General features: G+C 39.5%; 6 protein-coding genes across 12 annotated transcripts; 2 read left to right on the top strand and 4 right to left on the bottom strand.

The window, feature by feature from the left end:
• The first annotated feature begins 5,367 nt into the window (after positions 1-5,367).
• On the top strand, positions 5,368-21,272 carry si:dkey-202l22.3 (7 transmembrane receptor domain-containing protein). Of its 3 annotated transcripts, none has more exons than XM_047390857.1 (4): positions 5,368-5,669; positions 12,530-13,002; positions 15,278-15,675; positions 16,453-17,147. In XM_047390857.1, exons 2-4 carry the CDS (start codon positions 12,540-12,542, stop codon positions 16,654-16,656), a joined length of 1,065 nt encoding a protein of 354 aa, XP_047246813.1. In that variant the 5' UTR covers positions 5,368-5,669; positions 12,530-12,539; the 3' UTR covers positions 16,657-17,147. The 3 variants fall into 3 exon arrangements, with proteins under 3 accessions (XP_047246813.1, XP_047246814.1, XP_047246812.1); XM_047390858.1 differs by having other exon boundaries at positions 5,374-5,669; positions 16,623-17,147; XM_047390856.1 differs by lacking the exon at positions 16,453-17,147 and adding an exon at positions 17,634-21,272 and having other exon boundaries at positions 5,376-5,669.
• Positions 21,273-34,567: 13,295 nt separating this feature from the next.
• Positions 34,568-42,514, bottom strand: gpr184 (G protein-coupled receptor 184). 3 transcript variants are annotated; one of them, XM_047392145.1, is made up of 3 exons: positions 42,421-42,514; positions 42,208-42,304; positions 34,568-37,596 (listed from the first exon to the last, which is right to left on the bottom strand). In XM_047392145.1, exon 3 carries the CDS (start codon positions 37,552-37,554, stop codon positions 36,511-36,513), a length of 1,044 nt encoding a protein of 347 aa, XP_047248101.1. In that variant the 5' UTR covers positions 37,555-37,596; positions 42,208-42,304; positions 42,421-42,514; the 3' UTR covers positions 34,568-36,510. The 3 variants fall into 3 exon arrangements, with proteins under 3 accessions (XP_047248101.1, XP_047248099.1, XP_047248100.1); XM_047392143.1 differs by having other exon boundaries at positions 42,208-42,501; XM_047392144.1 differs by having other exon boundaries at positions 42,212-42,501.
• A 16,061-nt stretch (positions 42,515-58,575) lies between these two features.
• On the bottom strand, positions 58,576-129,514 carry prkd2 (protein kinase D2). Of its 2 annotated transcripts, XM_047391914.1 has the most exons (19): positions 128,468-129,512; positions 83,722-83,860; positions 83,343-83,474; positions 82,978-83,177; positions 80,227-80,410; positions 80,048-80,119; positions 79,826-79,843; positions 79,449-79,608; positions 73,989-74,100; positions 73,209-73,286; positions 72,823-73,129; positions 72,590-72,642; positions 72,425-72,497; positions 72,087-72,193; positions 63,617-63,778; positions 62,863-62,961; positions 62,364-62,631; positions 61,761-61,846; positions 58,576-61,059 (listed from the first exon to the last, which is right to left on the bottom strand). In XM_047391914.1, exons 1-19 carry the CDS (start codon positions 128,789-128,791, stop codon positions 60,838-60,840), a joined length of 2,796 nt encoding a protein of 931 aa, XP_047247870.1. In that variant the 5' UTR covers positions 128,792-129,512; the 3' UTR covers positions 58,576-60,837. The 2 variants fall into 2 exon arrangements, with proteins under 2 accessions (XP_047247870.1, XP_047247871.1); XM_047391915.1 differs by lacking the exon at positions 79,826-79,843 and having other exon boundaries at positions 128,468-129,514.
• Positions 129,515-133,782: 4,268 nt separating this feature from the next.
• Positions 133,783-158,162, bottom strand: strn4 (striatin, calmodulin binding protein 4). Its single transcript, XM_047391843.1, has 18 exons — positions 157,695-158,162; positions 149,138-149,241; positions 148,937-149,013; positions 148,775-148,853; positions 148,492-148,677; positions 146,463-146,640; positions 146,224-146,380; positions 145,656-145,751; positions 145,241-145,359; positions 144,963-145,138; positions 143,703-143,750; positions 143,488-143,609; positions 142,035-142,202; positions 141,096-141,236; positions 140,877-140,975; positions 140,695-140,781; positions 140,262-140,450; positions 133,783-137,589 (listed from the first exon to the last, which is right to left on the bottom strand). Exons 1-17 carry the CDS (start codon positions 157,998-158,000, stop codon positions 140,281-140,283), a joined length of 2,313 nt encoding a protein of 770 aa, XP_047247799.1. The 5' UTR covers positions 158,001-158,162; the 3' UTR covers positions 133,783-137,589; positions 140,262-140,280.
• A 4,054-nt stretch (positions 158,163-162,216) lies between these two features.
• LOC124883944 (fukutin related protein) lies at positions 162,217-168,068 on the top strand. Of its 2 annotated transcripts, none has more exons than XM_047391439.1 (2): positions 162,217-162,592; positions 164,817-168,068. In XM_047391439.1, exon 2 carries the CDS (start codon positions 164,934-164,936, stop codon positions 166,521-166,523), a length of 1,590 nt encoding a protein of 529 aa, XP_047247395.1. In that variant the 5' UTR covers positions 162,217-162,592; positions 164,817-164,933; the 3' UTR covers positions 166,524-168,068. The 2 variants fall into 2 exon arrangements, with proteins under 2 accessions (XP_047247395.1, XP_047247396.1); XM_047391440.1 differs by having other exon boundaries at positions 162,233-162,272.
• A 3,365-nt stretch (positions 168,069-171,433) lies between these two features.
• slc1a5 (solute carrier family 1 member 5) lies at positions 171,434-184,822 on the bottom strand. The gene is made up of 8 exons (XM_047391438.1): positions 183,066-184,822; positions 176,765-176,807; positions 176,558-176,617; positions 176,288-176,454; positions 175,359-175,592; positions 175,029-175,223; positions 174,742-174,876; positions 171,434-173,570 (listed from the first exon to the last, which is right to left on the bottom strand). The coding sequence occupies exons 1-8, from the start codon at positions 183,602-183,604 to the stop codon at positions 173,342-173,344; spliced, it is 1,602 nt and encodes a 533-aa protein (XP_047247394.1). The 5' UTR covers positions 183,605-184,822; the 3' UTR covers positions 171,434-173,341.
• Positions 184,823-226,104: the final 41,282 nt, after the last annotated feature.

Here is a 226,104-nt window from a genome sequence, read left to right as displayed (position 1 = left end):
TACATTTCAGAAAACAAATTTACCTTTCAGAAAACACTTTCACATTTCAGAAAACATTTTTACATTTCAGAAAATCAACCGGAAAGGGAACACCGAGGCTGACCCGGAAGTCAGCCTCAAGGGCTGCATCCTTCGAAGGCCGTATTTGTAGGCCGATTACGTTACAGCGCAGCGACGAAGGCTGTCCCAATTCATGAATCATGACTCCCTCAAATGCGGCCGACAAATGTGTCCTTATTTATCGTGAGTATCCTTCGCGGCCCATCATTTCCCATCATTCATTGCGGGTCGAAGCGGATTGGTCAAGCAGGGGAAGCCATGGCGGACCATAGCAACAAAAGCTGTGAGTAAATTGTGGAAAATTACACTTTCTATGACACAAATGAACTTCTACAATGTTTTTAGTGCGGGAATATAACTATGTAGACGTGAAATATCTGCTTGATTTATCTAGACATCGCTTAATTTCAAACGTGCTCCGACGTGTTCGGAGTTTTCCGTTCCCGGTGTAGTAACTGGCTCGCCTCGCCAGCCCTACCGGCGGTGAGGCGAGCTAGCCCGGTAGAGATCTGACCGGACTATCGGCACTAAGCTCCCGCTGGCAGTCATCACAGTGAACGTTTAACACAAGTGATTTCTAACAGTTTATGTTATTATTTTAAGTGTTACTGAAAATCGATTTAACATTTCAGGTGATATTAAGGTTAACCAGAATAAATGGACAGTTTTATGTAATCCAACTGTATCGCTGGAGAGTGTGATTGAGAATAAATAAGCTTTTCAATATGAATTTTTAATGAAGAAATGTGCTATATGTTTTAAAAGTTTATTTATAATTCAGTTAGCATTATAATTTCTGATTCTAGGTACAATCCAGAGACAATCATGTTCAGGTAAAAAAGATGTTTGATTTAACTAGCCAATAAACAAAGAGATAGCAACTTTAAGGCTAATGTATGTCGACATATTTTATTTATATATATATATACATATATATAAACAACAACTTTAAATTTTAAGATAGATGGGAATTATAAAGTATTTGATCCCGTCTGGCTGTTCTTAGATAATTATATAATAATGCAGTGTTTTTGGTGTATTAGTATCTACTTGCTTTGATCACTTAAAATATCCAGAAGCATGCCTTAAAAATAATGTGTTTTTCCATCTCCATTCTTCCCTTTTCTAGACCAAACCCCTTTACTGCAGGATCAACCTGAGTGTCCCAATCCTGATCGCTTCTTCAACCAGGAGGACACCAGGCCTGATTTTCAGCTGAGCAGGGAGTCTCTGGCAGTGCTACTTAATCTTTTGCACCAGGATAGGCAACATGGATGGGTGCTACTATTGAGACCTTGGTTTTTCTTTTCTGGCTGGCAAGTGGCACATCCTACAGAGTGGTCTGCAGAGTGTTTGGGATGCCTTGCTCTACTGTCCATCGCATCGTCCACAGAGTTACAGAGGAGATCGTGGCTAATCGTCACCAGGTCATCTACCTTCTAAAGACCCCTGATGACTTAAGGCAGTGTCCCGTGAGTTTGCAGGGCTGGCACGCCACAGAGTTTTTCTTAAAGCTGTGGGTGCAATTGACGGCTGCCATATCCACTTCAGGTGTCCAAGCAGCCCTGATGGTCAGTGCTACAGGAACAGGAAACTCTTCCCTTCCATAATCCTGCAAGCAGTTTCTGAGAGCCATTTTATTGACACGTTTGTGGGCTGGCCTGGGTCAGTGCATGACTCTAGGGTGCTCCGCCACAGCCCATTGTACAGTTTATCCTCCTCCAGGGTATTTTATCCTTGCTGATGGAGGGTACCCATGCCTCCAATATCCACTCCCCCTCATCACTCCCTACAAGAGGACAAGACAAGGTGTGGGAGCCCAGCGCTTTAACAGCCATCATTCCAAAAACACGCTCTATAATAGAGCGTGTTTTTGGAATGATGAAAACCAGATTCAGGGCCATCTTCCTGCGAGCGCTGGAGGTGCACAACACCTTTGTACCTCACATAAGTTTTGACCTAGATCCATTTTATATATAAATTATACATAATATATACACATATATGCACCCTCTTTTAAATTGTTTTCAGGTCATAACAGCATGCGCCATCCTCCACAACATCTGCCTTGGTGCTGGGGATGTCATGGCCCCAGAGGATGACCCAGAGGAGGCTGTAGAAGAGGATGAGGGTGAGGTCGGGACTGAGGCAGTCAGCGTTGCTCTCTGGCAGGACTTTCAGCTGAGGTGTCTGCCCTGGAGGAGGTACCACCAGAACATGACTACTGTGTCAGCCAAGTATAATATTACAGATGTGATTAATTTTTGAGGGGTATAACTAATTGTAATATTTTGTGAGCACCATCTTCTAATTCTGCATTTTTCCGATTACCTCTTAGTGATGTGGCAGCCGTCAATTCAGCCAGCCCTTTAAACCCACTTGATGGACGATGACGTGGACAGCGAAGAGAGGCATCACAAACATCTGCAGACCACCTGTGTGATGCTTCGCTCACCATCCAGAAAGACTAACCACAGGTCTCAGTTGCAGCATCCATCCAAGTCTCTGACCTTGTGAAAGATTTAGCCACACCGCCAGACTTTCTGTTCAGAAAGACATCTGCCTCTTTGTTCTGTTCAAGAGGTTTTTCCAGGAACCAGTCACTCAGGTTGATCCAGCTGTCGCCGTTGTAAATATTTGTACATAGTTTTATTTTATGCCTTTTGTCTTGTAATCTTGATCTGTTTGAATGTTTTCTTCCCTCATTCTGTTTAAAGTGCTGTTTGTATTTTTCCTAATAAATTCTGTTTATAACTTTAAATGAAGTTGATGTATTGTTAGATCAAATGTAAATAACATTAGTGACAAAAACAATTTAGAAATTTATTCGAACGCCTTAAAACTTTAAGAAACAATCTGAACAAAACACATTTATTTATTTCTTTTATAGCACCTTATTTTGGTGCCATTCTTTGGAAAACAGTCTGTCCATTCTCTGTGCCCTCATGTCCTCCCTGATCAACTCCATCATCTCTGTCCCTCTTTCTTTTCTGACCCCTTCCTGCTGGCTCACTGTCTTCCTTCTCCATCTGGTTGCCCACCGCTCCACTTGGCCCTGGAGTGTCCTCAGGGATGGAGGCAATTAGGACAGGAGGTGTTGTGGAAGACCTCTGTCCCAACACCTCATCCATAAAGACAAACCTGGGCCAAGTAGCAGCAGTGGGCTTTTCACTGACTCCCTCTCCTGACCCTGGATACTTACAATCCTAAAGTTAGAAGGAAGAAAAAAAGAGTTGACTAAACAGAGAAACCAACAAGACCTTTAGAAATATTTTTTTATTTGTGTGTGACATGAGAACTTCTGAACTTTCTGAAATGTAAAAGAGTTTTCTGAAATGTAAATTTGTTTTCTGAAATGTAAATTTGTTTCGCATCTTGTTAAATTGTTTTCTGAAATGTAAATTTGTTTTCTGAAATGTAAATTTGTTTTCTGCAATGTAAATTTGTTTTGCATCTTGTTAAATTGTTTTCTGAAATGTAAATTTGTTTTCTGAAATGTAAAAGTGTTTTCTGAAATGTAAATTTGTTTTCTGAAATGTAAATTTGTTTCGGTACTTGTAAAAGTGTTTTTTGAAATGTAAATTTGTTTTCTGAAATGTAAATTTGTTTTCTGAAATGTAAAAGTGTTTTCTGAAATGTAAATTTGTTTTCTGAAATGTAAATTTGTTTTCTGAAATGTAAAAGTGTTTTCTGAAATGTAAAAGTGTTTTCTGAAATGTAAATTTGTTTTCTGAAATGTAAATTTGTTTCGCATCTTGTTAAATTGTTTTCTGAAATGAAAATTTGTTTTCTGAAATGTAAAAGTGTTTTCTGAAATGTAAATTTGTTTTCTGAAATGTAAATTTGTTTCGCATCTTGTTAAATTGTTTTCTGAAATGTAAATTTGTTTTCTGAAATGTAAATTTGTTTCGCATCTTGTTAAATTGTTTTCTGAAATGTAAATTTGTTTTCTGAAATGTAAAAGTGTTTTCTGAAATGTAAATTTGTTTTCTGAAATGTAAATTTGTTTCGCATCTTGTTAAATTGTTTTCTGAAATGTAAATTTGTTTTCTGAAATGTAAATTTGTTTTCTGAAATGTAAAAATGTTTTCTGAAATCTAAATTTGTTTTCTGAAATCTAAATTTGTTTTCTGAAATGTAAAAGTGTTTTCTGAAATGTAAATTTGTTTTCTGAAATGTAAATTTGTTTCGCATCTTGTTAAATTGTTTTCTGAAATGTAAATTTGTTTTCTGAAATGTAAATTTGTTTTCTGAAATGTAAAAATGTTTTCTGAAATCTAAATTTGTTTTCTGAAATCTAAATTTGTTTTCTGAAATGTAAAAGTGTTTTCTGAAATGTAAATTTGTTTTCTGAAATGTAAATTTGTTTCGGTACTTGTAAAAGTGTTTTCTGAAATGTAAATTTGTTTTCTGAAATGTAAAAGTGTTTTCTGAAATGTAAATTTGTTTTCTGAAATGTAAAAGTGTTTTCTGAAATGTAAAAGTGTTTTCTGAAATGTAAATTTGTTTTCTGAAATGTAAATTTGTTTTGCATCTTGTTAAATTGTTTTCTGAAATGTAAATTTGTTTTCTGAAATGTAAAAGTGTTTTCTGAAATGTAAATTTGTTTTCTGAAATGTAAATTTGTTTCGCATCTTGTTAAATTGTTTTCTGAAATGTAAATTTGTTTTCTGAAATGTAAATTTGTTTTCTGAAATGTAAAAGTGTTTTCTGAAATGTAAATTTGTTTCGCATCTTGTTAAATTGTTTTCTGAAATGTAAATTTGTTTTCCGAAATGTAAAAGTGTTTTCTGAAATGTAATTTTGTTTTCTGAAATGTAAATTTGTTTTCTGAAATGTAAAAGTGTTTTTTGAAATGTAAATTTGTTTTCTGAAATGTAAATTTGTTTCGGTACTTGTAAAAGTGTTTTGCACCCCCCGGCCACCGTACAAAGGTACTTTCAGGGCAGAACAAAACAGTTGGTCAAATTTTGTACATCACAATTTTTTTTCATTTTGCTTGCATTTCAGAAAAAAGTAAAATCTTCCCTGATCAAAATAATAAGTAGACAGTCATTTTTGTGTACCTGAGAACATATAGTGCAATTCTTTTTATTTTTCGTATTGTTGCTCACTTTTCTACCCCCCTCTCACTCCTCCACAGGTAGGAGATATCTCAACAAGGCAATCAAGGCTTTCACATATAGCTCAAAACCCAGGCGTTCTTTACCCAGGCGTTCTTTGGCTGAGGTCAAATAATAGCCAGCCCTTGGTGCTTTTTGTGTGTGCGTGTGTATTTGTGTGGAAATGCGAAGTGTGAATGTGTTGAAATGCAGACACAATAAAAGAACAAATGTGGGAGGGCGCACATTTTGTAAGGATTTAAAGGAAGAGAGGTAACGTGGGTCCCTTCTCTCTCCCCTTTCCTCCTGTCACTCTCATTCAGCGCTAAGTGAGAAACACCATCTTTTTCCCACACTCTGAACATCACATGTAGGGTTTTTAGGGCTGCAGGAAGGAAGCATTTAACTGTAGAATGCAAGAATAATCAGGAGAAAAGGGAAAAGAAAAAAAGTGAGCTGTCTTCAAAGGTGAAGAGACACCGGAGGAATTCTGTCTAATTTGAAAAGGTAAGATCTTTATTTGATAACATGCTGCATGCACTGGTAATTTAGACACATATATCTAAACATTCAATTAAGACGAAGTAATAATTTTTTGGAATTTATTTTAAATACATAGATTATAAATGCCATCTAAATATCAATTGCTTTCTATATCAGGCAATTGATTGTAATTTGTTCTTATTCATATAAAGTACAAGAAAAATGAATCAGAGAACTTGAGTTGTTAAAGGATATAATTGCCACTATAACAAGCTCTGTAACTTGGCCCAATTTAAGATGAATGCTGATTAGCAGCAATTGTTTTCTTTAAATGTTTTCCGGCACTGCAGGATTTTATGTGGCATTTCAAAGGAGCAGAGAACAGATGCATTTTCTGAGAAAAGCTGCAGTTCACATGTGCTTTGGTGGCTTGCCATGCTGTTTACTTAAAAAAATATATGCCCATAAATATTGTAAGATACTTTTAAAATTGGTTGCAATACTTAATTTAGTTATCATAGGACAAAAATAGACAAAAGGTTACTTTGTTGGGTTGTTTGGTAAAACATGCGAAATAAACATAGAACAAAGAAGCAAGTTTATTATAAATCTATTTTGAATTAATCAAATCCTACACAACAGAATTTCTCCTGGGCTGCATCTACTTAAGCACTGCATTCATAAGGGATTGCACTTTGGAAAATAAAAACAATTTTGAAAGCTTAGACCTTTTGTCTTTGCCATGATTCAAAGGTGTTTGTTTTGTTTTGGGTTTTTCCTCTGATCGTGATTGTTTTACCAGGTGTTGCTTTAGTACATTCTTTTGATTGCGGTTCTCATACTTCTTGTATGTCTTGTGTCTATGGTGCCTTTTCTTTTCTGTTACATTTGCAAGATTTTGTTGTTGATTATGTCATTGGATTTAGCTCATTTATGTTTTTGTCATCACTCCTTGCCTTAGTCAGCTGGTAATCAGCTTCATTTGGTCCACCTGCACCATGCCAATCACAGCTTTCACACCTGTGTTCTGCAGTATATTTACTCTTCAGTTCTGTTTATTCTTTACTGGTTTATACTGTTTTTATGCCAAGTTTGGCCGTTTACGTTTGCTCATGTTATGCCTAGATGTAAGTTTTTGTAGGACTGGGATACAACTCCAAGCCACCTTTTCTGACAGTTTTATACTATTGTTTAGCTTTTTAGTTATGCAATTTATACATTTGCATGAAGAGTAATTATACACTCAGAACCACTACTCTCAGTAAGTCTGAACAGAACCAAGACAAACTGCAGTAATCAAATCTTCATGTATGCAACTTGCAAAAGGTAAAGATATAATAAAATGTTTTTTGGTTTTATTGGTTTTGAATAGCAGCTGCTATATTCTTTGTGGAGAAAACAAATTCTTAAATCAACCTAACATTTTTTTTTTAAGTAAGCCAATGTATTTGACCCTCATTAATGAAATGATCAGTAACTAAAAATAACATTTAGCTAGCAGCTGATGCAAAATTGAAGAAGCAGAGGAGCTGCAGAGCGAAATCTCAGTCATTGACTAAAACACAGTGTCTGACTCTAGTTTAAACTGGTTCAAGTTTAAGAGGATATCAAGCATTGCTAATCTGAAATACCCAATGTAGACAATAAGAGACATCATTAGGTTATCTCTTCAAAATGCATAGATACGCCCTTATTATCTTTTGTGTTTCACTTTTATCCAACTTGTGTCTCCAGCTCCAACTGAATGCTTCGGCATTCTCAGGACGACAAACATTTAAAATTGCTCAAAACAGGGAAATGTCAGGGGACTCTAAGGGATGTAAAAAAGTGAATGTGAAATATGGGGATATAAGAGAGCAGACCAAACAGGATGAGAAGGCATCTCCAGGAGACGTCCTTCCTGTTTTCCATTTTGAGACTGCTCAATTCACATCACGCCTCGCAAATTAGTTGTGGGGTTTGGATGATTTCCACGAAGGCCATGGCAACCGCGTTACCAGGCAGGGGTGGGTTCCTTCTAAGCTGTCGGATAAGGTAGATGTTGGGAGACCAGATGGGATCAGAGCACATACTCCTGCTGTGAATTACAGACATGTAGATAACAAATTAGCAATTAAAGACATACTGCGGTCTGCAGTCAGGCCAAGCCAGCTCCGGGTGGAAAGCGTTTCAGAGAAAATAATGGTTACTAACAAGTTTTGGATTGAAAACCCAAATCTGCTTGTATGAGCTCAAACAATTTGTAATGCTGCTGTACTGGATCGCAACGACTACTGAGTTTTACAAAATTTGTTGCAACATAATGGCCTTGTATAAATACTGTAGATCTCATGCAATTAAACCCAAACATACAACCATTATATAAACCTGTAGATGTAGAGTGCTCATATTTTAGAGAAGAAACTGTTACCCGAAACATTTTATCTTAATTACAACAAAACATCTGCTAAGTACTGTTTTGTACATCCAAGGTATTTTAATACATATCATTCTATTGGATAAAAGCAAATTAACAGAACAATACAATAACAGTTTGGAAGGTTAGAAAAAAACCTTTATAGTTAGAGGATAGCTTACTGTTTCGAGAAAGAAGCATTACTTTAGCTAAACTAAAATTTTATGTTCTTTAAGTAAGAAAATAGAGCTGCTAGGCTGAGGTGAGCAGAAACACAAAACCTTTCTAGAGATGAAAAGTCAACATCCAAAGGCAGGTTCATTTTCTACTGTTTACTTTCCCTTAGAGAGCTTTGACCGTGTTCTGATGTATTTGAAATACTGAAGAATTTTTAAACGATATGTAGCAGAAGTACAATGAACAGCTAAACATCCACCACAACAATGTGATCAGGAAAACTGGTGCCACATTCAAGAGCAAGCAAGATTATTTCCCTTCATATGGTCACACAAATAAAGGGCTAAATGTATGACTAATAAATATTTGGTACAGTGCTGTTGAATGTAAGTAAAGAAAACAACATGAAGCAAAATATGTGCTTCTCTGGATGTTCCCTCATTTAAAAAACAGAGAGGCAGACACTTTGTTGTTGTTCCTGCATAAAAGCAGTGCCCTGGTTGGCCTGGATGCTGGCAGTGTCAGACAAGAAGACTTTTTTTCACAGTTCTTCAGAAAACAGTAAAGCTGGAAGTGGTTACATAATATAAAATACTTAGAGATGCAGCTCTTTAAAACAGCCACAGCTACAATGTGCACAAGAGATTATAGAAGATGACCCCCCCTCCCCATGTTGCTTTGTTAATTTACCTACTGTTGCATACATGTATCATGCACAAAAGTATTCATGCCCCTAAAGTATTTTACATTTTGTAATGTATTTTATGTTTTGCAATGTTAATGGTGAAGTGGAGGAAAGACTACATGATTTAAAAGATTGCTACAAATGAAACTCTAAAAAGTGTGGTGTGCATTTGTAATCAGCGCCCACGAGTGAATGCTCTGTAGAAACAATTATTACAGCAGTTACAACTGAAAGTATTTTTTGGTATTTCTTTTACATGTCTGCAATTTTGGAGACTGTAATTTTTTTCCCATTCTTCTTTGCAAAACAGCTTTGATCTAAACCACTCCATTGCAACTCTGGTTGTTGCCCTACTTGGAAGTAAATGTTGGCCCAGTTTACGGTCTTTTTCCACTTCTAAAAGGTTTTCTTCCAGGATTGCCCTGTGTTTAGCTCCATCCATCTTTCTACTAGCTCTAAGCAGCTTCCCTATTCCTGCTAAAAAAAAAAAAAAAATGCATCCCCACAGCATGACACTGCCACCATTGTAGGATGAAGTGTTTAGGATGAAGTGGTATGTTAATTTTCTTCCATAAGCAATGCTTAAGAACCTGAAGTTTGTTGTTGTAATGAAACAACATGTGAAAAGATTCAAGAGGTATGAATACTTTTGCAAGGCACTGTCTCTATAGTCACATACACATCCTATCCACATTTAACAATGCTCTTCCTGCTACAAACAAATTTAGTACATGGATAATCTGTTTAGTGACAGCACCAATCTGTATTCAGAAGATTAGCAGATTTGTCTCAGCAATTAAGAACGGTTAGATGTTGCAAGTGATCTTTGTGCTTCTGGGAATTATCAGCAGCAGACGATGACAGCACATTGCATTCATGATCCATACCTCTAAATGTGAAAGTAAAATTTCTTATTTAACTGTCTCACTCAAATGACTTGTGTACTGTAGTGCATTTAAGTCACACATCTAAATTCAGGAAAAATAAACAGATCAATTTAGTTTGATAACAAACAAACAGATTGGAAACACTGATGTATGGGTAAAGGTCACAGTTTTGTTTTGAAAACAGGGAGCAGTACACATTGATGAAGAGCTTTACAGGCATCTGAAAATCATTTTAAGTACAGACAGTTATTTACTCTGTTGCCACTGCAGCTGTTTGCTCTTTTATTAGCTGCCGAAACTTAAAGGCCACATGAAAATGGGGAACCGCCAACTCAGCCCTTCGCCTCATGAAAATGGACTTTACAAGTCAAAGAGAAAAATGCCATCAAATACAGAGCAAAAATAATAATAATGAGGAACATATAATGTAAACACAAACAACATTATCATTGAGTGTTGATTTAAAATGGGAAAACAAGTGTTTCAATTTCAGGTTTACTGTGAAGAATGTTAGATTCAAATTATCATAGAGTAGTAAAACAATTATTCCTCCATTACTCCTAAATCTCCTGCCAAATGTTCTTGAAAGCAGGTTTGTGAGATTAAAATTTCCAAGCACCTCTCTTCTCATTGTTGGGCTGTAAATTGAATGTAATGACTTGAAAGAGATGGTCTTCGTCTTGGCACAGTTGCTGCAGATAAGGACTATTATTATTCTGGATTATGTTAAAAAGGGCTAAACTAATCTTTGACATTCATGCGTACAAACTAGACTAAAGATGTAATCACAACTCTACACTTTTCATTACATTTTTTGCTGGTATGTACTATATATCTAACAGCTGCACTCAGCACTCAGAAATGGGATTTGGCAGCTCTTCGAAGCGTAGCCACTGGTGAGTAAAATGTTCAAATGCATGATGTGTTGTGATGCATTGGAGCAGAAAAATGTATCCTTCTCATCAGAAGGCTCCCCAGAGAAGTCATAGAAACTTCAAAAACATTTCCTATGAGAATGTGAGTAAATTCAGTTTCCTTTAAATATAAAAAAAAATCTGCCAGTGAATAATTTACAGTTTTTCTTGTTAACATAGAAAACTATGCTGGTGAGATTCATCAAAAAACCTTGTTATCTTAGTTATGTTTTATTTGACATTTAGTATTAAGAAATAAAATACAGTAGGAATGGTCACCTCAAACTCTAAAGGATGTATTATTAAAACCACTCAGCACACAAGGATTTTCATACTGACACCAATGGTCCACAGAGTCATGAGAACCTAGAACAAACAGCAAGAAATGAATTTGTTGGAACAGAAATGTTTAAATACTGGCTGACTTAGACTTTCATAACATAAATCATTATGTATGTATGTAGTCTTACCCTCTTGCATAAGTTGACAAACTGATGTTATAAGTAAATTAGTTGCATATGGACTTTCACCTAGCTGTTTAGAAGCATCAAAGATTTACACAAGCTCTTGTGCTCTCTGGCTGTGTATTCATTTTTATTAAGGTTTGAAACATATTTCTCATTCAGTTATACAAGTTAAATTATAACAGTTTTTAAGGAGGATCATATCCGCTGTTGGTTGGCCACAAATGACGTTAGAAACTGGTCTCTTATGACCCACCAAGCTCGTTTATGCTGGAGGGGGTACCAACACTAAAACTTAAAGGAACTTAAGGAATGGCACAACCAGGAAATAGGCTTATCTCAACCTCCGGAAACCGTACCCAACCTGAAAAGGAATGTCAGATTGAGTTGATGGTGACATTTCTAGTTCATGGAGCAATTTGTCTGGTTAAGTTAAATTAGGCCTCTGGTATGCTAACAGGCTATATGGCTCCTTGTGGATGATGTCCAACTTAAGGACAAAAGAAATTGTTCTTTACATGACCAGTAAAGAAAACAATGTCTCTATTTAAAGTGTTAATCTATTTTTGTTAATCTATTTTTAAGTGTTGATGTGTCTGAAAAAACAATCATCCACAACTGAATTCCAGTGATCTGTGTTGTATCTGCAGACTTCAGTGCAAAGAATCCTATGTAATGTTAAGGCCAAGAATTGTTGATGCACCACTCCACATTTTTCCTCCTATGCTTTCGTCATTAGAGAGACAAAAGAAGTTGAGTCACACAACACTGAAAAACAATGGATTTCTGACATCTGATAAATATGGGTAATTAAACTCATACGTTCTTGGCCTTTGTACATGGGGCCCCTTGCAATAATAAGTGGATGTTTTAATGAGATCCTTGGATCAGCCCTAGAATATGATCAAACTTCATTCTTATGTTGTAAACAAGTAAAAGCCATCGAGCAGTTTCCACAGTTGAACCAGGTGAACTATCATCTTCAGTTTGTGCAGTGCAAATACCACACCTGAATAAGCAGAGAGTTGCAGCTGTCATCTGCAGTTCAAATTATGGTATAAATCTCTCATACAGGACGTTTGTGGTATTGCATGATGGAGGTCTCTCAAAATAGGTCATCAACTTCCTTCCCTGGGGTTCATCCTCCCATTCACTCTCTGTTTTTCAGTTTTTCTCAGCCAATGTACACAACATGATGCATCTCAAGCTAATACTTACTTCAAAACATGAAATTAGAATACATAATCATGCTGCCTAATTCTATATTATATACAATATAATGGTATTAGAATCCCTTGATGATGACTAATTACATACTTTAGACTTGAGTGCTTAATGATTCATTCTTACCTTTCTTTTTAGGTTTACCTGCATGAACATGGACATCTTTATGGATAGGGATTTTGGTGTGACTGGTAATGCTTCTTATGCAACAGGAGGGCCAGAAGGCAACAAAGGCCAAGGACTCAATCACAGTGACCCACTGGACATGTTTGTTGGGATGGAGGTTCTTCAACGGTTCAAACCTCTATTTTTGCCTCTTTACTGCCTTGTTGTGGTTGTTGCGGGCGTTGGAAACTCATTCTTGTTGGCCTGTATTTTGGCAGACAAGAAACTACACAATGCCACCAACTTCTTCATTGGTAATTTAGCTGCCGGCGACCTACTGATGTGCCTAAGTTGTGTCCCAATGACTGTGTCTTATGCCTTTGACAGCCATGGCTGGACTTTTGGACAACCTCTCTGCCACTTGGTGCCCTTGCTGCAGTGTGCCACAGTTTTTGCCTCAGTGCTTTCACTCACTGCCATTGCTGTTGATCGCTACATTGTTGTAGGTAAATAAATTCCGATGTGTTTTTTTTTTTTTTAGAAAATTCACCTATATCATATACTTCATAAATATTATCCCTCCAGAAATTGAATATCTTAAATAACAATACATTCACTTGAATATTCCACCCGATCTGATCAAGTGGGAGAAAAATGACATTCACTATTAACAGACAGGTACAAATTTGTTTGCACCCCACTACAGGAATGTATAAAATCCTAAAATTAATTAACCTTTTATTTCACAATAAGTAATAAAAAATAAATAAATCTCTAATAGGGTGGCTAGTCCTCTTCAGGTTGGAGGGGAGTTCCTGCCTCAAGTGGAGGAGTTTAAGTATATCGCGGTGGAGGCCCAGGGGACGGCCTAGGACATGCTGGAGGGACTATGTCTCTCGGCTGGCCTGGAAATGTCTTGGGCTCCCCCCAGAGGAGCTGGAGGAGGTGTCTGGGTAGAGGGACGTCTGGGTGTCTCTGCTGAGTCTGCTGCCCCCGCGACCCGGTCCCGGATTAAACGGAAGACGACGAGTACGAGTAAATTTCTAATTTCATAATATAACAAGGTTTTAAGGACCTTTGGAAATAAAAGACCCACAGCATCACAGGTCCTCCACCATACTTTACAGTGTGATGGGCATATTCATATTTTATTCAAATCCAGTCCGACCTGGAATGATTGTTGCTAAAAAGCCCAATCTTAGCCTCTTCTGGGTGCATGTATACATTTGTGATGTTTGGTATAAAATTGCTTTTCTTCTGCATCAATCCCAATCAGCCAGTTAGCACATATATATTGTTTATTGATTGTTATGGAGACCTGATGCCACTATTTACTGCAGTTCTTTAACAGTGAACTTTGGAGATTGTTTACCTTGTGCAAAATCTTCCTCGTTGTTCGTAGTGGTAAGATAAGTATGGGTACTTAGCTAGCGCAATGACCAGTTGCTAAAGAAGCTTAGCCTCAGTGTCATTTAAACAGAAAGTGATGGATTACTATTTAGACATCTTAGCCAACTTAGCAAAGAAAAGTAAAAATTTAAAAGATAAACAGACTGGGATGTTTTTGGACATGTAGATCTGGAGCAGTACACAAGAGCTGTCTTGGAATAAATCAGGTTGTGCACAGCAAAAGAAAGCGAAGAAAAACAAACAAAAAAAAAACTTCATGACAAAAGAGGTGCAGAGCCTGCTCAAGGAGAGGAAAGCCACCTTCAGGTCTGGTCATGTGAAGCTGTACAATGCTGCCAAAGCCAACCCAAAAAGAGGCCAAAGCTGCTTACAGGAAGATAATCCAGAACTGTCTACAGGCCAACATCACCAGGCAGGTGTGGCAGGTGGTCCAGCATTCAGCCAACTATACACCCATAATCCTGTCAGCTGACAAGGGTGGTGCCTCATTAACAGACAGCTGAACTACTCCTTTGCACGCTTTAAGGTACATTCCCCAAAGACAGATGCCCTTCACATACCAGATGTTGGGGGCAGCAACATGCTCACAGTGCAGGAGCACCGATTCAGACATGTTCTATGAACAATTAACCCAAGAAAGGCAGCAGGACCGGATTGTGTCTCAGGGCAGTTGGGGTACTGTGCAGCCCAGCTAGCTGGGGTTTTTACCAAGATCTTCGACCAGTCTTTTGGTCAGGCCATAGTTCTATCCAGCCTAAAGTCCTCCAGAATTGTTCCACTACCAAACAAAAAACACCACCAGTGTTTTAAATTACTATTGTCCAGTGGCACTTATACCCATCATCATGAAGTGCCTCAAAAAACTGATCTGGGCTCATATCATGTCTAGCCTTGACCCCAGGTCTGACCTTCACCAGTGTATTTATAGAACTGACAGATATACAGAGGATGCTCTAGCTAAGGGTCATTACGCAGCATTATCGCACCTGGAGCCGTGGAAAATTTCTATTCTATTCTATTCTATTTTTAGTTACATTTACTTTTAAATACATTTTTAAGTTTTTTTTTTTAAACCAACGTTTCTTAATATCAGATTCTTAACTCAAATTAAAAGGTAGATTTTTCTAAATTTGTCTCTGTGAGATTATGACGCTGGAATAAAAGATTAATTCATTTTAAAACAGGTGTCTCCAGGTGCCAACAAGTTTGTCCAAGTCTTTATATTCAGTGGTTTTAAAACTAAAGATATTGGTTAAAGTAAACTGTACTTTTTTTTAAATAACGTTTTATAGATAGCGCTTTTAAAAATAATTAACATCTAATGCTTTCCTTACTGTTTATTTGGATTTGTGTCTTATTTCCTTATCCCAGCTCATCCAGTACGGAAAAGAATTTCTGTTTGGGGCTGTGGGGCAGTGACTCTGTGTGTCTGGCTTTTGTCTCTGGCCCTGGCTGCACCTCCGTCTCTCTACACACGCTACCTGGACCTTCGTCCCAGTGGGATTGACTTGGTGGTGTGTGAGGAATTCTGGCCCGATAGTGGCAATCTACGGTTGTTATACTCCTGCTTCATTCTTATAACTTCCTACATGATCCCGCTGCTGTCTGTCAGCGTCTCCTACTGCGGCATCACTGTTAGCCTGAAACGCTATTCGGTTCCTGGAGAGCCATCCAGCAGTCAACAACGCTGGAGTCAAAGAAGAAAAAAGACCTTTTCTCTGTTGGTGGCCTCAGTGCTAGCATTTGCCCTGTGCTGGCTGCCTCTCCAGGTAATTGTTAAACAAGCAAAACTGAAAACAAACAACTATCTGCCTGATGTTTAACCATGTCTATTTATTGATTATTTACCCTTTTTTCTATGTGGCTCGGATGAATTTCAGAAGATCTTAAGGTTATATTCGCATTTTACATCTATTTGTATCAACAACCAAATCATAAACTGAACAGCAGGGAAGAGGCCTAAAATGAAACTTATTGCCAGTGAGATTAGATTTTCTGCGTCATTTATCACAGAGGCCCATTTTAAAGTAATAGTCTGCAAAACCAAGATTATTTTCTTGATGAACCATGAAAAAGACTAAGAGCTTAAAATGTCTTCATCATAAGGACTAAGGGGAGGATAAAGTTACACAATGGAGGTGACTGATTATGTTGCAGAGGCTGAAAGATGTCAAAATTTCATTTCACAACAGCATTTCACAACAGGTTTTGCATACAACCTGCTGACACATTTTTAATCTTGCAAGACTGTTGCATGATTTTTTCATGAAACAATGAAGAAATCATCTTCAAAAGCACAATTTTCAAATTGCAAAAGAAGTGAGAGTATTATCTGATCTTTAATAGGAATTATGACTTCTCAGCACAAAAAGCGAAATATCTCAAAATTTCTTTATGACTAGTCATAATTTCATTCTTGATATCTGAAATATGTTTCAGATATCAATGGCACTCCACCCTTTAACCGTTCGTTATGGGGTGGGTTGCTGTCATATCCACTGAACTGTGCGCAGGTTGGTGTATGTGTGTTTCTCCTCTTCTGCCAGGGTGTGACCAGCAGGTGCAGGCCCTGCAGCACATTAAGGCTCATCAGGAGGAGCACTAAGAGGAGCTGGTTCCCTGAGGCTGACACCAGATTTTTTTGTTCACATGGGTGGCATGATGTGTTCTTCACCCTCAGAGCTCTGACACTAATCTTCCTTGTCTCACCTGCCAGAATCCAGATTTTTACTTCGATGTCTGAGTTCTGAACTCCAATGATCCGCTTCCTTGTTCCTGATGTCTGTTGGAGAGGATCTATACCCAGGTCCTTCTCTTTCCTTCTCCGTCAGTCCCCCTTTTATCAGCTATCAGGATTTCTTTGTTTTCCTCCACTTAACAGAAAAAAACAAACATTGCAAAACCACTATTTAACAATCTCCTGCCAACCTCTGCTATGTGGATTGACTCCAATCTCTTTAGCACCCATAAGCCCCTGCTCACTTCAATCCAGTTGATTTATCATCCTTATAACTATTACTAATCTCCAATCTCGTCTTTTAGTGCCATGTTGGAATCCAGTCCTGTGTTCATAATTGTTGCCTTCACCAGAGTTTCCCCTTATGACCACAGGGGATCAATTTTCCGATGGAGGAAATTCCATACAGGAGGAAATTCCATACTGAGAATGAAACATGTAAAACATTGTTTGTAGGAATAATCCTACATTATAACAATAAAAGTTGGGGGTTAAGATACCAAACGTTTGTTGATTTTTACACCTCTTCATTTCTATATCAGGCAGTTACTGCCACTGCAAACACTTCAAATGTTTCATTCTTAGGACCTGTTGCACACAGAAAAGTCATTGGTGGGTGCAAACACCTTCTACCTCTATGTAAATTGTCGTTGATTTCTGAGTAGACAACTATGTAGTCCAAGCATGACGATGGTTTAAAGGCTCATAAAATAATGTTCGCATTCTGATGTGTTTGAGATCTGAGGTTTTTTTTAAGGTAGTAGACAATGTTCCTCTTGGACAAGCCGTGGTTAAAACTAATTGGATTTATACTTAGATGCCATTAAAGTTATCTACTGCAGGCAAGGCATTATGTGCTTTTAACATTTAAACACAACTTCCCTACAAAAAAATGTGAACTACTATTGTATAATATGACATTTAAAGACATTTTAATCCTTAGGTTGTTCTAATAAAATCCAAATTTGTCATATGTTTCATATGGTTTAGGTGCTGAACCTTTTGTTGGACTTGGACCCGGAGTTTCTCATCATTGGAAAACGCTACATAAATGTCCTACAAGTTTGCTGCCATTTAGTGGCTATGAGTTCTGCATGTTACAACCCTTTCATCTATGCCTCACTGCACAGCAAGGTGCGGATGCATCTGAAAGGCTACCTCTTTCATTGCCAAAGTCATCGGGGGGAAATGGTTGATAGAGCACCATCCAGGACCTGAATGTTTGATGCAACTTCAATAACAGCTCCTGTCATGCAGATCCCATCTTTACCCACATGATTAATCTTGACATTTAAATTAATGTTCAAAAATATGAGAGAGTAAAACAGTCTCAATTTTCATGTAAACCCATTTGCCTCATGACCTCCCAGCCTTTATTGACTTCAGTGCATTCAATCTTCTCTTGTCTCTCACCAAAAATAAGACAAACAGGCAAAGATTTATACCACACTGTATAATGTTAAGCAAGATGATGAAGTGGAACCCAACTTAAACCATCTGTTTGGATATTTGTATTTTTCTTGAACAGTGAAGCTGCTGGTCTCAATATTAAGCAAACTTTGACTTTAGAAAGCCCAGCAGAGGCATAAACCATCCCTGAGGCTGAGAACCGCCAGGCTGAAGACACATGCTGGAGACGGAGACTGGGGTGGTTACATTGGTTAAAAGACATATTGTACTTGCAGTAAACACTTCAGAGAGCCGGCCAAATAATAAATTCCTCACACCATATATGAAATAGAAGCCAAGAAGAAGAATAGTGCAAATTAAGTATGTTTGTTTTATTTTTATTGTTATTATTTTTGTTTTCATTTTTCTCTGCCTTGCTTGCCTTACATATCACCTCTATCATTTAGTGATAAAATGTACATTGATTGACATTTTTTCTATATGGTGTGCTTTGTTTAGATGATATCACGTCACAGCTGTATCTGTACAATTTAGAAATAATTTTACTATTTGTAAATAGCATGTGCTTTCAGCTTCTGAGGGAAAAGGTAAAAACAACAACACTGTTTAGGATAATACATTCTTAGTCATCTCTGCTGTGAAACTTATTGAGCTGTTGTAAGATATGATTAATGATTTCGTTTTTTTATTTTGGAAATGTTTTAAATATTTTTTTTTATGATTAAAGATTTTAAAGAATCTACATCAAATCAGTTTTACACCAAAGAATATGTTAATATGACCACCTGCGTGTGGCACTGACTTTAGTTTTAGTTTTTTCTTTGGTTGGTAATTTCTTTTCACTGGACAGTCACCATTTTCACTAAGGCATTTTTACAAAATAAATAAAAGAATCATCTAAGTATCAACAAGGGTTAAATAAATTATTACAAAAATAGCAGGTCTGGTTGTCCTACAGTAATCGCAAGAATAATCATCTGTTTGGTGAAGCTGCTGGTAGGAACAGAAACACCCAGCATAGCATAAGTGCATTAACAGCTCCCGTGGTCAGTAGTGCTGAAGCCAGCTCTTACAATCAAATTATGTGCTGCTTGTTGCCTGGCAGCTGGGTGCTCCTCTTTTTATTTGCAAGTATGTATTTTGTAGTGAATTTGGTGACAATATCCACTTCTATGGGTTTTAAATTGGTTCTGATGCTTGTGGAGACTGATAGTTTTGTTTTGTTTCAAAAAAGGTTAATTATAGCTGGAGTCTTCATCTAATTCTCCTCATACCTATTCCCTGGTAACATGAGGCGACAGATGTTTCTGGGTGCATTGTATTTAATTTTTTTAATAAATACAACTGTTTCATGGTGGTTAAAGAGTCTTATGATACAAACAGCATCATGAAATTCAAGGGACCTACCAGATAGGTCAAGCATAAAGTTTTAGAGTGTAGAGAGACATGAATTATAAAAAATATCACAAGCTTTGAACATCTCACTGTCCTCTTTATCATATCAAAATAGAAAAAGTATGGCACAACCGCAAACCTGCCGAAACATGGCCATCTACAAAACTTGATAGGCAAATGGAATATTACCATAATCAGAAAAGAAGCCAAGAAGCTCAAGGAAACTCTGGAGGAGCTGACCACAGTGAGCTGGGTGAGCTTCTGGTGAAAGATGTCTGGGTTGATGGTGTTGAAGGCCGAGCTACAAACAGGATACTGGCATAAGTCCCTTGGTGGTCAAGGTGGCGCAAGATGAAGCGTAGACCCATGTTGATTGCATTGTCTGCCGACCTGTTTGCCCAGTAAGCAAACCGCAAGTGGTCCAAGCAGGGGGCCTGGGATGTCCTTCATATGCTTCACCACTCGCTCACAGGATTTCATGAACAATCCTTTGATGATGGTGGAATGTTTAAAGCGGAGGGAACCTCACACAGCTCCAGAGACTTGTTAAAGATATGAGTAAAGATGGTCCAATTGTAGTCCTTAAAAGTGGTGAACCACCCATGGCCCAGCAGCCCCTGCTTGAGCCGCACTTGCGATATCACCTCCGATTGCACTGGTCTGTCCATAGCGTACTTCTTGCGTCTGCACACAGCTGGTCTTGTGGCGCCCCTGGACCGCTCCAGTCCTCTGGCGTGCCACACCCCCGCCAGGCCAGGATAACCAGAGGAAAAACAGGGAGTACCAATATGCCACATCTCTGCCGAATGGCACGCTTTCCGGCGGTAATCTCCAATCGTCTCAGACAGATATAGATCACTACTCACAAGCACGGGCAGAGGTCCACCTCTGCCGTGGTCATCGGCATTGGGCCGTCTGTCAACCTCCCGGGAACGCAGCATTTGGGTCTCACTCGCTCCTTGTCATGGAGCGCGTCTGTCTCCAGCCACCTACCAAGTCCATGCCTTTCTGCTCTCTCAGCTCCTTTTTTCTGGCATTAATTAGTCTCTACCGACACCTGTGTGAGCAGTCAATTGCTGCACTCCGCCTCTTTACTACACAGCTGTCATAGCATTCAGGGGTTAAGGGTCTTGCTCAAAGACCCAGAGTGGGAGGCTGTGGGATTCAAACCATGGTACTTGTGGCCTCTCCAGGAAGCAAATGCCCTGCTCTCTAGCCACAAGGCCACCATTCCCCCAGGTTTAACGAATTTGTAGGTTTCTGCCTCTAAATTGGTATGAGATGAAGCAGGCAGTGATCAGAGAGTCCCAACCATGCACAGGGGACAGCACTGTATGCATCTTTTAGAGCTGTGTAACAGTGGTCGAGTGTCTTTTTGTTGGAATAATTGTATATAGATTTATCTTATATTTCCTCTTTTTGTTAACTTTACAATTTGACCTTTATAACCTTTCATGTTGTATATGTAAGTAAACATGTGATGAGTTGTTTTGCAGACAAAGAGGAAAGGTGGAATTGGGATGATGCAGTCACAGTGGGGACTCATCACAAGGATAACAGCTGATTGTGCTGAACAAAGAACGCACATATTTTAAGATTATGGAGACTATGCAAGCGTGTTTGTACAAGATAATGGTGTACATGATCTATGTCACGTTGCTACTGTTTGTTTCCCACCCTTTAGAGCAGCAACGTTTATGTAACTAGGGACCACCCTAAAAATTATAAAAAGAGGTGTTGGATAGATGTGTTTTCAGAGCAGTAGGAGATTTGTAACTGAAAGCACATCTCTGTCTGTTCTCCTCGCAGCGAGTAAGAAACTAATTCTCTTGTCTATCTCTTCTTTTTGTGATGTTATAGGTATTTTCGGTTGATTAAACCTGACAGTTTTTATCTCTGGTTGGGCAATTGACATGTTGTCTGTATTGCACTGTTACAATCACCAAGAATAATGATGAGAGAGTATGGGTGTTTTCTCCATTGGACACAAAAGCAAGTTTAAATGGTTTATTGTGCTGTAAAGGGCTGAGATTTCTTTTCAGGAATTGAGATGTTTTGGCAGCAGCTTCTCAGCAGGCTCTTAAAGACGAAGGAGAGGTTGTGGTGAGTATGACGTTAGGAAATATGTAAGTATAGATTTAGTTGGATTAGTTGAATCTTGGGGTTTGGCAGGGGAAGCGACGTGGTGTGGAGAGAATGCAGCATTGTGGGTGGACGGGCCTGGTAAGATGAGGACCAGAAATAAATGTTTTTTGGAAGGCACTTGTAGAGGTGTATCAAGGTGAGTATCTTAGTTCTTGATCTGAGCTTGATGATGTGTAATCCGAGGAGGTGAGATAGATCAGAAATTCCATGACGTAAGACTCTCATGAAGGTTTCCTCAAAAAATGAGGAGACATGAATGCAAGTAGCTGAGTAGATTAACAATATTGAAAGCTAAAAACAAGAATTACCATTGCCTATAATAATCGAGCAAACACCTCTCTAGGCCTTTTTTATTGAACATTGCAGTCAGATTCAGTTATTTATTCAAATTGGATCAAAAGTTTTTCTGTCTGAGGAAACCCAGCAGATTGCATCCAGTCAGTGACTTGCAGCATTCACTCCTCCTGGATGAGCATGTAGAGACAGTGGACAGTCACTGGCGTTGACTTTGCAGCAATCCCTCATACTGAGCATGCATGTAGCGACAGTGGAGAGGAAAAATGAATTTACATGAACAAACTGGAATCTGTCAGACAGATAAGATTTAAACCAGCCTAGCGCTGTTCCCCTGATCCCTACAGCATATTCCAGCCTGTCTAAGAGAATATTGTGATCGACTGTATCAAATGCAACACTGAGATCTAACAGAACCAGTACTGACACAAGTCCATTATCTGAGGCCATAAGAATATCATCAGTGACTTTCAGCAGAGCTGTTTCAGTGCTATGATGAGCTCTGAAGCCTGAGTGTAACTCTTCAAACAGGTCATTGCTGTGCAAATGCTCACACATTTGATTATCAACTATTTTCTCAAGAATTTTAGATAAGAATGGAAGATTGGATCTAGGTCTGTAATTTATGAAGTCATCTCGATCAAGCGAAGGTTTCTTAAGCAAAGATTTAACTACAAATACCTTAAAAGCTTGTGGTACATATCCATTTACTAAAGATAGATTAATCATATCTAAAATGGGGCTGGTAATCAGAGGGAACACTTCCTTAAATAATTTGGTTGGGATTGGGTCTAACATGCAAGTTGAAGGTTTAGATGAAGCTAATATTTCTGATAACTCAGGAAGCTCCACAGGATCAAAACAGTCCAAACACAAATCAGGTTCTGCAGTTATTTCCAATGTTGTCTCACTTGTTGAGGATGAAGTAATCATCTTCGGGAGTATGTCAAAGATTTTCTTTTTAATAGAATTAATTTTATTTAAGAAGAATCCCATAAAGTCATGACTGCTAAGAGCTAAGGGAATGGATGGCTAAACAGAGCTATGACTGTGTAAGTTTAGCAACTGTACAAAAGAGAAACCTAGGAATATTCTTGTTCTCTTCTATTAATGATGAGAAATAAGCTGTTCTAGCTTGGTGAAGTGTCTTTTTATACAACAGTAAGCTATTTTTCCAGATTAAGTAGGAAGCCTCTAGGTGTGTAGAGTGTCATTTTCTCTCCAGTTTTCTAAACATTGTGCTTTAAAGTATGTAGCTATGAATTAAACGAGGGAGCTAGCCTCCTATGAATGATTACCTTCTTTTTCAAGGGAGCTGCATTGTCTAATGCATCACGCAATGATGAATAAACACTATGAACAAAAGAATCAATTTGTGAAGGGGCAGAAACAGAATTATTGCCCTCCACTGTGTTTTTCTGTGATGAGGAAATCAAAAGTGGAACAGATTCTTTAAAGGTTGTTACAGCATTGTCTGATAATGATCTACTATAATGACATTTTCTTTCAGGTGTGGAGTACTCGGTTAAATTAAACTCAAAGGTCATTAAAAAAATGGTCAGACAGGACAGGGTTATGAGAAAATATTGTTATGTCTTTACACTCAATGCCATATGTCAGCACAAGGTCCAGAGAATGAAGACAAAGGTGGGTAGGTTTGTTAATGTTTTGGGCAAAGCCAATTGAGTCTAAGATAGCATTAAAGGTTATATTTAAGCTATCACTGTCACGGTGGAGTTTTGGAGTGGACCGAAGCGCAGACAAGAGCTTGGAAGCAGCATTTCAAAAAGCAGTCTCTCAGCTTTAATCAAAAAAGTCAAAAAGTAACAAAAACACTGCAGGTACTGAACACGGTCGAGATCCAAACACTTACATTACAGACACTGCAGGAACATGGAGACTCAAGGCAGGGACAAGGATAAAGGGTCGAGTTGTAACGCAAGGAACCCACAAAAGCATAATGAAACAAACCAACTAATATGCAGAGAGAAAACAAAAGCAGGTAATCAAAGAAACTAAGGACAGGTGAGGCAAGGAGGCAGGAAGGCAGAGGGAACAGGTGAACCTAATACAAGTAATTAACGAGACACTGAGCAGACCTAAAACAAAACTATAAACAAAGATAAAAATAAAGCATAAGAATCAGGCATAAACATGAACTGAAGGAAACTGAGAAACTGAAGGGAACATAAGAAACACCAAATCTAAGAACGAACAAGGAAACAATAAAGCAAACCAGATTACAGAGTAATGAAACCTAACACCACACAGACTGAACTGACAGGAAGGGAAGCATAGAACACAAGGACTAGGATGTAAACAAACAAAATGTAAACAATAAGTAAACACAACCTAACCAGAGGGGCTGGAGAAATATGATAATCAGTAAACAAAACAAAACACAAAGTCCAAAATGTCACATCCTGACAATCACTTTCAGTGTCAACAGGAATGTTAAAATCCCCCACTATAATAACCTTATCTGTATTTAACACTAAAACAGATAAAAGATCTGAAAACTCATCTAAAAATTGAGAGTAAGGGCCTGGTGGACGGTACAAAACAACAAACAGAAGTGGTTTTAGTGCTTTGCAAGTTGGATGAGGAAAACTAAGGATTAAATATTCAAAAGAGTTGTAGCTATTGATTGGTCTGGGACTAGTCAATAAATCGGACTGAAAGATGGTTGCTACTCCTCCTCGCCCAGTATTTCTAGGAATGTGAAAATTAAAATAATTAGTAGGAGTTGACTCATTTTTAGTGACATAATCCTCTTGCTGCAGCCAGGTTTCTGTGAGGCAAAATAAATCAATCTGATTGTCACAAATCAGGTCACTACCAAGCAAAGTCTTTGAAGAGAGAGATCTTATGTTCAGTAAGCCACATTTAATTGTTTTATTTTCCTGATTTCCTCGTTTTAGATAATTTTTTAATCTATTCAATTTTGGCCGTGGGCGAGACACTGTCTTGATAGGGTAATGGGTGGGTAGCAGTACAGAAGCTGCAGAGAGGAGTGTTAAACTATGACCCTGCTTCCTGGTTTGAACCCTGGGTTGTCAGAGTTTTAGAGAACTAATACATTCGGCCAGGTTACTAGAAAGAAGAGCTGCTCCATCCAAAGTGGGATGGATGCCTTCTCTCTGGATCAGACCAGGTTTTCCCCAAAATCTTTGCCAATTATCAATGTAGCCCACATTGTTTTCCGGACACCACCTAGACAGCCAGCGGTTGAATGACAGCATGCGACTAAACATGTCGTCACTGGTCCGATCGGGGAGGGAACCAGAGAAAATTACGGAGTTCGACATTGTTTTGGAAAACTTACACACCGAAGCAACACTAACTTTAGTGACCTCCGACTGACGTAACTGGGTGTCATTACCGCCAGCGTGAATAACAATCTTACTGTATTTACACTTATCCTTAGCCAGCAGTTTCAGGTAGGATTTGATGTTGCCCGTTCTGGCCCCAGGCAGACATTTGACTATGGTCGCTGGTGTCTCTAGTGCCACGTTTCTGACTATGGATCTGCCAATTACCAGAGTCGGCTCCTCAGCGGGTGTCTCGCTGAGCGGGGAAAATCTGTTAGAAATGCAGACGGGTTGGTGGTGACCTGTGGGCTGGGATCTATGACTATGCTTTCTTCGTACCGTCACCCAGCCGGTCTGAGGCCCCGACTGCGCAGGCTCTGCTGAAGGACTGCTACGGGGAGCTACACCCTCGCCTCCAAAGCTACAAAAATGCTACATGTATTACATGTACCATTATCACTAAAGGAGGCAGAGGAGTACCTGAACATCTGACACAGAGAGCAGGATAGAGGCGGAGACTCAGAGAGAGAAACAGCAGAACGGGTAGCCATGGTGGAGAGCTAAAGCTAATGCTAAGCTAGCGACCCCTTACCACTACTAGAAAAGCCGTGTAAAACACGGAGAGTCCCCAAACGTTAAAAGCAGCAACAGAAAGTATGTGTTTTAAGGTGCTAATGTATTAGAACAAGTAAGAGACATCACAGTAGAGAGAAATCAGATCAAACGAGAGAGCCTTCACACACCAAACAATCCACTGAGTGCAACAGCGAAAACAGGAAGTGACGAATGCGCCTTACCACGCCTGTCCAGCAGAGTCAGCCTTACTCAGTGGCAGGCCTCACCCTGCTCCCAGAAACATGGTGAATTCCCAGATCCTAATATAGCAAGAGTAAAATAAAATACATTACTGTCAAAACTCCTATAACTGAGTTCTCTAAAAGTTCACCTTACAACAAATCAGAGAATATAATACATTTCAGAAACTCCAGCTAAAATCAGATATTTATATACACTTTTTATAAATGCCACATAGAATTTTCTCACTCTCTCATCTTAAATTGGTCTAAAGCTTTGTTGTTTTAGGTCAGTTAAGATTACTAAAGTTATTTCTTTTTGCTAAATATTGACAGAAATGGTCTTTTATAATTTGCCTTAAATTATATATAAGTTTACACACATACATTTATATATAAGTTTATATATAAGTTTACACACATACGTTTACACTATATGATAAAGGTAAAAACATTTTGGTGTACTTTCACAAGCTTCTTACAATATTATGCTATGATTTTGTCCCACTCGTCCTGACAGAACTGAGTCAGGGGCAACTGAGTAAGGTTCGTAGACCACCTTACTCGCACACAGCTTTCCGGCTTTGTACGCATATTTTATATGGGACTTAGAACAGGGTGGCCACTCCAAAAATGTACTTTGTTGTTGTCCTTAAGACACATTCTATCTGATTTGGCAGTATGCTTAGGGTCACTGTCCATTTGAAAGACCCATTTGTGCCCAACCATTAACTTCTCGGCTGTTATCTTGAAATTATGCTTCAATATGCCCACATAATGTTCTTTCCTTATGTCATGTAGTTTGTGAAGTGCACTAGTACCTCCTAGAGCAAAATACCTACACACGTGATGATGCCACCCTTATACCTCACATTTGTGATGGTGATGTCCAGCTTGCAAGCTTAATAAATATTGTGGCAACACACTTAAATTTCAGTTTTGTCAGACCGCAGGACACATCTCTAAAAATTGACAAACTGTAATCTGGCTTATGCTGTTGAGGAAATGGTCATGGTCTGAATTTGTAAATGAGTTGTTTCACAGTGGATAATGACACTCTCTTAACAACGTCCACCAGGATCCTAGCAAATTGTTCTGCTTTTGTTCTGAGGTTAAGTTGAGCATTTTCTGTCAAAAAGACCTTCATTTCTAGAACACAGAATCCATCTCTTATCTGAACCACATGATAACTAAACACTTCTAGAACTCTCTTCCTAGAATTTTGTCTGATTTCATTTAATGATGTCCACACGCATGCCTTAAGTTTTTAATTAATCTCTTAGAGACTTGCAAAGTCATCATATTATCTGGGCTTTTCCAAATTGTTCAAAGGCTTACTAATCTTAGTGTATTTAAGACTTTTAGTTTTAGAAAGTGATAAAAATGCCAAACAAAATCTCCCACATTATTCTGACATTTAGCAAATATTAATTATTTTGGTAAACCTTACTGACCTAGAAAAGGAAAAGTTTAGTTTGATTTATTGTCAGAGAAGTGAGAAGGATTTTATGTGTATTTATTGTGTGAAATGTCAGGTTTGAAGCGAGGTTCAGTGAGGTTCAGTGAGTGGCAGTTGCATGGATGTCAAAGGAAAACATGAAGATTGGTTTGAGATTATAGAAAGGAAACATTAGTTCAAATAACCACTTGCTACAACCAATACCATCCGTAAACACACAACACGTCGAACCTTGAATCCACTGTACTCAAATGACCTTAACAGTCACCAGATCTCAGTCCAACATTTGGGAAGTAGTGGAATAGATCAGAATCAGAATCAGCTTTATTGCCAAGTTCATGCATACAAACAAGGAATTTGACTCCGGTACACTTTGCTCTTTTGTTCTGTTTTTGATCAGCATCATTGCTAGGCAACAGAGAAATTTGTTCAGCAACAATTTTATGATGAACTGGCTACATCAACATTGACCAAAATCCTTGAAAGTTGTTCCCAACACCTTGTTGAACTGATGCAAAGAAACATTCAGGCAGGTGGTTACTTCAGCCTATTACCTAGAGTATTACCAGTTTGTTTGGTGTTTTGCTAGAACTTGGTTATGCTTAGGAATTACAACTAAATGGTAAGTTTCAAAAACTTGCTGCTGCTTCATCTGTCCAATAAATACCTAAATGGAACATCAGCCAGCTGTAGAGAAATGTAGGTCATACTCATCATTTCTCTTCGCTAGTTAGATGAGTAATTCCAAGTCTTTTATATGTGCTTGGGCTTATAACTCGCCGAAACAGGAATCCATCACCACAATAGATAAAGTCCTTCATCATGGTGGTACCAGTGCAAGTATCCACATTAAGAATAGGTTTCAGTATGAGTCTGGACATCTCCATCAAAGACTTTGATCAACAAGTGCCAGAGATTTTCACTTGTCATCCTCTTTAGTCTCATTATCAAGCTTATTTTTGTCTACGGTGGCCGACAGGTGCAAATGCGGAACAAAACGTTAAACGAGCTGCAAACACAAAACGCACTGCAAACACATAAATGTTGCAAACACACAACACAAAAAACTGCAAGTTACAAATTAAAAGCAACAGAAAAATGCTGCAAATAACAAAATAACTATAAGTTACAGAACAAATGCAAAAGAAAAATGTTGCAAATAGCAGAACAACTAAAGTTGAGTTCAATCACAACACACAGGTTTTAATGAAAATTGCATTACCTTTACAGATAATAGAGAAATACTAACTATTATAAATCAAAGTCTCTAGAATGCTAATTCTAAGGACTTAAATATACTGCTGTTTTATAATATTGTAAAAGATTAACTGTTTAAAAAGACACAAATGAAAACCTACCTTTTCTATCTTCCATCCGAGATTCCTCTGGGAATCCAGTTAATGTTTACTAAGGCACTGGTCCCATTGGAGTTGGTGGTCGTCTCCCCCTAGTGGTCTGGCACACTTCCGTTTTGTGGAGCTAGTTTGCAGCATTTTTCCTTTGCATTTGTTTTGTAACTTGCAGTTGTTTTTTTTTGTGTATGTGTGTTTGCATCATTTATGTGTTTGCAGCTCGTTTAACCATTTGCTGCGCGTTTGCACCTGCCTGCCACCGTAATTGTCAGTATAAATAACCTAAAATTGTTCATCCTTCCAGTAGCTGAGAGTACACCAGAGCTTTGTCTTGACAGTATATTTCTGTGTTTACTTTATATCCAGCAAAGTTTCAACTTTGATCAGGTTGTTTGGATTTCTCTTAATGAACAAATGTTGAAGTATTGATTTTTTCACAACACGAGATCAATATCACAAAACCAATTAAGTGCTGCACATTCAGTGCACTTTAGAAACCTCCATTCTGTTGAGCGGAGGTACCTCTGCAACAGTTTTGCACTTTGCCTTAAAACACTTTTCAAAATGCAACTTAGTAGACAATAACCATATTAATAGTTAGAATTTTTTTAACAGCCCATCCCTGATTTGCAGTTGTTAAGTTTAGTTTAAACACAAAGAGTTTCTGTTTTATTACAGGTACAAAATAACATAATAAGCAGCTGAAGAACAGCAATCAAGCATTATTTAGAAAGCACAATGTGCATTGTAAAAAGCACAATGTGCATTGTAGAAAGACAGATGAATTTTTTTTTTTTTTACTGAGTGCACCTTGGTGTAAGCTACAATAATTGACTGAGTGCTAAAATATTATCTAAGAATAGCTTGCCTGTACAGTGCCTTTAGACCTAGCTTTCATCATACAGCAAGGCTATGAGTTGTGCAAATCAATGAAACCATATTGATTCGCCAAGGACTCCATCAGCAACCTGAGGTGGCTCATTAAAGCTGAGTTGAGTGAAGAAAATAGATCTTTAATAACCAGGGCTTAATGCCACAGGATGTCTGAATAAAACTTTAATTCAGTCAAAATTCAACTTTAATTTTGTCAAACTTGGCTATATTTTAACATTTACCAGCTCAAAGAGACATTTAAACATTTTTAATGTGCTGCTTTTATTTACCTGCAGTTGATAACTATCTCAGTGTCTTTATTTTGTAAAACTATAATTCAGCCAGACAACTCATGTGTAAATGTTTAAATACATGTTTATTAGCCAATATAGTATAAGTTTGAGGTTAGGCTCTGATTTCATAACTCCATTGCCATGCTGATCAACATGTCATGGCGAGATTAGGATATCTCTACCCCCCTTAACATGTCTTCCACATGTCAGGAATTTAGAAGAGGTACTCTGAGCTCAGTCCCCAATTGGGTGATATGGTTGTGGAGCGGCTAAAGGGAACCAAGCATAAGCTGGCAACAGAAGGCAGGAAGGAGCTCTGCATGAAATACAGAGCACAGCTAGAGGTTTTGCATATTAAACAGAACATTCAACTCATCACAGTATTCCTGATATAATCTGCAAAGTGCGAGAAAGATCAAATCAGCAGGACAGCACAGATGACTGCTTTCGATGGCTCGCAGACATCCCCTCAGCCCATTTTTTCCATGAGACCTAAGCTAACAGGTCATTATAAGGCATTCTCAAAAGAGGGATATACCATCTCAAAACGAATCTAGTAATGATAATGTCATAGCAGTTCTTGCAAAAACAATTTTATGATTCTTCAAACCGGATATGTACCAATCAGAGATCAGACATTTGTGGGCAATTTCTGATATCTGGATCTCTGGCCCAGAGAAGCTGGTTCCTGAGTGTTGATATATGGCTTTTGCTTTGCATTGTAGAATTGTATCTTTAACTAACACAGTTAAATGAAAATGGTGTTCTGAAGTGTTCTTGAGGCCATGTGGTAATATCCGGTACGGAATGATGTCAGCCACTGACATTCAATATTTTTTTTATTTATTTTTTTTAACCATGTCCGGCAGAGTAGTGTTAAGAATTGTTGTCTGAGTGCCAAGAAGAAGCCCAACAGATTTACTTTCACAAGTGGAGCATTACAGTTAATGCTTTAAGGCTCTGCTTGACATTTATAAAAGAAATTTTATAAGAAACTGCTTTGGGATTATTTCAATTGTTACGGAAACGGAGACAAAAACGAAAAGGAAAAAATTAAAAGCATGAAAGAGAGAGAGGTGGGGCAAAAAAGAAAAAGGGAGAGAAGGAGAAAAGAATGGAGGAGAGAAAGAAGGATGAAGAGATTACAAGATAACACCTTGCTTGCTTCTACACCTGCAGAAACATACATAATAACAGCTTTTTTACCGAAAAATGCACGGTACTTATGAATGCGAGATGTAATTAGTGGTAAATGCGGCTCAATACAGAACATTTGTGTATCTGTTAACACCTGAATCTATACACCTGTTGGTCTGAGTGTGAGCGCGCTTGTGCATACAAGATTTCTCCATAAAAGTATGCAATAGCGAGAGGAGCCACAGACCTGCCCCCTGGACCTGGGACAGATATGGAGGATATCTAAGCCATAGACATCCAAAGGCCCCCCAGAAAACAGGAACCCTAGGAAAACCATCGCCGGGACTACCACAAGCCTCACAGAGAAGAGCAGGGGAACCACCCAGCAGCCACAGTGTGGTAGCCCCAGGGAGCTGCAGCGACAAGCCCACAGGCCCCACCGGCAGCCGTCTATGCCAGAGCAGATCCAGCCATGGACCCAGAGACCCGAGACCCCAGGACATATCACTCCCCAAGAAGTGGCCCAACAGAGCCCAGGGGTCCAGGCCCTAGCAGGCAGCAAATGAAAGTGAGCCGGCACACACCAAAGTACCCAGCCCTGGACACCAAGAACCACAAGTACACCACTTGGCAGAGACACCAACCACCAGGCAGGTAGTGTGGCAGGGAGGAAATAGGTCCCCCATTTGATGGGAGGCCTTAACTGATCCAGGAGAGGGAGCAGTCCAAGACCCAACCTGTCACAAAAAACAGGCACACACAGTCACGATCACACCTTCCCATCCTCATCCATACACATAAAAACACTCACACCCACACACCCAACGTAAAGACAAACAACAATGAACATTGTACACTCACACTCCCCATACATACTCTACTCTCCCAGGTCCATTTGCTGATACCCCATAGGGGCAACCGGCCCCCAGACACAGGAGGTGGTCGCTTTCCCTCCGGGGGTGGAGACAGGCAGACCACACCAGCACCAGCCCAAACTAGTGCCGGCACCGGCCGAACTCGGATGACCCTGGCCCGGACCCCAACCGCAAGTCCCCGCCCCAACCCAAGTCCCCAACGACCATCATCCTCATCCAGATAGGGGGCCATGTACAAAAGAAGGGTCTACCTGGTCCAAACGCGGGCTCACAGCAGGTTTCACATGATGAAACAGTCCCAACCCCCCAATGATTTCCGATTTCAACCCCATGAGAGACCCCCAACCCCCATGAACCCCAACATGAATTTCCCCACAGGGCCATTCCCAACCATTACACAGATATCAAACACATGCCCCTGAACCCAACTATCATGAATCCCCTCCCCACAGGGGCACACCCCCACAGGTGAGCTCCATCACCAAATAGCCGACGAAACCACACCCACAGAGCACAAGCTCTGCTTCACACACAGCCCCGCTTGAAGCGGTCCAAACGAGCTTCGAGCGGGCTGTGTGTTCAATATCGTTTTACAACCTATGTGCAGAGACTTCTCTCAATTCACTGAATATTTTGTTGGTATTATGGTCTATGAAATGAAATTCCTAAACTCCTTGCAGTTGTATGTTGAGAAATGTTCTTAAACTGTTGGACTATTTACTCACGCAGTGTTCACAAAGTGGTGAACCTCGCCCCATCCTTGCTTGTGAGCAACTCAACCTTTCAGGGATACTCCTTTTATACCCAATCATGGCACTTCCTGTTTCCAATTAACCTGTTCACTTGTGAAATGTTCCAAAATGTATTTTTCTGAGTTTTCATCAACTTTTTTAGTCCTTTGTTGCCCCTGAACCAGCGTTTTTGGAATGTGTTGCAAGAATCAAATTCAAAATAAGTGAATATTTGAAAAAAAAAAAAAACAATTGTTCAATTCAATTGCCCATAGGTTGAACAGGATTTTCTAATCATTGTATTCTGTATTTATTTACGTTGTACACAACATCCCAACTATATTGGAATTGGGGTTGTGAATATTTTGTGTGGCAGCATTTTGATAAAAAAAAATGGTGACAGAGTTCTCGACAAAACAAGAATTTCTGTATATCACAGCTTGCAGGCTACTGTCAAGTTGGCATCTGATTCAAAGCTTCTCTTCTTATATAGAGCTTCATAGTTAGACATCTATTCTCTTTGGGAAAAATACAAAAAAGGTCGTTTTTGACGCTGAAGTAGGTATGTGACTCGTGGCTTCTGATTAAGCACTCATGGACTATTTCAGGGCAATCCGGACTGCTTTTGGTACAAAGTCTAAAATCAATTCTAAATTGAATCATTTTATACCGAACAGAATTTATTAAACCACTGATCTTTATTTGCAATCTACAGATTCTTTTATACATACTTTGCTGTATTTTTTAAATAAAAAGGCTTGGTAGTTTTCTTCAAAATATTAATAATATTAATAATAAAAGCTTACACAGATGATGTTTTGGATATGTTCTAGTCCTTATGAAGGAAATCCCAATCTGTAGGTCTGACCTAAAATTAGCATCACCCAGTAAAAGGTTTATCAGTGCATGTCTACTTATATAACATTAAAGTTACATCAGGCTACAAGTGTAAACTCTTACCAAAGGTCTTGTTTATAGATGGTAATAAAGGCATGCCAAAGTGAGACTGAAACCAAATAAAGTAATCAGAAAAGTGCATTAGTGCATTGCCAACAATTTTTTTTTATTTATGTATTCTGCAAGTCAAAAAACTGTTTTTCCCATGTAGCCACAGTACAAAGTTTGGCAAACATCCAGGAAGTCTGAAATGGTATAAGGTTGTGTTTATGTTTGATTAGTAATGCCTAATATCCTAACCCATGAACAGGTGACTTTTGCTCATGTGAGTTTGCCCTGACCTCTACCTCATATCCTTATGCACAATATTTACCTTAGATAATTTAAGAGGTATGTGTAAGAAAACTTACCTAACATTCAAATACTGCCAAAAGTTTATAAATACATTAAAATAGAGCAGTGAATCAAATGTTCAATAGTTAGCTGCTGCTGCTTCAGGAATATGCTTGAGTAATAAACATAGATGACAACCATAACAATTGCTTATATAACATAAGAAAGATGCTACTGTTAAAAATGGTAGTATGTCACCGCACCTCTACATTATTTTTTTCCATACTTTTAAGGATATAGAAAATGTTACATTCACATATACTGAGTGCTTTCCAAATTATCCAAACTGTTGCCCATTTTTGCACAGTTTTAGTCTTTTTTTTAATTGGATTAGTCATCTTTAGATGAGCTCTGTGATTTTTTTTTATTGTTTATTACTCCGGCAGACTTGTTATGACTGTGGCAACAATTGTATTCTAATAAGTGCTTATACTATTTAGAAAGTAATGTTGTGGCATTTTAAATACAGTTCATCTAATCCTGATGTACATGTTAGAGTAGTAGAAGAATCCTGCCAAGGAATAAAATACCAGATGCAAAAACTGAACAACTTAAATACAGAACACTTGTTCAAACCAAAGGTTTATTTTGTTTCTAATGTTTCTAGAGTTTTGATGCAAATTGTTAATGGAAATGGCATGCTTGATTTTTGAACACTTCAAGAACTATAAGGGACACACATCCAGATTGCACAGAATTACAAGAAAGTAAAAAGGCCGATGCACAGCATGTAACAACAGTTAAACAGTATATGCCTCTTAGAGAAGTCTCAGGAGCAATAAAACCATAAGACTACAATGGAATTACTTAGCTGTGAGAAACAGCTAAGTACAGCCTTCTTCCTCTATATATACTCTGCAGAGTCTGAAGGACAAAAACTGACATATGCAGGTTTTTGAGTCCCTAAGCATTTCTTGTTTTTCAGACACAAATGGCTAGTTATAGACTGTAAATATGTTGTTTTTATGCATTAATACTCAGTTATAAAAACTAGTTACACATTAACGGTGGCTCTGAAAAATTCACACATCCCTGGTAAAATGTCCGGTTTCTTTGAACTAAAAAATGAAATCAAGAAGAAACATTTTCAAACTTCTTTATTCCTTAATGTGACATGTATCTTGCTTAACATTTTCAGTTCAACTGGAAAACATATAAATGTCTTTATATATATATCTCTATATATAGAGATATATATATATAAACAGGAAACACGGTGAAGAGAGGGGGAAGACATGTGGCAAGCATCAACGTGCCAGGACTAAGGCTTCTGAACATGGGTTGCACGCTTAACCCCTCCGCCATCACCAAAAACATACAAATTTCTTTAGGCAAAAATACAAAACTTGAGAAAAGCCACAGTAACCTGTTTGCATACGTATGTAAACTCAAATAATACATTGTTAAAGCACCTTTTGATTCAATAACACCATTAAGTCTTGACACATCTTGACCTGTCGATATTTGACCCCTCTCTCTCGTAAAGTTTCTCAAAATCTGTCAGATTGTGAGGACATGTTTTGTCAACAGCCCCTGATCAGATGACCAAACTGAGTTTGTCTTAAATTTAGTTCTGGTCTCAGATAAGTCATTCCAAACCCTGAATTTTCCTCATGTAAAGCTGTTCTTCTGTTGATTTTGGATGCATGCTTCTTGTCATTTTCAGCTTTCTAACAGATACCTGAACGCCCTGGGTGAAATAATAATGGCATAATATATTAAATCTGGTTTCATGAGACCATAAAACATTCTTCAGCCCAACTTACTGCATAGTTCAGAAACGGAAAAAAACACTAGAGGAAGTGCTTACCAGAAATGTAGCTTCTTCAGTGTCACTGTCAGACTCATGACAAGCTCTCTGATGCCTTTATTTCTTGTCTTTTCAGAATGTTTTGTAGAAATGTCCAATAGTTTTTATTTATTGCATATCTTCCTTAATCACTGATGACTATTCATTGTGCCATAGTTTAAAATTAATGCTGTACATTTTTTGTGTCCTCTTCCTGACTGATGCCTTAGTAGAATCAGATAATTTGGTTTATTTTAAGCTTTCTACAAACTATGGCTTTAGCAAAATGAACAACTGCCAGGAACATTCCATCAATATCTGAACTTTATTTCAGGTTAATTAAATGTACTGTAATTGATGGTAAATGTGTACATAAGAGGACTAAATGTTGAAATTGGAACAAAAGGTGCCTAAAACAGAAACTAGTTTAGGGTGTGCAGACTTATGCAACTAGATAACTGATGTTAATTAATTTTCTCACATTTTCCCTCTTTTAGGTTTGTGCATTTTTGAGTTTAATTGTAAAGGTTTGTATGTCACGTTAAATATGGAATGTTTTGAAAAGATTTGTTATGATTTCATTTCTTTACATCACAAAAACCCGACATTGTGACAGGAGTGTGCAAAGTTTTAAGTTCCAGTTTTATGGTTATACAGGCTTATATATACTGTACACACATATAAATAAATAAATAAAAACATCACAGTCAGTTTACTTTTTAGATTAAAGCTCTATCATGAGGCTTTTCTCTATTATATGAAGTCAGCTTACAGTCCTCTGTCCCTTTGTGTTCAGGCCTTCTCCAACACAGTTTCCATGTATCTTTTACTCCATCACTGACCAGAACATACAGCACTGGATCCACCACACAGTTCAGACTGGACAGTGCCAGCGTGCATGAAAAAGTGAAATGCATGTTATTTTCGAATTCACAGTAATATCCTTTGGCTGTCCTGTCACTGACGTTGAAGAAGACAAGTGAGCGTGCAAAGAGGAGGATGTGATAAGGAGCAAAACAAACTGAGAATATACCAATTACTCCAAAGGACAGAAGACGAACCTTTCTCTTAGCATGGACATTTAGGCCAGGACTTTTTCCCACAGTGGCAAGCACCCTCCAGTAGCTCACTCCTAACACGAGCAGTGGGAGCATGAATCCGAATCCCATTCTGATCATATTAAACAGGGCCACAGAACTCTCCATCGGGTAAGTCTCATAACAACGATCATTGTTGTTTGTGTCATCATGGACATCTTTTAAGTTGTCGAAAATCAGAATGACTATGTGCATAGTCATAACTGCAACATAAACTGTAGCACACTGGATCCATGCGTATCGAGATGTACGGTGGTGTTTGAAGTGGAGTGGGTAAGAAACCACCAGGCTACGGTCCACAGAGATACAACACAGGAGATAGATGCTGATGTACATGTTAGAGTAGTAGAAGAATCCTGCAACACTGCAGGAGGTCACACCTAGTCTCCAGTTGTGGTCCATTCGGTAATAATTTATCCAAAGGGGCATGGTGAAAATGAAAAGCAAGTCAGATATAGACAGGCTGAGCAGAAAGATCCCTAAAACGTTCTGCTGCCTTACTTGCTGCCATATTGGGTACAGGGTCAGCACATTGAATGTCAAGCCGAAGATAAAAGCCAGGATGTAAACAGCCATCAGGAAGTCGCTGACAGGACTGTCTTCGATTTTAACACATGTTTCATTCATGGAAGTGGTTGTCGCTGTAGGTGTGTATGTGACATTCATTGTCTTCTCAGTGTTCAGCTGCTGTCCGGGTTAGAGGTTCACCTGCAAGATAAAACAACATATTTTTTAAATTTGATGGGTAGCACCCCTTGCAAAATAATGTCATCGTAATGTTGCCTTTTGTGGGCTGCACGGTTCGACTCCCGGCTGGGAGTCTCTCTGCATGGAGTTTGCATGTTCTCCCCGTGCATGCGTGGGTTCTCACCGGGTACTCCGGCTTTCTCCCACAGTCCAAAAACACGACTGTTAGGTTAATTGGTCTCTCTAAATTGCCCATAGGTGTGAATGAGCGTGTGCATGGTTGTTTGTCCTGTATGTCTCAGTGTTGCCCTGCGATGGATTGGCGACCTGTCCAGGGTGTACACCGCCTCTTGCCAGTAGACTGCTGGAGATAGACACCAGCTCCCCCGTGACCCACTATTGAATAAGCGGTATAGCAGATGAATGAATGAATGTTGCTTTTTGTCATTTAATAAACAATTGACTGCAACCTTTGCTCCATTCTGAGCAGCACCACAGGGCAACACGTTGTATCCAGCAGTTACTCCTCAATACAGCTTAAACCTGTGCATTGTGTGCATATTTGTGGCTCTGTGGAGCAAAAAGCAACATCTAGTCAGATTCTATTACTTATTTGAATGCAGAGACAGGCTGACGGTTTAATTTGTTGTCTAGCTTTAATTTGAAGTGACAGCGGACTGACAAGGACAGATTGTTGACTCTGGCTTAAAGATTTAATATTGTGAAGCTGACCCATCATGTTAACTAATCGTTTTATTGTCTCCCTGATTTACCTTGTGAATGCATCATCAATTCTGACCCTTCAAAATCATGTACCTCAACCCCCCCACCCCCACCCACACATACACATACACACACACAGACACACCTTTCTTGCATTTGAGATAATATTACTGTGGAAATTAGTATTATTATTTACAGCAACACAGTACACAACAAAACAAACCACATCAATTGCAGCCAGAAAGTTCTGATTAAAACTTTTAAAACACATACCATCATTTATTTCCATTTCTGTGTGTCTCCGGTCGTTTAACAGTTTCAACATCAATTTTCAACAGAAATTAAACTAACAGTCACCACTCTGTGGTTAAAGATAGCTTAAGTTTCTTTTTATATCAAGAAAAACAACAAAGACTGACAGTAATATTTTTACACATAATTTTATACTTCTCCTTACGTGAGAACAGTAAAGTTTTTATTTTCATTTCCTGTCTATATTTATCTATATGTATGTATGTATGGATGGATGGATGGATGGATGGATGGATTTATCTCCCTCCATCTGGTTTGTACTGGTGTCTTTACAGGCTCAGGGAGCATATAATGCAATTAACATCCACAAAATCCAATAACGGACAAGCAATGCAAGATCAGGTTACCTACAGTGAGTCATAATGTGGGGCTGCGTATGTGGTCCATTTGAAGTGGGTTTTATTTATTGATTCACTCATATAATTTTCTGAGAGAAATATGCCTTGGGAAATTACATGGCAACATACAGGGGTTGGACAATGAAACTGAAACACCTGTCATTTTAGTGTGGGAGGTTTCATGGCTAAATTGGACCAGCCTGGTAGCCAGTCTTCAGTGATTACACATTGCACCAGTAAGAGCAGAGTGTGAAGGTTCAATTAGCAGGGTAAGAGCACAGTTTTGCTCAAAATATTGAAATGCACACAACATTATGGGTGACATACCAGAGTTCAAAAGAGGACAAATTGTTGGTGCACATCTTGCTGGCGCATCTGTGACCAAGACAGCAAGTCTTTGTGATGTATCAAGAGCCACGGTATCCAGGGTAATGTCAGCATACCACCAAGAAGGACGAACCACATCCAACAGGATTAACTGTGGACGCAAGAGGAAGCTGTCTGAAAGGGATGTTCGGGTGCTAACCCGGATTGTGTCCAAAAAACCTAAAACCACGGCTGCCCAAATCCCGGCAGAATTAAATGTGCACCTCAACTCTCCTGTTTCCACCAGAACTGTCCGTCGGGAGCTCCACAGGGTTAATATACGCGGCCGGGCTGATAGCCAAACCTTTGGTCACTCATGCCAATGCCAAACGTCGGTTTCAATGGTGCAAGGAGCGCAAATCTGTGGACAATGTGAAACATGTATTGTTCTCTGATGAGTCCACCTTTACTGTTTTTCCCACATCCGAGAGAGTTACAGTGTGGAGAAGCCCCAAAGAAGTGTACCACCCAGACTGTTGCATGCCCCGAGTGAAGCATGTAGGTGGATCAGTGATGGTTTGGGCTGCCATATCATGGCATTCCCTTGGCCCAATACTTGTGCTAGATGGGCGCGTCACTGCCAAGGACTACCGAACCATTCTTGAGGACCATGTGCATCCAATGGTTCAAACATTGTATCCTGAAGGCGGTGCCGTGTATCAGGATGACAATGCACCAATACACACAGCAAGACTGGTAAAAGATTGGTTTGATGAACATGAAAGTGAAGTTGAACATCTCCCATGGCCTGCACAGTCACCAGATCTAAATATTATTGAGCCACTTTGGGGTATTTTGGAGGAGCGAGTCAGGAAACGTTTTCCTCCACCAGTATCACGTAGTGACCTGGCCACTATCCTGCAAGAAGAATGGCTTAAAAACCCTCTGACCACTGTGCAGGACTTGTATATGTCATTCCCAAGACGAATTGACGTTGTATTGAGCGCAAAAGGAGGCCCTACACCATACTAATAAATTATTGTGGTCTAACACCAGGTGTTTCCGTTTCATTGTCCAACCCCTGTAGCAAAGTAGGTTGCATGTTAGCATGTTGCCTTGCAGAAAGAAGGTCCTGGGAATCAAATCCTGGCCTGGAGCCTTTTTGCAAGGAGTTTGCATGGTCTCCTTGTGCTTTCCCCAGTCCAAAAACAGACTGTTAGGTTAATTGGTTTCCCTAAATTGTCTGTAGGTATGAGTGTGTGTGCATGTGTGTTTGTCCTGTGTGTCTCTGTGATGGACTGGCGAACTGTCTAGGGTGTACCCTGTCTCTTGCCTAATGACCGCTGCATATAGGCACAAGCCACCCTATGATGCTACACACATTAAGCAGGTATAGAAATTTGATGGATGAACTGCATTTAATAAGCCACAACATTACTTTCTAAATACTACAACGCACCAAGTAAAATACAATTACTGCCTCAATCATAACAAGTCTGCCAGAGTAATAAGAAAAGTCCATTACATGGCGACACAGAGACACACAGGGCAAACAACCATGCACACCTAATGGCAATTGAGAGAGACCAATTAACTTAATAGTCATGTTTTGGGGGAGGAAGCCGGAGTACCCGCAGAGGGCCCATGCATGCACAAGGAGAACATGCAAACTCCATGCAGAAGACCCCCCAGCCAGGAGTCGAACCCAGGACATTTTTGCTGCAAGGCTGTTGAATAGGAGGAGATGCTAACAGGAATCTGCTCTCATAAAGAAAGCCTTGAAAACATTAATCTTCGTGTAATTAATCTATATAATGTGTTTCACTTAGTAAATGAAGTTATGAAAAAATTATTTCAATAATATTCTAATTTATCGAATATGGCAGTAGACAATGAATGGAATATTGCTAAGGTTTGCCAACTGATATGATCACTTTTGTTAAATCTTCCTTTTGCAGCATGTAGTCATCAGACTGGTAACTATGACTAACAACACACTGGTATTTCCCATTGTTTAAAAATGTTTGAGTGAGACAGCATGATTTGGCAGGGGAAGGGTGGGTAATGTGGAAAAACTACAGTGCAACGTTTGCATGGGGGGGAAATTCTGTTGGAAATTCCTTTGAAATATGTTATGTTTTGTTTCTGAGATGCAAATCTTGTATGCAGGTGTATAATATTAATGAAACAACAACAGTTGTTAATAATAATAAAACAAAGGGCACAATTTATTAAAACCGAAAATAATTGAAAATATTGGTTGTCATTTGTTTTTAATTTTAATATATAAAGATGCCTATACTATTTTACAGAAAAAGCCTTTTTTATTTATGTATTATGAATTTGATACATTTTCATTATCCTATGTTGAGCAAAACGCAAGTTTGTTAAGTTCCTGAAAGAATATAGAAAAAATATTGAAAACGAATGTACTATTTTTCTCTTAGAGTTTCATTACACAATATTTTTTGAAGAACAGAGTCTCTGCCATTGGTAATAATGTTTGTGCTCGTGTTTGTGGTGTACACGAGTACTGTTTCCTCTTTTCAAAAATGGAAATATGTTTAATTGTGAGCGTCACAGCTTGTCTTTGCAAAACAAACCTAATGATTTAAAGAAGTCATGATTCAGCCCTCCATTATGTCAAACAGCCTTCTGCTGTAATCTGAGATGTTTCAGTGTCCCACTCTGAGAATATTTTAACATTAAACTAGAACATCAAAAATTAACATCCTACAAGGTCAGGCATAAGGTCTTTTGCTTGAAAATTGCTCTGTCAGGGTAATATAATCAGCTTTACTGAAATAAGAGCAAACACTGAGCAGATTAAACATTAAAAAACAAGTTTACGATATTTTTTAACCCTTTTTCTTCTACTTCTCAGTTGTTCTTGTGAGTCTTCTGTTATTCCTAGGTATTTCACATTCAAAACTTTAGCAAGTAATGACCTCACCTACTGTTTTTGTTCAGAGCTGTGAGTTGTTTGAAGAAGAAAAGCTGTATACTGGCAAAAGAGTCGACACATTCCACAGATGCTGCCACTTCAGTCCCTGGAGGTCAGAAAATGTTTTTCAGAAAAAAACGCTCATCATTTAAAATCCAGCCCTACAGTCTCACATTGTCCTCCTGAATGAGTGAGAAAAGTATTGACTAGTAAAGCAATTACCAGGATGCGCAAGGGCTTTTCTCTTTGTGCACTATCTGAGATTTTGTAGTATTTACGACTTCCTGTCAGTCACAGCTTAGATCTCAGTAACGAGTGAGCACAGTGAATAAAACAAACTACAAAAACGGGAGGGGACATGCACAGAGGAAGAAGGCAGGTTTGGGTTTGCACATGTGCATGACAGGAAGTAGCAGGCAAAGTTAACCCTGAAGGGTTATATAACAGATACTGTATGAAGCATATGCTCCTGAGTGAGAAAAAGAAACATGATTCTAGGAAACCGTTTTGCTATGGGCAAAAGGTGAAACAGCACGTAATTCCCCATTTTACTGCATGCTACTGATAGTCATTCACCCATATTCCAGTTTGTGTAGATCAGTCTCAGTACCTTTTGACTAATTCCAAAGGTTGAGAGATTAAATGAAGTTGTTATAACACTTGTGCTTATCAGATACGAGACATGTCTTGTGAAGTTTCTGTGAAGCAAGCCTGCTACCAAGTAAACATCATAAACAGTTGGTCTGAGGTCAGTAAAGCAGAAAGAGTGAAATCTGTATTAGCTGTACAGAAAGCAGAGCATGTGAAACAAAAAGATCAAATAATGAAAAAGCTCCAGATTGTGTTGCCAGTGAGGCAGACATCTAAAATGGACTGACGTGGTAATAAATATGATGCAAAACATAATTTCCTTGTATTTTCCACTGACCTTCAAAAAAGCTCCACACGTTGTTCCATGAAGTTTCAGTTTCTGTCATGAGTAGGAGGGGGGAAAGAATTGCCGTGTAAAATTCATTGTAAAAGTTTTCATAATGATTGAACCTTTTCACCAGTAACGTCCAATGGGGTTCATGACTGATGAGGCACAGACTCCTCTGGAGTTAGATGTACAGATAGATGGACCTAAAATACAGTCTTATATTTCATTTTTGATCTAAATTGAATAATTTGTTCTAAAAGCTTTAATTATGCTTTAATCTATTTTATACTGTTCAATGATACTGTAGCAAGAAAAACAAAAGAATAGTCAGATTTAAGTATTTAATATACTGTTTTTTAAATTAAAATTGAAAACTGTGTTTGATCGTATCATTTGGTCAGTGGAAGCAGGTTGCATTAATCAAGCCTTTTAAAATATCCCGGTTTTATCTAACTTTCACGTTGTGGGCGCTGATGTTCAGTCTGTGCTGCTCAATGCTAAGTCAAATCCATGTACTCCACATTCTATTCAGGTGTTCCACTCTGGTTGAAGAGAGCAGGTTGCCTTTCTCCCACTTGTTTGAAGCAGAGTTTAGAAAAATCCAGATTAGAAAAATCCATCAGCAACTTTTATTATCTAAAGAGACATTTTGCTCCTTCTTTCACTATGGAACGCCAAAGAGTTCAAAATTAAATAAATAAATGACACATTATGAAATGAGTATCTACATCAAGAAATAATAGATAATGATTTAATGTGACAACGAAATTGTGAAATATTTGAATGCATATTAAATTCTCAGCTCATTATTATGAAATATATTTCATTTTCCATTGAGAATCAGCTTTATAATATAAAATATTTTTTATATAACATTTTAATACTGGGCTGCACGGTGGCGCAGATGGTAGCACTGTTGCCTTGCAGCAAGAAGGTCCTGGGTTCGATTCCCATCTGGGGGTCTTTCTGCATGGAGTTTGCATGTTCTCCCCGTGCATGCGTGGGTTCTCACCGAGTACTCTGGCTTCCTCCCACAGTCCAAAGACATGTCTGTTAGGTTAATTGGTCTCTCTAAATTGCCCTTAGGTGTATGAATGAGTGTGTGCATGGTTGTTTGTGTGTTGCCCTGCGATGGACTGGCGACCTGTCCAGGGTGTACCCTGCCTCTCGCCCATAGACTGCTCAAGATAGGCACCAGCTTCCCCACAACTCACTATGGAATAAGTGGTAGAAAATGACTGACTGACATTTTAATACCTAATAATTGAAATTATTGTTGAGTCTATTTTTATTGAATTCCAGCAGTTTTTTTTTATTTCAAAATGTCATTTTTTAAAAGTCAACTTTTATTTCAAAAAGCCAGCATTTACTTTATAGGGGTGATTTTTGCCCTTGGCCTATTTATTTCATAATTCCACGTTGCAACTGAATGACTCTGGGCCTATCAGCGTCAACGAGCTGTACCTGCATCCTCATTGGCTGAGCATACATAGAAATGAGTTGCCTGAGTATCTGCTGCCTTAGCAGCTACTGCGCCAACTCAAGGTTTAGGAAGGATGTTGGAGTTTCTTTGACTTCATTCAGCTCTGATTACCTTAGCAGATCAAATTGAGGGGAATAATTTATTACATGATGCCATTTTGAGTTGTTTGGATGACATCTTTAAGTGATCGGGGTGATTTTGCTCTCCAGAATGTTAGCATCGACGACGCCATTGTGGATACCCTAAGAGCCATTGAGCACCATGTCCACATGGAATATGCAGAGCACAGCACTCAAGACTTTAGTGCTGTCTGGCATAATCATTGGGGTTATTGCTGTTATGTTTTCTGTGTCACCCAGCACAGCCAACGTTAGCTCTCTGTTAAGATTACCTTCGCACATACACAGTGCATTACAGTAATAGAGCAGACCAGACGCCTATCCAGGCAACGGTTGAGAAATTAAGAGGAAAACAGAAAAGTAACCTTAAGAACATTTATATTAATTACATATTTACAACTTTCACATACATGTTTATGTAAAAAAACAAATGTTTAATAATTTTACTGTAGATCTTTTGAGAAATAATGGGTCAAAGTACCTAGTAATGCTTATGTTGTATACTTTTGTGTTATGATTCTGGCACGTCTGCTCTACCCTGTCTCCCTGGCTGCAATCAGCAGATTAGATGCACCTGGTGGCTGCTGCAGTGTAGTCCAATCTGTGGAATGCCAAGCACTTGTTTCTTCCCTGATATATACTGACTCTGACAAGCAGACGGTGCCAGATTTTTGAAAGCCATCATGTGAGTAGATGTCCAGCGTTCCTTCCTGTCTGATCATTTTTCTTGACCTTGCCTTGCCTTTTGGATTTATGCCTCTGCCTGCTCCCTGTCGGACTATTTGGATTTTGGTTGTCGACCTTGTTTCCTGCATCTGGTTTATGCCTCTGCCTGCCCCTTGCCTGACGCCTCTTGTTCCGATCGTTGACCCTGTTTCTGTCCTTGGATTATTGAGCCGGCCTAGCCCTCGGATTATTCAGCCTGGAGTCACTTCTTACCTGTGCTGTGGAGATCACCGCCTGCCGCCCACTGAGGTTTCCCCTCTGGGTTTCAAGTTTCACTCAAGACAAAAGCAGGTTAGTGACTTTTCTGATCCCTGCAAAATCTGGAAAGACTACAAGTCACTAATCCCTCTTTCTGCCTCAGTGATTCCTGGAAGCTGTGAGGAGTGTTACCTGTGTGATGTTTTCCTGTGGCTGAATAAACCCTTTAAACTTTCAGTACTGTGTCTGGCTGAATCTTGGGTCCGCCTTTTTCTGATTCATAGCAGAAATATCTGGCCAAAAATGGACCCATCGCCAGCACAACAGTGGCGTAACCACGTTGATGAGACCCTTTCCTGGTTGGGTTCCGGCATGGAGGAAATAATTTCCACATTACGTTCTGGCAATCTTGTCTTCGAGCCGCCACCGTCACAAAGAAACCACGACCAAGTAACACAGACAACAGCAGAGGTAAGGGAGCCACGCCTCTCTCCGCCTGAGATGTTCAGGGGAGACTCAGACCAATGTCGAGCTTTTCTAACTCAGTGTGAAATTCATTTTGAGCTTCAGCCGTCATCCTTTCCCACTGAACGTTCCAAGGTGGTGTTTGTTATATCTCTGCTGGCAGGAAAGGCAAAACAGTGGGGAACTGCTGAATGGCATAACAGGTCTGCATCTTGTAACTTCTATGAAACTTTTTCCAAGGAACTCAGTCGAGTTTTTGACCCGGTCATTCCAAGTCGTGAGGCCGCAAGAGGATTATTGTCCCTCAAACAGGGTGATCAACCTGTCTCAACCTATATAATTGACTTTCATTTGTTGGCTGCAGAGAGCCATTGGAATGAGGCAGCACAAATGGATGCATTCATGAAAGGATTAAACGAAGACATCAAGGATGAGCTAGCGACCCGTGACTATCCTTCTTCCCTGAAACAACTCGAGGATTTGGCTGCTCGCATTGATATTTGGCTGGCAGAGAGAAGGAAGGAGAAGCGCTATGAGAAGGGTCGCTCATCATTAACTCAGGTTTCTGCACATCGGTATGAGAGAAGGCGTCGGTCACCTCTCACTTAGGAAAATGATAATTGTGAGCCCATGCAATTGGGCAGAACCAAGATTACCCTTGAGGAGAGAGATCGTCGGAGAAGATTCAAGCTCTGTTTTTATTGTGGAGAGAAGGGACATTTAGCACTCAGGTGTCCACTAAAAGGACAGGCTCAGCAGAGGAAGGGAGGTCTCTACTGAGCCGAAGTCAACTATCTGCCTCCTCCTTCTTGTTTCCTGCCCATTTTCAAACCTCTTCTTTGTCTCTCTAGGGGGCCGTGTTTATTGATTCAGGAGCAGACATCGAATTCATGGATGAAACATTTGCAAATAAGAATGGCAAAAAAAAATTATTCCGTCAGCTGACACAAGAAACGTGCTAGCTTTGGATGGTCACAGCATGAACAATTTACCTCTCAGGATGGAGGAGATTACCTTAACAGTTGGAGGTAATCATCAAGAAAAAGTAACTTTCATGATCCTTAATTCACCTGAACTTCCTGTAGTCCCAGGGGCCTCCTGGTTGCAGAAACACAACCCTCACATCGACTGGAAGAAAAAAGAAGTTTTGGGTTGGTCTGAGTCATGTTCCGCTGACTGTCTGTTAGGGTTTTAAAACTTTTGTATTGTTTATCACTCATGTCTGCTCTAAGTGCTTTTCCCTCCTTACATGTTACAGGAAGGGAGATGGGGACAAGAATGAGTTATGCTTTTATGCTTTTATTCTTTTATGCTTTTATTAGCAGCATCTGGGGGCTATTCACCAGGTCCCCACTTCCCACTTCCTCTGTTTGTTTATAATCAAGACAAATGAACCCTAACCTTTCTGACCCTACACACACACACACACACACACACACACACACACACACACCCACCCTGAATGTTGTTTGAACTGTGTGTGACCAAGCATGTATAAATAAAGAGAGAGGGTGCTAATACTTCGTAGTTTGTATTGCACAGCTACCCTTGCCGCAAGTAAAACTGACTGTCGTTCCTTACCTCTGAGTTGATTAAATAATACCTAACATTAATTTGGTCCTTCGAGCCGGAGATTATAAGAACTAAACTGATTTTATCTTTCTTTGCAGTGACTGGCGGATCTCCGGGAACAGCCTGACGTCGAGTTAAGCGTTGCCTGGCACATCACCCCCTAAAGGCAGAACCTATTCATTGTCTGGTCCAGAGCACAGGGCCATGAAGAGTTATGTTGATGAGGAATTAAAGGCAGGGCACATTCAACCCTCTTCCTCTCCTGCAGGTGCTGGTTTCTTTTTTGTTGGGAAAAAGGATGGTTCATTGAGACCATGCATTGATTATAGAGGCCTTAATGAGATAACAGTTAAAAATAGATATCCCTTACCACTCATGAACACAGCTTTTGATCAGATCCAGGGAGCCAAGGTATTTTCTAAGCTGGATCTAAGGATGCATATCATCTGGTCCGAATCAGAGAAGGAGATGAGTGGAAAATGGCTTTCAACACGCCTACGGGCCATTATGAATACAAGGTCATGCCATTTGGACTTACTAACGCTCCTGCAGTTTTTCAGTCATTGGTCAATGACGTTCTAAGAGACATGGTGGGTCAATTTGTATTTGTTTATCTTGATGACATACTGATTTATTCTCAAGATCTGGAAACCCACAGAAAACATGTCAGAGCTGTTCTCCTGCGTCTTCTCCAAAACCAGTTGTTCGTCAAGGCAAAAAATGTGAGTTCCACATAACTACCAATTCCTTTTTGGGCTTCATCATTTCCCCAGATCAAGTGCTTGTCGACCCCTCCAAGGTCAATGCCGTATTGGAATGGCCTGTTCCAACTGATCGCAAGCAGCTTCAAAGATTTCTGGGCTTCGCAAACTTCTATAGGAGGTCTATTAGAAATTACAGCCTGGTTGCTATTCCCCTAAACGCTCTTACCTCTTCCAAGGTGAAATTTGTGTGGAATAAGGATGCAGAGAAGGCTTTCAATAGGTTAAAGGAACTCGTCACGTCAGCTCCAGTGCTACGGTCTCCTGACCCAGAGAGACAGTTTATTGTGGAGGTGGATGCCTCAAGCACTGGGGTCGGAGTTGTATTAAGCCAAAGAGGTGAGGATGATCGTGTTCACCCATGTGCCTTCTTTTCATGGACTCTGTCACAGGCTGAGCGGAATTACGACTTGGGAGACAGAGAGTTATTGGCTGTCAAGTTGGCGTTGACAGAGTGGAGACATTGGCTGGAGGGGACTAAGGAGCCGTTTATGGTGTGGACTGACCATAAGAACTTGGAGTACCTGAAATCAGCAAAGCGGCTAAACCCCATACAGGCTAGATGGGCTTTGTTTTTTGGTCATTTTAATTTCTCCCTATCTTACAGGCCAGGGAGTAAAAATGGCAAACCTGACGCCCTATCCCGTATTCAAGAGCCTGAAGAATCTCAGTCTGCGGGTGAACAGGAGTTTATCCTTCCTGAAACCGTCAGGTTGTCTGTGTCCCTAGTGGAGGTGGAAAGAGAGGTCCAGGGAGCCATTAGAGATCTACCTATCCCACCATCATGTCCACCTGATCGTTGTTTTGTCCCTGAACGCCTTGTGCCTAAGGTACTGGAGTCTTGTCATTGCTCTCATTTAGTTTGTCATCCAGGAATCAGCAGAACCATTCAGACAGTTCGAACTCAGTTTTGGTGGCCATCGCTGGTCAAGGATGTCAAAGACTTTGTTGCTGAATGCACTCAATGTTGTCGAGCTAAGCCTTCTCGTCGCCCCCCTGCAGGGCTGTTGCACCCCTTGCCAATTCCTCCTCGCCCATGGTCACATATTGCGATGGATTTTGTGACAGGTCTACCAGTTTCAAATGGTCACTCTGTACTACTAACCATAATTGACAGATTTTCAAAGATGGTTCATCTGGTAAGACCAGACGCTATAAAAACAGCTCTGTTCCAACTTCAGTTACTGAACTGAACGAGCTAAAATGATCCTGCCACTATCAATTACTTTTAATGGATTTATTGCATTTTATTAAGTCTAGATTATTTCGGTTTTACAGTTTTTGTCATTGGTTTTATAAAGATTTTATTTCTTATGTACTCGTACTCGTACTCGTCGTCTTCCGCTTTATCCGGGACCGGGTCGCGGGGGCAGCAGACTCAACAGAGACGCCCAGACGTCTGTTGTGGAATTTTCTTATCAAAGTGGGTAGAAGTTGACTCATAACAAGAGAAAATCCGGACTTTGTCTTTATAAGTTTTATTCAAAGGCATTCAGCGTTTGAATGACTCTGTCACCAAGCAAGTCAGTTGAACAGAGCCCCGATCAACATTTACACACAGTATTTATACCAGAACATGACAGTGTTATCTCAACTGCAAAGAGTCTGTGTTTTATGACCCAAACCCTTCTTAAGTTCAAAAGTGACAAGGTTATCTAGGAACAGACCTAACTGCCCTTCCTGACATTGTCCTAAAGATGGGTCTGAACCATTAAACTTCTGATAATGGCTTTTACAGCTTCTTCCTCTAACACAGATGTTCTGAGGAGTAAAAAAGGTTATACACTGTGAAATGCTTACTGCAAGAATTTCCATCACACGTCCCTCTCTCCAGACACCTCCTCCAGCTCCTCCAGGGGGAGCCCAAGGCGTTCCAAGGCCAGCCGAGAGACATAGTCCCTCCAGCGTGTCCTGGGCCGTCCCCTGGGCCTCCTCCCGGTGGGACGTGCTTGGAACACCTCCCAAGGAAGGCGTCCAGGAGGCATCCGGTATAGATGCCCGAGCCACCTCAACTGGCTCCTCTCGATGTGGAGGAGCAGCGGCTCTACTCCAAGCCCCTCCCGGATGGCCGAGCTCCTCCCCCTATCTCTAAGGGAGTGCCCGGCCACCCTACGGAGGAAGCTCATTTCAGCCGCTTGTATCCGGGATCTCGTTCTTTCGGTCATGACCCAAAGTTCATAGCCATAAGTGAGGGTAGGAACGTAGACCGACCAGTAAATTGAGAGCTTTGCTTTTCGGCTCAGCTCTCTCTTCACCACAACGGACCGGCACAGCGCCCCCATTACTGTGGCAGCCGCACCGATCCATCTGTCGATCTCCCACTCCATTCTTCCCTCACTCGTGAACAAGACCCCGAGATACTTAAACTCCTCCACTTGAGGCAGGAACTCCCCTTCAACCTGAAGAGGACAAGCCACCCTTTTCCGGTCGAGTACCATGGCCTCGGACTTGGAGGAGCTGATCCTCATCCCAGCCGCTTCACACTCGGCTGCGAACCGCCACAGCGCATGCTGTAGGTCTTGGCTAGAGGGGGCCAGCAGGACCACGTCATCTGCAAAAAGAAGAGACGAAATCCACTGGTCCCCAAACCTGACCCCCTCCGGCCCTTGGCTGCGTCTACAAATCCTGTCCATAAAAGTTATGAACAGGACCGGTGACAAAGGGCAGCCCTGCCGGAGTCCAACATGCACTGGGAACAGGTCCGACTTAGTGCCGGCAATGCGGACCAAACTCCTGCTCCGCTCGTACAGGGACCAGATGGCCCCTAGTAAAGGGCCCCCGATTCCATACTCCTGGAGCACCCCCCACAGGGCATCACGAGGGACACAGTCGAATGCCTTCTCCAGGTCCACAAAACACATGTGAACCGGTTGGGCAAACTCCCATGAACCCTCGAGCACCCTGTAGAGGGTATAGAGCTGGTCCAGTGTTCCACGGCCGGGACGAAAACCACACTGCTCCTCCTGAAGCCGAGGTTCGACTATCGGTCGGACTCTCCTCTCCAACACCCCAGTCTGCCAGTCCAGAGGCACTGTCCCCGATCGCCACGCAATGTTGAAGAGACGTGTCAACCATGACAGCCCTACAACATCCAGAGACTTGAGGTACTCAGGGCGGATCTCATCCGCCCCCGAAGCCTTGCCACCGCGGAACTTTTTAACCACCTCGGTGACTTCAGCCTGGGTGATGAAAGAGTCCGACCCCGAGTCCCCAGCCTCTGTTTCCACCACGGAATGCGTGATGGCAGGATTGAGGAGATCCTCGAAGTACTCCTTCCGCCGCCCGATAATGTCCTCAGTCGAGGTCAGCAGTCTCCCGACCCCACTATAAACAGTGTTGGCGAAGCACTGCTTCCCCCTCCTGAGGCGACGGACGGTTTGCCAGAATCGCTTCGAGGCCAACCGGTAGTCCTTCTCCATGGCCTCACCGAACTCCTCCCAGGCCTGTGTTTTTGCCTCTGCCACAGCCCGGGCCGCAGCGCGCTTGGCCTCACGGTACTCGTCAGACGCCTCAGGAGTCCCACAAGCCAACCACAGCCGATAGGACTCCTTCTTCAGCTTAACAGCATCCCTTACTGCCGGTGTCCACCACCGGGTTCTGGGATTGCCGCCGCGACAGGCACCGCAGACCTTACGGCCACAGCTACGGGCAGTAGCATCGACAATAGATGCGGAGAACATGGTCCACTCGGACTCTATGTCTCCAACATCCCCCGAGATCTGGTTGAAGCTCTCCCGGAGGTGGGAGTTGAATACATCCCTGGCCGAGGGCTCCGCCAGACGTTCCCAGCAGACCCTCACTATGCGCTTGGGCCTGCCAAGTCTGACTGGCTTTCTCCTCCTCCAGCGGATCCAACTCACCACCAGGTGATGATCAGTGGGCAGCTCAGCCCCTCTCTTCACCCGAGTGTCCAAAACATGCAGCCGAAGATCTGATGATACGACAACAAAGTCGATCATCAACCTCCTGCCTAGGGTGTCCTGGTGCCAAGTCCACTGATGGACACCCTTATGTTTGAACATAGTGTTCGTTATGGACAATCCGTGACTAGCACAGAAGTCCAATAACAAAACACCACTCGGATTCAGATCGGGGAGGCCATTCCTCCCGATCACGCCTCTCCAGGTGTCACTGTCGTTCCCCACGTGGGCGTTGAAGTCCCCCAGCAGAATAATGGAGTCCCCGGGAGGGGCACTATCCAGCACCCCCAACAAGGACGCCAAGAAGGCCGGGTACTCTGCACTGCCACTCGGCCCGTAGGCTGAAATGATAGTCAGAGACCTCTCCCCAACCCGAAGGCGCAGGGATACGACCCTCTCATCCACTGGGGTAAACCCCAACACGAGACGGCTGAGCTGGGGGGCAACAAGCAAACCCACACCAGCCCGCCGCCTCTCCCCGTGGGCCACTCCAGAGTAGAACAAAGTCCAACCCCTCTCAAGGAGATGGGTTCCAGAGCCCACGCTGTGCGTGGAGGCAAGCCCGACTATTTCTAGTCGATATCTCTCGACCTCCCGCACAAGCTCAGGCTCCTTCCCCCCCAGCGAGGTGACATTCCACGTCCCCAGAGCCAGCCTAAGCATCCGGGGATCGGGCCGCTGAGGTCTCCACCTTCGTCCGCCACCCAATCCTCTTTGCACCGGTCCCTCACGGTTCCCCCTGCAGGTGGTGGGCCCACTGGGGGATGGCCTCGCGTGTCTCGTTCGGGCTTGGCCCGGCCAGGTCCCGCGAGGAGCAACCCGGCCACCAGGCGCTCTCCGACGAGTCCCGACCCCAGGCCTGGCTCCAGGGTGGGACCCCGGCTCCGCCGTACCGGGCGACGTCACGTGTCTCGATATTTTTTTCTTTATTTCTTATGTATTTATCTTATTTCTTATGTATTTATCTTATTTTTAAGTCATGCCATCCTCTTATGTGTTCTACTTTAATTGGATTTATGGAGCTTAGAGCACTTTCAGCACTATTGTGTTAAGATGTTTGTATGAATGAATGAATGTTTTTAACCACTGCAAAATCAGAACCTTGGTTGTTTGAACATATACTAATTGTTGTTCTTAATTAGTTTGAAATTCATCAAAACAAACCTTGGTTCTTACACATATTCACACTGAATTGTGATATCGCTGCATCAATTTATTAGGCCTGAGCAGGAAGCCTGCAAGGGCCTATTGTCAAGGGCCTATTGTAATTGCTACGCTTATTATTATTCTGGCGACAAATGAATTGCCTTTTTCGCGGCTTTAACATATTCAAAAACTCGGTGGCATGGAGGAGGCTGTGCCAGGCTCCTGCGGTCGCTACACAAGCCGAGCGGCACTTGGCTGCGAGGGCTGCCCAATGCTGCTTGCACCTTTAATTGGTTATTGGTTTTAGTTTTGTTTCTTTGTTTCTTTTTCTCCCGTAGTTTATTAGTTTTCCTTATTTTTATTACTTAAAGACTTTATTGACTGAAGTATTTTTAACTGAAAGTTTAAATATTTTAATACATTCTAGTATTTCGGAGAGAAGTTGTTGATGTTTATTCTGTATAAGTGTGTAGAGCTTGCTGTTTAAGAACACCAGTGTGGGAATTCAAACCTTCATCTATTGTTTTATAATACCACACCTCACCAGACAGTTATTCATAAAACAATAAGTGACAGAGACTGAGAGCTGTCTAGCTATTAGTTCCTGATAATCAGGTGGTGCCCCAACTTGGTAATTTGAAGTAAAACTATCCATTTTGTTAATAATTGTCTTTGCCACTTATTAATATTTATTCATACCAAGCTTATTGTTGCAAAACACAGAGTGATTCACAGTATCAGTTATGTTACAGACTCATCAACAGACCTGTTGATTGTTTTGCTGACAACCCACTAGTGATTTGTCATTAGGAATCTTAATATCAGATCTCAACTGGGCCTCCAAAGTGAGTTCTTCACATTACAGTTTGAGCTCTCAGATCATCATCCTCATTCAACTTTTGTATGCCCCCTGCCACCACAGTATCAAAAACATTCAGCCGCTTGCCTCCTCGCTCATGGCATTTTTCTTTTTATTCTTATTATTATTATTATTGGAGATCTTTTATTTTTTGGAAAATCAGACTTCAGTTTTTGCCTTGGGATCCTAATGTGATGGAAAAGCACACATTTGGAGTTTGCCATGTGTCTGACAGCCGTGTGTCTGACACAGAACACTGCACTCTAATTTTTTTAATGTTTGGCAATTAATTATTTATATTCTTTTAGAATGCATTATGCGTAAGTGCTGGGAAGTCCTCAGCATCTAGGCTAACCTTTTAATGCAATTAATGGTTGCAATGGTTCACTGCTTAAGCAGATGATAGGGTAATTGCAATCATAATTTGTTATCGTGTTACAGAATTACAGCATAAACATTTTCACAGCTTACAAGATTTTTGTGTTTGTTCATTGCCGTTTAGCTGATGGTTATCTCAGGAAGTGCCATTAGAATAAAAGCCCCAACACTGTTTACTGTAGTTATCATAAATTTTGTTGGTTTTTCTCTTTGTCTGGTGCATTTTGGTTTGAACAGTTTTGTTCTTCATTCAGCTAAGCAAGTAGAGGAGGATTGAGTAGCCAGAAATTGCACCTAGGTAAAAATAGCAATACTTGAAAATAATATTACTCGAGTAGAAGTGAAAAGTGTGGTGGAGTAAAACTATTCAAAATAAATTTTTCTCAAAAAGTTATTCAGGTAAATGTAACTGAGTGAATGTAACCAGTTAATACCCACCTCCGCATTTGGGAAGTACATATTTGCTTTCATAATAGCTTTTATTTTATAAAGGAGCATACCCTTGAAGTACAGTTGTTAAATGTAATTTGTTTTATTTTACAGTATTTACATTTTGGGGTTACAGGAATTGCAGCATGTTAATGTGTATATCCCTGTTTGTGGGGTTCACATTCAATCTGGTTCATAAACCTTAAGACTTACACTTCAATGACTAATAGCACCAAGGAATTGAATTTCCCGATCAGATTTTCATCTCAACCATACACAAGGTAAATGCAAAGCTAATCAAAATACACACCACGCTTCTTAGATTCTGATATTTAAACCCATTTGAGAACTATGGGAAACTTATTTCCACACCATAATACTGTTCTACTTCGTGTTCCTCAGTCATGTAAAATCCAAATAAAATTTATTGAAGGTTGTGGTTCTACAGTGACAAAGTGTAATAAATTTGAATTATAAATCTACAGTCATATTCAATAAATTAGAATATGGGTTGAGACAAGGCTCATTTGTCAGATTAAAAGTACCCTTGGAAAATAACAACTATTAAGCAGGTATTAAACATATTCTTCATTAAGCCCATGTTTCTGTATTAAAAATGTTTAGTTTTATTTTTTGTTTTTTTATTGGCCTGATGTAATATTCCAATCTTTTTAATTTTTTTCAGTTTTCATTAGCTGGAAGCAGAAAATCATCATAATTATCAGAAATAAAGGCTTAAAAACATCAGTCTGTCTGGAATTAATCTATTATAATATGAATTGAGTTACTGAAATAAACAAGCTCTCCAATAATATTCTAGTTTATTGAATATGACTTTTGCAAGGCACCTTGTTGCTAAGTGAGACATTTCCTCATTGGATATAAAGTTTTAATAAAATTGGATTAAACAATGGATTAAAGTGAAAACATATTACCAAACTATGTGAAAATAAATATATTGGATGAATAAATAAATATGGCAAACAGTGAAGGGAAGTTACTGGTAAATGGATAAGTAATATAAAATCCAGACATTCATATATGAAAGGCCCCCACACTTTTTGCGAGTTATTGATCAACCAAATAGCTATCTGACAGCATAGTTTGTATTTTTCAGAATATATACAAAAATTAATGCCTGACTTTTTAATGAACCTTTACCTCTACCTGATTGTTTACATTCACTTGTGAGATTTATCTGCAATTGTCAGGTCTGACTTCAATACAGAAATGTTGGCTTTTTACCAGCAAGTGGGAACTGAGACACAAAAGCAGCCGCATGTGACTTTATAAAGTAACAAGTCCTTAAAATGTAGATATGTGGGGCCTGGCAGTGGCGCAGGGGTTAAACGCGCGACCCATATTTAGAGGCTTCAGTCCGTGATGCAGTTGTCGCTGGTTTGACTTCCAGTTCAGGCAGCCCTTGCTTCATGTCTTCCAACTCTTTCTACCCCTTTCCTACCAGCTTAATGTTGAAAAAATAAGAAATAAAGACCACCAATGCTGTAAAAAAAAACAAAAGGTAGGTTTGTTGTTGAGAAGCCAACTTACTATAGCTGAATGGTAAACCTAGTTAGTAAGTTAGCTGTGTTTGGTTTGGTTAGGAGTGCAAATTAGAAGACTGCCCTGACCAAAGGGACTTATTTTGCCTGTGTTCATGTTTTAGTTTGTTGTCCTAATTGCAGGGGTTTGGAAACAAAAGCCTCATATATTAACCATGTTGAATTAGTTGACACAACCTAGTATTTAAACAATGCCATACAGGTGGGTTAGAAAGGGTCTGGGGTCTGGAGGGAGTCAAGGGACTTGGGTTATGTGCAATTAGACCTTGGGTTTAAGGGACTAAGCTGGACTCTGGTAAGAATCCTGGTACAAACTCACCTCATCAAAATCCAATAGATAATCTATGGGGTAGTGTCAAGAGAAAGATGATAGACAATGCGATGCAGATGACCTGAAGGCTGCTATCAAAGCCTGGGGCTTCCATTAAGCATCAGCAGAGCCACAGGGTTAATGCTTCCATGCCACCTCACAATCATGCAGTAATTCATGCAAAAGGTGGACCAACCAAGTATTTGGTACATAGAAATAAACATACTTTTCAGAAGCCGGACATTTCTGTTTAAATATATATTTTTTGTTGATCTTATGTAATATTCTAATTCACTGAGATCAAAATTTAGGGTTTTAATTTTCTGTAAACCATAATCATCAGAATTATAAGACATAAACACTTGAACTTAAAATAGTTATCTCTATGTGTAATGAATCTTTATAATTTGAGTTTCACTTTTTGAAATGAGTGACAAAAATGTTTGAATTTTTTCACAATATTCAATTTTGTTTAGATGTACTGCACCATTGTGATTAAAAAAAAAAAAAAAAGCAGAACAACCATTTAAAAATTTCATTCAGTGATCAAGCTGTACTCAAATTTAAAATCAGTAAGAATGTGCTTAGAAACTAAGTTTGACCTAAAATTATGCAACATTTATATCTATGACAAAAAATATTCATTCAAATCTGATTGCTCCCATCTATGGCCACTTTCCACTTAATACCTTAACTTAAAAACTGGTTGCTATGGCAGCTAAAAGCAAATATATTTTAATTTAAGAGGGAAGTTTTATTTCTCAATGCTACTAATCGGACATTAGTTTTTTATATTGCTTAATAAAAACTTTCCTTTACCACATCTAAGCCTTGGCATGAATTCGTTTGATGGCTAAGTCAGGGATCTCTGCTTTCACTTGCCAGTGCAAAGACAATTAGCTGCAAAAGTGCACCTTGGTGTTCAGGTACAAAACCAACCAACACTCGAAAGAGATAAAAGGAGACAGAAGGTAAGAAGGAGAACATCATTTGGCATCACTTAGCCAATGATGACAGATGCAGTATTGGTAGATACATTTTTACTTGAATCATCTGAAGTGTGCCCATCAGAGAATGGAAAATAAATCACTCTCCTCGCCTATAAAGCCACAGGGTCCTCTTGAGCTCCACTCAGTCTGCGAGATATAAAATGCTGCCTTTATCCAACAAAAGCTGGCTTTCATTTATTTATTTTTTTACTTTTGGTGTGGGCACATAAATACATTTTTATTAAATCCATGTTGTGTCTCTATGAAAACACACTCCCTAATGTCAGAGTTGATTAACAGAAATTAACATGACACATCAAGCATAATTTGTTCTTCACATAGATAAAAAATACCTGTCAGTCTCCAAGGTGAGAAGTAATTTATTGCTGCAGCATGAATGCTTCTCATTTCTTTGTTATGTTCTATTTAAAGTGAGTCTCCCTGTGAAGAAAAGCCTGACAGTATTTCTTACATAAACCTAATGAGACAAAATGCATTCGGATGTGTTTTAACTTAAAAACACCTTAAATAAACTCACATGTGGGTATGTAAACGATTTAATAACATTTCTAATACACACAGAACAATGTTTAAGTTTGCATTATTTAATATAAAGACCAGGAGCATCATTCAAACAACATGTACACAATCTACACACATTTAACATCTACATAAAGTTCCGGTTACATATTTTTCATAACATGCCATCATAACTACAGCATGTCCAAAAAATACCTAAATAACTGCACTGCACAAAATAATAAACATGCAACATATTAAGGAAGGTAGTCAATTGTTTAACTACATAAACATTAGTTCTAGTTAGCTAACCCATTCTGTCCATCCAAGCGCTTTCACTGCTCTGCAAAAAAAATGTATATGCCCTTTTTCAGTTTGTCAGATGACAACCACCACCTATAATGTATTTTATTTAGATATTATGTAATAGACCAGCTAAAAGTAATGAAAAATTGCAAAATGGAAGAAACATAATACCTGGTTTTAAAATTTGTGTACAAATAAGAAGCCATCGCTTTTGTAGAAGCAAATTTGACAGGAAAACAGCTGCAAATTCTATATCTACATTAAGATTCTTGCCCATTCATTGCAAAATAGATCATTTTAATTCAGACTGGACATTTTACAGTTTTCTTTCAATATATGTCTTCGTGTCACACCTCTATAGAAGCCACATTTGTGCCATGCACAACTAATAGTTGTCCAAATATCCACAGCTCACACCAATTGAGATGTGCATTTCTGTAGCTCCTCCAGATTTACCATACGAGTTACCACTGCTTCTCTTATTTGTCAATATAGGTAGATGGCTATGTCTTGGTACGCTTGCAGCTGTGTTATTCTGTTTCTTTTCAATGATGGACTTAACAGTACCTTCTGAGATGTTCTCCATAACTTTCTCTGCTGTGTTACTTAGTCTTCACGGTGCTGTTTGTTCATTAATATTTTCTCACAAACTATACACAGGGGGACTTAATTTACTAGTTAGGTGACTTCTGAAGGCATTGTGCCAGATTTTATTCAAAGATATTGGAGTAAAGGGGGCTAAACACAAACGCATGCCACATTTTTATGACTTTCATTTGGAAAAAATAAATCGAAATTCTGTATCGCTTTCCGTCCTTTTCAGTGTTATGCAGTTCAATGTGTTGGTCTATTACATAAGATCCCTTTAAAATCGATTGACGTTTGTGGTTTGTGCAGAAGTCGGGCTTCTTCAAAAATATGTTCTCACTTATCTGCTAATCATTAACAACATAACAGTCAGCTATGAAGATGTGCTATAATCTGTATATCAATTAACTGCTTAATTTTAGGGACAGGTGAGACTCAGAGTCTCAACACAATAGGAGCAATTTTCACCACTCAGTGGTAACTACCCCGACCGACACAAGCTGGATAATCTGTTAGCTGCAGGAAAAAATGTTAGAGGGGGGAAAAATCTGGTAATAAAGACTAGTTCATGAGTTCGTTTAAACCCTCTATGCAATCTATAATTAGGCATGCTTTTTCACTGAATCTATTGTGGCTCCCAACTGGTGGTGATTACTGTAAATTGTATGTTCTGTTTAGATCAATGCTTCCCATTTTTAAGGCCTCCGCAAGACATGAATTTATATGGGAATTCATTTCAGAGTAAAAACAGCCTTGATTTTTGTGCATTAAGTTGAGTAATTGCCAGCAAATAAAGTCTTCCTTTATAGTAAAAACCCATCGCTCATAAAGATATGGTGAGAATATTAAACCTATCTTTTTAAGGCATACATTAGTATTTCTTGGAATTCTAATCAGACTATGGGCTGTTTCATTTATATTTAATTGTGTGGAAAAAGAAAATCATTTTTAACTGAGCTTGTTGTCTAAGGCCGTTCCCTGCTTTAATTTGAGACACGATGTGTGAGACACGAGTTGTTTAGATCATGCTGCCTTTCATTTCTGTGACACATTTCCGAGTTAAAGTTTGACATTTTCATGTTTCCAAGACCTTACTGGGTGAATTTGAAATAGAAGAGGCCTGTCTTCCAGATAAAAAGAAAACAACAATTCAAAGGATGAAAGAGAACCAATAACAGCAGAGGTGAACGATGAGCGGTTCTAAGGACTCCTGGGTAGAAGAGCAAAATATTGGATTTAGTGCAGTAAAACTGACATAAAGCAGATTCTTAGGTTCAAACAGCAGCACAAAGTTCTTGATTAATACAAATGTTCTCTGCAACTTCATCTCTTTTCACACTCCAAGTAAACCACACTGTCTTCTTTAAAAAAATAGTCTCCTTCTTTGTGGTCAGAGGATGCTGACTCTCTCAGTGAGGCCCTTCATGTCTGAGTCCTCCCCACCATCCTCATCATCAGAGGCTGATGGAGGAGGAGGAACAAAGTGAGCTGGGTAAGGCAGGTTGTACTCCTGGGCAAACATTTGCCAGCGGCTGTCATCACTTTCGTGGGTGATGTAGCGCTCACAGAGTTTTGTCTCCAGCTCCCGCAGGTCCAGCCACGTCTGGTAGTCCTGACAAATGAGGGAGAAAACATGAGGATGAATCTTCCGTTTCAGGGAAGCCTTGAAATTAGATTGATGCTAAAAGATCTCCCAGATTTAGAATGCACCATAGGATAATCGGTTTAGGCAGTGTGTGTGTGTGTGTGTGTGTGTGTGTGTGTGTGTGTGTTTTTATCTGAATGTGTTACAAAAAACAAGCCATCCCTTAATTGAGGCTACCATTACAGATTATTTAATGCATGTCCAATTCTGGAATAATTGATGTTTTTTTTGTTTGTTTTTCATTTCTAGGGATCTTGTTTTAAAGAATGGTGAGAGCAATTAATTATTTTAGAATGTCTGCATTTTTATAGATATACAGTAGAAGAAATAATTTTCTGACTTTTAAGGTTTGCTTTCTTAGAAGGAAAAAGAGTAGTAAGTTCAATCTGCACAATAACATATTTTCCCCACTATACACACGTATCAGCTTTGAGCATCTTTTTTTGGGGTTAAATCTGCTATCCTCTATAACAGGTACCAAATTCTACTACTGGGAAATCTCACAATATTGACATCAATATTGTACTGAGGGTAGACAGCATCCTTTATCTCTAACTGGGGTATGGAGGTGTACTTGTACCTGCAATGTGAGGGAAACAACAAAATGCAAACCATCTCTAAAAAATGTTAGTGTTGCTGTGTACAGATAAATGGATTCTTTGACTTACCTGTAAATACGCATGACTGAGACTTTTGTCGACGCTGTAGCGTTTCCTCATCTTGACCTGCAGCAGGTTGTTGATCAAGTCAATAGCTGGAAACACAAGAGTACTGAGAATGTTTAATGAAATCAAATTCACTTGTAACATCCAATACTTGGGTATGCTTTGAAATCCTTTTTAAAAATGAATAACAATGTATCAAGAAGCACAATATATATATTATATATACACAATGTAGCCACAATTGTCCTGTGGCAGACTGACAGTCATATCCGGCCTTCCTGGAAGGTTGTTGCTTGTTGTTGTTTTGTGTACATTGAACATTTGGAAGAAAGCCCCTAATAGCAGAAATACAACCACAGAACCCACAGGCCCCAAAGTGTTCTAAAGTAATGCCCACACAGTTCCAGGAGTTATTTTGTTCTTTATGCCTCATCTAGCTTACATAACCTTGGTGATTACGTTTTGACTAATAAGAGTTTAAAATAGTGTTCTAAAATGTCCATAAAGTTGAGTTACAATCTCTTCTTAGTGGTTAAAGCAAAACTACTAAACTAACTGTGCATCAGTATTCCAGCTCCCCTCCGGTGCCAGCCTCTTTCCATTTACCATCTCTGGAGATCTGGTTCCAGGGGTTGGCCGGGTACATGAAGGCCGCGTTTTGAATCTGGTCGTTGATATCCTCGTCCTCGTTGAAAGGGAAAGTGCCACTAAGGCTGACGTACATGATGACACCAACTGACCACATGTCCAGCGAGCGGTTGTAACCTTGGTTCAGCAGAACCTCTGGGGCCAGGTATGCAGGTGTACCGACCACGGAGCGACGGAAAGACTTCTCACCGATGATGCGTGCAAAACCGAAGTCACACAGCTTCACCTGCAACCAATAAGAAGAGAAAAAACTGCATGAAGGGAGACATTTTTCTGACTGAGAAGCATAGTGATAAAGAAACTAGTGAAATAATGTAAGGATATTTGCGAGCAACACATAGATGTTAGAAATCAGGTCTCAGCGGTTGTACATCAAGTTATATAATGGGCTCATTACAAAGTGTGAATGTCACTGTGCTCTATATAAATAGGCCCTGTTGCGTGTTTGTGTGGGTACCTGTGGAAACGGATCAGCTGAGGCAAGTAGCACATTCTCAGGCTTCAGATCACAGTGAACAATATTCTTGAAGTGGAGATGTCTGAGAGCTGCAAGAATCTTCTCACACACAGAAAAGCATACCCAAAATCACTCAATCAGAAAATGACTTAGAGGAAACTACAAACTGAAACTTCACACACGCTTTTATGAGGCTGCCCACGTAAAAGAGAACATTTATAGTGCAGGGGAAAAAAGTGTTAAAAAGCTCCTTTACAGATACTTTCTGTTCTTGCTTTTTTTCTCTCACCACAATTTATATATAAAAAAAACATAACATGAGTAAACATCGAAAGGAATTTATGAATTGGGGCCTCATTTATTAAGGGAACAAAACAATCCAGACCTATGTGAGAAAGTAAATGCCCAAATCTAATAAGTGGTTAAGCCAGACTTCATTGCCAGTTATTGTAACCAAGCCTTATGATAAACTGGCAATGAATCTTCAGTGTGGAGGTTTATTGACCCACTCTCAGACCATTGTTTTAATTCAGCGACACTGGAGCGTTTCATGCCACAGCATTTTACTTAGATTTAAATTGGTACTTTGACTAGGCCATGCTACAACCTTTAATGCATTTTTGTTTTGAGCAGTACCTAGGTGGACTTACTGGCTTATTCCCGATATATTCTCTAATATTTAAAGACAGAAGAACGATTATCACATACACATTGCTATTTACAAATTCTTCTTTTGCTGAAGACAGAAACACACCTGCGTGATGAGGAATTTAGTTAGCCTCTCAGGTAGTCTTCCCTTTTCGCTGGAAAGGATCATCTCCAGCATGTCACCGTGCAACTTCTCCATCACCACAAACACTTTCTCCGGGGTTTCAAACATGCACTCCAGGTTCACAATTCCTAAGTGCCGCAAACTCTGAGAGAAAATAAGGGTTTGATCAAAGCTGTATGCAACAGAACAACGATTAACATTTTAGACAGTGTGAAAAACTACAGTGAGTGAATGGGGAGTTTTGGTAAAGTTAAATTTAATATCGCAGGTTTTAAAGTGTTTAACAGAGAAACAAAACAGACTTGCAGATGCATGCAAGAACAGGAAGGTGTAGTCAATTGCAGTGTCAACACGAAACAGTAAACCACAGGAAATATGAAGTGAAATATGGGGAAGAACACTTCAATGGTAGTTTTGCAACAAAGAATTGTTAGCACATACAGACATTCAATTCACTATTCACTCGCTCCAAGAGCTGGAGAAAAAACACACGGACTCTTTCATCATAATACTGGGAGATTTTAACAGTGCAAACCTCTCCAATGAACTCCCCAAATTCAGACAGCATATTGGGTTTTCCACTAGAGACAAAAACACACTGGACCATTGTTACACAACTTTAAAGGACTCATATCATGCTGTTACCAGGGCTGCTCTGGGTTTTTCAGATCATTGTCTAATCCACCTCATCCCAGCCTACAGGCAGAAACTAAGAGCTTCCAAACCCGCGGTTCACACTGTTAAGAAGTGGACTGAGGAATCAAAGCAGACACTACAGGCCTGCCTTGAATGCACAGACGGGACTGTTTTTGAAACTTCAGCCACTGACCTCATACATCAGTTTGTGTGAGGACATGTGTGTGCAGACCAAGACATTCTGCTCCTTTGGGAATAACAGGCAGGCCAGGAACAAACTAACAAAGAAGATCAAAGCAGCCAAGAGAAGCTACAGTGAGAAGCTGAAAAACAGCCTTTCTACTGGTGACACTTCAGCTGTATGGACCGGTCTGAGAAACCTGACTGCCTATAGGATACCCCCACCCATCCTGAACCGAATCCTCACCTGGATAACCTTCTGAATGGCTTCTACTGCAGATATGACAAGAAGCCATTCACACCTCAAATCATCCCCTCCACATCCCATTCAGGAACAAATTTGACCCGTAAAACAACCAACCCCCTACCTTCAGATCCTCTGCCTGCACTAAAGATCTCCGAGGAAGAGGTAAATAGGCTCTTTCAGCGCATTAAAACAAAGTAAGCTGGAGGACCTGATAACGTCTCCCCATCATGCCTGAAAGCCTGTGCAAACCAACTTGCTCCGATCTTCACAAGGATCTTCAACAAGTCAATGGAGAAATGTGAGGTCCCCTCCTGCTTCAAACGATCCACCATCATCCTGGTTCCCAAGAAACCCACCATCGTAGGATTAAATGACTACAGGCCTGTAACCCTGACGTCTGTAGTCATGAAATCCTTTGAGCGGCTGGTGTTGAAGCACCTGAAAGACATCACAGACCCCCTGCTGGACCCACTGCAGTTTGCTTACCGAGCAAACAGGTCGGCAGATGATGCTGTTAACTTAGGTCTACACTTCATCCTGCAACACCTCGAACACCCAGGGACGTACGCCAGGATCCTGTTTGTAGACTTCTGCTCGCCCTTCAACACCATCATACCAGACATCCTCCACCAGAAGCTCACCCAGCTCAACGTCCCAGCCTCCACCTGTCAGTGGATCAACAGCTTCCTGATGGACCAACAGCAGCAGGTGAGACTGGGGAGCATCTTCTCCCGAACCAAATCAATAAGTACCGGTGCCCCCCAGGGGTGTGTTCTATCCCCACTCCTCTTCTCCCTGTACACAAATGACTGCACCTCAGCGGACTTGTCCATGAAACTCCTTAAGTTTGCAGATGACACCACTGTCACTGGACTGATCCAGGACAGTGATGAGTCTGCATACAGACAAGAGGTGGATCGGCTGGTACACTGGTGTTGTCAGAACTACCTGGAACTCAACCCACTCAAGACTGTGGAAATGGTGGTGGACTTTTGGAGAACACCACTTCTATACACCCCCATCACCATCCTCAACAAGACCGTGTCAGGTGACCCCACACACCCTGCACATAAACTGTTCAGAGTTTTACCTTCAGGTTGCCGCTACAGAGCACTGTTCACTAAAACCAGCCGCCACAGAGACAGTTTTTTCCCCCAGGCTGTTTCTCTGCTGAACATTTAATAGAGTACAAAACAACTGCATACAGATGTTGCAAATGCACCTTTGTATATATGTGTATTTAAGGACATAAAAATATATGCATAAATATATCTTATAACGCATTAAACAAAAAACCAACAAAAAAAAACCCAGAGAGCAAAGTGAACCGGAATCAAATTCTTTGTATGTACGAACTTGGCAATAAAGCTGATTCTGATTTTGAATTTAAGTGAAACACATAATATAGATTAATAAAACACAAGCTGACATTTTAAAGCCTTTATTTTTGTTAATTATAATGATTTTTTTTACATACAGCTAATAAAAGCATAATATTTCTGATGAGAATATTACATAAGACCATTTAAAAAATATATTTTAAATACACAACTGTGGAACTAATGAAAAGTATATTGGTTCACTACCTTTTCAAAAAGGTACTTACTCTGAAAAACATGCCTCATCATAATGTAAATTAGAATTTTTGGAATGTGACTCTTAGTATTTTTAAACATCACCTATTTAAACCATTTATAGTTAATTAATATAGTATAATAATTTTTTTTATCAAATTTTGTAAATGTGGTGCTTAATGATTTTGTGTAAAGTAAGGTAAATTTACTACTGGACTGGTATAACTGGTCTGTAGACAACTTTTGATAGTGAATCTATCTCCATCTGCTGGTAAGAAGAATGAATCTTTGTGTACAGATGAACCATTGACCATCATATGAACTCAATCAAAAGACACTGTAGTTAACAAACTTGAAAATACAATCATCTTATCTGTCTAAAGACAAAAAGGCAGGTCTAACTGAACTATTAAATAAAAGACAGAAAAGACTCTTCTTACACTTCTTACTTCTTTCCTTCTTGATAATTCAGGTTTTAAGGATTACTGCCCTGTTGGTATAATGACATGTTTTGATATCATCACATCAAAGTACGTCTGTTTCCTGGCTTCGGTCACTTTTATGCTAACCAAGCAAACAGATCTATTGAGGACACTATGGTTACAGCTTTACACACCACCATATCACACCTGGAGCAGAAGGGAAGTTGTGTGAGAATGCGGTGTGTAAACCAAAGCTAGGCCTTCAACATTATCATCCCACATATACTGGCTAGCAATAAGTTTGAAGCAAGCTTTTCCTCGCCCATCTCCTCCTTAGTAAAGAGCACCTCTCCTTTCCTCATACACAGAGCACTGGAGCTCCCCAGAGCTGTGTGCTAAGCCCACCACTCTGTTCTCTTTATACACATGAGCTCACACCCGGCTATTCTGGAAACTTCATCTTTGCTTTTGATTGCACTGTGGTTAGGCTGATTGTATGTGACAATAACAATAAATAAAGAAATGAGGTTATAAACCTATTCTAAACAGATTGGTGCCTCTCAAACCGTCTGGAGCTGAACAACACAAATCAGCAGATCTGACCTGAAAACCATCACCACAATCATCGAGAATAGTGCATCTCTACATGGTAAACCAGCAACACTAAAGCAGCCAGAAGAAACAACAGAGAATGGCTAAAACAAATGTATGCCATTTACTGACTCCAGACTAGAGGGTGACACGGGAGTGGATTTTCTCTCCTGTCCCATCCCGCTCCCACAGAAAAATGTCTTGTCCCATCCCAATCCCAGGCCAGCATAACGAAAAAAATCCTGTCCCGTCCCACTCCTGGTAAATTGACACCCACTCCCGTCCCGCTCCCATTCAGAACGAATCCCACTCCTGTGCCACTCCCATTTTTGTTTTCTTCATTTGGTCTTTTGGCAATTTCTTTGTTTGAAGGACCAGTTAGGTCCCTGTTTTTAGTTGTAGTAAAGGCCAGTTAAAGTAAAAAGAATAATAATGAAGAAATAATAAAATATCAAACAAGGAAACAGACCATGTCTATCTTAGTTGAAAAGACAAAATGTTCCTAGTTGTATTTTACTTATTTATTAAGTGATTGTTTCCTTTGAACAATGACATTACTTTTATGTTTCAAGTTGCTGAAACAAAAGAAAAATGCACCTAGTAAGAGAACTGTACTTGTTGAACAGAAGGCCAAAAAGGCATTACCTTCATAATTTAGAAACTGTACCTCAATGGTTCACAGCCCTGGTCCTCAGGGACCCCTTCCCTGCAGGTTTTAGATGTGTGTCTGATCCAGAACACCTGATTCAAATTCTGACATGACCTCCTATACAGGCATCAAGAATGGAGGGTCAAACTGGACAAATTTAATACAATAAAATCATCATTAAATAAATAAATGTTGTGAATGTCCCATAAGTGAAGTAAATGTAACATGAAAGAAATGTAACATTAAATGTGCCATTAAATTAAAGGTACCATTTATTTATTTAATAAATCATTAGAAACAATAAATGTACCATTATATCATGAAATGGAATATTATGCAATTAAATGTGCCACTGAATAATTAAGTATAATTTTAAAGACGACATGACGTAATTAGTGGTACACTTAATATTTAATGATGTATTAAATAAATTGTACATTTAATGGTACTGGTACATTCAATTTTTTTCTATTTCACAACATATTTATTTAATATCTTCCCTTGATGAAGCCTTTCTATACGGAGCCCGCGAGGGGACAAGGGGAATTTTTTCTCTTTTTTATGTCCCCACGCAATAGTCTTTGCGTTATTTCGCAATACTTTGTGGGATAGTTTCCAAACCAGATAACTGCAAAAATGAAACAAACACTACACCCGTTTTGAGATTTATTGAGTTTTATTTTGAAATCTGCCTTAAATAAAATTATCTTCAAATCAGACTAAAAGACAGTTTTTATCCACAAGCTGTCAAACAAACTACTGAACAATAATGCTGCACGAAACCACATCTGTGACACTTTGTTTGCTTATTACTGCTGCATGATGTGTACTTTTTTTTGTACGCCATTAGTGTTTTGTTTTTAATCGTGATTTGAACGGTTGTTCTTATCCTAAGCATTTAATCGCATTGTTTACTGCGTGTTAACCTGCATATGACAAATAAACCATATCAATCACATATCAGTGTTTGTTTTATGAGCAGTTTGTCATCTGTGCTGCTGTTCCAAAATGCTGAACGCAAAAGTATTGCGTGGGGACGCAAAAGAAATAAATTTCCCCATGTCCCCTCACGGGCTTCCGTACCTTACCTCTTAAATCTTTAGTGCACATGCAGCAATTTTGTTGGTCAGATGAGACTTGACACATGTTGGTACGTTTGGTTTGATGAATGAAGAGATGCAGGGCTGATTTAATCCAGAATCTGTTTTACAAGTGTCCCTTAATCACTGGTGTCCTTGATTACGACTAAACACGTTTTACAAGCAGCAGACTGCGTGTTAAAACCGCTACATTCAACTCTCCTGAAGTTCGGTAATATTTGCGACTTTCCTGTCAGCTCTATGAGTTTAATAGATAAGACCTTACTTCTGACTTTACGTTACAAATCCAATTTTACCACGTCCAGTTCTCCACCTGCGTTTGCTCCCTCCATCCTGAACGCAGGTGGAAAACATCGAGCAGAAGCACTGTTGGCTTGTGGGTCGTGTAGTTTGTTTGACTCACATTATAGTATAGGCTTCTTGGAAAAAAACTACACAATGGCGGCGTCGGTCCAAGTTTTTTTTTCTTAAAGTTTATAACAAAGTCTCAGTTTTACATTTCCAAAGACAATTGATCCTAGTTTATTTTCCCTCCTATTGGTTAGCTCCCGCTCCCGTCTGCTCCAGTTTATGTTTTATCCTGTACCGTCCCAATCACGTGATCTTTACTGATGCTGTCTCCCGTCCCGCGGGATTCCCATGGGACTCCCGAAAAAATGTCAGCCTCTACTCCAGACCACATCTAGAAGTCTTGCTGCCTAACCAAAGGAAAGGCCTGCACTTGGAAGACTGACAGTTCACATAAAAATTGCCATCTGCTTGACCTGCATCTAGGCAGTGCATTAAGTTAAGCTCTCTAAAAGAGCCTAAAATACTTTCTAAAACCATAACCATACTGAATGCAAACATGCACTAATCTCAGCTGACAGGACAAATCACATTTAATACCTTGTTCAGTATAGTAATCCAATTTATAATGTATATGTCAATTTTTTTATAATGTGTTTTGTTCTGTTCCTGATAAAATACTCATAACATTAGCTTTTAAACCATGAGCTAGTGTGCCAACTTTATTGTTCCACACATTGCTGACATTCTCTACATTCTCCAATCTACAGTGCTCTCTGCTGGTCACCTTCATTATTACAATTAACATTTCACTGCATATCAACAAATGTAAGTTTTTATTTGTATACTTTTTGCATTTCCTGCACTTTAATGTAATGCCTTGACCATTTATTTATTTATTGTTTTTATCTTCAAGTCTTTTGGTTGTTGAATGATTAAAGATTGGTATATTTAAATATTTTTTTCTAAACATTGTGTTCAATCGAACAAAAAACTAATCTCAATCAAAAAAAAAAGAAAATCTCAATCAAAAAAATAAATTGTGGTCAAAACTTTTGGAATATTCAATCAAAAAAAACTAATCTCAATCAAAAAATATTAAGTTGTGATCAAACCTTTCAGAGTTTTGCCAGTATAAGCTTTTGCCTAACGAATTTATTTCTCTAAAACCATGAGAGGTGACAACACAATCTCTTCAGATTTTTATTAGAGGGTTATCTATATTATAACCTTTTGTCGCCTCTTATGGTTTTGGAGAAATAAATTCCTGAAAGTGGGACAAATACATATAATGGTTGAGCATTTTGAGGTACTTTGACAAGATATTTCTCCAAAACTGTAGAGTAAAATATTAAATATTTATTATTTTACATAAAACATGAATGTGAAAGTTGTAAAAATGTAATTAATATAAATGTTCTGTAGGTTCCTTTTCTGTTTTCCTCTTATTTTCTCAACCGTTGCCGGGATCGGGATCCTTTCTGCTCCATTACCGTAAAGCACCTTGTATGCGTAGCGCAAATCTTTAAGAGAGAGCTGGTGTCGGCTGGCGTGACCACGTATTTCTGACTGTCGGCTCACTTAACCGCAGTTTTCTTCTGTACAAGCCCTGCAGTTCGAGCGGCCGCTTTAGTCAGCGCTAACCAATAGGGAAACGTCTTACATCGTTCGTCTTTAGGCCCCGCCCAGGAAGTTCATGTTTCCAGCACTCAAAATTCTTTGAGTTCAACCAAAAACAGAGAGCGTCAAAACCAAAAGAGCGAGAGTTGTAACCAAAGATTTTTGACATGCGCAAATAAACGTTTATGTTTTGCAAATAACTCTTTTTTCTCTTCATGAGAAAAAAGAGTTATTTTAATCAAAAAACGTTTTTTCAAACAATTTTTTTCTCCCCAAAATAAAATATTCCATTAAAAAAAAAAAAACCTTTGATTGAAAAAGTTTTAATCACAACTTAATATTTTTTGATTGAGATTTTTTTTTTTGATTGAATATTCCAAGTTTTGACCACAATTTATTTTTTTGATTGAGATTATAGTTGTTTTTTTTTTATTGAGATTAGTTTTTTGTTTGATTGAATAATATTGAGACAAATTTACCTCCATATTTACGTACATAACTTTAAATGGTTGAAACTGTCATTTGAATTACAGAACAGATGACTCAAACATTTATGGTCATGGTTAAATCAATAGCCTAATTCTAGGGTTATAGTGTATAAATGATCTGATCTTTACCAGGCTCTAAAGTGTTTTGCATTTAAATTCATATTAAATACAGGTTAAGCCAAAATGGAGAAGTTTGTGGGAAAAAAAATCACACCCAACAAACCTTAAGTACACATATGTAAAACCCGGGAATTCACCTCGGCTCATCAAGGCCTGTGAAATAACTAAAAGATCTGAATATAAAGTCCTTTTTTTCTAGAGATTGCAAACTACTGATGAAAATGCATCATTTGAAAAATCTAAACACTAAAGGTAACAGGCATCAGCTAACCTTCAGAAAAAACACAATATTGTGCAATAGAGGAAAGTACATCATTTTAACAGCATTTGCAGAAGCGTAACAGTTTCCGGCACAAATCATAGAAGCAGATTGTTGGTTCTGTTTTGATGTTTGACTGACGGCAGCAGTTTGGCCATTGCTAAAATGTATGCCACAAAATACTAGTTCTCATGGTATTTTTTAAGACGTTACTTTAAAAACTGTTCTTAAAAGTACATTATTCCTCAGAGAAATGTAGGTAGTGTGTGTGTCCTTACTTGCAGAATGGCCACCTCATTCCTCAGCTGACTCTCTTGTTTGGTGGGAAATCGAAGCTTGTCGATGACTTTGACAGCTACGTCTCGTCCTGTCTTTCTGTGCTTTCCTGAAAAAAAGGATTATTATTATTATTTAAAGCAAATTCATAAGGTTGCAAAAACAAAAAATCTTACATTAGATCCTGAATAAAGTCATTGGACTTATATTCTTTTTCTTTTGTTTCTTGTGAAACCAAGTCACCAACAACACACTTGCTAGTGTTAAACATTTTATTCTTGATTTTCACACAATACAGCAACCAAGAACTTGATCATCATGACTACATACATTCACATACCTCCATAAACTATCCCAAACTGCCCAGATCCAAGCACTTCATCAGCAAAAATCTGATACACTGTGCCAATATCCTGTAAGAGATAAGTATTTCTGCAAGTGAAAATGGTGCTTTAAAAAAAAAAAAACTAGATAAAAGAAATAATATAAAAAAAAAAAATCATACCACATTCTCTTTGATTTGGCTGTTGGAGACAGAAATGCTGACAGAGGCTTGTCCTAAAACAGCATCAAAAGATACAGGTTATACATGGTACAAAGTATGTATCTGAATAGTGTCTCAAATCACAGGAACATTTGTCTGCACTACCACATACAACATATTAAATTTGCAAAGACAAATCTTAACATGCTTCATATAAGCACTTTCTTTTTGTTTAAATGTGTTCTTAAACTTACTGTGTGGTGTATTCCCCTCAGCCGGCGGGGCATCCTGAAAGATGACTGGCATGAGTGCCTGGCGAATGGCGCACTCCCATGCATTTGCCACCTCTCGCCCAATGCCGCTGTTGGGCTGCACCATACTGGGAGATGGGGGTGTCTGGGGGTTGCTGGTGGACACTGAGGGAAGGGTATTGGGGTCCTCCCCGACAAAGTAGCACATAGTGCCTGTGACAAGCTCAAAGCAGTGAGGATTGGTGCCTTGTGGAACTAGAGTGAAGTCAGTAGCAGGACGCACCTCCAGAATCTCAGAGAGGGGGATCTCCTGCAGGAACATGGATGCATTGGTGAGGAACAGAAAGTGTACAATCCAAATGCATACTTACTGAAGAAACGATACGTACCTTGTAATATTTGTTGGAAGTGTTATTCTGGAACAGGATGATGCACTTACAGTCCAGACGCCAGTAGTGCCTCTTCCTCTGTTGCCATATTGGGTTGGTGAGGATGGGACAACAAAAGTAAGACACAATACTGAGGAGCATGATGGGCAAAAGAACACTGAATGCGTATTTGTTGAAAATCGGTAAGAAATGGGATGACTTCAGGTCTGATGTGGTTACATAAGACAACACAACAGATAAGCTACAGGATGCAAGGGTAAAAATGCATAGAAGGTAAAAAAGAAAAGGTAAAAGAAGGAAAGTAAAGTGTTAGTGCAGCAAGAGATTAAACAATTTGATAGACCACAGAGGTAAATAAATTCCTTTAAAAGGTCATATGTAGCCTTTAAAGATTAGAAGAAAGACCAGGTAGCAAATTGAATTTTAGACTGAATTCACCACATATTTGCCAAGTGCTTCAGTGTATACAGGAATAGTCAACTCTATCTTCAATTTCCGTTCATACACACACACACAAGAACACTAGCACATTAAAATATAGATGGAAAAAGAAGCAATAAAGGCCGAGACGAACCAATCAAGGTCAAAACTGCTAAAAAACTGTGAGAAAAGCTACTGAACAGAAGATGGATACTGATGGCCTTTTTGAGTAAGAGGAAAGCAATCTAACAAAATGCTGTTGTAATTTATAGAAAAATAGGTGAAGAAAATGCAGTCTATTTCACTATAATGAATGGATATAAAGTTCAAATTTTCACTAGAAGTCAAAAGAATATGTACCAGAGTGTCCTTATTACTGTAGTGAACCATCCATCCTTCCTTAATAGCTGTGCTGGATCGTCGAGTTGTTTGCCTCACCGACTGAACTACCCTCATCAGTGGGATATTAGCACTGGAAAAAAAATGCAAATTGAAGCACCTTAAAGGTAAAACCTGCGTTTGAGTTCAACTGTAAATAAATGTCCTGTAAGTGTAAGTGTAAATTAAAGTGTTATCATATGGGTTTAAATTAAACCAATTATATTCCCAAAAGCATGAGTATAAACCAAATTAGCCTGGTTATCATTTAGCCTCCCCTGTGCTAACTAGTTAGCCTTTATGTTACATTGCAATGCAGTTGAATTTCTTAAGACATTTGCAAGACCACAGTCCCAGAAGAATCTGTTTGACCCAGCACTGATCGTAGTCAAAAAGGTATTTACAGACATAATTTTATGACCAGACCATGATATGAATAACACTGACAATCTTTTAATTAATTAGTAGGAGGAATAAACTGGGTAGTAAGTGCACTTTTGTTCTAAAATGTGATAAGTAAGCAGGAAAAATGGGGAAGAGTAGGGATCTGAGCAAGTTTGATGAAGCCAAATTGGGATAGCTGTATGTCCGGGTCAGTGGATCTCCAAAACTGCAGCACTCATGGGGTGTGACTGCAGTGGTCAATAGCTATCAAACGTGACCCAAGGAAGCGACAGTGGTGAACTGGCAAAGGAGTCAAAATGCACATGAAGAGCCATTGTGGTTCCCTCCAGTAGATGAGATCCTGTAGCCCAAATTGCGTAGCTGCAGACCAGGGTACTCATCCTGACCCTTGACTACACCAACAGCACCAACAATGGGCACATGTACATCAGAACTGGATCACTTAGCAGTGGAAGAAAGTGGTATTCTCTGATAAATCCCTTGTGTTTTACATTATGTGGATGCCACAGATGCATTTGCAGTGCTTAACTGAGAAGCACAAAGCACCAGGATGCACTATAGGAAAATTGAGGAAGTGTCATGCTTTGGGCAGTTTTTATTTTTGCCAAAATACTGCAAGTGTTTTCAAAGAAACAGTGACCATGCCCAGTTCTTGTTGCTTAGAATAAACTAAGAGCAAATGTTCCTTTTCTATAAAAATCATCCTACTTCATATGTTTAACTAAAATATTGCATTATTAAGTCCGAGCAGCAAAGCGCTGCGAAGGCCTATTGTAATTCGAATGTTTCTTATTATTCATGCGGGAAATGAATTGGCTTTTTGGAGGCCTTAACATATTCAAAAACACACCAAACCCAAACTTCACAGAAAGTTGTCCCCCAATGGACATTTTTGTATTCTAATGGATTTGAAAATGGGCGTGGCCAAACGGCTCTACAGCACCCCCTAAAGTGAGATAGGCCAACTGGTAAGTCCTACAGAGTTGAAATTTAGTACATAGCTAGATCTCCCCAAATCAGGTACGCCCTAAAACCAACAGGAAGTCGGCCATTTTGGGTCAAAGGGTCATTTTTGGACGTTTTTCACTTTTCATACATGTCGAACTTTAACAAACTCCTCTGAGGGATTTTGAGCTACCGGCTTCATATTTGGTCAGTATGTAGTTAAGGCATTGGGGATTAAAAGTAATCAAAATTGTGACTTTTTGAGCATGTTGCAGGGGCAGGGCCAGGCCTCAAAGTTAGCCTTCTCGCCACAAATTTCGAACAGCTATAACTTTCACATAAATAGGCTGAATTACACCAAACCTGGTATTATTGATCCCTCTCAGGTCACCAAAAATCCTATCTGATCAAATGATGACATCATCAAAACCAAGCCCCCTGAGAACAGGAAGTCACTTTTTTCACTTGGAAAGGTGCCTCTCTGACCCTCTTGACCCAATCAACTTGAAAGTGTGTCAGAAGACAGATAACTAGTGGGTCTAACTTCATTTGAAGCACAGTGACTTTTCATAAAAGGGTGTGGCCATGGCGGCGCAGCAAAGTCAGACGTCACACCATGACCATACGTTTGGCCATAATTTCAACATATATCATCTGATCTGCACCAAAATCAATTTGATTGATCCTTGTCCAGTCCCCAAAAGAAATCTGATGACATATTTGGTGGGCGTGGCCTAATTTCTCCACAGCGCCCCCTACAAAACTTTAAAAAATCAGCCCCAAGCCATGCTTTGACCGAGGATTCTGAAATTTGGTAGACATATGTAACTTCTCAGGACCTACAAAAAAGTCTCTTGGCGCATTGGTCCAAACCCCACAGGAAGTCAGCCGTTTTGGATTGAATTTGTCATTTTGACCCCATTTTTGCTGTTTCTAGCCCATGTATCTGAGCGAACTCCTCCTACAGTATGGGAAGAAACTTGTGCCATCAGAAACTGAATTTGAATTTCTCAGTCTGAATCTGTATTTGTGTAATTTGAAATGAAATGCATTGATTTGAAACTGAATTTATTGGGTTGAAAACTGAATTTAATGGTTTGAAACTGAATTAATTTGCATTGAAAATGTATTTCGTTGTTTTGAAAATTCAGTTTGCCTGCTTTCACTTTCAATTCTAAAATTAAATGTCAGTTCTAAAATTCAGTTTTTTGTGTCACACATCCGGGTCCTTGAGGATACCCTTAGATTAATCAAACACAGATTCATCGATTTACGTTTCTCATCAGGTTAAACTTCCATTACGGCATTTTGAGCTGGAGCAGTGCAGCATACATGAGCTTAGCGGATGTCCATCACCAAGTCAAATGAGCATCTATAAGAAATCATGTAAACAAATGATGGTCAAACAGCAACACTTATGCTACCTGTAGCTATTAGCTAAACATGCCAGATCAGAATGGTGCGGCCAGTGTTATGTCGGTCTGTGTTTCCCCTGCCTTTACCTCAGCGTAACTTATGTTGCCTAGCAACAGTGATTGCGTGAAGCATAGAGTTGTGAAGCCGAACAAATGGAGCCCTAATGGCTTATTTTCTTGTTTTATAATCTTGTTCATTATTCAGCCATTTAAATTGTTAAAGTTTTGTGTTCATAGGTAAAAAAATATATATATAAAAATCTATTTGTAAAAATTTAACAATTTAAACACTAACATATTAACTTTAGGAACAACATTTAAATCAGTTTATTTGTAGAGCATAAAAATAAAAGAACCAAACATCAACATTAGATATCATCTGACTGAATTATATCTGTGTTTAACTTCCAACCATTGGAGAAACGCAGCAGGAGCTTGAAAACAACGTGCCGGGAGTCAGCTGTTCTCATCAGGGTTCATCACACCTCAACCCCCTGGTCAACTGTGCGCTGGCGAGGCGAGCCGGCTGTGAGCCCGTTGTCAGGGCAGCAGAAGCGGACGTCTCCAAACACGTTGGAGCACGTGTAGAACTAAGTGAAATCTTGATAAACCGAGCAGATAGTTCAGGTTTACATTCTAGTCTAAAAACAAGTTCATTTTGTTTCACAGAAAGCGCAATATATCCAACTTTGTTCACAGCTTTTCCCTCTCCTCCAGGCTTTGCTACTTCTGTTAGCACAATCTACTTTGACCCGCAACAAATCATGGGATAGGGTGGCCCACGAAGGATACACCGGACCCATCCTTCATATCTGGGGAAAAGAAGGACGCATTTGTCGGCCCTATTTGGAGGAGCCTGCGAAGCTGTAGACTTCATTACTTCAAAATGACGTAATCGGCCAACAAATGCGTCCTTCAAAGAATTCAGCCCTTCAATTTGGACACAGCAATAGTGAATGACATCCGTAAATCGGTGAATCTGTGTTTGATTAATCTGTGGCTTCAAAGACCTGGATGTGTGACACAAAAAACTGAATTTTAGAACTGAAATTGAAGTTTAGAACTGAAAGTAAAAGTAGTGAAACTGAATTTTCAGTTCAACAAAATACATTTTCAGAGCAAATGAATTCAGTTTCAAACCATTAAATTCAGTTTCAATAAAGTGAAATTTTTAAACCACTGCATTTAATTTCAAATTACACAAATACAGATTCAGTTTGAGAAATACAAATTCAGTTTCTAATGGCACAAGTTTCTTCCCATACTACAGCTTTTGACTTACAGACTTTGAAATCAATGAGTATAGTCTTAAGGCATTGGGGATTAAAAGTTATCAAAAGATTTTTGCTACATGAAAGTATGTGGGTGTGGCTAAGCCTCAAAATCGGACTTCTCGTCATGAAACATAAAATTATTAAAGTTTCTACAAGGAAAGTCACAGAGACATGAAACCTTCTGGGATTTATCCATATGATGACTGGAACAATATTCAATGGTCAACTGCTGACATCATTGAAGCCCCGCCCCAGAAAACAGGAAGTGTAATGTTTCACTTAGTGTGGGCCATATTTGATCTCCTTCACCTAATCAACATGAAACTGTCTCCAATGACAGATAACACAATGGTCTAACTTGGTCTCCAGTACTGGCAGGTTTGGCTGGAGGATGTGGCCGTGGTGGCGTGGCGAAGTCTGATGTCACGCCATGGCCATACGTTTGCCTCTAAATTACACATGCATTGTCTGATTTACTCCAAACTGAATATGGTTGATCTTTGTCAGCCCCTAAACAGCTCTATTAGATTACATATGAATTTGGCTCAACGTTGCCCCCTACGACACTTCAAGGGCTCTAGCTCCCTCATGCCCCATCGGATCCACTTGAAGTTTAGTGAACATCATCATGGATCAATGCTGGACATGTTGACACAGTCAATTGATGACATCACTTTAGCCCTGCCCACAAACAAACAACTGACTGCAGATTCCATTAGGAAGGTTTGATTTACTCCAAACTGATTATGGTTGATCTTTGTCATGCCCCAAACACCTCTACTGGATTACATTGAAATTTGGATCAACAGCCCCCCGTAGCACACTTAAAGCACGTTATCTCCTTCATACATCATCGGATCCACTTCAAATGTAGAATACATCATTGTGGATCAAGGCTGAACATGTTGGCACAGTCAATTGATGACATCACTTTAGCCCCGCCCACTCACAAACAAGTGAGTGCAGCTTCCATCTGCAAGGTCAGATATTTGCCAAATTTTCAACACTTCTCGAAAGGGCAGAACTTGGCATGAACAAAGAATCTATAAAAGGTTGCTCACAGCGGCGCCTAGTGGCGATGTGTAGAATTGAGTGGCAAGCTCATCGGTGGCGTGGAGTAGGCGATGCCAGGCTCCCGCGGTCACTACATAGGCCGAGCGGCGTTGAGCTGCGAGGGCCACCCAATGCTGCTTGCAGCTTTAATTCAATTTATTGTTGAGTGTGTAAAAAAAAATACTGTACAAAATTATTTTTGTAATAAATATATATATATGTTTTTTACAAAATTATTTTTCCACTTTTAATTAAAAAAAAACTAATCTTTTGGTGACCCATTAGTCCTTTCAGTACTCAGCCCATTGTGTAAAAGGTTTGGATACCACTTGTCTAAAATCTCCTCATACCTTTGGTCTCCACCTGTTCCATCCTGGTTGTTGTCAGGTGAAAAGGACCCAGGAATACTACAAGCCTCATCTGAGTCATCCATTGAAGACTTGTCTGAGGTGTCGTACTCACTGCTGAAGTCCATGGGCACTTCAGTGTCCGCGCTGGGACTTAGCATGTCTAATGCAAAAACAAAGAGGAGATGGGAGTTCAACTTGATTAAAACAAATCTATTTAATATACTGTGGAAACCATCACCGTTTGACATTTCTCTAGCATTACAGTTACTACTAATGACACTGTTCCAGAAGCAGAAATAGCAGAACACAATTAGGCAAAATTTTAAGGGGATAGCACAGCTTTATATGCATTTGCACAGATCACTGATAATACTTACCACAGTTACTTCTGTTGTCTGAAGAGATAAAAAGATTAGTGCTAGTGAGTTTTAGTTTTATTAAACAATATATAATATGCATTATATAAAATATGAAAAGTATGATTATTAGTTCTAACAAAGAAAACATACATGTTTTATCAAATCCATGCAGCTTACTCAGAATGCATATAAAAAGTAGTATATAAATACATTAGACAAAGGATTCATATCTCCCCTCACCTCCAATGGTCTCCCCAAGGCAGTCATTAGGAACCTTGTATGCACAGCGTTTATGACAGTTGAATTTACAATCTAGGAAAAGGTTAATTCCAATTAAATTAATGGATAAGTAATACGAATTTGTAAAATGTTATATCATAGAAGATACTAGAAACAAATGCTTTGTTGCCCGCGCTCACCTTTGCACTGTAGACCCTGCCTAAACAATCCTCTGAGAAGTCTCTTGCAGTACTGACACACTGTTGGTCGTGTGTAGGAGTGAACTGCAAACGTGTGGGGCACCTTCACCTTCGTCATCAGGATCTTGTCCAGGTGAACAGGTCTGCCTGTGTAGAAGCGTCGCGCCTCACTAGGAGTCCGTGGCTTGGATAATAAAGAAGAAAAAAAACATTATTGAAGGTGATTTATTTTAAAGGAAAAAAGAATTGAAGAATATTATAATCTACTTTTGGCATTAGAAATAAAAACTGATAAGTTTAAAAAGTAAGGAAAGTGTGGCTTTAACATAAACTGTATCATCCTCGATATTTTGAACATACACAAATAACTGCATTTCACAGATTGTGAGAGATTTAATAAGACACAAATTGTCAGGAGCACAAATAAACAGTGTTTTATATCCATGCCAGTCCTATTGAATTGGATATCCCTTATAATTGTTACAACTTCAAACTTAAAAAATAACTATTCAGAGTAAAAGCTAAATGCCTGAATAAACTGCATTCCTCAGCAGTACTAACAGATAAAATGTTTTTTTTCTTTCTGATTTTAGTGCATAACACAAACCGGTCTAAATGTCAAAATGAAATAAAAAATGTGGGTATTTATTTTGGTGGTCCTTGGAAGAGATGAAACTGTCTACACATACATTTACTGGATACAAAAAAAGTTTGTATCCAGTAAATGTATATATTTTTGTATTATTACATCAGTATAAATATAAATGCATTATGAACCTCCCCTCCACCCTAAAAACATTTCAGCAAGCAAAATTACCATGTACATGTAAGTAATGCTATTTGCCCTGTTTGCAATTACTGTTTGAAAACAGTACATAGTTTGCAGCTACTAAAACATGTAGGAGTTATAAGTATCTAAGTGGAAATATGCATCTCTTCATTTGCCAAACACTGTGCCAACATCAGTGACACACTTGCTCATATATGTTAGCTAAATTGAATCTTTGAGTTTCTTTACTCAAAGAAGTTGCTTGCAGCTGTCCAAAATATAACAAAATAGTAGTATGAGTGTGAGCCAGCACAGGAAAGTTACTCGTTGGAGAGTCAAATGATGTTCCAAACTGATAAAAGCCCTGGAAAACATACATTTTGATAAAACAAAACCTGATTACCAACCTATTTGATGTAACCACATAAAACATGGGAAAGCAACAAGAAAACCGTTGTCTTAAAAATTTGTGTAAATTACTGTGACTACACAAGCTACTCATGGAATGTACAGGGGTTGGACAATGAAACTGAAACACCTGGTTTTAGACCATAATAATTTATTAGTATGGTGTAGGGCCTCCTTTTGCTGCCAATACAGCGTCAATTTGTCTTGGGAATGACATAAACAAGTCCTGCACAGTGGTCAGAGGGATTTTAAGCCATTCTTCTTGCAGGATAGTGGCCAAGTCACTACGTGATACTGGTGGAGGAAAACGTTTCCTGACTCGCTCCTCCAAAACACCCCAAAGTGGCTCAATAATATTTAGATCTGGTGACTGTGCAGGCCATGGGAGATGTTCAACTTCACTTTCATGTTCATCAAACCAATCTTTCACCAGTCTTGCTGTGTGTATTGGTGCATTGTCATCCTGATACACGGCACCGCCTTCAGGATACAATGTTTGAACCATTGGATGCACATGGTCCTCAAGAATGGTTCGGTAGTCCAGTAAGGGAATGCCATGATATGGCAGCCCAAACCATCACTGATCCACCTACATGCTTCACTCTGGGGATGCAACAGTCTGGGTGGTACGCTTCTTTGGGGCTTCTCCACAGCGTAACTCTCTCGGATGTGGGAAAAACAGTAAAGGTGGACTCATCAGAGAACAATACATGTTTCACATTGTCCACAGATTTGCGCTCCTTGCACCATTGAAACCGACGTTTGGCATGAGTGACCAAAGGTTTGGCTATAGCAGCCCGGCCGTGTATATTGACCCTGTGGAGCTCCCGACGGACAGTTCTGGTGGAAACAGGAGAGTTGAGGTGCACATTTAATTCTGCCATGATTTGGGCAGCCGTGGTTTTATGTTTTTTGGATACAATCCGGGTCAGCACCTGTTGGATGTGGTTCGTCCTTCTTGGTGGTATGCTGACATTACCCTGGATACCGTAGCTCTTGATACATCACAAAGACTTGCTGTCTTGGTCACAGATGCACCAGCAAGACGAGCACCAACAATTTGTCCTCTTTTGAACTCTGGTATGTCACCCATAATGTTGTGTGCATTTCAATATTTTGAGCAAAACTGTGCTCTTACCCTGCTAATTGAACCTTCACACTCTGCTCTTACTGGTGCAATGTGCAATCAAAGAAGACTGGCTACCAGGCTGGTCCAATTTAGCCATGAAACCTCCCACACTAAAATGACAGGTGTTTCAGTTTCAATGTCCAACCCCTGTAGTTCTGCAAGATATTTTAGAGATGTTTAGATGGATATCTGAAAACATCCAAAACACTCTGCATGCCTTTGGCACAAATACATTTAAAGCAAAAATGTTTGAAGGCCTGAGTAATCATGTCTGTACAGTCAAAACAAAATGTTGTTTTATACAGTATCTATCTGCTACTGAATAACCTAATTACACCATTTTGTAAAATGGTCTTGATATACATAAAGAAAAATATGACACACCACAAGGCTTGGTTTATTTCATCATACTAACAGGCATCACAGCATTCTGTGCATGAATTACCATTTGTGTGTGGGACCGAATTAAACTGGTTTCTTCTGAACAAGTGGAGGTTGTCCCCACGCTGTAGATTGATTCAGTGGTGGAGAGACGCAGGGACTGACTGCTACTCAGAGAAGTGGTGGACAGGCGTCGCTTACGAGCTCCACTGCAGTTATTTGGGATGCTGAATGCACAACGTTTGTGGTAGTTCAGCCCACATCCTGCAGGGGGAAGGATAGATCAAAGAATCAAGAAAGCAGATATAAACAGTGCAACAGAGAGGAGGAGAACAACATTTGTGGGTCGTAGCAGATCACTTCATTTAGATCTTTTTAGGTGTCATCTATGCGTCTTCTCCAAGTCACATCCCATCTCCTGTTTCTCACCGTCACACTTCAGGCCTTGTCTGACCAGTCCAAACAGCATCTCTCCACAGTGATCACAGAAGGCTGGGGCTCGGTAAGAGTGGACGTTGAGCGCATGAGGCCGAATCTGGAAATCTTCAAATGTGGCTGCCGCTTAAAGAGAAAAGAGTTGAACAGTGTGGTAATTGTGAGTGTTTGGAAAAAATCATACCTGTTTAATTCAGCACCTGGTAGAAAGATTTGATTGATTAGATGAAAACAAGAAAGCAGATACATTTTATTTCTAAAGGTGTGAAAATAGTTACAGCCTCCAGTAAAATAAGGTAATAGTCTCTGACTGGATGCAGGGCAGAGAGATGGAAAGAGGGCTATTATGCGTTGTAGTTCTAGAAAGACTCACCTGAAAGCACCACTTCCACCAAATCTCCCTCCTGAATGTCACTTGTAGACTTAACTAGTTGCAGGATGTTGTTTGTGGTTGTGTCATGCTTGAACAGCAGAATCTTGTCATAAATGCCATAAAATCCACACTCAGGGAACTACAACAGAAAGAAGAAATATATATTCATTTATGACAAGAAAAGCCAATGCTATTGCAAAAATGAAGGTACACAGCAACACATGACAGATTCCAGCGTTTTATCATTTATTAATGAAAAATTAAGCCAAAATTGGAAAACTTTGTGAAAAATCCATCCTAAAACCCAGGATACATACAAAATAATAATAAAACTCTGACATTTAAATGTTGCGTACTTTCTTTTTATAATAACTGACAGCTAAACAACTATTCGTTGGCTTATCAGGAAAATCTCAGATGAATCCTGAACTATAGTTAGTCTGACACAATACCAGACTTAAAACAACAGTTTCGAATCAGATTGCTACCAGCAACCTTTAAACCAAAAAAGTGATCCGTTTTAACTTTTAATCTAGTAGAGAAGCTTTAAATAGTGAATCCGTCTTATGCTATTAAAAAATCATTGCTTTGGGAGCTGTAAGGGACACAACATATTTTAGTTTAAGTAAAACCATACCTGATCAATACATCATCAGAAGAGCCACAAATATGCCTTTTAAAAAAGGAGTTTGTTTTACACAGGTACACACCTAATATAACCAGCTAATAGCAACTCAGAGGAAGAGACAGAGTATTAAATCTCTATAAGTTTTAATCCACAAAAATCTTCCTTAACTTTTGAGATCCAAACAGGGTCCCCACAAGTCCCAAGGACCCCTAGAAGTAAAATATATTTACAGGTTATGGATCTCATAAATTCAGGTAAACAAATACAAAGACAGACATTAACACAGATACTAACACTACCAGGCCAAATATCAAGCAACTCGATCAATGTGGACAGAAAGACAAAAGAGTAATCCTATCTTCCTATCAGAAGATATCCAAGCATACACACAAACACAATCAGCTGTTTCCACGAAGCTCTTCCACGGATATGAGAGATGTGTCAATCAGAAGTCAGCCGAGCAAGGAAGACTGTCATAGGGAAACCCTGCTCTCCTGAATAGTTAATGCAGTCTGGTTCACTTCAGTCACCACACCACACGCACAGAGTTTTACAATCCTTTTCTCTTTTAGTGTATGAAAAATAAGATCAAAATTAGGTATAGGAATAGGGTTTAAACTATAGAATACAGTTTGGACAGATTGCTCCCTCTTACGTTTGCTACTATAAATATACAAAGTGGGTCTCCCTGCTCACTTGTCGTGCTGTTTTCCCATTGTAGATTCAAGATTCACCATCTGGCCAGAATCTAACAACTTACAGGAAAGGGGATCCACCTTGAAATGACACCACAACTCACATACATCTTCTGGCTAACCAACAGACACACCCTCCTAACAAACATAAACACACACCCTGTCTTTTCCCCCTTTCCCTCGTGTTTTCCCTTCAGCACAAACATAGTCTGTCTCTCAGTTCCCCAACAGGCTCTCCCAATCAACCACATCACAAAATCTAGGCCTAACTTGTAACTCTGCCAAGATACACAGCAAGTCCACCACGCCCCAGCTGCTGGCTACTGCTGCTGATCACAGAGTCAACAACAAGACACAAAAAGCTCATAAAGGTTGTCGTTTCAAATACATTTGAGATCTTTAACCTATTTTGAGAAGGAATCAAACATTAACCCTGGCAGAGGCAATGAAGTCTGAAGGATAAATGAGTTAATCAAATCAAAACAATAAACTGCAGTAATCCAAGTAATAGAGGTTATTTTTTTGTTTTTACAAAAGAATAATAAACCTACTGTAAATAACCCAATGCTCATTAGTTGCAGATGTTTATGTTTATGCATGTGGCAGACACTTTTATCCTAAGCGACTCACAAACAAGGAGTATTATAGTGTAGTTAATACCAAAGCTAACAATAAACTACTTAGAAGGAAGACTATTAGCCAGGTTCTGTCAATGGTGACAGGGGTGACAGTGTAGAAATAGAATGCAGGCATAGAGGGATGTCCATTAGAAAATGTAGGAAAGTACAGGATAGGTGGTAGGACAGGAGATGCTCTCTGAAGAGTTTCATGAAGATAGACTATCTTTGTGCTTTTGTGCTGATACCGTGTGGTTGTCTGCTGAGAATGACAAATGGATATAATCAGCATAGCAGTGGTATGAAAAACAAAAGTTGAGTTGAACATTTTTCATGGTTCTGGCAGATTTAGATTTAAACTTACGTTTTTTTTTTCTGATTGAAAATGAGAGAAACATCTCCTAAAAACCATGTAAAAGAATTATATAAAAAAAAATAACAACAACAACAATAATAATAATAATAATAATAATAATAATAATAATAAATATATATATATATATATATATATATATATATATATATATACACACAGGGGTTGGACAATGAAACTGAAACACCTGTCATTTTAGTGTGGGAGGTTTCATGGCTAAATTGGACCAGACTGGTAGTCAGTCTTCATTGATTGCACATTGCACCAGTAAGAGCAGAGTGTAAAGGTTCAATTAGCAGGGTAAGAGCACAGTTTTGCTCAAAATATTGAAATGCACACAACATTGTGGGTGACATACCAGAGTTCAAAAGAGGACAAATTGTTGGTGCAAGACAGCAAGTCTTTGTGATGTATCAAGAGCCACGGTATCCAGGGTAATGTCAGCATACCACCAAGAAGGACAAACCACATCCAACAGGATTAACTGTGAACACAAGAGGAAGCTGTCTGAAAGGGATGTTCGGGTGCTAACCCGGATTGTATCCAAAAAACATAATGGCAAATCATGGCAGAATTAAATGTGCACCTCAACTCTCCTGTTTCCACCAGAAATGTCCGTCGGGAGCTCCACAGGGTCAATATACATTGCCAGGCTGCTATAGCCAAACCTTTGGTCACTCATGCCAATGCCAAACGTCGGTTTCAATGGTGCAAGGAGTGCAAATCTGTGGACAATGTGAAACATTTATTGTTCTCTGATGAGTCCACCTTTACTGTTTTCCCCACATCCGGGAGAGTTGCGGTGTGGAGAAGCCCCAAAGAAGCGGACCACCCAGACTGTTGCATGCCCAGAGTGAAGCATGGGGGTGGATCAGTGATGGTTTGGGCTGCCATATCATGGCATTCCCTTACTGGACTACCGAACCATTCTTGAGGACCATGTGCATCCAATGGTTCAAACATTGTATCCTGAAGGCGGTGCCGTGTATCAGGATGACAATGCACCAACACACACAGCAAGACTGGTGAAAGATTGGTTTGATGAACATTAAAGTGAAGTTGAACATCTCCCATGGCCTGCACAGTCACCAGATCTAAATATTATTGAGCCACTTTGGGGTGTTTTGGAGGAGCGAGTCACGAAACGTTTTCCTCCACCAGTATCGCGTAGTGACCTGGCCACTATCCTGCAAGAAGAATGGCTTAAAATCCCTCTGACCACTGTGCAGGACTTGTATATGTCATTCCCAAGACGACATAATTGACGAATTGACGCTGTATAAAACCAGGTGTTTCAGTTTAATTGTCCAACCCCTGTATGTATGTATGTATATATATATATATATATATATATATATATATATATATATATATATTTCAATCTCCAGTCTCCAAGGTGGTTTACAAGGTGAACTGCATTTACAATCACTTGCAGATGATAGACTGGCAGCAGAAGGAGCGATTGCTTGAATTTCAATATAGTGTGTCATTTATTAAAAGATTGAATAGATCACTGATGGCTTTCCATTTCTACCAGTAACAGGCTTTATATTAGTAGTTTAGAAAATAAGCATAATTGTCTCTTTCCAAATATCTGTAAATGTATTTCCCTGATAATATGTAAAATAAACTGCTAACCATTTTTGTTAGATGTAATTTGGGAGAAAAAGCAATTTTGGGCCTGAAAATTATGCAATGGAACAGGGACATTGTGACAGAGATTTTTCCATGTATATTTTTTTAGAATTTCTATTTATGTTCATGGTTTCTTTTTCCAATTTTGCTTTAATCCTAACAGACGCCTACAGAAATGGTTCTGGCTGCCGGGCCGCTAGACAATACACACACCAATAAATTAAGTCTCCACTCTTTCCCGACAACCATCTTAAAAGCCCATAGACTCTGTGACAGCAATGATTCATGTAATAGCTACATGCATCAGTACATGGAACTGCCACAACTAAGACTTTGTGCTGCCATCTGTAATTACAAACACCCACAGAGCCAAGATCAGAACAGACTTTCAGCTCTGCCCAAATCCACCACCAATCATCTTCTACAGCCGCTTTTTAAAGCCAGACCGTCTACCATAAACCCCTCAACTGTTACTGTCGCCGCTTTTCGTAATCCAGAGAAACTCAAGAAACAAGGCAAGTCATATTATCCTGCACCGACCATCCAAAAAACACTCAATGCACCGACCGCAGAATGTGACTGCCAAGTCTCTGCAGACCACACCTCTTTACCACACCACTGAAATGCATAGGATTCGAAATCCACAAACCACTGTTCACTTCAGAAATTAGAAAAATAAAAGAATATCTTAATCCCTCATTCTGTTTTCTGTTAGAGCACAGAATGGAAAGATAAAAATGTCTCATTAGGCATCAGCAGAATGAGAAATACATGCTTGCTTTTAATTGTGTAATCACTCCATATGTTTATGTATACAGTGCATGTTTGACTGTGCATGTAAAGGCTAGGAGTATTGTTACTTGAGATTATGTGGATGTCGGTGTGTTCAGTCTACAAACAAAAAGCTGCATGTATTATTACATTTACTGCAGTGCTGGTCTGCCTTGCCTGGAGATGAGGTGGGTCTCACGCGGCTTTCTTTAGGTTGTCAAGGATCAGGTTTCCCAGTGTTACCTGCTTTATTCTATCAGGTCTTCAGGCCAATTAACTCATTAAAAGTTAAATGAATTATGGACCAGGCTTTCTTTACCCAGTCCCCTGTTTCTGCTTCCAAACACTTTCACTTTCATCTGGAGTATTTCACTAGATCTTTGTTTTGTTGTTGATATGCAAGTTATGTTTTGTACAAAAAAATCCCTTGTATTAGATTTTTAAGACACTGGTTGTGAATAAGGCAACAGTGGCACTACTTCTCAGAGTAAACATCAACTTTCTCCTGATTTTTAGCATCTAATACAATTGTTGTCCGAAAGGTTCACCATCTTCACCAAGATTATGTATGCTAAAGTTTTAGAAACTGTGAAATTATTTTGGATTTTGGAAATTATTTTAAAATATATGATTTGATAGCAAGGAAAATATACACTGACTGACATGGAAAATACAGTAACTAAAAAGCTTATTATAACTGCTCCATTGTCCTATTTAAAGAGGGTTCACCAAAGTATAAATGACATCATATATGACATCAGAATATAAATGTTTTTTTAATGCAGTTAATTCCAACTCATTTAAGGCAATAAAGATTTGAATGGGTGCTAAAATTGATCCTTGAGAACCTGAGATATTGTAAATAAAGGAAATATATTGCTTTCTACAGTAACACTGAGTTATACCAGAACAAAATATCTAAACTAGTTCAGGACTAATTCACCGAGTAAGTTCAATGGAATCCAGTCATTTCAGTAATGATCTACACAATCAAATATTTTAGCTAAATCGACAAATAACCCAGCACATTGTTGTTTATTGTCTACCTGAGTTGATGATATTATTAGTAACCAGCATTACTGATGCAATTTTAATATAGTCTAAAGCACAAGTCTGACTTATGTTTAAGAAGAATATTATGTGAGAAAAATTGGTCCTTAAATATAAGATGAAAATATTTTAATCAGCACAGACAGTCTGGAAATTGGGCAATCCTTGGGGTCACACCACAGAAGAATCAGAGCTGATTTCAATGAACTTCAAATGACACCTCAATTTAAACCAGAGTTATAAATAAAAGGCATTTGTTCAGCAATGAGAGCTTCATTTATTTTTATCGGGACCAGCAAACGTTCTTCAGTCTAAGTTTAGCAGCACTGTTATTACACTTATGACATTATTCGGAGCTAGGACAAGTAAATTAAATTTGTGCCTCTAAGCTTAGGCTCCTGATCTATGGAGCAAGTGAAACAATTGTTTCCTCTGTTTTTAAAATTGGGGTAAACAAACGTATTGTTTCGTGTCCCCCCCATGCCTTTCTACTCATAAAAATCTAATCACTCCCTGCAATCAAGCAAATTGAAAAAGTGTTCAGTAATTCTAATTTAATCCTCATTCAATGAAACACCCCTCCTTGAACCGGCACCTTAACGTGGTGGAGGGGTTTAAGTGCTCAAATGATCCTAGAGGCTATGTTGTCTGGGGCCTAAATGCCCCTGGTAGGGTCTCCCATAGCAAACAGGCTCTAAGTGATGGGTCAGACAAAGAGTGGTTCAAGAATCCCTCATGAGGACCAAAATATCGAGGCACGTGACGTCACCCGGTACGGCGGAGCCGGGGTCCCACCCTGGAGCCAGGCCTGGAGTCGGGACTCGTCGGAGAGCGCCTGGTGGCCGGGTTGCTCCTCGCGGGACCCGGCCGGGCCAAGCCCGAACAAGAGACGCGAGGCCATCCCCCAGTGGGCCCACCACCTGCAGGGGGAACTGTGAGGGACTGGTGGCCCACGGGGAGAGGCGGCGGGCTGGTGTGGGTTTGCTTGTTGCCCCACAGCCCCCTAGCTCAGCCGTCTCGTGTTGGGGTTTACCCCAGTGGATGAGAGGATCGTATCCCTGCGCCTTCGGTTTGGGGAGAGGTCTCTGACTATCATTTCAGTCTACGAGCCAAGTGGTAGTACAGAGTACCCGGCCTTCTTGGCGTCCCTGTCGGGGGTGCTGGATAGTGCCCCTCCCGGGGACTCCGTTATTCTGCTGGGGGACTTCAACGCCCACGTGGGGAACGACAGTGACACCTGGAGAGGCGTGATCGGGAGGAATGGCCTCCCCGATCTGAATCCGAGTGGTGTTTTGTTATTGGACTTCTGTGCTAGTCACGGATTGTCCATAACGAAGACCGTGTTCAAACATAAGGGTGTCCATCAGTGCACTTGGCACCAGGACACCCTAGGCAGGAGGTCAATGATCGACTTTGTTGTCGTATCATCAGACCTTCGGCCACATGTTTTGGACACTCGGGTGAAGAGATGGGCTGAGCTGTCCACTGATCACCACCTGGTGGTGAGTTGGATCCGCTGGATGAGGAGAAAGCCGGACAGATTTGGCAGGCCCAAGCGCATAGTGAGGGTCTGCTGGGAACGCCTGGCGGAGCCCTCGGCCAGGGATGTATTCAACTAACTCCCACCTCCGGGAGAGCTTCGACCAGATCCCGGGGGATGTTGGAGACATAAGAGTCCGAGTGGACCATGTTCTCCGCATCTATTGTTGATGCTGCTGCCCGTAGCTGCGGCCGTAAGGTCTGCGGTGCCTGTCGCGGCGGCAATCCCAGAACCCGGTGGTGGACACCAGCAGTAAGGGATGCTGTCAAGCTGAAGAAGGAGTCCTATCGGCTGTGGTTGGCTTGTGGGACTCCTGAGGCGGCTGACGGGTACTGTGAGGCCAAGCGTGCTGCGGCCCGGGCTGTGGCAGAGGCAAAAACTTGGGCCTGGGAGGAGTTCGGTGAGGCCATGGAGAAGGACTACCTGTTGGCCTCGAAGCGATTCTGGCAAACCGTCCGGCGCCTCAGGAAGGGGAAGCAGTGCTTCGCCAACACTGTTTATAGTGGGGGTGGGAGACTGCTGACCTCGACTGAGGACATTATCGGGCAGTGGAAGGAGTACTTCGAGGATCTCCTCAATCCGGCCATCACGCATTCCGTGGTGGAAACAGAGGCTGGGGACTCGGGGTTGGACTCTTTCATCACCCAGGCTGAAGTCACCGAGGTGGTTAAAAAGCTCCGCGGTGGCAAGGCTTCGGGGGTGGATGAGATCCGCCCTGAGTACCTCAAGTCTCTGGATGTTGTAGGGCTGTCATGGTTGACACGCCTCTTCAACATTGTGTGGCGGTCGGGGACAGTGCCTCTGGACTGACAGACTGGGGTGGTGGTCCCCCTACATAAGAAGGGTGACCAGAGGGTGTGTTCCAACTACAGGGGGATCACACTCCTCAGCCTCCCTGGTAAGGCCTACGCCAGGGTATTGGAGAGGAGAGTCTGACCGATAGTCGAACCTCGGCTTCAGAAGGAGCAGTGTGGTTTTCGTCCCGGCCGTGGAACACTGGACCAGCTGGTGGTTAGATTGGTGAGAAAGACATTTTCCACAGGGAAAGTAAATAGGTCTCTTAACCTCTTGAGCTCTGGAGTTGTTGTATACATGGCAAAGTACAATGGTGCACATCTGGATGCCTATCTTTCCAACTTTTATAATATAATCAGACTTCTATGCAGCCAGGCATGGAAAAATAACTTTACTTGTTACATTTATTTTAAACCACTGTAAAGAAAAACGATATGAAAGGGCAATGCACTGCCATACCTGTTCTGAAAAAACTAACTTTGCAACAAAGGCCAATCAATAGCATTTATTTAGAACTAACAGTGCCTTTACAAATGTTCAGCAATAAAAGCAATATTTCAGAATGAGAGTATAGTAACAACAGTAGTGCTGCAGTATTTAGATACATAAATTCGTAACAAAAACTTGTAACAAAAAATCAGTACTATAAATGTCCCATTTAATTCCCAGTCAAATTCGGGTCTTGTTCAAGGCATTTTTAAATGATCAGTTTCCAAGTCCTTAACTCAAGTCATGTCACAATGAATTTTAATGGTGTACTGTTTTTAAGTACATCAGGCACAACCCCACCAAGCTATTTGGGGGACCAATTATTTTTAAGACTCACACACATGGAGCGCTGTGGTGTTTCTTATCAATTTATACATATCAGCTGAATATTTTAGCATATTTTGGAGGCTTGGTGCTAAAGTGCACTGAGACAGAATAGATCACTTGACCATAGCCATGGATAGTTCAATCAGAAGCGTAGATACTTAGACTAGGTTCAAAAAGGGTTGCTGGGCACCATGGCTTAGATTGCCAGCGTACAATCAGATAACCCTGGTGTGGTTATTTTATGAAAAACGTGCACATGCTGTGATCCTCAACTATATGTTAGTGCACGGAGAGCTGCTTAGATTCAAGCTGAAACACATGTCATGATGTACAAGGCATAGTGCTGAGTTTTTAAAGCAGAACAATGTTTTAGGTAGGTTTTGTTAGCACACTGTAAACAGGGTTATAACAGATAATTACGCAGCTAGCATTAGCCTTGAACTTTAATAAACTGCTCCAGATGAAAACATCGCAGCAGGAGCATAAGTTTATTCAGACTGTAGCCGTATGTGTTGAATCAGATTTATGTTTAAATTCATGTGCAGACGTTTTGCAGTCAAGAAAAACAGATACTGGAGCCTTCAGAATGTCATTGGTGAGTGAGTTGAGTGGGACAGTTTCACAACAAAATCATGCACATGTTATACTATTGAAACAGAGTACTTCCTATACTAGTCCATAAGGCATGGATTTTAATGAAGTTTTAGACAAGTACTTGGTATTGCAGACACAAACTGATACTGGGGACAAGAAAATCTTGATCCATGTGTCCTGAACCGATGTTATCAGTCATTTCAGGTACACTTTACCTTTACATTATATCTAACTTTACAACTGTAGTCTGTGCTTCCATCAACTTCAACAATGACAGATGTCTCTTTGTGATCCTGTGAGTGATCAGTGTGAGTAAGCATGCCAATTAAAGTATCTAGATGATCCAAAATAATAAGAACATTTAATTTAGACTAGTACTTTATTGTGTTCCCTAATGCCCTAAAACTGCCTTGGTGTGTCCCCAGTAATTGCCATTTATGTGATTAATAAAATCTAATTATTTGAAGTATTTCACTAAGTTCCTTAGAGTCACACATTATTACCGTAACATATCAGATAAGTGTGATGGGTTATCTAAGGGCTGTGGGTTAATGTAAGCAGCCCTGAAAGGTTCTTCAAGTTTGCATCTGAACAAACACTTGAAGGATACCTGTTGGCTGCATTTTTCTCTTTTAATTTGCTTATATCTTGTTGGCTTTTTTATTTATATGTTCTCCACCAGAATCCAATCATTCAAGGAAGGTCACACCTTTTGGGGTAGTGTTAAACAATAAGGCCAGGCAAACTGGAATACCTACTTCCTCTTCTGCTTAACGTTGTACTGACACATTGTTGTAGCATTAAACTAGATCCATTAAATAATTCATCAATTCAAGGTTTTTTAATTGAAAGACATTAAAGACAAAAGAAACAATTTTTAGATCATGTATGTTTGCAGAAATACATTACAACTGATGTCCAGTTAGGTAACGTTTATTTTAATCATGTGGGTTTATCAAAAAAGCTACTGGGTGCTTCATCTAATTACAGACTGTTTTTAAATAAAGACACAGCATGTGTGAACAGCTCAAATACTTTTATGTCCTCCTAAGAAAGCTGGTTGCTTTTGCTTTTTATCTTCCCTGTCACTTCCCCTCCGACAGCTCAGCATCAACCACCTTTAACCACCAGCCCATATAAACTCACAGGCATGCAGGCTTTAGAGCAAATTAGCTCCTCTGAGAAAAACGCTCAAATACAAACACACCTAACATTTGTGCCTCTATGCAGTGACAATGAAGTTTAATAACTTTGCTACAAAACTGGATGAGTCACCATTATTTTTATCTGTAAAGGGTCTCTTGTCCATGTTTGCTTTATATAATTTTAAAATGCAAAATGTCACTGAATTTACAGCAACATTAACTTTGGCAGTAGAATTACACATAACAAGGATGGTTAAGAGATGTATTATAATGTTATTAGCTCATAGGGATTTGCAGCAGTTGCTTCTTTAACATTAAAACTAAAAAATGTTTTTCAAAGCAAAAAGGGTAACTCCAGAAATTCATCACACATTTGCACCAAAGTGATTGTAGGTTACTGCAGTAAGTTCTTGGCTCCACTGTTGAAATTAGATCTGTTTAATTGTATACGTCATGACTGTACTACCAATTTTATTTTGTCACTTCCAAGTCACAGGAAGTGGTAACCTTGAGCCTGTGGGTCCAGGCCCTCCCAAGGTGTAAAATTAGTTTGGGGTAAAGATACAACACAAAGAATGAGTAAATTTGTAAATGAATAAAAAAAAGAAGAGGTAAATAAAGAAAATTACATTCAAATGAGAAATACAATAAAAGAATAATGCTACAATCAAACCAAAACTTTCAGGGGGATTGTTCCAAAACGTTGTAATTAAATGCTGCCTCTCCTTGTTTAACTCCGTTCCTGGGAACACTGATTCTATAGCTTTTATTTTTATTTTTTGGCACTAGTGGCCTTTATTGAACGTTATGGGCAGAGACAGAAGGGGGAAGACATGCAACAAAGGTCTCAAGGTCAGGAATAGAACCCAGGTCAGCACTGTCAAGCACTGTGACCTCTATGTGTGGGGCACCCGCTCTACCGCTGTCATGCAACACCCCTATTCTTTTTAATTTTATAGAGACTAGTAAACACATTATTAAAACAATAAAAACTATTTAAACCAAATGCCTGTGCCAGTTTTTGTGTCCTGTTTTGAGAATAAATCCTTTGTCCTGGCAGGGATTTTAGGATGATTATAGGTTGATTTAGTAAAAGACTTTGTAAGGTGGTCAAAAATTAGGTCAGAGTCCATTATGGCACTTTGGCAAGCTTTTCTGCATTACTTTTGAGGAAATTCTGATCCATCCAATCATTGGTAATATGGACACAGTCACACATAATGGGCTGTAGTCATGTGTTGACACAGAAATATGACATGTGTCAACAGTATAAAACATGTTGTAGTACTAGATATGTAGATTTTGAATAAACGTTCCCCAGGAATGTGACTGTGAGAACCCCCTCTTTGTCTTACTACTAAATTACATAAAATAGTACCACTAGGAACCGAACCAATCTAGCACAGTACCAGAGATTACCAAAATGGTAAATAAATAAAATTGCAAAGCCATGGTGCACTGAGGGAGGAAGTAAGTTTTAGGTCTCATTGGCAAATAGTAAGTGGGTGTGAAAAGGAACACTATAGTATTAAGACCACACTTATATTAATTAGTGTGCAAGGAAACATGACAACAGAGTTGTCCAGAGCCTGGATTTGTGTTTACACAGTTACGATCATAGGAAAAACAATCCTTTTATCAAGAATAACTTGAGCCAATCTTCATGCAATGTCAACAGAACCTCACCAAGTGGGAATGAGTGTGGCTAGATGACAAGATTTGCACATTACACACTCAGCCCTGTACACAGCATGGTCTCTGCAGCCCAACATGGTCCTCCAGACCGATGTGATCTCTGGAACAGTAGCTGGTTATCACAACAGGAACCTGATCCTGCCATTCTATAGCCAAGAGGAAACACGCCGCATCCCTCCAAACAGCAGACATTGTTTAAGCATCCACGTCTTACTGTGTAACAAATAATTGGACCAACCCCCATCCCACCCCAGCCCACGTGCATACACACTCGCAGTCTTAATGACAATCTGGTGATTTACAATGAACCTGTATTCTAGTGTCTGTGTGGATTTCTCTCTGAAACTCCACAGTCCGAACTGTGGGACCTTAACTCTCACCTCGTTAACAAAGATAGGGCTTTCAAAAAGAGCCTCACCTTTCTGAAAACAAGGAGGGGTTTAATAGAGGATTGTTCTGGCAATAAGCATGTAAAGACGTCAATGTTCTGCCATCACTGGCTCTTGACAACAACTCAGTGCAACACAGGAATTTTTCCTTTTGTGCTAACAGAGTTTGTAATGGAACAATTGTAAAACTAGCTCTATGTGCTATTTTTAAACCCAGCAAGGTCACATGCTGGCAAAAAATATGGAGCAGGTAATCAAAACCTACATCCATCCCTGTGCCATCAGCTACCTGTGGAGTCTGCATTAGTAAATTAAAGGTAAATATGATCTGGTGCTTTGTAAAATGGTCGCGCTACACATCAAATAAAGAATTGAGGAAGGCCTTTTTGTCAGGGTAAGAAGTAATACCCACTGTGTCAGCAAACCCCCAGGGTTTGAAGGCAAAAAGAGTAAAAAAAATAAAGACATGTCAAAAAACCTGATTTGCATGGTAATCCTCCCATGATGTCACACAGATCTTAAATCTACAGTTTGAGAAAGATAATCTCAAACATCCTGTTTTGAGAAACAGACAGGTTGAAAGTGTGCAAAAATGCATGTAATTTATCATTGGAAGATCATGGAAAATCATTTTAACATATCTTTTTTGGAGGAAAGATAGATGAAATGCAAAACCTTTTCTCCTACCTCGGTTTGATGCTATTCCTGGCTGCTTTGTTAACAAAACAAAGCTGAGAACTTCAAAAATGCTAAAAAGAGACTTTTAGAGCGAAAATCATGACTTCCTTTAAGGTGGTGGATCAAAGGAGTGCAAAAGTAGAGGTTAAAATAACAGGGAGTAAGAGAGGGAATACAACTCCACAGCACATGCTCACACGCACCAAGCAAACATCTCCAACATATGCGCGGCAGTTTGGCTATGTCGCTACTTTCAAAGCCAGCTTAGTGATGTAATAACAAAGTATCAAATATTACCCTCATTCTGCCTTTATACCTTCGCATATTAAGCCAAAGTGCACTGGGTTCTCCAGGAACTAAGATCTTGAAAAATTATTAATACAACTTACACTTTTTCACATTTGTCACATTAAAGATAACAAAGACGAATGTTTGAGGTTGTAACATGCCAAAGTTTAAGGAGTATACGAGTTATTAATACTTTTGTGAGGCACTATATTGGACCAAATCACACAGTGACCCTTATGTAGGCTTTAATGGCGAATATAAGCATGCATTAGCTAGTCACTGTGTGTGCAAATATGTGCAACTTCATCACTGGGCACAGCTTTCTGTACCATGGTACTCAAGAAATACAATTTAAGTTTAGTCACATAAAAATGTTTAAGTATAGGCAAACTCATCATTCTTGCATTTATTGAAGTCATTAATTAGGTTTGAGGTAGAATTTGTAGTTTATTTTGAAATGCTGCATCACGCAAGCAGAAATGTAAGATTGCACAACATTCCAACAGCAGACATGAAGACAACCAACAAACAGTTCAGAGGATATCTAAATATGGCACGCAATGAAGAGGGCAAAGTGAGGATGTGTCATATCAGTTTAAATCATTTAGCACAATAGAAATCTGCCGCATGAGGAGCATTTATTTAGTTAATTTAGCACAGTTATAAATGATGTTGGTAATTCTGCTATTATAGTAATACAATGAGCTAAACTGTGAATTTTCAATTTCTCCTATTGGCCCAGCTGGACACCCCATAGTACTATCAATGGCAATTTTATAATGTCTCAAAAATAAACAAGTGAAGATCTTGTGGAACTATTTCTCTATGGTGCCATTACAGAAGAAGCAACAAAGAAAACACAGCTGGGAACAAGGACAAAGTCTCTAGGTTTGTTCTTATTTATCGGCATTGTGAAATATAGATATCTAAGACAGCACTGTTGTTGTCCTTAGTGATGTTATGGGTGAAGTTTAAAGTTTGGAAAACACCTTCTTTTGTTTTCTAAGATAAGCCTTGTTTAGATTCTGTGATACTAAAGGAAGGATGACAATCATGGAGAAAATCTGAGACTTGGGGACATTATTGGGCGGTGGAAGGAGTACTTCAAGGATCTCCTCAATCCTGCCATCACACATTGCCTGGTGGAAACTGAGGCTAGGGACTTGGGGTTAGAGTCTTTCATCACCCAGGCTCAAGTCACCGAGGTGGTTAAAAATCCTCTGGTTTGGGGACCAGAGGATTTTGTCTTTTCTTTTTGCAGATGACGTCGTCCTTCTGGCACCCTCTAGCCAAGACCTACAGCAGTTCACAGCCGAGTGTGAAGCGGCTGGGATGAAGATCAGCTCCTACAAGTCCGAGGCCATGGTTCTCGACCGGAAAAGGGTGGTTTATCCTCTTCAGGTTGGGTCTTTTTCACGAGTGAGGGAAGAATGGAGTGGGAGGTCGACAGATGGATCGGTGCGGCTGCCGCATTAATGGAGGCGCTGTGCCGGTCCGTTGTGGTGAAGAGAGAGCTGAGCCGAAAAGCGAAGCTCTCGATTTACCGGTCGGTCTACATTTCTACCCTCACCTATGGCCATGAACTTTGGGTCATGACCGAAAGAACGAGATCCCGGATACAAGCGGCTGAAATGAGCTTCCTCCGTAGGGTGGCCGGGCACTCCCTTAGAGATAGGGGGAGGAGCTCGGCCATCCGGGAGGGGCTTGGAGTAGAGCCACTGCTCCTCCACATTGAGAGGAGCCAGTTGAGGTGGCTTCTATACAGGTGGCATCTATACTGGATGCCTCCTGGACGCCTTCTTCGGGAGGTGTTCCAGGCACGTCCCACTGGGAGGAGGCCCAGGGGACAGCCCAGGACTTGCTGGAGGGACTATGTCTCTCAGCTGGCCTGGGAACGCCTTGGACTCCCCCTGGAGGAGCTGGAGGAGGTGTCTGGAGAGAGGGACGTCTGGGCGTCTCTACTGAGTCTGCTGCCCCTGCGACCCGGTCCCGGATAAGCGAAGACGACGAGTACGAGTAGAATCCTGAGGAAATAGTAGTCCTTCATGAAACATCTTTGGGAATGTAATTAGTGGAACTAGTATTTCTGCATAGCTAAGAAGCTTTAATCTGATTTAGTTGGAGGAGGTGTCTAGGGAGAGGGACGTCTGGGTGTCTCTGCTGAGTCTGCTGCCCTCGGATAAAGCGGAAGACGACGAGTACGAGTAATACTGTCATGTTTTAGTAGGAAGAACTCAAACCCATAGCGGAACTAAAGTAGTCAGAATGCTATAATGATAGTGTAGAAAACTTACAAAATGGTCTTGCTCCAGGAGATCACACAAGGGGCACAGGAACAGGACTGAGACATAAATTGGTAGAGAATATAGTCAATAGGTAACAGAAAGACAGGTAACGGAGAGATAGGCTTAAGAAACCAAGGCTTAAAGAACAAAATAAACAGCAAAGAAATGCTCAAAACACATACCCACAAAAAAATCAAAATCCAAACACCTTAGAATCAGGACAAATATTGCTTACATTAAAGACATCAATCAGACAGTAATAGTTCATTACCTCTTTGTTGAAATATTCATTCATTCATTAAAGTGGCCTGTAGTGGATTCGTCAAGTTAACAAGTTAAATAATCCAATTAAAGAAGTTATTGTAATTAATAAATAATAATAAATTTCACCAATATTTTGTCTATAAGATTCCCCCTTTTCTGTAGGATGTCCTAAAAATGTTGTTAAATTGATAAATAACTATGTGATGGATTGGTGACCTGTCTAGGGTGTACCACGCCTCTCGCCTGTAGACTGCTGCAGATAGGCACCAGCCCCCCCCCCGTGACCCACTATGGTATAAGATGGACGGACGGACGGAAAACAGCTGTCATTTTATTGTGGGAGGTTTCATGGCTAAATTGGATCAGTCTGGTAGCCAGTCTTCATTGATTGCACATTGCACCAGTAAGAGCAGAGTGTGAAGGTTCAATTATCAGGGTAAGAGCACAGTTTTGCTCAAAATATTGAAATGCACACAACATTATGGGTGACATACCAGAGTTCAAAAGAGGACAAATTGTTGGTGCACGTCGTGCTGGCGCATCTTGACCAAGACAGCAAGTCTTTGTGATGTATCAAGAGCCACGGTATCCAGGGTAATGCCAGCATACCACCAAGAAGGATGAACCACATCCAACAGGATTAATTGTGGACGCAAGAGGAAGCTATCTGAAAGGGATGTTCGGGTGCTAACCCGGATTGCATACAAAAAACATAAAACTACGGCTGCCCAAATCACGGCAGAATTAAATGTGCACCTCAACTCTCTTGTTTCCACCAGAACTGTCCGTTGGGAGCTCCACAGGGTCAATATACACAGCCGGGCTGCTATAGCCAAACCTTTGGTCACTCATGCTAATGCCAAATGTCGGTTTCAATGGTGCAAGGAGCGCAATGTGAAACATGTATTGTTCTCTGATGAGTTCACCTTTACTGTTTTCCCCACATCCGGGAGAGTTACGGTGTGGAGAAGCCCCAAAGAAGCGTACCACACAGACTGTTGCATGCCCAGAGTGAAGCATGGGGGTGGATCAGTGATGGTTTGGGCTGCCATATCATGGCATTCCCTTGGCCCAATACTTGTGCTAGATGGGCGCGTCACTGCCAAGGACTACCGAACCATTCTTGAGGACCATGTGCATCCAATGGTTCAAACATTGTATCCTGAAGGCGGTGCCGTGTATCAGGATGACAATACACCAATACACACAGCAAGACTGGTGAAAGATTGGTTTGATGAACATTAAAGTGAAGTTGAACATCTCCCATGGCCTGCACAGTCACCAGATCTAAATATTATTAAGCCACTTTGGGGTGTTTTGGAGGAGCGAGTCAGGAAACGTTTTCCTCCACCAGAATCACGTAGTGACCTGGCCATTATAATGCAAGAAGAATGGCTTAAAATCCCTCTGACCACTGTGCAGGACTTGTATATGTCATTCCCAATACGAATTGACGCTGTATTGGCCGCAAAAGGAGGCCCTACACCATACTAATAAATTATTGTGGTCTAAAACCAGGTGTTTCAGTTTCATTGTCCAACCCTGGTTGGTTGGGTGGGTGGGTGGTTAGGTAGGTAGGAAGGTAAATAACCAAGATTTCAGCAACTGTGAATATGATCATTTACCATAATCAAGCCGAACTAATTCAAACTAGAACCCAAAGTAATGGCAGTTTCATGACAAGGAAAAAATGTTACGGCAGAGGCAGCAGATAACACCATGGAAGACTAAGACAAAGCAGAGTTTACTGGTTTTTGTAGCAAGCCACTTATCCATATAGGTGACAAAAATATAACCAAAACACCAAAACCACAAGCCCAATTTAGAATGGAGTCTTCAGCTGGAAAGTGCAGCCTTCTACATATCCATTCAAACCTGATTAGGCTAATATGTTGGCAGGCGGATTTCTAACAAACATTACCTGTACGAGTGAAGTTTCTATCTTGTACGGTCATAAACCTTTTTGCTCAAAGTGTCATCTAAGTGTCATTAATAGTTAAGGTTGTTGGGTTATGTGATGTAAAAAACAACTCTATGTTTTATCTATGAGTAAATAAATTAAGGCTAAACATATATTATATTGCCAAACGTAATCAGTCTTATTCCTAATCTATACAGTTTTTTATCATGTAGGCCCAACCTTGTGCTTTGAGACGGCATTTATTGTGAATTGGCTCCATATAAATAAACTGAATTTAATTTAATTTAATTAACAGTTTCAATTCTTCTGGAAAAGTTTTCCACAAGGTTTAGGAGTGTGATCACGGGAATTTATCATTCTTCCAAAGAGCATTGGTGACGTCAGACCATGACGTTGGACGAAAAAGCCTTATATGCTCTAATTCATCCCTAACATTTAAATATGAAATATTTTCACTGTGAACCTAGGCCGTAATTAACATAATGCTAAGAAATTAATAAATTCTGAGTAGGAATGCACACATAAACATCGTTTATTAAAACAAATAAAGATGAAAAAGGGATTGTTTTGTGTTGCATGTTTAAAAAAGCACACCAACTATGTCAAAAAATGATGTGATATTGCAGAAATGAAGCATTCATTCCTACAGAACCAAAGACAATTTATAAGGGGATCTTTCATAGATATCAGACAAAAACAGATGCAAATAGTACATGGAAAACCACGTTAAAGCAGTGTAGATTTAGGTGTGTGTGTGTGTGTGTGTGTGTGTGTGTGGAGGAAGCTTAGTCTCGAGCAGAAGAGCAGGCACAATACATCTCATTCTGCCCCATGCATCAAGGAGAACGAGGAGGTAACATGAGAGCCTTAAACAGGCATGAGAGAGGGGCTGTTCATGCTGTGAAGCAGCCTTTGTTGGAAGCAGGTCCTCTCTCCTTCAACCCCCACCATCCTTCTCCTGCTCTGTCTTTTCTTGGCCTGGTTCTAGGCAGGTAAGTCGATAGGAACATTGGACTCGGTCCACTTTGTTTGCAATGAACAAACAACTGATTCATGGGAGGGACCAAAGAAAACAAAGCATGTAAAAGAAGAAACACATCTCGGTGACAAGGAGAGGAGAAAAGGAAGACGAATGCAAACAAAATGACCAAAAATGTAGTCAAGTCAAGTCAAGTTTATTTATATAGCGCTTTTCAGCAACAAGGCACTCAAGGGGCTGTACATAAGAAAAAACATTACAATGATGCAGAAAATCAAACAACAGATGTGATTACCAAAAAAATAAATAAAAATAAAGAGAATAGAATGATGGATAAGAAAATGAAAGGAAAATTGGACTGAAAACGTAACTAATGTTTAGATAATACAGTCAAAGGCCACTCTAAAACAAATAAGTTTTTAGTCTTGATTTAAAGCAACTTTGGGTTTCGGCGCTTTTACAGTTTTCTGGCAGTTTATTCCAGATTAGTAGAGCATAAGAACTAAAAGCTGCTTCTCCATGTTTGGTTCTGGTTCTGTGTATGCAGAGTAGATTTGAGCCAGAAGACCTGAGAGGTCTGGGTGGTTGATCCACTGACAACAAGTCTGTAATGTATTTTGGTGCTAAGCCATTCAGTGATTTATAGACTAACAGAAGTATTTTAAACTCTATTCTCTAGCTACAGGGAGCCAGTGTAGGGACTTTAGAACCGGGGTGATGTGCTCCACTTTCTTAGTTCTAGTGAGGACGCGGGCAGCAGCATTCTGGATCAACTGCAGCTGTCTGATCGACTTTTTAGGCAGACCTGTGAAGACACCGTTGCAGTAATCAATTCTACTAAAGATGAACGCATGAATTAGTTTTTCAAGGTCCTGCTGAGACATTAGTCCTTTAATCCTGGAGATGTTTTTAGGTGATAGAAGGCTGACCTTGTTACTGTCTTTATGTGCCTCTGAAGATTCAGGTCTGAGTCCATCACTACACCCGGGTTTCGAGCCTGACTGGTGGTTTCTAGCTGTATTAACTGAAGCTGTGTGCTAACTTTTAAACGCTTTTCCTTTGGTCCAAAGATTATTACTTCAGTTTTGTTTTGATTCAGCTGAAGACAATTTTGGCACATCCAAGCATTGATTCTAAGCATTTACCGGGCGCTTGAATGGGTTCATAGTCACCTGGTGACATCGTAACGTATAGCTGTGTGTCGTCTGTACTTAATTATATTTTCCAGCTTGTTTCTGTATCATTTACTTTTTTATTGTTACTGTTTGGATTGAGTCCTGTCAGTAACCTCTATTTGCTCCTTGGTTCTAATTAAACCTTTCTATTCTGTGTCATCTTTACTTCCCTTTTTCTTACTGTTTCTGAGTTTCCCAGTCTCCTGTTGGTTAAGAGCCTTTCTCATATCTAGTTGTGTTTTGTTTCTGTACTACTTATTAGTTTCTGGTCTGTGTTTAGTTCCTGTACTCCCATTCATGCTCTTTAATTCTCTGCCTCTGTTCTCTGATTGCACTCTCAGCTGCTTCCACTCTGCTCATTAGTCTCACATGTTTCTTGTTCCACTCATCAATTGTCTTTAGAAGATATTCCCCTTTGGTTCTTTAGTCACTACAGGTTCATCTGCGTTGTACGACTCAATCCTGCTCTAGTCTGCCCTGTGTAATTCTGCCCTCCATCATCTCCCCTTCATGTTCCTGGTTTGTTTTTTGGGATTCATTTGGTTTCATGATCTCATGATTTAACAGATACACAAAATAAACCAGAAGTAAAACTAGAAGATTCATACAGGAATAATTGTAATTACTTTAGCCTTAGTTTAATGTCTACAAGCAATGTTTTTGTCTCTACGACAACTATGCTAAGACACGAGAAAAGTGGGGACTTTTCCAGTTGTGTATACAGAGAATGTGACTGTTGAACCATCTGCATCTGTTCGAGCTATGGAAATTAGCAATACTGTCAATGACTAGCTCAAATCTAATGGAAAGACAAATGCATCATTAGGATCAGTGATAAAAATGTAAACTGTGAAATAATTAATGTGAACATGGAAGCATTCATCTTACATATATTTAAATTGAATAAAAAGCTATACCAGATTTGCAGTGCCTTAATTTTTTTTTTTTTCCTGTTTCTGCTTTCTTGTCACACTAAAATAAAATTTATTAAAATACCCTGGGGTAGATTTGTGTTCATTAGGGGAAAATGTTAATTAAACCAACTTGCCTCTGTGTCAAAAAACAACTGCCCTTCTTGTTGAATCACTTTAATCATCCATGTTTCTTGGAGAACTGAGTTCAGTTTCACTGACCAAATCCAGGCAAGATTAAAGCCAGGCAACAAGACTCAATAAATCACTTAAAAAGAACCTGTCTGACATTAAGAAGTAAAAGATTTCAAAACGCAAGACATGATCATGACCTTAAACAGGCTGTCCATGCTTGGAAAACTTCTAATCTGGCTAAATTAAAAGAATTCTGCAAAGACCAGTTTGCTCATTGCCAATGATCACAAAAAGTTGAAGGCACTCGGCCCCACAAAGGGTGGCAAAAACAGTTATTAGGTTTAGAGGACAATTACTTTCATTTACAGTGTGAAGTTGGATTGGATAGCTTTTGTATCCCTTAATAATCGAAATCATTATTTAAAAACTGCACTTGTTGCATGTATTAACACAGGTCTTATAAAAAAGTTGCTTGATGACCTAAAACCTGTGCAACAAAAAAGCAAAAAAAAAGGATGTAAAATACTGCAGAATTATATATGTCACTGCACTTGACATTTCACATACTCAGATGTGTGATTTACTGTTACTACCGTCCCTGAATGCATCATCTATTGTTCTTCTAGCTTTGGATCAGTCTCCCAACTCATTAGAGCGACTGGACCAAAGAGAAAACACATGCACAAACATGAGGAGGGAATGAGAGCGGTGTTTGCACATTCTCAACTGCCTTGAATGCCATGGGCATACAAACACACAAAGCTGCATGCTGAAGGCCACAAAAGGCCACATTACTTCACTCTGAGTCATTTGCTCCTCTTTTAATGTCTGCAATGCCCCCACCTCTCCTTTCCAAATCCACTTTTTTGCCTACTTTCCTCGCCCCCTGCATTTCATGGATTTGGTTAGCAAGTACAAAGAGGGGAAAGTGCCAAAAGCTAAAATACTGGTCAAATGATGAATGTTTTGGTCACATTTATTGAGATGCGCTGCAGTATTCATCGGTTAAAAATAAACTAAATCAGATTAAAGCTTCTTAGCTATGCAGAAATACTAGTTCCACTAATTACATTCCCGAAGATGTTTCATGAAGGACTACTATTTCCTCAGGATTCTACTCGTACTCGTCGTCTTCGCTTATCCGGGACCGGGTCGCAGGGGCAGCAGACTCAGCAGAGACGCCCAGACGTCCCTCTCTCCAGACACCTCCTCCAGCTCCTCCAGGGGGAGTCCAAGGCGTTCCCAGGCCAGCCGAGAGACATAGTCCCTCCAGCAAGTCCTGGGCCGTCCCCTGGGCCTCCTCCCGGTGGAACGTGCCTGGAACAACTCCCGAGGAAGGCGTCCAGGAGGCATCCAGTATAGATGCCCGAGCCACCTCAACTGGCTCCTCTCGATGTGGAGGAGCAGCGGCTCTACTCCGAGCCCGTCCCAGATGGCCGAGCTCCTCACCCTATCTCTAAGGGAGTGCCCGGCCACCCTACGGAGGAAGCTCATTTCAGCCGCTTGTATCCGGGATCTCGTTCTTTCGGTCATGACCCAAAGTTCATGGCCATAGGTGAGGGTAGGAACGTAGACCGATCGGTAAATTGAGAGCTTTGCTTTTCGGCTCAGCTCTCTCTTCACCACAACGGACCGGCACAGTGCCCCATTACAGTGGCAGCCGCACCGATCCATCTGTCGATCTCCCGCTCCATTCTTCCCTCACTCGTGAACAAGACCCCGAGATACTTAAACTCCTCCACTTGAGGCAGGAACTCCCCTCCAACCTGAAGAGGACAAGCCACCCTTTTCCGGTCAAGTACCATGGCCTCGGACTTGGAGGAGCTGATCCTCATCCCAGCCACTTAACACTCGGCTGCGAACCGCCACAGCGCATGCTGTAGGTCTTGGCTAGAGGGGGCCAGCAGGACTACGTCATCCGCAAAATGAAGAGACAAAATCCACTGGTCCCCAAACCAGACCCCCTCCGGCCCTTGGCTGCGTCTAGAAATCCTGTCCATAAAAGTTATGAACAGGACCGGTGACAAAGGGCAGCCCTGCCGGAGTCCAACATGCACCGGGAACAGGTCCGACTTAGTGCCGGCAATGCGGACCAAACTCCTGCTCCGCTCGTACAGGGACCGGATGGCCCCTAATAAAGGGCCCCAACCCCGAGTCCCCAGCCTCTGTTTCCACCACGGAATGCGTGATGGCAGGATTGAGGAGATCCTCGAAGTACTCCTTCCACCGCCCGATAATGTCCTCAGTCGAGGTCAGCAGTCTCCCACCCCCACTATAAACAGTGTTGGCGAAGCACTGCTTCTCCCTCCTGAGGCGCCGGACGGTTTGCCAGAATCGCTTCGAGGCCAACAGGTAGTCCTTCTCCATGGCCTCACCGAACTCCTCCCAGGCCCGAGTTTTTGCCTCTGTCACAGCCCGGGCCGCAGCACGCTTGGCCTCACGGTACCCGTCAGCCGCCTCAGGAGTCCCACAAGCCAACCACAGCCGATAGGACTCCTTCTTCAGCTTGACAGCATCCCTTACTGCCGGTGTCCACCACCGGGTTCTTGGATTGCCGCCGCAACAGGCACCGCAGACCTTACGGCCGCAGCTATGGGCAGCAGCATCGACAATAGATGCGGAGAACATGGTCCACTCGGACTCTATGTCTCCAACATCCCCCGGGATCTGGTCAAAGCTGTCCCGGAGGTGGGAGTTGAATACATCCCTGGCCGAGGGCTCCGCCAGGCGTTCCCAGCAGACCCTCACTATGCGCTTGGGCCTGCCAAGTCTGTCCGGCTTTCTCCTCCTCCAGCGGATCCAACTCACCACCAGGTGGTGATCAGTGGACAGCTCAGCCCCTCTCTTCACCCGAGTGTCCAAAACATGCGGCCGAAGGTCTGATGATACGACAACAAAGTCAATCATCGACCTCCTGCCTAGGGTATCCTGGTGCCAAGTGCACTGATGGACACCCTTATGTTTGAACATGGTGTTCGTTATGGACAATCCATGACTAGCACAGAAGTCCAATAACAAAACACCACTCGGATTCAGATCGGGGAGGCCATTCCTCCTGATCACGCCTCTCCAGGTGTCACTGTCATTCCCCACGTGGGCGTTGAAGTCCCCCAGCAGAATAATGGAGTCCCCGGGAGGGGCACTATCCAGCACCCCCAACAGGGACGCCAAGAAGGCCGGGTACTCTGCACTACCACTCGGCGCGTGGGCTGAAATGATAGTCAGAGACTTCTCCCCAACCCGAAGGCGCAGGGATACGACCCTCTCATCCACTGGGGTAAACCCCAACACGAGACGGCTGAGCTGGGGGGCAACAAGCAAACCCACACCAGCCCGCCGCCTCTCCCCGTGGGCCACTCCAGAGTAGAAGAGAGTCCAACCCCTCTCAAGGAGATGGGTTCCAGAGCCCACGCTGTGCGTGGAGGCGAGCCCGTCTATTTCTACTTGATATCTCTCGACCTCCCGCACAAGCTCAGGCTCCTTCCCCCCCAGCAAGGTGACATTCCACTATTCTACTATTTCCTCAGGATTCTATTACATTATAATTACATGATTAAAACTAATTTAAATTATTTGTATGTTAGACATTAGTTACTTCAACCTATTTTAGGGCTAAAAGTCTAACCCATTAAGCTTGGTCAAACCCACCACACAACCCTGTTGTGTTAAATCAACCCAAGAGTGAACTGGTGCAAACCTTATCAACCCAAACTGAAGGGTAGCAAACCAAGCTTTCTCCCTCAGTAACAGTATCCACATTGAAGAATGTTGCTGTCAACTTGAGATGTTAGTGCTTAAGTCTGATGCCATAAAAAGATCAGCCCGTATTCACAACGAATCCTAAGACTGAAAGTAGATCCTAATGACGTCATTCTAAGAAAAATCTTAGAATTTCTCAAATTCTAAGATTTTTCTTAGAATTCTGCCTCGGTAAGATAAAAGTGATTGACGAAGCATCATCCTAAAGTGAGGTAATGTTAAGAGTAGTGAAGAGGACTTAGTGAGCCTAAGATTGTCTTAAGCAGGCAAGATGGCGGAAAGACTCCATGTAAATGAACAACATTGAATTAATAAAACACTACCGGCTCGATTGTCCAGGGATCCATCCCCCTAATAGTCGAATAAATTAGCACATAAGCATCTATTGCAATCATACAATTATTACCACAGAGACAAGATAAACCTTATCATATAGGGCAAAACTAAATAAGTTAAGTGGCAGGACAGATTAAAGGTGCACCTCTAGTAAGGTAATTTTAAGGACACATATATAATAGAAACAATAATAAATAACCATGAAAAAAAGTGAACAAAATTTCAAACAGCATCGTATAAAATTATTTAAATATTTACAGACTGTAAAGTGCTTTCAAAAAATAAAAATTTGGAAACAAATGGAAAAAACTGAAAAAAATATATTACATACTGTACAGACGAAAGGTTTGGACACACCTTCTCATTCAAAGAGTTTTCTTTATTTTCATGACTATGAATAATGTACAGGGGTTGGACAATGAAACTGAAACACCTGTCATTTTAGTGTGGGAGGTTTCATGGCTAAATTGGACCAGCCTGGTAGCCAGTCTTCATTGATTGCACATTGCACCAGTAAGAGCAGAGTGTGAAGTAGAGGCTGACATTTTTTTGGGAGACAGCATCAGTAAAGATCACGTGATTGGGACGGTACAGGATAAAAAATGAACGGGAGCAGACTGGAGCGGGAGCTAACCAATAGGAGGGAAAATAAACTAGGATCAATTGTCTTTGGAAATGTAAAACTGAGACTTTGTTATAAACTTTAAGAAAAAAAAACTTGGATCGACGCCGCCATTGTGTAGTTATTTTCCAAGAAGCCTATACTATAATGCGAGTCAAACGAACTAGACGACCCACAAGCCAACAATGCTTCTGCTCGATGTTTTCCACCTGCGTTCAGAATGGAGGGAGCAAACGCAGGTGGAGAACTGGACGTGGTAGAATTGGATTTGCAACATAAAGAGAAGTAAGGACTTATTTATTAAACTCATAGAGCTGACAGGAAAGTCGCAAATATTACCGAACTTCAGGAGAGTTGAATGCAGTGGTGTTAACACGCAGTCTGCTGCTTGTAAAACGTGTTTAGTTGTAATCAAGTTCACCAGTGATTAAGGGACACTTGTTTGGCAAATTCTGTATTAAATCAGCCCTGCATCTCTTCATTCATCAAACCAAAAGTACCAACATGTGTCAAGTCTCATCTGACCAACAAAATTGCTGCATGTGCTCTAAAGATTTAAGAGGTAAGGTACGGAAGCCTGTGAGGGGACATGGGGAAATGTATTACTTTTGCGTCCCCACGCAATACTTTTGCGTTCGGCATTTTGGAGCAACAGCACAGATGACAAACTGCTCATAAAACAAACAGCACTGATATGTCATTGATATGGTTTATTTGTTATATGCAGGTTAACACGTAGTAAACAATGCGATTAAATGCTTAGGATAAGAAGAACCGTTCAAATCACGATAAAACAAAAACACTAATGGCGTACAAAAAAAAGTACACATCATGCAGCAGTAATAAGCAAACAAAGTGTCACAGATGTGGTTTCGTGCAGCATTATTGTTCAGTAGTTTGTTTGACAGCTTGTGGATAAAAACTGTCTTTTAGTCTGATTTGAAGATAATTTTATTTAAGGCAGATTTCAAAATAAAACTCAATAAATCTCAAAACGGGTGTAGTGTTTGTTTCATTTTTGCAGTTATCTGGTTTGGAAACTATCCCACAAAGTATTGCGAAATAACGCAAAGACTATTGCGTGGGGACATAAAAAAGAGAAAAAATTCCCCTTGTCCCCTCGAGGGCTCCGTATAGAAAGGCTTCATCAAGGGAAGATATTAAATAAATATGTTGTGAAATAGAAAAAAATTGAATGTACCATTAAATGTAAAATTTATTTAATACATCATTAAATATTAAGTGTACCACTAATTACGTCATGTCGTCTTTAAAATTATACTTAATTATTCAGTGGCACATTTAATTGCATAATATTCCATTTCATGATATAATGGTACATTTATTGTTTCTAATGATGTATTAAATAAATAAATGGTACCTTTAATTTAATGGCACATTTAATGTTACATTTCTTTCATGTTACATTTACTTTGCTTATGGGACATTCACAACATTTATTTATTTAATGATGATTTTATTGTATTAAATTTGTCCAGTTTGACCCTCCATTCTTGATGCCTGTATAGGAGGTCATGTCAGAATTTGAATCAGGTGTTCTGGAGCAGACACACATCTAAAACTTGCAGGAAAGGGGTCCCTGAGGACCAGGGCTGTGAACCATTGAGGTACAGTTTCTAAATTGTGAAGGTAATGCATTTTTGTCCTTTTGTTCAACAAGTACAGTTCTCTTGCTAGGTGCATTTTTCTTTCGTTTCAGCAACTTGAAACATAAAAGTGATGTCATTGTTCAAAGGAAACAATCACTTCATAAATGAGTAAAATATAACTATGTACATTTTGTTTATTTAGCTAAGATAGACATGGTCTGTTTCCTTGTTTGATATTTTATTATTTCTTCATTATTATTCTTTTTACTTTAACTGGCCTTTACTACAGCTAAAAACAGGGACCTAACTGGTCCTTCAAAGAAAGAAATTGCAAAAGACTAAATGAAGAAAACAAAAATGGGAGTGGCACAGGAGTGGGAGTCGTTTTGAATGGGAGTGGGATGGGAGAGGGAGTCAATTTACCAGGAGTAGGACGGGACAGGATTTTTTTCGTTATGCTGGCCTGGGATTGGGATGGGACAAGACATTTTTCTGTGGGAGCGGGATGGGACAGGAGAGAAAATCCACTCCCGTGTCACCCTCTAGTGTGAAGGTTCAATTATCAGGGTAAGAGCACAGTTTTGCTCAAAATATTGAAGTGCACATGGATGACATACCAGAGTTCAAAAGAGGACAAATTGTTGGTGCACGTCTTGCTGGCGCATCTGTGATCAAGACAGCAAGTCTTTGTGATGTATCAAGAGCCACGGTATCCAGGGTAATGTCAGCATACCACCAAGAAGGACGAACCACATCCAACAGGATTAACTGTGGACGCAAGAGGAAGCTGTCTGAAAGGGATGTTCGGGTGCTAACCCGGATTGTATCCAAAAAACATAAAACCACGGCTGCCCAAATCACGGCAGAATTAAATGTGCACCTCAACTCTCCTGTTTCCACCAGAACTGTCCGTCGGGAGTTCCACAGGGTCAATATACACGGCCGGGCTGCTATAGCCAAAACTTTGGTCACACATGCCAATGCCAAATGTCGGTTTCAATGGTGCAAGGAGCGCAAATCTGGGGCTGTGGACAATGTAAAACATGTATTGTTCTCTGATGAGTCCACCTTTACTGTTTTCCCCACATCCGGGATAGTTACGGTGTGGAGAAGCCCCAAAGAAGCATGGGGGTGGATCAGTGATGGTTTGGGCTGCCATATCATGGCATTTCCTTGGCCTAATACTTGTGCTAGATGGGCGCGTCACTGCCAAGGACTACCGAACCATTCTTGAGGACCATGTGCATCCAATGGTTCAAACATTGTATCCTGAAGGCGGTGCCGTGTATCAGGATGACAATGCACCAATACACACAGCAAGATTGGTGAAAGATTGGTTTGATGAACATGAAAGTGAAGTTGAACATCTCCCCTGGCCAGCACAGTCACCAGATCTAAATATTATTGAGCCACTTTGGGGTGTTTTGGAGGAGCGAGTCAGGAAACGTTTTCCTCCACCAGAATCACGTAGTGACCTGGCCATTATCCTGCAAGAAGAATGGCTTAAAATCCCTCTGACCACTGTGCAGTACTTGTATATGTCATTCCCAATACGAATTGACGCTGTATTGGCCGCAAAAGGAGGCCCTACACCATACTAATAAATTATTGTGGTCTAAAACCAGGTGTTTCAGTTTCATTGTCCAACCCCTGTATATGCTTACTTTACTCTCTATCTTTTGATTTATTCCATTATGCTCAAACAAACATTCAGCAGTAAATGCCAGTAAAAGCCGCCCAGCTCCGCTCATGGGTTTCCAATTGGATTAAGGAAAAAAACCTTTTTCACCCTTACTAATTGTGGGATTAGTATCATAAGATTTCCTTTGCTCACAACAAGAGAAGGAATGTAGTGGGCTGAAGGGAAAAAGGGCCCTTAAAAGACATGACGCTGAAAGTCCTGCTCTTCAACAACAACCTCATTTTAAAATGTTTCTGTGCGCATTGCCACTTCTTTTGATAGTTAACATTAATGTATACTGTGGACAGTCTACATTATCTATACATGGTCTTTTTAAATCTGATCTCAGTCATCTATCTAGTTTCAAAAACTTATCATCTTTGTCCTGTCTCGGAGGCTGTCAAACATCCCTGTCTCTGCATTTCCTCTATGAAAGTGTGATTTGAATACTCAAATGTCCTGGTGTTTGGAGCACGTTTGCCCCCACCGACCCACCGCTAACAGCTAGGAGACACCAAGCACAACCGGTCATGCAAAGCTGTTCTGCTATCATGCAAATCATCAAGAGAGGGAACCAACACACCCACGCACAGTGGGAAATACGTTTGAGTAAGCATAACAGATGCATTTCCCTGTCAGCCTCATTATTTAAATGTGGACAGGTTTTTTTAACTGCACTGTAAATTAAGTGGATAAAATAATAGTGCGATGAGCTTCAAGCTGCTGTTTGCTGGTTAACAGCTGCATTTTCGCAGCCCGACGAAGCCACAATTTGTTCTCTGTCATGCATACAGACCTTGCTGAGTCATGCACATTGACTTAGTTAAAGGATTTACCAACTAGTAAAGGTTTGTACAGTGAGTTTACACAAACATGACTCTTATAAAGGCACAGTTGTAAAGACAATATACACATTAGTGGTTTTAAGATTATTAAGCTTTTAGTTTGCAGCCTGGGTCAAAGTAAATCACTAAAGTATTTAACTTGAAATAGTGAGTTTTCTTTTACTTCCAACATCATGGTTTTCGTAGTCTGTACTGGTAAATCTGAGCCAAGTGTTACAGTGTGAAGAATACATATACAAGTGAGTGTGGTAAACAGGAGGTAGTGTGTGTGATCCCAACCCCAGGGCCAAGCTTGTTCTCTAGGGAGTGAGATAAAGAAACAGCAACTTCCAAAACGGAGGTGGAAACAATGGTCAGAACAGGGGGTGGGTGTGGGGCGTGGGGGTTGTTTAATCACAGCTGCGACTCTGTTTATGTCTGGAAGGCATAGAGCGTGTTTCTGTTTAGCTACTTAGATTTTTTTTGTGTTTGCTCAAATAAGTCTAGTATCATTTCCTTACTTGTATCACAACATATCAACAAAAATAACTAAACTTCATGTGAAACTTCATCGATTGTTTATTGGTCAAACAATGTCTGGCTAGATCCTGGGTGTATTTTAAAAATGTGACATAACTCTTCGCAGGATAGCTCACAGACATGTTTGACAATCCGGTAAGGTGACAGGGCAAACAGGGAAAGGGCCCTGACAGGTTCTCACTAGTCCTCGCTGGCTTACGTAGTCACAGACGTAGTTCACCCACACACTGACATCAACTGGAATCGCTATACAAGTGCAGAATGACGTAAGCAACATGTTGGGGTTGTCAGAAACGGATAAACAGCCAAACCTTCTAATAAACTAGGTTAGCTTCAAGAATACTAACAGAACCGGTTTAAATTTGAAGCCGTCTACTTTTAGTGGCACTTGAGAAACAATTTGATAGTTGTTTTATTTCTCATTAGTTCCCAGAGAATACATACATCCTATTGCAATAGTATTAATTCCTCTTGCATTTCTTTTTATTTTATTACATTCAAAACCACTAATTTAAAGTATTTTACTGGGATTTTATCTGATAGATCAACTCCAAATACAAGCTAGGAACATCTCACTGAGCACTGTTCCACCCCTCATATAAAAATGAAAATATATGTATCTGCAAACTTACCAAGACATGGTCATTCATCTAAATTCACAAGCAATAATTGGAAAAACAATCATGGTCAATTGTGAACCTGTAGGAGCTGTAGAGATCCACAGGTCAGCTGTGAGAATGTGTCTGCAAGACAATAGTTGTAAAGCATTCCACAAATCTGGCCTTAATGGAAGAGTGACAAGGAGAAAGCCATAAAAAGTCCCATTTGGGGTTTGCCAAAAATTAGATCAGGAACACAGAAAACATGTAGAAAAGGGTGCTCTGGTCAAAAATTGTACTTTATGGCCTACATACAAATGCTATGTATGGCTGATAGCTAACACTACACATCAACGTGAACACACCATCCCCTTGGTGAAACATGTTGGTGACAGAGTCATGGTGTGGGTTTGCTTTTCTTCAGCAAGTACATAGAAGCTGAGTTGTTGGAAAGATGGATTGTGCTAAATAGGGCATAATATTTAAAGAAGCAGCAAAGAGAAGCTACAGTGAGATGCTGAAAAACAGCCTTTCTACTGGTGACACTTCGGCTGTATTGACTGGTCTGAGAAACCTGACTGCCTACAGGAGCCCCCCCACCCTTCCTGAACAGAGTCCTCGACTGGCCAACCGTCTGAATGGCTTCTACTGCAGACATGACAAGAAGCCATTCACACCTCAAACCATCTCCTCCACATCCCATTCAGGAACAAATTCCTCCCATAAAGTAACCAACCCCCTACCTTCAGATCCTCTGCTTGCACTAAAGATCTCCGAGGAAGATGTAAACAGGCTCTTTCAGTGCATGAAAACAAAGAAAGCTGGAGGACCTGATAACGTCTCCCCATCATGCCTGAAAGCCTGTGTAAATGAACTCGCCCCTATCTTCACCCGGATCTTCAACAAATCACTGGAGAAGTGTGAGGTGCCCTCCTGCCTCAAATGATCCACCATCATCCCGGTACCCAAGAAACCCACCATCCTAGGATTAAATGACTACAGGCCTGTAGCCCTGACGTCTGTAGTCATGACATCCTTTGAGCGGCTGGTGTTGAAGCACCTGAAAGACATCACAGGCCCCCTGCTGGACCCCCTGCAGTTTGCTTACCGAGCAAACAGGTCGGCAGATGATGCTGTTAACTTAGGTCTACATTTCATCCTGCAACACCTCGACCACCCTGGGACGTACGCCAGGATCCTGTTTGTAGACTTCAGCTCGGCCTTCAACACCATCATACCAGACATCCTCCACCAGAAGCTCACCCAGCTCAACGTCCCAGCCTCCACCTGTCAGTGGATCAACAGCTTCCCGACGTACCGACAGCAGCAGGTGAGACTGGGGAGCATCTTCTCCCGAACCAGATCAATAAGTACTGGTGCCCCCCAGGGGTGTGTTCTATACCCCACTCCTCTTCTCCCTGTACACAAATGACTGCACCTCAGCGGACTTGTCCATGAAACTCCTTAAGTTTGCAGATGACACCACTGTCATTGGACTGATCCAGGACAGTGATGAGTCTGCATACAGACAGCAGGTGGATCGGCTGGTCCACTGTTGCGGTCAGAACTACATTGAACTCAACCCACTCAATACTGTGGAGATGGTGGTGGACCTTCGGAGAACACCACCCCCATACACCCCCCTCACCATCCTCAACAACACCGTATCAGCTGTGGACCACTTCAGGTTCTTAGGAACCACCATCTCTGAGGACCTGAGATGGTCTTCACAAATAGACACTGTTCGAAAGAAGGCCCAGCAGAGACTGTACTTCCTGGGGCAACTCAAGAAGTTCAACCTTCCACATGAGCTGCTGGTCATCATCTACACTGCCATCATTCAATCTGTCCTGTCTTCATCCATCTCAGTGTGGTTTGGCTCATCCACAAAACAGTACAGGTCCAGACTGCAACGAATAATCAGGACTGCAGAGAGAATAATCAGGGCTGACCTTCCCTCCATCCAGGACTTATACAGGTCTACGGTAAGGAAAAGAGCTGCTAAAATCTCTGCAGACACCTCACACCCTGCACATAAACTGTTCAGAGCTTTACCTTCAGGCCGCTGCTACAGAGCACTGTTTACTAAAACCATCCGCCACAAAGACAGTTTCTTCCCCAGGCTGTTTCTCTGCTGAACACTCAATAGAGTACAGAAAAAGAGTTTTATTTGTAAAAATGTTTTCACTCACTTTACATTATGCATTACTTGGTGTTGGTCAATCACAAAAAATTCTGAGAAATACAGGTCCTTCTCAAAAAATTAGCATATTGTGAAAAAGTTAATTATTTTCCATAATGTCATGATGAAAATTTAACATTCATATATTTTAGATTCATTGCACACTAACTGAAATATTTCAGGTCTTTTATTGTCTTAATACGGATGATTTTGGCATACAGCTCATAAAAACCCAAAATTCCTATCTCACAAAATTAGCATATTTCATCCGACCAATAAAAGAAAAGTGTTTTTAATACAAAAAACGTCAACCTTCAAATAATCATGTACAGTTATGCACTCAATACTTGGTCGGGAATCCTTTTGCAGAAATGACTGCTTCAATGCGGCGTGGCATGGAGGCAATCAGCCTGTGGCACTGCTGAGGTCTTATGGAGGCCCAGGATGCTTCGATAGCGGCCTTTAGCTCATCCAGAGTGTTGGGTCTTGAGTCTCTCAACGTTCTCTTCACAATATCCCACAGATTCTCTATGGGGTTCAGGTCAGGAGAGTTGGCAGGCCAATTGATCACAGTGATACCATGGTCAGTAAACCATTTACCAGTGGTTTTGGCACTGTGAGCAGGTGCCAGGTCATGCTGAAAAATGAAATCTTCATCTCCATAAAGCTTTTCAGCAGATGGAAGCATAAAGTGCTCCAAAATTTCCTGACAGCTAGCTGCATTGACCCTGCCCTTGATAAAACACAGTGGACCAACACCAGCAGCTGACACGGGACCCCAGACCATCACTGACTGTGGGTACTTGACACTGGACTTCTGGCATTTTGGCATTTCCTTCTCCCCAGTCTTCCTCCAGACTCTGGCACCTTGATTTCCGAATGACATGCAGAATTTGCTTTCATCCGAAAAAAGTACTTTGGACCACTGAGCAACAGTCCAGTGCTGCTTCTCTGTAGCCCAGGTCAGGCACTTCTGCCGCTGTTTCTGGTTCAAAAGTGGCTTGACCTGGGGAATGCGGCACCTGTAGCCCATTTCCTGCACACGCCTGTGCATGGTGGCTCTGGATGTTTCTACTCCAGACTCAGTCCACTGCTTCCGCAGGTCCCCCAAGGTCTGGAATCGGCCCTTCTCCACAATCTTCCTCAGGGTCCGGTCACCTCTTCTCGTTGTGCAGCGTTTTCTGCCACACTTTTTCCTTCCCACAGACTTCCCACTGAGGTGCCTTGATACAGCACTCTGGGAACAGCCTATTCGTTCAGAAATTTCTTTCTGTGTCTTACCCTCTTGCTTGAGGGTGTCAATAGTGGCCAGCAGTCAGGTCAGCAGTCTTACCCATGATTGGGGTTTTGAGTGATGAACCAGGCTGGGAGTTTTAAAGGCCTCAGGAATCTTTTGCAGGTGTTTAGAGTTAACTTGTTGATTCAGATGATTAGGTTCATAGCTCGTTTAGAGACCCTTTTAATGATATGCTAATTTTGTGAGATATAAATTTTGGGTTTTCATGAGCTGTATGCCAAAATCATCCGTATTAAGACAATAAAAGACCTGAAATATTTCAGTTAGTGTGCAATGAATCTAAAATATATGAATGTTAAATTTTCATCATGACATTATGGAAAATAATGAACTTTATCACAATATGCTAATTTTTTTTAGAAGGACCTGTACATTAACATATAGGGCTGCACGGTGGCGCAGTTGGTAGCACTTTTGCCTTGCAGCAAGAAGGTCCTGGGTTTGAATCTTTCTGCATGGAGTTTGCATGTTCTCCCCGTGGGACTCCGGCTTTCTCCCACAGGCCGAAGACATGCCTGTTAGGTTAATTGGTCACTCTAAATTGCCCTTAGGTGTATGAATGAGTGTGTGCTTGGTTGTGTGTTGCCGTGCGATGGACTGATGACCTGTCCAAGGTGTACCCCACCTCTCGCCCAGAGATTGCTGGAGATAGGCACCAGCTTCCCCGCGACCTATTATGGACGTGACGTGAAAAAGTACATGAATACTTTTTCAAGTCAATGTATCTTCAAAACTTGTTTCTTTTGGCTCACATTACATGATCAGGCATGAATTATTCTATATGTTTTCTCTCCTCTGAAGGGTTCACAAGAACATCAACAAATTACAGAAAATATTAGGTATTAAGAAAGAAGCTCTGGTTAAAAGTAGATGATAAATGGAAAGATAATACATTTGGTTGATCAAGGAGTAAGGATGAGTTACAGTGGGAAAGGAAGTGGTTTTAAGTGGAGCCAGAGTGTGAGAAGATAAGGTGAGGATTAACTAAGGAGGTTACGAAAGAAAAGAAGGAGTATAATGTGGAGGAGACAGAAGAGTGGTGTTTTATCTTGAGTACCTTTAGGGAAGGAGTAAAACTATGAAATAAATCAGAATAACAAGATGACAAAAATAAATTAAAATAAATTAATGTCGATCAAAAAATGCGGGGGCTTACTGAGTGCCTGTTGAGCAAGGGATGGATTGCATCAGTGCTGCTTTATTGTTGAATGAAGACAGATTTTTTTCCAGGCTGCACTAATAGTTTGTGCTGGATCAAGAGTGAGTGGGAACTAGCTCGAATGAGGGCAGCCAAAATGGATTTTCGTAAATGCTTTTGCCAGGTAAAGACGAAATCTGGTCTTTTAAAAGGTGTAACACTTTTAGTTACTAAATGCAAATGCAGAGGGCAGCGACAATATGGGGAGACTGTAAAGAAATAAACTAAAGCAAGGCAGAGTGTTGCTCCTCGGCTGAGGAGTGAATGGAAAATGTGTCAGTGGAACACAAGAAGGGATCCTGTGAATAAACAGAGCAGATGACTCACCCTTTCTAGGATGGCAGAGATGACCACGGGGTGGGGGTGTAGGCACCTTGAATAAGGCTCTAAAACCCCTCCAATGTAGGCATTCATGCATGAAAACACACAGCCCAGCTCCTGTGTCACACTCAGTTGGCAGAGCCGGGACAAACCATCTATTGTCCAACTTTCCCAACTAAAGCTGCAGCTCCAAACAGGGCAGGAGTTTTGTATTTAGGGGATTTTGAAGGATTGTTGACCACATGTGTGTGTGACCGGAATAAAAAGCTTTGGAAATGTTCAGGATCTGTACATCATTTAGTTTGAGAATGTTTTTGTTTTGTTTTTTTACAAAACAGAAATTCTTAATATTAAAGTATTACAAATACAAAACATTAATAATGTACCTTGTCATTTTTGAATAAACACCTAGGATTTGTATTATTCCAGTAGGCCTTTACTGCACATTAACCCTTTTTCTCATGCAGTACATAAAAGTTTTGCAAATGCTTGTTACATGTGCAAAACATCCAGAAGAACGCTGCAGATGGCAGCCTCAATACTTCACTCTCTTATATTTTGTGTATTTTCTTGTGTTTCCAGAGAACACCACCCACAATGCCTCCTGTCACCATCTTCAAAAACACAGTGTCTACTGTGGATCACTTCTGGTTGCTAGAAACCACCATTTCTCGGAACCCGAGATGGTCCTCACACATAGAGACTGTTCAGAAGAAGGCCCAGCAGAGACTGTATCTTGTACGGCAACTCAAGAAGTATAACCTACCACAGAAGCTGCTGGTCATCTTCTATACTGCCATTATTCAGTATGTCCTGTGTTCGTCCATCACTGTGTGGTTTGGCTCATCTAAAAAACAGGACGGGTCTAAACTACAACAAACAATTAGGTATGCGGAAAGGATCATCTGGGCTGACATACCCCCCATCCAGGACTTGTACAGGTCTGGCGTCAGGAAAAGGGCAGCTAACAACTCTGCAGGCCCCACACATCCTGAACACTTTTACCTTCAGATTGGTGCTACAGAGGACTATTTGCAAAAACCACAGAGACAGTTTCCTTCCCCAGGCTGTCACACTGATGAAAACGTCTTTCCCTTTTGTAAAAAACACTGTATATATACATATTTACAGAAAATCTTTCTTATATAGTTATATCTAAAATGTCTTCATTGAGAGCAAAATGGAACCAAAGTCAAATTCCTTATTTGTGTGCAAAAACTTGGTGAACAAAGCTGATTCTGACTCATAAGCGCAGACAGCAATCAGATAGACTGAGGATGGACCTTTGAACAAAAAGAAAGCCAAGGTTTCCTCATCACAGAACATAGGTACTTGTGGGATAAGTTGTATTCAGACTGAGTTTCAATGTAATCTGTGTAGCTACCTTGCAATACTTTGACTCAAATAGATTGAACAAACAATAACTTTAACCTAACAGGTTAAGTGCCTAAATATACCTTTGGTGGAGTTGAGTTTAATCGCCCTACTATTTAAATAGCTGTTTGCTGCCTTAAATAGACAGTAAACCATAGAAATAAACCCACCACATATAGGGTTTACTTTCCAAATACCCAAGCAAGCGTGTTGCATTGGTTGGGAGAAGCCAAGATAGAGGATGGTGGCATCAGTGCTAAAGAGAAACAAATATCACTATCATACTAGTGTTGCTTTTCAACAATATATAAATTAATTTATGGATGTAACCAGATTCATACCTAATCCAGCGTACGTTATCAGTAGATGGTAGTTAATATAGCTTTAACATAGTTAAAACTACATAAGAAATATAGAGTCACTTGAAAACATTAGGACGTCCTATTAAATATTCAGGTTTTTATTAAAAAATTGTCAAAGGTTTTCAGTATTTCTGAAAAAAAGTGATTTATTTTCAATAAAGATAAAAAAAAAAAACGTATTTTAATCATTAAACCAAAATGTGCTTTCCAGCTAAAGAAAAAAATGAGGACACCTCACATCCTATTACCCCACAGTATCTCAATAAGATCAAAATCTGGCCTTTGACTGGGCTATTCCAGGACTTTCCACCGCTCAGTTCACAGCCATTCCTATGTGGGTTTTCCGGTATGTTTTGGGGGGTTCTCATGTTGCAGGGTCCAATTCCAATGAGGCTTTATTTTTTCACAGATGGTTTCACATTTTCTTCCATAACCCTCTAATACATGGTTGATTAGTGGATTTTATAATGTAAGCTGGCCAAGTCTCGCAGCAGTAAAGCATCTCCTAACCATGATATTCCCACCTCCATGCTCCACAGTTGGCATGGAGGTTCTTTTTCCTAAAATACTGTTTTTAGTTTATGCCAAAGATGTCGTCTATTCTGGTGTCCAAATAAGAAAATGTTCAGCTTGACTGTCCAAAGATCATTATTCCAGAGGTCATTGGTCTCGTCAACTTTCTCTCTGGCAAACTTCAGTATAGCCATCATATTTTTCTTGGAGATCAACGGTTTTCTCCTTACACACCTCCCATTAAAAGGTAAACTTGGACATATATATTTTTTATTGTACAGGCATGCAGTATGCACTAGGAAATGCCTGTTATTGGTCCCTTAACAACACTGTAGGGATTTTGAAGACTTCTTCTAACATCTCGTGGTCTGCTTTCAGGATGAACTTATTGCACAACCAGACATGGGCATGTTGGCAGTTGCTTTAAATGTCCTCCTCTTGTGGACTATTTGGTACAGTGGGAAGATTGATTTCAAATTCTTTGGACACTACTTTAAATTCCTCAAAAATCTAAGCTGCAGGCATCTTCTTTCTAAAGCCAACAGACAGCTCTTTGGATCTTATTGGTTTACACTCTCAAACCACACATCAAGCTGAATGTCTGAGGCTTAAACAGAGCAAACCTTCAAAATGCTGAGTTATGATGTTCCTGATGTGATACTCCTATGCATTATTTTTGGCCTGTTTAAGTGGGAATAAATGCTGGGGTGTCCGATTTGTTTTCTTACCAGAAATTGCATTTTTTATACATACGTCTTTTCCTCAGTTTTTAACAAATATATATAATATCCAAATATGTTCAAATATGTCAGAAAACTCTCAGGCTTTTGTAGAGTATACAAATTTTTTTTCACATGACTTCCGCATTGCTAATAATAATAATAATAATAATAATAATAATAATAATGACTACTCGGCGCATGAGACATTGAATACTGCTGGATTTAAAAGACTGGCTGAGCGGACTTTGTGTAATCTATTTAAATAATTAACAGCACAAGTTTTATGTGGATAGGCTCCCAATCAACTCAACGCCTTCCAATACAGGGGCTGCTTCACCGAGCAGGAGGGGCTGTTAGACAGAAGGGAGCCAATCCAGTGTGGAGCTCACTCATTGAGAATAAATCAGAATTATGTAAAAAAAAAAAAACCACCTAAGATATTTCCATGGCAAAAAGCACATGACACAAAATCGTGATCTAAAGGCTTTGCTGTGACGACCAAACGACATTAGCCACAATTGTGTGCTTTCATGAACACATATGTCAGCATTTTGACTGTTTACATAGACTTCTCAGGATATCGGAGTTTCATGCTCTGCTTTAAAACAGCAGTGGGGCGCTTTTACCAAAGAGAAGCAGAGGGTGGAGCAGGCATCATGCTGCATTATGTCTATAATTAGGAATTTAATGAATTTAATTGTATTATTAAATTACTGATGTACATGTACCAGACTTAACTGCATGTAATTGAACTTTAATTTAACCTTTATGTATGATTTGCATCACATCATTAGTTTGTGCCATTTAAATGCACTTGGGACAGATTGCCGACACATTTAGATCCGACTGTTCAGCAAACATTTGTATGTCAATCTAAAGGTAAATCTGTCCCGGTCACAATTTTCCACACAAACTCCATGACGTTTGTGCTCTTCATGAAAAAATATTTTCCATATACAGTCAAACACAGACCTACCTGATGGCTAATTTTAAGAGGTGCAGTGGAAACCTGAGGGAATGTACCTGGGGAACTAGTTTTTTGAGCCTAAAGTTATACAAGACTTGTCTGTCAGGTGATAAACTGTGTATTACCGGCAAGGCTATAAGGGCATGCGTCAGTGTTGTAATCTTTACATTAGTTCCCTCTGTGATCATTGTATTGCAAAATTCTTTTTAGCAGTTAAACCGAACAAAGTTTGGATTCTTCAACAGCATGTAAACTGCATAGAAGAAAACAGATGACAACATCATCTTGTCACAGATTTTAATGAAAGCAAGACAATTAAAGAGACATGCAGATTTTGGAAGGATTCATATTTTTTATGTTTTTATTACCAAGTTCAAAAGCTCTACAACAAAATATTTGAAATGATTAAAATCAACACATGAGCTGTTCTTAAATATTTTTTCAACCATTCACATGTGCTCAATCTGCCAATGAAGCTGTTAAGCTTTGAGTGTGTTTGTGTGTGTTGTTTTGAGCTTGCTACCCTCCTTAACCTCCTAATCTCCCTTGATTAATCATAAAACAACATACCTGACCAACCATCAGCACTGAAGAAATAAACCCAGATTTTCTCTCTGTCACATTTTTGTTGTTTGAGGAGGTTTTAAGAAACACAATGAGCTGGGTTATACAAACATTTCTGTTCACAGGTAGCTCTGCCGTATTCGACCACCAGCCTGGGTTACCACTTTCACCAATATTTTCCCTGAGATCCAACTGTAAATGTATTCACCTACATATTTATCTGTATGTTTGAAGCCCTATTTGACTGGGGCACTGACACTGATTTGTGATATATTAGAGACCACTTGGTTATCAGGGGCTATGCAGATGAACAACAAGCTCTCTACCTTGGTAAAGCCTTTATCTTATCAGGCCCAGTGTAACCTTACAGCAGGGTCAATTCTGTTATGGACTCCCACCTACCTGCTTCCTGCTCTTTGTGGTTGCATCTATTCCTGACAGCAGTTTATCACTGCGTGGAACTGCGGAAGTAGGCCCACGCAAGTAATCCAACACCATAGTTTTCATTCTTCTCTAATCCAACTTCAGTGATGCCTACACGCTCCAATAAACCTTGACAGCAGTTCACGTTTCAGCACTAAATTCTCATCCAAAATGTACAGAAGTAACTTGTTTATTTATTCGTTTTTTGTTCTGTGCAAAAGCCTCGGTTTATTTATTATTTGTATTACGCAACATTGTTTTCAATTATTTTCAACCCAGTACCTGAACAGGTTCAGGATTGAACTTTGATCTGACAATTGGGCATTAACAGGCTTAAATTGAAAGCTAAAAGAGCACATATTGTGCACCGTAATGATTAAAAAATGGCTAACAAAGAAAAATGATCTTACTCCAATAATGGTATTCTGTTGTGGAAATACTGCATCAAAACACATTAAAAACTGCTAAAACTAGACACTTTTGGTTGTAACTAAAAAACAATGTTCAATTCTAAGAGCCCTTGCAAAATTATTCCTGCCCCTTGAACTTTTACACGTGGCGTGGATTTGTATTCGGCCTCTCTAGCTCAATACTTTGTAGAACTCCCTTATATAGCAATTACAGCTACAAGGTTTAGCTTTTCAAAAACTGACTCTTCTTGTCAAAATAGCTCAAGCTCAATCCGAATGGATAACAGTATCTTTCTTCATTGGATTTAAGTCTGGACTTTAACTTGGCCATTCCAACACATGGTTCATTTTTATCTAAACCATTCAAATGTAGCTCTAGGTGTTTGATTAGTGTTGTTACAGCCTATTATTGTCTTTTGCAACCTATCACAGATTTTGTTCTAGAACGACCTATGTTTAGGTCCATCCATCTTCCATTCAACTCTGCCCAACTTCCCAGTTCCTACTGCAGAAAACTATGTTCATAGCATGATGCTGCCACCACTGTGTTTCCATATGGTGGTGGTATGTTTAAGGTAATGTGCAGTGTTTGCATGTAGGCCACAAAGTTCAGTTTTGGTCTTAACTGACCAGAACACCTTCTCCACATGCTTGCTTATGGCTTTCTTTTCAACAATTTGTTGCTTTTTTACAACTCTTCCATAAAAGCAACAGTTTAAGGAGTGCATGCCTAAAGGTTCTGTGGCTGTAATGTGACAAAATGTGTTAAAACTGATGTTGTGACTTCATGGTCTTAGACTAGAGGTTTTAAATGTTTTTTATTTTCTGAAAATCTATAAAAAAGGAATTAGGTGGCGAGTACCAGTGATGTATAGAAACACAGAAGAATCTCACAAAAAGAGGAAGACAGAAGCTGAAGTGAAGTGGACAAAAAATGACACGCAGCTGTATGTTTAGACTTGGTACCCATAAGAAGAAGGACAGGCAGGTTCATGACAGGGAAACACTGACATTACAAGATAAACCAAAACCTGTTGCACAGAAACAAAATAACCGAGTAGCAACAGTAGAGTAGATATCTGCTCAGCGTACCATTTAAATATTTACTGGAAAGGTTTTTCTGCTGTACATGCCATCAGTTCTGAAATAAAGAGCAGATTTCCAATCATGCGTATTGCTTCCTGTTGCAGAGAGGATGTCACTACTTCTCTCCCTGCCAACACTTGCCTCTGCATGTGTTTTGAGGTTTAGTCTTTGAACTGAATGATAACGATGACTGTTTTTCTTGAGTAAAGTGCAGTCTTCATGTTCAAGATACAGTTGGCAGTCCTTGGAAGTTCATTTACAGTTTTTCCTGGCAAAAAGTGGGCCTTTATGCACAATTTTTAATAAGGTGGTCTTGCAGAAGTTCAGCATTAGCCTGCTTTATCTATTCCAAAATCAAATTTAAAGTGTGTTCTAGTTTTCTGTTTAAAACAGCTTTGCCTGAGTTTGAAATATCTGACTGTTGATTTGAGACAAAGTTGAAGGATGTGGAGATACTCCTGCTTCTTCATTCTTCCATCTACTTTGGGCAATGCACCAGCACCGCTGGCAGCAAAAAAGACCCTCAGCTACCACCACGCTTGACATGTGGTATATAATGGTGCAATACTGTCAAAACAAAAGGTTTCAAAGCCTCACCTTGAATCCTCCAACAATTCTAGTTATTGTGATAAAAAGCATTTATAGATAAAATAAAAAAGCTAAATTGGTGAATGCTGGCATATCCTTTGACATCTGGGACAAAATAACAGCCTGATTTTTAAAGTTCATAACTGACTGAAACACTAAATCAATGAAGCGTTCACCCTGAGGCCTAAAACTGGCTTGAAATGCAAAACTTATGTGCACAAAGTAAAAGGGACTTTTTTTTCGCAACACTAGATGTGGAACAACAACTGGTAATGGATGAACTCAACCATATTAAATTCATCATAAGAAGCCCCTTCACAGCTAATAGCATGCTTAACTAAAGCACAACAAAGCACAAATAATAGTCCCAATTGACAAGAGAACATTGACCTTATTTTGACATACAGATACATCTTAACAAATTAGAACATCATCAAAAAGTTCATTTATTTCAGTAATTAGATTCAAAAAGTGACTGTTGACTATCTGTCCGGCCCGGGACAGGTTTACCTTTTGACACCAGTAACCCACCAAAGCTCAGTGCAAAAGAACATAGCTGCTTATAGAGGGCTGTATGCAAGCATATCAATGGAAAGTTCAGTGTATGGAAAAAATGTGGTGTAAAAGCAACAGGGATAGTGGCATCTTTGAGAGAATAGTAAGTAAATTCCATTCAGGATTTGAGGGAGATTCACAAGGCGTAAACTGCAGCTGGAGTCAGAGTTTCAAGAGCCATGACACAGAGATGTATAGAGGATAGAGGCTGCAAATGTCCCATTCCTCGTTTTAAGATATTCCTGGACCAGAGACAACACCAGAAGCTTAACACCTCCATGCCACACTGCATATTCGCAGTAATGACTGCAAAGGGGGCATTTACTGTACAAGTAAAAGTACACATTTCTCAATAGGCTGATATTTTTGTAATAAAACTCCTTTGATAATACGTTCTCATAAATATAATATAGAAGTTTTAGTTTTTGAATTGAATTACTAAAGTAGATTAACTTTCAATCCTATTCTAATTTATTATGAAGCATCTGTAGATCAAGTTTCGCTAACGATGTAGCAGTTCACATAAAAGTCAAATGTGATATTGGTAGGTTCTTATAAAAAACTATTTTCTGTACAGCACTTGCATGGCCCCATGGGTGAATAGCTGAATGAAACCCCTCAAACACACGCTCTACCTGTTGCTTAACAAAACCACCTTTCAATTATAGTTTTCTTCATTTTTTATGCAGGAACCTATAATTTCTACAATTTCTACAGACCTTTAAACATATCCTTACTTTTTTGTTTTTAAAAACAGTAACTCACATCAATAAATCATACGCCCTTTGTTGCCTCACATGCCAACTTCCCCTCTCCAGTCTTCACGTCTCTTACCTTGGTGTCAACAATGGAGCAGGCAATTTGCTTCACGTAAGCCAGATCAGCAGTCTGGGGCAAAAGAACAGATTCCCTGGTCAGACCAATCTGGATGATGAAGGAGACCCCAGCTGGAGTAGGAACCATTGAGGGCATCATCCCACCAGGACCATGTCCTGCTGTCAGGTCCATCACTGGAAAAGGAGTCTGAGGAGGCATAGTGGGCATGGATATGGGGGTCCCCTGCTGCATCACTGCTGAGCCAGGTGGGGAGGCCCCCACAGGGGGGAAGAAGACCTGGGATATTGCCCCTGAGGCCATGCAAGGGCTCGCATTAGCCATTCAGAGTCCGCTGGCTCTACCCTGCTGGCTGCCCGAAGCTCTCAGCATACACAGAGATAAAGAACACACCCAGGTGCAGACGGGGGTTCTGGGGAAAGCCACACTCATTCAAACTGTTCGGGAGGGAAAGAGGAAATGTGGGTATCCACACACTGAGCAGTGAGTCCCTGTTCCACTGAGTTTTCTGTCCACTTTCCTCCAGCGGATCAAGGAAGAAATCCGTATCCAGGAAGCTGCTTCACGTCCTCTCAGACGCTTCTCTCACGTCGCCTGACTTCTGTCATTGTTTAATCCTGACAAGCACGAGAAAAAGAAAAACACACCGAAGGGAGTAAAAGCTGCCCTCCTGCTACTGTTCCACCTCCAACTTCATCCTTCAGCTCAGCTGCTCCAAAGATGTTGCTCTGCAGAGTAGAAAGTCCAAACTTGGTTGTGAAACTCCCTTAGCCGTAGGTGAGATGTGGGAAACAGAAAAAAACAATGGCAAACTTTGTATAAGTGATCTGCTCCAGGGCTGAGTAACAAAATGGCTTCCTTGAACAGGAAACTGAATGAAGGAGACCAAGAGACTGCACTCCTTTAACAAGTCTTGCACTGTTTCACTTTCAAACCCAGCGCAGCCTTTTTTTTTTTGTGAAAAAGCCGAGAGCCAGAGCTGCCTGATGTGAGGGTACCTCCCTCTTACCCTTCCTCCGGCCCTCTCACCATAGCTAAGAAGGAAGTAAAATGACTGACACCAGCTGAAGCCAATAGACGTCCAGTAAGTTCCACCTTCTGACTCCAAACTCAACATTTCCCCTCCCTTTCCTCTTTCTCTCTCCTTCCACGGTTTATTTGGCTTGTAGGCTTCCTCCTTCAGACGAGGTCAGCACAGATCCACTTACACTGCCTGAGGCGAAGGGGGCAGCTCCACGTTAAAAAAAAAAACCCTCCCATAGCTTCCTCATCCTCCTCCCAACATCAATAGCCACTTTTTGTCCCTCTGTAAAGGTGGATTTGGTGCTTTCTTCCACCTCTGCGACATTGTTTTGTTCATCAGACACACCTCTCACAGACCTTACAGCAGAACCACACCCGATGCAGAGTTGTTTACATCCTAATTTGTTGCCAGAATTCATCAAAACAGCCTAAATGGGGATAAAAAGGTGGGGTATGGTGGGTTTGGGTAAACACAGCAGATTAGAAATAAGGCTTGGTGAGCAAATATCACCATGCGGAGGACTTCTCCATGGTTATCTAATCATCTACCACAAGCTTGTAAATTTAGGACATTAAAAACATTAGGTGTTAAAATTTCCACATATTTTCCTCCTCAGAGCCATTTGTGTAATGAATCATATTAGACACATATTTCAATATCCTAATGTGTTAAAAAAAAAAAAAAAAAACATGGAACAAAAACAACCAAAGCGCCGTTAAATTGGTTTTGTGATAAAAGACCTCAATATGATAGCAGCTGCATGTGATCTTTTTCATATTTCGTACTTTGTCCACAAGAGGGCACAGTTTCCTTGGTTTAGAGGATACTTTTTACCATTTAAACCATAGAAAAATATATATCTATGCTTTTTACCAACAAGAGCAGGCAAGTATTAACATCTAAAGCAGAATCTTGACCACTTCTTAACAGCATGCAGATGTGCTCTCTCAGTCTCTATTTTGAACTTTTTAATGTCGTTTGAGAATAATTTGGAAGTGGATTTTTAAAACAATATGTATCAAGGTTTTTTGCAGTTGTGAAGACAAATTGAGAAATATATATATATATACGTAACATATCTGTACATACAGTACAGACCAAAGGTTTGGACACAACTTCTCATTCAAAGAGTTTTCTTTATTTTCATGACTATGAATATTGTAGCTTCACACTGAAGGCATCAAAACTATGAATTACCACATGTGGAATTATATACTGAACAAAAAAGTGTGAAACAACTGAAAATATGTCTTATATTCTAGGTTCTTCAAAGTAGCCACCTTTTGCTTTGATTACTGCTACACACACTCTTGGCATTCTGTTGATGAGCTTCAAGAGGTAGTCACCTGAAATGGTTTTCCAACAGTCTTGAAGGAGTTCCCAGAGATGCTTAGCACTTGTTGGCCCTTTTGCCTTCACTCTGCGATCCAGCTCACCCCAAACCATCTCAATTGGGTTCAGGTACGGTGACTGTGGAGGCCAGGTCATCTGGCGCAGCACCCCATCACTCTCCTTCTTGCTCAAATAGCCCTTACACAGCCTGAAGGTGTGTTTGGGATCATTGTCCTGTTGAAAAATAAATGATGGTCCAACTAAACGCAAACCGGTTGGAATAGCATGCCGCTGCAAGATGCTGTGGTAGCCATGCTGGTTCAGTAGGCCTTCAATTTTGAATAAATCCCCAACAGTGTCACCAGCAAAGCACCCCCACATCATCACACCTCCTCCTCCATGCTTCACGGTGGGAACCAGGCATGTAGAGTCCATCCGTTCACCTCTTCTGCATCACACAAAGACACGGTGGTTGGAACCAAAGATCTAAAATTTGGACTCATCAGACTAAAGCACAGATTTCCACTGGTCTAATGTCCATTCCTTGTGTTCTTTATCCCAAACAAGTCTCTTCTGCTTGTTGCCTGTCCTCAGCAGTGGTTTCCTAGCAGCTATTTTACCATGAAGGCCTGATTCACACAGTCTCCTCTTAACAGTTGTTCTAGAGATGTGTCTGCTGCTAGAACTCTGTGTGGCATTGACCTGTTCTCTAATCTGAACTGCTGTTAACCTGCGATTTCTGAGGATGGTGACTCGGATGAACTTATCGTCCACAGCAGAGGTGACTCTTGGTCTTCCTTTCCTGGGGCGGTCCTCATGTGAGCCAGACTCACCTTCATTACTTAAAGTAATGATGGCCACTCGTTTTTCTTTACACAGCTGCTTTTTTCTTGCCATAATACAAATTCTAACAGTCTATTCAGTAGGACTATCAGCTGTGTACTGTATCCACCTCCTGCACAACACAACTGATGGTCCCAACCCCATTTATAAGGCTTGAAATCCCACTTATTAAACCTGACAGGGCACATCTGTGAAGTGGAAACCATTTCAGGTGACTACCTCTTGAAGTTCATCAACAGAATGCCAAGAGTGTGCGGAGCAGTACTTTGAAGCTTTAGAACGCATTTCTCATTTAATGGTTTTCTTTATGTTTATAACTATTTACATTGTACGTAGATTCTCAATGACGGCATCAGAACAGTGAATGAACACATGCAATTATGTAGCAAGCCAAAAATTGAAAAATAACTTTAAATATGTTATATTTTAGAATCCTTAAAGTAGCCGCCCTTTGCTGTAATGCCTGAAATATTAACCTCCGGCCGTCTCTCGATGAACGTCTGGGAAGTTCTTTCAAGACTCTTTGGAAAACCATTTCAGGTGACCACCTCATGAAGCTCATGGAGAGAACGCCAGGAGAGCAAAGCAGTCATCAAAGCAAAGGGTGGCTATTTTGTAAAAATATAAAAATGTTTAAGAGTTAATTTACACTTTTTATTTACTACATAATTCCATGTGTGCTCATTCATAGGTTTGTTATCTCTGGTGAGTATCTACAATTTAAATAGTCATGAAAATAAAGAGACCCAATAAGTAAGAAAGGCGTTCTAAAACTACTGGTCATATATCAATACATATATATATACACATGGGCCCCCAATCTTTGGTTAAATGTCCCTTAACAAGTTCCTCTTCAGTTGTATGCTTTTTGTAGCCATTAACCAGCTTCTGGGATTCCAGCTGGATTTTTGACCATACTTCTTGGAAAAAAACTTGTTAGACGCTATTTCGTTAGCCTACTAGCATCATTGCCTGAGTTATATTTGCCAAAATATGACTCAAAATATGATTCGATTTAAATATGTTGGTTTCCACGAATGGACTTGGTAATAAACAGACCTTGACTTTCTTTTCTTAGTTTTGATGTAAGTGCTTTAGAAAAGCCATTTCAGGAGTAAATAAAATGAATTAACATTAACACACTTCATCCATAACTACACAAGTTTTAATGTCTGTTTAGGATGATTTTTCTGTTTGGAAAACACAATTGTGATCAACTTTTACCACCATGCTTGACACCGTATTCTCAAGTTTGAAAACCTCATCTCAACTCCTACAAATGTACTTCATGTCATAATGGCCAAATAGGTTAATTTTTCTGTACTCTGCCCATAAAACATCTGTCCACAAGATATTTTACTTTCCTTTCAGCTATTTTACATTTACCTCCCATTTTGAGACTTTACCCACCTTTTAACTTCTCACCTTGAATGTGGCTCCCTTGGTTAACACCCTTTCATTCCATGGTGATACGAATGTTTCTCCACTGTGGAGTGACACTGGTCCTCCAGCAGTTTGCAGCTCATATCAGGCTTGAACCTTGGTGGCTCCTGGGATGTTCCTTAACATCTGGACCAGTTTAGTTTGGTTATTCTTTCAGGCCTTGGAAAATTAATGATATATATGAACATATTGTACTTTAGTAGTTATTTGAATTCATTATCTTGGAATCTGCAGTCATTTAGAAATGTCTCCAAAGGACTATATTTCTCCTTTATAGATCTTCCCAGAGTTCTTTGAATTTTCTCATTGTTCTCGGTATTGGTCCAACTTTAAATTCTTCCTAACAAGGCAGTTTACTGCCCTACATCAAGGCTTTTGTTGGTTTTGTCAGTGGAAAGATGTCTAATTTCTCACTCACGACAACAGGGTATGGCACAAAGAAATGTCGCCAAAGTATTTTTGAAGAAAAACAATTAATCAATAGAAGAAGGAATGATTGAACAAATATTGAAATTTAAGACACATAATTTAAGAGCTTATGCAGAATCTTGGTCTATTTAAGGCTTTTCAAGGTGGTTAACATCTGATCGAAACTGTGGTTCTTCACTGTAAAAACATCCTTGTTAACATAAATAACCTTCTGTATAACACGCAAAGAAAGAGACTGTCATTATCTTATTTCACTGTACAAAATTTTAATTTTTCATCTTTTCTTCCTTAATGACATACAACAGGTGACCCCGGTAAACAAAAAGAGTCATTTGATACAAGCCAGAATGCAGTTCAAAAATATATAAAACAAAATCAATAAAAAGCAGGTCTCTTATCCCTTGTAGTTAGAAGAAAAGTTGGAATACAGCTTTATATGATGTACAAAATATCACACAGTGATAAGTTGCTGATAAAAAAATAAAAACACAAAGAAATGAGAGTCCTTTACCTTGGCCTCTGACTGGTAACAGATTTTTTTCAAACATATTTTCAGAATTTTCGTCTCGTTTTTTTTTTTTTTTTTTACCGTTTTGCCTTTTTACAAGTTTTACATTGTCATCATCATTCACAAGTATGTTCTATGCGTAGCAAGGAAGAATGACTCGCTTATGATACTACAGTACTCTTAAATCTTAATAATCATATTTATAATACAAAAAAAATGAAATGCAAGAAAGAAAACAATGAAACGATAGACATTTACAGCACATAATGGTGAATTTACTCATCTATAGCCTGTTTCTTTTCATAATGTGTCGCTCTGATTTGTCTTAGCTCCCTCAGAGGGGAAACAGAACAGCTCAGGGACAGAGGAGCTTTCATTTCAGGTGAAGAAACCACTTGCAAAACCTTTCTGCACCCCGTCTGCTCATTTCTAAACTAAGCATTTGCTTTCAGATGTAGTGCAAGGTGGAAGTAAAAAGTAGTTAAGTGTAAGAACAGAACATTATGACCTGCTGTCTTTTTTTTATTTTTATTTATTTATGTCAAACTAACAGCAGTGACATGTTGTCTAATCTCACACATCTATACAACACCCTGTTTGGATAAAAAATATACAGATTTATAATTAATTCTCGCATTGCAAAAAAAAAAAAAAAAAAAAAAAACACTTTGTGACCCTGTACATCAAATTTTAGGGGTCTTCTTGAATGCTCTCCACTAAGGGCTGCTTGGTAAAAGGCAAACTTCACCTAAACCTAATAAATATGTGTTTGTTTTAGAAATCCATATCTAATCTAATCTGGAGGGCTTTATTTACTGGATTTCAGAGAATCCACATATCTGGATAATCTGAATGTCATAAAAGAACCAGCAATGGTTTTACAACTCTTTTTCTGTCCATGTGTTCTATTTCTTCTCCTCATTCAACAACATCTTAATTTAGCTTATTTTAACCTAACAAGTTTAAGCTTCTGACACCAACGACACTGTCTTCTGCCAACAGATTATACACGTTCAGATCCAGATGGCTGTTTGTAGAGATTTGTATAAAACCGGCGACCGAAGAGACAGATGTGACGGTTAAAACCCAGGGGATTTCTGGGTTGTGATTAAAACAACAAATCAGCGAGACAGACCAGGTGTCACCCATATTACACGACACCCACATTCTTAAGATCAATACTTTTTTCAGGAAGAATGTTTAGTTCAGAGGTTTACACTTATTACCATAAGCTTGGGCTTTTATTTCCACAAACATTTCAAGAAAATAATTGGGAGCACAATTTGGAATTTTTTGCAGTTTTTCTAATCCACAATAACTATAACAGAAAAACTACTAACTGGTGTAAAAGGTCCTTTTGTAAGTTGCAGAGAAACCAAACCATCTAGAAGCTTCTGGCATAATTCTGGCTGGATATTTCACAACTTGTCAGAGCTCACTGAAACTGGTTGGTTTCCTGGAACAGAGCTGGTTCATCAGTAAGATTGAGGTCCGGGTTATTCTAGAAGTTGGTCATTAGTCTCCTTTATCCTTTTCAGAAACAGTTTTGATGCTTGACAGTTGGTATGGTGTTTGATTCCTCCACACATACTGGTTGTAATAAGCTTGAGGGGTGGTTCTTGAACTTTGAAGCCATACTTTGGGTCAGACAGGACAACAACCTCAAACACACATCAAAACTGGTATGGAACGGAGAAACCTGGCAAATGTTAAACGTCTAGAACTGCCTTCATCTCAACATTATTGAAAATACATAAGATTTGCTTAAAAGCCAGGTTCATGGCAAGAAATTAACCAACTGAAATAAACTCTACCAATTCTGTAAATTGATGAAATATCAAGTCAGAATTATGCCAGTAGCTTGTTGATGACAACAAAATGCCGGTGGTTAAAGTACAGTTTTAATTTGGCAATATATTAGTTTGGGTGTATGTGTGTTTTCAGGTATAATTTTGACCGTGTGTGGATCAGAGAAAATCCAGAATAAACTAAAACTTGTGCACCAAATTCCTGTTTTTTTTTTTTTTTTTTAAATCACTGACATTATCCTACAGGAGTAAGGTTTAAATAAATAATTAAAAGCCCAAAAACAAAGAATATGATAACTATGCTGGGTGTATGTCAATATTTTCCCCAGCATGCCTCTAGAGAATGAGGAAACCCATCTTTGTTGCGTTAGCTCCTCTGAACTCAAAACCGAAAGGTAAATGACTTCTGGCTATTCTAAAACACTAAAACCAGCGACAAAACCACCAACAATCCCCCACGAAGTGGCGTCACCTTCATGAAGCTCTTCTGAGAGCTGAAAATGACCTTCTCAGGATCACACTTGCACATGAATCAAGCCTAAAACAATCAAAACTATTCACATTCCTCAAATCCAAACATTAACAGTGTGGGTTAATTCTGAAATGTAGCCACAGTTAATGAGATGACTCAACCAAAACAGCCTAAAACGTGACGACAATCATACAGAAACACAATAAACAGGTCCCTGATTCTGACTCTCAAGACTGATGAGGTCTTTTTGTAGCACCATGGTTTAAATAGTGCATTTACGAACACACACACTCACACACACTCCAACGTACAGTAAAAAGCACCAAATGGCAGCATCTATGCCATTTGTTGAGAGCACACAGGCCAGGCTCACACCTCTACAGCCTACTGATTCCAGCTCTTATAATCTCCATCTTCTGCTAGGTAATGTAGTGAGATCATGAGTCTGCTCGTTTTGAAATGGATCGTTATCGTGGTAATTTGTTTTTTCTGGATTGCTGTTTTTTTTTTTTTTGCTTTTGAACGGCAACACGTGCGAAAAGACGCAGAATCACAGGACACCACACAGAGGAATGAAAAGGGATGAAGTCAAGTGATGATGTATTTAAAATTAAAGCTATTTGTTTACTGCTTAGTGTCTCTTGATATTTCACACAACCGAGTTAAACATTCTCAAAAACAAAGTGTGAAACCAAACAAACACAATCTACCTGAAGTCTTTGGAATGTGAGAAACTAATTCCCAAAGCAGAGCCAGGATCAGAAGCTTCTTGTGAACGCTGGCAGCCATTGCTGTTTGTTCGCCAGAAGCACCTCCTCCTTTATTCAAACTGAAGATCACAAATGATAGGCGGCAGTGCAAATGTGTTAGTGAAATGTAGGTAGTGTGTCAGCAGCAAGTGCTCACAAACATTTACATAAGGTGGACTGTAATAAATACAGGCAGAAAGGAGAGAGGGCAAAAAAAGCAGAGTGTAGTGTAGAAAAGTGTTTTTCAAAATATGATTACTTGAAAACAGAGCAGCCATAATTTTTTTAAAGTTGTAAAAAAGCAGTACAAGATATGATTAGTATTACAAGAAGTCACTGAGGCATCAGAGAACTGTGAGGGGTCAATGTCCCGTGGTGACGACCCAGCCAGTGGGCTGCAGGACAGTTGTGTGTGTTTCTGTGTGTGTGTGTGTGTGAGAGAGAGAGACGGAGCAGGAGAAATCCGTCCACTGCCGTCTTCAGCCTCTTTTTGCCCAGTTGTGGTTGCAGGACGCTGAAGACAAAGAAGCAGAAAGACATGACTGGAGAGATGTTCTGAAGGGGTGACCAGAAAACACAAAAAGCAAAGACAATGTTGCAAAACAATATTTCAGTGAAATATACAGATGCATTTTAGTAAACTGGAATATCATCAAAAGCTTCATTATTTCAGTAATTCAGCTCAAAAATTGAAATGGATATATTGTGTATATTTAATAAACACAGAGTGATGTATTGCAAGGATTTCCTCCTGGTAAATTGTAATCAGTATCAAATACAGATAATGAAATACTAAAATTCAGTTTGTAAGAAAATATGAATATTACCTAAACCCAATAAAAGCAGACGGTCACTGAGACCTTACACAAGAAGGAGGAAGCAACTAGAGGTCATAAAGAAGCTGGAAGTTCAAACAGGGCTGGATGCAAGTATATTAATGGTAAGTTGAGTGGAAGGAAAAAGTGCAGTATAAAGCACACCAGTTTACAAGGAAATTTTAGAGCACTTCATGCTTCCCTCTGCTGACAAGCTTTACGGAGATGCTGATTTTATTTTCCAGCTGGACTTGGCACCTGCCAAAAGTAACAGTACCTGCTTTAGTGAGCACGGTATCACTGTGCTTGACTGGCCACTAACAAGTTTTATACGTCTGTTGTAAAACTGACTTTTAAATGTATTAACAGCCTTGTAATTAGTCAAATGATTTTGAAACCATCCACAGCAGGAGCAGTAACCAGGAACTTTATAAACCAAGGCAGTAATTCAGTAAGATGCAAAACATGATTTGAACAAGCAAATGTCTCATTTAAGGGACAACAGATTTGGAGTAGTTTGCCACCAGTAAAAAAAAAAAAAATCTATGAACACTAAAGCGCACATTCTTGTACAGCGTATCATTATACGTCTGTTTTAATTATCTTTAATAATCTGTTTGTGGGTTTTTAATTAAAACATTTTAAAGGGGTTTCCTTGTATTTGTAGCTGAAGGTAATTTTATTTAAAACAAGGACTGGACCTGCAAATTAGCCTTTGGTTGGAGGCTCTATGGACAGAACTGTTGCTTTTTTTCTTATTGTAACATTGTTTTATGTGCCTGATCAATTAAACTTTAAATCAAAAAATAAACCCCTGATCTAAACCCCTTAGAGATTGTTGTCGAGAGGAAGAGACCCATCAGAGCTCACAACGCACACAAGCTGAAGGCAGCTAATAAAGCAACCTGGGCTGCATTAACAGCTCAGCAGAGCCACGGGCTGATCATTTCCATGCCACGCTACACTGGCGCTACATTAGCGCTGCATTCATGTAATTCAGGCTTTGAAAAAATTATCTTATGTAATATTTGGATTTTCATTTGTTGCAAGCCACTCATCAAAATTTACACCTCAATAAAACATGTCAAAATAAACACGTTAAAAATATCATTCAGTGTGTAAAGAATCTATATAATCTGGGTTTCCCTTTTTAAATGTACTTGTAATTTATTGAGATGCACCTGCATCCAAGTTAAAGTAGTATAAAAAACTGGAAAATCTACATTAGTCAAAAATAAATCTACAGCTGGAGCTGAAAGGAGCTGTAAGTGCAGGTAAACAGTCTTGTCATTGTTTCTGTGGTAACAACTTTACACCATCCTGCTGGGTGACTAAATCTCTCCTTATGTCTACCACAAGGAGAACACAGAGGCTTCTTTGCAACATGTAAACCATGCTGAAAGTCTCCGGAGAAAAAAGGATGTAACTGAGCTCCTGTCTGCTGAAATGTAGTGGCTGCTAGATTACATAACAGCTGACTTTATATGAGATCATTGCTTTGTACTTGCCATGTGCTATCTACCAGATTTCTACAACAGTTTGCTTCCCTCCAGCTCTTCATGCATCTATTTAACATAATTAGTTGAAGTAGCAGATAAAACTACTCTCAACAACCTTCTTTTTTATTTTAGTTTCTGTTTCTGAGCAGCAAAACAAGTTGAAAGTTTTGACTATAGGTTATATGTGTCCTATATAGGTGTAATAATTTAATTACCTTTATGCCACTGTAATGTACCTTTCCTATTGTGTCTCTTTCTTTTTTTTTGTCATGTACAGCACTTTGAACTGTCTTGCTACTGAAATGTGCTATATAAATAAACTTGCCTTGCCTTACTTTGTCTATAACAACTGAGTTAACCAATGGCTACTATTAAATCATTTATAGTTTGGACTAAAATCAAGTTTCTGCAAGTTTCAGTAAGTTATATTTAAATTTAAGACTAATGTGAATTATACCTGTACTGTATCAAAAATTTATTTTCTTCAAGATTACAGGTACAAAATCAACATTTCTGCTGCGTGAATAAAACATGGAAAAGCTTTGGATACTGTGGAAAACTTCAGCAGTCAAAGTTGTAATTTCTAAACCTGCAAACCTTTGGAGTTAAATAACTAAAATCTAAACCTTCTAAACTTTTAACTCATTTCCGATGTAACCTGAATATGTTTTAGTACACATTGCGTCTCAGGAACCATAAATCCTCAGAACAGACTTTTTGTTATATACAATTAATGAAATCAAATGGATGTAAAAATCAAAGCAGGTAATCCTAACTTGGATTTCAAGATCTTTTCTGGCTTTCTTTTTAAAAGTTGCAAAAACCACAAAAATATGAAATAATTTATAATATCTTGACAACTTCCATCTTACCAAATTGACAACAGTGGATTCACACAAAAATCTTGGCAAGTGCGTCTGCGCCAGCGCTGGCGATGAAGGGCTGGGAAGGATGGAAGGCCACATCATGAATGGCCTCATCGTGCTTCTTCCTGTGGGCAGTGATTTCCTGCACGCACGTCCTGTTGTCCAGCATCCACAGACGCACAGAGCAGTCGTGGCCTACAGGAAGTTAGCGAGCAGGTGAATCTTAAAAACTAAAGGTCCTGTTATTTTATAAAATACAAATTATATTGATTTGTGCTTTTATCATCTCATCTTATTTTTCTTCACTTTTATTATCATTTAAGACATAATTTGAATGGAAAGAATAATAACAAAGTATAATGCTGTATTCAAAAGAGTCAGTCAGTGATAAAATATTGGGATAAAAATGTAAAATTAAGGCAAGCTGCGTAATATTTACTTCCAGAGATGAGGTAAGTGCCTTTAGGGTCTGTAGTGAGGCATGTGACCGCATCCAAGTGAGCCACCATTGAGTGGACAACTTTACCTGCACAAACACATCAGCAATCTTCTATTAATCATCACCTCCAGAAGATTTAGGTTCTATTCAGGGAATAACAACAGAAGATATCTAGCAGGTACCAGTCTTGTTGTCCATGAAGCGGATGGTGCGGTTCTCATGTGCCGTGATGGAGACGGGTTCAGTTGGGTGACTGACGACGCGATTGATAAGTTTACTGCCTGCAAGAAAAACATACATTAAAATAGTTTGTTTATTCACCTAATTATTTGTTCTTAACATGTTTCAAAACAGGTGGGGTTTGTAATGGAAAATTAACGGTTCAGAACCTCCTAACGTACCATCTTTCGTCTGCGTCTCTAATGCGGCGATGCTCTGCTCCGTGTTGAGGTCGTAGAGCAGCGTCTCACCGTTGTCGAACGACACCACCACCTGGTTGGGGTCTGTGGTCACAATGGCCACGGAGGTGGGTGTTCCGTGTTCTGAAAAAACAGATGGGTGGAAAACACACAGATGCAAACATACATTAGACCACGGAAAACTTTTTTTTAATACAGAAACATTATGTTAAGCCTATTGACTATCCAGCAAACAATCATTGAGCTCCTTTAAAATAAGAACACGCTACCAAGGATCCCTGCTAAATAAGCTGGATGTCCAGAGTGCTATATTCAGTCATATTAATAGGAAATTAAGTGGAAGGAAAAAGTGTGGTAGAAAACAGTGCACAGGAAACAGGTCTTAAATGTTATTTGCAAATTTTCTGGACAACATAATTTCGATTTTTCAATAGTTGTAAGGCTTATTTATCATAATTAACATTAAGAAAAACTTAAAATAGATCTTACTGTGCACTGAATCAACATAATATATGAGTTCCAATTCTTAAATGAAATATGACAAAAAAATAAACTTTTTGATGATATTCTCATGTATTGAGATAAACTTGTAATATTTTATAAACACACAAGATAAACAGGACACCTTTAAATAATGAACTTGAAGAAATTTATAATTTTCTTTTAAACAGTTTAGTTCAAATTAATACTTTTTTGCTGTTTTAAACACCATTTTGCCAAGTTTTGTTTTATTTCTTTATCGGCTAAATACATTCTATTTCTCTTGTCAAACCCACATAAATGCTGTCACCTTTGTCTGTCTGCTTTGAACCTCCGTTATGTTTACTTGTTGCCTTTTCTGTCTTGCTACTGTTTTAAAAATCAATGCAGTTTGTTTTACTGTTTAGCTGTTTTTTTTTTTTTTGTTTGGCTGATCTTTACCTCTCTCCTTATTAAAGACGGACATGCAGGGAGATGAGTTTTGAGGGTCCCAGAGGCGAACCGTGCCGTCAGCTGAGCATGAAGCAAGACGATGGTGAACCGACGAGTATGTTAGACCCCAAACGCTGTCCTCGTGGCCCTCCAGCACACTGCTCTGGATGCCCGGATCTGAAAGGAGAATCATGGTTTATAAAAACTTTTAAAAAAAATTTAAAAAAAAACTTGCCATAACAATCTTATTTAAATGCAAATTTGAAGATTTTGTAAACAATGTTTTAGGTCATTTATAAAATGTGAGCAGAACTAGTTTCTGAACTCCAGTTTTTAATACATGTGTTATAATGTAAGAGGCAGCAAAAGAGACTAAATGAACTAAATGACTAAATGAACAGCATTTTGTTTGTGCTTAATAACCTTATGAATAAGAATCCATTCAATTCAATTCAATTCAAAAATACTTTATTAATCCCAGAGGGAAATTAAATGTTGTTATAGTTCATATTATGAACGTTTCTTCAAAGAGCCGTTGTAGATGCTGATGGCTGTGGGCAGGAAGGATCTCTTGTAGCGCTCCGTCTTACAGCAGATCTGAAGAAGCTTCTCACTGAAGACACTCTGTTGTTGTAGGACAGTCTCATGAAGAGGATGCTCAGATATAAAGGCCAAATATTACCTAATATGATGCCGTTCTCTCCTTTACAAAACCACAGACTGTTGATCTGGAGACTAAATCCATAATTTACATGCAAAGCAAACTGCTGTTTTTTTCTTATGCCCCATTCCCCTAAATGGTCAGCAGGTGGCATGTTTTTGCTTGTTACAAAAAAGACCGTCTAAAGGAAATCTACTTTTAATCTTATTGGATTAGTACCCCAATTTTATTAAGATGGTTTTCATCTAAAACCTTAGGTTCAAGTCTTCTTCAGTGTACAAATCTTCCATTTCAAAATTCCCTCATTTCCCGGGCCCAGCTTTAAAGATGGTTCTGGTAGTTTTTATAACATTCAGCCAGATGATGGAGTAAGGAATAAAGCCTGGAAACCCGAACATTGTTTTCAAATTTGGTTTCCGTTTTTCATTAAACTTATGCAAACGTGAAACATCAAATATCACCCTTTTCATAGACTGCGTAGGAACCCTGGACATGCTTCAAAACCAGCTCTTACTTTGTAAGTAGCTAATGTAAGATAAACTGTCCCTGCCATTTTCTAGCTCCGTTTGACCTTAACGGAGTTCACGAAGTGCTTTAATACACTTTCATCCCAACATACAAAGGACTTAATTGCCAGCTATGCAATTTGAAGGCTTCCTTATCTTTACATACTTACCAGAAAGGTATGTAATTATCTTGAAATATCTTCTCATTTGCATACCCATAAAAACATAGAAAATGATTTCACACTTTTAAACATGTAAGAAGCCCTGTAGTACTGTGAAGATTGTTAAGTCTCACCGTAGTTATCATAGGCATCCACATTGAGGTCGGGCATCTTCCAACATCTGACGCTTCCATCCAAACCTCCGCTGTAGCAGGATTGTCCATCCTCACTCATGGTCAGCGACAGGACGGCTCCACTGTATAAACACAGACAAGATGGCAGTGGATTTCTTTTTTTTCTGGGGAAGAACAGCATTATTAATTTTTACACTTCTGGAGACTAAACTCACCTGTGTGCCCTAAAGGTGTAGATGGGCTCTACGTCCAAAGCTGCGTTCCTGTAGAGGGATACAACCAACGTTCTTTTAGCTCATACAGTGCCTTGAGAAAGTATTCATTCAACTTGAACCTTTTCACATTTTGTCACACTACAGCTTCGAACTTCAAGTCATTTCATTAGGATTTTATGAGACAGACCAACACATGGGAGCAGGAAAATAATATCCTTTACAAACAAAACAATGTGGAAAATAGAGCCTAGAACTCTGATTCTCCTAAATAAATTAAATCCAACCAATTGCCTTTAGAAAACACCTAATTAGAGGTTTGTTAGAGAACATTAGTGAATAAACAGCTTCATGAAGACCAAGAAGCAGGGCAGCAGGTCAGGAAAAGGTTGTGGAGATGTTGAAAGCAGGGTTAGATTGTAACATACTATCTTAAGTTTTCGACATCTCATGGGCACTGTTCAGTCCCTTCCCTAAATATGTAAAGAGCAAGGCAGATCTCTGAAAACCTACTAGGACCTGACCGTCCATGTACACCGACAGGCCGGGCAAGGAAAGCAATGTCAGTAAAGGGTCCAATGGTAGCTCGGGAGGAGCTGCAAAGAGGCACACATTCTGTTCACAGGGCAACGTTTAGTAATGCACTCCTTAGATCTGATCTTTATAGAAGAGTTGCAAGAAGAAAGCTCCAAGGGACTAAATACACATACTTTTCAGACTTTTATTTGTAAAAAAAAAAAAAAAAACCAACTGTCATGTTTATTCCACTTTACAATTACAATAAAAGTCAAAGGTTTGGACACATCCTTGTCAATCAATGCTTTTTCTTCCTACATTGTAGATTCATAGTGAAGACATCAAAATATGAAGCTAAAATATATAGAATTATGTAGCAAACAAAAAACACGGAATAACTCAAAACATCTTTTATATTTTAGATTCTTCAAAAAAGCCCCCCTTTGCTTTGAGAACTGCTTTGTACACTTTTGGTAATTTATCGTTGAGCTTCATAAGGTCCATCACATGAAATGGTTTTTAACAGCCTTGAAGGAGTTCCCAGAAGAAGGAATACAAATAAAGACAAACCACTGAGCAAGAAGGTGTGTCCAAACCTATGACTGGTAGTGTATTCACCACATTTTGTTGGTGTGTCCCTTAAAATCTCAATGTTTTACCATGACGTTTGCGTTACATTGATGTTACATTCATGGGGTATGAATCGTTTGCAAGTCACTGTATCTTCCTGTCTTTAGGACTTCTTACTTTTTTGAGTGCATGGCCTTGTTGAGGTTCCACAGCTTTAGGGTGCCGTCCTCAGACGCTGTGAGCAGCACTGCTTGGCTTGGATGAAATGTCAACGCTCGGATGGCGTCGAAGTGGCTGCGCAGCGTAAAACGAGGATTCCAGGTCTTCTTGAACTCCTCTCTGTTGTCCTGCATCTGATGGGACACAAAATAAAAGAGCGGCAATGCATTAGTTAGTGAATTATGTTCAGATTCACACGCTACACTGAGCTTGGACCAGGTCAGACGTGTATTTACATCTATGGAGAGTTCGTTGTCGTTGGCGACAGTGAGATCTGCAAGTTCACCCAGGTTCATGTCGCCTCCTCCAACAGCATCCATAATAAAGACATCAGAGGAGAACCCCAGGGCGCCACCTGCAGGTTGAAAAGCACAACTTATCCATATGTATTAAAGAAAGACTGCCATTTATCTATAAATGCGCTCCAAAGCAAATAAATTCTTGGTGCTTTACTCCCACACAGTGTACTAAAGATAATATTTACAGGTGTAGGAGTAATCTTGCAAGTTTACCCCCTCCACGTAAGCTTTAAACCTGAGCAAACTAAATTTGAATTACAGTGTCTAAACTAAAACCATGTGTGTGGGAGTGCACCGGTGAAACAACAAAGACTTTTTTTTTTGATGAGCATTTTAGATGTCAAAGTCTTACCTTCCCCAGAGCGAGCCTGTCCTGATATAGATGGGGGCGGAGATGGTTTAGGAGGGAAGTCAGACATCACGCCTTGCAGCTTGTTCCTGCGGTTCTCTGAATCCGGCAAGAGAGACAAAAAAAAAAACATCCAGTCATGCCAGGAGGGGCACAGGATGGAGAGACCAACAGATGAGACAAATGCAGGGAAAAGAAACTACATACCTTAAATATGCATAAAAGACCCTCAACTACTTTAAATCCTCTTTTATGGGAAAGAATGAAACATCTATATGGTGTATTTATGGTTCAAGGAATGAAATGTGAGCACATAACCAGAGAAGGCAGCATGCGTGATCACCTTTTCAAACTGCACAATATACAAGACAAAGATGGCAGCCACACAGATCTAAAGATCGTGAAACAGGACAGAGAGACAGGCGGTTGGGAAAAAAAGAGGTTGGTTTTATTGACCAGAAAAGATGCTGAGACACAACAAGACGTAGGAGGTAAAAAGGTGAGCGAGTGGAGGCAGAGAAGACAGTCGGCAGTGATCCTGGCAGTGTTGACAACTATGGTAGCGGCGTACCTATCTCCCGTCCATCGCCCGTGATCCGGGCCTCTCCCGCCCCCTCCCCCTCCTCCCCCGAGCCCAGAAAGTCAAATTCATTCAGGGCGTCTTCTGAGTCGTCCTCCTCGTCCTCATCCTCCGGGTCCAGATCTGTGGTCATGGGCTCTGAACTTATCTGGCCAGAGAAAAAAAAGTCAGTATGTCAAGCAGCACATTGTTTGTGAAAACAATCATTAGGTTCAACTTGCTGAACTCACCTTTGCAGGGGACTTTTTGTTTTTGCGTGGACTGTCGATGCAGTCAGTGGCCATGCCTTGGAAATCATCTTCCTCGTCACTGTCCTCCTCATCGTCATCCTCGCAGCCATGAAGGAAGGGGATCTTATCGAGCACCGAGCTGCCGATGCTTTCCTTGGAGCTTTCTTTACCTGCATTCCTGTTAAAGCAAACAGAGTATTAAACGTTCACAGTGTTGAGCAATAAAACAATTGTGTAAAAACTGAATGGGCTTTTGTGCGCAAACCATCACGTCTTCGAACAAACATTGTTAAGTTAGAATATTTGAGCGAATGTATACCGCATCAAATCCATATACTGCATCTCAGCGTAGTACTCTAGCTACAATATGGCGAACAAGAGAGGCCCTGCAGATGATAGTGAGAGGAGCTGAGGGGGTTCCTGGATTCTGACTGAATCCAGTAACTTCTGTAATCTCTGGATCTGATTTTGAGCTGCTGCAGAAACACAGCTCTGAACATTTTTAATCACTTTGAGCGGCTGCCATCAGGGAAACAATACCGCAAAATCAAAAGATGAACCACCAGACTGCTGGTAAAGCTTCCTGCCACAAGCTGTTAAAACTATGAACCGCGGTGAAGATTATACACTTTATTGAAGGTATTTTGCTTTTTTTTCCTATTTTATGTGTGAATCATTTTTCTACGTTCTTGAATGATCAGTACTGAACAAGTTTTTGACTCTGTCTAATGTTGACAGCTCTTTTTTTGCCTATAGATTTTGCATTTAGATTAGATTATATTAATGTGAAAACGGTAAAGTGTCCTTGTTAAGGTCTCTTAGTGGTTCTCTACTGATGCTTCCGGTATGCTTGCTTCACTGGGTCATGCATTAGGGCTATTTTAAAGGTCAATTCAAAGAAAAGCAATCCTGACCCTCAAATTTCCACGCACTATAAAGGAATTTAAAACGTATTTGTTCACCTACTCCATAGTGTGCCTTTGATCATTTCCCAGTGTGACTTTTTCCCGCTGAGACTTTTTTTAAAAAGAAGACAGATGCATGACCCAGAAACAAAACAGCAACCTAGTCTTACATGCATCTTCCTAAAATAAAGAAACAAAAGTATGCTCAAATAAGCTTCTGATTATTGAGTTGCTGCTTCTGTGGCATCTGGGCTAACATCATCTCTCTGTTACTCGGAAAATAGATTGTACCTCGACTAAAAGCAGATTCTTTAAGGCACTGTGTTTATTTTGTATTTTGTAAAATCCTTTAAGTAAGCTGTTATAGTCATTTTTTGACATTTAGACCAGTTAAAGAATTAAAGTTCAACCTGAATTTAATGTGATCTAGAGAAAAAACAGGTAGTAAAATGACCTTTGTTTAAATTTTGAATGAGTGAGTATTCAGTGCATAAGCTAAAAAAAAACTATATTGTTAGGTTAAGTGGTAAAATTAGTTTGATGGGTTGTATCAAAGATAAAGCATGTCAATTTAATATAAATCAACATAAAAACCACTGTTAAAAAGCATTGTTAGACTATTGTTGTGATATTTTATAAATACTGTAAAAAAAATTGAAGAAGAATAAAAAGTCCGGAAAATCAAGTATTTTCTACACTCAACTTTCTTTCTTTCATACTTATTCAGACCTGTGAAACAATAAAAGCAAATATTACATTTTCCCAGACTGTGTAGAAACTGGAGTTTAGTAAGAAAGGCAGATTCCCATAATTTGAAAATGTCTTAAACAGGGCCCAAACAAGTAGTAAGACTCATTATAAACAGAATTATATATATATTATTCGTAATACTGTGTAAATTAGAACCTTTAAGCAAAAATGCCCCCATGATGCATGAGCAGGATTCCATTACGTCTGGGTCATTACATTTTATTATTTCATTTTAAATATTTTTTTTCCTGTCCTGTCTCAACTTTCTTTTGTTCCCATTACAAGCCACCCAAAATTATGATTTTGGAATGTGTGCATTTCCAACCCATGCTACCCAAGTTTCACAAACAGTTGCAGCAGTAAAAATGTCTCACTTTTTAATTTGTTCCTCTATTTGTCTGACCAACAAGGACTCTCCAGCCGCTCGGGGCTCTGGTTCCGGACAGCTTTCGCCCGGTGGGGGACCGTTAGCCTCCGGGCTGCTCCGCCCCAGCAGGGAGCGTACGCGTTTTGAGCGCATGTCCAGGATAGTGTCTGAATAACCGACTTCCTCAAGGTACCTGGGAAAAAACCCCATATCCATCAGGACGGCTCCTGCAATCAGTAAAATGCTTCTTCAATCATCTTTTTCTCCTAGATGTGAAAGTCATGGCTTACTTGCGTAGTAGTTGACGCCCCTCTTTCCAGGACATCTGATTGGCTGGCTCAGAGTCTGTCTCAGCTGGTCCATTGGGAACTAAAGAAAAGGAGGCATGTCATACCGTAGATCGTGTAATGCATCCAAATAGCTTACTGGATTAGAAGAAGTTAAAAACATACGTTGATCTGCCTCCATCTCAGGCTTCTTGTCTCCAAGACTCTGGTCATTTCCTGATTTCAGCTTCTGGTGCTTAGCCCTGGATGGGCAAAAATAAACAGCAAAGCAACGTTAAAGGAAATACAAATCCATCTAGAGAATGCAAAACTTTGCTAAAAGCTGGTGAGGACAAAAAGAGATCACTTTACTATCGTGTACTTCACCTTTCTTGTTTGAGGGCATACTCCAACATTTTGATCCGCCTCACCAGGTCTTGTTTCATGTTCTCCTGGCCTTTCCTCTCACCCTGCAGGAATGCCACCTGAGCCTGAAACACAAAAACACAGAAGGCCATAAACGACACAGAACACTTCTGAAAGATTAACACGTGCTCCCCAATGAGCATACACTAAAAGAACATTTAAACAAACTAATACAAAAATCCCATGCGTAGAAAAATATTGCCTTTCACAAAAATCATATTTTTTCCAAATTTATACATTACTTTTGTCAAGGTGACTGGTGTCCAGGAACCTACCCTGAATAAGGTGGTGTATAAGCCACATACAGTGCTGAGGATGGGTAAGGGAGGTGAGAGTAGCTCCAAATAGTCAAGGAAACTTTATTCAATCAAACCTAGGTGAAGATATGGATCATTTGGACGTAAAACACATACATAATACGGCTGTACACCCAACTATTTCCTCCCAAGATAAAGAAGGAAATGGCAAACACTTAAAACACACCTTCCTGAAATCCAGAAGAATAAGTCAAAGGTTGTTAAGCTTGGCTCTTATTTTTATACCACTGCTGGCAGAGGTCTGAGTGCGCAGCTGCAGACAAGTAAAAATAAGAAGCAGAGCAGCTGAATTCAAACACTCTCTTGTAAGAAACATCCTTCCTTTCTCATTTCCTGTCCGTTTCCTTCCTCGGTGCTGATAAAACTCCTAACTTGAGGAAAGGGTTTTCTTTATACACCCCATTCTGGCCATTTATCAAACCCAGGGCTCTGTGAGGAAAAAGTGATAATATGAAGTCTCTTTAAAGGAATCTGGACGAAAGTGTGATAGGTTTAACGACAGTTTTTTAGCAGGTGGTTGGGTCAGAGTTCACTGCATTACATAAGACTTCACACATCATGCCTTCTTTTATGATTAAATGGTCTACAAAAATATGATTCCAATTGCAAGTAAAAGCTCTAACCCAGTTTCTACATGACGTATTCACAAGCTAGAGACTGTGCAACAGCATTGCAAATTTCCTCTCTTTCACTCTCCATACCAAGTCGAGCCAGAGCATTAATGGAGCTTGTTTTACAGCCCATTTCTTCCTCGCTCGCCCCAGTCTGTGTCCGTGAGTCTCCTCCTACACACCAACTCGGTTCTGTAAAACTAGAACAGTCTAAATACCGCCGCCTCATGGGGCAGAAGCTCGGTGTGCTCCAGACTGTAGACCTTCTCACACAGACACAGACAGTTGTGTCATGAATAAGGAGGGACAGAGGAACCTGGGATAATCCGCCAAGCAAACCTTGGAGATAGCGAATGTTTGTGCAAGAAACTGTTTTACCATGTACGGAAAACTATGCAAAATAATATTTATAGTACTTATGTGGGTTTATAATGTCTGGTTGCAGTTAAGAGCATGTTCAGTGATATGTTTTGCAATAGTACCACTGTCTTCCCACGTTTAACCCAAGCAGAAGTCCCTCTCTGAGACATAGTTACATTTAAGAGTTAAGATAAGTTCTGCTCCACTGGGCACTATCATGGTTATCAAGGCGCAAACATAAGAAAACTAGCCATAAATGAGTTAAAAATGATTCTGGTCAAACGCAACGTGGGTATAATAATTAATACATCGATCCAGTCCTAGTTTAAATCCTGCTCAACAGCCATGCCAAACACTGATTGATGTCACTACAGATATGGACCTGCCAAGTTCCTCACTTCTACATGATCCCATTCACCAATACATTTCCTGATTTCTACACCTTAGGAATCTTTCTATTTCACCTACAAAAACCAGGAGGCAGGTTTTTACTCCTACTGACACATGCACAAGCCCCGACCTGCCCTCATTCACTGATAACCATCACACCAGTCGTCCTGGTTTCACACTAGCACACGCAACCTTCAAGCCTTCAAACCGCGTCGATGGCCAAGTCAGAGGTCATTATACTGTTGCCATCATTCATCTTTGTTTCAGTTCAGGTTGGTTTAATTGAAGATACAGTGTATGGAAAAATGAAAAACAAGCTTTCCATCACACGTATAAAGATGTGGGATGCTAATTTGCACTTCCCTTTTTTCCTGGAGCTTGAAGAAGACTAAAAGATATTAGAATTAGAGATCTTTATAAGTAGGTGGAAAGAATATAAAACATTTTCTAGCCGCAAGGATTGAGATGAAACAGATTTTTAGTTTCAGGTCTGAGCTGCCAATTTCAATTTTCACCGAATCCCATCCCAGACAGGTAGGTACCCATCTTCTTCGATAGGTGGTAGTTTTGTTTTTCCCATTTACATTTTATGAATCAAAGCATATGTCCCAAACTTTTATCTGACTTTTATTCAACAAGAAGACAAATACACATTAATGTACATGATGTTGGCTGGTATGTTTGAAAATAGCAAAAGTTTAAAATTTTTATGTATTTAGTGAATAAAAAAATGCATTTTTCCTGTATTTGACTTGCTGATCACCAATTAGATTAGATTGTGATCTCTGGCTGATTCATTGGTGCCTCTCTAAAACAATGTGTATATAAAACCACACGATTTACATATAAACATCACTACAAATTAGTTTATAAATAAGACTAACGCTTTCCTTAAATTTCAAAGAAACAATCGGTGCATTTCAAATTTTTGTTCCTCCTCTAAAAAAGGTTAGAGCTGTTTCCAGAATTGGATTTCACCATCACCACAAAATGCAGCTCCGGTGAATCTGTTGCATTTTTGTCGGTCAGGTTGTCCTTTGGGCAATAACACTGAAGATGGTCCATCCTGTGCTTTTCCAGTTCCTGAGTTGTTAGAAGATTATCACAGTGGACTGATGATCTAAACCTTTTCTCTTTGAGTTTGTATTAAATTGCAAAAATCAGCAAAAACTCAGATCCGTGCCACTAGCTGTTGACCTTCCACCTCTCTGATGATTTCTTCACTTTTCTACATACTTCCTGCAGTTTGGCGTCATTTTTTGAGGCAAGGGAACTTTTACTGGTTATAACTTCACAGACGTTTTCTACAAAAAAATAAATAAATACAACTATCTCTTTAATTGCTTTTTCTCGAGGATCTTTAATATTCAAAGAGACCCAGTAGAATGCAAACCTACTGACCAAAAACCAGACAGTCAAATTAAATAAAAATATCAATGAATTATAGACAAATAACAGTCAAATGTCTGTTTCTTACAAACAAAAAGTGGACACTTATATAGCTCAATGCAGCTTAAGATTGACTTGCTTTTTCAAGATGTTATGTTTTAGGTTAATAATGCTATTTTCTTTACTTTCCCTGTCCAAAGGACTTTTCTGTGGTAAAATAAATGAATACTGGCTCCTAACACAGTCAAGGCAGCTCATTCACCTGCTATTACAGGGGATTTATCAACTGTTTTGAAGTAGCAGGTTAACACTTACATTAAAGACGAAGTCTTGGGATATAAAAAGGGTCCGCATGTAACATGGCATTAGATACAGCCCTGCTAAGGACTATTGATACCATCTTGGTAAACGAACAAACCCTCGATTACAAAAGGAACTTTACTGGGAGCGCACCTGTTGTGCCATCTGATCTCTCTTTCCTCTGTTTTCTGCCATGTGACGTATTGCTGCTGACCGTTCCGAAATACGTTGCCACATAGAGAGCCGACACAGGTTTGGCTTGTGAAGGGGTCAAGGGCAGCTTTCTGTCTCTACCGACCATCTTTTTACCAACTCTCACTGCTCTAAAAAAGGTCCATGAACAAAGAAGTAGAGCAACGAACCCTTTTGGGACAGTGTTCACTGGAGTAATGCATAAAAGTGTGTTCATGTAGAGTCACTAAGGAATTAAATCTTAAAATGTAGGGCCTCCTGGCTAAGCATTAAAACGAGTGTGTGGTGATAAACAATAATGAATGTCATAAAAAGGCTCACAAAGTGCATAGTTTAAATCTAATATACAGTGTCTTGAAAAGCTATGCTTACCCCTTAAACTTTCCCACATTTAGTGACATTAAAACCAGAAACTTCAATGTATTTTATCAGGATTTTATGCGACAGACTAACACACTATTTTGTGTTTGTAAAGTGGAAGGATAATGAGACATGGTCGTCAAAGAATTAAATAAAAATCTGTAAAATGTGGTATGCATTCAGATCAACCCCCTTTCACCTGATACCCCTAAATAAATCCAGTGCAACTGACTGCCTTCAGAAGTAACCTAATTAGTAAATAGAGTCACCTGGGGTTGTGCATTAGGTCATAAAACAATAGAACTCAGGTGGTAGGGGTTCATCCTGTAACCAGTGGGTTGCTGGTTCGAACTCCGGCTCTGTCCATCTCATTCGTTGTGTCCTTGGGCAAGACACTTGCCTGCTGATGGTGGTCAGAGGGCTCGGTGACATTGATTGTATGGCAGCCTCACTTTTGTCAGTCAGCCACAGGACTGTCAGTGTGTGAATGTATGTATGAATGGGTGGGCGAATGATTGTAACGCGCTTTGGGGTCTTCGGACTTGATAAAACGCTAAAGTTTCCATTTTGCCACAAACTGCCACATGGGACACAGCAAACATGTGGCACATTACCCAGAATACACCATCCCTATGTTAAAATTTGGAGATGGCAGCATCGTGGTGTTAGGATCTCTTCCTTTAGCAGCTCAGGGAAAGTTGGTCAAAGTTGATGACAAGATGGATGGTGCCAAATACAGGGCAAACCTGGAAAACCTGTTTGAGGCTGAGGCAAAGGTTCACTGTATGTTTGAATATCAACCCTAAACACACAAGCAGAGCTACCATGGAATCGTTTAGTTAAAAAAAATTCCCATATGTTCGACAGGCTCAGTCTGTGGCAAAACTTGAACTCTGATATTCACAGGCGCTTCCCATCCAATCTCACTAAAAATTAGCCTGTACTGAAAAGAGAGTAGTCAAAAATTCAGCCTGTATTTGTGCAAAGCCGGCAAAAACAGAAAAGAAAAAACTGCAAATTAATGCAACAGAGCTCAGGCTTATATTTGTACAGATTGTTGTCATTTATCCTGTTTCTTCCACTTTGCAATTATGCACTACTTTGTGTTAGTCTACATCATAAAATCCCAATAAAAACACAGGGGTCTGTGGTTATAAGGTGACAAAATGCAAAAAAGTTCATGTGACGGAATAATTGTTCGAGGAACTGTCCAACAGAAAAAAGCAAATGTGAGTAGGAAGAAAGCACGGTCCGAAATACTGCAATGCCTACGGATGTCATGCGTGTGTCAAAGCTAAGAGAGTGGAACTATTAATTTGAGATCAGTACCCAGGGGCCCTGAAGCCCAAAGTCAAGAGGAAATGTTGCAATCTGGGAAACCACTAATCTATCTGCTCATAAGTGACATGGCTAACACCGTAATAGCGCAATCATTTGACAAAAACATCTTTTTCGCAAAAACTATTCTAAGACTCGAACGCAAACAACCTTCTGTCCCTTCTGCCGCTGTCCTACGTTTGACCTGAGACGTCCCACCTGATTCAGAGGCAGGAACACGTTAATCGTCGGCCTGTCAGTGGAGACGGGACACCACAGGTGGCCCCTAGACGAACAGCATTCGTGGTGGTCTTGCAGAGACACGCCATGCTACAAAGATACAAAAGTCTTACAGCTTGCACGTGGAAAAGTGTTTTTTTTTTCTTGCCCTTGATTTTTAAGAATATGTATGTCATTCGATTTTAATAGTATGAAATTAAGCACACAAGCTGTCATGTCCAGATAGCCTTTAAGCCAAATATATTTCACACAGATACTGCATGTTGGTAATTGTGCAGGATGTAGCCAGCGGGTAACTAACTGGCATGTTGCGAGCTCTTCAAACAGACAGGCAACAAAAGCCAAGGGCCTGTGGGTGTTAAAATGTAAGCTAGGTCATTTTTTTCCAGCCCCACAGTGCAGTGTTCCCTTTCAGTCCACCAGCGAAGGACGATGTGCTAATTGTACCTGCGAAGCCAAATTATGTGCTGCAAATATTTACATGCAGACCCAGCATTACAATGGCCTGTTAGACATGACCAGTTTCTGATTTCTCTTCTCAGTTTCTCTTCCTTGTGCCCATAAAAGAAGCAAGCACTGCCAGTTTGTTATCGTTCATCCATATTTTATCAGGCTCCTATTTATAACCACATAGGTTTGAGTCAGGGGCCAAACTAAGAAGAGGGGTACCAGAGAAAAAACAAATTATAAGTTTTTAGTTACGTCAAATCAGTGGTGACAAGAGAAATGCGTTTATGTAGGTGTAAGATGAAAAATAGGCAAACTGTTCAAAAAGCAGAGTAAAAATGTGTTTGTGTCTTTATCTTTTTCTGCCAAGCAAAGCTGCATCACATCTATGCAGGGGGAGATTTGTGGTGAAATGTTTATCTTCCGGATCTGAATAACTGGGACCACCGTGGGACTCAAGGGCATTTTTATGCCACTGACTCACCCGTTCACATAGGTTGTCCAAGCCATTTTTACGCATTCAAATCAATGACCTTGAAGGTTGTAGGCCCACTCGTCTGACCCAAAGGCAGACACTGTGCTCGCATTCGTAGCCTGCAGGTCATTTAATATAGACATATTTTAGATCAAAATGTCCCCCGCACTAGTGAGTCATTTATCTGTGCGCCGGTTTAATGGGTGGGATTTACTATGAGTGCCACCACCGCATACAGACATACATTTTACTGCACATCAGGACTGTTATGAATCAGGGAATCAAGTCTGATTTTTTGTTTGATTGGAAAGGAGCTGCTTTTGTCCCAAAATTGATAAAAGAGCTTGAACTATTACACATTTAACTGTGATTTTTACTTTGGTAATAACATAATTTCATTAATCGAATAACCATTATTTCAAAATGAGGCATGGCCCAGTAACTGGCATCAAGGTACAACATCATTTTAAAAAGATACAGTTTTTTAACTTCCAAACTTTCCGGAAGACTGTTTCCACAAGTTCCACAGTCCTTTAAATGAAATGTCAGGGAAAAAACGTTTCAGTGATGGGAGTTTTTTCTGGTTTTAGGGAGCACTGAATAAAGTCCAATTTTTTGCTGCGCAAATGGCGCTCAGCTGGCTTAGAGAATGCAACCACACTTTCCCCATGCTTAGACAAAGACAAATTCAAACTGTGGGACGGTAACCATGATCAAGGTATACCAAGCTTTCAGAAGTTAGTTTCTAAACCGGTAAAATATTTCCTTCGTACTGTTCCTCCAGTTTAAAGTGCTTTTAATGTAATGTCAGAGAAAGTGCAATTTTCTTCAACTGTGTGAAGCGTGGGGCCATGCAAGGCGGTCCTTAAACCCACCTGTTGCAGCAGATTTCGGGTCAGCTGGCTGAATAAAGACTTCTACTGTTTTGTTCTTACTTGAAAGACGAGTCCAGCTGTTCTGACATATATCTTGGATAACCATGGCATTAAATCTAAGGTAAAACCACCTATCAGACCTATTAAGAAAATATTTCCAGTTGTGAAAAAACAGTAATGTTGTGTGAGTGACATCCATTACCCTTATTAAGGTAATGGTGTTTTAAATCTACAAAATCCAAGCTCCAAGCAGCATGTTTGTTAAGCTGCTGACTGTCGGCTGGCTTCCCAAGCAGACCAATTAACCAGCTAAATTTAGCTTATATACCTCCCTTACACTATAAATAGCAGAACAACAAAAACATATGTTTTGTAGTGCTTTCAACATCTTTTCAAGGCTATAAATCAATATCCAAAAAGTAACTGTAATAGGCAACATAATTACCACGGTAATTATCAACATGCAACAATATTTTGATGTTATGCTTCTTTTTAGAGTGTTAACTGATACTTTCGCATTTTAATTAAAGTTATCGCTTCTTACAGTGAGAAGAGGTCTTTGTCCCTAAATTCACTTTAACCAATTGTTTTCCAAGCACAATAACCAAACCATGAAATTATTCTGAGTTTTAAACAAACATTGACTTTGGTTAGGACATTATCTCATTACTCACATACGAATTACTCAATAATACAGTGATTTGAACTCAAAGCTGTATGTCACTGACCTAACCACAACAGAGCAACCACAGGAGAAGTGTTTAAAAATCAGATAATCGTCTGCCTACCGAGTTTCGCTTGAATGCCAAAACACTCTATTTAAATAGCTGTGGTTAGGATATATCGTAGATTTATTTCAGAAAACACATCAAACTGAGAGAAGACAGCCAGACGTGAACTATTTACCCCACTTTAACTACTTGTTTTTGTTTGTCTGCATACATTTAACCAGCATGCATTAATAGTCGTTGAAAACCTTGTTTCATTTATGGAGGAGAGTAGTAGCTGTGTTCCTTATTGCGAACATTAAGTGGTACACTTCCTTTTATTGTACAGTCATAATACATCCTTGTCGGTGTAATACGTTAGCCCATTAGCATGCTGTCCCTCTGACACTGATTTCTGGGCTTATGAACACTCACAAAGCAAAGCTAAAAAATGCTTTAATATGTTTTGTCCTGTGCTTGTTTTGGTGTGAGAGAAGTAAACGCAGGTTGTTTTTTTTTTTTAAAGAAATGAAATTACCCTGAGTTCGTCCCTCTCAGCCTCCCAGCGGTATTTCTCGGCCTGGAAGCGTCCCCACTCGTACTGGATGAAGTGTAGGATCCCGGGAAGCGTCATACCCGAGTCCCCGTCCTGCGCCTCTCGAGGCAGAAACGACCCGGGGCCTGCCCCGGCTGCCATTGGTCCGATTCCAGTACCAGATGTCGTGTGGCCCGATGCTGCTTTGGGCCCGTTAGGGTTGCGCCCCGCTCCGCTGTTGCCACTGCCTCCGCCACCACCACCTCCGGAGTTCGGGTTTGGTCCACCGCCGGATCTGTCCGCCTCCATTTTAACCGTTCAACCTTTCGCCAGAATAATTAATTGGAAACAAGCGAGATGTATGAACAAAAATATTTTAAAAGAACACCACCCGAACCCTTTACCAGACCCAGCTGTTCACTACAAGCTGCCCTCTATTCTTCCTTTTCTCGCACGGCACTTACTATTCAGTTGGTAAAATACTACACTTCCGGTTTAAAACTTTCAGAATAAAACATAACCCTCACAGTTGAAAGAAGAGCTTATTTCTCAATTTGACATGTTTAACAACAAAACATGTGCACATTTTTCAGAAATATTCTAAGAAATATACACCACAATATGATTATTTGATACAATGCTTCCAAAACAAAAGTTCTCGTTTTGCTTGAGATTTTTATTTTGTTTAACCTCTTGCCCATGTTTGCTGTCGGGAGGGTTCCGAAAGTGGGTGACAAATAACGGGACATGTTTTCGCTAATACACAATAATCATGTTGGCAGTGGGAGATCATTTCCTGCCATTTTGTGAGCAGGGCTTTTTTATGGTAGGAGAGCACTACAAAATCACCAAACACTTTACTTCCGGTTAATATACAGGTCCTTCTCAAAACATTAGCATATTGTGATAAAGTTAATTATTTTCCATAATGTCATAATGAAAATTTAACATTCATATATTTTAGATTCATTGCACACTAACTGAAATATTTCAGGTCTTTTATTGTCTTAATACGGATGATTGTGGCATACAGCTCATGAAAACCCAAAATTCCTTTCTCACAAAATTAGCATATCATTAAAAAGGTCTCTAAACGAGCTATGAACCTAATCATCTGAATCAACGAGTTAACTCTAAACACCTGCAAAAGATTCCTGAGGCCTTTAAAACGCCCAGCCTGGTTCATCACTCAAAACCCCAATCATGGGTAAGACTGCCGACCTGACTGCTGTCCAGAAGGCCACTATTGACACCCTCAAGCAAGAGGGTAAGACACAGAAAGACATTTCTGAACGAATAGGCTGTTCCCAGAGTGCTGTATCAAGGCACCTCAGTGGGAAGTCTGTGGGAAGGAAAAAGTGTGGCAGAAAACGCTGCACAACGAGAAGAGGTGACCGGACCCTGAGGAAGATTGTGGAGAAGGGCCGATTCCAGACCTTGGGGGACCTGCGGAAGCAGTGGACTGAGTCTGGAGTAGAAACATCCAGAGCCACCGTGCACAGGCGTGTGCAGGAAATGGGCTACAGGTGCCACATTCCCCAGTCCTGGGTTACAGAGAAGCAGCACTGGACTGTTGCTCAGTGGTCCAAAGTACTTTTTTCGGATGAAAGCAAATTCTGCATGTCATTCGGAAATCAAGGTGCCAGAGTCTGGAGGAAGACTGGGGAGAAGGAAATGCCAGAAGTCCAGTGTCAAGTACCCACAGTCAGTGATGGTCTGGGGTGCCGTGTCAGCTGCTGGTGTTGGTCCACTGTGTTTTATCAAGGGCAGGGTCAATGCAGCTAGCTATCAGGAGATTTTGGAGCACTTCTTGCTTCCATCTGCTGAAAAGCTTTATGGAGATGAAGATTTCATTTTTCAGCACGACCTGGCACCTGCTCACAGTGCCAAAACCACTGGTAAATGGTTTACTGACCATGGTATCACTGTGCTCAATTGGCCTGCCAACTCTCCTGACCTGAACCCCATAGAGAATCTGTGGGATATTGTGAAGAGAACGTTGAGAGACTCAAGACCCAACACTCTGGATGAGCTAAAGGCCGCTATCGAAGCATCCTGGGCCTCCATAAGACCTCAGCAGTGCCACAGGCTGATTGCCTCCATGCCACGCCGCATTGAAGCAGTCATTTCTGGAAAAGGATTCCCGACCAAGTATTGAGTGCATAACTGTACATGATTATTTGAAGGTTGACGTTTTTTGTATTAAAAATACTTTTCTTTTATTGGTCGGATGAAATATGCTAATTTTGTGAGATAGGAATTTTGGGTTTTCATGAGCTGTATGCCAAAATCATCCGTATTAAGACAATAAAAGACCTGAAATATTTCAGTTAGTGTGCAATGAATCTAAAATACATGAATGTTAAATTTTCATCATGACATTATGGAAAATAATGAACTTTATCACAATATGCTAATATTTTGATTAGGACTTGTATATGTGTGTGTGTGGCCAAAGGTTTGGACACACCTTCTCATTCAAGGAGTTTTCTTTATTTTCATGACTATGAATATTGTAGCTTCACACTGAAGGCATCAAAACTATGAATTAACACATGTGGAATTATATACTGAACAAAAAAGTGTGAAACAACTGAAAATATGTCTTATATTCTAGGTTCTTCAAAGTAGCCACCTTTTGCTTTGATTACTGCTCTGCACACTCTTGGCATTCTGTTGATGAGCTTCAAGAGGTAGTCACCTGAAATGGTTTTCCAACAGTCTTGACAGAGTTCCCAGAGATGCTTAGCACTTGTTGGCCCTTTTGCCTTCACTCTGCGGTCCAGCTCACCCCAAACCATCTTGATTGGGTTCAGGTCCAGTAACTGTGGAGGCCAGGTCATCTGGCGCAGCACCCCATCACTCTCCTTCTTGGTCAAATAGCCCTTACACAGCCTGAAGGTGTGTTTGGGGTCATTGTCCTGTTGAAAAATAAATGATGGTCCAACTAAACGCAAACCGGATGGAATAGCATGCCGCTGGAAGATGTTGTGGTAGCCATGCTAGTTCAGTATGCCTTCAATTTTGAATAAATCCTCAACAATGTCACCAGCAAAGCACCCCCACACCATCACACCTCCTCCTCCATGCTTCACGGTGGGAACCAGGCATGTAGAGTCCATCCGTTCACCTCTTCTGCGCCCCACAAAGACATGGTGGTTGGAACCAAAGATCTCAAATTTGGACTCATCAGACCAAAGCACAGATTTCCACTGGTTTAATGTCCATTCCTTGTGTTCTTTAGCCCAAACAAGTCTCTTCTGCTTGTTGCCTCTCCTCAGCAGTGGTTTCCTAGCAACTATTTTACCATGAAGGCCTGATTCACACAGTCTCCTCTTAACAGTTGTTCTAGAGATGTGTCTGCTGCTAGAACTCTGTGTGGCATTGACCTGTTCTCTAATCTGAGCTGCTGTTAAACTGCGATTTCTGAGGCTGGTGACTCGGATGAACTTATCGTCCGCAGCAGAGGTGACTCTTGGTCTTCCTTTCCTGGGGCAGTCCTCATCTCTTGATGTGTTTTTGCGACTGCACTTGGGGACACTTTCAAAGTTTTCCAAATTGTTCGGACTGACTGACCTTCATTTCTTAAAGTAATGATGGCCACTCGTTTTTCTTTACTTAGCTGCTTTTTTCTTGCCATAATACAAATTCTAACAGTCTATTCAGTAGGACTATCAGCTGTGTACTGTATCCACCTCCTGCACAACACAACTGATGGTCCCAACCCCATTTATAAGGCTTGAAATCCCACTTATTAAACCTGACAGGGCACACCTGTGAAGTGAAAACCATTTCAGGTGACTACCTCTTGAAGCTCATCAACAGAATGCCAAGAGTGTGCGGAGCAGTAATCAAAGCAAAAGGTGGCTACTTTGAAGAACCTAGAATATAAGACATATTTTCAGTTGTTTCACACATTTTTGTTCAGTATATTATTCCACATGTGTTAATTCATAGTTTTGATGCCTTCAGTGTGTAGCTACAATATTCATAGTCATGAAAATAAAGAAAATTCTTTGAATGGGAAGGTGTGTCCAAACCTTTGGTCTGTACTGTATATACATATATATAGTCAGTCAGTCAGTCATTTTCTACCGCTTATTCCATAGTGGGTCACGGGGAAGCTGGTGCCTATCTCCAGCAGTCTATGGGTGAGAGGCGGGGTACACCCTGGACAGGTCGCCAATCCATCGTAGTATACATATATATAGATCTAGATCTATCTATCTATCTATCTATCTATCTATCTATCTATCTATCTATCTATCTATCTATCTATCTATCTATCTATCTATCTATCTATCTATCTATCTATCTATCTATCTATCTATCTATCTATCTATCTATCTATCTATCTATCTATCTATCTATCTATCTATCTATCTATCTATCTATCTATCTATCTATCTATCTATCTATCTATCTATCTATCTATCTATCTATCTATCTATCTATATACATATACTGAATAAAAATGTGATTTTGTGGTACTTTTATTCTGAAGGACAATGGCAGGAAGCGCTTTTTTTGCTGCGCGCAACAAAGGCGAAAGGTGCGCTAGCATAATGCTAAAGTCCTATGGTAAGGTTTCTTGAATGGATAACTGTTAAACCCTGATTAACTGAATACTCCTGCAACGTTGCAGGTTTCTACTTTGGCGACTCCGTGTGTTCCAGCGTTTTTAAATGTTAGGAAATAATGGTGATTTCTGTTTTTGGTCGCTGCTATCCATTAACTCAGCTTTGCTAATGCTTACCAAGTTGTCTGAAAATTTGGCCACAATGGCATTAATATGGTTGAAAATAATTTGAATACATGAGTGCTTCCAGCGTCTCGGATTACGAATGCATGCTGGATTCCTGAAAGGAAATTCTTGCAGTATGACATACGTTCAAAGAAAGGTGAGTTGTGCTGAAAGATATTGGTAAATTATTATTATTATTTTGCTTTTATTATGTAGTCATGCAACTCAAAAGCACGTATTACTAAAGAAAACTTGCATAGATCAGTTGTTAATGGCTTTGAGTCATTCTACAATGAGGTGGAAACGGGTCCCTTGATCATATATTCATGGTATTTAATTATATTTTATAAATAAAGACTGCGCTTTATATTATAAAACTAAAGTTTTGTGAAAGTGATATATAAAATTATAGCAATTAGTTAGAAATAATGCATTGACTGTAAAGTTTTTGTTGGGTGAAGAGGTAAGTGGAGGAACTGCATAAGGCATAAAATCTAAGATTTCTAAATTACTGTGTTTAAAATAACAAGATTTGTCAAACAACTTTAACCAGAGCTTTTCTGTGTTACTCTTTACTTTGCAGTCTGTGTGAAATAAAACCATTGTTGTCGTAATTATGCAATGTATAATTTTGATCAAGAATTGGATAAAAAAATAACAGGACATTTTTCTTTAGCATTGTTCCACTAATCTACAGTTATCAATGAGCTGTAATGAGAAAACAATAAACAAACATATATCTCTTAGATCATAGGTAACCCTATTGACAAATACAGGGGTTGGACAATGAAACTGAAACACCTAGTTTTAGACCACAATAATTTATTAGTATGGTGTAGGGCCTCCTTTTGCGGCCAATACAGCGTCAATTTGTATTGGGAATGACATATACAAGTCCTGCACAGTGGTCAGAGGGATTTTAAGCCATTCTTCTTGCAGGATAGTGGCCAGGTCACTACGTGATACTGGTGGAGGAAAACGTTTCCTGACTCGCTCCTCCAAAACACCCCAAAGTGGCTCAATAATATTTAGATCTGGTGACTGTGCAGGCCATGGGAGATGTTCAACTTCACTTTCATGTTCATCAAACCAATCTTTTACCAGTCTTGCTGTGTGTATTGGTGCATTGTCATCCTGATACACGGCACCATCTTCAGGATACAATGTTTGAACCATTGGATGCACATGGTCCTCAAGAATGGTTCGATAGTCCTAGGCAGTGACGCGCCCATCTAGCACAAGTATTGGGCCAAGGGAATGCCATGATATGGCAGCCCAAACCATCACTGATCCTCCCCCATGCTTCACTCTGGGCATGCAATAGTCTGGGTGGTACGCTTCTTTGGGGCTTCTCCACACCGTAACTCACCCGGATGTGGGGAAAACAGTAAAGGTGGACTCATCAGAGAACAATACATGTTTCACATTGTCCACAGCCCAAGATTTGCGCTCCTTGCACCATTGAAACCGATGTTTGGCATTGGCATGAGTGACCAAAGGTTTGGCTATAGCAGCCCGGCCGTGTATATTGACCCTGTGGAGCTCCCGACGGACAGTTCTGGTGGAAACAGGAGAGTTGAGGTGCACATTTAATTCTGCCATGATTTGGGCAGCCGTGGTTTTATGTTTTTTGTATACAATCCGGGTTAGCACCCGAACATCCCTTTCAGACAGCTTCCTCTTGCGTCCACAGTTAATCCTGTTGGATGTGGTTCGTCCTTCTTGGTGGTATGCTGACATTACCCTGGATACCGTGGCTCTTGATACATCACATAGACTTGCTGTCTTGGTCACAGATGCGCCAGCAAGACGTGCACCAACAATTTGTCCTCATTTGAACTCTGGTATGTCACCCATAATGTTGTGTGCATTTCAATATTTTGAGCAAAACTGTGCTCTTACCCTGCTAATTGAACCTTCACACTCTGCTCTTACTGGTGCAATGTGCAATCAATGAAGACTGGCTACCAGGCTGGTCCAATTTAGCCATGAAACCTCCCACACTAAAATGACAGGTGTTTCATTGTCCAACCCCTGTACATGGCTTATGACTTCTTTATTGACATATATTAAAATACAAACATACATTTAAGTGGACCTAGTAAAGGTTCTGTATGTTTAAAAGTTAATTCATGGAATTAAAGAAGTTTTTTTTTTAAATGCATCAGATTTGTGGCACCAACAGTCTACATTTTTTGTTGAATGACAATTTTTAGATGCTTTCCCTGTTTAATCTTTCAGATTTACTGTATGGTTAGGGCTATGTCATTAGTTTCACTTAAAAATCACAATAAATGTTCGAGATCAATTTAATGCATTTTTTCTTGTACACATTAATATATGGTGTTATGAGGTTTGTTTTGGTCTTTTTCTCCTTCTAGTTTCTGTCTAACTCTCATTCATCTGCCAAACACATGGGAAGCCAACACCTGCCACTGGAAGCCTTTATTGAAATTTGAAATATTTCTCCAAAAAAAAATAACAAATAATCATTTGCCATGCGTATCAGTTTGTGCCAGGGTCTGTTAACAGGTGCTATCATCCTCAACCTCCTCATACTTTATTTTGTATCGCGAGCCCAGCAACAGATGATGGAGAAAAGGAAGGAGCTCGGCAGGGGCTCGAGGAGAGCTGTCCAACCGGCTTCACCTTTCGGGGGAGCCTTAGGGATTATTGGAGGTGAGCATGGAGGAATGGCAGTAGAGGGCCATGGCCGAGGCCCACGCGTGACTGTTATTCTTCGGGAGTTTGAAAACTTTGAGAACTATGTTGGAGATGTGGCTAATTCCTTTCTTCGTCAACGTCCGGAGCTTCCCTTTCTGGCTGTGACCGACACGTTTCCATATCCTCCCGTTGTGCTTCCAGAGGGCGCCCGGCTTCTGGTGCTCTCTCCCAGCCCCGACCAGCCACCGCAAGCTCACAGGCCGGAGTTTCACGTGCAAACAGAGTTTGTCCTGTTGGTGCCCGACGGCGTGGAGCTGGAGCAACCAAGAGTTTTTGAGAGACTCATTAAAGAGTTGGAGGGTGAAGGTGGGGGACCTGTGAGGCTGGTAGCTGTGCCCGTTTTAGCGCGATCTGCAGTGCAGTGTCTCCACCTGCGGGTGAACCTCAAAGAGTGGACGGCTACCTACTCATCGGCCATCTCAGGGAGCAGTGGGAGTGTATGTACGGCTTTACAAGGAGATGCAGTAGTTCTGATTCGCACTGAAGACCTTTTTAACCTGTCTGTCCCTTTAGGGCATCCCCTCTTTCCTGCCCTGTTTGTTCAGACTACCTTGAGGGGCTGGAAGGTCAAACTTCTGGAAAGTCCTTATTTCTCGGCAAACCACCGACCACTTTTCAGCTCCGCTCACAATCAATGGAAGGCTGATACTCGACTTAAGGAGGCCACAGGGAAGCTCATGAGGAGCTTCGGTCTGAAGCGCCTCCTGCTCCCTGAGGGAAAGGAACAGTGGTTTGGCTGCACTAAAGAAACTCCTCGCTGCTTTGGCACTGTGCAGGATGACACGCCAGACTACCTGTATCTTGATCGCTGGACACCTCCATGCTGCCTGCGAGCACTGAGGGAAACCACCAAGTATGTTATCAATGTCCTGGAGAGCTCTGGTGTGCGTTACTGGCTCGAGGGAGGTTCTCTTCTCGGTGCCGTCCGCCATCAAGACATCATCCCCTGGGACTATGATGTGGACCTGGGTATCTACTTGGAGGACGTGCCCAACTGCGACCACCTGAAGAACCTGGACTCAGGCTCTCTGGTAGACGCTAACGGCTACGTGTGGGAGCGGGCGGTGGAGGGAGACTTTTACAGAGTTCAGTACAGCGAGGCCAACCACCTGCACGTGGATCTGTGGCCTTTCTACTCACGCAACAGCGTCATGACAAAAGACACTTGGACACAGCACAAACAAGATGTGGAGTTCCCAGAACACTTCCTGCAGCCACTGGTGCCAATGCCCTTCGCTGGCATCACAGCCTATGGCCCCAATAACCAAAGGGCCTTCTTGGAGCTTAAGTTTGGCGAGGGGGTGATTGAAAATCCCCAGTACCCCAACCCCGTTAAAAAAAGGCTGGACAGAAGCAAATTATAAGTGACAGTTGGGGCTCTGTCCTTTTTATGTTGCACTGTATTTATTTACTGAAAACAAATACCTCTAAAAGTTTTCTTTGAAAAATGCCAGAGCACTATACACTGCTATAACGGTTTCAGTTTTACTAGTATTACCTACTAGCTGCCAGCATTATATTCAGAGCTGCTAATTTTGTTCTAATATGTGTTCAAACATGAAGCTTGATGTTTAAAAGTGATGTATGTTCTTGAAGGGATACACACACTTAAAAAGACTACTAATGTTCTGACATTAGCCCCACCTTAAACAATCAACAACTGGTTTGCTATATAGTTGACTGAATGTATTGTACAGTAAAAATGTTACTGCTGCGAGGGTGGATTATTTAAAATTGGTGTTGTATGTTTGTGACTATTTACAGCAGGTTTTACCTTCCTTGTCCCCTTCATTTCCCTCTTCTTGAGTCCTTACGTTATTTCCTTCCTTGTATCCTTCTTTCCTTAAGTTTTTCAGCCTTTCCTTCTTTTCTTCCTTGTGTCCTACCTGCACCCTTTTTCGGTTTCCCTCACCTTCCTCACCTCCTTTCTTACCTTTCTTGGATCGCTTTGTGTGTCCTTTACTTGTTTCCTTGCCTTGTTCCTTCCTTCCAGTCTATATACAAAAATGAAGTAACATTTTATATATATATAGATATATATATCTATCGATAGATAGATAGACAGACAGACAGACAGACAGACAGAATTTTATTCATTTATTTTTTGTAAATGGGCATGTACAGCTGAGAACTCTCAAAATTGAAGTCTGTAAAAGTAGAATTTCTACATGATGATTGTGTAGAAAGTTACAAACAAATTTTCGCAACATTATCGCCAAAATATTGTGATACTGATACTGCATTTTTCTCTCTACTCTTTCTTTTCTACTGTCTCAGTGTCCCATCCTGTTGGCCAAAAATTGACCACAAGAGTTCGAATCCATTGGACAAGAAATAAAATAAGTCTTAATTATTGCATCCAGTTAGTCCTTTGCGGTTGCGTTATTGCACACATAGATTTTCAGATGATGGTGTTGTTAATTTTGTTCCCTTATTTTACAGCGATTTCGGTTTTGCACATCCTATAAATGATTGTTAGGGCAGGTCGATGCAATTTAGTTCCGAACAGCTCCATGAAAGATGAGGAAACAAGCGCCTCTGTTTACAGATGTTTCAAAGGCACGCTGGTCACACGGCGGATCTATAAAATTAAAGTATTTAGTTAGAAATAATGCATCGACTCAGAATCAAACTGAAATAGACACAAAGCTGCCATAAACCAGGCACAAATGATTTGTAATGTAGTTTGCATCGCTGTGTTGACCTGTTTTGGTTCTCATTTGGTATTTTTTGTCTCCTGTTAATCATTACTTGTCAATTGACAGGTCAGTTTACATTTCTTATTAACAGTTTTGCTTAATTTTGCGGTTAATTTTTCTGTTCTGGTTTGTTTTATTGTGAGTTGCATGTATTTTGACTGTTTATTTTGTGTAACAATTTTGTTTAAAATAAAAATAATTGAAGCTGGACTATCTGAAATTCAGATCATAGATTTGGAACATTAAAGCTCCATTTTAAAGTGTTTTGTAAAAAAATTTTGATATTTTTAAGCTGTTTACGTAAAGATTAACTTAATTGTACTGTTCAAGGAATTTGTGTCCATAAGTCCCCAGACTGTTGAAGTTTGCAGAAAACAAACATGATTCACCAGTAAAATACATTGGACAATGCTCATTTTTGTAACCATACCGTGCCTTGCGAATGTATGGAGACCCCTTAAACTTTTTGGCATTTTTTACATTGTAACCATAAGCTGCAATGTATTTTATGTGATCGATTAACACATAGTAATTGCGTAAAGTAGTAGGAAAAAGATACTTGGTTTTCTAATTTTGTAAAAAAAAGATGAAAGTGTGTTATTTGTATTCAGCCCCATATTGTCAATGTAGAACAACCTTTCGCTTTGACTACAGCTGCAAGTGTTTGTGGCTGTGCGTCTATCAGTTTTGCACATCTAGAGACCAAACGTTTCCCTCATTCTTCTTCGTAAAATAGTTGAAGCTCAAAGCATCAATTTGCCACAGATTCTTACATTTAGATGTAATTATTCTAACACATGAATATGGTTTGATCTAAGCTTTGGTCACATAGTCTCAATCAAATATTAAACTTTTTTGATTGTAACACAGGTATGAGTACTTTTGCAAGGTACTGTATATATGTAAAATGTCTATTTTCGCCATTTAATTTTCTTTATTTTTGGCATTTCTCCTTGAATCTGCTGAAGCGTAGGGGCATCTTGAAATTCAGCTCTGATGTCTGGAGCTAACTATTATTAGGTAAGGGAAGAAGCTCCCTGTCACTTCAGGATTTTATCCCATAATCAATAAATAATGGCTCTTGGCTTACTATTAAAGTATAATGGAATCAATAATGAATGTCATTTGAGCGCACACATTTATTGAACTACTTGAGTTCAAAAGATTATTAATATATATTTTTGCCGTTCATGCACCCAAACATGTTTTAAAATCTCAGAATCTCCACTGCTTCTTCATGAGCACTAGATGGCACAGCACGCCTAAGAGTTACCATCGTTGGAGACTGGTTATGACTCCACAAGCAGGAATGTAAGCAGAAATAGAAATCTGTTACTGAAATAAATAGCCGTCATTCGTCCCAAACCAGTCTGACATGAACACACCTTCCCATTCCAAGCAAGGAGTACCATCTTTTATGCGAAGCATTCCTAAAGATGTGTGTTTACATTCTTACCTGATAGGTTGTTCTTCGAAGGAGGATGTAGTTTGGTTTTCACATCTTTAACATTATTTATAGTTTTTTTCTTTTTATCCTTATAAATCATTGCGTCCTTACTAGCTAAATTAGGTAAATACATCCTGAGATGTCAACGTGTGTTACATGTATGTCATAAATATTGACAGGACTTTTTTTTTCTATGTTCATTTAAATAAATGCTTCATCATGCTGTTTATAGAGGGTGCATTCAGCAGACTGTATGGCACGAAGAACACCAAATACATTTTTTCTCTAAAACATGGGAACTGAACTCTTTTCATCATGAGGATACAATATCAGGACTTATGAGAAAGTAAATGCTTTTATTCATGTTTTTTCAAGAACCTCTACGGTGAGGGGCCTGCAGTCTTTATGCCAAAGATCCATTTATTTTCCTTTCTTTACATAAATATTGTGTGGAAACAAAACCCACCTATGTATTTAGATTTCTATTTAGTTAATCGAACATGTAAGAATACATGCCATATTTGTTCAAAATTAATCAACAAAGAAAGAGGAAAAAAGGAAAGAAAAGTTATTTTTTAAGGATTTTTTTTATATATATTTACTGCTTTCATTAGAAACAAGTCTTTATTTCTTGCTCTCCTACAGTTTTTAATGCCTAAAATTAACATTTTCTAATATGTGGGTAAAACCTATCAAATGCTTTTTGGTTTTGCTCTCAGCAAACAAAATCTAATATGCTGAAAAGTATAAATTCGTTTAGATTTTTGAGAAGGACCGCATTATTACATGATATATTCCAATAAAACAAAGTAGAAAGTAGATTAAAAAACCTTTAGATTGTTTAAACTGATTTTGTTTTTTTGTTGTTGTTTTTAACTTTCAAGAAGCAACAGATATGACAATTACATTTAGCCAATGCCACTAGAAGTCTTGAAAAGCAGTGTAGACCATGGATACATAGTGGTTCACATATGTCACTGATCTTATACAAATCAGCCCAAAACATGGCTCTTTTTGCATCATTTATTGATATTTTGTGAAAATGTATGAAAACAGAGGGAGGATATCTTTTAATGTTGGAAATTCTGAATTAGATAAACTTGCTTAGTTTTCTAGTAGTGTTACTGTTATGAACTTTAGCCTTTCACCTGCTAAATGAGACCTGTAGACTTTTCTGATCCTTAAAAAGACTGGCTTCAAGGTGAACTTTCTAGTACACTGTCTCCTGGGAACATTGTGAGTTATCTTGAATGTTATAGACTTTTGAAAAGTTAATAAACAGCCTGAAAAATTGTTTCCTGAAAAAAGTTTGAAAAAAGCCAAGGCTGATGGACTATCCTCTTGCATCTGTTGTGCATGCTAGATAGTGATGTGCTGATTCTTTTGGTGTTATTGCACATCTGAATGCTGGGAGACCAACCACAGAAATTAGATGTTCTCACCTGATTAGGGTTGCCTAAATAACTCCGACAATTACCACTTTCTAGCAGTTATGATTTATCTTATTTCCCACACTTTAATGTAGTTTCTGTTAAATAACCATTTAAATAGTGTAAGATGTTTGGTTGTTCATCTAGTTTGTATTTATTCTGAGATGTTAAACTTTACAGCTGAAAATCTCATCTTAACCATTGGTCTATATATTCCCAAACTAGTTTCAGTTACCAAACTTTTAACCATCTGACTAAGATTGTCACCCTCAGAGGACTAGAAACCCAAAACCATCGCGGCTGAAGTTTGCCAGGAACTGGAAACTACAAGGTGGCAACCATTAAAGAAGTTTTTGTCAGTGACAAGTCACTGTGAAACATGGCAGTGGAAGAATCATGTTGTGGGACTTTTTTTGCCTCCATTAGTACCAAAAAGTGGCTGGATTTATGATGGAGGACTACTTGCAACTTATTTAACTTTAACTCAGGTCAACAGTTAGTTAAATTGTGGGAGAGAATTAGGCGTTCCAACAGGACAATGCCCTCAAAGACACAATAAAACTGGTTTTGGATTCAATAAAGGAGCATAACTTTTAGCTTCTGGCATGACATCCACCTAAAACTGTGGTAAACAAAGGAGTCAACGTTGTAGAACACAAGGGAAACCTTTTTAAAAAAGAACTTAGAGACACAAGAAATTTAAGAATGACTGTTTTACCGTTTTAAACGAAATGAGTACAGCCTTACGGTACAAATTACATTTATTTCCTAAATGTAGCCTCATCGTAATGAACTCATTGCAACAAAACCTCTGCATGATGTTTAGATTTTTAAAAAGAAAATAAAAAAGGGGTTGTGTCCTTGAGAATTCAGGATCAAGTCAGACACCAATCCAGGGACCTTGTCGTCTTTTTACCGTGTTGGAGTCCATTTAGAGACTGGGAGTCTGAATGCTCGTGCTCCTTCATTTTACTGTGGGACAATAATGAGGCTAAAACTTCATCTGGTATCCTTGGGATGGGCAAATCAAACAAACATAAGAGAACATATGGTTACAAATAACGACCATAACGGACTAAAGAAAGCTTTCCATAAACACCCTCCAAATGACAAAAAAAAAATAACAATAGTACATTTTTCTATTTATCATCATGGCCATTTTCATGTAGGTGTAAGGCATACAGATTATCTACTTCCTCGCAGCATGGGGAATTGGATCTCCATCGCCAAGGTGAATGGGATCATTGCACTCTCTGCAAAGGACAGGATACTAAAAAAACAAGTAACGGGACCAATTACAGAATAAATGAAGGAGTCCAATAACAGAAATATAGTGCAGATAGTTAGAGAGTGTACCTTTGGTTGTTCTGCAAAAAAAAAACAAAAAAAACATTTTAAACAAAAAAGGGCATTTTGTTTTTTTTTACTATGAATACAATTTGGCCTGGACCTTACTAGAAATCAGTCCACAGCTCCTCAGCCCTTCAATTAAACGTTTATCTCCCGCTGCACAATTGACCAAAACCGTTTAAGATATTCAAAACAAATGATAAAGCACAGCCTTAACTACTATCAGCAGCAGTGTGTGCTTTACTTAAAGCAGCATGGAGCAAAACTGTTTCCTCTACCTGAACACCAGCATTTTGCTCAGAAAAACAATCTTGCTCAGAGCAATGATGACAGATTACAGCAGCGTGTTATAGTCTGCAAATGACATTTATCTTGTAAGAGAGACTATTTTAATTAAAAACCTAATGTGTTGTCAAACAAAAAGAATATTAACCTATAAAATGATTGGTCACATTTCTAAATAAAAAAAAAAGCATAAGGATGCAAAGACAGAGAAAAACACGAACACGACTGTATCTGCTGCACACTTTCTAACACTTGAGCACCCGTGCATCGATGTAAATCTATGAAACTCTGCATGCAGAATGTCTTACAGCTGATGATAAAACCTGCATGAAAGTAGCTATACTTGTTTGGTTTTATCAAGGACCCACCTGGGAAAAAATATATACCATTCCTATTGCTTTGATTTCACAGGTTGCATTGAAAAAGCCTGACCACATTTAAATCCAAAGAATTCCACATTTAACTATAGAAATTATTTCAGTCAGACATAGTTATTTTTTTTTATATAAATAGACAATTTCGGTCAGAGAAACAGTGTTCCACGAAAGATATAATGCTTTAGCAACAGAACTTCATATTCATTTGTCCAGCATGAATAAATGCATCATCTGCTGCAAACCTCGATGTAATTAGTCTATATTCCATGGATGCACACACTGGCCTCTTGACCAACTTTTAAGTGGCTCATAAAAACTTCAATTCTGACTTCAGGGTTGAACAATCGAATGCATCAAATAAGCTTGAGCAAGATAGAAAATAAACATTCCCATAAAGAAAAATCTAACCACCAAGTGTATTATGGTTTCTAAATATCCCGTAAGATTTTAGCTGCATCCCCTCCTGAAAAGCGGTTGAGGTCTGAGAGTGTTGCTTTGCATTGTAGTGTGCGTGTCCATCCTCTCTTCTCGGACTCTTCTTGGGGATCTTAAAGTTTCTGTTTGTTGGAGGGTTTGTGATAAAAATCATTTGGATTACATGGCTGACTCCTTCTCAGCAGAAAAGTCTGATTTTGCGCCCTCTAAGCCTCGTTTGTTGATGAGTGGCGAGTGCTCGGGGATGGCGGCGGACAAATCCCCGTCCATCCTGACCTCGATGCGCTCCGCTACTCCTTCGTGTTTGGAAGTTCTGTCCACAAAGAACTGCAGGAGGCCTGCTCCGAAAGCGTCACCTTCCACATTCAGCACCGTGCAGGTACGGTCACTAAAGAGGCACAGAATGGATAAGCAGAGAGATTTAATGTTATGATGATGGTTAAAGATCGAGACGTACATTTTTAATCAATAAAAATCTAAAAAGTGCAACGTGCATTTGTATTCAGCCCCCCTGGGTCAATACTTTGTAGAACCACCTGTCTCTGTTATTGCAGTCTATTTCTCTACCACATCTACAAACTGAAAGTTTCACATCGTATTTTTTACAAAGCTAAAGCTCAGTCAGACTGGATAGAGAGAATTTGTAAATATGAATTTTCAGGTCTTGGCACAAATTCTCAATTGGATTAAGATCTAGACTTTGACTAGACCATTTCAGCAGAATATGCTTTGATCCAAACCATTCCATTAAAGCTCGGGCTGTATGTTTAGGGTTGTTGTCCTGCTGGTTGTCTTTCACTCCAAGTCTGCTCTACTTTGCCCTCCATCTACCCAATATTCCCATCAACTCTGATTTCCATCTCTACTTGGAAAAAAATAAGCATCCCCACATTATGATACTACCGCCACCATATTTGACCATGGGGGTGGTGTGTCCTGGGTGAAGTCCAGTGGTTTCAACCCAAACACAGCATTTTGCATATCAACCAAAACGCTCAAGTTTTTGTCTGGCCAGAGCATCTTTTTCCCCCATGTTTAGTGCGTCCCCTACATGACTTGCAGCGGATTTTTAAAAGTGACCGCTTTCAAAAATTGTTTTGCCATTTTTCCATAAAAAGGCCCGGTTTGTGTACAGACTCTTCCACCTTAGCTGTCCACCTGTGGAAAACCTCCAGAGTTACCTTGGGCCTGTTGGCTATTTCTCTGATGAATGATCTCTTTCCCCAGGCTGTCAGTTTAGGTAGATGACCATGTCTTGGTAGATTTGCAGTTGTGTCATACCCTTCCTATTTTCAGATGGTGAGTTGAACAGGTGGACTCCATTTACTAATTAGGTGACTTGAAGGCAGTTAGAACTGGATAATGGTGTCTAAATACAAATACTTGTCACACTTTTTACATTTGTATTTCTAAACAAATTTAGAAAACTATGTATTAGTTTCCTTTCATCTCATAACTATGCATTGCCTTGAGGTCTACCACATAAAATTAATTTTATTGAAGTTCGTGGTTGTAATGTGATAAAATGCAAAAGAAGTGAATTCAGGTTGTATACTCACACAAGCCAGTCAACAGCCAGGATAAGAGAGATGTCAGTAGTGGGTAGTCCTATGGCTTCCAGGATAATAGCTAGAGTCAGCACACCCCCTGCAGGTATACCCGCTGCTCCAACACTGGACGCTGTAGCCGTCACACTAACAAACAGAAGGCACAATGTCCCCAAACTAAGGATTACCAAGCATTTTATACAAACACTAAGCTGCAAATATATTAGCATATATAGTTTTTTTTTTTTTTTTTATGATTTCTGCAAGTGGAGGTGTATCACTGCAGGTTTCAGACTTACAGGATTGTTATGACTTGGATAAAGTTGAGACTGGTGTTGTTCAGCTGGGCGATGAAAACCGCCGCCACACACTGGAAGAGGGCAGCCCCGTCCATGTTGACGGTGGCGCCGATGGGCAGGATAAAGCGGCTGATGTGCTTGGACACGCCGTTTTTCTCCTCTACGCACTTCATCATGAGGGGCAGAGTGGCAGAGCTGGAATCAGGAAACAGAGGAGGGGTTGAGTGCATGAGAGTGTGTGTCTGTGTGCTCTTTAAACAGGAGGGCCTCAGTTTGTGGATATTTAACGACCCTGACTGAGCAAAGAAATGCGAGCTTGAGGTGAAATACCTAGAACTTGTTCCGAAAGCCGTGGCCAAAGCTGTGAATATGCCCCACAGGAAGGTGTACGGGTTCTTCCTTGTAATGATGAAGTAGATTCCTGGCAGCACCAGGAGGCCATGGATGGCATGTCCAATCATGCAGCAGGCAATATATTTTCCCAGGCTGGCAAATAGCTTGCCGACGTCTTCCATCTCCACAATCTTACCAGCGACGAGGAACATGATACCGAAAGGGGCGTACCTGCAAAGACAGGGACAATACTGCAGATCAGGTTTCTGGGACACAACACAAAGGAAATGTTACTCCGTGATAAATCTTACTAAACATATTCTGAATGCTTTGTTCAAGAAAAACATTTGAGATCTATTAGAACTACTAGAACTATTAAAACACCATCTACACTTTCGCATCTCTGATGAAAGATGTTAAAAAAGCCTCAAAATAAAATCTTTCAGAAAACCTTTCAGCACTTTTATTTTTATTATTTATAGTAATTTTTAACTTGATTATAGTATCTATAAACTTTTTTTCAAAACTAAACATAAATATGAAATATATTACTCTGTATTATTTAGCATTTTCACAGAATTTCTGAAATCAACAATAATTTACATTATAAAAAATGTTTACACAAATTTCCTTTAAGTATCCATAAAGGTCGTACAACTACCACGTGTAGTAGGAGAGATAGATATATTTTTTAAGCTTTTTAAATGAATGCGCCTTGGGAGACGAAGTTGCGCCAGAGGCTTTTGGATCTCTGCATTTTACAGACATACATTTTTATTTAAAACACATTTTTACTTTGTTTCTAATAAGATTGTCCCAATTTGAAATTTTGCCACGGTTTTTACGTGGTCACCTTTGCATTTTGAATTTTTGTTGGGTTCCACCCAGTCAAAAACAACCAAACATTGACAAGCACATTTTCTTACCACATGATCCAGGAGACCAGTACCATGGTGGCCTCGTTAAAGGAGTTGAAGAACTTGATGAGTATCTCTCCTTCGTCACCCAGCTTCCTCAGAGCCACACCAAAAACAATAGCGAAGACCACCAGGCCAAGGATGTTCATGCCATCTTGATCTGTTCCAAAGGGAACCTAAAGAAAAAGCAAAGATTCATTATAAAAATACCGTAAGAGGAAACAAAACATCTTAAAATTCATCTTTAGAGTATTGCAAAGAACCAAATAGATCCCTTACCGTTTCCACTGTGATGTTCATGGTGTCGTTCCTTCTTACCAGCTTGTAGGAGGTTGCATACTAGTAGGAAGAATCATTTTATTCGTTAAGAATGCTAAGAAGTCCACAATCATTTTATCGTGCCACTTTTTGTTATGTAAGGTCATTATGAAGACTATGAAAAAAAAAAAAAAAAAAAAAATCACAGATTTAAAGTGTAATACTCACTGACTGAAAGGCAGCAGACACCAGATTGGAGGGGAAGATGTTTCTGTGAAAAGAAATAAAATCAAGATGTATTATTTCTCTTCACAAACTCATGAGATAAAAGTCAAAACCTTGAGCAGAAATGTTTAAGCCTAATGTCTTACAGGATATGTGAGATGGATCAGTGTATTATAGCTAACAGGTAAATCTCTAAACCTAATTTGAAGAGTTTAAGCGTTTTGGAGCACTGGATCACAAAGAACCTCGAGTTATAGCATTTTTATCAGCTGACAGATTATTAGACTGTTTTAGTCATCTCATGAGGCAACAGCTTCAAGAACTAAACTATTAATTCCCTTTCCCCCATTCTGTGCTAACTAGTACAAAAGTTCCTACATACACTAAGTCCAACTGCAAATTAAATCCCCCAAGAACTCGTAAAACCTTGTGTACTCGATACCCCTCCACCCAGCCATCTGTAATAGATTTAGAGCAATAAGGCATTAACTTCACAAGCTCCTTATCAGCCAATCACTGGAGACGTCAGGCTCAAACATCATGTGATGCGGCAACATGCTAGAGACGGCCAGGAGGTTTGACCATGATGCAAAAAATATGTTGGATTTATTAACATATTATTCATATATTTACTAAACATTTAATACAGAGTAGGAAAAAGTCAGCAATAAACAATGAAACTTTAAAAATGGTTTTACATTTATAAGAGATCATGAATCCATCGGCCAGATATCAGAATTGGCCGATTTTTCCTTGATCAGCTCTTTCTTCGTGATCAACACGTTCACATTCTGAAAATAGATTTTTTCCCCCTTATTTATTAAATTGATCAGCAATACAAATTCCCACTATAACTGCTCTATAAGCAGATTAACAAACAAGAGGCATATTGATGCACTTTTATAAGTTTAATTAAAAAAAACAATAAAGGTTAAAAGAATATCATTTCTGTTTGATATAAAACTACCCTATTTAAAAGAACCTGCAGCACAGTTCGTTTTTCTATTTTTGTTATAGTGCTTGGGGAAAAAATTGGGAAGTTAGTACTGACCAGTACAAGCCAGAAAATCTAATCTGAAAGGACGACTTTGGATCACTGAGCAACAGTCCAATCCTTTATACTCAGGTGAGACACTCCTGATGTATGTGGTACAGAAGTGGCTTAACCCCATGCTCAACTACAGTTGTAGTCCACTTCCTGGGTATTGGTAATCCAATATTGGATTAGTGGTAATTCTTGAAGCTCTGACTTCAGCTTGAGCCCCACCTTGTAATGCTGCCCCAAATTCTTGAGCTGGCTTTTCTTCACAAACCCCTCAAGGTGGCAGTTATTTCTAAGAATTGTGCACCTTTTGGTGGCACTGTTTTTTCCTTCCACACAACTTTCCTTTAATATGCTTGGATACAGCCCTCAGAGACCAGCTAAGTTATTTCGCAATGACACTTTGGAGGTTTACTTTCCTTCCCTGTGGAAGCTGTCTGGGATTAGCAATGTTGATTGTGAAGATCATAACCAATCATTTCTGTATAAAAAAAAAATCATTTTTATTGGTCTTGTGCAATAATAATTTTTTGAGACGTCAAATTTTAGGTTTTTCATTGGTTTACACCTATAATTAACAAAGACAACTGAAATAAACACCTGAAATATAGCACTCCGAGTGTAAATATTTTTTTAAGTTGAATTTTTGAAGTAAAATAACATTTTTATTGTATTCTGGTATATTTAGAGGCACTTGTAGCATTAGTCCTACATGTTTAGAAATGGAGACAAATGCCCGCACTGTGCTGTCTATTGTCACTTCGAATATACAGCAGCTCACACCTAAACAGGTCTACTTCCTCTTCCTTGTTTCAACCACTGATGTGAAACTCCATCCCGTTGAACTCTTGATACCAGGTTTCCAGTGAATCCTCCTCAGCTAAATGTTATTTTCAGTGTTAAAAGAATGCGTCACCGTAGGGTCTTCTATGATTAACATGTGACAATGCTATGTAAATTGTGAGATAAAACACAAAGGTGTCATTGTCATGCCAATGCTGCCTGGTACACACACATCCGTGTTTTACTATCTTTATGAGGACTTTTCGGTTACTTCCATTCATTTTCCTTGATTTTTAGTGCCTAACCCTGACCCTAACACTAACCCTAACCAGTTAATACCTAACCCTAACAATAACTCAATTCATACCCTAGTCCTAAACCTAACCCCTGTCCCAAGAACGGAATTTAAAAAAGTGAGGACCAGGAAAATGTCCTCACTTTGTGATAAAAATACGAAAAATGGTTCTCACTCAGCAACAAGTACAAGAACACACACACACAGCCCCATCACATGCTGTTATGAAGGTGTGTCTTCATTTTTTTTTTTCTTAAGTGTGACTTCTTCTTGGAGTTTCATTTCCTCGTCTGATCCGGGGAAGGACAACGAGGAAAAATAAATGTTTGACTTTAAACCTAACAGCTGTTTTAGTATAAAGGTAAAAAAAAAAAAAAAATCAACCAAGCCAGCTAACCTGACAGAGGTACAATATAAACAGCTAATATCCAACGCATTTCAAGGAAAAAAATCTGTATTTATTGTCACATTTTTCTGCAGCTTAAGATATCCTTGACTGCAAACAAACCAACAGACGACATCACAGCTAGCCAGCGACTGTGCAAGAAGACATTTGGCTTATGTGGGAAAGTTAAACACAGAAGATAAGAAATGTCAACATGCATAGGAGTGGCTGTAAACTTGTCCTATGATGGATCCGTCTGACCCTGCAGCGTGGTCTGCATAAAAATGCATTGATCCCCCCCCAAATGGTGACATCAAATATTAAAGCCAGCCTGGAACTATGAGCTACGTCAAAGTTATGCTCCGACAAACAGGTCAGACCCACCCAGCGTGTTTGACTGTGAACCCATCCAAAACACAGAGGGAGATGGAGGGGGCTCACTCTGATGAGGGACCTGCTGTCTGATTACAATAACGTGAAAACGTGCGTGTGTGTGTGTGTGTTAGTGTACTGGTGGCAACACAAGATAAACCTTGTTTTCCAGCTTGAAACAACTGATAGCTGTAGTCAGTCAGATGCTGAATTCAGCCAGCTCAGTATAACCAGGTCAGCAACCTCTCTTACAGCGCATCTCCATATAATAAGAATAAACACCTAACAAAAACTATGGGTGCTTACTGCTTCCAAAGAAAGTAAAAAGTGAAGCGGCAGTCTTCATGGGTAACTAAATGTACTTGAACATAGGATCAATAGCAAGTGGGAAAATCTTTGTAAATGTAGATCTATTTACACCTGAGATGATTAATGAGCTGCAGCAGCTTTTTAAAGGAAGACTGATGAAACTGATGAGCTTAAACTAAAAAGGTTTTCTTTAAGATCAGTGTGCAATATGTCACGGCTGTGTTTAACCATTTATGGTTAAACGTATTAAAACTTAAGACTGTAAGAAAAGAAAATGTGTTTTTTCTTTATTTTCTTACCTATTTTATTTATTTTTATTATTTCAGTTTTGATATGATAATATGAACTACAACAACATTTAATTTCCCTTTGGGATTAAGTACTTTTGAACTGAATGTTTATATTTATTAATTTGTTATTCATATGTTTAGTATCTAAAAGTTTGTGTCCTCATTATCATTGAACAATTGCATTTCCTGGGTGCTACACACCAACATCCTCTCTGTTAACTGCCCATTTATTCCCATGCTGCCACTTGTATTTATTTTGTGGTCTTCTACATTCTGTATGAAAATGGTGCTATTAAAAACAGTGACTGATTATCTAATTATGTCCTGGCATTTCAAATCCTATAAGAGAAGGAGAAGGGAGTGCTTCCTTTACTCTGTGAGCCTAAAGACCCAGATCTGAGTACTGAAAAGTAGGCGATTGTGTTGTAAGTCATAGATCTGGTTTTGCAACATGCCGTGCTAAATATCAATGGGTAATGAAGTTAATCTGTTTATAGCAGTCAGGCAGCTTGAAACTCTGTGTATCATGTGTAAAGCATTCCCATGACTTCAATTGTGTTCTTCTAAATGATGAGCTATGGAGGAATGCCACTCTGCCTGGTTTACACAGGTACTGTGTATTCCTGCATGTGTCAACCGGGTGACTTTAGTTAATCAGAGCCTCATTTGCATGCAATGTCCAGGGATCGTGTTAATGAGTAAACAACTTCTGCTCTGTTACACATGGCATTTTTAAACACAATAGCTGTTATATTTCAGGAGGCTAGGTGGCCCTCCAGGAGAAAGAGGAGGAGATGTGGAAAATCCATCCATAATTACTGAAAGCTGCCTTGAAAATAACTTTATGTAACAGCTGCGCGTGCATTCAGCCCTGAATGTGAACAGACTTCTGCAATGGTGATGAGAAGTTATGTTTTTTGTTTAACTACGATTTTTGGCCTTTGCGGTAAAAACATAATCAGGAAACGCTGAGGGCTCCTGTCAGACAGGGGCTGGTTTATAGTAGTGGGGTTGCTGGGGTTATAAAAAGTTACGGTTTTAAAACTGCAAACATTTTCTGTTATACTGATTTAAAATCATCTTAGTGAGAATCAAGAGTAATCAGAGTTTTAGTACTTCTCCCCACCCATTGTACTGCACACTGTCAATCAGCTGGCTGAAAAAAAAAAACAAAAAAAACATACAACTTGTTTCCTTCACTTACAACACACAAAAATTAAACTAGTAACTTATTCAAAGAGTTGGACTAATTAACTAGGTCATATTAGCTTATTATATGACAGTTTAATATGATGTGCAATAAGCTCTTGAAAGACAGATTTAGCGGTTGTTTCGTCCTCTTATTGGTGAAGAAAAACAAGGAAGATCTGTTCTTAATTTGTTTTTCATATCTCAAGGGTCTCTAGGGCTGAAGAATTAATTGTTGCTTTCTGAAGAAGACTGTATTTTGAGAAAAGCATCATCTCCTAATGGGTTAAAAAAGAACTGGGATAGTTAAAAAAAACTAGAAAAAACATTTTGAGCTCCACCAAAGTCTGACTCAGCTATTTCCATCGACTACCCAAAAGTAAGGTGAGGCAACACATTCCCATGAACCATGCTTAAAAAAAAACTAACATCTGGTTAGCTGAAGCAGAAATCACAGGTTCAGCAAGTTTAAACTGCAATCAGCCAACCAGCACCTTGCATTAGAGACATGTGAGAGCAGATTTTGCTGAGTGTAGATGCACAAGCTTGAGTCTAAATATAATCCAACCAGACATTAGCCTGCTGCAGTCTGGTTAGGTGGTGTTGTCTGTTTTCTGTGAACGGAAATCCTCTGACATTACAAGAACAGAGGGTGGAGAAACTACTTTTTTATTTTAATGTTTGGTAACACAGGAACAGGAAGATGTGTGCCCTTCATGGCAGGAAACGCCTCGTAATTGGTCTCAGACCACAAGACCATGAGCACTTCTTCAAGTGAAAATGGAAATTAGTAATACTCGGGTGGGTTGACTGTAATAGTGACCTACTGATACACTATTTAACTTCATTGGCCACAGGCAAGAACCTCATGGTGCATTCAAGTACAGCTTGTACACTTGATTATCCAAAATGAACCACCTCCAAAGGAAAATGAATCAACTTTTGTAATCCCAAATAAATGTCAATACTCCAGAAATAATATTCTTGACCATTTAAGTAATGTTACTTTTGTGTATTAGTATTATTAAATTACAAAATCACTTTTATATTACCGGTAGTCATTTATTTAAAGAAAACAAATCTTAAAGCGTTCATTTGCTAAAGACATATTTTACACAAATTGTAATTGTGAGATCAGTGTACAGCCATATGTTTAAATATTAAACTATTCAAATTATTAAAAAGCTGAAACTGTCTGTATGAGACCAGGATGCTCCATTGTAACCCTTTAGAAGCTATTTTTAGGGGCAGGAGTTAGTAGTAGACATTCAAAAAAGGGTCACTATGAAGGACATCAAGGAAAACATTATTTTAAATACATAAATAAAGCAACTAGCCAACCCTGTTTGTTTCCCTTTAAAACGTATAGGCGATGTCGATGAGTTTTGACTTGTTTATGTACGGTGGAGTTAAAACGCGGTAAAAAAAAAAAAAAAAAAAGCGCGTCTGGCGTTTTGCGGATTTAACTCACAGGAGAAACCAGACGCTGATGCAACTGCTTGTTGTCATTACACGCATGGCGCGCTTCCAGCAACACCGGATGCGTAACGTGGCCATAGTGCCACTGTTTACTTTATTGGAGGAAACTGAAATACATTGTGTGGTGCGCATGAACAATTACGCACAACTTTCGGACTCACCTTATCAGGTCTAAGAAGGAGTCTACAACTTCTTTATGGGCCGGGACGTCATCGGTCATGTCATCATTACCTGTCGTGTTGGTTATTAACACATTTCCCGGCTTGATGATGAAAGCCATCACCACCCCGATGGACGAGGCTATCAACGTGGTCACCAAGAAGAACAGCATGGCCCAGCCGCCCAGTTTCCCCAGAGCTTTGGGGTCGATGCTCGCCGCTCCGGACACCAAGCTGCAAACCACCAGGGGGATGATGATCATCTTCAGCAGCCGGATGAGGATCTCACCAGGGAAGCCGATGTAGATCTCCTGGGTTTTAGTCAGCGACACGCTGCGCAAACCGAGGCCGATAAAGACCCCCACAATGACCCCGGCCACGGTCAGGATCACCAGCAGGTTCGCCCTCACGATCTTCTTCACCTCGGAGAGCGGCTCCGGTCTGCTCTTCTTTTGCCCGGTGAGCCCGTTGGCCAGCGGCTCATCGCGGTGCGCCACGCCGTTGGATGCCTTGACTTCCTCCAGATCTACCTTCTCAGCCATTTTCTTCAAAGTTGCTTAAAACCTAACAAAAGTACAAAGACGTGTTTTAATGACTCTAAATGAGGCGGGAGTCTTCCTGAGCTTCAGTGCTGTTAACAGCCGACTTCCTTGACTTTGGGTACTTCAGATGCGCGGAAATGAGAGCAGATGTTCCAACCACGCTTTAAACCGGCATTTTCAAAGCTCCTCCCTTTTACGTAAGACTGGGCGTATTCTGAGAGGAAACACGCGTTGGGTGCTCCATTACGTTCCTTAAAATAAAACATCATGGCGTGTGTGGTATCTTATGTGCTCACTAGCCAAAGAATTTCCCTCTAATATTTGAAAACGTGTTACTAAGGTAAAATACCACGGTGGCCGACTGGAGACAAAAACAAGCTTCAACGAAGCCCTTTCTTTAGCATGACTGTTGCATCATGCTAAAACGTGGCACTGCAAGGCTTTATTTTCTTAAACAAATTTTACAGTTGTTAATCGTAGAAGAACTAATGAATTTATTATCATTTTATTAAATTATAAATAGCATACAACAAGAGAAACAGATAGATATTAGAAAACACAGATATTAGAAAACACAGTGCCCTTTAAACATATTTGCATCCTCAGATGTTTGCTTTTTTTTCTCATTTAATTGTTTCAGGTCATAAAACAAAGTTTAATATAAAGGATAACCTGAGAAAATACTAAAACCTGTGTTCAAATTATATTTTTTTCTAAGGGGAAATTTATTAAGAGGAAAATAGTACCAATCTGGTCCTATGTGGAAAAGTATTTGTCGAACCTTGAATTAATTGTAATTACCCCTAAATATATGGTGTTGCTGGTGTAACTTGTAAGATACACCAGCAACAGTATTTCTAAGGCTTTGCGACTCTAGTAACCTACAGTGAGAGCTGCTTTCCACAAAAAGAGAAAACATGGAGCAGTGATGAACTTTCCCAGGAGTAGCCTACCAAAACTAAGAACGCATCAACGACTCACCCAGAAGGTCACAGGAGAACCTAAAACAACAGCTAAAGCACTGGAGGTGCATCACTTTTCTAAGTGAAGGTCAATGTTGGAGATTCCACGACAAGAAAGAGGGTGGGAAAATACTTATCAGCACAGATATAAAACAAAACACATCAAACATATCAAAGTGCAGTAATGTACAGTGCATAAAGTCACTCTACAGCCACAAACTAATAAAATTTTATCTGCTAGACCAGTATGTAGTAGAAAAGGATTGTGAAGTGGAAGGAAAATAAACATTCTTTATCATGTAGTATGCAGTGTGCATTTGTATTTAGACCAGAGTCCATTGGCGGAAATCATGGGGGGGACAGAGGGGATGTGTCCCCCCGTTCCATATAGATTTCCCTCCCAATAATCATTGTAAATACAAAAAAAATTTTTATAATGTAGTAATATTTAATAAAAGCACAGCTAAAGTGATCCAAGTTAGATAGTATGGAAAAAAACATTCCCTAATTATTAAAAGTTCACGATAGTCCTATCCCACAAAGTGGTTTGGTCCACATGCATATGCTATTTCCAATGGGAGGGGCCACCGGCTGCTACTCTCAGTTCCGTTTTCAGAGCAGGTCAGACATGCTTAATGAGGAAATTGCACTGATGTGTAAAAGCCAGTTGCCAGTAAGTTCAGGATGAAATTGTCAGATATAAACCTAATTCATATTTTACTGTCATTTTAGATTTGTTCCCTGTGTGAGATCCAGAGCAGCGGATTACTACAGGGCAGAGTTCTTCAAAGTGTTAGAAAGTGTGGCTATATAAATAAACTTGACTTGACTTGAAGGTTCAGTTTTGTCAACACTTTGACCAGGAAAGTCTAAAAAATCTCCAAAAGGTAGAGAATGCCCTCCTCACTGGAGAAGTAGATGAGTCATTAGATCAGTACCCTGAGCTGAACAAAGATTCTCTCTCTATACAGTCTGCCAGGAGTTTGTTGGATCCAGCGACACTCAAAAAAGTACATTTGGTTCTTTTGTTTAGAGAAATGGTGCTTATTTTTTGTTAGTTGGAAATTTTTTTGTGTGGTTGACAGACACTGTACAGGTCTTTCTCAAAATATTAGCATATTGTGATAAAGTTCATTATTTTCCATTTCAGCAACATCAATAGTGGCTACCGCTGCTACATTGATGAACCTTTTAACAGAATATAGTGCATTTTAACAGTCAAAGCCTTTACAGCAACTACTACAATGTCAAATAAAATTTTAAGAATTTTAGCTACAAATTTAACACTGGCACCATGGATCAATCCAGGGAAGGTAATTTCAAAGGAGTGGATATAATGGAAATTATAAAGAGATGTCAGATACATTCAACAAATCAAACAAAAAGATCATGTTTATTTGAGATGATTTTGAAAGAAACATATCCGGTCTAAATCGCTATACAAGAATGATAAACCAGTTGGTCAGCAGCAAGTGTAGCAAAGATTTTCAGCAACAATTACATGTACATGATTGGACATGCATTGAGAAAGTGACTCAAGACTGGAATCAGATAACTTTTCAATTTGTTTTCATCATGCACAATTCACCAACAAGTCTCACTAACAACAACGTTGTTTGGCGTGGAAGCTGTTACTAAAGAAAGAAAACCCCACTGTTTGAATAAGCTGAAATGAAAACTAATTTCTACTAAATGTAGACACGTCTGCAGTTCAATCAAGTTGCTACTTAAAGTGAGAGCAAACTCGTTGCTGCCAACTTAGATGTTGTCACTATATTTATGGGGCTAAATTGGGGCAATAAAGTTTGTTCAAACGAAAAAAAAATTGAAACTGAAAAATAAAAGTTTGTCCAAAAGAAAAACATTTAAACCTGAAAAATAAAAGTTTGTTCAAAAGAAAAAAAATTAGAACCTGAAAAATAAAAGTTTGTTCAAAAGAAAAACATTTGAACCTGAAAAATTATTTTGAACCTCCCCCCAAAAAACTTGAAAACTGGAAAAAAGTTTTGCAACTGAAAAAAAAAAAACAGATGTGAAACTGGGAAAAAAAAAAAGTTCAAAACTACTTTTCAGATCCAAGTTTTTTTTTCGAACTTGCAGTTTTTTTTTTTTTGGCTTCAAACTTCTGGCCCTGTTTTGGCGAGGGGGGCGGGGCCTCAGATCATGGGGTTGTGGAATCATGACTGACAGCTCAACACAGCGGCTGAACAACACATTCCCAGCTGTTGCATTCAGGGACCGTGGGAACTGGAATTATCTGTAATACATCATCGATATTCTATATACAGGTCCTTCTCAAAATATTAGCATATTGTGATAAAGTTCATTATTTTCCATAATGTCATGATGAAAATTTAACATTCATATATTTTAGATTCATTGCACACTAACTGAAATATTTCAGGTCTTTTATTGTCTTAATACGGATGATTTTGGCATACAGCTCATGAAAACCCAAAATTCCTATCTCACAAAATTAGCATATCATTAAAAGGGTCTCTAAACGCGCTATGAACCTAATCATCTGAATCAACGAGTTAACTCTAAACACCTGCAAAAGATTCCTGAGGCCTTTAAAACTCCCAGCCTGGTTCATCACTCAAAACCCCAATCATGGGTAAGACTGCCGACCTGACTGCTGTCCAGAAGGCCACTATTGACACCCTCAAGCAAGAGGGTAAGACACAGAAAGAAATTTCTGAACGAATAGGCTGTTCCCAGAGTGCTGTATCAAGGCACCTCAGTGGGAAGTCTGTGGGAAGGAAAAAGTGTGGCAGAAAACGCTGCCCAACGAGAAGAGGTGACCGGACCCTGAGGAAGATTGTGGAGAAGGGCTGATTCCAGACCTTGGGGGACCTGCGGAAGCAGTGGACTGAGTCTGGAGTAGAAACATCCAGAGCCACCGTGCACAGGCGTGTGCAGGAAATGGGCTACAGGTGCCGCATTCCCCAGACCTGGGCTACAGAGAAGCAGCACTGGACTGTTGCTCAGTGGTCCAAAGTACTTTTTTCGGATGAAAGCAAATTCTGCATGTCATTCGGAAATCAAGGTGCCAGAGTCTGGAGGAAGACTGGGGAGAAGGAAATGCCAAAATGCCAGAAGTCCAGTGTCAAGTACCCACAGTCAGTGATGGTCTGGGGTGCCGTGTCAGCTGCTGGTGTTGGTCCACTGTGTTTTATCAAGGGCAGGGTCAATGCAGCTAGCTATCAGGAGATTTTGGAGCACTTCATGCTTCCATCTGCTGAAAAGCTTTATGGAGATGAAGATTTCATTTTTCAGCACGACCTGGCACCTGCTCACAGTGCCAAAACCACTGGTAAATGGTTTACTGACCATGGTATCACTGTGCTCAATTGGCCTGGCAACTCTCCTGACCTGAACCCCATAGAGAATCTGTGGGATATTGTGAAGAGAACGTTGAGAGACTCAAGACCCAACACTCTGGATGAGCTAAAGGCCGCTATCGAAGCATCCTGGGCCTCCATAAGACCTCAGCAGTGCCACAGGCTGATTGCCTCCATGCCACGCCGCATTGAAGCAGTCATTTCTGCAAAAGGATTCCCGACCAAGTATTGAGTGCATAACTGTACATGATTATTTGAAGGTTGACGTTTTTTGTATTAAAAACACTTTTCTTTTATTGGTCGGATGAAATATGCTAATTTTGTGAGAAAGGAATTTTGGGTTTTCATGAGCTGTATGCCACAATCATCCGTATTAAGACAATAAAAGACCTGAAATATTTCAGTTAGTGTGCAATGAATCTAAAATATATGAATGTTAAATTTTCATCATGACATTATGGAAAATAATGAACTTTATCACAATATGCTAATATTTTGAGAAGGACCTGTAATTTAGTTTTTCACAGACAGATAACATACAGCAGACACATTGACAAATGGTTAAAACATGTTTTATTTATAGGCAAACTGTTACAATGTATAACTTCAAAGATTAAGCATTGTACATTTATAAGTTGCCATATTTTGTGGCATAGTTGTAATATGTTGTTGAATTTTTGCTTGTTGACACTAAAGTAAATATATATTTCTGAGGAGGAGTTTTAATTTGTTTGACTATTTTTTTTAAGGTATTTCCTTTAAAGTTTTGAACTTTGAGTTTCAATTTCTTCTAAAACTATGTTGATGGACTAAAGTGTAAATCAGAGCAGGACGCAAATAAATTCTGTTAGATGTAATCATAAAGATGGACCATTGCTACGTTCCACCTAATACCATTGTTGACATTGCTGGTTGAACATAGAAAAACCTGTATAAGGGTAAAATATGGACTAATAAAGAGCAATGCTATAACTACAAATATTACTTTCCAAAACATAATTTTAACATGCTGAAAAATTGCCAAAGAGCAGGAAAGAGAGAGGGAGAGATCTTATTTTTATGTCCCCACCCCAAGAATTACTCTGAAATATTTCTGTTTAGTGTCCCCCCCAACAAATAAAATGGGATTTTCGCCCCTGTAAGAGTCTACACTTTTAAAGAAATACCTTCAATAACAACTACAGCAGCAAGTGTTTTAGGTTTTGTCTGTGCCAGCATCTAGAGACTGAAAGATGTGTTCAATTTATCTTGCAAACTAGCTTAGTTTGAGTCAGACTCAATTGAGAGCATCTCTTGACATCAATATTCAAGTTGTTCCACAAAGTCTTAGTTAAATTTAGGTCTGGACTTTGACTAGGCAATTCTAAAACATAAATAGGCTTTGATCTAAACTACAGGTGTCAAACTCCAATCCTCCAGGTCCGGTGTCCTGCAACTTTGTGATGTGTCTCTCTCTCAACACACCTGAATCACATAATTGGGTAATTAGCAGGACTCTGTAAAACTGGTGCACACAAGGAAGTATTTCAGTCCTTTTATAAAGATTTGTTGGACTTAGGGCACATCAAAAAGTTACAGGACACCGGCACTTGAGGACTGGAGTTTGACAACCCGATCTAGACCATTCAATTGCAGAGGTGGGTAATCCAGGTCCAGAAAGTCAAAAGCCTGTACAGAGATTAGTTCCAACCATTTGCATTTCCAGCTCCATGACATAGACAGAGACTAATCCCGTGTTAGTTGAACAGAATGATGGAAAACTAGGCGGGGATTTTACTTTCTGGACCTGGATTACCCACCTCTGTTCAATTGTACCTCTGGCTGGAAAGTGAACCTTTGTTCCAGTCTTTTGCAAACTAATTGGTTTTCTTCTAGTATTGCTCAGTATTTACCTCTATCCATCATGCCATCCCCACAGAACGATGCTACCACCTCCATGTTTCAGTGAGATGTGCAGTATTAGTTTTTTTCCGCACAAACCATTTTGCATGTTGGCCAAAAGAATTTTATTTGGATTTTTTTCATCTGACTGGATCTCCTTCTTACACAGGTTTTCTGCAGCTCCTCCAGAGTTACCATAGGCCTCTTGGCTACTTCTCTGATTCACGCTGTCCTTAAACGACAGGCTTTATTATGTTTTGGTAGGTTTGGAGCTGTGCCATGTGTGCCATCTGTGATAGATTGAACGGGGCTCCATGAGATGTTTAAAGCTTGGAAAGGTTTTTCATAATCTCGTTAACAACAGGGTGAATTCAGAAGGAAATTGGTTGCAATGGATTTTAATCAAGGGTATCAGATTAGAAGGCTGCTGAATGCAAATGCGTTCCTCAGAATTCCATTTGTTAAACAATTTGAAAATGGTGTCAAATTTGTCTTCCATTTCACCATTTCTTGCTACTTTGTCTTGATCTATTAGATAAAATGACAATAAAATATGTTATAGGTTGTGGCTGTAATCTGACAAAATCTAAAAGTGACAGGATTGTGAATAATTTGCAAAGCACTGAAATCTAGACAGCAGTTCAACATTTTAACAATTTGACACAGTAAACTGTGTATCATTCTGTGAAAGGTTTTAACCTAAGGTGAAAATTTAAAAAAGATATTGCAACTACATTTGCTATCTAAATTTTAAAATTAATTTGCTCGCGAATACAATTCGGACTTCTATCCAGATAAAACAACCAGTTGTTTTAATTATAAATGCCTTAAAGGTGTGTTGCAGTCAAATTGGAGCCATGAGGACTAATCCTTTGCCAAATTACTCCCTTTTATTAGAGCGGCAGTTAAACTAGGGCACATTAAACAGGCAGACGTGGAGGATTTCTCTGCAGCTGTATGCTGCCACTGGACTTTGATGTGACCTCCCTCCTGTGGGTGTTTATTTGCTCTTCTCTTGAATGTCAAATCAACAAATATGTATTTAATTTGTTTTGTACTTGAAACATCAAAGTGCAACGCACATGAAAATTCAGACAGAGTAATAACAATAACCGACAATCCATAAGGGTTGGGGTCAAAGATGTCCACTCCAACTGCATTGTTTCTTATGCAATCAGTGCTGTGATGGAAAAGTGGCAGAGATGTATAGCATACCCATTTTCATTGAGATATTTCTCCATAATATGTAATTTTAAAAAGTCTGAATGTATTTGATAAGCAAAAATGAATGATTGAGAAGGAAACAGTCAAGTATGTGTTTCATGTTTCCCTGAGAAGAAGGCTTCCTGGCTGTTGCCATGCAATCTTTAGCAGGATGTGTTTTAAACTGTAACTTGACACCAACTCTTATTGTCTGGGATACAGAGGCCTACAGTCTGATATCTGACAAATGTGCGCACATTCTGATCCTAGACTCTCGGGAGTCACCTCTACACTTAAACAACAAGCCAAGTGCTTTTTTCCAATGGTCCCATTGGTGGAAATTGGTGGGAAAAGCACCTTTAACACCAAAGAAAGCCCACTAGACTAAAACCCAGGCTAGTAGGGAGCTGTCCTCTCAGCAGCCAGTCTGTTATATCAAGTTGGTTCCTTTGTTCCCTCTGCCTGTGTGAATGATTGCAAGGAATCACTGTGAAACAGTGCTCTACCTTGTGAGAAAGGCCAACCTTATTGGCTGAATCCACAGGCACATGCCAGCTTGGAGAGTTTTTCTAGAGTACAGCTCCAGCTATCAAAACAAGCAGTCTGTGCGTGTGGTGAGAATATGGAGGTTGACATACAAACAATCTCCTGTACATCTGCCATGATGATATCTTCGTTCCATTTTGAATGTAGTTTTAACCACATAATACTGAGGGAAAATTTAAACCACCCTAAATTTGTTTATATTTCACACTTGTATTCAGTTCCTCCTGTGTCAATACTTTCAATAACCTCAATTCTACACAATTACAGCCGAAGGTCTTTGGGGAATTATTCCACAAGCTTTCCACAGCTAGAGATTTTTGCCTGTTCTTCTTTGCACAAAAGCTCAAGATTGGATTGAGAGCATCTGCAAAATCACTTTTCAAGTCTTTTCACAAATTCTAAAATGAGTTTAGGTCTGGACTTTGACTAGGCCTAGCTAACACAATTATATGATTAAAACTAAAGCATTCATTTGTAGCTCTGGTTCTAAGCTTAGGGTTGTTGCAGAGCTGAGACTCTGCCAAGGTCTCCAGTGTACTGCAGCTTTTAAAATGTTTTCTTCACGGATTGTCCTGTATTTAGTTTCAATCATTTTCAATTTTCAGCTTGCATGTCCCTGCCGAAGGCAAGCACCCTAACAACATTATGATGCTGCCACCACCATGTTTCAACGTGGGAATGTTGTGTTCAGGGAGATGTGCTGTATTAGATTTGTCACCACACATAGTATTTTACATGTTTAACTTTAAATGTTACATTTTGGTCTCATCTGACCAGAGAACATTCTTCTACACGCTTGCTGCATCACCAACAGCATTTTTCAGGAAAATCTTCCATAAAGCTAAAATTTGTGGAGTGCATGACTAATAATTATTCAGTTGACAGACTCTTACATCTCCGCAGAGATCTCTGTCTGTTATTTGGTCCTCATGATACTGTTTGTTCTCTAATGTTGTCTGGAAAAAAAGCTGAAATTTATTTAAAAATATCGGGAAATCTGTTAACTAATGTGGGCACTTTGTAAAACAGCCTTACAATTATTCTGCTGTTGCTCATCGCATGTATGCCAAGTTATCATCTTATATCTTTTTGAAAATATGTTACTGGTACTAAAATACCATTGATGTATAAGATGTCATTTTAAACAGGTTCTTTGCTAAGTTGTCTGTTATGTATGAACACCACACTAGTTACGTTGCTTAACAAAAAAATAAATCTCTTCTGTCTGAAAATGTTATGGACTCAAAATGATGGAAAAAGTGGAGAATGTCTGCAGTCAAATATTAAAAGTCCTTCAGGAATGGATAACTATTGATCGAGATCAATTTAAACAGCAACATCAGAATTTGGAGTCCTAGAACCAAATATCCAAGGAATTCTGGGTCTTTTCAGGTCAAATACAAGGAAGTAAGTGATGGCTAAAAACTACTGTATAGTTGTCTTGCTTATGTTTTAAAAGACACACTAACAATGGAAAGAAATATGTCAACACAACATCAATATGAGGACTGCAGACTAATATGTGACTTTGCTGGATTACAATGCGCATTCTTCTTTTACTCCCAATTAATACAATTAAATGAATCTAAAATTAAATATTTTATATATTTTGACTATTGGGTGAATTGCCAAGATTTTTTTTGTACATAGCCATCATAATTTCTAAGGTAAGTTTTAATCTATCATTACAAAATGTATGATCATTCTGATGTAAACATCCGCATTCATCAGGATAACATTCAAATTTCATCATTCATCGTTTGAGGCCACCCCCTCTGATATACAGTGAAAAATTCAGAGTTCAACTAATGAAGTTACTGTTTGATAATATAGGAACCAGGTCTAGAGTGAGAAAATTTAAATAGGGACAAAGAAAAACAGGACATTAAATAACCAAACTGTTTTGGGTGTCGTATATTGAACAGGTGGAATAAAAGAAGACTGGCCATAAAATGTAGTTACAGTGTGGTGAAACAGTATTTCCTCATTTATGGGTTCCTTTAGTTTTTGAAGCCAGAAAAAAGATTCCCAGAATAATACCCAGTTATTAAGGAAAAAAAATCTATCCATAGCAAACTGGCCCTATGTGAACGTGTTGTGGACCCCTTAGGTTATATCTTGAATGAACTACATTTATTTTTGCTACAGCTGCACTCGCTATAGCAAGAACTGATTACTGCCTGACCTGTAGAATCAAGAAACCACTTAAATAGAACCTGTATGACAAGATGAGGTAGACAAAAAGATCTCAAAAAGACACACAACCTTTCTAACGCTAAAGGCATTTAAGAACAGCTAAGACACTAAATAATTTCCAAGGCTTTGGGCAGGGTTCCAAGAGCAATTGGCTGTTTTTCCCTTTGAAAAATAAAATCACCATTTGACTGCTATAAACTGCTATTTGTATTTACTGTAGTTATAGTAAATTGACTTTGATTATCTCAAACATGTGAGTGTCACAAAACAGCTAAACAGAGGACATCTGGAAGGGGGAAAATACTTTTTCACATCCCTGTAAATGGAGACAAAAAAACAAGCTTAGAAACAGATCTGAATGTGCCGGACTAACTCTGTACATGCTTCTGCTGTATCATGTAGCAGGACTGAGGTTGTTTACAAAAGCCTTGGATTGTCTGGTAGATGTTTTTTTTTTTCAGCAACAGATATTAGATGGTAAGTTTTCTAGTTAACTGTCATCCTGGAAGCACAAGATTATATCACAAAAAAAAATGTTAAAGCTGAAAAAGTGCATGGTGGATGAAGGCATTTGCTGAGTCATGGTGAAAGTGTACCGCAGAATAGAAATCCAGGAGTGTTCAGAAAAGAACAGAAGATGTTGAAACTGTTTTTGCACACTCATTCTCATAAGTAATGTTACGAATCAAATTTATAGAGTGAAAATGAAAAAGTCTATGTATCAAATATTTATATTTCAGGAGTTATTTATATGTGCACTTGTTTATATAAGTGAATGTGAATACGGTTCATGTGCTCAGAAAGCCACATTGTGCCAGAGCCCTATTATGTAAACTAGGAAATACTGCTGTGTCATGCTATGGTATTGGTTTATGGAGTAGCCTTTTATTCATGGTGGAAAAGTCTGCTTGAAACATATGGTTTTGGACTCATGATCAGCACTGTCCCATTTCCAGCTGGTTTTGTATTAATGATCTATGGAGAATTTAACAACGTATTAAGCTTTGATTTCTTTGAGTAATTTATTAATACGTAGATTAACAGTTATCTAAATGACTATTTCCACAGAGCGAGGACATAAAACCATGACGGAAGTTAAAGTTCTGGTGAAAGAGCAAAAACAAAGTATCTTCATCACGTAGTGAGGCTCATATATTTTGGAAGCACTTAAGTTATTTTGACATTTGTATGTTTTAGCTAATTGATTACCCCGTGTATATGTATACTGCCCAGGTTTTTCAGTCATCCTACTGTTGCCATCGACACATGTCCTGTCTGTTTTTTTCTCATGTTTTGCCCCCTTTGTGTCATCTTTAGTTTCTGTGAGTTTTTCCACATTTTTTATGATTTGCCAATTTGACATCATGTTTGCCTGCCTCCTGCCTGGGTTTGTGTCCCACTCAGGAACAGAATATGACAGAAATATTTTCCTCCATCATTTCTGTGACAGAAAATGGAGCTTGCTTCTGTATTGTAAACACTAGCAGAACTTTTAGAAATGTTATTACAGTTATTTTAGAAGTTAAAGAAAATCTGAAGAATTATTTAAGACTTCCTTTGGGCTGATGTTCATGGTGGCATAATTTTAGCATGATGATATTTTTGTTATTTAGAATAAGCATTTATCAGATTTTGTTTTAGTTTTGGATGCCCTGCAGTCTGCCTGACATGTGATTGCATGGTCCGTGCACCCTGTCTGATCTCTTGGATCACTAAATGCTTATGAGGTGCCTCCTGTACCTATTTACACATTTACTACCACAGTCACATGCTTTTGCTGCAGCCATCCTTTGTGTCTGTTACAGCCTGTTGATGATTAATATCTCAGTCTAATAGACTGAGTCACTAGTCACTAGTGGGCTGCTGATTTGTTTTTTGTTTAGTAACAATGGCAATAAACAACACTAAGCTGCTAAGAGCGTTTATGTCCATGAGGTATGTGCATGGTCGCTAAGCCACTTGGTCGGAGAACAGCTAACTTTATACTAAATTAGTTCAGTTAACCAAACTTAAATTTAAAACCAGTTCAGTTTATTGTGTTGCTCCTTGGTAGGTTGGCAGGGCAAGCATTTTGGATTACATTCAACACTTGATCCATAGATTTACCGTCCAAATTGCATTTATTTTCTTTAATACAATGTCATTATGTGTGGATGATTTAGGTCAGGGTTCTGTCTCTGCGATTCTCTGCAGGTTCTTTTTTACTAAGAATTGTTTCTTTTTTTTGTCTTTACAGTTTAGTAAATTTTCTGACAGTCCCTTATAGTATTTCAGATCTTGCAAAAGTATTCATAGCACCTGTACATTTTCTCTTTTTGTTACATTAAGACAAACGTAAGTGTATTTTAATGAAGGTTTTTGTGATCGACCAGCACAAAGCAGTCGATAATTAAGAGGTAGAAGGTAAACAATAAATGGCAAAGAAAAAAGCAAAAAAAACATTTTCAAAGTGTGGCATGCATTTGCATTAAGCTCCCATACTGCTTTTTAGTTTTTAACTCTGACTCTTCTTCTTCTCACTCTTACTCTTCACTTTTTCCCTTTAGTGAGAGCAGAAAACTGAAATTTGTAATGTGTGACTAAATTATGTTGCATCACTTGACATTTAACAGTCATCTATTTTTATTGCAAAGCTGAAAGGCAAACTTGTAATGCACCTGGCTTTGGATAGCTATGCATAATTTAGGATTCTCTTCCATATGCCACTCATAAAGCTACAGTTTAGAGTAATTAAGGACACACCCCGTACATCCACATACGGGATTCTTTAAGATGAGACTGTTTATGTTCCACCATGAGTCGGATAATTGTAAATGCTGTATTGCCCCTAGTTTACTCTACTAAGGCTCAGTTCAAAGAATTGCTGTTCGTGTGAATGCTGACATGTATTTTTGTGCACTTAAGTGATGTATTCAACCTGGCATGTTTTATTAAGTTAGCTGATGTTCTTTATTAATCCGTAGACTGTGGCAGTAAGCACTGAAACATAATATTCTATTACTCCTTTGTGTTTTTCAGTCAACTCACTCTTCTATTAACAGATAGAAATTATGTAGCGCAGCAAATGGAAATAATTTTTCCTCCTTCGTCTCTCCCGAGGGTTTTGTAATAGGATCCCCCTGCGTGCTGTCTCTACAGTAGGGAGGGTCAGTTACCTGCTAGAGGTAGAAGCAGCATAATAAAACCAGTTTGGTTGAAAAAACTTTTACAGACGAGTCGAGACCTTCTCTCTGCTTCATTGTCAAAGGGGAACAATCCGCAAACACAGCACTGATCATGTGGATTTATCACTGCGTTGTGTGAGTTTGTACATATGTGGAGATTTGTGTCACTGTGTGGACCTGAATTAAAAACCTGCTTGGGTCTGATGTCAAATGCAGAGAGGAAAACAATCTGCTGGATATAATTTTCCTTTGTGCTGTAGAGTTCAATTCAACTGGAATCTGTTACAATACACTCCATTTTATTCATATAGTGCCAATCATAGAAGGCCATATGGATTTTTTCAAAACTGAACTTTTCAGTGTGTTTCTTATTCACCTTTCTACAAACTTCTATACAGCACTGATAAAAATCCCTGGAGTCTTTTACCCAGAGTAGTAGACAAATGAAACTGAAGCCTTAATGACATGAAGTCTTTCAGCAAATCCTTGTTGATACTGATGGAGGTTCCTGAAGAACTCGTCCTTGAAGTGGGTGATATATGAATTTCTCCACTGATGTGGGTAGATTTCCATGACAAATAAAATTCAACCAGGCACTTCAAAAAGGTTCTGATGCTGGGGGCCGGTGTAATGAATTGTGTGGGTTAACACCCAACAACCGAACCAAACATATCCTCTTTCAGCGTGGGCACACTTGAGCTTGAACTATAAAATCGAAGCGATAAATAAATATGGCGGATACAAGAAATTGATCAGCCCAAAGTCCATGACCTTGTGTAGCTGTTCCGCAGCAAATACTGTGATGTAACAGTTGGAAAAACATAACAGTTGATAGAGAAAACTAAATGGACTGAAACAGAATAGAAAGATATCTCCACAATACCTGTAGAGACTAAATTCAACTTTTCTGCACTCCTACAGACTTTGATTGCACAACAAATGTAATAATAAGCTAAAAAAATTAGATTTTGCATGACATGTCCCCTTTAATACAGAACAGAAAAATGACAATGCGGGGGACATATAAAATGGGGGTCAGCGGCACTTCAGTGGCTAGTGGCATTTTAGGTGGGCCCTAAAATAAAAATCTATCTGCTACAACTTTGCATCTACAGTATTTGACAAATATGTAGACTTTAGCCTTAATTGTTACATCAACACTCTCACAATCTGCAACATTCAGTGGCTATCTTGGTCCATAAGGTAAAACAGCATGTTACATTGAAATTGCAAACTCCCCCACTAAATTAAGAGTTAAAAATAAACATTTATACAGCTACCTTAAAAAAGGATGACATTGACTTTAGGGTTAGGTGAAGTCTTACCAGAAGTAGAAATGAATATATAAAAATTGCAGTATTGTTATTGTGGTTTATTGCTCAGGAAGCAATAGTGCACATGTGAAAAGTTAGCTGATTTGTAACTCAAAACTTTGCTTTGTCAAAAACAATTGTTAAATAGGTTCAGTAGGCGGGATTTTGAAAAAACTTAAGTGCATAAGAACGAGCAACAGAAAGGGTTACTTAGTTTTTACTGTTTGCCTTTTGAGGCACTAGTGGCCTTTCTTTTACTCATTTTTTGACAGTAAGCTAACAGGAAAGGGGTGAAAAACATGCAGCAAAGGTTGACTGGGCTCAGAGTCTAACCTGCAACAGACTGCATCGAGAGCTGAAGCCTCTGCACATGGGTCGCTGCGTTTACCCCTGTGCCTCCGCTGAGCCCAGTTAATTAGTTAGTTAGTTGGTTACACCCCTCGTTTGGCAGATTTTGCAACATGCAGAGGCATAAATGCTTGCTTTAAACTCAAGGAACAAAAATGTGAAAAGGTTGTGTGGGCATCTAATCCACATTTTGTTTGATACATAATCCAGATCTCTCAGTGCATCTATCTTTCCAGTCAGACCAGTTTGTTGCGGTGGTCCTGCCACACCCTAGTGCATAAAAGGTTATGCAAGGTCAATGGGCAGTCATAGCAGATTGATTAAACAAATCTTGTCCAGTCAAGTAGTCACATTATGAACAACATTTTGTCAAAGTTTGAAACTGTATTTTACTTGTGTATTACTTGTGTATTTTGTCACTCATGTCTCAATTGATAGTTCTTCTGTCTAGATAAATGGTTGACCTGGAATGTAGATTTGAGATATATGATCTCCTATCAAAATGTGCACTAATGGCTGAGGTAAGAGTATCCAAGTGAATGAGTGAGACATGAGTGTCTAGGAGAGCAGGCGGCTCGTAGACTAAAAACGCTGCCAGAACACAATCTCCCCACAGCACATTTGCAGAGAACATTCAAGGCAGAGGCAGTATAAACCAGCCTGAACAAGTAAGGACTCTGATTTGCTGAGATAAAAACGCCCTTCTTGCCATGGAGGGGGGGGTGTCATACTCCTTTGCCCACACTCCTGATTTGGAAGTCATATGATACTGTATGGCATGAAGGCAATCAGAATCTCCTCTTTTCACTGGTCCAACCTCTCCCTGTCTTGATTTCGACATCCCACTCGACTCTTGCACAGTAGATGTCTTTGTTTGAAGCTTGGTCGGTTAAACAAAGAACTGAAACGAAAATTTGCTAACATAATTCAAAGTATGAAAAGTGAAAAGAAAGGCATAAAACCCTTGATTGTTATGATGCCCCTGTGTCAATCTGGAGGGGCTATTGGCTTCATTTATCAGGCATTTAATACTGATATCCTAAACTGCTGAGTCATTATAACTTAGATATTTGCTCTTCAAGCCTGCCTTGTACAGTCTGCACATACACAGATCTGATACACCGATTAACATGAATGGCATTCATGTTAATTGGCTGCAGAACCATATGAATTTGTTCTACACAGTTGCTGCTTTTCACTCTCTTGCAAGTGTAGTCATATCCATTGGACTTTTTCAATGTTTGGAACGAAAAGGATACATTACTTTTAAAGTTTTAACAAAGAGAATTCAGAAACTTGTGCTGTACATTTGAATTAAGCTCCTGTGACTTCATACTTTGTTCAACCAATGTTTGCTATGGTTAAATCTGCAAGTCTGCTTTGGATTATGTCTCAACCACTTTTGCACATCTAGAGGCTGGGATTTTTTTTTGCCCTATTCTTTAGAAAAATAGGTTAAATGTAGTCAGAATGGATTGAGAGTGTAGGAAAAAAAATGTAGGTCTACATGCAGTGTATTACTGTGTTATGTTTTTCTTAAGCAAGGGCCAGGAAAGCTGTTCAGAGTTGATAGGAAGATTGATATAGCCACATAAAGGAAAATCCTAGAGGAAGACCTGATCTAAATCCATTTCAGAATTTTTGAAAAGACTTGACAATTGATGATGACAGAATCTCTCTTTTCAGTCTGACTGAGCTTCAGCTGCTTTGCATAGACGAATTTCAGTCTGCAGATGGTGCAAAGCTTGTAGAGGCATATCCCGAAACACTTTGAATTGTAGGTAAAGGTGTATGGGGTGGGAGGGGGTGAATAGAGATGCACACTATACTTAATCTAAATAAGATACGTCAAAGTTTGTGTTTGTAACATGACAAAATACTGTTCCAGCATATTTTAAACCAAATGTTTCCTGGCCATTCTATGTATACAGATGATATTTTTTAAATTATCATGTGTCCAACTAACCTTTCAGGTTTTAGAGACCTACGCCTATTTGTGTGTGAAACGTTTATGAAACAAGTTAACGCTGAATGTTATATTGCTGCTTATTTGAGGAATGGTTTACTGGAACTGACCTAAACTTCAGAGCACACTCCGATTTGTCAGAAGGTTTACACAAGATGTGAAATGAAGTTAAAGGTTTGACTGCAATGTTTACTGTTCCTCTGTGACGTGCTCCTGCAGCTGTGTTATGTCTTCTTTCCAATACTACATTTAAGCGATTCTTTCATAACATAATTAGATGTTTTTGAGGTAGAGCTAGTGTAATTCAAGTCCCTCGCTCCAAAATGTATTGCTGCCATTGGAACTATTATGTAATCTCCATCCACTGGGCGACCTTTTGTTAGCATGGAGTATGGTCTGTGTTGCCACAACAATCAAAAACTACATTCCTCTAAAAATGTGTTTGTCTGTTCTCTTGGTATTGGTTGAACTGGGGTCAGATAAAACACGTTTTATGTACAAATACCATTGTTTTCACCACCCCCTGGATGTTTAATAACTGGAATGTTTTCTCATCCTTGTTCATTCCCTTCGTAATCTACATATATTTTTCTTCATGAAAATCTCCACAACCTTTAGGCCTTCAATAATAAAATTAGAAGTCTATAAACTCCACAGGATAAGTCAGTTTAATATGATTTCAGTAGCTGAAGGCTGTGAGGAAATTGAAACATGCACGAAGTTCTTTGTGCTTGAGATAAAATAGCGAATTTACAGTTCAGATAATTTTGGATGCATTTACACTGGGAATAAACAGAGATTGCAAAAGATACGCATCTTAATCTCAGCTAAATACATGACCAGATTCCCGATGCACTTCACTTCACTTCCTTCCCACTCCCCCGCAGTGTGCAGATCACATGCCTGCCTGTAATCCCCTTACAGTAGCCGATAATGCCCTGTCCTGAGCTGTGAGGTGCAACAGTAGATTAAAGCATGGGACGATTAAATAAAACTATTCCTGTCCTCACTGACACATTTTCCCCTCATTGTGTCCTGAAAACGAACTTCTTTCAGATCTCATCAGCTGACATGCGAATGTTGTTGTCTATATAGTTTCTTGTCTGTAGATAGTCATTAAGATGTATTATCTTCTCCCTTTGCTGTACTTTCTTACAGCTGTAATCCACTTACTTTGCCTTCACAGGACTGGATTAACCACAAGTGACACTTTTTCCTTAAATTTTGGCTTTGGTGGAAGGATATACACACATAAAAAGAACTATCAGTAATATTAAGGTTTTCCTTTTTATCGAGTTTTTTGGTTCTTTTATCCTTCATCCTATCTTTCTTACTGTTCACAGTGTCCATGTGCCTAAAACATTTATCAGATCTTCAGAAATGTATTCTTTCCTCTTACAAATGAGCCTGTGGGACCAAAAAAAGTGACATATTTTGGGATATATTTGGGTAAGAAAAATAAACTTGCAGCTGTTGTTAAATCTCCAAAGTCAGTCTTCCCTCGCAATCAAGTATTATATTGCTGGTAATATTTTAACACTACTGCATTAAGAACTGACGCAGCGTGGAGACCTTTAGATATCCTCTAATTTTTTAAGTGTTTTTATTCAGCGGCTGTTTTGATGTGTTTGGATTCAGTAGGAAGGGTCTGTAGGAAGGCCCACTTGTGTTTAAGTTTTAACCATCTAATCCAAACTGTTGGATGAAAGAAAAATTATTAGGTTTTTACCAACAACCCAAGAGCCACCAAAAGCCTTTCTTAAAAATGGGGCAGGCTACCAGTGTCACTGTCCACACAAAAGGCAGTTTTAAATCGGCATGAACTGAGACAGTCAACATTTTTATGGGTTGACAAAACAAAGATTGATCTATTTGAGCACATTGCCAAGAGATATCCCGAAGCTCTGCAGTTATTGCAAGTTATCTTCTTATTCATCCCTTTCTCAGCGCTTTCCCCTCTTTTTTAAGACAGTATTCTGAGGTGCAGCAGTGGTTGTTCAGCGGTGTTTGGTTATAGTTTTATACATTTGCTGAAGGTTTCTTGCTGTTGAAAGGGAATTGTTCCTTTCCACTGTCTCCACATGCATGCCTAGTATGAGAGATTGCTGCACAGTCAGTGTCACTGATGCAATCAGTGGGCATAATAAAACTGAACTTGATTGCATTGTTTTATAGTTAGAATTGATTTGGAATTATTTAATTGAATTTGAACATGTCTGTATGATTAGACTGAATTGACTGAATTTACAGTATGTAAATCCTTTTGTTCTGTTTGTCTTGTGAAGTGCCTTAAGATAACACTGGATATTAATTGGTGCCATATAAATAAACAAAAAGCCTCTGAATTTTGTACATTGCCCACAAAAACTGTGAGGTTATGTTCGCAAAGCAGTACTTGTAGATATATGCAGACGTAGATTTAAAGAAATATGATGACCATGTTGCTGTAATGTTGCCAAGCAGGTTTTAATGTTTATAGCTATACATGGACACTTTTATTTGGACACGTCCGAAACCATATGTTTACAAGTTTTAGCCCACAGAGACTTGTTATACATCTGTCTGAGACAACGGTCATTTTTATTTAGTTTGTCCCTTTCACAAAAGCGTGACTTTATTGTTTGACCTCTATAGCGATCTTTTTGATATGGTGTATGAGCGGCATAACTAGGCCCCGCTGCTTTTTTAAAACCCAGACCTAAAGAATCTTGCCGTGGGGAACCTGAACAAACAGAATTCAGGAGAATGGAGGTCCGTGGGGCCTGGTAGAGAACCGTTAAGAGGTCAGAGCGAGAGGTCAGACAGTCTAAAGCCCCCTCTGTGTTGGAGATGGCTCAGGGATAGGTGCTCAGACAAACCCCATCCCGTGAGAACAGTCCCTCCTCAAAGCTCTTCGGGATAGGGAGTTATGTGTACATGTTGGCCCAAATCATTCTATACACACACAAAAAAATATGAGATGGATTTAGCAAATACTGTCTTGCTGCACTGCAGAGACAGTTTACTTTTTGTGCCAGGTCAGCTGTATTAATATGATACTGAATATACATTTGTTCACATCACCTAAGCATAAATGACCTATTCTGATGTGTGCTGGTCAGGAGATTCATACTGAGATTTGAATTTTTCATATCTTATCGTCCATTTTCACAAAATAAAAATGTAGCTCTTTTTAGTCACCTTTCCTTTTCATTATTTACCGGGCATTGAAAAGGTTTTGCTGCAGTATTTAGGTTTGTTTTTGAAGTACAATAGTTCATCCACCAACAGAAAGGTAAAATTCACAGATTGCTTGGCTGTGGTGAAGGAAAACAATAAGCCATAATGACATGTTTTCTGAACAAGCTGTACCCAGTGTCCCAGTAGAACAGGAAAAAGAAAGGTGTTTTTTTCCTGCAAATTGTCACTTTTGACTCCACATTAAAGCAAAAACAACTCTAAACCAAAATATTTTTTGAGAAAAACAGCTGGTTGCATCTTTGTGCAAAACGTTAAACTCTATATAAATCTCTGAAACCTAACAGAAACGCATACTTAAAACAATGTAAAGCTGCAGAATGTATAACAGTACCCATTATAAATTGGACTGGAACAGTCTTACCATGCATGGTCAACATTTCTGACACTATGATAGTGGACAAAATAGCAAAAATATATATCTATGCTCTTTAAGCATGGTTGTTTGCAAAGCACAATGTCAAAAAATTTGCTTTACATTATAAGTTATTTTGGTGTTTGGTTCTGTATATACATGATCATTGATGTCCTGTTTAGTTATTGTTTTTTTCTTGGTCTGTGATACTTTGGGGTGTTTATTTTGGTCGTTACCTTGTTTCTGTGCCCTCTTGACGGTCTTTTGATATTCTGGTCCGTCATTCTCTTCCAGTACTTTCCAGTCTTTCTATCCATCTCCTGTATCCATAACGGTTAAATACACTTGAATTCAAATTAAATTTAGCCAGTTATCTCTGTCTCACACTTTATCATCAAATGTGAAACATTTTCACCTGCTCTTCATTTCAATCTTAGAATTGACATTCTTCTCCATTGGTCCAAAACATCAAGCTGTGGTTGGTAAGGAGGTGAGGGACCACCACCTCCACTCAAGAAGTTGATGTCTCAGTGAATATTTTACCAACTCGTCCAGCTTTGCACATAATTAAAATTAGATTGTCTTGCATTTCATCTCTCTTCAACATTTTTGAATATGTTTCTTTTTTAAAAGTACAACAAAAACCTGTCACCAACAAAGTTAACAATGGTAATAGACAATGTATCTATATGTTGTGATACCTCTTATATTGCCAAGCGTGCTTTCTTATCTGCCCTCATACAAATATGAAAATATGAACTTGAGTGACATCCCATTTGTAAACCACTTGTGAGGTCAAACACTGATGTTGGACACAGTGGCAACCTCAGCTCTAATTCACTGAAAAAGTATTTTAGTAGGTTGAGGTCAGGACTCTGTATACAAACCTGCTCATCCTTGTCTTTATGGAACTTGATTTGTCAAGTGGTTCACAGTCCTGTTGGAGCAGGAAGAGGCTGTCAGAATAAGGTGAGATCTTTCCATGTAATCCATGCAACATTTAGTAACTGCTCACAGTTAACTCCATAAAAGTTACAATAAATATCCTTATATCCTTATGTGTAATCCATGCAATAATTATTAAAATACACAGTTGAAGCAGTAGAGAGTGAAAACAAGCATATTCTCATATTCTGGGACTGAGAGACTGGAGGGGCCTGTGTGGAACCACATATCTGTCTTATCTTTTGCAGAAATATAAACAAGTGTATCCAAAGAAATTATGTATGATGATTTTCCATTCTTTTACAAGTATTAAATGAAATTTTTAATCTTTGATTATCAAGTTAAAAGTATGATTAAAATATGGTTAAGAACTGATAATTAAAGTAAAAAATCAGCTATATATGAAAGAGATATAATGTTGATCAGTTGTGATGCATGAATAAAAAGAATGAAGGGATGGTTTTGTAACTGTGTTTTAAAGTAAATGCAGAAAGCTGAGAATGGAATGTGTAATACTGTGTAAAGTTTAAGACTGAGCAGATTATGGAGAGAACTGCAGGATGTCTTGGGGTGACGAGAGCCAGCTGCATGCTGACAGCGAATCTTTTGAAGGCCAGTGCAAGGAAGGGAGGATGAGTCTACAGCCAGCTCCGTGGCTATTACCGGCATCTCCAAGGCCGAGAAGCAGAACCAGAAAGTCACGATGACCATGACTAAGTATTGAGCAATAACTGACAAGCTGAGCAGAGTATGTTGCGCAATAACTGAGAAGCCTAACAAGGGCTGTTGTGATTATGAATCTGAGAATAATATTTAATATTAATATTTTAATATTTTATCAAATAATATTTTGGTCTGTTAAGGGTTGTCCTGTGAATACCAGCCCAGTAAGGCGATGGTATTAGGACAAAATAGAAAGGTGTGAGACGAGCTCTGACATTATTGAACAGCATAAACTCTGCACATATAAGGAATGAATTCACACAATTTCTTAAAATACAAGAATTTATTAATAAAAATAAGTCAACTCGAAGTCAAACATATTTCAATCAACAAACTCTTTACTATGCTAAAATAATCCAACTAAACTACCAAGCAGAATTAAAGAATAACGAAGACTAATGGGCTATGTACAATATAAACAAGTTGATTAAAGATGATTGAAAATCATGACCAAAAAGAGTGATGCAACATTACCATGCAATGTTTATGTTTGAGAACCAAGGATTATCTTGAAGAATCTGGAAATGAAGTTAAGTTAGTCTTGGAACCAACGTAGGCAATAATCAGCAGACCTTTAGACAACCATTCACAATGCAAGATCAGATAAAATATTATTTTAATAAAATAATGTTTTAAGAATGATCTGCTGAATAAAACCAACCTTCTGGATGACCATTTCTCAACGGTGTCTCATTAGCTGCCTTTATTTATTAAAATAATATTTAAAGAAATATTATTAAGGGAGGGGCTGCACGGTGGCGCAGTTGGTAGCACTGTTGCCTTGCAGCAAGAAGGTCCTGGGTTTGATTCCCGGCCTGGGGTCTTTCTGCATGGAGTTTGCATGTTCTCCCCGTGCATGCGTGGGTTCTCACTGGGTACTCCGGCTTCCTCCCACAGTCCAAAGACATGCCTGTTAGGTTAATTGGTAACTCTAAATTGCCCTTAGGTGTATGAATGAGTGTGTGCATGTTTGTTTGTGTGTTGCCCTGCGATGGACTGGCAACCTGTCCAGGGTGTCCCCCACCTCTTGCCCATAGACTGCTGGAGATAGGCACCAGCTCCCCCGCGACCCACTATGGAATAAGTGGTAGAAAATGACTGACTGACTGATTATTAAGGGAATATTTTGGAAAAGAGACACATCTTTCTGGAGAAATGGGGCTTAATGGTGTTTACTTAGTTATCAGATTTAATAAAATAATGTTTAGGGACTATTATTGACTAGCTTGAAAACTAACAACCTTTCTGGGTAAATATTATTTAGTAGCAAGCACTGTCCTTACCTGTTAGCAGTTGAAGCTAACAAAGGAGGCTGATAGCTTAGCACCAGAATCAAAAACACACCTTTAAAAATACCGTCAATAAAAGGGTTAAAATGTGTAAGCACGTTATGATCAATCTTCAGTGTTTAAAATCACCCTTCAAGTAAAGTTTGTCTTAACTTCAAAAACACAAAAACAAAGAACACAAAACTGAACACGTGTGCTGCAGATATTCTGCTAGCACCAAGATAGCTCAAGTTCAACCCAAACAAAACCAAACTTCATAAAATGAAAAACGTTTAGATCATTTCATTCTAAATCCTTCTCTATTATTCTGCCCAAACACTAAACCTCGTATGAACGTGTTGAGGAGTTGTCCAGGCGATGACGAAGTTTGAAGAAACGTCCACGGTCAACAAACAGTTAGCTTTCAGCTAACCTCCGTAGCTGTGGGGGGGTTGAAGGTGCGGCCGCTCTGTGAACAAAGGGTAAGCTTCCAGCTAACCTCTGGAGCAGTGGCTGGAAGACGGCTCGTTCTGTCCGCTGACCACACTGCACGTTACCACGGGATGCGGCTCCTGTTGTCCTTCCTTTAGACTTGGCTTTGTAGAGACCGCGTCTCTGCAGGGAACTCTGGAACACAGTTTGCTTCTGCAGGCCTCAGAGAGAAAGTAAAGCAATGCTTATACCTTTATCTCCCTTTTATCTCCCTTTTATGAAGGAATACCGGATTCTTTCAACAGTAATTCATCAGTACTTAACTTGTGCATATGATCGCGTGATCTTATGACACCCTTGGATCCAGTTCGAAGAGTTTATGTCTTTTTGCCAGCAAAGAGATATTAGCGCGCTGCCTCCCCTATCCGGTCCCTCTGGAGGCTGTGTGGAAGAGACAGGATGTAGCAAGAGTAGTGCTTTTATTTGGACAGTGACGCCACAGGAAGTCCGCAGTTACCCCGTTTCCTGGCTGTGCCGGAAGTAGGTTAATGCAATTTATTTTGAAAGTTCCAGGAAAGTCTGTACTGGCCTTCCATGTTGTAACCATGGCTGTGGGTCCCAACAGGGCTGACTGGTGAAAGCATCAGCACTAAAGGCAATGCTGAAGGAGGGAACTGCGGTTGTTTCCTCACAGAAGACCAGCGAACAAGATCAGACGGAGAAAAGAAGCTCAGATGGTAAAGGAACAGAGACACAGCCCAGCTGATTGACTGCATTAAACAGAGGATCAACCCGTTTGCCTTAGAAGGACTGTGCCTCAAGATTAAGAATCTGATTTCATCTAAAGCCTTTTTATCCAGACAACAGAAATAAACTTGATCGGTGAACAGCTGATTGCTCTTAAGTTTCAGGCTTCTGGAAGTCCTTAATCAACCTCATTTATGTCTCCGGGTTTCCTTCAACTCTTCAGCCTCTGGAAACTACTGTCTTTGGAGACAAATAACAACAAAGATCCTGTTTAACCATCAAAGCCTGGAGCATGAGTGCCTGCCACTTAAAGGAAGAAAACTGAAGATTGAGTCGTATTCCCTTCAAGAAACCATTCGTTGTTACCAGAAGAAACATCTCCATCAGGTGCATGGATGAGCCTCCGTCTTCAAAGCCTATCCAACCTCATTAGTTTCAGCATCAGGGAAAGACAGGTTGAGTTGATTGTTTCATTCTATTATTGACATTATTTTGTGTTGCCCAATTTAAGCTGTTACTGACCCCTGCAAAAGCGTTACTAATTAAAGATAGCATATAAAATTCTAGTTAAATCGTGGACATTCAATTATTTGAGTCACCGTATTGTTGGTTTTTCATTGGTGGTAAAAAGTCTTGTTGCCTGGTTCTAAGATTTTTTAGGAGGTTTTTATAGGTTGCCTTAGCCAAGTTTGTTAAAACAGCCGTGCCGAGCCACTAAAATTAACCTAGCCCATATACCAAGAGCCAGTTGTAAAATTAGGGAATGAGCAGCCATGAACAAAAGTGACTGTTGAAAGTGTGGATGACTGCGATAGGCTACTCAGTCGTCCAGACCTCCAGTTGAAGAAGGGCGAGACTTTTGTATGAAGGCTATCAGGGGCTAGGCGAGTCATTTCCCGACATCAGCTTAAACAGAACTTTCAGTAAACTTGCTTAGTAAGATCTTTCAGGTTTAGGGACGTCCGGACCCGTTGGATGGAGAGCTGGATTGAGCAATCCCTTTAGACATAGGGAAGTAAGAGGGAGGGGTTAGCTCATTGGACAACGAAAAGGCCATTCCCAAACTGTTCCCACAAAGTCAGGAATATAAGACTCTACAAGTTGTCTTGGTGTGCTAAAAGCAACAAAGAGTTAATTCTACTAGAACTAACGAGCTAAGACAAAATTCCTAAAAAAAACAGCTCCACACCATAAGCTGCTCTGTCCCAAATTTCGCTCTTGAAACAATGCAGTCTGGCATGTGTTGTTCTCCTGGTAACTGCCAAACCCTGACTCAAACATTGGATTGCTAGACATATAGGCATGTTTCATCAGAGAACATGTTTCCACTGCTCCAGTAGCATGCTTTACATCATTGCATCCAACGCTTTGCATTTCATTTGGCTTGGTCATATCCTGTGAGCTCTTCTTGAACTAATCTGAAGACCACATGATATTTGGAGGTCTTTAGCTACTGACTGTAGAAAGTTGGCGACCTCTGAGCACTATGCGCCTCAGCATCCTCTGACCCTGCTCTGTGGCTGAGTTACTGTTACTCCTAATTCCCACTTTGCTTTTATACTGTAATAAAGTTTAGTAAATGTGGGGCATGTAGGCTAAGCTATTTTCTACTTCTGTGTGTGTAAAAATTATGATGTAATCAGAGTATTTTAATTTCTAAATAGCAGACATCTTACCACTTCTCAGGACTTGTAATCTCATTAATTTTAATTCTTTAAGAATAATTTCTGTCATATCACACTGGCTACCTGCGGAAGCATAGATGATTCCTCTTATGATCATTCTCAGTCTTCATTATGACTATAAAGATTTTATAACTCATTTTCTGGGTTTTACTCTGTAGAATGGTCACTGGTTACTCACATTTCTGAAGATAACTCATTTAGTGTGACCTACATGGTAAATTTGGCAGTGGAACCTGCTTTGCTACAACATAAGGTTATTGGGGGCAGAATAAATTTTGTGATAAAAGTACAGAATGATATAGTCAAGACAAACACATACTCAGTGTGTAAGAAGAAAGAAATTTTACTCAGGAAGTTCAGGTTAAAGGCTGGTTGTGAGTCAGTAATCTAACTTTTAATCAATCTAATTTGTTGCCTTAGTAATCTTAAGAATTTTGTAAAATGCATTCTTGTTTTGAGTTTTTTTTTCCTGCGTTGTCATTTAATTTCAACCCAAAGGACGCAGCATGTTTGGTGGGTGCTTAGTAATACATATAAATTATGTTCATGCTGTGCCTGTAATAAATCTCACACTACAAAGGCAGCCGACAGCTCCATGTGCCAAACAAGGTGTCCTTTTTTTCCACTTGAGCACCTGCCCCCCAAAATGTTTGTGCACCCCACTGCATGGTACCAAGCTGGGAATCCACTTTTTACTTTAGTACTCATAGCTATTTCAGCTGCAGCCTAACATCACACACCTCATTCCTATTTACTTATCACTCCTCCCAGTACAGATGTACTCCCTGGCTTCTTAATTTCTCCTTCTTTTAGGTGTGCTCCCAGTTTCTGTTGCACTCCGAAACTATTTTATTATTTGATTTTTCTTTTTTTCAAATCATCTTGATAAACACCTTTTTTTTTTTAGCTCTTTTTAGGCAAAGCTTGTGTCTCATGGAGGTAGAAATGGCATACTGATGGAACAATGCCATAAAAATTCCCTCCACTGAAGTTAGATAAAAAATGTATTTATAAAAAAGCTCATTAGAAACCAAGTGACTGTATGACAGAAAAACTAGAAAATGTTAAATGAAATATCCAACAAAAACAATAAACATGTGGAGGAACCATGATAAAAGTGGAGGGAGGTCTAAAGGATGTAAAAAAAATTTATATTAAGTTAGATTTTAATACTTCGAGGAAGGTAACTTAGGGAAGATGTATAATGATTATTACCAACTATAGTTATGTGTTTTGGGAAACAGATTAGTAATGGATCGAGATAAAGCCTAATCAAGCTTGATGTAAGGTCATTTTTTGACTATTTGGATCATAGTCTTTCTCTTTCCATGTTGATGAAATTACCATAAAATTGTTTTAGTTTATTTATTTACAAAATCTGCAGTGAATCATACACTTATTTCCCACTGTAAATAAATGTAAGGTGAGTTTATTCTTGCAACACCATATATGCACAAGGAAATTCAAAGTGTTTTATATGAAAAAGAAAGGAACAGAGGTAAATAATTCACAATAAAATCAAGAAGTAATGAAAAAACTGTAAAAGTTAAATTTCCCACAAAAAGGAGTAAAATCAATTCTACAAATAAAAAAGCTAAGATATAAAGATGAACTAAACACAATCAACAAGACCAGCAGTTTCTGTACATCTTTGGTTTTCAGGGAGTTTGTTCCAAAATTGAGGAGAATAGAAACTAAATCCTCCCCTTGTTTAGGTCTGGTCCCAGGAACACAATTTAAACAGGTCTTTGTTGACCAGAGGGGTCTACATGGTTCATACCTGACCAGCAACTCTGAAATGTATCCAGGCCAACACTATGTTGTGCCTTTAGACCCATGAGAAGGCTTTAAATATATTCTATTACATACCAGAAAGGGGATGATATTTAAGGAGTGCATTTGCTGGTTTTGGTCGGGACACCAACAGCAAAGTTTTGGAGCTCCCATATTATTATTATTTTGACCTGTTACAATAGTCTGACCTACTGAAAATTAAAGGATGCACTAGTTTTTCTGTATTTTCTGGTTTGATAGGAAACATGTACTCTGGCAACTGTTGTTAAGGTGGTGCTTCATTGGAATAGGCTTTAAGTCCATGATGAAAGCTACTGTTTTTGCTTGAGTCTAGTTGACTTCAGATGTCTAACCTCACATTTTTGTAACCACATTTACTTCTGTCTTTTTGGCATTGAGCTGGAGGACATCTTGATTCATCCACTCATGGATATATTGGACACACTGATCCAGTGACTTTATGCTTGGTGCACATGGATTTTTATGTCGCATTTTCACACAGTCTTCCCCTTCCGACATGCCCCCATTATTGTCATGGCTCTTAAGATAATCTTATGATATCCCTGCTGTGTGTGGTGTGTTAAGAGTGATCTAGTCTGCTCAGAAAGACGTTGGGACCTCTCCAACCTCAAATCAGGGATATTCAACATGTTGGATTGTCTTGGCCTGACATCCTACCGCGCAGGGTGTTCCCCCAAGACAAATGAGCATGCAGCCTGTTGAATGTGACGTGTAGCAAGATAATGGAAACATGGAGGGGAATTACTCTGAACTCACGTTTGATCATGAGACGGTTTGCGAGATTTCCCGTCTGAAAACTGAATGTTTATGAGTGAAATCTGTTCTTGTGTTGAGCTTGCCGTGTGGCTGTTGGACCTAACGTCTTATATCTACGATTTTTTATCGTTATATGTGGGTTCTCTCAGGTTTTGAAAATCAGCCGACAATTTTAAAATGTTGCCATGTGAACCAGGCCTTAGTGGACTATAATCAAGATGCGTGTCATCACCATTGTAAGACATTGCATAACCTAAGCCATGAACTCAAGATTGGAGCCATGAGAGACCCCTCACCTTTTAATGCTCGGGTTTATAATAACCATATGGCACAAACTGAGAAAAAAAATTACAGAAATTGTTGATGCATCTTTTAAGAAGAAAGTCATTTAATATGTTTAACAATGCAGTCTCAGAAAACATTCAGGAGATGTTTATTTTACAAAAAGGTTTAAAATAATAATAACCATAAACTGCCTTTTTAATAATCTTTGCCAAAAATGTTAGGTTAGATATGGGACTTTATTCAAAGTATTATAGGTTTGATCACTGGAGTTGTAGGGCCCATGGAAAATAACCTGAGTGAAAAGAAAAAACATGTCAGTCATTTATTCCTCTTGTGTCACAAAGATCCTTGCTTCGAAGCTTTGAGGTCTGATACGTCAGGTGAGAAAAATAAGGAACCCAAACCCTGCAAGAGTGACAGTAGGTCTTGATTTGTGACCAAGCAAATGATGAACCAACTACAGCCTGGTTGTGGTACACAACATACAACAACATGAGAGCTGAAAAAAGTGTCATAATTCACCTGGAATCCCCTAATAAGCTGATTTATGTAATTTCCTTGGTTATAAGCGCAAAAGGATAAAGGCACAGCAGGTCAGGTGAAGATAGACTGAGGAAGTATGTAAGGCACTCATTCAATTGCCAGGATCATCAAGGTGGGGTTGAAGCCAGACATCAAATTTCCTGAGTAAGGGGTTTCTTAGATGATAATGTGAGCTTCTGTGTTTGATCCCTCAGTACAGGTCAGTGTAAGAACATCTGAGAACTTACAAACAACCCAAAGTAAAAACCAGATGGTAATACATAGTGACAGGGGATGAAACAGGCCAACACCTAACAAAAACACACTCTGCAACATTCTTTTTTTTCGCTACGTTAGGAAGCAGGAGTACATACAACATCAAAAAGGTGTGGAACTACATTCATTGTTAAGTAATTGGCTTTTGTGTGTTCAGTCTTTGTGATTTAAAGGCCTCATGTGGTTCATTTGATATATTCTGATTCAACAGCCTTGCCTTGTTTCATTTTTTAAATGTACACAAGAATGCAAAATACGAATGCAGATCTGCAGGGGTGTTGGTCTGTTTTACAGATCTACAAAAGGTGATGACGTGCAAAAAGCAATACAACTGCAGGGATAGTTAAAGAGCGTGGCAGCAGTGTGCAACAAATATAGTCAATGCAGAATATATTTATATTTATATTATATTTAATCGATTTAATTTCGTTAAAAGGAATTTTCATTATCCTCAATGTGAACACAACCTAAGGTGGGGGTAAAAAAATTAATGAAATGAATACTTCATAACAGAAGTTTCAGGTGACACTGTTCAAATCTAATGCAATGTCTTTGTGTTAACATTTTGTCATAGACGACACCTCAAAACTCCAGAATAGATAGCTGATTATTAAAAATCAACCCTGTAAAAATCTACAATCACAAAAAATAAATGAAATACAGAACCTGCATTTAGTATATTATTAATTCAACTGTTCGTTTTGTGATGAATAAGAGAACAGGGATATAAAAGAAAAATGAAAAAAAATGAAAGACAAGTAATTATTATCAGGTGGATATTCCATTTATTAAAAAAATCTCAACATTCAGATACAAACAAGAGGGCCAATATTTAAAACAATGGAACAGTTCACAAAACTATTCCAAGAAGTAATTTAACTCTGAAAGAAATACAAGCTGTTCCCAAACATCTGTGACTCAAATTGGAGAAAAAACTAAGAAATGAGAAGGGAAAAGAAGGATATCCAAAGACGATTTTAATCATTGAGGTCATAAAAACTGAGGACATTAAAACTGAGGACAGTATGTTTTTAATACAAGAAAAGGACAACTAATCTAATTAAATAAATAAAAAACTGGAAAAAAGACAATGGAAACAGGAAACAGTATTTTGAACAAATAAAACAAAAAATGTAGACCAAAAGAAATTGGATTTACAAAGAGAAATGTTAAACTGAAGACCTCATCAACTTTTATTATATAAGCATACACATATTTTTAAAGATAAAATCAGTCTTTAGGTGCAAGTAAATATGAGTGAAAAAGCCCCACCCCCGAGTTCTTGCATATTATTTACTTGTACGGAAAAAAGCAAGCAGCAAGAATCCCAGCTAGGCCAAACTGACGAGGGCTTAAAATCATTCAGCTGAGACAAACTGAAATTCTTGAAGGAAACCTCAAGGGCATCTCATCACTCTTATGTGAGCTGAGTGGGACCAAAGGAGAGGAAGGGAAAGGGTCCAAAAGACATAAATCTCCAAACCATTTAGATTAACCAGGGTACTAGTGGGACAGAAGTGCTCTACCTTCAGCAACCCCTCAAGAGACCTCAGCCTTTGTGAAGCTCTTGTACAACCTCCGCAGCCAAGGGTCTAGTTTAATACCTCTGGGGACACCCTGAAGAAGGTCAAGGACATAGTAATGGCTCCGAGAGCGAGTTCCGCATCTGTCCCTAGTGGAATTACCCATAAGGTCTACAAGCAGCGCCCAATGCTATATGTGTGACTTTGAACGATCTTAAAAGTGATCTGGTGGAGAGGAAAAGTTGCTGCACAGTGGAGGCATGCTGAGGGGGCCTGGATACCAAAACAGGAGCACTCTAGAATTATTAAACACTTCTCTATCATCTCACTGCTCAGCCTTGAAGGTAAGATTTTTCTAAAGATTGCATCCCAACAGCAAATTGAGTTCTTTCTGAAAAGTGGATAGATCACACCTCAGTTCAAAAGGGGGGAGTACACAGATGTGGTAACCCAGCTTATAGGTGAAGCAAGGGAAAGCAGAGAAGACCTTTTAGCATTCTGGCTAGACCTATCAAACCCCTATGGATTAATCCCACACCAGCTGAATGAAACACTTCTGACAAGACATCATGTACAAGAAGCAATCCGAAACCTCATTTTGGACTACTTTAACATCGTCTTTTTGAGAATTTTATCCGGTTCATCCATTTTGCAGTGCCTGGAGAAGGGCATAATCACCGGCTGTACAATCTCGGTACCACTCTTCTCCTTGGCCATAAACAGGATTTTCAAAACAGCTGAGGTGAAGAGTAGAGGCCCCATGTTCAGATCTGGAATGTGGCACCCCCCAAGAGAGTTTTTATGGATTACCTAACCATGACTACAGCATCTATGCTAAGGTTGCTGTGGCCCCTCTCTGTCTACAAGGTGCTGACACCTTGTAGAGGCACTAGAAAGACCTATCAGCCAGTTCCTCTGGAGGTGGGTAGGACTCCCTCGGTCCCAGAGTAGCATTGCTCTGTATGGGCTATCCACCAACCTGCAGCTTCCCATTAGCGGCTTAGTAGAGGAGTTAAAGGTGACATGTGCAAGATAGGTAATGATGTACTGCAATTCCTCTGATATTAAAGTCGCCTCAAAAGGAACCCTTGTTAATGCCGGAAGAGAGTGGAAGACATAGGAAGTGGTGGAAAGAGCAGAGGCACACACTCTGAACACATAAACACATCCATCAGCAACAATGCGCAGTAGATTGCATTATGCAGTCTGCAGGATGGACAAATGTCCTCCTTGCTTTATTTTTCTTCACTGGTATGTGTCATAGTTCAACTTGAGTTTTTTGACTCAATTTTAATTTGTGCAACAACAAATATATTGTCTATTCCCCTCCATGGAACTGAAACTGTCCGTGGCTGGGTCTGTTTTTCCGATATGTTGGATCTAAACAAAATGTTTTCTTTTCACAAAAAAATTTTAATACGACACTGAGGGTTTCAAATGGAGTGCTTGTTAGATCAAGCTGCTGTGAAGTGGATTTTACAAACAGGATTTAAATAGAACAATACCCCATGTCTGTATCAAGAAATCCTCACAAATAGTGGCAAACACTCGTGAAACATTAGGCATCCTCGGAAAGCCTGAGTGTTTTTTCTAATATATTTGGACATATGGATATTTAGCATCAACTTTAGCAACACTTTAACAATGGCAATATAAACACACAATGAAACTTAAGAAAAGACCTATTACACTTTTCTGTAAAATGTAATACAAAATGCAATTTCTGCTGAGAAGTAACTAACCCACACATTTATTGCCACTTCAAATGGCTAATTTTTCACATAGTATCATTTCAGGAGCACATAATGAGTGGTTCAGCATTTTCAACCTACGGCATGATCCTGCTACTGTTAATATGAAAGTGTATGCTTATACAATCAGGGCAAGACTGCATAAGTTTATCTTTCATGGGAGGTTTGCAAGGACCAAGGCTTTGATGTTCAAGAAAAATGTGAAGGACAGACCTAACGTTTTGAGACAGAACATGGACAAAGACCTGGGCCTGTATTCACAAAGAATCCTAAGACCAAAAGCAGCTCCTAATGATGTCATTTTAAGAAAAAAACATTCTTTAAAAAAAAACCAAAAATTCTAAGATTTTTCTTTGAATTTTTCCTCAGTAAGATAAAAGTGATTCATGAAGCACCTTAGGCCTTAAGGTGAACAAATGTTAAGAGTAGTGAGAAGGACTTTTGGTGAGCTTGAGAGTGTCTTAAGCAGGCAAGGTGGCAGAAAGACCGAGAGAAAGGAGAGATATTCTCTGTACAACGAACAACAGTGACGCTACATCTTGATCTAGCAGGGATCCACCCTCTAAACAGTCAAGTAAATAAGCACATAAACTTCTATAGCAATCACAAAATTATTAATATAGAGAAAAGATAAACCTTATCATCCCCCTAGGAGGGAAAATAAATAGTTTCAGCAGAAGGATAGGTTAAATGTACATATCTAGTAAGGTAATATTAGAAAGGATAAATAAATAGTAGAAACAATAATAAACAAAATAAAATTACAAACAATATAGTACAGAAAAAGTTAAATATTTAAAGACTGAAAAATGCTTTCTCTCTCTCTCTCTCTCTTTGAGAGGACTCTGACAATGTTTGAGACTTTTGGAATAATGTAGTTTGAATAGATGAATCTATTATCAAATTATTTGGATAAAAGAACATAGCAAAGGTTTGCTATAAACCAAATACAACATTCCAGGAAAATAACCTTCTAGCAGCTATGAAGCAAAGAGGTGGATATGTCATGATTTGGGGAATCTTTGCTGCAGCAGGACCTGGCGAGCTCAGAATCACACAATCAACCATGAATCAGAGGTCACCTAAACAAACTGTGAGACCATCTATAAAAAAATTCTAGCTAAAGTTGAACAGGACCCTGCAATATGACAGTGATCCAAAACATACCAGAAAATCCAACAAGAACCGACCAAAAAGTCAGAAATGGAAAGTCCTGGGATGAATAAAATCTTAGATCTTGTTCTCATTGAGATGCTGTGTGTTGACATGAAATGGGCTGAACATCCAAAAAAAAACTCAGAAATCCAAAAGATGAAAACGAGGAGTGAAGCAAACTTTCTACAGGCTGATGTCAGAGACTGATAGATGGCTTCAAGAAGCGTCTCGCTGGAGTTATTTTGGTTTTAGACTTGATACAGTCTAAATAAAAGTACTTTGTTCAAACCTTCCTACATTTTATTTTAGATTTCCGGTGGTGGTGGTCTAAGTAAGTTTTTGAGGAAGTAATGAGTGCATTGAGGAAAACACTGTCATTCACAGTGGTACCATTACACAAAACCTGTTAAATAGAAGGACTGAGGACTGTGTTTAGGACACACTGACTAAACAAACAACCCCCTTTTACACTCCATGCTGAATGTGCTGTATGGCAACAAAACTATTTATGGGAAGAGTAACAGCTGGAATGAATTGCATCATTTGCCTGGAACCTAAAAATAAAATCCAAAGGCCCATAAAAGGCAAATTAAAGTAATTTTTTTAAACTACATATAAACTGTAAGTAAGCATGTTTACTCATAGGTAAATCATATAACAGGGTAAATAGGATGTCATTGATGTAAACTGATGAAATACAGATTTATGGTGGAGCTACAGGTGGCAAAGAAAGGACATACTGTTCTTTCATTACACGAGTGCACATACTTTTAGCACACCTGTTAACATGTCATGTGCTGTGTTCTTTCTGTACAAACAGGTTCGGATTTCTTATGTCTTGGGGACCTAGTTCTGTTTACAATTATTTTGAGGACCTTTCGTCCATACAGTGCAGACCCCGCAATGCAAAGAGGATTTCAGGGGTAGACAAGTTTTAATGCGACATCAGTTTTGGTTTGTCTGGGAGTTCATGTTCATGCAGACACTCAGCTGAGCACTGCTTGTTACTCTGCTGAGGTAAACAAAGAACCATTGACAGAGCTGTTGTTTTCCTATGTATTTTATGTTGTTTGCTGCCCTCTAGTTGTCACTGGCTGCATTACAGAACAAATAACTACAGTGGTGTGGTGGAAATAAAACGATGGGGGCTGAACTAAGATCCCAAATAACAAGCACTAAATTGCATGTGCAAACTAAAATAATTGCACGTGCTATTAGTGGGCATGTTGCGGGTTATCTACTAAGATTGCGTGTGCAATTGATAACAGGTGCAAAATTGGTGCGGACTGCCCTCTGAGGATTTTGCGTGTGCTACTGGCTGTCACCATGGAGAGTTTGGACACATTTATTTAATTCAACATGAGTGTGCTTCATGTGCTTTGTTGAATATAGAATGAAAAAACCCAGAGATTTCACAGAAGTCTATCTTTTTCAGAAATCAGACAAATGGATTACAGGCATTGCGCAGGAGGTGAGAGCTGTGTCCAATGTTGCCGTGACATCGTTGTGCACACAAGACAGCTGGTCAGTGCTGTGTCTGGTCTGACAATGGTCGTCAATGTCCTGGCAACAGTTGGGAGATCATTCAATGGGAGTGGTCCTTCAGCTGAGCTGTCGGTGAATGAAGAAGTAGGAGAGAGCACGGGTGGACATCAGCAAATTGCAAAGCCCCAATTAAAAAAACTGTTTTGAGGAAAAAAAAAATATACAGTTAATGGCACTATTATAATTGTATTGAATTCTTATCTATGGTTTGCTGTTCTCCAGTGGCTCTTAGAGTTCAGTTTTATTTGTTTCAGATATTTAAGTTCAGTCATGGTGTTTTTAGTTTTGGTTTAATTACATACAAAAACTAAATAAAATGCATACCTCAAAGGACTCATGAGAAATGGCCTTAAATCAGTTTGACCCGTATCTGCAGTTCCGCTGCATTAATCTGTCCTGCCATTTTGTGGCCAGACATTAATTTCCTTCACATTTATGGCATCGTGCTAACCTGTGGTGTTTTGCTATGTCGTGGAACATGCAGCAGACATCTAGAAACTACAGCATCGTTTCTAGGCTATACAGAAGCACTCCTCCAGAGCAATCCAGACAACGGTGTTGTGCCATTAAGTGAAGGTGCACTGGATAGATCCAGATGCAAGAACATACAGTACTCCAAGACTTTTTTTCATTTGAGGTATGACATGGCTTCAGTTTGTGACTGGCTCCAAAAGTTCAAAAATGGCAATGCTAGATAGACCTTATGTCTCAACTATTTTTATTTGTGACAGTCCAAATATGTTGACATGTGCAAAGAAGATTCTCTTTTTCCATTGTCTTTCATTGTATCTTTGCCTTTTTCTTGCCACAAAGACTGCAGACATTTGTTTGTAAAGCTGTGCAAGTTTGCACCTGCCATTCAAAGGTGCTAAATATAGACCCAAAAACAGCCCCTGCAGTCAGTTTTATGTTTGATGAATCACATTGTGGGTGCTAAGTGATGACATTTGCATATCCTCATTCCAGTATTTTGCACGTTCTGATAATCGGCATATATTCTGCGAATTCATGAAGGCAAACACACTAAATGGATTGCGACTGCTGTTTTACTCATTTGACAGACGCAATCTTCGGTCCAGATAATAGATCAGCTTTGCACGCTCTATCAAAGTTTGCACGTGTTTTTATACATGCAAACCTTTAGTAGATCAGGTCCTACATGTTAAAAATCTGCAACTTTGATGATCCAAAGAGAAATTTTTGTCCTCACATCTTCTAAAAAATATGCCAATATCTGCAAAGTGTATAAACATTTTCTTAATTTTAAAAGTAGCATGCCTTGGTTAAGGGCACACCTTTTTTTCTTTGCTTGTTAAAGTGGCTTGTTTAAAAATATATATACATCTAAAAACAATATTTCAATAAATGTGCAAAAGTCCTTTCTGTAATTTAAATTATCTATGCTAAAAAAGTATACATATTCAGATTAATTTACTATTTGCTCGGTAGGCAAACTAACGGACCTTTTTCACATTTTGTCACATTACAAGCACAGTCCTCAATGTAATTTTTTATAATTTTATGGTATATTTATTTCAGTAGACCAAGTAACTCATAAAAGTGGAAGGATAACAATGATACCCCTAAATAAAATGTTGTGCAAGTAATCAGATTACTTCATAATTCTTCTGATTAGTAAATAGTTTTAACTTGTGTATTTTAGTTTAAAGTAAGGTCTCATTAGGGTTTTAACCATATGAACATCTCACAGAGCAATGCTCAACCCGTTATTTGAAAATTAGCAGCCAAGAGGCCCATGGCAACTCTGGAGGAGCAGCAGAGATCTCCATCCTAGGTGGAAGAATCAGTCGATCTGACACAGGCACTCCACATATTTGGTATTTTTTTGGAACAACAGCAGGATGAAAACAAGCAGTTGTTGCAAGAAAGTCATAAGAAGTCTTTTTTACAACAATCCACCTAGGTGATGCAGCAAATAAATACATACCAGGATTTTAACATGTTTAAAAACCATGCATTCTTGTCTTTAACTTTACAATTATGCATTGTTTTTACAAAACATTCCAATAAAATACTTTGTTTCTTTCTTACTTTTAACTTGAATACCCAATGCACTATACAGGTCCTTCTCAAAATATTAGCATATTGTGATAAAGTTCATTATTTTCCATAATGTCATGATGAAAATTTTACATTCATATATTTTAGATTCATTGCACACTAACTGAAATATTTCAGGTCTTTTATTGTCTTAATATGGATGATTTTGGCATACAGCTCATGAAAACCCAAAATTCCTATCTCACAAAATTAGCATATCATTAAAAGGGTCTCTAAACGAGCTATGAACCTAATCATCTGAATCAACGAGTTAACTCTAAACACCTGCAAAAGATCCCTGAGGCCTTTAAAACTCCCAGCCTGGTTCATCACTCAAAACCCCAATCATGGGTAAGACTGCCGACCTGACTGCTGTCCAGAAGGCCACTATTGACACCCTCAAGCAAGAGGGTAAGACACAGAAAGAAATTTCTGAACGAATAGGCTGTTCCCAGAGTGCTGTATCAAGGCACCTCAGTGGGAAGTCTGTGGGAAGGAAAAAGTGTGGCAGAAAACGCTGCACAACAAGAAGAGGTGACCGGACCCTGAGGAAGATTGTGGAGAAGGGCCGATTCCAGACCTTGGGGGACCTGCGGAAGCAGTGGACTGAGTCTGGAGTAGAAACATCCAGAGCCACCGTGCACAGGCGTGTGCAGGAAATGGGCTACAGGTGCCGCATTCCCCAGACCTGGGCTACAGAGAAGCAGCACTGGACTGTTGCTCAGTGGTCCAAAGTACTTTTTTCGGATGAAAGCAAATTCTGCATGTCATTCGGAAATCAAGGTGCCAGAGTCTGGAGGAAGACTGGGGAGAAGGAAATGCCAAAATGCCAGAAGTCCAGTGTCAAGTACCCACAGTCAGGGATGGTCTGGGGTGCCGTGTCAGCTGCTGGTGTTGGTCCACTGTGTTTTATCAAGGGCAGGGTCAATGCAGCTAGCTATCAGGAGATTTTGGAGCACTTCATGCTTCCATCTGCTGAAAAGCTTTATGGAGATGAAGATTTCATTTTTCAGCACGACCTGGCACCTGCTCACAGTGCCAAAACCACTGGTAAATGGTTTACTGACCATGGTATCACTGTGATCAATTGGCCTGCCAACTCTACTGACCTGAACCCCATAGAGAATCTGTGGGATATTGTGAAGAGAACGTTGAGAGACTCAAGACCCAACACTCTGGATGGGCTAAAGGCTGCTATCGAAGCATCCTGGGCCTCCATAAGACCTCAGCAGTGCCACAGGCTGATTGCCTCCATGCCACGCCGCATTGAAGCAGTCATTTCTGCCAAAGGATTCCCGACCAAGTATTGAGTGCATAACTGTACATGATTATTTGAAGGTTGACGTTTTTTGTATTAAAAACACTTCTTTTATTGGTCGGATGAAATATGCTAATTTTGTGAGATAGGAATTTTGGGTTTTCATGAGCTGTATGCCAAAATCATCCGTATTAAGACAATAAAAGACCTGAAATATTTCAGTTAGTGTGCAATGAATCTAAAATATATGAATGTTAAATTTTCATCATTACATTATGGAAAATAATGAACTTTATCAAAATATGCTAATATTTTGAGAATGACCTGTATATAGAGTGGGTTAGATCTGAGAATACTGTTGTTTAAAATCTCAGTTTTTGAATTATTGGTCTCATTCTGTTGCATATGAGGCCTAGTTAGGATTACGATGAAAACAGCTGGAAAGTAAAACAAACGTTTCATATTGCTATTACAATACAAAGTTAAAGTTCCTGTTAATTTTGCTCAAAGGAACAGAGCCGAGGCAGAGGGTCTGCACAGTGACACGTAGTTCCACTAGGTGGCAGTATATCAACGCCACAAACTTCATATCATGTTGACTAAACTATTTTCACCAACAAAAACTGAGGTAAATAAAAAAAGAAATTCTGTTTAATTTGTGTTTACATTATTAATTTTCTGTGACGTAGAAATACTGTGACTCTTTAAAAATGTGTTTTATGCTTCTAAGGATCTAACTGGGACTAACTTCAACTGCAGAAAATACAAACTACATGTTCTTCTGTCTCTGCAACAATATACATTCTGACAGCTTACTTTTAATTTTGTTTTGTCTATGTATATTGATGAGAGGCTTGTAATGAAATGCATCTTTTTGTAAATTCAAGCATACTGAAATGTATCATTTTTTATTAGGTTTTTAATTGTAATTTTTTCATATAATTTAGCTTTTTTTTTAAACATTGTTTTACATACAGTGAAGAAAAACCTAAATTCTGGTGTGAAATGTTTTTGCACCAAGCCCTTTTTCATCATACTGAGTTTAAAACATTATTTGTAACATACATTTTTTTTTTCACTAGCATTTTACTAAATAAGAAACTATTTATTTTGATCTTAGTTTTGTCGCAGCAAAAAAGTTAAATAAAAAACACATTTACTCAGCATTTTATCATCACAACAATTCATCAGAACTTGTCTATATGTCTGATGATATATGATACAAAATGATGTAGAATGTGTACTCTCAAAGCAAAGTGCCATATCGTTACATGTATATTAAAAAAGTTTTACTATATACGTACAACTCTCTGCACATTTTTTGGCAGTGAGCAGAGTTTTGTAAATTTTTTATTTTTATTAATTCATTCTTCACCTTCCCATCCCCCTCACTGCACGTAGTAGAAATATAAACTTGGGTCCTTTTTGTCACATTTCCAGCTGGTTAAAAAGTTTTTTTTTTTTTCTCTGACAATAGATGTGGCCAAATTTACAGACCATTTTCTTCTCGCTGTTTCCTGATTCATAAAGATCAACACTCATCTGCCTCGCTTACATCTCAGTTCTCCTGTCTTTCCCATTTTGAAAAGTGGCTGACAGAAACTGGCCTCTCCGTCATGTCTAATTCTTTTAATGTGAATGTATGGTGCAGCCATAAAAGACTGATTTATCCAAATGCTTTTTTATACACTCCACAATTATCTTTAATATTTGTGGAATGTGACATACTTTAGCTCTTTTTTCTTTAATAGTCACATGCTGCAAAGTTTAGACTGTTGAACTTATCCTTTTGATCTTTTATTTTTTTAATTAAACTTTATAAAATACAACCCAATATAGAAACTAAAACCTAAAAGTAAATAGCAGCAGGCTAGATTTGAGGTCCCCGGTGATTGATGCATGGTATTGCTTTGGGCCAGGCTTCAGAACTGCACTAAGTGAGAGCAAGTTGAAAGACAGCAGTCAATAGTATCAACGTGCATTGCCTTGTGTGCGTTTATCTGTTTGTTTTTATGTCCTTAGTATTTATTTGAGTCTCTCCAAACATTTGGTTTGTAACACGAGCTTAATAGAGCAGTGTAGGACCAGACGATGAGTCGTTTGTTTTGACAGAGCCGGCTGTCGTGGTATGAGGGTGATAACTGAAAAGGTCAGAGTGATGCATGTGAAAAGTAACCGATACACGTGCCCTGCACATTTTGGCCCTAAATTCCATAATTTGTTTTACTTTACTCTCAGTGTGAATGTCGAAGGAGAATGCTTTGAATATTTGAAGAACCATTAAGGGAAGTAAGTTATCAGTAAAAATAAATAGTTAAACGCCTAATGTTAACAAAGGTGACAAAGTTATATTGATTTGTTGTGTCTGGGAGATTGTTAACTCTCCAAAGATTGTGAATTTAAAACAGTGAGATGAAAAGAAAAGCAGCACATCACTATGTGCTTCTGGTTTACACTTGGTAAAAAATTCAGTCAGCTTTCAATTTACCAAAAAAGCTTCACCAATGTCTCTTTGACTACTAACGAGTGATTGTGAGAGATCATCCTGTGGGCTAACATCTACAGTTGAAACCAGATATTTACATACACTCTATAAAAAGCTATAAAAAAAACCTTTTCTTTCTCACTGTCTGACATAAATCAGACTAAACTTTTCCTGTTTCTGGTCAGTTACGATCACACATTTACACATTGTGTCAAATTTAATTTCCCCAAATGTTTTTTGAGGAAATTATTTGACTGGGCCATTCTAACACATTAATATGCTTTGATCTAAACCATCCCATTGTAGCTCTGGCTGGATGTTGTTGTCCTTTAGGAAGGTGAACCTCCGTCCCAGGTCTTTCACAGCCTCTAAAACAGTTTCTACATTGATCTATATGCTCCATCCACCCTACCATAAAATCTGACCAGCCTCCCTGTCCCTGCTGAAGGGTTTGGGTTAAAGTTAGGACTCTCACAGCATGATTCTGCCACCACCATGCTTTCATGGTTAACAGGATGGTGTGTTTAAGGTGTTTAAGGTGTTGTGCAGTTTTCCTCCATCTAAATAGACCAAAAAGCTCAATGCACATCCTGCTACATGTAGCGTTGGAATGTATGTAATTGGTTTTGAATCTGATTATATATTTGAATAAATCAATTCTATATTTGTGTGTGTGAAATGGATGTTTAAAACATTTGTTTTGAATCAGAACTACGATAAACAGAATTTGAAGACACTCCTGATAATAAATGC

The sequence above is a fragment of the Girardinichthys multiradiatus genome, chromosome 18 (assembly GCF_021462225.1).
Source record: "Girardinichthys multiradiatus isolate DD_20200921_A chromosome 18, DD_fGirMul_XY1, whole genome shotgun sequence".
Lineage (NCBI taxonomy): Eukaryota > Metazoa > Chordata > Actinopteri > Cyprinodontiformes > Goodeidae > Girardinichthys > Girardinichthys multiradiatus.
This window is presented reverse-complemented; position numbering and strand designations above follow the sequence as displayed.

What these genes read in the sequence shown, in the direction of transcription:
- si:dkey-202l22.3 (XM_047390856.1), top strand. Translation starts at nt 12,540, where the DNA reads ATGAACATGGACATCTTTATGGATAGGGATTTTGGTGTGACTGGTAAT. An exon ending in TGATCGCTACATTGTTGTAG is followed by an intron (nt 13,003 to 15,277) that starts GTAAATAAATTC and finishes TCCTTATCCCAG; the next exon opens with CTCATCCAGTACGGAAAAGA. An exon ending in TGTGCTGGCTGCCTCTCCAG is followed by an intron (nt 15,676 to 17,633) that starts GTAATTGTTAAA and finishes CATATGGTTTAG; the next exon opens with GTGCTGAACCTTTTGTTGGA.
- slc1a5 (XM_047391438.1), bottom strand. Translation starts at nt 183,604, where the DNA reads ATGGCTGAGAAGGTAGATCTGGAGGAAGTCAAGGCATCCAACGGCGTG. An exon ending in TCCTTCTTAGACCTGATAAG is followed by an intron (nt 176,808 to 183,065) that starts GTGAGTCCGAAA and finishes TTCTTTTCACAG; the next exon opens with AAACATCTTCCCCTCCAATC. An exon ending in CTGGTCTCCTGGATCATGTG is followed by an intron (nt 175,593 to 176,287) that starts GTAAGAAAATGT and finishes CTGTCTTTGCAG; the next exon opens with GTACGCCCCTTTCGGTATCA.
- prkd2 (XM_047391914.1), bottom strand. Translation starts at nt 128,791, where the DNA reads ATGGCTAATGCGAGCCCTTGCATGGCCTCAGGGGCAATATCCCAGGTC. An exon ending in ACAGTAATAAGGACACTCTG is followed by an intron (nt 73,287 to 73,988) that starts GTACATATTCTT and finishes ATATGGCAACAG; the next exon opens with AGGAAGAGGCACTACTGGCG. An exon ending in TGAGGGGAATACACCACACA is followed by an intron (nt 72,643 to 72,822) that starts GTAAGTTTAAGA and finishes ATGCTGTTTTAG; the next exon opens with GACAAGCCTCTGTCAGCATT.
- strn4 (XM_047391843.1), bottom strand. Translation starts at nt 158,000, where the DNA reads ATGGAGGCGGACAGATCCGGCGGTGGACCAAACCCGAACTCCGGAGGT. An exon ending in AAGGCCATGCACTCAAAAAA is followed by an intron (nt 143,751 to 144,962) that starts GTAAGAAGTCCT and finishes ATCCCTCTACAG; the next exon opens with GAACGCAGCTTTGGACGTAG. An exon ending in CTTCATGGACAACAAGACTG is followed by an intron (nt 140,782 to 140,876) that starts GTACCTGCTAGA and finishes GTGTTTGTGCAG; the next exon opens with GTAAAGTTGTCCACTCAATG.
- LOC124883944 (XM_047391439.1), top strand. Translation starts at nt 164,934, where the DNA reads ATGCGTATCAGTTTGTGCCAGGGTCTGTTAACAGGTGCTATCATCCTC.
- gpr184 (XM_047392145.1), bottom strand. Translation starts at nt 37,554, where the DNA reads ATGAATGTCACATACACACCTACAGCGACAACCACTTCCATGAATGAA.